This window comes from Notamacropus eugenii, chromosome 5 (assembly GCF_028372415.1).
Source record: "Notamacropus eugenii isolate mMacEug1 chromosome 5, mMacEug1.pri_v2, whole genome shotgun sequence".
Classification (NCBI taxonomy): Eukaryota; Metazoa; Chordata; class Mammalia; order Diprotodontia; family Macropodidae; genus Notamacropus; species Notamacropus eugenii.
Genome location: NC_092876.1, coordinates 411,051,130 through 411,339,487, shown reverse-complemented (window position 1 = coordinate 411,339,487; position 288,358 = coordinate 411,051,130). Strand labels below are relative to the sequence as shown.

Below are 288,358 nucleotides of genomic sequence, written 5' to 3'. Positions count from 1 at the left end.
CAAATTTTAGGATCATGAATTCATTAGTTTGTCTCTATATTCAAGGCTTTAGTTCTACTACTTTTTAAATTAAAATGATATGTCAAAAAAAGCATGTCATGAATGATAGACGAGTAGTGGTCAGAGAAGAATGAGAGGGTAGTGTCATGCAAGTCCATAAAAGGAAGAGGGGATTGTCTATAGTAACAAATGTTTAAGAGAGGTCAAAAGGTTAAGGATACATAATAGACACATAACATTTGTTACTACCACTTGGTTTTCTTTCATCCACTTTTCAACTCTGCAATCTAAATTATGACCTCATCACTTAACTAAGATCACTCCTTCAAAGTTATCAATAAACTCTTAATTGCCAAATTTGATAGTCTATTATGAATCTCTTTATCTTGAAAAACTTTTTAATATTGAATTATTTGACAAGAGCTTTGTCTATCTTTTAAAGCTCTATCAGTTCTAATGACCCGTTAATTGAATAAAATGTTGAACTCTTAACCTAAAATCTAATGTCAATGTTGTTTGATTGTTGTAATAATGTTTTATTATTATTATTAATGGGCGATAGTTAGTCATCTTTTATTTCCCTTAAGAATATACTACTCTCCATCACTTTGGAAATGCCAACAGCAAAGTTCTTCCACAGATTTTATAAGGTTATATGTACATGTAAGTTGTTGCTGAGTGAAATTTAAATATATTTATTTTCTCAATTTTTTGAAGACCCTATCATGTGATTGAAAATTTGATGAAGTTTTTAAAGCATAAAGAAAACTTAACTTTGATCTTAAAAGCCATAGGTGAAAAAATAGTTGCTGAAGAAAAATGCCATTATATATACAAAGGCTCAGAAATCATATGGTTTTATCTGATTTTAACGTAATATAATATTTTCTCATCATTTCAAATTTGTAAGAATGGGCCACAGTCTGAAGGAACGCATATAAAAATATGCATAATTAAAGGTAATTTCACTTTAAAAATTCATACTGAAGTATTGTACTTCTGAAAAAGAAGTATATCTAATGGCTAAATGATAGGTTAAAGAAAGCATTATTTATACTGTTCTGTGTATCTTCTCATTTTTGTGATGTAAAGTTTAAGTTTTACGTCAGCATTATTTTCATAAATTTATCACACAAAATATAAATATATTTTCACATTGCCTTATGGAAATATTCGTATATACTTTTCTTTCTTTAGAAGTTGATTGATGAATTTACCTATGAAGCAACTATCTGGTTAATGATCCTCTGAAGAAAACATGCTATCTATAATTTACATCAAATACAATTGTAATGAAATATTACATAATCAGTATGCAAATTATCTAATGAACCGACAACATAACTACTTGAAGAGAATGTGTTCTCTACTTATGCCATTAATGAAATATTATCACAAAATTTGTGACATTTCAATTTTCTTTGTTTTTGCCCTATCCTCTAAATGCTTAGTTACCACCAGCAAACAAATCAATGCTTCTCAAAGCACTTTTCAAAAGAACTGTGTTCCTGTAGTTTGTATTCACCCATACGCTTAGATACAGTCATTGGTATAAACTAAGAATTTTCAGAAATATATCTCATACTTCATGTAAAGTTAGCAAAATATTTATTTTGTGTACTATTTGATAGGAGTAAATGATTGCTCATGGTCATTATTAATTGGTTACATTTTTGAAATTATAATTAAAAATCCAACAAAATATTATAGAAGACAATTTAGCTTATCTTTGATAGAATGGATGTGTCTTCAAAACATGAAAGCAATTATGAAATCAAGTCTTAGTTTCTATTTTGTTTTTCTAATTTTTTGCTTTTCTAATTCTCACCAAACACAACAAAGAAAGGGATAACTCAAATGTTTATTAGCATTCACTACCCAAATACAATCTATGAATTCTGAAAACACATATATGAATGGCAGGGGAAGAAACAGGTTGGAACAATAGGTTTATTTTGCAAATAGTATATTACACAAAATGCACTTGCTTTTAAAATCTCCATTAAAATATTAGACACTGTAAGCAAACCATTTAAGTGAAACTAACAAATATACACTTCAGGATGTATGCTTTTATAGAATATTTGACAAAATCACCTATATATTAAATTGATAATAAGGTAGAAATGCATATGGTTCCAAAAGACCAATTTAGATACACCATTGACATAGTAGGATCTTATTAGAAGAGGGCAGAGAAATGTAATACTACCACAACTTTCTCCCCCATCCCTTCATGTGCCCCATGAGAATAAATCTAAAAAACTAGTGTATTACCACTAGTATAATAAAACAAAAATCTAGTGGGGGAAGGGAGGCTGTGTAATGATTGAGGGAGGGTGAGTCAAGTAGGAGAGATAGAAATTAATCCTTTTCACATTGTCAAATAAATATGTAAAAACAGTGCAAATTGAGAGAAAAGTAGTATATTTTAAAATGATATTTATACTCAAGTTACTTTAAATAAAGCCATAGGGAAAGGAAAGTAATAAAAAAAATTAAGATTATTGATCATTTCTCAGTTAAGAAAAAATTTAACAGCCTCAATGCTTGTTCATTATAAGATCCTTTTAACAAACATTTTCATTCTTCAACTGTTCTTGTCAGTAGAAAAATAATATTTCTGGAATGTAACAAATCTGCCTCTTAAAAGTCATGTGACTTTTTTTCCTGTTCTAACAGCCATGTGCCCTGGCATAGTTTTATTGTGAAATAACTCTGTATTTCAACAGAATGCGCCTTTGCTTATAATGCATGACATAGCTTTAAGGGAGCATGAGAAACATTTCCTTTGGAAAGCAAGTTTCTCATGGTAGGCCTGTATCCATGGAAGCAGATGCCTTCTTTTTCCTTATCCCTGTCTTACCTCTTTGCTCTCTACAGTTGAAAGGAAGCTTTCTTCATCATGACTGAGCTTGCCTCTTCTCCAAAAGGCATGATGTTGCAGGTCATTTGGTCTAGACTGTTTGCATGGTCGGGAGAATACTCTTGATATAACCCTTGTTCCAACTAAGCCACATCCTCAGCCATACAATAATAGGTGTAGAGGGGACGTTGGAGATCAGTGTCTGAAGAGAAGTCCATCTATCTGATTTCGCCATTGTGCTTTTTTCACTCATCAGTCAAATAAATATTGAACCTTCTGTCACTGAACTTGTGAAAAAGATAGCTTAGAGAGTACTTATATGCCCAACTTGTTCAATGGGACAATGCCTTTTCCTTTTAGTTTCAAATATTTTCTTCTTTCTTACTTTATTAATTAACGATTCATGAACTTTCAATTGACTGCCATGATTATTAGTTCAATGACTTTACCAGCAATGGCTTTGTTTTGAGCTTTGAAGATTTTTTTTTTATTTCTCCACTCAAAATCAGCTTCTAACTAAAACTTTCTTATAATGATACAGTTTTTACAAAGCCAAAAGACTGAGGAGTTTTTTTTTCGGTGAGACATTTAGCTCAAGTCTGCTGTTCAACCAGCAAATATCAAGAAAAGTGAAATCTAGATATCTAATGGCAATTTCTTTGATTTGAAATTTAAGCAGGTTGAGGTAGTAACTTTCCTCTTCAATTGTTACATTCAATTTTCTGAAACGTAAATCAAAACTATTTGGTGAATGATTATTTTTTTTAAATTTTGGAGGGAGCAGATAAAAACAAGAAAGTTTGACTAAAAGGAGAAAAGGTTTAAGTATTTTTCTCCACTACAAGAATTTGAGAAATTTTACTTCAGAGTATAACAAAACTTAAGTTTAACATATATGATTTACCATCTAAATTAATAATTCTGATTTGCTAATTAAAATATATCACAATTTGCTTAATGCTCTAATCTAAATCTTGTGCATGAAGCCTTCAGAATTTCGTAGATATATTTTTTAAAATGTTTTGATTAACAAAGTGATGTTCTCAAAATTCAATTGCAAACAATTACAATTTTATAATAGAATAACAATACTCTCATTTTCAAAAAGGAAAAGAAATCTAACAAAACAAATTTGATAATAATGGCTAGTCACTCTAAGATGTAAATCATTGGTATATTCTTTATAACATCTGATCACATAAAAAGCAACATGTTCTTCAGCATATTGCTTATCTAGTATAGTCTGCAAGTGACATGTTTTTTTTCAAAAAAAATGTCATCATTTCATGTTTGAAGGCCTATCTACTTTCTTCAATCACCACAGGAAAAGAGGAGGTTCTGTGTAAGAATAAAAAGGGTTATTATGACAGATGAAACATGAATGCTCTTTTCATCTAGTCTTAAATAACAGCATTATTCCAAGCAGAGTTTGAGGGCAGAATGTTTCCTCTGATTTTATTAAACTAGCAGCATAACAGTAGCTGAAAAATCTAGCACACTAAGTACTTTGATAAAAGTTGTTGGGGTTTACTGTTACTGAGGGCAGTGAAGGTTGTGGGATTAAAAGAAAATTAATTTAATAGAAGATATGTTAACTCAAAGAAAACATGAAGAGATGTGAGGAAAAAATAAGAAGATCAAAGCAATAAATATTGGAATTTCCAAGACTGGATTATGATAAATGACGGTTTCATACTCTAATTTACTTTCCTTTGGTGGTAATGTGAAATATGTTCTTAAGTGTCTAAACAATAAATATATGTTTCAAAAGTAGGTAAAAATTTTCACAGTTTTTCTCAACTTTAAATGTTTTAGAGAAATTATTTTTGTACCATTAAATTGTTAAAAATCAAAGAATTAATAACAATGAAAGAAACATTGGATTTAGTTTGATATCTCACCATTGGTTGGTGATATTGAAGGCTTTCTCAACATTTGTTAGCTAAATATTTATTTACTGATGTGACTTGTAATATCTTCATTGTGTTTGAGGTATAGAAAACACTAATTAGTGAATATAAAATTTCTGTTCCCAATTTTGAAATATTTATCTCCCTCTAAAAACAAGTGATTTTTTAGTAAAAGCTACAAAATGAAAAAGTACAAGAGAGTCAACTCATTTTCTGCTTAGCAAAGCCCCAGACTATGTTTTAAAATAGCTGCTAAATTATTTCTTTTCATTTTTTGCCTAAGTAGACATTTGTAGTTTGATCTCACAGAAGCAGAGAAGAAAAACAATTCTGAATTTGAAGTATTTCTCAATATAATGAGCATGTTTCATATTTTGCATGTTTGTGTGAAATATTTGAAGCCTAGTGGAACTAATTAACATTTTTAGAAAGATTAAAATTATTTTCTATGTTTCCTTCTCTCCAAGCTTTCTTTAAAAAATATAATGATCCACTTCAATGTTTTAATTATAGAAATCAGATCTTCCTTAATTATTATTTTATTCTGCTTTAGTATGTTAGTGAATTTAGGGAGGAATTTAAGATTTTTTCACCTTAAGAAAAATGAAAAGGGTATAAACTTATCTGCTTGTTAACAAGCATACTCCACAGAATAAAATTTTGGTTTATATCAGTTAATTTCTATTATATCTCTTTGCTGTAATCAAATTATTCACACACTGGAAACAATAATTTAAAATATGAACATGTGCTGTCTTATTTTAATAATTTGATTCCTTTGAAAATAGGTTAAACTGTCTAATTATCTTTGAATTTTGGTTATCATGAAAGAGTAATTTTTATTTATACAAATGAATACTCTGAATCCAATCACATGATATTGTTCCAGTCAAGAGGAACAAACTTCAAATTAACAGAGTTATAAATGATCCTTTATATTTATTAGATATTATATTAAATAATTTTGCATTTGTAAACATAATTGATTTTGAAATAACATGATGTATAAATTACATTGTAATTATACAATTTAGTACTTAATACTAGAATGCCTGAAATGATTGTATACTTATAATTCCCAAATACATAGCTTAGAAATTACAATCTAATTAATAAACTTTTGGGGTTTTGGATATTTTTTAGCTCTCCTGCAGTTTTATGGAGCTTTTTTATTCTTTCTGAAATTTCTAGGCAATCTCAAATGGAAAGATTTAAGTAAACAGTGAAGTCAGTCATGTGTTAGGGCCCTTGCTTCTTGGTTATTTTGCTGAAATTCAACATAACAATGAGTAACCCAATAAGTAACCACTTAAATCTTGAAGACAGATTTATAATGAATAATTTGAAAAAGCAGTGCTTTAAGGATGTGAGAATATTTACAATTATACAATGCAGAGCAAAATATAGTCCATTAAACATCGTTGTTGATGTGTTTGTCCTTCGTTGCTAAAGAAGACCATGCCATCAGAGAAATGATGATATGACTTTCACTTGACTTTGTTTTGAGTGAGGGAGGGCTGTGCAGGTCACCAGCCTCACTTCTCCTCCAGAGTCATCTGAATCCAGTGACCTAATATTCATCAGGATGACTGGAGACAGTCTAGGATGCAATGGAAGACCTTAGCCCCTTTAGGCCAAGGTCTATTAAACATTATAGCAAAGTTTAAGATGGGAGCTTCTTAAGAAAACAAAAATTATATTCTCCATTACTTCTTAACTATTCTGAGATATTCATACTTGTTATAGATATTTTTCTTCCCATTTAAGCATCTTAATAGTATTCTTTGAATGACTTTTCAAAGAAAATGATGAATGGCATTGGAAGAACATATAAGTGTGTCTGTTTGTTTCAAACTCATAAACTAGCAGCACCTAAATACAAGAAACTTTTTTATAAAAAGGAAAACACTCCAAGTTTTTGAAACTAATATTATTTTATTTGTATCTTATCTCTTATCAAAGGCAAAAATCATAAAATCCCAGAGGTCATGGAAATGTAAAGCTAATGACATTTTTATTAAGTATTTGTAATACTATGCAGAAATCAGTCTGTTATTTTTATTTCAATCACAAAATCAATTTCTTTGAAAGAGTGATGAAACAGTCAATCCAAGGAAAATATGGAATTGCAGAAAATGTTCATGTCATCTGCACTACTTTATGTGATATGGTTCTTGGCAAATTATTCTCATTCTAGTGATTATATATGGACTTTTAAAATAAAAATAGATCTAAATCTAATTTTATTTGTTAATCAAAACTATCAAATCTGTATCTGTTAATCAAATAGATATCATATGGACATATACCAATATTTGCCAGTACTGTTTATACATTGCCTTCAATATTTTATAATGGAAGGTATCTAATAAGAAATCTCAGAAAATAGTGTTTTTCCTGATATAACCAGTCAAGTTCCAAGAAGAATATAAATCTCTTTCTATAAGCAAAGGTTTGCTTTTATTTAAAAGTAAGCAATTATCAATTTTTTCAAAAAGGAGTTTAAAATTGCTTTTGTAATTCTTTCTATCAAATATTACCTTTCCTACTAACACTCGATTCTTGATTACATTATTATCAAGTTCTATATCTTTGTTTTAGACTCCCAAGAATGTTAGTTCCTTTAGAAACAACAGTAAATATGAAAATATATGCACTATACATTTCATATACATATATTTATCATCATTTTATTTGTTTACAAATATCACATCTTCCACATATAAAGCAAAATACTTTTTTCATTGGATTTACGGTTTCATTTATTTGGATAGTGTCTTCAACAACGAAAAATGGTGGACCAGTGTTCTGGGAGGGAGAGATGAAGCCTTCTCCATTAATACTTGTTGGTCTCAGTAACAATTGGTTGAGTCCTCCTGGCTTGCTTGGTGATCTCAGCAAGGGGCTGAGGCTTCTTAGGTGATCATTATTATAAGTCACTTGATCTGAATGAACAACATCCTTGTGCTCTGAAAGAATGGGTGAATGTGACTATTGACCCACTTTCAGTTGTAATCAAAAGATCTTGTATATCCTCCAGAATTTTAGAGAAGGAAAGGAGGAGGCACAGGTCTGCAGACAGACAAATGTCATTACGATTTTTTAAAAAGATCAGTGAGATTTATTTTAATTCCTAGGAAAATTCAAGAATAGAATATAAGCATCAATAAAAGGAAATGTTTATTACAAAGAGACAGCATGGCTTCATCAAGAACAAGTCATTCCCAAGTAAACATTTCCTTTTTATGACAGAGTTCCTAAACTGATATACAAAGACAATAAAGATATATAAAAACCAATGTTATAGACATATTTTACTAGATTTTAGTAGAGTTAAAAAAGTGACACATTATTCTTGTGGAAGAAGATGGGAAAATGAAGGCTAAATAATAAAATTATTAGACTTAAAAACTGAAGAATATGTAAAGATATACAACAAGATTAGAGAAGAAACTTAAACCAATTTCATATGAAGGTGGGTTCAAAAAACTGGGATATTTAGCTGGGATAAAAGACTTGGAAGTGGGTCATCTATCGGTCCATCCAGTCTTTTTATTTGTTCTGTCACTATATTGAAACAACACCCTTCAGACGAGACCTCAAAAACTCATTTCCAAATCTCTGGGGTAATTAAATCTATTTAGCTTTGTAATTTCTGCCTGGTAGTTGAACTCTCTGGATTCGTGCATGAGGGTAAGGTGATAGTATGCCATATCCAGCTCTCTGCAGATCAATCCATGTTTGACATCCCATTCAAAAATTCTTACCAACTTGTCATCTGCAATATATGTAGCCTTTATCTTCTTTCCCTCCATACTCCAGCTATAATACTTGACACCTCTTGTTCTGAACACAGCAGTGAAACCAATAAAAACCATTGTTTCTGAAAAGGACTTGTCATCCCTCAATAGATAAATATCAAATGATACACAGAAGAAGTTTTAAAAGAAAGAAATACAAGTTATCACTTGGATTATGATATTAAATACCCTATGAAATAGTCTAATAATTAGAGAAATAAAAATTGAAAACAACTCTTGGATTTGCCTTCATGCCCATCAGATTGACAAAGATGACAAAGAAAAGAGAAAATGACAAATGTTGGAAAGATTGAAAGAAAACAGGTACAATGAATGCAATGTTGGTAAAACTGTGACTTGGTCCAACCATTTGGAAAATTATTTAGAACTATGCCCAAAAAAGTCACTAAATTCTGAATACCTTCAATCCAGTGATATGTTTCCATTAGGCTTATTCTCCAAAGAGATCAAATAATGAGAAAAAGATCCATATCTACAAAAATATTTAGAGCAGCTCTTTGGGTCATGAACAAAAACTGAAAACTAAGGTAGTTCCCATCAACTGTGGATAGACTGAATAAGTTATGATATAGAAATGTAATGGAATATTCTTAGTATATAGTTAAGAAAAAAGGTATAGTTTTCTAGCACCAATGTGATATTCACAGTGCCTACAGCCGTCATGAATATGCCGGCACAATTCTACATGTGAAATACAACAGACTCTACATGGAAGACAGAACCAAAACATTTCTTCAAACACCAGAAAGCATCACAGTAACAAAGAAATCCATCATAGTAACCAAGAAATCCATATACATTATCAGACCTTTCCACAATCAGGCTCTCCTAAGCAAAACCACAAATAAGCTCTCTCATGCACACTAACTACCTGCCTACATCTTTCCCAGCTCTAACTGTTCTCTGACTAACTTCCTCTCAGTTCTGCTCTAGGTCCGTCTCTCCCTTCTCCACCTTTCCAGCTCCATCCCTTCCTGTTCCATGTGACATAGACACATGTGAGCTTCCATATGACTTAAGCAAGTCACATGGGCCTATTAATATATGGAAAAGATCTTCCCATTAAGAAGCAAAATTACACTAACAATAAGCAAAAGTGCATTATCAATACATTCAGGCCCAAGATCTTTCTTATCCATTATATAGGTCAGTGGGGCAACTGGTGTCAACAGAACTTTAAAAGGGGTAACAGAAAATAAGCATATAAAACAATATCTCAGGGTGGAACTTGAGCACAAACATCCCATCATTCCCCCTTTGAACAAATGAGACCTAAAACCTTGGGGTAAGGGGTGAAGGTCTCTTCTGCCATAGTTACTTCTTGCTGAAATTGGATGTAGAGCTGTCCCTGCCCCCAAGAGGTCCCATTTGAAAGGTCAGTTCCTCAACCAGCATCTGGAACTTGGTAAACACCAGGTCAAGGGGTGACACATCACAGTTGTGGACAGGGGGTGATGTCTGGCTTCAGCCATCAGGCATCTGCATGTGGGGAGTATTAAGTGTGCAGAAAACAAATCTAACAAACAAGGTGAACAGTCAAAAACTCGAAAAGAAACAAGGAAATGATAACCAGAAGCAGGGTAGATATAGGTCAGCCATGCTTCTGGAGTCCATGGAGTCCCACAATTATAGCCTCATTCCCTGTTGTTTACTGTTTTCTAATTTGCAGTTTTGGGGTCATCATTCTGCCCAGAGGCATATTTTCTTTAATCTGAACTGGGGCCTGACCAACTTCCCATTCTCCTTGCAGATGTGATGAACTTGTATACAATGTTTCAGAAGGATCTGTAGGGGTCGTTCTTATTTCCCTGCTCAGTCTAATATCAAGCCCCTTTCCTTGATGAATTTTATATAGTTCATTAGTTGGAATGCCATCTATTCTTCCAAAATATTCTCTCAAAATTCTTCCCTGCTCTCAATGGAGCAGTAAGCAATTATTTTCTTGTCAATCTATTCTGACTTTGAATTGCTGGCTATGTACTCCTCTCTTTTGAGGAAATTTATCTTTTTCACTTCTCATCTTCCAAGATACCAATGATTCTCCCATCCTTTGGGCAAACCAACTCAAAATGTCCGTGACCTCCTGCTAAGTAAAATCCTCAATTACCTCCCCAAACATTGTGTGGCCCCACTGATTCTCCTGCTGTGTTGGGTGTGCTTCTGCCTGAGAAGCCTCCCACATATCCTGCTTACAGGAGTTTGGGTCCCAGTCAAGCCTCTTGTTGCTTTTTTGCTTCTTTTTGTGAGTTAAACTAACAACAGGTTTGTCTTCTAGCACATGAGTCTTTCTAGCTTGCTCTTCTAAAAGACAGTTTGAATGCTGCAGCATAAAAAGCTGCACATGCAAACTAGCTAACTCCCTTTCTATCTGAGTTTTCTTTTCCAGAAGCTTGTCTCTGCTTTTACACATAAGGTGATAACTTGTTGGCAAGACCTAGCCTCTCTTACACACCCCTGCCAGTTCTTTCTGTAGTTCTATTGGTATTCCTTGCAAACATCTTTCTAAATCTCTGGATTTTTAGCCCATTCTCTTGCTAGGGAGCAATAAGGTAAACCTTCCCATACTAGGATATCCATTTCTTCCTCTAAAGCCTTTTTGGCTCCAAATAGAGGTATGATATTTGTGATTCCATCCTTGTCACCATTTATAGTACCAATGCGATATTCACAGTACCTTTGACAACTATGAATATGCTAGTGGAATTCTGCATGTGAGATACAATAGACTCTCCACATGGAAGACAGAACCAAAACATTTATTCAAACACCATAAAGGCAAATCTATCACACTAACAAAGAAATCCATCATAGTAACCAAGAAATCCATACATATTATCAAGCCTTCATACAAACAAGATCCCCTAAGCAAAATCCCAAACAAGCTCTCTCACTTATGCTAGCCAGCCGCCTGCTTGCCTGTGTATTTTCCAGCTCTGATTGTTGCATGTCCAAGTAGGTCTGTATCTGAAAGAAATTTTTAAAAAGCAAAAGACCTATTTGAACAAAACTATTGTGATGGCAAAGAATTGGAAGTTGGGGAATGGCTGAAAAAGTTGTGGTATGTGATTGTGATGGAATACTATTGTGCTATAAGAAATGATGAGCAAGATACTTTCAAAAAAACCTATAAAGACTTACATGAATTTATCCAAAGCGAATTGATCAGAACCAGGGGAACGGTTTAGATAGAAACAGTAATATTGTGCAATGATTAGCTGTGAATGATTTAACTATTCTCAGCAACACAATGATCCAAGACAATTCCAAAGGGCTCATGATGAAAAACGCTATGCACATCCAGAGAAAGAACTTGATGGAGTCTGTGTGCAGATCAAAGCATACTATTTTTGCTGTCTTTATTTCTTTTCCTTCATAACGAGTAAAATGGAAATACGTTTTGCATGATTACACATGTACAACCTACATCAAATTATTTGCTGTCTCAGAGAGGGGAAGTGTTAAAGAAGGAGGGATGGAGAGAATTTGAAACTCAAAAGTTTTTTTTAAAAAATGTTAAAAATTGTTTTTACCTGTAATTGGGTAAAATAAATCGTTATTTTTTTTGTTTTAATTATTGAAACTGGGACTTCTGGGTCATGTAACTAACAAAATAAAAGACTGGACATTTTCTCTAATACTTGTGACCTTTCATCTTTCTGTAATATACAAATTATGCACCAGAAACAAAATAATTTCAGCTGTTCCCATGGTCTAGGAAACTAAGAATCCAAATAAAATAAAAATTCAATCACTTAGTAACAGAGAAAGGCAATATTCACTAATCCTCAAAAGTGCTTATTCAGCAACCTCCCCCAACAAACACACACGCACACACACGCACACACACAATCAATATGCTCCCAGAAACAAGACTGCAGAAACCCAACCATGAACTTGAAGCAGAAATCAACTCCACACCCCCTCCCCAAACCCACCCAATGCCTCAGAGATTCATACTTCAAACCACAGAAACTTTCTTGACCTGTGATGGTTGCATGGAAGCATGTTATATCACACACACACACACACACACACTAATGCATGCACGCACGCACACACACACATCCATTATGCTCCTACAAGCAAGACTGCAGAACTTGCAAATCAACTCCATACCCCCACCTCAAACCCACCCAATGCCTCAGAGATCTACTGTTTGACAAACCCAAGCTTCTGGGATAAGAACTCACTGTTCGACAAAAACTGCTAGGAAAACTGGATAAAAGTGTGACAGAAACCAGGCATAGACCAACGCCTGATACCGTACACAAGAAAAAAATCCAAATGGGTACATAATCTAGGTATAAAGAGTGATACCATAAACAAATTATTGAAGCTAGTAATAGTGTATTTATCAGCTTTATGGAGAAGGGAAGAATTTTTTACTAAAGAAGAGATAGAAAGCATTATGAAATGCAAAATGGATAATTGTGATTACATTAAATTGAAAAGTTTTTGCATAACCAAATCCAACGCAACCAAGATTAGAAGGGAAGCAGAAAACTGGGAAAGAATTTTTGCAACTAGTGTCTGTGATAAAGGTCTCATTTCTAAAATATATGGAGAACTGAGTCAAATGTACAAGAATACAAGTCATTCCCCTATTGATAAATGGTCAAAGGATATGAACAGGCAGTTTTCAGAGGAAGAAATTAAAGATATCTGTAGTCATATGAAAAAATGCTCCAAATCACTATTTATTAGAGAAATGCAAATCAAAACAACTCTGAGATACCACATCACACCTATCAGCTTGGCTAACATGACAGAACAGGAAGATGACAAATGTTGGAGAAGATGTAGGAGAGTTGGAACACTAATTCATTGTTGGTGGAGCCATGAGCTTATCCAACCATTTTGGAAAGCAATTTGGAAGTATGCCCAAAGGGCTACAAAAATGTGCATACCCTTTGACCAAGCAATACCACTTCTAGGACTGTATCCCCAAAAGATCATAAAAATGAGAAAGGGTCCTACATGTGCAAAAAAATATTTGTACCAGCAGTCTTTGTGGTAGGCCAAAACCTGGAAATCAAGGGGATACCCATCAATTGGGGAATGGCTGAATAAATTGTGGTATATGAATGTAATGGAATACTATTGTGCTATAAGAAATGATGAACAGGAAGACTTCAGAGAGGCCTGGAAAGACTTATATGATCTGATGCTGAGTGAAAGGAGCAGAACCAGGAGAATTTTGTACACAGCAACAACCACAGTGTGCGAGGACTTTTTCTGGTAGACTTAGAACTTCACTTCAAAGCAAGGACTTAAAAAATTCCCAATGATCTTTTAAGGCAATATGCCTTCCACATCCAGAGAAAGAACTATGGAATTTAATAGCAGAATGTAGCAGATCATTTTCTTTTGTATTATGTTTTGGTTTGTTATATGATTTTTTCCCATTCATGTTAATTCTTTTATACAACGTGACTATGGTGAAAATGTATTCAATAGGAATGAATGTGTAGAACCTATATAAAATTGTATGCTGACTCATGAGAGGGGAGAAGTGGGGGGGAAGGAGGGGGAAGGAGGGAAAGAAAAAATCTAAGTTGTATGGTAGTGATTGTGGAATACTGAAAATAAATTATAAAAAATACTAAAAAAGAGCTGCTATTAAAGTTAGCAGAAAGATTTTCAAATTATGATTCCCCCACCTTCTTCCTTGAAATCTATAGAAATGTTTTCATTTTCTATAGTACAGGGTAACCCAATCCCATTGGAACATTTCAACTTTATACAAAAGGGTAAAATTTTCCTGTTGATAAGCTGCTTTTAAAATAAAAAAGGAAAAGAAAGAAAATTTCAGAAAATTCTAACAATTATACTTGGCAATATAGAGATTTTATTATTTTTATCACTAATTTCAGATTTGTCATGTTTTCACCAATTTAGCAACAACCTCTTTTGTCAGACCAAAACAAAATTTTTCATTTCTTACTCAAGGCAATTTTCACTTTTTCACCTTTTAATGGGCTATTACTTTTATTATTTCCTGGTACAAATTTTATTAAAAAACATTTGGACATACTCAAACATACATTATGAAATAGATTGAAGACAAACTGTATAGTGAAATACCAAATATCATTTGATTAGTCAAACTACATGAAAAAAAAATAAGTGAAAATCAGGATCAAAAAAAAGAGAAAATATACATGAATGTGCCCAAAATGGCATGTTCCAAAAACTTTGCAAAAATTATGTGAATTTTTTAAAAAGTCAAATAGGTATAATCACAAGAAAAGCAAAAGAGGTTACTAAAAGTCCAACTTTCTTAAAAAGTCAACTCATAGTTTGTAAATTGGTGTCTATTTTGCCTTAAGTTCTGCCATATCTAATTATTTATTTTGCAGGCATTTTCCCCTCCTTTCCATTTCACTTTCTGCTACCTCTGCTAGCTTTTCCATTCTAACAAATATTTTAAAAAAAATTAAACTGTAATGACTTCCATCCCTTCACATTTTATTTAATTTGAAAAACAAGCATTTTTTCCTACATGATTACTATAGCAGAGAGAACAGATTTTTTCTTACGGTGGCCATATTTACGGTAAGTTTGAAAAACATTTGCATAGAATTTTTTTAAAAGACTTAGAAAGTAAGAACAAAGATTATAGTAGATTTCAATCAATTTAACTGCCTTGTGAAAGGAAAAAGACAATTCTTTTCTACATTACAGTGCTTCACTAAACTCAGTTCATCAAATACTCAAACGCTGTCTTGCAGAAATAATTAAAAATAAACAAAAATATATGTGGCAAAGCAGCCTGAGTTTATACTTCCAATCTTCATAAAAAATCATTACACTGTGAAAAATTAAGTTCAATATGGAAAATCTTTTGTTTTTCAAATAACTAATTCTACTCTCTAATAAAAAAGAATGTTCAGTTGCACATGCATGTAAGCTAGTTTTAGAAAAATTTTAAATTGCTTTGCTGCCATTCTTTTCACCTCATAATAACACAAGTATGTTATTCACCCATGTGAAAAAAATTGTAACATATATCATGTATTTATACATAAGGAGAAGAACAGAAAAGGATATTATAGAAGGGTTAGTTTGGATGATGAAAAAGAGAAATGATGCAATTTTGCCAATATAAGAACAATTAATTTCAGGGAAAATGAATATCTATAAAATTAAAGGAATAAAATCTAATCTAATTAATGACACTTACCATGACTTTCTACACTGACTGATAAAGCAGTTCAAGTTTTCTAAAACAACTTCCATATTGCTGTTACCAAATGGAAATTTTTTAAATGTATAGATAATTTATGGTTATACTTTTCAGTTTTACATGTGTACCATAAAAATTGATGGTATGATAAAATTGATGGTACAACAGAGTGGTGAGTAGCAAATTTATTCTCCTTACATCTCAAGGTCACAAGTATCTTTTAAAAAATTGTCTAATGCTGCCAGCAGTGAACAAAAAATCAGATCCAACTTAAAAATGTTTGCATTATTCTGGCTTCATTAAAATTACTTATATCATATCTAGAAAGAACTTATTTGAAAAACATGGCTTTGGGTGAAGACACCAATCACAAATATGAAAAAAATAGCCAAATGGCATCTGATTGGACAGAAACTAAGATTTTGCTTTTATCATTTAAATAATGTGGAAACAATAAAATAAATTTTACCAAATTTTATGACAATACTTAATTTATCATCCATAGGAATTTATAAACTTTAGATACACTAAGGACAAATAAATATTGTGGATCATTAAGGAAGATTGTTTCTGGGAAGAGTACCAGAAAGTCCTCTATACACAGCCCTTGGTTTTCATTTTTTCTTTGAGTTGGCCACTTTGGTCTCAATGACATTGTCTTAAACTATTCAGAATTAGCACAAGCCGAGAATTGCATTCATGGACAGGTTAAGTTTATGTGAGAATCTGCTCCTCCTGTGACTTCAATTTCCATATAAATTGCTAATAAAATCTCTGCATAAAACTGCATGATCCAAATAGTGGAGGTATCATACAGTAAAGAAAAAAATGTATTTTCAAGTACAGAAAAATATATGTGTGTGTACACACACACACACACATACACATATATTTTAAAGAATATTTTTCATTCTTCCTTAGCATGTATGGGAATTGTATCACATGACCTCTCAAAAACCAACCCCTTCCCAATCCCCAATCAACCCTTCCCTTTAGTCCTCTTAACACCTGATCACTAGAAAACAGCAAGGCTAAAATTATTAGGGAAGGGGAATGAAGAAGAAAAGGAAGAGACAGCATATATTCTAATGCCCATAGCAAATACTAACACCTCATTTTCACCTGTTACCATACTGTTTCAGATACCTCCAGGCAAAAGGCAACATAAGCATTTAATCTGTTCAGTAAATTTTGAATAGCCGACAAAATGAAGTGGTAAACTTTTCCCCAGCTTTATGACACCACGTGAACTAGAGTCACAGCTGTGATAACAGGTCATAGGTAATATAGATTAAATAGTTGTACCCAAATTATCTTTGCTTCTCTCTACGAATAATCTTCAGGACAATGTTTCAGGACACTTTTGTATATGTGTTCTAACCTTGTCACCTGGGTCTCTTATTTCTTCTGCCTTTGATTCTTATAAACCATTTTGACGTAATATTTTTCAGAGAATGAGCTGACGAACTAAACATAGATTTCCTGTTCATCCTTTAAAGCGGATGCTAGATTAGGAATCTAAATAGTAGATATATTACATTTTTGCACTATATTTTTAAAAAACTACATACCTTTCTTATCCATCCCACTTATGAGCATCTTTAACTACAAAATGTAAGAAATTTGTCATCTCATTTACAATGCATAACAATGATTTCTAGCTTTCAATTGGATATATTTTTGCTAATATTGAACATATCAGACTAACTATATGTATGTGCTTCAAAAGTTAAAAAATTAAAATTACTCTACTCTTTTCTATAAAGAACAGATATTATAAAAAGTTGCTTTTAAAATCTTCTGAATGTCACCTGTAGCCATGCGAAAAAAGGTATTTTATTTGGCCATTTGAATTGTGCTTATCTGATATATAAAGCAATGTGAACTTTAAATGGATTTAGATCATTTAACTTCATAGTTATTGCTGATAATTGGTGATATATCATTCATAAATATAATAAAAGTAGAGAATGGTTTATCTTAGTTAAGCAGAAAATGATGTTATGGCATTATAGACTTTTAGCAGCTCAGCTTTATAAAAGAAACTTTTCTGTATCCCTCATTGCTATAAAGTTATTTTTAAAATAATATTTATGGATACACTTATATTGCATCTATTTTTAAAATAACTAGAAATATTCATATATAGAAGTATGTTTTACGTATGAAAATATATTGTATGAAAATATATGTATATATAATACTAAGATTCCAATGAAGCAAATTTTATTATTACATCAATGTCTATAAGTGAGAGAGACAGCAGGCTTTACGCACAAAAATATACAAGAGTAGGTAACTTGTTTATTTTACATGTACAGATCTATCATTTTAGTTTCTGAATAATTTAAATTAGTTGTTACAAAGAATTTCCTGTCTCACTTCCACCCAAAAAATAACAGTTTAGTGGACATTAATACTAAAATGAAATTATTTCCTATGAACTCATGTCTTATACCTATTGAAAATAATTATTCTTTTTAAGAATAAAGATTTGTCAGATGTTGTACTGCACACCTATAATCCCTGCTACAAGAAGTATCAGACTGGTAGATTAATTGAGCTTAGAGTTCTGAACTATAGTAGGGCTAAAGCTATCAGGTATGCATAATGAATCCAGTCTCAAGGTGGTGAGGTCGCAGGAGAAGTGAGCCTAAGGCAGCATGAGAACAGTTTAAATTGAACACAAGTCAAAACTTTAGAGTTTATCAGTAGTGTGATTGGGCCCATGAGTGGCCACTTATAGCCTGGGCAAGATAAGGAGGCCCATTTTCAAAAAACAAGCAATACAATTTTAAAAGAGTTCACAATAACATTATAAGTTAAATTAATTACTATTCTTCAACAAATATGGACTTTGATATTATAAAGTACCTATAAATGTTGCTATAACATAATAATTCTGGACTATAATGCCTTAAAAGTATGTTTTTCTCTGTAGAAATTATGCAAATCATAATGCACACAATCTCTACAATGAAACTGACAAATCAATTTATGTTAGATACTATGACAACAAATGATGCAGGGATGCACAATGATGCTTGTTATAATCTTTCTCTAGACAGTTCCATGATTCTTTAGTCAGGAGAAAAAAATTAATATACAGTAGTCTTATATAACAGATACATAGATCTCAGAGATGGAAGGAACTTCATAAGGAGATTCTTTATCTATCATCCTTTACATAGGGATTATCATGAGAGATGACATGGAAAAGGATACACATCTTGGGGTCAGGAGAGAAGTGAGTTCAAATCTCAGCTCTGGCACTTGTTAGCCAGTATAACCAATGAGCAAGTCATTCAATCCCTCTGAACAAGTTCTTTGAGCTGAAATCTGCTTCTTTATAACTTCCTCCAATAGCTTTTCATTTTGACCTTTGAGGCCTCTCAAAATAAGTTTAATTTCTTCTCTACATGAAAGATATATGGGTACCTGAGGAGAGATTTAAAGGTCTTTCCTAAGATTTTTTTCTCTCCAGTTTTAGTGTCTCAGACCTCTTTAATAGGTTTTAATCCTCTAAATATATTGTTTACCTTCCTGTACATGAATACTGGCTTGTAAATGTCCTTCTTGAAAATGTGTAACCTATAAATGAACTCAATATCTTTGATATGGTCTTCTTTGCAAATCTGATAAAAATTGCTTTATATAGGGGTGGAGCCAAGATGGCAGAGTAGAAGGACAGACTTTCTCTAGCTCTGCTCTGACCCCATAGCCCATAAAATATCTGTAAAAATGACTCTAAACAAATTCTAGAGCAGCAGAAGCCATAAAATGACAGAGTGAAGATTTCCAGCCCAAGACATCCTGGAAGGACAACAGGAAAGATCTACTGCACTGGGCACAAAGTGCAGCACAGCCCAGCGTTGGCCTCAAAGCACAGACAGGACTGTAGCAGGCTTCAGGGCATGTAATCACAGGTAGCAGTTGCAGTTCCAGATTACTCAACCCACAAACACCAATGACAACTACAAAGATCAGTGAGAAAACTCTTTCACCTGGGTGAGAAGGGAACAGGGTCTGGCCCTAGCTCCAGCTCCAAGGTGGTAGTAGTCACTGAGGTAGCAGAGTCCATTTTTGGAGCCTTCCACCTAAAGACTGTGGGGGAATTGAATGACTGATATGAGTCTCAGTTCTGACTGGTGGCCCAGGGGTGAGGAGGACTGCTGGCATGCTGGAGGCTCTGGAGAGGGAATCCTACTCTCAGATCCTGGACAGAAAACCTTGTGGTTGCTCCTAGACCAGAGTGTAGGCCAGGAGAACAGTTTACTCCTCTCCCTTGATTGTGCCACCTGAGAGGAATTGAGAACTTACAGATACCTAGAGTATACCCTCTACTTGACAAAGGACTCAAAGGTCAAGTAACTTGCTGAGAAAATGCCCCAAAATGGAAAAAATTAGATTATAGAAGGTTACTTTCTTGAAAAGGTATTTTCTTCCATCCCTTTGAATGAGAAAGTGCAAAGTATACCATCAAAGGAAGACATCAAAGTCAAGGCTTCTACATCCAAACCTGCAAAAAAAAATATGCAATGGTCTCACACCATGGAAGAGCTCAAAAAAGAATTTTGAAAATCAAGTAAGAGAGGTGGGAGAAAAATTGGAAAGAGAAATAGGAGTGATGCAAGAAAATCGTGAAAAGTGAGTCAACAGCTTGGTAAAGGAGAACCAAAAAAAAATGCTGAAGAAAATAAAACCTTTAAAAATAGACTAACATAAATGTCAACAGAGGTCTAAAAAGCCAATGAGGAGAAGAATGCTTTAAAAAGCAGAATTGGGGGGTGAAGCTAAGATAGCAGAGTAGAAAGATATACATATTTTAGTTCTTCCCCCATAGCCCATAAAATACCTGTAAAGAAAGACTCTCAACAAATTCTAGAGCAGCAGAAGTCACAGAAAGATGGAGTGGAGGAGATTTCTAGCCCAGCGTGAACTGGAAGGTAGATGGGAAAGGTCTGTCACACTGGGTGCAGAGCAGAACCTAGTCCAGCCTTGGCTGTGTGACTTAGGGAAGAGCAGGACCAGAGCAGGCTTCAGGGATGAAATCCCCGGAAGCAGCAGTGGTTTGCAGATCCCTCAACCCACAGGTGCTAAAGCTCAGTGAGAGGGCATTTTCAACCTAAATGAGAAGGGAGCAGAGTCCACCTCTGGCCCTGATCCAAGGTGGCAGCAGAGGCTGGGCAACGGAGGAGGCTTCTTGTGGCCACAGCAGGCCAGCAGCAGCCAGTGTCCATTGTTCTATTGTTGGAAGACTGAGCATAAAGCCCCGGGGGGAATTGAACAGCTGATCTGAATTTCAGCTCTGAGCACAGTCCTGGTATGAGCAGGAGCACTAGGACCCTCCTCTTGACAAAGGATTCAGAAGTCAAGTAACTAGCTGGGAAAATGCCCAAAAAAGGGAAAAAAAGTAAGACCATAGAAGGTTACTTTCTTGGTGAACAGGTATTTCCTTCCATCCTTTCAGATGAGGAAAAACAAAGCATACTGTCAGAGGAAGTCAAGGTTTCTGCCTCTAGTACCTCCAAAATAAATATACAATGATCTCAGGCCATGGAAGAGCTTGAAAAGTGAGTCAGCAGCTTGCTAAAGGAGACCCAAAAAAATGCTGAGGAAAATAACACCTTTAAAAATAGGCTAACTCAATTGGAAAAAGATGTCCAAAAAGCCAATGAGGAGAGGAAGGCTTTAGAAAGCAGAATTAGCCTAATGGAAAAAGAGGTTCAAAAGCTCACTAAACAAAATAGTTCTGTAAAAATGAGAGTGGAGTTCAGCTAATGACTATATGGTAAACCAAGAATTTGAAAAACAAAACCAAAGGAATGAAAAAAATAGAAGATAATGTGAAATATCTCATTGGAAAAACAACTGACCTGGAAAATAGAACCAGGAGAGACAATTTAAAAATTATGGGACTACCTGAAAGCCATGATCAAAAAAAAGAACCTAGACATTATCTTTCATGAAATTACCAAGAAAAACTGTCCTGATCTTCTAGAACCAGAGGGCAAAATAAATATTGAAAGAATCCACCAATCACTTCCTGAAAGAGATCCAAAAAGAGAAACTCCTAGGAATATTGTGGTCAAATTCCAGAGTTCCCAGGTCAAGGAGAAAATATTGCAAGCAGCTAGAAAGAAACAATATGAGTATTGTGGAAATACAATCAGGATAACACAGGAACTGGCAGCTTCTACATTAAGGGATCCAAGGACTTGGAATAGGATATTCCAGAAGTCAAAGGAACTGGGATTAAAACCAAGAATCACCTACCCAGAAACACTAAGTGTAATACCTCAGGGGGAAAAATGGTCATTCAATGATATAGAGAACTTTCAAGCATTCTTAATGAAAGGGCCACAACTGAAGAGAAAATTTGACTTTCAAACACAAGAATTAAGAGAAACATGAAAAGGTAAACAGGAAAGAGAAATCATTTCGAAAGCTGAACTGTTTATATTCCTACATGGAAAGATAATATGTGTAGCTCTTGAGACTTTTCTCAGTATTTGGGTAGGTGGAGGGATTACACACACACACACACACACACACACACACACACACACACACACACACACCATAGGTTGAGTTGAATAAGAAAGAATGATATCTTTGAAAAATAAAAATAAGGAGTGGGAGAGGAATATATTGGGAGGAGAAAGGGAGAAATGGAATGGGGCAAACTATTACTCATAATAAGAAAAATCTTTTTCAATGGAGGAGAAAAGGGAGGAGGTGAGAGGGGGAAAGTGAAGCTTACCCTCATCACATGTGGCTTAAGGAGGGAATAACATGCTCACCCAATTTGGTATGAAAATGTAGCTTACACTACAGGAAAGTAGGGGACATGGGGACAAGTGGGGTGAAGGGGAATGATAGAAGGGAGGGCAAATGGGAGAAGGGAGTAATTAGAAGTAAATGCTTTGGGGAAGGGACAAGGTCAAATGAGAGAATAGAATAAAGGATGGAGGGAAATATAGTTAATCTAACACAACGTGGCTACTATGGAAGTCTTGTGCAAAATGACACATATATAGCCTGTATTGAATTGCTAGCCTTCTCACTGGGGATGGATGGGGAGGGAGGAAGGGAGAAAAACTGGAAGTGAAAGTAATAGAAACGAATGTTGAGAATTGTTACTGCATATACCTGAGAAATAAGAAATACAGGTAATGGGGAATAGAAATCAATCTTGACCTTCAAGAAAAGAGAGAAGATGGGGATAAGGGAAGGGTGGGGTGTGATAGAAGGGAGGGCACATTGAGGGAAGGGGTAATCAGAATGCAAGGTGTTATGGGATGGGGAGAGGGGAGAGATGGGGAGAAAAATTGAAACTCAAAATTTTGTGGAAATGAATGTCTAAATAAATAAAACTATGAAAAAATTTAAAAAGCAGAATTGGCCAAATGGAAAAGGAGATTCAAACACTCACTGAAGAAAATAGTTCTTTAAAAATTAGAATGGAGCAGATGGAAGTTAATGACTTTATGAGAAACCAAGAAATTATAAAACAAAATCAAAAGAATGAAAACATAGAAAACAATTGGAAAAAAAACTGACCTGGAAAATAGATCCAGGAAAGACAGTCTAAAAATTATGGGACTATCTGAAAGCCATAATCAGAAAAAGAGTCTAGATATCATCTTTCATGAAATTATCTAGGAAAACCGCCCAAAAGAGAAACTCCTAGGAACATTGAAGCCAAATTCCAGAGTTACCAGGTCAAGGAGAAAATATTGCAGCAGCTAGAAAGAAACAATTTGAGTATTGTGGAAATATAATCAGGATAATACAAGATCTAGCAGCTTCTACGTTAAGGGATTGAAGGGCTTGGAATATGATATTCCAGAAGCCAAAGTAACTAGGATTAAAACCAAGAATCACCTACCCAGAAAAATTGAGTATAATACTTCAGGAGGAAAAATAGTCATTCAATGAAAATAGAGGACATTCAAGCATTCTTGATGAAAAGACCAGAGCTGAATAGAATATTTGACTTTCAAACACAAGAATCAAGAGAAGCATGAAAAGGTGAACAGGAAAGAGAAATCAGAACTAAAGCTGAACTGTTTCCATTCCTCCATGGAAAGATAATCTTTGTAACTCTTGAGACTTTTCTCAGTATTTGAATAGCTGGAGGGATTACATACATAAAGACAGAGGGCACAGGGTGAGTTGAATAGGAAGGGATGATACCTAAAAAAATAAAATTAAGGGGTGATAGAGGAATATATTGGGAGGAGAAAGGGAGACATGGAATGGGGCAAAATATCTCTCATAAAAAGGGGGGAGGTGAGAGGGAAAAAGTGAAGCTTACTCCCATCATATTTGATTTAAGGAGGGAATAACATGCACACTCAATTTGGTATGACAATCTGTCTTACACTACAGGGAAGGAGGGGAGGAGGGTATAAGTGGGGTGTGGAGAGATGATAGAAGGGAGGGCAAATGGAAGGAGGGGGCAATTAGAAGTAAACACTTTTGGGGAGGGACAAGGTCAAAAGAGAGAATAGAATTAATTGGGGCAGGATAGGATGGAGGGAAATATATAATTAGTCTTTCACAGCATGACTTTTATAGAAGTCTTTTGCATAACTACACATGTATAACCTGTATTGAATGGTTTGTCTTCTCAGTGGAGATCAGAGGGGAAGGAGGAAGGGAGAGAAGTTGGAACTCAAAGTTTAAAAAATGAATGTTAAAAATTATTTTTACATGCAACTGGGAATACAGATAACGAAGTATAGAAATCTATCTTGCACTACAAGAAAATAGAGAAGATGGGGATAAGGGAAGAAAGGGATGTGATAGAAGGGAGGGCAGATTGGGGAAAGGGGTATTCAAAATGCATGGTGTCTTGGGGTGGGGGAGGGGAGAGATGGGGAGAAAATTTGGAACTCAAAATTGGAAATGAATGTTAAAAACTAAAATTAAATAAATAAATTTTAAAAATTGCTTTATACTAATAAGGGAAGAAAATTAACTATATGTCAACTCAGATACAACAAAGAGTAGCAGGAATACTCTTGGGAAAATATGGCTTAGTTGGGCCTCATACCCAGAATTCTTCAGGCCAATTTTTTCTTCTCCCGATTCTGAGGCAGTACTACCTATAATCTTCCACTATACTCAACTGATACATTTTGTAAATGATTTTATATTCTATTTGTTTTTTCCCAATTACATGTAAAAAACAATTTTGACATTTTTTTTTCAAATTTTGAACTCCAAGTTCTCTCCCTCCTTTAACTTCACCCCTCATTGAGAAGAAAAGCCATTTGACATAGGTTATACATGTGTATTCATGAAAAACACATTTTCATGTAAGTCATGCTGTAAAAAAAAATGAATAGAAAAGACCCCAAGAAAAATAAAGAAAAAAGTATCTTTGATCTACATTCAGGCTTTACCAGTTCTTCCTCTGGAGTTGGACAGCACCTTTCATCATTAAGTCCTTCTCAATTGTCTTGGATCATTGTATTACTGAGAATAGATATGTTATTCACAGTAGATCATTATTCAATATTGCTTTTACTGTGTACAGAATTCTCCTGCTTCTGCTCATTTCACTTTGCATCAGTGTATGTAAGTCTTGCCAGGTTTTTCTGAGAGCATCCTGCTCATCATTTCTTAAGGCACTGTGTTATTCTATCACAATCATGTACAACAACTTATTCGGCCACTCTCCAATTGATGGAATTTTATATTCTTAACTTGTGTTGCTTTTAACTATTAGGTCTTTTTGCTTGATAAAGAGATCAAATGTTGTTGGCTGAGATCATTTATGGGCTAAATGTGGTGACTGCTTCAGATTGGAGGAAGTAGGATGTTATTACAGTCTGTACTGATTTCTTCTCTTTTAACCGTTTCATGTTTTTCATTTTCAGATCATTTGAATAGGTCAAATTATAACTATTGAAACTGCTATTATAACTATTGAAAAATTTTAAAACAAAAATATAATTCAGCCTTATACGTATTAGTGAAATTTGGTAACATATGACAATTTTGGAATGAAAAAGCATTTACCAAAAGTATTACAGTATCATTATGCATCAAGATGTTTGAGTATTAAATTTTAAAAACTAGAGAAGAAGAGGCTTGTTTGAAATGTGAGGTGATCCTGCAGTCAATTGTGCTGAGCCCATTTCAAATAGGGGTGGTGGCAGGGGAAAGGCAGAGCATAGCTCAGAGTTGGACTGAAGAGCCATAGTAAGAGTTAAGTTTCAGCGATACAAAGAAAGAGAAGGACACTGTAGAGGCCAGTAAGGAAGGAGGAGGTAACTTACACAAAAATAGGAGAGGGGACCAAGGGAGTGTCCAATTGTGATAAGGGTCCCAGAGTCCTCACAGGAGAAAAAGAAAAATGCTTCAGTGGCAGGGCTGTTCAGAGCTCTGACCCCAGTAGAAAAGGCCCAGAGAGGCATCCAGGCAGCCCTGCCTCAATTTGGCATCCAGGTATTCTGAACAGGAGACAAGATCACACAATTCCTACAAAAGGGTCCCAATTTCAACTAAGTGAACTGGAAAAAAAAAAACTAAAGGAGAAAAAATGAAGAATTATTGAACCATCTGAACACCAAGATGGTAAAAAAAATAGCCTAGGCATCATATTTCCAAAAAAAACTACCCAAATCTCTGAGAACCAGAAAGTAGAGTAGACAAAGAAAGAATAGACTTGCTGAAAGAATCCCAAATGAAAATTCCCAGGAACGCCATACTCAAAATCCAAAACTTCCAAGTCAAAGAAAAAATACTTCAGGTAGTCAGACAGAAAGAATGCAAGTACCAAGGAGCCAATGTCAGGGTCACACACAGTTTAGCATCACACAGAGTTTAGCAATCACATTCTAAAGGAGTAGAGAACATAGAATGCAATATTCCAGGAGGCAGAGGATATGGGTTTACAGCTAAGAGTAACTTACCTAGAAAAACTGTGTATAATGCTACAAGGGGAAAAAAATGAATCTTTAATGAAATAGAGACTTTCAAACTTTCTTGATTAAAGTATCAGTGTTATGGAAAAACTTTGAAGTTCACACATAGGAATGAAGAGAAAAACAATAAAAAAGGAGTAAACAAGGAGAAACTGCTTAAATTCATATGCTGGGATATATACATGTGCCCCACTAAACCTTGTCATCATCAGGGCTTATAGAGGAAATCCCATTAGACAAAGTCTGGTAGTGGTTCTATTTTGTCTTGATGATCTTTTTTAAAAAAAAATTTACTTAATTTCTTATTTTCCCTCATTTACATGAATTCAATTCCAAATTCTCTCTCTCCCTTCCATATGTATTGTTAATGTATTTTTAATGGAATTGGAAGATCTTTCCCAGCCATTAATAGGTCCATGTAACCTGCTTAAGTCACATGGAAGCCTGAATCATATGAGTTTGAGTCACATGAAACCTATGGTGAGAGGAGTTTGCTGAAGGGGTGGAGCAGGAAGGGGTGGAGCTAGAGTACAGCTGAGAGGAAGTCAGTCAGAGAGCAGTCAGAGCTAGTAAGGATGCAGGCAAGCTGGGGCCTGGCAACATGAGTGAGTCATTTTTTGTGATTTGGTTTAAGGGGTTCTGTTTGTGATTTGTTTAATGGAGCTGCTTTGTGGGAAGCCTAACAAGGGAAAGGTTTAGGGATTATGTTGTTCCCTGCATTGACATTGTATATAGATTTTTGTTACTATGATGGATCTGGCTTTCTGGTGTTTGAATAAATGTTTTGGTTCTGCTTCCTATGTGGAGAGTCTGGTTTTTTTTTGTTTGTTTTTTTTTTTGTAATTCAGAACTGTGCTGATATATTCATAGCTGCCATAGGCACTCTGAATATCATGTTGGTACTACACCATACTCCCTCACTGAGAAAGCATATAGATTATATATGTGCAAAAATGCAAAACATATTTCCATATTACTCCTGTTGTGAAAGAAAATAGAGCAAAAAATGAAACAAGAAAAATAAATTTTTAAAAAGTATGCTTCACTCTGTATTCAGACTTCATCAGTTCTTTTTCTGATGATGGAAAGCATTTTTCAACATGTCCTTCAGAATTCTCTTGAATCATTGTGTTGCTGAAAAAAGTCAGTCATTCATAGATGATCATCACACAATATTACTGTTACTATGCAAACTGTTCTTTTGGTTCTGCTCACTTTAATTTGTATCAATTTATGTCATTCTTTTCAGGATTTTCTGAGAGCATCTTGCTTGTCCTTTCTTATGGCACATAGTATTATATCAGAATCACATGCCACAACTTGTTCAGTCATTCTCCAATTGATGGGCATCCTCTCAATGTCCAATTCTTTGATACAAATAAAAGAGTTACTATAAACATTTTTTTTGTGTAGATAAGTCTGTTTCCCTTTTGTTTTTCAACTCTTTGGGGCGCAAATCTAGTAGCAGTATTGCTGGGTCAAAGGTGATGCATGGTTTTATAGCATTTTCTTTGTACATAGTTCCAAATTGTTGTGCAGTTGACTGAATCAGTTCACAACTCCACCAACAGTGCATTAGTGACTCAATTTTCCCATACCCTCTCCAATATTTACCATTTTTCTTTTCTGTAATATTATCCAATTTAATAGGTGTGGAGTGGTACCTCAGAGTTGTTTTAGTTTGCATTTCTCTAATCATTAGTGATTTAGAGAGCTTTTCATATGACTAGAGTTAGCTTGAATTACTTTGTTTGAAAACTACCTGGTCATATTCTTTGATTCTTTATCAACTGTGGAATGATTTATTTTTTGGAAATTTTATTTTATTATTTTGTTTTGGTAATGCTGATTTCATAATTTCTAAAAAATTTTTAAAAATTTATTTATTTTAAGTTTTCAACATTCATTTCCACAAAATTTTGAGTTCCAAATTTTCTCCCCATCTCTCCCCTTCCCCACCTCAAAATGTCCAGCATTCTAATCACCCCTACCACCAATCTGCCCTCCCTTCTAACATCCCTCCCTTCCCTTATCCCCATCTCCTGTAGGGCAAGATAAATTTCTGTAATCCATTACCTGTATTTCTTGTTTCCCAGTTGTATGCAAGAACAATACCCAAAAGTTGTTCCTAAAAGTTTGAGTTCCAACTTCTCCTTCATCCCTCCCTACCCATCCCCATTGGCAAGGCAAGCAATTCAATACAGGCTATATATGTGTAGTTTTGCAAATGACTTCCATAATAGTCATGTTGTATAAGACTAACTATATTTCCCTCCCTCCTATCCTGCCCCCCATTTCTTCTATTCCCTCTTTTGACCTTGTCCCTCTCCAAGAGTGTTGACTTCTAACTGCTCCCTCCTCCCACTGCCCTCCCTTCCATCATCCCCCCCCACCCTGCTTATCCCCTTCTCCCCCACTTTCCTGTATTGTAAGATGTTTTCATACCAAAATGAGTGTGCATTTTATTCCTTCCTTGAGTCAAATGTGATGAGAGTAAGCTTCATATTTCCTCTCTCACCTCCCCCCCTTTTCCCTCCATTGAAAAGTCTTTTTCTTGCTTCTTTTATGAGAGATAATTTGCCCCATTCCATTTCTCCCTTTCTCCTCCCAATATATTCCTCTCTCACCCCTTAATTTCATTTTTTTAGGTAAGATCCCTTCCTATTCAACTCACCCTGTGCTCTCTGTCTCTCTCTGTCTTTCTCTCTCTATCTCTCTATGTGTGTGTGTGTGTGTGTGTGTGTGTGTGTGTGTGTTTGTGTGTGTGTGTATGTGCATAATCCCACCAACTACCCAGATACTGAAAAAAGTTTCAAGAGTTACAAATATTGTCTTTCCATGTAGGAATGTAAACAGTTCAACTTTAGTAAAGTCCCTTATGACTTCTCTTTGCTATTTACTTTTTCATGCTTCTCTTCATTCTTGTGTTTGAAAGTCGAATTTTCTTTTCAGCTCTGGTCTTTTCATCAAGAATGCTGGAAAGTCCTCTATTTCATTGAAAGACCAATTTTTCCCCTGAAGTATTATACTCAATTTTTCTGGATAGGTGATTCTTGGTTTTAGTCCTATTCCTTTGACTTCTGGAATATCCTATTCCACACCCTTCGATCCCTTAATATAGAAGCTGCTAGATCTTGTGTTATCCTGATTGTATTTCCACAATACTTGAATTGTTTCTTTCTAGCTTCTTGCAATATTTTTTCCTTGACCTGGGAACTCTGGAATTTGGCCACAATGTTCCTAGGAGTTTCTCTTTTTGGATCTCTTTCAGGCGGTGATCTGTGGATTCCTTGAATACTTATTTTGCCCTCTGGTTCTAGAATCTCAGGGCAATTTTCCATGATAATTTCATGAAAGATGATGTCTAGGCTCTTTTTTTGATCGTGGCTTTCAGGTAGGCCCATAATTTTTAAATTGTCTCTCCTGGATCTATTCTCCAGGTCAGTTGTTTTTCCAATGAGATATTTCACATTATCTTCCATTTTTTCATTCTTTTGGTTTTGTTTTGTGATTTCTTGGTTTCTCATAAAGTCATTAGCCTCCATCTCTTCCATTCTAATTTTGAAAGAACTATTTTCTTCAGTGAGCTTTTGAATCTCCTTTTCCATTTGGCTAATTCTGCTTTTGAAAGCATTCTTCTCCTCATTGGCTTTTTGAACCTCTTTTGCCACTTGAGTTAGCCTATTTTTCAAGGTGTTATTTTCTTCAGCATTTTTTGGGGTCTCCTTTAGCAGGGTGTTTACTTGTTTTTCATGCTTTGCTTGCATGTCACTCATTTCTCTTCCCAGTTTTTCCTTCACGTCTCTAACTTGATTTTCAAAATATTTTTTGAGCTCTTCCATGGCCTGAGCCCATTGAGTGGGCTGGGATGCAGAAGCCTTGATTTCTGTGTCTTTGCCTGATGGTAAGCATTGTTCTTCCTCATCAGAAAGGAAGGGAGGAAATGCCTGTTCACCAAAAAATTAACCTTCTATAGTCTTATTTTTTTTCCCTTTTCTAGGCATTTTCCCAGCCAGTGACTTGACTTCTGAGTGTCCTCTCCACCCCCACCTTGCCTCCAGATCCTCCCAACCAGCACTTGGGGTCTGAGATTCAAATGCTGCTTCCCAGCCTCAGGGCTTTTGGCGGGGGCAGGGCTGCTATTCAGTGTGAGATTAAATTCAGGTGCTCAGGTCAGGGCAGGGCCACCTTATGGGCTCATTTCCCTCAGGGGGTTTATGCAAGAGACTTTCAACAATGGATCCAAGCTCCTGCCTGCTGGGGGAGCCCAGGTCTGCTCCTGCCTCTGCTGCTGCCTCCCGAGGGGGCTTGAGTTATGGGGGCACCCCACATCCCTCACGACCCGCCAAAGAGACCCTCTCACCTACCCTTGTCACCTGTGGGTGGGGGACCCGCACGGCCACTGGAGATTCTGTCCCTGAAGCCTGCTTGGATGCGCTCCTTTCTGCACTGCACCACCAAGGCAAGGTTGGGCTCTGCTCTGGGTCCGGGGTGAGAGGGACCTTTTGCGAGAGGTTTTCAGACTCTCTGGAGCAGAAATCTCCTCCGCTCTGTTGTTCTGTGGCTTCTGCTGCTCCAGAATTCACCAGTGGTTCTTTTTTTACAGATGTTTTATGGGCAGTGTGTTCGGAGGTAGTGTATGTGCGTCTTTCTACTCTGCTATCTTGGCTCCACCCCCTTTTCTGATACTTGAATAGAGAAGCTGCTAAATCTTGTGTTATCCTGACTGTGGTTCCATGAAACTGGAATTGTTTCTTTCTGAGTGTTTGCAATATTTTCTCTTTGACCGAGGAGCTCTGGATTTTGGCTATATAATTTTCCAGGAAGTTTTCATTTTTGTATCTCTTTCAGGGGTGATCAGTGGATTTTTAAAAATTCCTATTTTACCTTCTGATTCTAGAATATCAGTGCAGTTTTTCTTGATACTTTCTTGAAAGATCATGTCTAGGCTCTTTTGTTTTTTTATCATGGCTTTCAGATAGTCCAATGATTCTTAAATTATCTCTCTTGGATCTATTTTCCAGATCAGTTGTTTTCCCAATGAGATATTTCATGTTTTCTTCTATTTTTTGGATTTTATTTTATTGCTTCTTGATATCCCATGGAATCACTAGCTTCTATTTGCTAAAACTAATTTTTAAAGAGTTATTTTCCTCATTGAACTTTTGTATCTCCTTGTCCATTTGGCCAATTCTACTCCTTAAGGAGTTCTTCTCTTCATTGAATTTTTTGTGCTGCCTTTACCAACTGTTAACTCTTTTTCATGATTTTCTTGCATCATTATCATTTCTTTTCCCATTTTTTCCTCTACCTCCCTTCTTTGATTTTTAAAATCCTTTTTGCAATTCCCCAGGAATTCTTGGCGGGGGGGGGCTGAGACCAATTCACATTTTTCTTTGAGTCTTTAGAATTTTGATTTTGTTTCCTTCTTCTGAGTTTGTGTTTGATTTCCCCATCATCATAATAACTTTGTAGTCAGGATATTTTTTGTTGTTGTTTGCTCATTTTTTTCCCAGTCTATTTCTTGACTTTTAATTTTATCTTAAAGTTGGACTCTGCTTCTAGGGTGTTCCAAGCTTTAGTTTTTGTGTAACTGTTTTCAGAGCTAGTTCTGGTGGTCTATATGCTTTTAGTTCTTCCAAAGTGATAGTATGAATCTTTATTTTTGCTTTTTCTGATAATATAGCTGCATCTCTTGCTTTTTTTGGTATACCTGATTCATAGTAAATTTTGTTCTAGCCTCTCATTTTGATATATGTATGTCTTTGCTAAAAGAATGTGGGGCTTTATTTTCTTATTTATTTTGAAAGTTTCTTGATTTATTGAATTGTTTAATCCATTCATATTTAGCATCATCAGTGAAGTTTTTGTTATTATTTGTATCTCAAATCTTGCATTAAAAAAAGGAATCACTTTCCTCTTTTGTCAGATTTTTGTCTTTACATTTCATTTGTTGCAATTACTTTGATATAACCCTATTTCCATAGACTCTCTTCCTCCTTCAACCCCAACCTAATATTTCTCAACTTTTTCCTAGTTTGGAGTTTGTCATAGGATCAATGTTTCCCTGACACTGCTTCTTTCCTTCCACCCCCAACCTGGGAGGTCTGCTTAAAAGAAGAGAGAAGTTCCCTAATTGGCCTATAGGATTGGCCTTGTTCCCAGACAAAGCCTCCTTCCCCACCCCTACCTCTATTCCCCAGTTAACATTGGATAAACTCCGGACAAGGCTAACCCTGAGATCTGATAGGTTCCCGATTTCTTTGTCATAGAAAGACATGAAAAGTCACAGCCATCTAAAGTTTAAGCCCCTTGAACTTGGTGGAATCTGCTGACCAGACATTTCCATATGGAGAGGTCATATCCAAAGCAAAGTATCACTGTATTCCTATTGCACATCCTTGCTGTCTTAGGATAAAATGAATCTTGAATAAATCTTCAGTGACTTGTGCATGACTCATTTCATCCCAACATGGAACTTGAACTAAGAGAACAATGTCATTAGAGCAACATCTAACAGAGACTGTCCTTAAGTTATTGATTGCTTAGTTAACTATCTTCCTCCCCCCAACCCTTTTTCACCCACTATGAATTTAGTTCATAATACTTCTTATTCCCTTTGTTGCTTCTTTTACTATTATATTTCATGACATGCTTTTTTTTTAATTACTCATGCTCCCGAGTTAACTAACAGACACATCAATGTGAGTTTATGAATGGCTATAGACCACATGCGAATTGTGAGTCTGTAACTCCAGGTTGTGAAAAATAATAGTAACAATAAAGAACAAGATAAAGAGCAACAAATATTGGGAAGAACACAAATGGATAACATATTATATAGTACCTTCAACGTCTTATAAATTATACATTGAAAGTTAGTATTTCCTATTTATAAAGTGGGAATATTTTTTCTAAGTTATTTAGGAAGTAGAGAAATTGATGATTATCACTTGATATTGACATAAATATACAGATTCAGATCTATAAGATTCCATGTGTTTTAATCTGACTTCATTTAATGCTAAATATAGAATTTTTTAAAAAGCAAATTTTATTAGAATTTTTTATTTTTATATTGTCTAAATTAGTATTCCTCTCCATCCTATCCCTTCCAGAGAGCCCATACCATATAACAAAAATATTTTTAAAGAAAAGTAGAAAAAAATCATGAAATTGATTAATACAGCCAAAATGTCTGAATATATATGCTATATATAGCATACACATCTTATGTCTGTAAAGAAGGGCAAAGGAGGTGTTTTATCACATCTCTTCTTTGGAGCCATGGTTCTTTGTAGATATGCAACATTCACTTTCAATTTTTTTGGCAAGAGTTATTTCCATTTATATTATATAATGTTATGCATTTTTCATTATATAAATATGTATATATAAAACACATATATGTTATCAATTTTTTGGCAAGAGTTATTTTCATTTATGTTCTATAATGTTATGCATTTTTCATTAATTTTATATATATAGCATACATACACTCATTGTTTATATTCTTTTATTGACTGTTTACATTACTCTGCATCTGTCTATTCAAGTCTTTCCATGCTTCCCTATTTTCATCATATTTGTATCTTCTAGTTACCCACCAGTTGATGGATATATTTAATGGCTCCAATTTTTGCTACTACAAAAGATGCTGCTATAAATATTTTGTGTATATAAAGATTTTCTAATTCTAAATGACCTCTTTGAGACATCTACTAGTAGAATATCTCAATCATAAGATAAGGTCATTTTAGTCACTTTATTTGCATAATTTCAAAGTGATTTTCAAAATGATAATGATATACACCTCCACCAACAATGTACTAGTGTGTCTATCTTTCTTTAAGTACATCAGCACTGATAATTTCCATGTCCTATCATCTGTAAGTTTGCTGGCTGTGAGGTGATTCCTCAGAATTGTTTTGATTTGTGTTTCTCTTATTAGTAGTGATTTGGAACATTATGTCAAAAGTTAATACTACTTTGCGATTCTTTTCAGAGGTGGCTAGTTGGAACTGTGGATAGAATGATGGACCTGGAATCAGGAATATCTGAATTTAAATATGGCCTAAGACATTTACTAGTTGTGTGACCCTGGACTTAACACTTAACACCTGTTTGCCTCAATTTCTTCATCTGAAAAATGGGAATATAGCACCTACTTCCCATGGTTATTTGAGAGTTAAGATAATAGTTATAATGCTCTTAGCATGTTACTTGGCATAGAAAATGCTAAATTAATATCAGCAATTATAATTATCATCATTATTATAGCAACTCATTCATATCTTTGACCATTTATGTATTAACAAATGACTTTTATTCATAAATATGATGTTATATATAACAAGTATTAGTTATCTCTCTCTATATATATAATGTATATATATTTTATATATACTATATATATGTATATATCACTTTTACCTTAGAAATTTTCTTACTCAACTATTGCTATGCTTTACATAGATACATTAATTTTGTTTGTGAATATTTTCAATTTCATGTCATCAAAATTATTTCATTTTTTGTAGTTACCTCTATTCATTATTTGGTTATCCATAACCATGAAAAGTTTATGATCTGCTTCACTTCAAAAATTTTTGATGGTTCAATAATTAATATTAAAAACATGTGCATTTTGAATATATTATAAATTATGGTGTAAATGCTGGTTTAAGGCTATTTTCTGTTACATTACTTTACAATTTTTTTCTAGCAGCTTTCATTGTTAATATAGTTGCATTTTCCACTTTATTGAACCCTGGATTATTGAGTTACATCATTTCTTATTCTCTTTTTTCATCTGTTCCAGTGATCTACTTCTTTATTTCTTAAGCAATACCAAACGGTTTTGATTACTGCTCTTTTATAACATAGATTGAGATCTAAAAGTGATATTTCTTCTTCATTCCTTTTTAATAACTTCCATTGATTTTCTGAGTCTTTTTTCTCCAAATGAACTTTATTTTATCAAGTTCTATAAAATGTCTTTTTGATAGTTTGATTAGTATAGCATTAAAATTTATAAGTTAAATTTGATAGTATCATTTTTATTACATTTGCACAATCTAACTATATTTAATTTGTTCTTCATTTTTTAAAGGAATCTTTGTAATTAAACCTATAGAAGTATTTATGTGCTTTGTTGTATTGATTAAGCAATCATCAGTGAACAAGAAGTTTTTAAAGCACTTTAAAACACTTACATGTTTCAATCATTGTGCTTCATATAGGAAACACAAATACAATGTGGAGGGAGGAGGAGGAGTGGAGTCAAAGACAGGAGAGTGAGAAGAAGCTTTTCATTTTTTGTCCTAGCTCTCCAGCACAATCTTCCACAACAAGCTCGAAAATTCACCAGACTGAATTCTGAATAGGAAAGCAAAGTAAATGTCACAGTGAGTCATTTTTACATCACTGGGCAACTTAATTAGGCAGAGAGGTCTGCCAACAATATGACCACTATATGCTGACAATAGCTGTTATTTACAGTTGATCATCATACAATATTACTGTTACTGTGTAAATTGTTCCTTAGGTTTTGCTCACTTAATTTTGCATCAGTTCATCTAAGTCTTTCCAGGTTTTTCTGAAAGCATCCTGCTCACAATTTCTTATAGCACAATAGTATTCTATCACAATCACATACCACAAATTGTTTATTCATTCCCCAATTGGTGGATATCTCCTCAATTTCCAATTCTTTACTACCACAAAGAGAACTGCTATAAATATTTTTGTGCATATGTGTCCTTTTCCCTTTTGCTTTTCTATCTCTTTGGGCTATAGTAATGATATTACTGGGTCAAAATATTTTAATAGTCTCTTGGGCATAGTTCCAAATTGTTCCCCTGAATGGTTAGATCAGTTCAGAACTCCACCAACAGTGCTTTAGTGTACCAATTTTCCAAATCCCTCAACTTTTAGCATTTACCTTTTTGGTCATTTTACCCAATCTGATAGGTATGAAGTAGTATCTTGGAGTTATTTTAATTTGCACTTCTCTAGTCAATAGCGATTTAGAAGATTGTTCATATAATTACAAATAGCTTTGATTTCTTCACCTGAAAACTACCTCTTCATATACTTTTCCCATTTATCAATTGGGGAATGTTTAAGTTCTTATAAATTTGCCTTAGTTCTCTATATATTAGAAAAAGGAGGCCTGTATCAGAGAAATCTGCTGTAAAACTTTTATTTTTCACAGTTATGATTACTGTGTATCTGTCTCCATCTTATTTTCCCCATTTATCCTTCTTTCACTCTCCTTCTCCTTTCACTTCAACTTTCTTCAAAAATGTTTTGCTTCTGACAATTACTGCCCCCAGTCTTCCCTTTTTTGCATTTGTACCCCTTTCTTTTATTGCTTCTAGAGAGTGGGGCTGAAGATCCAGAAATACACCAAAAATTGGATACACAATGAAAGAAGAAAAAGATGAAAAAGTGTCTAAAACGCTATCCAAAAGACACAGCATAGCACTGTGGTAATTGAGGATCAGCCAGGAGAGTTAACACAGAAGGAGTAGAAATGGAGCAGTCACCTAAAAAGAAAATCATACAAACAACATGCTGCTCCTGAATAATATAAAAGAGAAATGGGAATTGTGACAGCAGAATTTATGTTCTGCAGAGCAAAAATAATAAACAGAATAGAAAAACTTGAATTTGCAATGCCAAGCCTCTCCACAGAAACAAATGAGAGAAGAATAGATGGGAAATGGAAATGTACAGAAATAAAGGACAACCCAGAAAAAGAGGTGGAAAAACTATAAAATTTTTTCAAATATGCCAATATGCAAGCAGAACATAACAATCTTGAAGATAGGATGCACAGAGACAATGTAAGGGTCATACATTTCCAAGAACATAAAAGAACAAAGAATTTTAATATCATAATGAAAGAAATAATATCATTACAACTGCTGAGAATTTCTGAACATAGAAAATGAAATTCCTGTTAGAAGAATTAATAAATCACTTCCCTAAAAAAAATCCCAAGGCTGGAAAATCCAAGGCACACAGTGGTTAAGTTTAACAATTCAATTCAAAAACAAGTTCTACAAGAGGATCAGGAGAAAGTCCTTCACATACAAAGGAAAGGAAAGTTGAATTATGCAAGGTTATTCTGCAACCACTAGAAAGATTGGGTAATGGAATAATGTGTTACAAAGAGCAGTGGAGCTCAGGTTGCAGCCCAGGGTGACCAGTCCTGCAAATCTGAACTTAACCATACTGAAAAAGAAATGGATACAATAATAAAGAAGGGTTTATAACTTTTTAGAAAGAAAAACTTCCCTGAAGAGATTATTTGCTTCTCAAATATATATATGTGTGTGTTTGTGTGTGTGGTGTGTGTATGAATACACACGCATGTATATGTATATGCATATACACATATACACATACATATACGTATACATACACACATATACATATATGTATACATACACACATATACGTATATGCATGCATACATACATACATACATACATACATACATACATATATATATATATATATATAAAAGTTAGGACAGCAACAACTGAGAGCAGTAGGCATATTGTTAATGTATTTTTGCTTAACTCAAAGATCTTTCCCTCCCATTAATAGCTAATATGCTTAAATCACATGGAAGCCTAAGTTACATGTGGTGTGAGGAGCTTGTTAAACAGGTGGAACAAGATGGGTGGAGAAGAACTAAGAGGAAGTTGGTCAGATTAGCCAGAGCTGAGAAGGACAGAGAAAGCAGGCAGTTTGCTGTGAGTGACTGAAGGACATTTCACTTAGGGGAGTCTGTTTGTGGGAATCCCTGATAATGTGTATAGATCTCTTGGTTACTATGATGGATTTTTTTGTTGCTATAATGGATTTGGTTTTCTGGTATTGGGATTTGGCTTTCTGATGTTTGAATAAATGTTTGGGTTCTGTTTTCCATGTGGAGAGTCTGTTATATTTTGTGACTCAGAACTGTGCTGGCATATTCATAGCCACCATAGGTACTATGAATATCACATTGGTGCTACAGCAGGAGACTTCTTTGTAAACATACACAAGGAGGGAATGTTGAAGACAGAAATCTAGTTCAATTAACAATGAAAATGTGGATGGGGCATTATGGACAGAACCTGAAGATACCGTATCTCAGGGGTGGAGAACCCATGGCCTCTAGGCCGCACTTGGCCCTCTAGGTCCTCAAATGTGGTTCTTTGATTCCAAACCCTGCCCTATCTATAGGTGAATGCATCTTTTGTGCAACTACATTACAACATGGAAGGGTGCCTGAAAGTAAAAGAGGGAAGGGGAGGGATAGAGAGGAATGAGTGATGCTCTAGGCATCAAATCAAGGGTTTGCAAAGAGGGGAAGGTGATCTCTGTCATCTCAGAAAAAGAAGAGTCTATAGGGAAGTCAGTGAGAGTGCAGGGAAAGAAGGAAATGTGGGGAGGGGAGAGGAAAGAGCCCTTATTGTGGAGATAGGAGTTCTACTGAGTGCTTCTATGGATGAAGAGAGATGATCTGAGAAGAAATATAAAGACTTTACACAAGATGAAGCCTACATGATTTGGTGCTTAAAAAATATTTTTCCTACATAACTCCTAGGAGCAACTGGCCCCTGGTAGAATGGGAGAGCATGGACTCAGGAAGGATATTCAGGCACATGTGGTACAAGAGGAAAGGTCAACAAAAGAAGATACGGATAAGGGACATGGTAAGGGAGGAGCACTATCATAGGGCAGTGTCCTCTCTGACACCTACAGTAATTGACATGATCTAGGAATGAGGCATGATGGAAAAGAGGAGTTTATAGGGTAAGTTCTACTCAGCATTGTAGGGGCTAGAGGGGACAGCCAAGAATGAGTACCTTGAAAGCTCTAACTTCATGAAAAATACAGAAAAAGAAAAAAATCAGATAATTATAGGGGATCATGAATCAGAGAATGGAAGTCTAGAGAAGATAGAAAAAATGGACAAGGAAGAGAGTGAGGGAAATCTTTTCTGAAAGGGGTTACAAAAATGAAATAAAGAAACCTCAGACGGAAGAACTGGTGTTAGCTGAATGGGAGGAAAAGAAGGGAAAATCTATTTGACTAATTGGAAGGAAAGAAGAGGGGTTAGAAATATATAACCAGATAAGAGCAGGAGAAAGAAAAAGGAATTAATAAAGAAAACTATAAGGAGGTAATAAATGAGATGATCAGGAGTCAGAGAATGAGAGTCTGTGGGAATAGAACCATTTTTCTTAAAAAATGAAAATAACTAAAGGAACATGTGTAACAGCAAGCAAAGCAGGATTTTTTTTGGTGTTTTTCCTGGATTGAGTTTTAGCCAATCAAGTGCCTTTGATTGAGTCTTGCGTTTGAATCAAGAGTCTTTGATTGAATCAAGAGTCTTTGATCAGAAACAATACAGATATATATATATATAGTATTATTATTATATATTACATATTATTACATATATATTGTTATATATATACATACATATATATTGTATTGCTTGGAGAGGGGGGAGAGGGGAAGCCTTACAAAAAGAATGTTTGTGATGTGTGGTGTTGGGAGTTTTGTCTGTTGATCTGTCTTGATTTTTCAGGCAGAAATCCTTTCTGTTGTTCTGTGTTAATTTCTCAGACAGGAACGCTGTCTGCTGATCTGTGTTAATTCCTCAGACAGAAGCCAGGCAAGAGCTGGGAGCAGTTGGCTCATGGAGGAGGAACCCTTGGAGGAGGAGCCATGGAGTTTGGAAGTCAGCCTCGAGTCAAGATAAGAGAGAACTTTACTTGGATACTGTTTATCGATTTAGGAGATTGTTGTTACAGTGACCCAGGGGAGGATGGTGTGGTATTTTCTGCTACATCTTAAGGATGCATCATGGTAGGGAAGACCCTAGCCTGGGACCCCCAATGACATATGCATGCACCATATGACATACTGAGTGTTATGAGATACGTATATGTATTAGATGATATATTTTGCTTAAGGAAGTTGCTATGAATCTTATGCTTTATTTTACTGAACAATGTTTAGTTTATTGCTGAATAAATAGAGTTCATTATACTATGTGATTAGATCTTTAAAATTATTCACAGCAGCAGTCCTCAGGTATGCTGCCATGATTGGTGCTACGACATACTAATGAGTTTGTAGAAGAAGAAGAAGGGAAAAATGAAGGGGTTGATAATTCCCTTGAGCTACCACAACCTTGATGTGAAAGAATTGAACATATTAACTGTATCACATAAAACATACATTCAGAGAACAAAATAATTATTATCTCTTACTTAATACAGGCATATTGGCTGAACTGGGGGAAGAGCCCATTCATTCCACACCATCAGGCACTTCCACAACTTATGTATTTGGCAAAAAAGAGAGCCCATCCCTGAGTATCCTCATTGGTTAATCCTGTTTCACTCTCTCTTATTTTAACATTTGCCATTTACAGCAAATCAGTTGAGAAGCATCTTTGAATATATTGTTCATGCCTCTAATTCGAAACAACCTTCTGTCATCCAGGGGCAAACATAAGTATTGTCCTTTTACTTGCTTCTTTAATTCAATACTGGGTTTTGTATGTGATATATAGGAATGCTAATGATTTGTGTGGATTTACTTTATATCCTGCTACTTTGCTAAAATTATTGTTTCAACTTTTTAGTTGAGTTTTTAGGATTTTCCAAATATAGCATCATATTGTCTGTAAAAAGAGAGTTTTATTACCTCATTCCCATTCTGATTCCTTTTATTTCTTTTCCTTCCCTTATTGTTATTCCTAGGATTTCCAGTGCAGTATTGAATAATGTTGATGACAGGAGGCATCCTTGTTTTATATCTGATCTTATCATGAAGGCTTCTAGCTTAGCCCTGTTACAGATAATTTTGCTAATGGTTTTAAATAAATGCTTTATATCAATTTAGGGAAAAATCCAATACTTTCAAGTGTTCTTAATAGAAAGAAGTGTTGTACTTTATCAAAATCATTTTCTACATCTATTGATATAATAATGATTTTTAAAACTTTTATTATTGATAGAATCAATTATCTTAGTAGTTTTCCATATGTAAAATCATTTCTGAATTTCTGGAATAAATTCCATTTGATCATAATGTATAATCTTTGTAGCATATGGCATTCTTTTAGCTAGTATTTAATTAAGGATTTTTGCATCTATATTCATTTAATGATATTGTTCTATAATTTTTTTCCTGTTTTTACTCTTCCCAGTTGCAGGGATACCGGTCAATTGCGGGATGACTAAACAAGTTGTGATAGATGATTGTGATGGAATACTGCTGTGTTATAAGGAATGATGAACTCAGTGATCTTAGGAAAAACATGGAAAAACTTGTGTGAAGAGTAATGTAAGTATGTAATGAAGAGTGAAACGAGAAAAACCAAGAGAACATTGTGTACAGTAACAGCAATATTGTCTTATGACTTTGAGAGAATAAATGACCATTATAAATGCCCAAATTAACTATCAATAACATATATATGTTATATATATGCTATCTGCATCCAGAGAAAGAACTGATAAAAAGAAGTATGTAAAGAATAATTTTACATACATACATATATATATATATGTGTGTGTGTGTGTGTGTGTGTTTGTGTTTAATGGTAGCCATCTATAGGGAAGGGGGTAGAGAAGAAAAAAGGGAAAAAATAGATTTATAAAACTATTATATATTTGAAAGGAATTGCAAGTTGTACATATTATTAGATTTGCAGTTTCATGTGCAATCATCTTTTTATTATATTACCTTATGAAGTTGCTTGTTTTATTACATAAATTTAAAATAAAATAAAATAAAAATTTCATACAGGAAGGAGCAATGTAGCCAAGTTCTTATACAGTTTTACAGGTACAGACAAAAGTAACAGTGACCCCCCAAACAGTTATACAAATTACTAAAATACATCTTTATCTACTTCAGGATTGTCAAGTGTCCCCAGTTTCAAGGAATCTTACTTTATATTGTCAAGGATGATGAACATTTTTGGCACAAGAAGCTGCACAGATGTTACTCATTAAGGAAGACCATCGATCAGTTATGTGAATAATGAATATGAAATGGAAAGTAACCAAAAAATTTCCTTTTATCACAGCATATATAAACTGTTCTACTACTGAAAGTAGGACCTCAGTGGGATAATAAGTCATTATGCATGCTTCAAATTATAGAATCTGCAGCAAGGATGCTGGTGACTGAATATCAGTGATGGAATGCATCATGTATGCACTGAATCAATTATATACAGTGTAATGTTTAAATCTTCCATGTTCTTTAAAAAAATAGTTCTTCATGCTAGTGAAGTGTCAAATAGTAGTGCACTGCTGTGAAGCTTTTATCTCCCTAAAAGAATTTCAACATATATAACTACATTTTTAGTATCCTGCTTAGTTTTTTTTTATTTGAATAGTATTTAGTTTTCCCAGTAATATGTAAAGGCAGTTTCAGCATTTATCTTTACAAGATTCGGAGTTCCAAATTTTTCCCCTTCCTCCCCTCCCCTCTCTTCTTCCCAAAAGAGTAAGCAATTTGATATAGGTTATATATGTACAGTCATGTAAAGCATATTTCCATATTAGTCACAGTTGTGGAAGAAGAAATAGACCAAAAGGAAAAAAAACATGAAAATATAAAGTGAGAAAAGTATGTTTCAATCTGCATTCAGAGTCCATCAGTTCTTTATCTGGATGTGGACAGCATTTTCCATCATAAGTCCTTTGTAATTGTCTTGAATTATTGTGTTGTTGAGAAAAGTTGTCATTCATAGTTGATCACCACACAATGTTGCTGTTAGTTTGTATAATGATTTCCTAGTTCTGCTTATTTAATTCTACATCAGTTCATATAAATTTCTCTAGTTTTTTTCTAAAATCTGCCTGCTCATCCTTTCTTATTGCACATTAGTCCTCCATTTCATTCAAATACCATAACTTACTCAGCCAATCCCCAATTGATGGGCATCATTTTAATTTCCAATATTTTCCTACCATGATAAGGGTGATGTACACACACACACATGCACACATATGTATATGTACACATACGAATATATGTGTGTGTGTGTATCTCTTTTCTCTTTTTTATGCTCTCTTGTATACAGACCCAGTAGTGGTATTACTGGATCAAAGGCTATGTACAGTTTGATTACCCTTTTAGGTACAGCTCTAAATTGCTCTCCAGAATGGCTGGATCAATTCACAACTCCAACAACAGTGCATCAGTGTCCAAATTTTCCCACATCCTCTCCAACATTTATTGTTTTCATTTTTTTCATATTAGCCAATTTTATTTGTGTGAGTTGGGATCTCAGAGTTGTTTTAATTTGCATTCCTCTAATCAAAAATGAGTTAAAACACTTCTTCAAATGCGTATAAATAACTTTAATTTCTTCATCTGCCTGTTCATATCATTTGACCATTTATCAGTTAGGGAATGGCTTGTATTCTTCTACGTTTGACTCAGTTCTCTATGTATGTGAGAAATGAGGACTTTATTGAGACAATTTCTGTAAAAGCTTTTTGCTTTCCTTCTAATATTGGTTGCATTGGTTGGTTTGTGCAGAAGTTTTTTAATTTAATATTTAATTATATGATTAATAATTAATGATCTATTTTACATTTTGTAATGTTCTCATCCCTTGATCATAAATTCTTCTCTTATCCATACATTCACTAGGTAAGCTATTCCTTGCACTCCTAACTTGCTTATAACATCACCCTTTATGTCTAAATCATGCACCCATTTTGACCTCATCTTGGTATACACTATAAGATATTGGTCTATAGTTACTTTGTACCCTTTTGCTTTTCAGTTTTCCCAGCAGCTTTTGTCAAATTGACATTTTGTTCTTTCAGATGGATTGCTATTCTTTTCTAGCTCAATTAATTTTTGTAGTTGGATGGGTACGGCCCTGAATAAGCAGATTAGTTTATTCAGATTATCACTTTTATTATATTGGTTCAGCCTATATGTGAGCAATTGATGTTTTTTGAAATTATTTAAATATGACTTTATTTGTGTGAAAATGTTCCATGATTGTCTTCATATAGTTCCTGGGTTTGTCTTGGCAATTATGTTTCCAAATATTTTATATTGTTTACAGTTATTTTAAAGGGAATTTTTCTATCTCTTGCTGTTGGGCTTTGTTGATCATATAAAGAAATACTGATGTTTTATGTGGGTTTATCCTATATACTGTGACATTTATAGCACATTATTGAATAATAGAGGTGATAATGGGCATCCTTGCTTCACCTCTGATCTTATTTGGAATCTTTCTAGCTTATCCCCATTACAGATAATGCTTGCTGATGGTTTTAGATATATATTGCTTATCATTTTGAAGTACACTTCATTTATTCCTATGCTTTCTAGTGTTTTTGATAGGAATGGGTGCTGTATTTTGTTAAAGTTTTTCCAGTGTCTATTGAGGTAATCATGATTCTTCTTGGTTTTGTTATTGATATAGTCAGTTATGTTGAAAGTTGAATGTTGAATTATGTTGAATGTTGATAGTTTTTTGCTGATAAATGGATATTGCTTATAAATATTTGTGCATCTTTACTAAGATCCATGTTATTTAACCTCATCGCAGTTTGGCTAAAAAGTATAGTCTTAGGAATAAATAACTTTTTACATAAAATCCTAAAATCCAACTGAAATAACATATATTTTTGAAAAATGTTTTGATTTTTACCCTGAAACAACAGGTAAGTTTTTCCCTTCTTTTTATACTGCTTATTAAATTGATTTGTTATAGCAAGTGGCTATAAATTGGTTACATTATGCTGAAGTGGAAGGAGAAAAATGTGTGAAAATGACCTCAGGTCTATTTATCAGTAAAATGACATCTTTGCTGATATAGTGAAGAATGAAGGGAGGAAGAAAGAGAGAAACTTCACTCATTTGTGATAGATACCTATGCTACAGACAGAGGCCAACTGGCATTTAGCAGTAATGTCACAACAGGTGAACTGAGTATAGTATTCTTCTAAGTCTCTGATAACATCTTAGGTTTATTTACTGAGTTTTTGAAATATTACTTGTGAAATGATCATTGAGAATACTCATTTCACCAGTTATATCAACCTAATAGTGTGTACATCACAAAGGCACTGTTTTCACAGTTGAGTACATAGGCATCAGCCTCACTTTCTCCATGTTAATACCAACTATTTCTCTTTTGACCAGAAACTCTGAGTCTTCCCCTCCCACTTTGATTTTCTTCTTCTTTTTAATTAGAGAGGCCATCCCTTGACTCACTTCTTAAAGAAGAAGCCTATTCACTGAATGGGCATTATCTTATTGAAAGTGACAACCTGAAGAGGTCTTAGCCTAAAAGGGTTAAAGCCTCCCACTGATCCTGGGCAATCTCTAGTTGTCCTGATGAATATTTTGCCACTGGACCTAGATGGCTCTGGAGGAGAAAGTGAAATTGGTGACCTTGCACAGCCCTCCTTCCCTCAAATCAAAGTCAACTGCAAGTCATGGCATCATTTCCCTGATGTCATGGTCCTCTTTGAAAATGAAGGACAAACACAACAACAACATAGGCATGTGTGTCATAAATACTCATGAATATGCTTGCTAATTTCATTAATAAATGCTCCAATTATTATTCCCCCAAGCTTAACATCTCAATAGTTTTATAATGTGTAATTAATCATGTTTCTTTCATCAATATATACAAACTTCCCCTTCCTTCCCCCTCTCCCTCTGCCCCACAAACATATGCAATAATTGTTTTAGTTTGCTGAGATGAGAAATCTAATAGGCACCTCAAGGTATCAAGGAACTAAGGCATTTTCTTCTTTCCACTAAAGATCAGAATAAAATCTATGCATGTGAAGTCTCTCTATATACTCAGAAAGATAGCTTTACTCTACACTCATGGCTAAGACAATCAGTCTATGAGCAACACCGCACGACCTGTTTGTTTATAGAAAATACCTGCTCATAATGCATAAATATCAGCTTATCTTTATAAGCATAGACAGCAAATAAGCAAATGTAACTAGAATCTAGTACATGTACAGACCCTACTGGCTTCCTCAGTTGATTCAAATTCCCCATATGGCAAACCTGTTTCCAGAAGAGTTATGATGTCATTTAAGGAAAATGCTTTGGAGAGACTATCAAGGAGATATAGACTTTCTGTAACTGGTTACAGTCAGCTAATCATGTGGTTGGTAATTTTTGATTGACTACATAGTTAGAACTGACAGAAAACCTAGTCTGGATGAAATTCTGTCCTTTGTGTTCTAGTCAAATAGGTAAGTGATTGGAGTCTGACCCCCAGCCTCTCATTAGAAACATCCACCTCCCATTATAATATTTATTATTCTCATTGTTAACCAATCAGTTGGGAACACCTACTTTTCCAAGGGTATATATGTCAAGAAGCTGCCGTGGTGTGTCTTTGGCATTTGAGAGTGCCACTGACCCTTTGTCAATTATCTGTTAGCAATAATAATTAATTACACAGAAACTATGTATCTTGAAATTTTTATATATCAGTTTGGTGACCTATGGAAGGGACCAGAGCTCTGCATCCTAGATTCTTAAAAAAACAAACAAACAAACTTCCTTATATCTTTTGCGTCCAGGTGAAAAATTTCTCCACAAAGGGAAGCTTTTGGTTAGGATTCTGGTTGTGATTTGACTCTCTTTTACCAGTAATTAGATTTTCTCAAAGTAAGTTTATATGTTCTATGTTTCTCTGTTTGCACTGCAGCTTTCTGAATTTTGACTGTCACAATGGGGGCATTGCATTAAATAGATGCATCTGTTTGAAAGAGATCCCCTGAAATAGGCTACATGCAGATAAAAGGGAGAAACCTTTTATACAGTGATACCTGGGAAACTTGAGATCTTTTGAACTTCAACTTATGAAATCCAATTGCTGATAGGACCCCCAAACCCTAGCAATATATTCAGAATTTTTTTGCAAGAATAGCATTTCAAGAAAGTAAAATCTGGGACATTACTCTGTGAGAGGAGCTCAGTAGCTGTAATCCTTGCTTTCAAGTCTTTGGGATTACATAAAATTAAACTCTGTATGTAGAAGAACTCTTCAAGTAGAGGAAAGAAATTAGGTATTTTTTTTCTGAGTAGGTCTGAATGAATTATTAACCTAGGTAAAAAGATGCTTGCTTTTGGTTTTTCAGGTCAATAAATTAAGCAAATTAGGTGGTTTTAGATGGCAGAGGTAAGTATGGTAAAGTAATCAAAACAAACAAGTAGCTTTTATATCTCAACTTTGATTCCTGGCAAGGCTCTGTGTGTCTGTGAGGTTTTCTAAGATTAGCTTGACAAATTTTAAAAGGATAATTTTAATTTTAAAGAGTTCTCTATCTTTTGAATGTGGCTAAAATCAAAAGAAGAATTTTTCTCTGAGTAAAAATGTCAAGTTTTTCTTTGGGGGTAGGGGACTTTAGTAGATTCAAGCTGATAAGTTGTTAGACCAAGTGGCTAGGCCTGAAGATGTAATTGAGACCAAGAGGGTTATGTAACTTGCTGAGGGTCATACAGTTTGTAAATGTCTGAGGCTAGATTTGAACTAATGAAAATGAGTCTTGGTAGAGGAAGTTTGAAAGTATTCTCACATTCACCTCACTTCTAGTCATTTTCTTCCTACTTCTTTTTCGTCCTTGTTTGTTTAATCTCTATGCCAGATTTGTGTCCTCTAGGTTCAATACCCTCTACTTGCAGATGACAACATACCATCCTCACTGTCCAAGACCATGGACCTGTCACCCTCTGGACCTGGCATCGGCCAAGTTCCTGATGCTGACTAAAGACCCAACCCTTCCAATGACGGGACCCTGTGAGGCAGGGACAGTTCTACGTCCAATCTCAGCAGGAAGCAGTTTCAGAAGCTGAGACCTTCATACCTTACCCCAAAAGATCTTGGGTCGCATCTGTTTAAAGGGGGAATGATGGGTAGCCTGGGTGCTTATACTTGGGCCCCAATTCCAGTTCTAAAATCCATTTCTCTTTAAAAACCTTGTCAAGATCAGCACAGACCTACATGGACTAAAATTATTTGCAAAGAAAAAAGGGGGAGTTGTAGAAGGCCAGTACTGATGGAGTCCAGAATGTGAGATACTTGAGACTTGTACTAGTATAAAGGCTGATGTTCTCAGGATTGGCTCACCATTCCACTCCTGACAAGCAAGGATGAGATTGTCCTGACCCTGAATGTGTACCCCGAGGTTGTTATGCTGAAGGAACTAAGATAAGGAAGTAAAAGATGTAAGCTAAAAATGTTCTCATGGGAATAACCTTGCTTGCTTGCTCCTTAAGAGAGTATATAAATCTTGACCCTGAGATCAATAAACCAGTCATGTGCAGATGGTACAGGTTCACCTAGCCCCCACTGCTGTTATCTCTTTCTTTTCTATCACCACTGCACCTCTGATCTGCCAGTTGCTGGCAAGTCTTCCTGATTCCAGATCTTACACTCTAATATACCACCTAGCAGCTTTCATTTTTAAAATTTTCTTATAGTACAGTAATATTCTATCACATTTCATGTAACCACAATTTGTTTAGCCATTCCCAAATTCACAAACATTTATCCCCAACCCCCAATTCTTTGCAATCAAAAAGTGTTGCTATCAATATTTTGATGTGAACTTTCCTCTAGTCAATAGCTTCTTTGGGTATAAGCCTAGTGATGAAGTCTCTTAGTCAAAGGCTATTAACACTTTAGTCACTTAGTATAGCTCTAAACTGCTTTCCAAAATGAGTATATCAATTTATAATTCTACTGATAATGTATTAGTATGCCTAACATCCCACAACACCTCCAATGTCAACTATTTCAATTTTTTAAAATTAAATTATTTTATTTGTTTTGAGTGTTCGACAGTCACTTTCATGTATCTTAGAATTTTTTCCCCTTCCTCCCTCCCCCTCCCCCTCCTTCCCTGAGACAGCATACAATTTTGTATAAGTTCTACACATACATTCCTATTAAATACATGTTACAAAGAATAATAAAATGAATGGGAGAAACCATAAAACAAAACAAAACATAATACAAAAGAAAATGGCCTACTTCTATCTGTAATCCAATTCCATAGTTCTTTCTATGGATGTGGAAGGTGTTTTACCTCGAGTCCATTGAAAATTTTTTAAGTCCTTGCATTGCAATGAAGTACTAAGTCTAACAGAAAAGTTCCTCACATACTGTGGTTGTTGCTGTGTAGAAAGTTCTCCTGGTTCTGCTCCTTTCACTCAGCATCAGTTCATATAAGTCTTTTCAGGTCTCTCTGAAGTCTTCCTGTTCCTTGTTTCTCACAGCACAATGGTATTCCATTACATTCATATATCACAGCTTGTTCAGCCATTTCCCAATTGATGGGCATCCCCTTGATTTCCAGTTTTTGGCCACAACAAAGAGAGCTGCTATAAATATTTTTGTACATGTCGAACCCTTTCCCATTTCTATCACCTCTTTGGGATAATGTCCCAGAAGTGATATTGCTGGGTCAGAAGGTATGAGCATTTTTGTAGTCCTTTGGGCATAGTTCCAAATTGCTCATCAGAATGGTTGCATCAACTCACAGCTCCACCAACAATGAATTAGCATTCCAACTCTCCCACATCTTCTCCAACATTTATCCTCTTCCTGTTTTGTCATATTAGCCAATCGGATAGGTGTGATGTGGTACCTCAGAGTTGTTTTGATTTGTACCTCTCTAATCAATAGTGATTTAGAGAACTTTTTTCATATGATTATAGACAGTATTAATTTCTTCCTCTGAAAATTGCCTATTCATATCCTTTGACCATTTACCAATTGGGAAATGACTTGTATTTTTGTACATTTGACTCAATTCTCTATATATTCTAGAAATGAGGCCTTTCTCCTCGAGATTAGCTATAAAAATTCTTTCCCAACATCCTACATCCCTCCGAATTTTGGTTGTATTGGGTTTGGTTGTGCAAAAACTTTTCAGTTTAATGTAATCAAAATTATCCATCTTGCACTTCATAATGCTTTCTGTCTCTTCTTTAGTCAAAAATTCTTCCCTTCTCCAGAAATCTGATAAATAACCTATTACTTACTCCTCCAATTTGTCCATGGTATCAATCTTTATACCTAGATTGTGTACCCATTTGGACTTTATTCTTGTGTAGTGTCAGGCATTTGTCTATGCCTAGTTTCTGCCACATTTTTATCCAGTTGTCCCAGTAATTTTTGTCGAACAGTGAGTTCTTATCTCAGAAGCTGGAGTCTTTGCTATATTCTTTGTCTACTGTGTCTTGAGTACCTACCCTATTCCACTTGTCTACCCTTCTGTTTCTTAGCCAGTACCAAGTGGTTTTGATAATTGCTGTTTTATAATACAATTTGAAATCTGGTAGCACTAGGCCACCTTCCCTAGCATTAGTTTTCATTAGTCCCTTTGATATTCTGGAATTTCTGTTCCTCAAGATGAATTTTGATATTATTTTATCCAGCTCTAGAAAATAATTATCTGATAGTTTAATTGGTGTGGCACTAAATAAGTAAATTAATTTAGGTAGAATTGTCATTTTTATTATATTGGCTTGAGCCTACCCATGAGCAAGTATTTCCACTTACTTAGGTCTGACTTTATTTGTGCAAAAAGTGTTTTGTAATTGTGTTCATATAGTCCCTGGGTTTTTTTGGCAAGTCAACTCCCAAATATTTTATAGTGTCTACGCTAGCTTTAAATGGGATTTCTCTTTCTGTCTCTTGCTGTTGGACTTTGTTACTAATATATAGGAATGCAGAAGGTTTGTGCAGGTTTATTTTGTAACCTGCAACTTTGCCAAAGTTGTTTATTATTTCAAGTAGTATTTTACTTGAATCTCTGGGATTCTCTAAGTATATCATCATATCATCTGCAGAGTGATAACTTAGTTTCTTCTTTGCCTATTCTAATTCCTTCAATTTCTTTATCTTGTCTAATTGCTGCAACTAACATTTCTAGTACCATATTGAATAATAGTGATGATAATGGATATCCTTGTTTCACCTCTGATCTTACTGGAAATGCATCTAGCTTATCTCCATTGCATATAATGCTTGCTGAAGATTTTAGGTAGATAATGCTTATTATTTTATGGAAAGTTCTCTTTATTCCTATGAACTCCAGCGTTTTTAATAGGAATGTGTGTTGTATTTTGTCAAAAGCTTTTTCTGCATCTATTGAGATAATCATGTGGTTTCTGTTAGTTTTGTTGTTGATATGATCAATAATACTAATAGTTTTTCTCATATTGAATCAGCCCTGCATTCCTGGTATGAATCCTACCTGATCATAATGTATTATTCTTGTGATAAGAAGCTGTATTTGTCTTGCTAAAATCTTATTTAAAATTTTTGCATCCATATTCATTAGAGAAATTGGTCTATAATTTTCCTTCTCTGTTTTGTCTCTTCCTGGTTTAGGTATCAGAACCACATTTGTATCATAAAAAGAATTTGGGAGGACTCTTTCTTCCCCAATTTTCAAAAATAGTCTATGTAGTATTGGAATTAACTGTTCTTCAAATATTTGATAGAATTCACTTGTAAATCCATCTGGCCCTGGAGATTTTTCCCTAGGGAGTTCATTGATAGCTTGTTCAATTTCTTTTTCTGAGAGGGGGTTGTTTAGTATTCAACTTCCTCTTCTGTTAATCTGGGCAATTTGTATTTTTTAAAATACTCATCCATCTCATTTAGATTGTCGAATTTATGGGCATAAAGTTGGGCAAAGTAATTTCTAATTATTGTTTAAATTTCCTCCTCATTGGAGGTGAGTTCACCCCTTTCATTTTTGATATTAATAATTTGGTTTTCTTCTTTCTTTTTTTTAATCAAATTGACCAAAGGTTTACCAATTTTATTAGTTTTTTCATAAAACCAACTATTGGTTTTATTTATTAGTTCAATAGTTTTCTTAATTTCAATTTTATTAATCTCTCCTTTGGTTTTCAGTATTTCTAATTTGGCATTTACTTGGGGATTTTCAATTTGTTCTTTTTCTAGCTTTTTCAGCTGCCTGCCCCATTCATTGATCTCCTCTTTCTCTATTTTATTCATGTAGGCATTCAAAGACACAAAATTTCCCCTAAGAACTGCTTTTACAGTATCCCATAAGATTTGGTAGGTTGCCTCATTATTGTCATTCTCTTGAATGAAGTTGTTGATTGTTTCTATAATTTGTTGTTTAACCAACTCATTCTTTAGGATTAGATTAGTTTCCAATTAATATTTGGTTTATATTTCCATGGCTTTTGATTACATATAATTTTTATTGTATTATGACCTGAGAAGGATGTATTGACTATCTCTGTCTTTCTGTATTGGATTGTGAGGTTTTTATGGCCTAGTACATGGTCAATTTTTGTTTATATCCCATGTACTGCTGAGAAAAAGGTATATTCCTTTCTATCCCCTTTCAGTTTTCTCCAGAGATCTATCATATCTACCTTATCCAGAATTTTATTCACCTCCTTAACTTCTTTCTTCATTTTGAGATTAGCTTTATCAAGTTCAGAGAGGGGGAGGTTGATGTCCCCCCACTAGCATAGTTTTGCTCTCTATTTCTTCCTGTAACTCCCTTAACTTCTCCTCTAAGAATCTGGATGCTATACCACTTGGAGCATATATGCTTAGTAATGAAATTGCTTCATTGTCTATGGTCCCTTTTAGCAGGATATAGTTTCCTTCCTTATCTCTTTTGATTAGATCTATTTCTGCTTTTGCTTTGTCTGAGATTAGAATTGCTACCCCTGTTTTTTTTACATCAGCTGAAGCACAATATATTCTACTCCAACCTTTTACCTTTACCCTGTCTGTATGCCCCTATTTCAAATGTGTTTCTTGTAAACAACATATTGTTAGATTATGGTTTTTAACTCGTTCTGCTAACCATCTTTGTTTTATGGGAGAATGCATCCCATTTACATTCACACTTATGATTACTATCTGTCTTTCCCTCCATCCCTTTTCTTTCCTGTTTATACTTTTTAATATTCCCTTCTCCCTTCCCCTCCACAATAGTTTTAGTTTTTGACCACCACCTGCCTCAGTCTTCCCTCCCTTCTTTTAGCCCCCCTCCCCTTTAATCTCCTTTTCCTTGACTACTTCTTCCCTTTTTCCCTCCTGTTCCTTTTCTTTCTCGCTTCCTCTCCTACTGCCTATAGAGCTAGTTGTATTTCTATGCTTAACTGAGTTTTTTGTTCCTTCCTTGAACCAAATCAGATGAGAGTACCTTTCAAACAATGCTCATCTCCCTCCCCTCTTTCTCTCTACTGTAATATATTTTTGTGCCTCTTCCTGTGATGTAATTTACCTTTTTCTGATTCCTCCTTTTCACATCTCCTATTACAATCCCTTGGTTCTCTTAAATCACATTTTAATCATGACATCATTTACTTCTTCCCACTTCCTCTATCTATGTACATCCTTTTTACATATCATAAACAATATATAATTCTCAAGATTATCAAATATCATCTTCCCTTACAGGGATGTAAACAGTTTGCCTATATTGTGTAACAAGTTGTTTTTTTTTGTTTTGTTTTGTTTTTTTACCGTTTACCTTTTTATGCCTCTCTTGAGACCTCTGTTTGAAGATCAAATTTTCTATTGAGCTCTGGCCTTTTCATCAGGAAGGTCTAGAAATCCCTTATTTCATTGAATGTCCATGTCCTGGCTGAAATATTATGCTCAACTTTGCTGGGTAATTGATCCTTGGTTGTAGTCCCAGCTCCTTTGCCTTATGGATTATCATACTCCAACCCCTCTGATCTTTTAATGGAGAAACTGCCAGGTCCTATGTGATCCTGACTGTAGCTCCTCGATATTTGAATGGTTTCTTTCTGATTGCCTGCAGTATTTTCTCCTTCACTTGACAGTTCTAGAATTTGGCGATGATATTCCTTGGTGTTTTGAGTTTGGGATCTCTTCCAGGAGATGAACAGTGGATTCTTTCGATGACAATTTTGCCCTCTGAATCTAGGACTTCTGGGCAATTTTCCTTGATGACTTTTTGGAAGATATTGTCCAGGCTGTTTTTTTCATCTTGATTTTCTGGTAGACCAATAATCCTTAGATTTTTCTCTCCTGGATCTATTTTCCAGGTCAGCTGTTTTTTCAATTAGATATTTTACATTTTCTTCTATCTTTTCATTCTTTAGATTCTATTTGACTGATTCGTGATTTCTCATAGAATCATTAGTTTCTACTTGCCTGATGCTAATTTTTATCAAATTGTTTTCTTCAGTTAACTTTTGCATCGCCTTTTTCATTTGTCCAATTGCTCCTTTTAAAGAGGAGCAATTTTAAATTTTTATTTTATCCAGTTAGGTTTTGTACTTCCTTTTCCCTTTGTCCAATTTTTCTTTTAAATTTTTCTGTGATTTTTTTTCATATTTTTAAAATCACTGGTCAGTTTTTCTTCTGTTTCTCCAATTTTGCTTTTAAAATTCTTCCTGAGCTCTTCCAAGAATGCTCTTGGTGCTTCAGACCAGTTCGTATCCCCTCTGAAGTTTCAGATGAGAGTAAAGTCTCAGTGCTGACCTCTTTGGTATTTGTGTTTTGGTCCTTGTCCCCATACAAAGATTCTATGGTCTTTTCTTTTCTGCTTTGTTTTTTTACTCATGATGATCACCCTTTTCTTGGCTTTTAAAGTAGATCTCTGAATGTGGAGCACAGGGGGGTCTGTCCCACAGTTCTTGTGCCTAAAACTTGAGGCTTTGTGTGCTGTGGCCTCTGGTTCTTTCAGCTAGAAGCTAAAATGCTGCTGCTTACCTGGTGCAGAGCTGGCTGGTGTTGGAAAGCAGAGGCCAGGTGAAGTCTTTTTTGGTTTTCCTGCAGCTATCCTGGAGCTAGCTGCACTAAGTGTGGGGGAAGGGTACTCTGGCCACAGGAGGTCTCATCTGTTGACCTAGAGCATAGGCAAGCTAGGGGTTGGTGATCCTATCACCGCTAGTGTTTTCTCAGTTCCCCTGGGGTGCTAAGGTACTCCTGGGGTCCTGTTGTTGGTGGTTGTGAGCTTCATCCCCCTGTGGCTCAGGATCTTCTTCTGGTTTGCTGAGGTGGGGCTGTCTGAGACAGCTCTGGTCCCGCACTGGTCCCCTTCAGACACAGAAAGAGGGACCCTTCTTAGAGATCTTTCTAGCCTCATAGGCTAAGAGACTGTTTACACCTTCTGCTGTTCCCACTATTCCAGAATTTTTCCTGGGGAGATATTCTCTGTGCTCTTCAAGATCAACAAGCGGAGGGAGATAGCAATTACCAATCACTCTGCCATCTTGGCTCCCGGAAGTTGTTCCTATTTCAATTTCTTGTCATCTCTGATAATTTGCACGTATTAGGTGAAACCTCAGGATTGTTTTGATTTGTATTTCTCTTATAATTAGTTATTTGGATCATTTCTTTTGCGTGGTATGAACACTTACCTATCTATTGGGAAATGGTTATCTGTGTGCATTGCTTATATATCTTATCATAATTATCACAGAAATCTGATTCCTCCCCCAACTTCTCCATTTGACTACTGCCCTCCTTATCCTACGTGCATTGATTTTGTCTGTGCAGGAATTTTTACTTTATCTCTTCTATTTGCCTCTATCTCTTGTTTAAGAATATATCTCCTAACCACAGCTGTAAGAGGTAAGTCATCTGCTTCTATTAAACTTTTTAAAAATAGTAAATCATTAAGATTAAGGTTGAATATCCATTTAGAATATATTGTGGAATATGATGTAAGGTACTGGCACTTTTCAGTTTTCCCAGCAGTGAGAAAAAAATATAAAATCAGGAACTCTTTCCTAGATAATGTTTTCTGCTTATCAAACAGTGATTATGGATTTCCATTGTTTCTTATGTTTTCTTGTCTACACTATTTCACTGATCTACCGTTTGATTTTTTAACCAATGACACATGATTTTGATGACTTCTGCTTTATAACATAATTTGAAGTCTGGAAGCACTATTTCCCCTTCATGTCTACCACTTTTCATCACTTTCCTGGACATTCTAAATTTTTTATTTCATTCAAATAAATTTTATTATTATTTTATTAGGTCCTATAAAGTATTCCCTGAAAATCTGATTGGTATAGCATCAAAAGTGTTGATTAACTTAGGTAGTATTGCTATATTTATTATATTAGAACATCCATGAACACTGAATGTTCATCAAGATCCATGGAAGGACAATGAAGTCTCCTGTCTGTTGAGTTACTGTCTGTGTGTTCTTGAACGCTTAGCTGAGTTGGATACGTTGATATGATTTGGATCCTAAGGCATTTCGATCATATAACTGATACTGGTTTGTTGCCTCTGGTTTCTTTTAGCTTAATTTAGTTTCCTTGTTTATCTTTTTTTTTATTTTTTGAATGTTTGCTTTTGCTTTGTCAGATAGCATAATCAAAACACCTGCACTTTTTAAATTACTTGGTTAAATACATTTTTTCATCCCCATAGTTTTTTATTCTGTGTATCTTTGTTCTTCAAATATGTCTCTTGCAAGCAACAGATTGTGACATTGTTTTCTTATCTTTTAAAAAATATTTAATCTATTCACATTAAAAAATGAGAATATATTTATATTTTCTTCAATTCATCTGTAATGCTGTTTTTTTTAAAGTTATGTTTCTCCCTTCTTCTATCAAATACAATACCATCTCTTCAGTTAATTTAGTTTTATCTTTTTTAAGGTGGCCCTTTCCCACTAGCTCTCTCCCCCTCACTCTTGATCTTTCCCTTTTCATATTACTTTTTTCCTTTTGCAGTTTTTTTCTTATTTTTTTTCCTTACTTGCTTTTATCTGACTTTTTAGTTCTTTAGCTTTCCATTTCCTGTCAGTGAGTTAAGATTTCCACTTCTCCCCTTCAACTAGTTCCTGGAGATTCTTATTCATTAGTTTCTTTAAAACTAGTTTTTGCACCCGTTTCTACACTGGATGATTTCTCTCTTTCACTCTCTTCAGTATCTCTCGATTTCTGCCTATTCTAGATTCTCATTCTCTGATTCATGGTCCATTTATCTAGTCCCTCTCGATTCTCTGAATTCCTCATGAAATTAAAACTTCTGAGGTACTTATTCCATCTGGGTTCTCCTTTCTAAGCAGTTTCTGTCACTGTCTTGCAGAATTGTGCCTCATACTTCAGAAAATGCCAATTCTTTCAGGTAACAGAGGGGACACCACCCCGTGACAAGATCTTCTTCTCATGTCCCTACCTGTTATTTACCTATATCCTTCTTCACCTGGTCAACTATTCTTTCCCATTTGCCTAAAATCTCCTTGAGTCCGTGCTTTTCCATTCTTCTAGTCATCAGTTATCCCCAGGAGCTAGTTGAATATACTGTCCTCATGAAGCAGAGTGAGTGATTTCTTCACAGCATTAAAATCCCATAGAAAATGCCCAGCACAAGATTCCCATTTCCCTTCACAGAACATGTTAACCCATAGGAGCATTCATCAATGGGACCCCCTCCCCTCCTCACTGCTCCCTGAAGGTTCTTGTCTTCCTGAGAAATCACAGGTGCTACCTTGCTTTCCACTTTACTAGGGAATACCACTCACTTTTTTATTTTCCACTTTCTTTCACCCCTTATCCATGTATCCTCTCATTTTGTAATGTAGTTCCACAAAAATTTTTGATTCACTCGTAGGTGGAGTGCCATGAGGTTCAGTCCATAATGATCCAAGTCTGCCTCTTGACCATCACTCCCACCTGACTTCTGCCTTTCCCCCTGTATTCTTGTTCATATTTAGAAAGAAATCTCTTATTTGTCTTTCTGCAGTCACTCCATAAATGTTGCTGTGCTCAGCTGCTACATTCATTCGCTCCTGCATTTCTGATGCCTAGCATATTTGAGAAGCAAATAATCTCTGCAAGTCTTGTTTTCTTTCAAGGAATCCTTCAAATGTCTCCTTATTATTGATAGTATATCTTTTTTTAAATTTATGGTTATGCTCAGATTTAAACATTAGGTCAACTTGGGCTGCATCTTGAGCCACATTCCTATTTGGAACAGATTATTCAGTTTTCTTTTGCTTTGTCTGGTGAGTGTAGAATAGCTTTATGTTATTGGAATTTCCTTTCCATTGCATCTCAAGGTCCATTTTCCTGGCTATTGGACCGAATTTGTAGTTTCTCAGTGGAATAATTAAATTTAACCATCATATGTCTTGGAGTATGTAGCCTTGGCTTTTCCTTCAGGGGGCAATCAATGACTTCTCTTTTAATTACATGCCTCACCCCTCTTCCCCCACCATCATGCTCAGAAGTTCGGGGCAGCTTTCTTTTAATATTTCTTGTATTATGATGTTCAGGTTTTTTTGATTTACATTTTTTTGTGAAATCTATAATCCTTAAGTTGTCTATATGCATTCCTGTCTTTGAGGTCAATATGTTTTGCTTGTGAAGGCAGCATATATTCTTTCAATGCTGCTTTTTTCTTCTCTTCTTCCAGATTGTCCTTCACTTCTGTTTATTTGTATCCCCAAATTGGTAAGTCTCCTTTGTTTCTTTGGTAAAAATTACCACTGCTGATTTAAGTTTTTTGTTTGTCTTTATATTCTACTCCAATTACTTCTACTGTGCAGGACATCAGTTCTGCTCTCACAATTCTCATTTCTCTTTTAAACCACTGAATAACAGTGTGGCATCATTCCCAAAATCCAGAGGGTCTTCTGCCTCATTAGGTGCTAACCATTTTCTTTTGTTTTCTAATAGTTATTTATGGACAGGGCAGCTAGGTGGCACAGTGGATTGGCACTGAGTCTGGAGTCTGAATGACCTGAGTTCAAATCTGGCCTCAGACACTGTCTGTATGAAGCAGGGCAAGTCACTTAATGCTCTTTTCCTTAGTTAATTTCTTTTAATTGATGAAAAGTAATAATTTATTTTAAGGTTGCATGAGAAGTATTTCAAAAATAGTAGACATTCTATCAGCCCAAAAATAAATCCTTCAACTATTGCACATTTATGAGGTCTTTTCTTTTTTTCACATATATATATATATGTGTGTATATATATATATATATATATATATATATATATATATATATATATATATATATCATATGTATATAAACATGGCATTTAAGGATTTAAAGATTTTTAAAAATCAACAAAATTATTTTCATGTAATTATTAAGCCATAAAAATGGACATTTTAACTGAGAAGAGTCAACAAAAAAGGAAAAAAAGAGTCAAAAGGGAAAGGTTAAAAAAAAAAAAAAGAAAATTCTGGATTTTGGAGGAAAAAAACTCCACGAAAACAAAATAGCCTCAAATGTGTAAAAACTAACCTTCCTAGAAAGACATGAAACTGTCTCATTACTGAACTCCATTCATTATCTGTGCAACTAACATTTATTTAACACACGTACCCCTAGGACCGAGGGTGTAAAGTTTTTTCTTATAAAAATGTTTTTTGGTGACAAATATTGATGACTGTTTGAAGTAGCACAATATCTGTCAGTCACAGTCCCTTTGTCCTTGCAAGACCTCTCCCCACCATTCCCCTGACAAGGGTTCCACCACATAACTACTTCAAGCAGTGGAGTCTTTCTACCTGTCTACTTCCATATGGTTCCTTCAATTATCAGCTAGAGTGAATTAATTTAGACAATAACACAGGATCCATCTGACATCCGGATCATGATGCCATTCAAGCTGTAAAATGAGTTGGAGAAAGAAATAGAAAACCATTCCAATATCTTTGCCAAGAAAACCCCAAATGGGGTCACAACGAGTCAGACACAACTGAAAAATGACTCAATCAACGACAAGAACGTTATTCATAAATGTTTGCACTTACTCTATTTGGGGCCTGAATTTCCTTCTGATATTAATGTTTTCCTTGTTATTTTATCTCCTTAATTCCAAAGTCTTTGAATTTTCTTTCCCTTAAAATCTTTAGTAATTTCAGTTTTTACCCCCTTATTTTCTTCTACTGCTCACTTTCTGATGATAGCCCTAGGGGCTAGATCTCAAATTGTATCAGCTTCCTCTCATGCTAAGCAACTCAGTTTATCAGCCTAGGTCTCTGCTCCAGTGATTTTTGGGGGTACAGAACTGGCCCAACTTGGATGCTGGGCTCTCCTCTCAGGCTTAGTGAAATGCCACGCAGTTCCCCCTACCCCTGTGGTATTTTACCCATTTCCCCTTTTTTCTTTTTTTCTCTGACCCAGTGGCACAGAGTGCTTCCCTGCTGCTATTTTCATAGCTTGTACAAACCTTTTGGATTTTGGTTCACAACACTAGGAGCAAGAACAGTTCAAAGTGTTGAGTTGAGCTCCATTACAAGGTCAGACACATGTCCTGTCCTGTTCCTACTTGCTCTCTTTCAAAGCTCTGTTGCAGCATTTAGAACATTGCTGATGTGCTGGCTACCATGACCTTAGCAAATTTTTGCAGTTCAGAGATTGGATCTCTAGGCCATAGTATAGAGGGTAGGGAGCAGTGATAGCATGGGGCTGTTCTTTGTTGCATGTGCCTGAATCAGATTGGGTAGTGTAGCATGGAGGGTAGTGGGAACAGGGGTACTAAGTGAGCACAAGTTAGGCCTATGGGATTTTTGCCTTGAAGGCAGGTACTATTTGCTTTATTAATTTTTTTTAAGTATCCCAGTGCTTAGCACAATGTCTGATGCACAGTGAATGCTTAATGAATACTTGCTGTTTGAAAGCTTCCTCACAAATCGTACCAGGACCTGAAGCCAAACTGTCGGATATGCTGCATCTGTCTGGCTTAGACCTGGAAATCTGGGATCTACACTCCTGTGATGGTTTATATCATGAGATGATAAAAGAGTAGACCATATGGGTTAGAATGCATATCTAGAAAAGAGAAGTTTGTCATTTCTATGGGACATTAAAAAATCTTAAAAAAAAAATAGTGCATAGGCAGTACCTGAGTTGACCCAAAAGAGGGTGTTGTGTTTTGTTTTGTTTTATCTGGAAAAGAATGGCCTTGGGTATAAATTCTATATGATCCTGGCACAGTAGAAAAGGGTGTTGGACTTGGAGTCAGAGGAACTGGGTTCAAATCCTGCCTCAAATAATTACTATTTGTAAGATTCTGCACAAGTCACTTAGCTCTACTAGGCTTCAGGCCACTCATCTGTAAAATGAGGGGATTGGATGCAATGGCCTCTGGTCTCTTCCAGCTTAATATTTACAATTTTTAGGATATACCAATTTGTTGTAGGACCAGTGTCTTTTGGAGATTACAGGAAAACTTTTCAGTTCTGATGACTGTATCTGAACTTCATTATGTTATTCACACCAATCAACAACAATAAGGAATTGCCATTATTAGAGCTATCTTTAAATAATCTCCCTATCAGGGAAGGGTGGGCCAGATCGACAACATGGAGAACTAGTCATTTTCTCTGATTCTCTGTTTCTCATGACTTCTCTCAAAACCTCTGCACAAGAGAAATTATGCACCAGGAAAAGAAGCTTCTGAAGCTGTCTCCATGGTCTAAGACACTAAGAACACCAAAGAAGGTAAAAACTACATGAATTAAAACATTAAGTCCCACTTATTCAGCATCTTACTTCTTATCACCCACCTGCATGGTAACTGGCAAAGCTATGCTAGCTGAATGGACTCATAGGCTTGCAATAGAGCATTCCTTACAATGGGACCCCCTCTGCTCCTTCCCCTCTTTGCAGTGGCATGGTTATCCAAACTCCAGAAATTTGCTGAGACCCCAATAGCATTCCATTTTGCAACAATGTGCTCTAAGAAAGCAGAAAAACAGAGAAACTGAGGTAGGACGTGTGTCTAAGCTTGGTCATACTTTCCCTTTCTAAACCCCTAACTTAGGGCTTCACAGATCTAATGTCCAAATGGCAGAAGCTTGCCAGGAATGCTCTGTAGCAATGGGTCTGAAAACTGAGGAAGGGATGGAACAGGGAAGGACACCATGTGCTGGGGGCTATATGGCACACAACTAAACTTGAGGTAAAGGACCCAGCATCAAGCTGGTTCTGGTGCCATCCTCCTAAAGTCACATGTGGCAGAAACTTCGGCTGATGAACTGTGAATTGCCTGGCATAGGAGAAGGCTGAAACATTTTGAGATCTAGACCCCACCCCCCAAAAAAACTCAACACAATCAGAGGAGGGTCAGATAGTGTGCAACAGGAGAAAATATTAAAATTACTAAAGATCTATGGAGGAAGAAAACACAAAGACCTTGAGCATAAGCAATAACAGACCAACAGGAAAACATCCACAAAAGATCTAATAAATGACTTTAGGAATCTATGAACAAATACTCCAAAACAAAGGAAAATGACTCAATACTTGGCAAGGCAGAGAACTTAGTAGATTTTAAGGACAGCATTATGAATGGTTTAAAAAAGGAAGGAGAACTATGGAAGCAGAATTAATGGCCTGCACAGCAGAAATAGTTGGTAGAATACAAAAACTTGAATCAATAGTAGGAAGTCTCATGTTTTTGTTTATACAAAAACAAAGCAGAGGACAACTGACTGGGATAGCCAATACACAGAAGTGAATACCTGGCAAAAGAGAAGCATTACATACCTCAGAGAGAGAGAGTACACAGAGACAACTTAAGGAATATCGATCTCACAATAAGTCAAAAAACCTGAACATTATAATTCAAGAAAAAATATAAGAAAATTGCCTAGAACTTTTGGAGACAGAAAACAAAATGCCAGTTGAAAAACTCCATAGAACAGCTCTACAAAAATAGCAAAGGCAAGAAACTTCAAGACACAAAGTGGTTAAATTTAACAATTCCTTTGAGAAATGACTAACTCTGAAGGTGACCAGGAAAAAGACCTTTGAATATAAAGGAAATTTTATGACTACATTGTACCCACAAGAAAACAATGGAAAATGAATGTGTTCTGAAGAGTAATAGAGTTCAAACAGCAAACCCAGGTGACCAGCCCTGAAAAAAGATGCAAGTTCAAAAATAAAATGTGTGAAACATTCTTAGAAAGAATGAGAGTTGAAGAAAATATTTTTCAAATATCCCAGACAAATGAAATGCAGGAGAGGTGAATCAATACAACAGCCAAGAGCAGAAACAGGAAGGATGACAGTAGACATGATCTGGAGGACTTCTTTCTAAATGGACACAAGGAGACAAGGATGAAGATGGAAGTTGGGTGAGGGTCATGGCAGAGAGGAGGGTCTAAGAATTATGAACTGAACCTTTTTTGACAATTTGCCTATAATCACTGTGTTTCTTTTCAAATGGGACTAAATTATAAAATTGTAGGATATATAAAAGGCAAGAAGGAAGGAGGATAAAACTGACAATTATGGTATCTCAGGAAGAGGTAAACCTGCAGGAGAGTGAGTGAGAAGGCAAGGGGAAAATTAGAAAAAAGTAAGAAAGGAAGTCTGATTTCAGTAGTGGGAGGGGTATCCCTAACAAATGCTTCTCAGAAGAAAGAATGCTCTGTAAAGGGAGATGGGGAAGTTGGCTAGAGGGTTGTCTGTGGGGATTTAGTGTTTGGAGAGACCACTCATCCAGACTTAAAAATGGGGGAGCGTCTAGAGGCAAATGAGGGAGTGGGAAGTCATGAGACCAGGGAGGAGATTTTGAGGCAAATAGGGAAGGATAAGTGACTGGGGGAGGATATAGGTCAGTGGTGTGCTTTATAATCAGGGAATCAGGGTAGGGAAGAGGCCCTACCATGGAGTAATATCTTTTCTATGAACTACAGGAATTGCAACAGTAAATAGAGAAGGACCAAGTATAGAGGCCATGAACAAGAAAAGGAGGGTCTAAAGACCGAAAGAAATAATGAAGAGAGTGAGGGAGAGAAACCCTCTTTGGAAAGGGACATACATAATGAAATTTAAAAAATTAAAGAAAATAATAATGAGTAGGAGAAGTTGAAGAAGAGGAGAAGAGGGATTTTACCTTGACTCTTAAGAAGAGAAAAAAGAGAGGAAGAATTAAATAACCAGATAAAAGCAGTAAAAAAAAGGAACTACTAAGTAAAACTTCAAGAGGAAAAGAGAAACAAATAAGGTAGGGGAAAGATGAAGTCAGGAGAGGAAGAGAATCTGTGTCAATAGGGCCATGTTTAAAAAAAAAGCTAAAGAATAAAGAGATGCAATATCATGCTTACAAAAAAAAGGGGAAATCTGAAAAAAATAATATTAGAGACAATTTGAGGAAAATACAAATCTAATTCTCATAACTTTAGATATTGATGGATTAAATCAATCAAGATAAAAGGGTGACAGGTTAGATAATAAAACAACTCCACAAAAATCTAAAAAAGTAGACATACCCAGAATTTTAAAATTTACTATGCAAAATGTTAATTCAAAAAAAGCAAGTGTTGGAATCATAACACTGGATAAAACAAAAACAAACATTTAAAAAGTAAACTCCTATTAAAAATTTCAAACCAGGAAACTACATTATGCTGAAAGAAACCACAGACAACATGCTCAAGTGCCTTAGTATTCAAATTAATAAAGGAAACATTAACTACAGTACAAGAATACGTAGGCAGCAACAGAATAGCAACAGGAGAGTTCAATAAACCTTTCTCGGTTTTGGATAAGTATAACAGAAAAATAAACAAAAGGGAAAACACAGAAATGAACAAATTGCTGAAAGATTCATGGCACTTTCTAAATGTGACAACAACAAAAATGTTTGCAGCAGCACATGGAATGTTGACAAAAACTGACCACAGTAAATATATACTTTATATACATTAATACAATAAAAATAATCATTGGTTCATAGACAACTGACAGACAAAATACACAGAACACCAAGGGAGACTTAACAATAAAATCCAAAATAAAGAGTGGGTCTAAGAACAAATCACAGAAACAATGAAAAACTATGTAAAAGAATATTATATAGAGGAAAAAACATACCAAAATTTCTGGGATGCAGCTAAAACATTTCTCAAGGGGAAAATCATATCCCTATAAACACATATTAACAAAATAGAAAAAAAACAGGATTACTGAATTGAATATGTATTTAAAAATTAGGAAGTCAACAAATAAACACATAAAGTAAGCACAAAAGGAGATATAACCTTTAATAATCTGAAAAAATCTAATCATAAAGTAGAAAATAAAATAGCAAATGAGCAAGGTGAAATCACCAAAACTAAAAAAAAAAAAAAAACTAGAAGAAAACTGAACTTATTATACAAAGTTGTGGATAGATATGCAAACTTAATATTAGAGATTATACTATGAAAAAGTTAGAAGCAGATTATATATCTCTCACAGAAATGGATAGAAGATGCATTCTTATCTAGCAGAGATAGAAAAAATGCAAAACATAAAAACAGGTAATTTTGATCGCATGAAGCTGAAAAGCTTTTGCACAGACAAAATTGTTGCACCCAGGATAAAAATGGAAGCAAACAGAAAAAAAAAACTTTGCATCATATTTCTCTCATAAAGTTTTGTATCCAATATATGTAAACAAGTAACAAATAAAAGATTAATACTCATTTCCCAATAGATAAATTGCTAAAGGTTATAAACAAACAGTATTCAAAAAAAGAGCTGCAAAGTATTCATAACCACATGAATGAATGCTCCAAATCCCTGGGAATAAGAGAAATGCACATCAAAACAGCAATGAGATTTCAACTCATACCCTGTAAACTGGCAAAGATGACAAAAATTTGCAGCATCTAATTTTGAAGGGGTTGTGGGAAGATAGGCATACTTACACATGCAAAATTATAAAGATCAAGCAAGACTCAAGAGATAGGAGAAGGTTCCCCTGATCTATCCCTTTCTGGAGGTAGGAGGTTGACAGGTGTGGCACAATGCACTTTTTTTGATGCACCGATCTGTTGTCATTTTTTCCTAATTCCTTTTCTTTGCTTTATGTCTTTAAAGAATATAATTTGTCATCCAGAAAAAGAAATATGGAGTCTGAGTGCAGACAGAAGCATACTATCTGTTCTTTTTTTTGTTTTGTTTTTTCTTTCTCATGGTTCCTCCCATTCGTTCAAATTCTTCTATATAACATGACTAATGTGAAAATACATTTAATAAGAATGCCTATATAGAGCCTGTATCAGATTACACACCATGCTGGAAGAGGCCAGGAGAGGGAGGTGGAGAAAATTGAAAACTTATGGAAGTGAATGTTGGAAACTAAAAGTAAATTAATTTTAATAAAAAGAATGCAATTTGTTACGTGGGAGGTCTCTCTGGGGAATAATATTGGGAAAATCATGTAGATAATAAATAAACAAGGCATCAATAAAAACTTAAAGTACATACACTTTTCTTTTGTATACTAGTTCTACAGAAAGATTTTTTTATCCAAATTTTCACTACAATCCTCAACCAAATCATCCTCAATAAATGAGGAGTCTAAGATAATAATAAAGGAGTCTAAGACTGGAACTCTTGACACAAGATTGACACAACTTCCTAATTATCTAATGCACCAGAAGCCTACTCCATAAAGAAGTAGATCCCTCAGAAGAATCAACATATAAATCTGACCCAATACATTTCTTTATTTGAGAAAAAAAGAAATGTCTTAACCTGAACCAGTATTGTGCCCTTGGTGAACAGCCCAAGTTACTGTTAAATAGACTTATTTTTTGTTAAATTTTAAGATGGGTTACAAGTACTTCATTTTATTTCACTTCAGAGCCTGAACCACCACAAAGGACAAGGATTACTGGCTTTTATAACATGGAAAAACAAAAATAAAAACTGAACACCAAAATTGTGTACACTATAGTTTAAAATGTGGATGGTTGGAAAGGATAGACATAAAAGTGGGTCTCAAGTTCCAGTCTACTCTACCTAAGAACAAGTCTCTTCTCATACTATATCTTTAAGAAATTTGTCCATAATATAGCAGGAAAGATGTTTCCGGAAATGTTTTTGGATTTTCTTTATTCTAGTTTGATGGATTAATGAACTCAAAGCATACAGAAGGAAAATTCAGTTAGTTTCACAAGAAATTATTTGCTAAGTTAGGTTCGTACTCTGTAATAAAAATGGTATTGGAAGAGCTTAATTCAAAGACTAAAATTATTTTGTTTGAGGAAATAAAAATGAAGATCCCTTAAAATACGACACTTATTTTGGGGAAAGAGAATTCACTAGCAATTTGTTTCATGAGGTAAACAATTCCCCACATTCAGGATAATGATACCATCTACTAGAAAAGACAACAGTCTAATCATCCGATGTCAGCATAAAAAGGTCATTCACCACATATGCCCCTTGAATGAATAACAATATACCAAATATACATATGGCATAATACCAAAACTGAGGCAATAACTCTGACATCACCATCACATACGTATATTTACATTTTACTATACCACTGAAGTACCTTTAATATAAAATTTGTGAATCAAAAAAAGTCATAGGAGCCTTTGAAGCTTTGAATGCTATTCACAAAATTACAAACATCTGTAAGATAAAATTGATTGTAATTGCTGTAAGAGTTAAAAATGGAGGAGCAGAGGAGAGTGATTGAGTATTAAATGACAGTAAAATTTGGACATGTGAAAATAGGGAACAATGGGAGGAGAAATAGGATAAACTAATTAGTGGAGGCAGAAAGTCACACAGTATGTTTGAGAAAAGGTAAATTATTGGATCATAGTATTTGGAGCTGGAAGAGATAGAAGACATCAACTAGTTTAGTCCAATCCATTTCTTTCTTTTTGTTTTTTTATAGATGACAAAGTTGGTTACCAGAAAAGTGACTTTCCCAAAGTCACATAGAATAGTGATGAAAATCAAATCCAGGTCCTCAAATCCAAATTTAGCACTCTAGGCTTTTCACCACACTATATCCTATAGTCTAACTGGTCTAAAATCTAAGAAATGAAGAGGAACTGGAAAAGTAAGCTGTGTACAGATCACATTGGATCCTTGAGCATAGAACTGTTTGGAAATATTCTTTAAAGTAGTAGAAGTCACTTAAAAGTTTTAAAATTGAATGGTAATAATTTCTGCTTTAGGAAAATTACTTTTGGTAAGTGTGGAGAATAGATTAGAAGGTGAAGAAATTGGAGAAAAGGTGCTGGTTTGGGAAGTCTAGGGAGAAATGATGGACTGAAGAAAAGATGTAGTGGTGGAACAAGAAAGGAGGATACAGGTAATACAGTGTGTGTGTTCATCCTTCGTTGCCGAAGAAGACCATGCCATCAGAGAAATGATGACAGGACTTGCACTTGACTTTGTTTTGAGTGAGGGAGGGCTGTGCAGATCACCAGCCTCACTTCTCTTCCACAGCCATCTGAATCCAGTGACCAGATATTCATCAGAATGACTGGAGATGACCCAGGATGAGGCAATTGGGGTTAAGTGACTTGCCCAAAGTCACACAGCTAGTGAGTGTCAAGTGTCTTAGGTGAGATTTGAACTCAGGTCCTCCTGACTCCAATCCACTCCACCACCTAGCTAACCAATATAGTAGTTGGTAAATAATTGAATGATAAGGTTAAGAAAAATGGGAGTGTCAGAAGCTTATACAGTAGCAGAGAAATGTCTATTTAACATTGTCATGCTACTTCCGCTTCTCATTTTGGTTCCTTGAAGTAGTACTCAGTGCACCTGGAACTTTCTGGATTGATTAATAAAGACTGCTTCCTCATGGAATGGAAGTAGTGATGGTGGCTGTGATAGAGCCACGAGAGGCAGTTAGTTGGCACAGTGGATAGAGTGCCAGGCCCAGAGTCAGGAAGATCTGAGTTCAAATCCAGTCTCAGATATTTACTAGCTATGTAATCTTAGGCAAATCACTTAACCTCTATTTACCTCAGTTTCCTCATCTGTAAAATGGAGATAATAATAGCACCTTTCTCCCAGGTAGCTAGCTAAGGACAGTGCCTGACACACAGTAAATGTTAGGTATCGTCATTGTTATTGTCATCCCAGTTCTCTGAAATTTGGAAGAGGATACCAGGGTTTCAAAGGGGTTTAAAGGTAAATGCAAATAGATGGAAAGGAAGCTATTAGGATGAAGAGAGGTGTTGAGAGATACTCAGAGTGAATAACTGTACAGGCTAGTAAAGAGTCACAGCTTCAGATGTGGAGAGTTATAAAAAGGGAGAATCATAAATATGAGCAGTTGTCAGGTGGGGGAGGCATTCCCAGGAGAAAATAGGGCAGAGACACCTCAGTTTTGATGGGAAAAGTATCAGCATTTCAAACAATGAGAAAGAAAAAGTTAAAATGGGGATACTGGCTTCTCTACACTTTATTAATAGTAGTTCAATTGATATTACATCCAGAAAACAATTTGGATTAAAAGCCTAGTTTCATCTGGTCTTAATTCCTGTTCCCCTACCTCCAAAATTATCTACTCCTCTGGGAACAAGAGCATTTATGTAGTCTTCTCCCTATATTTAAAATTAGTTAATATACATAAACATTAAAAAGATATGGCTGCCCTTTGTAAATTTTAAAGGACTATGTGGGGATTAGCTGTTATTATGTATTTTTTGATTATGTATGTATTATGTATGTATGTATTATGTATTTCATTTTAGCTGCATTAGTAGAGAAATTAATGCTATAAACTTGGTTACACTGAAAAGATGTTTTCCACAATGATTTGTTATATGAGATATATCAGAGTCCCTAAACAACAGGTCACTTTTAAGATATGAGAAGCTAAGTAGCCACAAATGAGATTATTTTAGAGACCTGAAAAAGGTCCTTACATGAGCATGTGCCTATATAGGGATGGCACTAATTGAAACAATTAGAGTATCATCTTCTCTTAAATATTTCTTCCCACAGTTAAACAATAGATCATCTTCATACAAAGAATTCAAATGTACAATTTGGGACTAACTGGTTCTTAAATGCAAAGTGTATCTCTGTACAATGCTTACTGGCAACACTGAGGGTGAGTGGTAAAGAATTACAAATAGATTCAGAATGAGTTTCTTCCTAAATGGACCTTTCAAGAAAGTAATTTCCATGTTAGACTCGAGCACTCATCACCCATTCCCACAAAATTACCAATATAGACAATGTATACTATCATGGAACTATCATATCAGAATTCACTGAACAATGAAGATAATGATTTAAAAAAAGGTCTTTATTATTGATACATATGTGTGTATGTGCAGCTGGGTGGTCCAATGGATATAGTGCTGGACCTGGAGCCAGGAAGACCTGAGTTCAAATCCTGTTACTTATCCTGCTACTTGGGAGCCATGTGACCCTGGGAAAGTTGCTTAATCTCTATTTACCTTCATTTCCTCATCTGCAAAATGAGGATAATAATAGCATCTATTTCCCAGGGTTGTTGTGTGGCAAAATAAGGTAGGTATGAAGTGCTTTGCAAACCTTAAAATGCCATAAATGCTACTTATTGTATTTGTTGCTATTATCGTGCATGGAGTATGAACTTGTGAGTGACCCTGTTGTTGCTCAGTTGTTTCCTGTAGTGCCTAATTCTTTGTGGCTCCACTTGGGAGTTTTCATGGCAAAGATACTGGAGTGGTTTATCATTTCCATCTTCAGTTCATTTTACACAAGAGGTAACTGAGGCAAATGGGATTAATGACTTGTCCAAGGTCACAGAGCAAGTAAACGTCTGAGGTCAGATTTGAACTCAGAAAGATGTGTCTTCCTGATTCCATACCTGGCATTCTATCCACTGCACCAACCAGCTGCCCAGATAGGCCCTGTGACCTAATGTAAAAATAGTAATCCAAATCAATAAGAGATTTAAAAATCAAATCACAACATGTAGAGTATTAAAAACCTAACAATCTAATTTTTACAGTAAACATAATGCTCTTTGATGCAGAGTTCCAACACTAGATCATTAACTTTGCCAAAAAAATAGGGTTTAATGGCTTAATATACATCTTTTTCCTCCTGCTAAAATTGGTACTAAAAAGGCACTAGTTTTGACATCACTATAATAATTCACATACTTATGTATTTAACTATACTAATAATGTCTTATTTATAAAGGAAATTATTTCTGAATCAAAAATAAGATTTAATAACAGGATTACCTTTAGAATCACTGAATTCTACCACAAAATGTTTCTTCATTAAATTTAAATATTTCCTTCTACAAAGTAAATTCTATAGATTTCTTTCAGAGAAAGTAAATGAAAGCACAGTGATTTCTGATCTTACATTATAACAGTAATATTAACTGATTCCATAGCACTGATTAGTAGAGAACATTCATGGTTAATGTGGTGAACAATTTACAAAAGTAAAATATGAATTGTAAAGAGTAAAACATGTCTTCCCATAAATGATTGAAAAATATGTGTGTATAATTTTTACAAGTTCCACATTTAAATAGCCCTTATTCAAGTATTCTTATTTTTCTTTTCAAATATTTTCTTTTATCTAGGTTGTAAAATAGCTTTTTTTAATATAAAAATAAAGTAATCTATGTCAGACTAAAAGGTACATTGAAGTTGGACTTTAGAAATCAGCTGCTAATTTTAATGATAACCTGATCTGGGATCAAAACAAGTTCAGATGCCATGCTAAGTTAAACAACTTTGACAGCAATATACAAACATTTTTGGTGTCAGATACGTGAACTATACTCCCAATAAGCTGGCACTGTAACATATGATGACATCATTATTAATGTTTATCCACAAGTCTTACTGATCCCCACCCGAAACTCATCAGTTCTAAAAATACATCTATGCAAATATATTCTAATATACAATATACCTCCTTACAAACACTTAGGTAGCCATAAATAAAACTTTATTCTTTAATTTCATTTACAAGCTACCAAGAACTATGTACTTTACATAGCACTAGACACTTAAAATGCTTGCAGTCACAGAAAGATCCTGACTGAAGAGAAAGCTGTGGAGAAAGTAAAGGATCTTAAGATAAAAGCAAAATAATACTGAACTAGGTGGCAGAAGGGCATTTTTGCCGCGGTAAATCAGGCTTGTAATGAGGCTTCCGTTCTGGTGAAAACAAAGACTGAGCGCCATGCGATTCTCAGCTTTATTGTTTGCAGTCTGGCTAACGTCTGTACAGTCATTTTGTTTTTTTTGCAATTATTAAAATAAAAAAGTCAAAAACTATAGCAGCAGCAAGCAAACCTTGTGACGGGAAGGCAAGGGTTAAGAACTAAAAAGTTTATACAGTGTGCTTAGGAAAGTTGGTATAGTTTATCTTCCATCAGCTGGGGTCCGACTGAGGGACAACATGATTCGGGCAAATCGTTCACACAGTTCATGTGTGGAGTACGAAGGTAATTTTGGCAGCTCATTGAAACCTTTGATCTCTGTAGAACAATCAAGCAATTTGGGCAGGAAGTCAGTCAGCTTTTCTTGAAGGTTGGCTGCAAACGCAAAAAAAAATATTATTCTAATCATGTTATTAAGTTAATATTTTAAACATCCATTTCTATCTGGAATTAAATAAGTTCGCATTAAACTTCAAAAGCCATTATTCTTAAAAATTTAATGTATTCTGTCAGAAATAACAGTATTACATATAACAGTTCATGGCTGAAATAAAAGTAGACTTCAATTCAAAGATATTAATTACTGAGTCAACAGTCTAGAACTATGAACAAATATCACTTGATGAACAATCCAACTGTTGCTAACCTTAAGAATTAGGTGAAAGGAAACAAGACAATTTTAAGGGAGAGAAGTACTAATAACTGGAGATATCAGGACAGGCTACACCTAGGAAATAGTCTATGAGTTTCTTTTTGAATGAAACTAGAGATTCTGAGAGGTAAGTATGGAGCATATTTTAGGTGGGGGAGGGGAGGAGGAAAGCTGTGATGGAATTGGTCAAATTCAAGGAATGGTTACAAGGCCAGTTTGGTTACAGCACAGAATATGTAAAAGGTGAGCTTGTAAAGTCAGGCTGGAGAAGGAGGAACAAGTCAGCTTTTTAAAGGCTGGACTAAGAATTTCCTATTTTATATCAAGTAAAAGGATAATCACTACTTTTGAATAGAAAAATGAAATAGTCAGACACGTGTCTTAAAAATACTAAATTGGTGGTACATGATTGTGATGGAATACTATTACACTATAAGAAATAATGAACTTGATGATCTTTGAAAAACATAGACTTGCACGAAAAAATGAAGAGTGAAATAAGCAAAACCAAGAGGTTGTTGTATATAGTAACAGCAATACCATTTTAAAAATGACTTTGAGTGAATAAGTCATTTAAACTGTCATAAATACCCAAATTAGGTACAAAGGACATATGTAGGAAGATGCTATCTGCATCCAGAGAAAGAAATGACACATAGAAGAAGATAGAGAATGATTTTACATATATATTTGTGTCAAATGGTAGCCATCTCTGGGGCAGGGTGGGAGGAATGAAAAAAGAAACTTATATGATGACTTTATTAGATATTTAAAAGGAATAGTAAATAGTACATAACAGATCTGCAGTTTCATGTTTGACCACTTTTTTATTATTATACTGTTATAGAAATGTTTTATTCCATAAATTCAAAATAAAATAAAAAATTTAAAAGTAATAATTTGACAACTCTATAGAGGATGAATTGGAAGCAAGGAGATCAGTTAGGAGACTATTCCAATAGTCTAGGTAAAGCGTGATGAAAATCTGAATTACGACAGTGGCCAAGGGAATGGAGAGAAGATGAATGTAAGACATGTAGAAGCAGAACAGACAAGATTTGGCAACTGTTGGATATGTAGAAAGAGTGAGTGAGAAGAAAGAATCAAGGATGAGCCCAAGGGCTATGAGTTTGGGTATTGGAAGAATGGAGGTACCTTTAAGAGATTTACACTTACGTTCCATTTCTTGTCCAAGATATGAACACCAGCGATTTCTCATATCTTCTACAGCAACTATATCTTTCTCTTCCATTTCATCCACCAGTAACAATGGCAAACTTGGGACAATATACTCATTCATAATAAACAATCCACTGTTTACTTCTTGATCATCTCCAGATTCAAATAGTTCTGCTGCATGCTCATTTAATTTCTTTATGAGATATAAAATAAGAACAAATTTTTTCTTACTAAATTTACTGCATCATCTTGATACTGAATACAACCTAAATCATGTAATCCATATGCTTATGATTAAAGGTGGTCACACAGATGCTTAAACATGGCTACCATAATACATTTTGTCACTGGAAGATATTCAATTGGCAATTTTTTAAATAGAAAATAAATTTTTAAACATCATTTTAAGTATTTTTTCATTGATGATAAAGTGGAAAAATATTTATCTTATTTAAAAAACCCCACAATTTAAAATGTGGCAAGGTATACATCAACAAAAAATTCAGTAAGAAAGGAAATTGTGACAAGCTATACATAACTCCAGGAAAAAAAATCATCAAAAGACACTTTGCTTCGTGATTTACAAAGAAAACCTCTGTAGAATCCAGTCTTTGTCCTTTAGGAATTCAAATATATATATTTATTATTGTTGCAAAATACTGCAATAAATTAAAAAATTGTCAACTACAATCCTTTATTTGTATTGTTTTTAAAATATCCGTTTCACAAGGGTTTTTATGTAAAGTTAACTGACTTAAATCTTAAAAAGCATTTTATTCTAGAGTGAGTATAATTTTTACATTAATATGGCATCTCTTATCCAAGTAAATAATTATATCATGAAAATATTTTTGAGTTAAAGTTAAGATTTCTTTCCCATAACTTTCTTGAATCTCTACATACTAACATATAAAAGGAAAAAATTTCGTAAATAAGTTACTACTTATCCACTTTTTGAAAAACTAGTTGTCAAGAATCAATTCCATTTAAGTTTATTATCATTTTTAACAAATCACTTGTACAATCCTAAAGTGTGAATGCTTCTATTTAAATATTACATAGACCAGATATCAAGCCATATGCAAATGCTTTTTAAAATAATTAATCACATTTTATCTTTTTAAACTCTAATAAAGTCAGAAAAATACAGTTGAAGTCTACAGTGAAATGAAAGACCTAAACATAAAATTATTTTGAAATTGGTTGTTAAGACTATCGAATTTAATAAGCTCAAAAGAACACTGCTAAACTTTAAAAATGGATACAAATACTAATATGCAAATTAATTTAAGAAAAAAATTTTTCAAGGCAAGTAGTAATATTACATACAAATGTCCCCATTTGATTTTTAACTGACTTTTCAAACAAAGAATTGCAATCTAATGCAGAAGTGCCAAACTCAAAGCCCCAAAATTCATTAGTGTGAATCAGATTAAAATATAATTGGGTATATTTGTGTTTAACTGTAGCTTTCTCTAGAGTGGTTTGGAGAGGGAGGGAGATTTAAAAATACACAGCAGAGAACAAAAGAAAAGTTAGAAGCAAAAAAAAAAAAACAGGGTAAACTCTGAAAACAATGTACCGTATTTATTACATTGTTATTTTTTTAAAGTGAATAATCTGAAATATAAATCCATGGTTTTATATTTAATCCTCTATTCTGTGCTGTATATTTATGGAAATATTCTTTTTTTTGGTCTTTTACATTTAAGTTCCAAAAGAATTAAAGATTTAAAAATATATAAGTGGGAAATGTTTAACAAAATAAATAAAAATATAATATGATATAGGTAATATTAATTTAAGCTTTTCTAATCAGTTTCTATTTGAGTTTCACACCACAGGTCTAATATGTAAAGTGTTCTGTTCTCTCAGAACTGATATTTATCACATTTCACTGACACACATTCTTAAAAATATACTTACAACAGCTAAAATAAGTGAACTATATATATTTGGAAACAGAATTGAGTAGTTTGCTGTATGAAAAATGAACTCGTTTTAGGAGTTCCTAATAGACAAAGTTATGGCTGACTAGGGGTGAAATTTAATGAGAAAACAGAAGCAACATGGAATTCCTCATTTGACACAGTAAGTTTCGCTGAAACTAAAAACATTTATACTTTCCAATGGATGATACTCCCAATAACCAGAATTAATTGGAGTAAACAAAAAAATGATGAAAATGTCTATGGACAAGATTCTGGGTATAATGGACATTGAAAATATTGGAAAAGCAATTATCATCTGTTAAGGATACAAAAAGGCAGTGAATTACAAGGCATCTTCAGATGTGATAATAATAACAGTTAATGACAAGGGTTTAAATATGCCAGTTAATAACCAGATCAGCACAATGCAATTACAATAAAATTCTTATGTCTTTCGAGGTTGTAATAGCATCACAGAAAAAGTACAATTGCAAAAAAAAACCCATTAAAATTAAAAACTGTCACATAATAAATTATTGTCTGGTCTGTTAAAAAAAAGATATTTCTCTTTTTCCCCACACCCAAAGCGATTAGAGATCCACAAAAGGAAGGGGAATGTGTCAGGGCAAATGAACCAGGATTTTTGAAGGGATCTGGGCAAGAGAGGACCCCTTGGCAGAGTTTTGTTTCAGGCTTAAATTCAGTCCTTCTATCTCTGTCCAGATTCTCCATGTATTTCTTCACATGTTGTCATTAACAGCTTAAGTCCAAAATGAAATGGGTAAACAACTGCATGGATTCCACTTACTAGTAAACATTCTCTTCTGTAATGTGATATCAATTCTTCATCATGTCCTCGGTATGGGCCCTTAGACAAGAGCTCCTTGTTATTCTGATAAGCACAGATAAGATACAGTATGGCTTCTACGTAACTTAAAATTAAAAGAAGAAAATAACATCAGTGTTTCCATATATATATATATATATGTAACAGCACAAAAAAGTCAAAATTTTGACAGTCTGTGTCAGTGAAAGAGAACATTAGTACAAATACAAATGGAAATTTAAGTTTTTCTTCCCCAGAAGAGTAGGATTTAATTCCCAAGACAGTAATCATTAAGACTATCAAAAGCAGCTAGTAATTTAGAAAGCATAAAAATAAATGAAGGTAGGACATTTATTTTTATGTCTATCCTCCGCATGTCCTATTTTTTCAACCTTGCATTATAGGAAAGCAACTATAACTTATTCAATTAATGATCAAAAATTTATTTTTGTAAAGAAGGACTAAATTACTCCAAGTCTCTTGATTAAGAAAATTAAAGAAAATTTGGAAGAATTTTGGAAAATTATTCACTGGGAAAAGGAAAGAATGTCTCCTGAAAGGCAGAATAATGTAGTAGATAAGACACTAAACTTCAAAGAGAGATGTGGGTTTAAATCTTGTCTCAAAAACTTAACAGCTGTGTGGCCATGATGTAGGGAATATGTTTCAAAGTATATTTTTGTATATCCTCTAAAAATAATCAAATCCTTTTGAACTGCTACAAGAATACTGATAGAATTATTTGACAATATAGTAAGATACATATTCAGACTTAATTATAACTTTAATAATGTTAATACTGGGAAAAACAAATCAACACTGAATTTTTATTTTTTGTAACTAATGCAAAGTATTACATATGCTAGAAAATAGAATACTTTCATAAATACTAAATAAAAAGATTTAGGAATCAGTATAGTAAATTAGAAAATGAGATTGGTAGTATGATTTCAACTATTCTCCTTTATTCCAGTTAAGTGTAATTAAAGACATATCTGAATCATTTCTTAGTAATTTTGAAAAAAAGACAGGATATGTCAAGGAAATTTGAATCCTACTTCTAGCCTTTCACTAACCTATGTAAATATATTTGAGTTATTTAAGCTGTCTGTTCCTCAGTTTATCTACAAAGCAAGAATAATATCTATCCCATATATTTTAATGTGTTGTTAGGATAAAATCAGATCATAGATATGAAAGTGCACTGAAGAAGTTAGAAGTTGACCATGGCTCAAAATTCAAGAATACTTCAAGAAAGTATCTGAATGTTCATGGCTATTTCAGATATATTGATTACAGTCAATCAAGAAGCATTTGCTAAATACTTATTATAGGATAGACACTGTGTTATGCATTGAGAACACAAAGACAATGGCAAACTAGTTGTCATACTGAAGGAGATTACATTCTAATGAGGGAGAAAAGGTGCACATATATAGCTATGTGCAAAATACCAACATAAATTTTTTCAGGAAGGTGTCATGTAGAAGATGGTGAGTGAACTAAATCTTAAAGGAAGCCAGGGATTGTAAGAGGTAGAGGTGGGCTGGGAGTTGGTGAAGGGAAAGTGAAAAGGCACAGAGATAGGGGATGGAAGGTCATGTGTGAAGACCAAAAAATTCAGGTAGGCAGTATTACAGAAGTGGTATGACATGCAGTATGTCTGGAAAGGTAGAAGGAGATCGGGCAGTAAAGAGTTTTAAATGCCAAATAGAAGAGTTTACATATGATCATGGAGGCAAACAGGGAATGACTAAAATTCACCAAATAGGGCACTGACATTATAGACCTTCTCTTGAGGAAAATCACTTGGGGAGCTGTTTGCAAGATGGATTAGGGTGGGGAGACATTTGAAAAGGAGACCAATTAAGAGACTACTGCAAAGAGTCCACATGAATGGTGACAGGGCTATGGGTTGAGGCAGTGCATACATAGGAGAAGACAAGGGTATGTATGAGATGCTGGAAACGTGGAAATGACAACATTTGCAAGGGACTGGACATTGTGGGTGTGAGAGGCAGGGGGCTGACACTGAGAATAAAGGGAATAGGAGTGTCTTTAATGAAATTTAAGAAAAGGGGAAAGTTTTGGGAGAAAGAAAATGGACGTGTTTAAGTGTACTGAATTTATGCTAACAAGATGAACAATTCTTACCATATTTCAGTGAACTGTGACTTCATTAATATGGGTAATTCTCTACATTGACATATATTGCAAATTCTTCTATGACTTAAAATGTAAGATTCTCACAAGTAATGAAAAGGTGACAAATTTTTTGAAAACCACAAATCTGGTAATGAATGTGGTTTGTTCCTGAAATGGCACACTGTCTATTACTGGGGCCATACTAAAATCTTTCCAGCCAGGTGGGATCTACTCTAGGTTATACTGTTGGTATAGTCTTTGAGAATCCAAGGTCACTTTCAAAATAGAATAAGGTATAACAGTAAGGCATTGGTGGATGAAAAACTATTCTGTTGATGAAAACAGATTTTCAACTAGGGTAATCAAAACGAATTCTGCTCCTTAATTTTTATTTTGCAATTGAGTTTTGCCACATATTAAACATAACTTGTATTGTAGAAGGACAGGACAGGACAGATGTCTGACATCTCCAGCTCTGAAATTTTGGATTTCTTTGCTTTTGTTCTTTTGGGAGTATGCAATAAAATCAATTATCTTTGAAATTAGGAAACTACAATAAAAATGGTAGCACCGCCCTCTAGAGGACATAATCCAAAAGAGTACAAAAAATGTTTTGGTAGATATAATAAAAATACAGAAAAATTTCTTAAGGAATCTCAAGAGTAGGAAGAGATTTCAGTGGCTAGCTCCAATTGCAAAAAGGCAAAAATATTACATAAAGGAATAAGAATAGTACATGAATACCATACGCAAATACAAATTCTCTATGTGCTTACCATACAGTATAATTGAGAACTGTATGCTCACAAAGATTCTGCTGGAATGATTCTCTATTGTACTGAACCAACCCTAGGTTTTTACTTCATGTCAGGAAAACAGAAACTCTGGTGCAATCTACCAACCTTGAAAAAAATAATTTTGATGACAATTCTGAGTCTGTGATCTGTGGACCAGCATGACTAAGTCTGAATAAGTTCATGACTACAAGGTTAACTTCCTGATAATGGATGTTTTGGTCATGACCTTCTACAAAATGCACATAAATATAAAATGACCTTTACCGCATTGTGACACTTCCTTATACCACATTTCCAGACATGGTGGTGAGAAGGGATAGAGAAAGAGTTCTTAAAATGTCTACAAATATGAGTGCAGTTAATTCCACTGTTTATAGCAATAGTGTCTTGCTAAAATGTTTATTTCTGTGATTCAGTCAATTTCCATTTTCTGTAGTTCACTTAAAAGTAATCTTAATTTGTAGCTCTATTTCTTACTAGGTTTGTGATGGTGTAGTAAAATTACTATTACTATGTCTTTTATAATAACTAAAGTGATGAGATAATTAGCCTCTGGGGCCAATATATATTCAGATTGGATGCAGAAAAAGTTCACTAAAAAGGAAACCAGATACTATGAGATATACGGCATGTATCCTGGCTCTGCTGAAATGAATTCTTCCTATTTCCCTAAAACTCTGCTCACTCAAAACCTGCATGTTCTTTTCCATTTTTAAGTTTCAATGGCAGGAGTAGATAAGAATATAGTGAAATTATCTAAAGCAAATACTAAAAGAATCAAACTGGCAGATGTAATGAAAATACAAAATAAGTTTTGAAATACACACCTTTTCATAGAAATGAAAAAAAAGCATAAATCTAAGTAAAAATCAAGCATATGTATGTGTGTGTATGTGCGCGTGCGCGCGCGCGTGCGTGTGTGTGTGTGTGTGTGTACATATATTTGGCATGTTCCCCATAATATCAAACTCTCTTCTTAACTTTTCTTACCTCTTTTTTTGAAAATGTTCTAGGCCTATCATGAGATACATTGTTGTGTCTCTGAAGTTCCTATAATCGTGGTGCCACTTCTGTAGGAAAAGAAAAATTTGTATTTCAGATTCTAATAAAAGAAATTACAACAAACCCCATACACAGGTTTTTTTTTCTGATAATAGACATTTTCCTAAATAAACATGATTAACTGACCTTTCTAAATAGTTTAGTAAAAAAAAAAGGAATAAGACTTAAAAAGCAATTTCTCTATAGCAACTTCTGTGATAAAACTTACTAAATGCCGATAAAAAACTATAGAAGAAAAATATGAAAGAAATGGAAAGTTAGATATGAATTTTATTTTTTCTATGATAAAATATAAAATCATATTTTGAAACCCTGACATAATTTTTTTATGTCTAAATAGTACAATTTTTAATGTATGTAAATGTAAGAATTAAAACAAATGCCATGGTCATCAGATCTCAGTGCCTTAGACATACTACATACTTACTGTTCACATATTTGGAACTGAGACCATAAAGAACTCAGGAGATCATTTAGTTCCCCCCAACCCATTCTAGAGATAGGGAGAAGCAGCAGCCTAGAGGGGTTTCAGTGACTTATTCACATTCACACAGGGGGCAATCAGCAGAGCTAGGATTCTAACCCAGGTCCTCTGGCTTCAACTCCAGTGTTTTGTCGATTATGTCTACAGATTTCCAGGCTTTCCTTTGAAGTCACCACATCAACTCCAACCTTCTCAACTAGAGAGAAATTCTTATCCCTCTCCTGCACTCATATAGATATGTGATCTCACTGATTGAGATGTTCTCTCCAATGATGCCGATAACAACATGCCTGTGCCTACCCATCCTTTACATTTCTTGTTCATGTCCTCCCCACAAACCGCCACAATGGATTCATCAAATATGCTGGAGCATTCTCCCTATATAAGAATACCAATGGGGCCACTGAGGCCCCTTGGTTACCTTTCACTTTTGCTAAATGGTCAATTAGTCAATGAGTGAATGAACGATACATTTATTAAATGCTTACCATGTGCAAGGCACTGTGCTAAGGGCTAGGGAAACAAATGGAAAAGTAAGACAGTACCTCCTCTAAAGGAGCTCTCATTCTAATGGTGAAGACAACATTATGGAAGATTTCAGCTGCAAGTCAGATGAAAAAGTTCCATGATCCCTAAAGAGCAGCAGCAAAGCAAAGGTAATGTCTCTCCTTTAATGTCATTTCCATTGATAAAAAGAAATCAGGATCTGATGTTGAACTATTTAACCTGCACTGATAAGGATGGCTGTGAGGGCTCTGATGCCTATCTACCTTTTGGTGGTAGTTGGGAGAATGTCAAGTTTGATATGCCTAAGTTTCTTGAATACCAGTCTTCCACTTGTAGAACCAATAGTCAATATTTAAAGAAAGCTTAAAACTATGATCTTAGCACCTTCTCTATGCTTATCCAGTCTTGCCCTCTTAAGAATTTCAAATCATTTCTAGTTTTCTTCCTTCACTATTCTCAATCATGTTATGTAGGCAGTTGTGTTTTTTCTTTCCTTATGATTAGACTTGTAAATCCCTACCTAAATACATTGCTATATATTCCTGGCCAGGAAAGGCCATTCTAATATTTTAAGCTGTTATTTAAAATTTGGAATCTAGGTCTCTGACAAAATATTCTTAACTAACGGTTCAATTTGTAAATGTGCTTTTTCTCATTGGAAAAAAATGCTTTCAATTGGCAGTCATAATATAAAAACATTATCTATGTTTCTAAGGTCTTTAGCTTCTTGTTCATAACTCTTAGAACTTAACAATAACTACTTGATTCCTTAGGACAGTGATACAATGACCGCCTGGCTTATCAAATGAAAGACACCTAAAACCACACATCTTTTTTTCCAAAGCTTCACCTCCTTACAACTATATTATTTCTGCAGTGGCATCACCACTTACTTAGTCTTCAAATTTCAAAACATTATTATTATGTTGACTCTCTCTCATTTTTCACATTGAAATTGGTTTGATGTTCTGTGAATTCTATTCAGTTGACTAGTACTTATTAAGCACTTTCTATGTGCCAGGAATTGTATTAAGCACTGGGCATACAAAAAAAGGCAAAAAACAGCTCTTAATCTCTAGATGAAACAATGGGGGAGACAAACTGTGAACATAAAGATACACATAGGATAAACTGGGGTTAGTATCAGAAGGAAGTCAGTAATATTAGGGAGGAATGGGAAAGGCTTCTTGCAGAAGATGGAACTAAGTGAGACTTAAAGAAAGCCAGCAAAGTGAGGAGGAGTACAGGAGACCTGCACTTTGGGAAGTCCAATTTGACAGCTGAGAGACAGATGGATTAGAGCAGAGAGAGACTTGGGGCAGGAAGATCAACTAGCAGGCTATTACATAGTCTAAGTCTGAGGAGAAAGGAAAGATTTAAGTTGTGAGCCTGGGCAGCTGGGAAAAGGACAGTACCTTTGAAAGTAATAGATAAGTTATGAAGAAGGGAGGGTTTGGGGGTAAAGATAATGAGCTTAGTTTTAGACATGTTGAATGTAAGATGTCCATAGAATATCCAGTGCAAAATGCCTAAAAGGAAACTGGAGATTGGGAGAGAGGCTAGAGCTAGACAAAGAGATCTGAGAATCATCTTCATAGAGATTATAGTTGAAAGTGTGAAAGCTAATAAGATAACTAAGTGAAGTAGTACAGAGGGAGTAGAAAAGAAGGCCTAGGATAAAGACTTGGAAGACTTGCCCTGTTAGTGAGCAAGTGATGGACGAAGATATAAAAAAGGAAATAGAAGAGTAGACAATGAGGAAGAGACCTATGAAAGAGTAGTGTCATGAAAACCTAGAGAGAAGACAGTATTAAGGAGCAGAAGTGATCAACAGTGTCAAAGGTTTCACAGGATAAGAATTCATCAGACATTCACCTTATATGACATCTATTTATAGAAATAGACATGTAAAAATTATATTTCTTGTACCTTTCTCAAATCTTTTCCCTCTTCATCCCTGCTACACTACTCTAGTAAGTGTTCTTACTGTCTGTTTCAGTCATCACAACAGTCTGCTGATATATCTTCCTTCTTCCATTACCTTTAGTGGAAGAATTTACTGGACTGCTCGACTCACCTTCTTCATGCAACTCCTCAAGTTTGAAATCTTGAGTGGCTTGTACTATCTACTTAATAAAATTCAAAATCCTGTACCTAGCAACCTGAGGCCTGGTGTCCCTCTAACTTTGTGGCCTTATTACAAACTACCGTATAACTTACTCCCTTACCCAGTGTACTCACTTTGTACTTTCCTGACTCCATAATTTTGTTCACTCTGTCCTTGACATGTTCTCCCTTTAGTTTTTACTTCCTGAATTCTTTTACAGTTTTATATAAAAATTCCCATGCCACCTCTCTCTAGTGCTCACACATTTTAGATATAACACTTATCTAACCTAGCTATTTGTGAATGAATAAAATTCTGAATATATTATATTAATCTTTAAATCAAAAATTGGATTCTTTCAAAAACTCACATTTTTCTCAAATATTTTATGTTCATAGTGTTTTAAACATTTTTTTTCAATTTAAATGGTTACCTGAATAGTTACTTGAAAGGTTATAGCAATATAGAAATGCATTAATGTAGAAATTTCCCACCCTTAAAATGTTTTCCCCACAGTAATCTAATAACAGTAAATGCCATTTACATAACACTTTAAGGTTTGAAAAGGTTTTTATGTATATTATTTCATTTGATCCTGAGAACAACACTATAAATTGGAGGTATTATTCTCCCTATTTTACAGGTGGACAAAACTGAGGTTAAGAGAGGTTACATGCCTTGCCCTTGACTGCATGACTAGCAAGACAGGATTTGAATTCAGGTCTTCCTGACTCCACATCCAATATTCTATCTACTATACTATGTCATTAGTCAAACCATGTCTTGTTGCTTAGTTTGGGGGCAAATTCAATTTAAAACTAGGCCCCTGAAAAATCTATGAAAAGAGGTGAAAAGGGGAGTGGCAAGAGAACATTCAAACTATGAAAGCTTGGTATGTCTGTTCAACATTTCTCATAAAGAAAAGTGATTGATTTATAAAGTGATTGAGTTCATATAACAAAACATAAATAACAGTTCATATATTAAGTTCATATAACAAAAAACAGGATTGTGCTTTGCTACATATAAATCAAAAGATAAACTGTGATGACAAAAAATTAAAGCTTTTATTTAAATATTATTTCATGTAAAAACAAGCCAAGAAGACATATAATAACAGTCAATAAAATTCTCTTTGGATATAATCCATTTTGAGTATAATTTTTATGCATAAAATAATCCTTAATGAAAAGCAAAGTTGGATTTGTCCAAACTTTTCTGCAATTAAAATTCAAATTTATTCAATATATATGGCATATGACATACAAAGAGATTATAATTTCTAAAAAAGATGATTTTGTTGTGGATAAGATTCAACATATAAGACAATTTAATATTCTTGAAGACTCCTATGTTCATAACAATGTGACAATTGACTATATGATGATTTAACAGTTTGGAAAAGCAGAATACTTCCAATTGGGGGGAAAAAGTATTCTTAACCTAGCAGAAAAAGAAAAGTACTCACTTGAACTCTTTTGAAAATAAGTATTTTAGACTTGAACTTCTGGGAGTCACAATGACAGAGTGAACAGTAAATGCTCTCTCCTCCCCCCTTGTTGAGCTCGAAAGAATCATAAAATATTTCCCCAGAAAAATCCTGGATCAGTGGGAATAGTGGACAGGCCAAATAGTCTCACAACACCTGAGGCTACGAAAATAGATAAGGGATTCCTCTTACTCTGGCAAAGATGAACCGGAAGGAGAGGGGCTCCAGGACAGTGGAAACTCACACTAGGACCCAGGTGTGCCTCAGCACTAGAAGAGGAGCCACAGAGGGGGCAGAAACTTGCATGAGGACCCAAGTGTGCCTCAGCACTCCAGGGGAGACAGAAAGACAATAGAGCAGCTGGGATCACCAACCTCTGAGCTTGCCTTTGCCTCAGTTCGACTGAGGAGATCTCCCATGACCAGGCTACCCCTCCCCCAGACTTAACAAGCTAGCCCCAGGCTGATCTGGGAACACAAAACAAAAAGATAAATCAGCACCTGCCCTTAGCTTTCACCCCAGTCAGCTCAGCACCAAGTTCTGCAGCTTGTAACTGAAAGAAGCAGAAACCACAACACAAATCATCATCGTGAGAAGAAACAGCAGAGCAAGGGCAAAAAAACCATAGAATGGACCAAAAGAAGAATACCAAAGAGGTCAGCGTGAGACTGGACTTCCATCTGAAACTTCAAAAGGGACTATGAACTGCTCCCATGCACAAACAGTTCTCCTGGAACAGGTGAAGAAGGAAATAGAAGAAACACTGGCCAATGATGTTAAAAGTATGAAAACAGAATTCACTGAAGAGAACAACTTCTTAAGAAGGAAAATTGAACAAATAGAAAAGTAAGCACAAAACCTAGTGGGGAAAATTGGACAAATGGAAGAGGAAGTACAAAAACTAACTGGAGAAAATAATTCCTTAAAAGGAATAATTGGACAGGCAGAATAGGAGATGCAAAAGTTAAGTGAAGAAAACAATTTGATAAAAATTAGAATTGGGCAAGCAGAAACTAATGACTCTATAAGACATCAAGAATCAGTCAAACAAAGTTCAAAGAATGAAAAGATAGAAGAAAATGTAAAATATCTAACTGGAAAACCAACTAACCTGGAAAACAGACCCAGGAGAGAAAATTTAAGAATTACCGGCCTACCAGAAAGCCATGATGAAAAAAGCAGTGTGGAAAATACCTTCCAAGAAATCATCAAGGAATACTGCCTAGAAGTGCTAGATCCAGAGGGCAAAATAGTCATCGAAAGAATCTACCATGCACCTCGCAAAAGGGATCCAAAATTAAAAACCTCAAGAAATATTGTTGTCAAATTCCAGAACTATCAAGTGGAGGATAAAATACTACAGGCAGCCAGAAAGAAACCATTCAAATATCACGGAGCTACAGTCAGGATCACACAAGACCTGGCAGCTTCTACATTAAAATATCGAAAGAACTGGAATCCAAATTCCGTACACAAAGAAGCTGGGGCTACAACCAAGTAGCAAAGTTCAGCATATCATTTCAGGCAAGGAAATGGTCATTCAATGAAGTGAGGGATTTCCAGACCTTGCTGACAAGAAGGCCAGAACTCAATAGAAAATTCGACCTTCAAACGCAAGTCTCAAGAGAGGCATAAAAAGGTAAACAGGGGAGAAAAAAACAACCAAAACCTGTTACTCAATTTGGGAAAACTGTTTACCTTCCTATAAGGGAAGATGATACCTGTTAATCTTCAGAACTGTACATCTATTATGAAATATAAAAGGTATATACATAGAGGGAACGTGTATAAAGTAAATGATGTGATGATAAAAATATGATTTAAGCATGCGAAGGGATTGTAACAGAAGATGTGAAAAGGAGGAAGCAGAAAATGGTAAATTACATCACAGGAAGAAGTACAAAATTATAGTAGAGGGAAAGGGGAGGGAGAAGAGCATTGTTTGAGAGGTACTCTAATCTGATTTGGTTCAAGGAGGGGACACTAAACTTAAGTATATAATTGTAATTAGCTCTATAGGCAGTAGGAGGGGAAGGGGGAAGAAAGGGGAGGGGAAGCTAAAAGGGAGGGAAGAAGTAGTAAGGGTAAAGGGGAGTAAAAGGGAGGAGCACTAAAAGAAGAAAGGGAAGACTGGGGTAGATGGTGGTGAAAAGTGAAAACTATTAAGAAGGGGAAGAGAGACGGGAGAACTAAAAGCACAAATGGTGGGAAAGAGAATGAAGGGAAATACACAGATTGTAATCAAAACTGTGAATGTGAATGGAATCAACTCTCCCATAAAATGGAGATGGATAGCAGAATAGATTAAAAAAGTCATAATCCAACAATATGTTTTTTACAAGAAACACATTTGAAATGGGGGGATATACACAGGGTAAAGGTAAAAGGTTGGAGCAGAACATATTGTGCTTCAGAGGATGTAAGAAAAGCAGGGGTAGCAATCCTAATCTCAGACAAAGCAAAAGCAGAAATAGATCTAATCAAAAGAGATAAGGAAGGAAACTATATCCTGCTAAAAGGCACCACAGACAATGAAGTAATGTCATTACTAAACATGTGTGCTCCAAGTGGTATAGCATCCAAATTCTTAGAGGAGAGGTTGGGGGAGCTGAAGGAAGAAATAGACAGCAAAACTATACTAGGTGGGGACCTCAACCTCCTCCTCTCTGAACTTGATAAATCTAATCTCAAAATAAACAAGAAAGAGGTTAAGGAGGTAAATAAAACTCTGGATAAGGTAGATACGACAGCTCTCTAGAGAAAACTGAATGGGAATAGAAAGGAATATACCTTTTCTCAGCTAGTACATGGCACATATACAAAAACTGACCATGTTCTAGGGCATAAAAACCTCACAATCCAGTGCAGAAAAGCAGAGATAGTGAATGCATTCTTCTGAGACCATAATGTAATAAAAAATATATGTAATAAAAGGCCATGGAAAGATAAACCAAAAATTAATTGGAAACTAAATAATCTAATCCTAAAGAAGGAGTGGGTTAAACAACAAATCACAGAAACAATCAACAACTTCATTCAAGAGAATGACAACAGTGAGACAAACTATCAAATCTTATGGGATAGTGTAAAAGCAGTTCTTAGGGGAAATTTTATATCTTTGAATGACTACATGAATAAAATAGAGAAAGAGGAGATCAATGACTTGGGCATGCAGCTGAAAAACCTAGAAAAATAACAAATTGAAAATCTCCAAGTAAATACCAAACTAGCAATACTGAAAACCAAAGGAGAGACTAATAAAATTGAAATTAAATAAAATTATTGAACTAATAAATAAAACTAATAGTTGATTTTATGAAGAAACTAACAAAATTGATAAACCTTTGGTCAATTTGATTTAAAAAAGAAAGAAGAAAACCACTAATATCAAAAACGAAAGGGGTGAACTCACCTCCAATGAGGAGGAAATTTAAACAGTAATTAGAAATTACTCTGCCCAACTTTATGCCCATAAATTTAACAATCTAAATGAGATGGATGAGTATTTTAAAAAATACAAATTGCCAGATTAACAAAAGAGGAAGTTAAATACTTAAACAACCCCATCTCAGGAAAAGAAATTGAACAAGACATCAATGAACTCCCTAGGAAAAAATCTCCAGGGCCAGATGGATTTACAAGTGAATTCTATCAAACACTTAAAGAACAGTTAATTCTAATACTATATAGACTATTTTTGAAAATTGGGGAAGAAAGAGTCCTCCCAAGTTCTTTTTATGATACAAATATGGTTTTGATACCTAAACCAGGAAGAGATAAAACAGAGAAAGAAAATTATAGACCAATTTCTCTAATGAATATGGATGCAAAAATTTTAAATAAGATTTTAGCAAAACGAATATAGCATCTTATCACGAGATAGGTAGGATTCATACCAGGAATGCATGGCTGGTTCAATACGAGAAAAACTATTAGCATTATTGATCATATCAACAACAAAACTGACAGAAACCACATGATTATCTCAATAGATGCAGAAAAAGCTTTTGACAAAACACAACACCCATTCCTATTAAAAACGCTGGAGGACAAAGGGAACATTCCATAAAATAATAAGCATTATCTACCTAAAACCTTCAGCAAGCATTATATGCAATGGAGATAAGCTAGATGCATTTCCAGTAAGATCAGGGGTGAAACAATGATGTCCATTATCACCACTATTATTCAGTATGGTACTAGAAATGTTAGCTGTAGCAATTAGACAAGAGAAAGAAATTGATGGTATTAAAACAGGCAAAGAAGAAACTAAGTTATCACTCTTTGCAAATGATACGATGATAAACTTAGAGAATCCCAGAGATTCAAGTAAAAACTCACTTGAAATAATAAACAACTTTGGCAAATTTGCAGGTTACAAAATAAACCCACACAAATCTTCTGCATTCCTATATATTAGTAACAAAGTCCAACAGCAAGAGATAGAAAGAAAAATCTCATTTAAAGCTAAGGTAGATGCTATAAAATATTTGGGAGTTTACCTGCCAAAACAAACCCAGGGACTATATGAACACAATTACAAAACACTTTTTGCAGAAATAAAGTCAGACCTACGTAAGTAGAAATGCTTGCTCATGGGTAGGCCAAGCCAATATAATAAAAATGACAATTCTACCTAAATTAATTTACTTACTTAGTGCCATTCTAATTAAACTATCAGACAATTATTTTCTATAGCTAGATAAAATAATATCAAAATTCATCTGGAAGAACAAAAAGTCCAGAATATTAAAGGGACTAATGAAAAGAAATGCTAGGGAAGTTGGCCTAGTGCTACCAGATCTCAAATTATATTGTAAAGCAGCAATTACCAAAACCACTTGCTGTTGGCTAAGAAGCAGAAGGGTAGACAAATGGAATAGGCTAGGTACTCAAGACACAGTAGGCAATGAATATAGCAATCTACTGTTTGATAAACCCAAGGACCCCTGCTTTTGGGATAAGAACTCACTGTTTGATAAATATTGCTGGGAAAACTGGATAAAAGTGTGGCAGCAGCACCTAGGCACAGACCAATGCTTGACACCATACACAAGAATAAAGTCCAAATGGGTACATGATCTAGGTATAAAGATTGATATCATGGACAAATTGGTGGAGCAAGGAATAGTGTGTTTATCAGATTTATGGAGAAGGGAAGAAATTTTGACTAAAGAAGAGATAGAAAGCATTATGAAGTGCAAGATGGATAATTTTGATTACATTAAACTGAAAAGGTTTTGCACAATCAAACCCAATACAACCAAAATTCGGAGGGATGTAGGATGTTGGGAATTTTTACAGCTAATCCTGGGGATAAAGGCCTCATTTCTAGAATATATAGAGAATTGAGTCAAATGTACAAAAATACAAGTCATTCCCCAATTGATAAATGGTCAAAGGATATGAACAGGCAATTTTCAGAGGAAGAAATTAAAGATATCTATAGTCATATGAAAAAATGCTCTAAATCATTATTGATTAGAGAGATGCAAATCAAAACAACTCTAAGGTACCACATCACACCTATCAGATTGGCAAACATGACAGAACAGGAAGATGATAAATGATGGAGAGGATGTGGGAGAGTTGGAACACTAATACACTGCTGCTGGAGCTGTGAGCTGATCCAACCATTCTGGAGAGCAATTTGGAACTATGCCCAAAAGGCTAAAAAATGTGCATATCCTTTGACTCAGCAATATCTCTCCTAGGACGGTATCCCCAAGAGATCGTAAAAATGGGAAAGGCTCCCATATGTACAAAAATATTTCTAGCAGCACTCTTTGTGGTGGCCAAAAACTGGAAATCAAGGGGATGCCCATCAACTGGGCAATGGATGAATAAATTATTGTATATGAATGTAATGGAATACTATTGTGCTATAAGACATGATGCACAGGAAGATTTCAGAGAGACCTGGCAAGACTTATATGATCTGATGCTGACAGAAAGGAGCAGAACCAGGAGAACTTTGTGTACAGCAATGACCACAGTGTGCAAGAGTTTTTTCTGGTAGATTTGGAATTTCACTGCAATGCAAGGACTTAAAAAAAAATTCCCAATGGTCTTCTAAGGCAAAATGCCCCCCGCATCCAGAGAAAGAACTATGGTAGTCAATTGCAGAATGCAGCAGATCAATTTTTTGTGTGTGTATTATGTTTTGGTTTGTTACATGATTTCTCCCATTCATTTTAGTTCTTCTACACAGCATGACTATAGCGAAAATGTATTTAATAAGAATGTATATGTAGATCCTATATAGAATTGTATGCCATCTTGGGGAGGGAGGGGGAGTTGTGGGATAGGTAGGGGGAAAAGAATCTAATTTATACGGTAGTGATTGTAGAAAACTAAAAATAAATAAAATTAATAAAATAAAAAAAAGAAAATAAGTATTTTAAGCAAACATTAAAATATATCAAAATAGTAAAGTTATATGCTAACCTCCTGGACACTGTCTCTTCTCTGGATTTTTGTGACAATTCTTTCTTGATTGTTCTTTCAATTTGCTCCTTCTCAGTCCCCTCTGTTGGTCTATCATACTTATCCTCTAGATCACTCTCCCTAACTAAATGCTTCCCACAGTTCTGTCAAAGGGCCTCTTCTCCCTCTTCATAATCATTAGCTTTCATGAGTTTCACTAACATCTCTATGAAAATGACTCCCAGATTTATATGTCTAGTCTTAATCTCTCCCTTGAGTTTCAGTCCCATATCACGAATTGCCTAATGGACATTTAAAACAGAATGCTCTGTAAGTATTTTAAATTGAAAATATACAAAACTGAACACAGTATTTTTTGCCCTAAATCTTCCTTGCTTCTATACTTCCCTTCTTCAGTCAAAGGTACCACCAATCCTTCTAGTACCCCAGGTTTGTAATCTTCATGAAACCTTGAACTCTTCACTCTGTTCCACCTCACATAGCAGAACAAATCTTGTAGTTTCTATCTTCATAATACCAACTGTATCTGATCCCTTTTCTCTAACTACTTACCACCTTGGTTTTGGCCCTCATCACCTTTATAACTATATGACTCTGTGGCTCTCCTCAATCATCTTTAGTGGCTTTCTCTTATCTCTGGGAAATTATGAAATCCTCTATTTGGCTTTTAAAGCCTTAAACTACCTGGCATCAGGATATTGTTTCAACCCCAATTATGTTACCATCCCCATGATACTCTGTGATCTGGCTGTTCCACAGGCCTGGGATGTAATCTCTCCTTACCTCCCATTCACAGAGTCTCTCTCTTCCTTTGAGATGAAGCTCAAGGGATGGAAAGAATTTGGAACTCAAAACTTTAAAAAAAAGTTAAATAATAAAAATGGAAATATATATATATATGGATATGTGTGTGTTTATTTTTTTATTTAAAAGATGAAGCTCTTCTGAAAAAAGTCCTTCCTATTTCTCCCACCTACTACTGACCTCCCTCTTAATTACTTTACATTTAACTATGTATGCTTTAATGTACTTTTTTTGCCCATTAGAATGTTAACTCATTTGAAGTGGTGCTTTATTCTTTGTACTTGTATCCTTCCACATCTAACACAGCACCTGGCAAATAACAGATGCTTAAAAATATTAGTTGACTGATTCACTGATAAAAGGAGAAGTGGCACAGTAAAATGAACACAGGGCTGGCCCTGGAGTCAGGAAGACCTGGATTAAAGTCTTGCCTCTTCCCCATACTAGGTGTTTAGAAGATCTCAGTGCTCTGGGCAACTAAAAGTTAGACAAGTGACTAGTCAGTATCAATGGAGAAAATCTTCAAGGGGTCCCTCCCCCACTGCCCCAGACACTCCAAAAATGAAGTAAACAAGGAAAATACATAAGGAGTAAATTTAGAGGGCTAATTTTCATTTATCAGTCATACTTGATCTGAACTAAGGTACATTCCTAATATAAAAAGGCAACTTACAGTCACTTGACAAAATACCCTATTTTTTTCTTCATCTTAAGACTAAATTTCATTACGAAATTTTTGAAACAGTTTAACAAGCAACTGTTCTAGCATTCAACTTCTTTCCCCAAAGATATAAATTACCTCATATTCTTCCATGTTTACTTCTTCTGGTTTTATCATTTCAAGTTTAGCTTGAGCAATTTTCATTATGTTTCGACACCTTAAAAAAAAAAAAGAAATTTGTTCCTAAATTGATACCAACACCAACAAGAACCAAGACCTATGTCCCTGATAGTACAGAAGGCAGTGTTGTCATTAACTCTAAATCACTACTATGGAATGAATTGCACAAAAACTTATCCAAAACATATTTAGTACAAAGCTATGCTTTTAGGTCAAAGTTAGGTAATGGCATAAAAGAATAAAGCTGGTAAACAAACAACTCTAAATTTATTATACAATTTCAATATTTGTTCATTAATTATATATTCTAATGAAATTAAATTATGTGTTCTAAGTTATATATTTTAGCTACAGACTTCTAATAATACACTGTAATAGAAGCAAATTAGTTTAATCACATGAATGGCTATAGTAGATCTCAATACAGATACTATAAATTATTCAATGTCAAAGAATCTGATTTAGAAAGGACGTCAGAGGCCAGTTGTTTGCTCCACAGCATACCTGATGACAGCCAACCTTTCCTTCAAGCACTAATTCTAATTTATTATCCATACCTATCAGAACTAAAGTGACACTCCTATGAAGAAAATACCCTTCTCAGTGAAAGGAGCCCACTTCCTTTTAAGGTAGATCATAGTTTTAGGGATGAAAGTCAACTCAGAGACCATGTAGTTTAATATCTTTATTTTGGAGACAATAAAACTGAGGCACAAGTTAAGTGACTTGCCCAAAGACATTCAAGTATTGTGACTCAGTTGTAAATGACCTATATCACATAGTCACTGAATGAAGTTGCAGAAGCAATCAAATATCAGAGCCAGGATTTAAATTCAAGTTCTGACTTTGAATCCTATGCTCCTTTCCCTATAGAACACTATTTCTGCTCTCTATTCATTAAGTACTGAAGTACTGAGAAGAGATTTATTTCAAGTAGCAAAACAAAAGAAGTTAGAAACCTCAGAAATAATAAGTAATATGAAGTTTTCCCTCTGGTCTTGCAGTACAAATATTCTCTTCATACACCCACCCCACCCCAAACAAAAATCTAGTCTGAATGACTTCAGATGAAGATTCTAAAAGATCTGGGGCACTATTCAGATTTTACATTAATTTGCTTTCCTTTTCAACCTCAAATATTCTTTTTTTTGTCATCTCAGCAGACTCATTTTAATGCTGAAATAGAGATATCAAGTTTTGAAGGACAAAACTTAGGCTTTTAGGGTTAGGATTTGTAGGAAATATTCATTCAATCAATGAATAAAGTATTTATTAATCTTCTTGGCCTATTACAGGTCAGAAAGAAACAGCACATACAAGTAATAAAAATAAACAAAATAATAAAAATATAAACACAAAATAAGTGTTTTAGGAATTGGAAAGGAAAGGAAAGGAAGGGAATTGCCGTGGAAAAGAGGGAACACAAAATACCCCATGTGGGAGGTGGCATTCAAGGCCAAGATGGGATGCCAAGAAGTGGAGCTGTATATGTACACACACACACACACACACACACACACACACACACACACACACACACACACACACACTCTCCCTCTAACTACCCTAATACTGAAAAAGGTCTCGAGTTATAAATAACATCTTTCCATGTGGGAATGTAAACTGTTCAACTTTAATGAGTTCCTTAAGGCTTCTCTTTCCTGTTTACCTTTTCATGTTTCTCTTGATTCTTGTATTTGAGAGTCAAATTTTCTATTCAGCTCTGCTCTTTTCAACAAGAATTCTTAGAAATCCTCTATTTCATTGAAAATCCATTTTTTTCCCCTGAAGCACTATACTCAGTTTTATTGGGTAGGTGATTCTTGGTTTTAATCCTATCTCATTTGACCTCTGGAATATCACATTCCAAGCCCTTTCATCCCTTAGTGTAGAATCTGCTAAATCCTGTGTTATCCTGATTGTATTTCCATAATACCTGAACTGTTTCTTTTTGACTGCTTGCAATATTTTCTTCTTGACTTGAGAACTCTGGAATTTGGCTACAATATTCCTAGGAGTTTTCTTTTTGGAATCTATTTCAGGAGGTGATCAGTGAATTCTTTCTATTTTGCCCTCTGGTTCTAGAGTATCAGGGCAGTTTTCCCAGATAATTTCTTGGAAGATGATATCCAGGCTCTTTTTCTGATTGTGGTTTTCAAGTAGATCAATAATTTTTATATAATCTCTCCTGGATCTATCTTCAAGGTCAGTCATTTTTCCAATGAGATATTTCACATTGTCTTCTATTTTTTCATTCTTTTGGTTTTGTTTTATAATTTCTTGATTTCCCATAAAGTCATTGCTTCCATCTGCTCCATTCTAATTTTTAAAGAACTATTTTCTTCAGTGAGCTTTTGAACCTCCTTTCCCATTTGGCCAATTCTGTTTTTTAAAGCATTCTTCTCCTCACTGACTTTTTGGACCTCTTTTGTCATTTGGGTTTAAAGGTATTATTTTCTTCAACATTTTTTTGTGTCTCCTTTGGCAAGCTGTTGACTCACTTTTCATCATTTTCTTGCATTGCTGTCATTTCTCTTCCCAATTTTTCCTCCACCTGTCTTTCTTGATTTTCAAAATTCTTTTTGAGCTCTTCAATGGCCCGAGCCCATTGCATATTTTTTTTTTTTGGGGAGGCTTTGGATGCAGAAGCCTTTACCTTACTATCTTCCTCTAATGGTATGCTTTATTCTTCCTCATCAAAAAGGATTGGAGAAAATAACTTTTCAGCAAGAAAGTAACCTTCTACAGTCTTATTTTTTCCCCCTTTTGGGGCATTTTCCCAGCTAGTTACTTGACTTTTGAGTACTTTGTCAAGTAGAGGGTATGCTACCCTAGGCTTCAGAGGTTTTGTGCAGCTGTTGCTGAGATATCTCTAGCATCCTCTAAGTTCTCAGTTCCTCCAAGGTGGGAACTATGAGTAGGGTTTCCTCACCATAACTGCCTCCAGCTCCACCACACCACAGTGAGGCTCCTCCTCACCCCAGGATGGCCACTCAGGACTGAGATCTAGATCAGCTGTTTGATTCCCCCAGGGTCTTTAGGTTGAGAGCTCCAAAAGTGGAAACTGCTGCTGCAGTGGCTACAGATGCACTGGAGCCGGGGTTGGGGCCAGACAGTTCTCCCCTCTCACCCAGGAGAAAGCTTTCTTACTGACCTTTGAAGCTGTCTTTGGCATTTGTGGGTTAAGAATCCAGGAACTGCAGCTGCAACCCAAGATTACGCACCCTGAAGCCTGTTCCAGTCTTGTCTGAGCCCATGCCCCATGGAAGGCTGAGCTGTGCTCCATGCCCAGTGTGACAGACCTTTCTTCTCAGCCTTCCAGGCTGTCTTAGGCTGGAAATCTGTTTCACTCTATTATTTTGCGACTTCTGCTGCTCTAGAATGTGTTTAGAGTCATTTTTTCAGGTATTTTATGGGCTATGGGAGGTCCATCCTTCCACTCCTCCATCTTGGCTCTGACCTTATTTGCTCATTTTAAAAGAGGCATATTAAGTTGATCAATCCATTCTTTTTCTATTTTGTTCATATATGTTTATAAAGATATGAATTTCTCCCCAAGAACTGTTTTAGTTTCATCCCAGAAATTCTGATCGATTGCTTCATAATTATCATTTTCTTTTACATACTTATTAAGTGGTTCTATATTTTGTTCTTTGACCTATTCATTAGTTAGCATTTCACAGTTAAGTTTACATTTGTGTCTGTATCTTTGTTTGTAGTCCCTGAAATAATTTCTATTTTTTATTGCATTATGGTCTATAAAGGATGTATTAACATTTTCTTTCTTTTTACATTTATTTGTAATATCTCTTGACTCCAGTACTTGGTTAATTTTTGTAAGTTTCAAGTGGTGCTGAGAAACATGCATCTTCCCTTGCTGTTCCATTTAGAAGACATCATCAGTCTTTCAAGTCTATTTTCTCTGTCCATTGGTTCACTTCCATATTTCCTTTTTATCTTTATGTTATACTTATTCAAAACTGAGAGAGGGATACTTAAATCTCTGTTGTGTCACTGTCTGTCTTCTAGTAGTTCAGATAACGTATCCTTCATGACTTGGATGCTACAGCATTTGGAGTATATAAGTTTATTATTGATATTGGTTTGTTGTCTATGATTCCTTTCAAAATAATAGTTTCCTTGTTTATCCTTTTTTTTAATTTTTTTGAATGTTTGTTTTTGCTTTGTCAGATAGCATGCTATAACTTCTGCTTCTTTGGATTCAGTTGATGCACAGTAAATATTTTTCATCCTCTAAGTTTTATTTTATGCATTTTTTTAAACTGTGTTTTGTAAGCAACAGATTGTAAGATTTTGCTTTCTTATTCAATCTGTCACTCTTTTTGTTTTATTGGCTTGTTTAATCTATTCACATTTAAAGTCAAGATTTAGGTCTATATTTTCCACCATCTGTTTCTAATATGATTTTTCTAGTTATAACCCCCCCTTACTTCTGCTGTAAACACAGAATAATGTTTTTTCAGTAACTTTACTTTAGTCTTTTTTTTTTCAATGTGGCTCCACTGCCACTGACTTTCTTCTTTCACTCATCCTGATCCCCTCCATTTGTTTGTTACCCAGTTTTCTTAGATATTTTATTTGATGCTTTTTCTCTCTTGCTTTTCACAGGCTATTCTCCACCTCCCCACCCCCACTCTTATTCCTCTAAGTTAGTCAAGGAGATACTCCTTTCCTTTTCTTCATTTTAACTAGTCCAGTTCAATAGGGGTTTTTTTTGAGTTTAATTTTTTGTGTCCCTTTCCAGGAAGGATTTCTCTCACTCCCTTTATTATTATTTCCCTCTTTCTAGCTAGTCTATATTCTCTCAGTTTCTGATCTATGACCTCTATAATTATCTGGTTTCTCTCCTGATTTCTTCATACAAAATTTCTAAGGTATTCATTCTAGGATCTTTCCTTTAGGCACCATCTGTCACTCTCTTTTAATAATAATAGCTAACATTTATTTAGTGTACGCTATGTACCGTGCACTACTTTGTGCTAACTGCTTTACAAATATTATCTCATTTGACCTTCACAAAAACTCAGGGAAATAAGTGCTATTATTATCCCTGTTTTACAAATGAGGAAACCAAAGGCAAACAGAGGTTAAATAATTTACCTAGGGTTACATGGCCAGTAAGTGTCTGAGGTCAAATTTGAAATCAGGTCTTCCTTATTTCCTGGCAGCTAGTTGACCTGGCCTAGAATCAGAAATACTCATCTACCTAAGTTCAAATCTGGTCTTAGACACTAGTGGGTCACTTTATTCTGTTTGCCCCAGTTCCTTATCTATAAAATGAGCTGGGAAAAGAAACAGCAAGTCCCACCAGTATCTCTGCCATGAAAACCCCAATGGGGTCATGAAGAGTTGGACATGAATGAAAAACAACTTCCTGACTTCAGACCCAGGGCTCTATGCATTATATACCCCCTAGCTGCCCTATGTGCCTTTCCCCACTGTGCCTCAATCCTAGAACAAAGCCAATTATTGCAGGTTGATAGAGAGGGCCCCCTTCCTCACCATGTCCCTGAATGTGTAGCTTAACACCATGTGATATATAAAAAGTTTGAAAGACATAGTTTCTGGGTAATTACTCATCTTATTAATAAAGCTAGCATATAATTAATAAAAGGATGGCCATTTGTCTGTCTCTCAGACCAAAGATCCCTTATAGAACCCACTCAATGCTTATGTGCTCTTGGAAGAGTGGGTATTCCTGAGGGTGGAAATCAACTCTGGTTAACAATTAATGAATGAATATCATAATGAGATGTGGACCTATTTTAATAGGGTAGATGCCTCTGATCACTCAGTCTTGGTCAAAGAGATTTATCTATATTCATATCACTCATCTGACAGAAGGGAGAATCTATAATTTCCCAGACCAATCAGGGTAAAATACATTGGGCTTCCCCACCTAGATGGAGTCCGAACAAGATTTAAGAGAGAGTTAATCTAATCTTATTATCAGCAATCTCTTTCAGATGCTGGCTTGGCCTAGTAGAGAATAAGGTTTCAGAAAGGGATAAATTCTGTGTCTCTCCAATATTAATAATTAATTATTTAATGGTCATTTTTCTCTACTAACCTAAATGCTCTTCTGCTTACCATTTTCCCATTGGCCTCAAAATCTCTTCCCTTTGTCTACGCCCTCTTATTCCCCTAGATGCCAGTTGTCCCCAAGGGGCTTCAACTTCCCCTGCTCTGATGTAGGATGAGTACACTCAAATCATCCAGGCCACACTCAGTACAAGTCTCCTGTCATAGAAAATCTCTCTTCACCTATATGTGTAATTCATCATTGGAAATCCCTCCTACCATCAGCCTCCTTCCTTTGTCCATCCTATCTATCCTCCTCCTCAACAAGTTGTGTAGGCTCTTCTCTTTCTGAGATCACACAGTTCACTTTCCTCTCATTGCTAGCACTTGATTTGATCCTGACACATCACACACTCCTTTCTGTTCTCCTGCTCCCTTCTTTCTTGCTCATGTATCCTCCCAGGCTGTAATGCAGTCCCATGAGCAACAACAACATTGATTCAACTGTGAGCGGGTCACCAGGGTCTGTTCATAATGTCCTTTATCCACTTCTTCTCTGTTACTTTAATAAATTTACTTGGATGCCTATTGGCTGTGTGACCCTGGGTAAATTATTTAACCTCTGTTTGCCTTTGGTTTCCTCAGCTGTAAAATACTGATAATACCTATTTCCCTGCGTTTTGTGAAGATCAAATGAGATAATATTTATAAAGTACTTAGCACATAGTAGTACCTAGCACATAGTAATCATTAAATTTAAAAGTTACTTATATTTTTATTATTATTACAAGACAGTGACAGAGGGGACCTATAGGACAAAGTCTAGAATGGATTGGAAACTATTTGGGGAAATCATTGAAGTAAATACTTCTATAGCAGATTTCTGCCTTTATCTGTCTCTTTGTATACATTTAGAAAGAAGTCTCTAACTGGTTTGTTGCTACTGTTGTCCTTGCCTGCTGCATTTGTTCACCCCCCCTTGCATTTATATTGCTTGAGGTATCTGAGAAGCAAAAACCTCTTTGGTTCTGGTGCTCCTTATTGAACATTTATCTTTTTTCCTGTAAGGTAAGCTTCAGATTTCCTGAGTAGGTCACTCTGGGCTGCATCCTGAGCTCCAATGATCAGCTGAACAAATTATTCCACTTCTTCCTTTGTTTTCTAGTAGGTGCAAAACAGTCTTGCATTTTTTTCAATTTCCTTTCATTTGTATTTGACAGGTTTTCTCTTGATCATTTGCAGAACTTATTTTTGAACTGAATTATTAAATTTAACCCCCTCTCCTCACTATGTCTCTTGGAATTTGCAGCATGGAGTTTCCTCCCCAACCCCACAACCCCATCTCTGGAAGGTGATATGTGAATTCTTTCTACTGGAATTTAATTTTCTATTTTCAGAGGTTCAGATTAGTTTTTTTCTATTATTTCCTTCATTATGGTGTTATATTTTTGTTGTTGTTGTTCTGTTGTGTTCTTGGGAGAAATCTGTGATTCTTAGGTTCTCTCTACCCCTTCTGTTTGAGATCAGTGTGCTTTACTTACATACTTAGCAGATTTTCTTTAATATTATTTATTGCTTCTCTTCTAGATTATTCTTCACTTCTATGTATTTGCAGTCTCAATTTATTGTTCTCTCTTTTGTTTCTTTGGTAAGCTTGCCTTTGAAGATCCCATTTTTTTCTATTTGCTCATTATTTTTGCCATGTAGGTCATGATGTTCTCACAATTCTCATTTCTCTTTTGAGTGGCTCAGGAATAAAGTATTGTAGTTCCAGATTCCATCTAAATACTCTGTCTCATCAACTGTTAGATAATTTTCCTTAATTTTGCAGCACTTATTCAGATGCCTGAACTTTTTTACTACATCTGGAAGCTATATTTCCTTCTCTTGTTAGTTTTCCTCGATTTATCTGTGTATGTTCAAAGTCTTTGAGTTGTCTTCATCCTGAAATATTTAGTAATTTCAGTCTATTTTTCCCTATTGCTCACTTTTTTACTCCTTACCCTCTGATTATGGATTTCTTTGGGGGGTGAAACTCAAAGTTTCCCCGTCTCCTCCCAAGCTAGGCAATTCACTGTTCATCAGCCTAGGTCTCCACCCTAAGCGACTTTTGGGTGAAGAGAACTGCCTCTAGATGGATGCTGTGCTCTCTTCCTCAGTCTTAGTAGACTGCTCACAGCTCACACCTCCTGCCCCCCATATGCATGGAGTTTTGTCCCCATGTGCTCTCCTGATCCCTCTTTATTGTTTAATTCTTTGGTCTGGCACCAGCAATTCAGAGCTTTGGAGCACTGGTGATAGAGCTCTGTCCTTCCTGGCACCAATCATGCTGGTGTTACATTGTTATGGTTCTAGTAGGCTTTTGCCTACTAAATGACTGCAGCTGTGCTGGCTTTCTATAGCAACCAGAGCCAATATTTGCAGTCTGGAGCTGGGGTCTATAAAGCACTAGAAAGAGGCAGGGGTGGGGGGGGAATCAGGTTGTAGGGGGAGGTATTTCACTGTAAGTATGTGTTGTATTCCTTGGGTCTACTAATACAGCCTTGTTGCAGTAGCATGGGTGTGGTGCTGGGTAAGTTCAAGGCCAGTGAATATCAATGCATTTTTTTTTAAACTTTCTTTTGAATTCTGCGTCATAAGCCATAAAGAAAGCTGAAAATGCTTTATCTATGACACATGATTTCTGTTTTGAGAGGTTTGAGAGGTTTTAAGGATCATAGAAAATGCCTAGTCCTCCATCTTGTTGGCCACATGATCCAGAAGTAAATACTCTCTTTAAAAATAGAGATATCGTGTGTCCTTATATCCTATCATGAGCATGCCTGTTTTTCTAAATATTTCACAGAACACTGACAGTGGATCAATAATCCCATTCCCCAGGTCATTTGGTATGCTGGGATGCAGTTCTTCTGGACCAGGTAACAAATTGATCAGGGGTAACCAGTTGTTTTCTATGTCCCTATGTATCTTGGGACATATCTCCTTAGTAATACATTTTTTTTATTGTTGTTTTACCCTTTCATTCATGACAGAAAAAACAAGTTTCTGCTTCTTCTCTTTCATTCATTATCATTAACCTATCCCTTACCCTCTAAGTGGATGGTCCTATCCCTATTTGAACCTTTCTTTTTCTCAGTGTTTGGGGTAGTGAGGGGAGGATCCAGATGCACGATTTCATTAGCATATGGAAACTTCCTCAGTTGATGTTGACTAGCAACTTGTTTGCAACTACTTAAAGTCTTAGATAATTGATAGGAACACTAAAATATTTAAACTTTTCCATGGCCACAAGGCATGCAACAGAGGTTAAATAACCACTTTGCCACATTCTCATCTAGGCAAAAACCAAACAAAAATTTTGGGTTTTTTGTGTTTAGCATTGTTACCAGCTGTAGCCCATTCTGAGATTTTCCTAATAGCATTTTTATAGGATTTTGGCATGCTTTTGTATTCATCCAAAATTACTTGCCCTTGATTCTGCTGGCATATACCTTTTAAAAATATAAGTTCATCAATGAGCTTTCTGTTATAAAATGAGATTTCGTTTTCCTGACCAAAATAGTGGGTACTTGGATAGAAGACAGATCTAGCTTGTGAAGACTATATTTGGTCGAATACTTGTTACCCAGATCAAGCAGAATTTAAGCTGAAAAAGAGGCATAAAAATGCCTAGATAAAAAACTTTTTAACCAAATATAATGGATGCTATCACACATGAGGGGGAAAGGAAATATTACAGAGGAGATGTATAATATTCCCAATAAACTGATTGGCAAGTGTGTGTAATTACAATGTTAGAGTGTTATCCGAGTAACTTAGCAGTTAAGCCACTTGCCTAGGTTAACACAAAAAGTATGTGTCAGAGCTAGATTTTAACTCAGGTCAACTCCAAGGTCAGCTCACTAACCACTGCATGGACCATTCTGTCTCTCAAGAATCTTAAGAATGTTATGTTAAAATTTATAAATGTAAAGGAAGAAGGCCATAATATAAAGATATAAGATAAAGTGAGGAACAGAAAACATTGTGGGAACATACCAGATGGAGAACACAAAAATGATTTTAAAAATATGACATAGTTGTAATGAGTGACTTCAGGGACAGCTAATTTGCAGAAAGTAACTATAAAATTCTACAATCACCCCAGTGGCTTCTCCATTGGCTAAAGAAAGAAGCTTAGAAGAAAGCTCAAAACAACAGACACAGAAGCTTCCTCACCCTTGACAGAGTAAGAACAGCAGCAACTGAACAAAACTATCATTCTTGCTAGTAGGGAGTCTGAATATTAATTAGCCACCATTTTCATAGAAGTCTTCCTTCCCTTCAGTAGCATGAATCAACACTAGTCCCTAGGTCCAGGTTTCTTGGTCCCTTTCTCCAATTCCTAGTGTGGCTAGACCCAGATAAAAATTCTCTAAAGAGCAATTAAATTTTAGTGGCTTGAGAGAGGGTGCCCTATTTTCTGCTAGGGCTCCAGCAGGGCATCTAACTCTATCCAGAAATCCAGTATAGTACTCTTTTTTATCCACCCCTTGGTTTTGCAAAATTAGTCTCTCCTTTCAATAAAGACATCTTGTTTTACTGCCTTGTTGTGAGCTCCATGTTTCCTTGTACTGGGCACAACGTCCAAATTCTGCATTTCAGAGAATTCCCAAATTAAAGCAATAAGAACTGCTACTCTGGATTTAATTCTGACCAATAATAAATAAATGTTTCATGAAGTAGAAGTAAAAGAAGTATGTTTTCCTAGATTCACTAAGAGAAGAACGTTGTAATGTCCAAACATATACTAGAAATTTTACAAACGCAGATTTAAATTAGTTCAGGAAAAAGAATGAAACCATTTCATGGTCAAAGACTCTAAAAAAGGGTGACAGTTCAATAAGAATTGTTGTTGCTGTCATTCAGTTGTGTATAACTCTTCATGACCCTGTAGAACATAATTTCCATGGTATTTTCTTGGCAAAGATAATGGAGTGACTTGCCATTACCTTTTCCAGTAGATTAAGGCAAACAGAAATTAAGTAACTTTACCAGGATCACAAAGATAGTAAGTGTCTGAGGTCAACTTTGAACTCAGGCCTTTCTGACTCCTGGTCCAATATTCTATCCCCTGAGTCACTTAGCAGTCCCTCAATAAAAATTAGAGGCTTTCAAAAACCAAATTCTGATGATATAATAGTGAATGATCCTGACAAAGAAGTGAGATTCATTTTGGGAGACCAATGTGACTCAAAAGGATGTACTAGTTTTTAAAATATTAAAAATGAAAATAGGTACACAACCAAGGAGAAGAAAGGTAGCATGAAGGCAAGTACCCAGAATAAAGCTTTAAAAAATTCTATGGACAACCAAAATAGACTGAGTATAATATTCAGGGCAAAACGAAGTATGTGGGAGGGACAGGCCTGTATAGAATGGAATAGAATAGTGTTGAGATATCATGGAGAAAGTGATATTTAACTGTTTTCATCTTTCTTGTCCAAGAGAATGATTTTCAGAACTGAAAGAATCAAACAAAAAATTAAGGAGAATTTGGTATTAAAAGGTATATAAAGGTATAACAAGAGAATATCTAGTTACTCTAAAATATAAAGACTTTCAGGTCTTAGAAACCTAAAATAATTCATAGACAGGATTCCTTAAGCACCATCAATGATCTCTGAGGTATCATGGAGAATGAAAGAGGTGCCAAAGACTGAAAGATAAGGAAATGTTATTTTGAATTTCACTAGGGCCAATAACAGATATCTCTCATTTTACAGATGAAGTAGCAGATGCAGAGAAGTGACTTGTCCAAGTTCAGATAACTAACAATGTAGCATGGCTATGTGTAAGGGGCGCTGACTGCCACACCATCTGGGAGGCCACACTGATGGACATCAGGTAAACTGAGCCCGGAGCAGGGAAAGGTGAATAATACGTTGTTTGGCTAAATAAGGATCTAGGTAATTTTTTTTTTTAATTTAATCTTCCCTCCATCCCAAAAAGGATATGTAAAACAGAACACAAAAGAACATCACATATAAAACCATTGATTTATTTTATACAATTTGTTTTCTCAAAAAGTATATAATAAATCCTCTTGCTATTTTCATAACTGACTTGCTTATTTGTGTTGCCTTTTGAAGTTCAATATTCCTCTGTGAACTTTAAAAAATATTTTAGTTACCCCTTACTTTTTCTCTTTCTCCCTCTTTTTGGTATTACCACTGCTTAACTGGGTAAACTTTACCTAAACTATTTTTATTTTTTTAATCTCCTAAACTATTCACTTTCCTTTTGAATCTTTCCCCCAAGAACTTTTATTTCATATTTTATCTCTTCCTTAATTTTTTTCTAGGTATTCATGTGGTCCCTTTAGAAAATCTATTTTTTTTTCTTTAAGTGCTTGCAATTATCAGAGTTACTTGTTTCTTCTTTTGGGGTATTTGCAGTAATTTTTTTTTTTTAACTTTGTCAGTATCTTCTTTGGTTTTCTCATCTCCCCAGCTTTAGTTTCTGAATTGGGGCTTTATGCCAGGGGCAGGCTCTTCTCCCTGCTGTGCTGTTAGGTAGGGTGGGTGATTCGGTTTGGTGTTGACCTAAGATACTTAGGTTCATGTGCTGACTGCTTCCCAGGATTATGCCCCCTTGAATCTTTTAGGTACACAGATCTCTTTCACCTCTCATAGCCCTCTATCTCTAACATGTTAGGCATCTCTAAGTCCCTGGGCATGAAGTGTCCCAAAGCTAAGTAAGACTCCTTGCTGTTTTAATAAAGTTCACGTTGTCAATTTTTGATGCCCACAGGGTTTTCTTGGTGGAGCCCTTTTCTCTTAATGGCTTAAACCATAGATCCTTTCAAGGCCATAAGTTTATCTGGGTGGTCTTTGGTCCTAATGGCTTTGCTGTGGCATCCGTTTTCCTATTGCTCATGGGCTTCTGAATGACATTTATGCAGTTTTGCAGTGGTAGCAGTCATTTCAATTTCTTATTGTAATTCTTGACATTTTTCAGTATGATGTGACTTTGACAAGTAAAGAATGAGTAAAGGCTTGAAGATTTAGAAATAGAACCCTAAATCTAAAAGATATTTAGTCTTACTAAACCCAAAGAGGTTCAACCCAAGGTTACACAGCTACTAAGTAGAAAAGACAGGATTTAAACCCAGATACTGATTCTCAACGTGGTACTCCGGTATACAATTATATTCAAGGGGCTTCTCTTTTCATAATGGCTGTCTCAGCAGAAATGTCACACAGCTGAGTAATACTAAACATGGGATAAAATATTTAGAATTAAAACTTCAAGTTCTTTTTTTCACATAAACTTTCATTCTGGTGGCATGATAAACTATATCTTATGAGGGTTGGTTGTAGGCACTGGGTACACTTAATATGCAGAAAAGATAGTTGTCTTCAGATATTTAAAGGGTCATCAGGTTGAAGAGGAACTGTATTAAGAACTGCTTTAATATTATGGCTCTAGAAAGAAAACCCAAAACTAATCAGTGAAAGTTACAAGGAGATAGATGTTAACTCAATATGAGGAGTTTCATGAAAATTAGACTTGTCTGAAAATGGAATGGGTTGCCTGTATGGATAGTGAGCTCCTCATCATAGGTGTGGACAGGTTACAAGGTGAGGAAGAAATGTAAGCTGAAATTAGACCATTTGTAGGAGATATTGCCAAGAGAATTCGCCAATAGAAACTGGAATAGATAGCTACTAAAAGTCCTTTCTAACTATGAGATTCTATGAGAAATGGGTAAAATTTTTGGAAGACTAAACTAAAATTTCTTTTTATCCTCCAAATGTGGGTGACAATAATTTTTGTTTTCAGAAAATATGAATAAAGAGGTCTTTATTTATAAACAAAACAAATCCTCAATATCATTGATTATCAATTATTATTGATCCCCAACTTTATAAGAGTACCATGGTGAATAAGGCAGGTCAATTATAAAAGCATTTACAGTCCTTTTATTTGCTCAATTAAAAGTACCATAAACATACTGTACTGTACCGTATAGTGATGGCTCAAGTTTTCTATGTCTTCACACTCCTATCACAATTTTTTCATAAATCAGAGTTTCAAGACAACAAAAATATTTTATGACCACGATAAAATCCAACAATTCATATTTTTATAGTGATTTAAGGTTTACATATATTAACCTCTCAAAACAACCTTGTGGTAGAGGCTATTATTATCCCCATTTAGTAGATGAATAAACTGAGGGAGAAAGAATATAAGTGATTTGATGAAGGTCTCACAGAAAATAAGTACCTGAGGTAGAATTCAAACTCAGATTTACCTGCCTCCAAGTCCAGTTCTCTCACCACTTTGCTGCCTAGCTGCCTGATATGTGTATAAACTTTAGTAACTTAAAACAGCACTGAGACTTTTAGAGCACCCTACAGAAAGAGAACGAGGGCTATATATGTATGTGTGTGTGTGTGTGTATACATACACATATTAAATGTACACATCTACATATATATGTATATGCATGAATACACATATATGTAGATGTGTACATTTAGTGAAACTATCTACAGTCAATTCTTGATTACTCAGGAACTATTTTTCAGCATTCTGCCCATTCCTGCTTCCATCTGTTGTATACTTTTCCTTAATTCAGTGTCGGCATAATCACCTGAGGGTAGAAAGGAGTTGAGGGAAGATCTGAACATAAACTATATACTGTGTAAAGCTGAACTGGTATAATGAATTCCACAAAACTATAAGAATTATTTTCTTGTACTGGAATTTTATGTAAGATATTTGAATCATCTGAGGCATGAAAATACTTGTGTTACAATGAGATTTTTTTATAGTGGTATTTATTGTAACCAAATGATTGTATACTTCCCTTAAATCAATTTTAAAAGTGTGTAAGCAGGAAATATTGGAGACATTAAATAAATCAGGTCTTTGAATTGAGAACTGAATTTATCCATAAATAATTTTCCCTCATTATAATGGTTAATGAAAGTTGGGTTGAATTATTTAAAGTGATCATTTTAAAAGATGATTAGAAATGCCAACAGCCAATGAAACTTTTTGAAGATGACTTTAAAATATGCCAAATTAATAATAATATTAGAAATTCATAAAAAATTAATATTTTAATTTTTAAATTACCTTTCATCAAAACTCAAATTGCGATTTCCAAACTGTTCCAACAATGTCCTCTCAATTATTTTCTTTGGTGATTGGTTCTGGATAAAATAGACAACCGCATGGTGCAATCGATAGTCTGTTTCCGGTGGAGTGTCTTCTTGAGCCAGCTTTACCAATCTTGCATACTCCAATTTGATTGCCTAAAAAAGTGTAAAGGAAATGCCCATTAAAGTAGCTAAAACAAACTGTTCAATATATTAAAAGAACAGTTAAAAGACACTATGAATAATCATACATATTCTACTAATTATTCCTTATTTCTATCATATCTATCATATCAAATCTATCATATACACATATATATATATTTGATCTACTGTTTTCTAGTGGTTAATGGAGTGCTTTATCTCTAGTGACATTCATTCATTTTTGAACCATATTCTCTAGGTTTAAATATTTTCTATGTAAATAACACTAAGATATTCTATCTAAGTATAGCTATACAACAGCATCTAATCTGTAAGGATAAAAGGATCATTCTTTCTTGACTAAAACATATACATCTAAGTTTGAACTTCATCATCTCTGATATTTTTAGCATGTTATTTATGGCTATGTCAAACATTTTCTGAGGAAATTTACTCTGGGTTGATATGAAAAGTATGTGTTTAAATTCTGATCAACTCATAACAGACAAAATCAGGAAAGGAAAACCTGCTGGATAGATTCATTCTTTATAAAAGTGCTAGAAAAAAATTAAATGAGTATGAACCACATTAAGTAAAATTGTTTTTAAAAATTCCTATTAAAACATCCCAGGCTATTTTATACTTTAAAAAAAAGTAACTTGGATTGCCTCTGCATAGCTTAACTATGACTGACCAACCAGACCTAACCAGAGTTAGAAATCTGGGTGCCTTAAAAATTAATAAATGATTATACAAAACTCTTCACATCTATTTGTTTATACAAATACAGTCTTTCAGCATGGCCAAACTATTCCAGAATTGAGTAACTATATAGCTGTATAACTTGATACAGCAGCATGGTGCCTTAGCTTTCATCTCACTAATTTTCCCTCAGAGCCTGGGGCCTCCTGACCTTGGAATATCCATGCTTCCATCATGCCAGTCCCCCTCTCCTATTCTTCCTAGGGTTCCATTTTGAGGAGGTCCAGGGTGGTCAGTCTATTTTTCTCCCAGTTTTGCCTCTGACATTACGGGTTGCAACCATGACCCCATAAAAGTACCTTTTCCCCCCAATTTCTTCTTTTTTAGGTCTCATTTGTGTTTTATCTTCCCCTACAATGTAAACTCCTTGAGGGCACAGACTTTCTTTTTGCTTCTATTACAGTGCTTAGCACTGTGACTAGAACACAGTAAATCCTTAATAAATGTTTGTTGTCCTGCTTTCTTTGTCTAAACAAAAGCCTGACATCCAAAATCTAGAGAGAATTTACATAAATCCATAAAATAAGGAGCTAATTCCTACTATATAAATGGCCAAAGGATTGAATAAAGTTTTTTTTTTAAAGGAATACATGGTATCAATAATAATCTGAAAAACTCTTCCAAGTATTAATAATCACAGAGGTGAAAATTACCTCACAAAACAACTTTGACATATCACCTTTCTGATACTAAAAAAATAAGCAAGGATGATATGGTACAGTAGAAAGAATGTTGTACTTGAAGTCAGAGGGTCTGAGTTCAAATCCATATTCTGTCACTTATTGTCTATATGAACTTGAGCAAATACCTGAACCTCTTGGAGCTTCAGCTTTATTGGTAAATGAAGATGCTGCACTAGATGGCTCCTAGGGCCTCTGTTCCAACACTAAATCTATAGGTCTGTGATCTAAGTCTAAAATGGGAAAAATTCAGTGCTGGAGATATGGCTCTGATTTTTGGGATAAGGTGGCATGGAGCACATGTATTTTGTTTTCAAGTGCATATCAGTCCAGAAAGTTAATAAGATTTTAGACCTCATTAAGAGAGGAATAATATATAAGAATAAAGACATTAAAGTCCTGTTACATATAGTTTACTGAAATCAGACCAGTTCTAGGACTGACATTTTAGGAAAGACATTGAATAAGCTAGTGGCCAGTTAGAGGCAGCAACAACAATGGTGAAGGGTCTTAAATTCATGCTACAAGACGATTAAGTGAAGGAAATAAGGACGGTGAGCCTAAAGAAGAGATGATTTGCGGGATTGGGAAAGCAGGGCATGATAGCAGATGGTGATGCTGAATAACAGAAATTAGGAGAGAAAAAGTAAGAGTTTTCTAGCAATAAGAGAGAAAAATAACAATTGACTTTCGGTCTCATCTTTTATTGTCTTGTGATGATGGAAACAAGCATCAGACAGAAAAAACATCAAGAAAGGTATTAAGCCAACAGGATTAAAAATTCACTAATTTGAGATGGTAAATACCTAATGTTCAGGTTTCCCAGGTACCTAACTAGATGACATGGAATAATTCACAATCAGAAGATGGATATTTGTTTGTCTTGTATGTACTGGGTTCTGAGTCAGGACTGGTGCCCCAAGTTTTGGTGTTGGATTGAATACAAGAAGCAAGAATGTTGAATATGAAAGCTTTTTTTTTTTTTTAGTACATAATATCTTATTTTTTTCTCAATTACATGTAAAGATAGTTTCCAACATCCATTTTTCATAAGATTTTTGAGTTCCAATTTTTTCTTCTTCCCTCCCTCCGGCGCTTCCTTCTTCCCTCCCCAAGAAGGCAAACAATCAGATATAGGTTACACATGTACAATCATGGAAACATATTTCCACATTAGTCATGCTGTGAAAGAAGAATCAGAACGGGAAAAAAATGAGAAAGAAAAAAAGAAACAAAAAGTGAAAATAGTATATTCGATTTGCATTCTAACTCCATAGTTCTTTCTTTGGATGTGGATAGTATTTTCTATCATGAGTCTTTTGAAACTGTCTTGGATCATTGTACTGAAGAGAAAAGCTAAGTCAATCATAGTTGATCATCAGACAGTGTTATTGTTAGAGTGCACAATATTCTCCTGGTTCTGCTCACTTCACTCAGTATCAGTTCATTTAATTCTTTCCAGGTTTTCCTGAAATCCACCAGCTCAGCATTTAGCAAAGTAGTATTCCATTACATTCATATACCACAACTTGTTCAATCATTTTCCAACTGATGGGCATCACCTCAATTTCCAATTCTTTGCCACTACAAAAGGAGCTGCTATAAATATTTTTCATTAGTGGTGATTCACCCTGTTCATTTTTGATACTGGTAGTTTAGTTTTCTTTTTTTAAATCAAATAAACCAAAGATTTATGTATTTTATTGATTTTTTCATAAAACTAGCTCTTGGTTTTTTTATTTGGTTATTTGTATTTATATTGGTTATTTATTAGTTCAATAGTTTTCTTACTTTCAATTTTATTAATCTCTCCTTTGAGTTTCAGAATTTCTAATTTAGTGTTTAAATAAGGATGTTTAATTTGTGCTTTTTCTAGCTTTTAAAATCACAGGTTCAATTCATTAATTTCCTCCTTCTCCATTTTTATTGATGTAACCAATTAGAGTTATAAAATTTTCCCTAAGTACTGCTTTGACTGCCCCATATGTTTTGGCACGTTTTTTCATTACTATTGTTCTCTTTGATGAAATTATTGTTTCTATGATTTGTTGTTTGACCCTCTCATTCTTTGGGATGATTCAGTTTACAATTAATTTTTAATCTTTCTGTGGACCTTTATAATGTGTAATTTTTATTATATCATGATTTGAAAAGGATGCATTTGATATTTCTCCCTTTCTGTATTCTCTTCTATTCTCATTCAATTTTCTCCAGAGCTCTATTATATCTAATTGCTTTAAAATTCTATTCCTCTTAACTTCTTTCCTGTTTATTTTGTGGTTAGACTTCTCTAGTTCTGAGTTGGGAAGGGTGAGGTCTTCCCCCCCCCTCCCTAGTATAGTTTTGCTATCTATTTCTCCCATTAATTTATCTGACTTCTCCACTAAGAATATGGATCCTATATCACTTGGCGAATATATGTTTAGTATTAATATTACTTCGTTGTCTATGGTTATTTTTTAGCAGAATGTAGTTTCCTTCCTTGCCTCTATTAATTAGATCTGTTTTTGCTTTTGTTTTGTCTGAGATCAGGACTGCTGTCTCTGCTTTTTTATTTTTTATTTTTTACTTCAGCTGAAGCTTAAAGGTTTTGCTCCAAGCTTTTACTTTTCCTCTGTGTGTGTCACTCTGCTTCTAAGGTGTTTCTTATAAACAAAATATTGTAGGATTCTGGCTTTTAATTCATTCTGCTACCAGTTTCTGTTTTACAGGAGAGTTCATCCCCTTTATATTCACAGCTGTGATTGCTAACTGTGTATATGCCTACATCTTATTTTTCCCATTTATACTTTTCTCTTTCCTTTCACCCTGTTCCTCCTCATCAGTATTTTGCTTCGAATCACTGTCTCCCTCAATCTGCCCTCCCTTCTATCAGCTCTTCCCTTCTTTTCTTCTCCCCTTCCCCTTCTACTTTGCTATAGGGTAAGACAGAATTCTTTACCCAACTGAGTATGTATGTTATTCCCTCTTTGAGCCAAATTAAAAAAATACCCACTCCCTTATTTCCCTTTATTGTAATAGGTCTTTCATGCCTCTTCATGTGATATAATTTACCCCATTTGGCCTCCTTCTTTCCTCTTCTCCCAGTACAATCCTTTCTTTTTTTCACCCTTTAATTAATCTTTATCATCACATCAAAGTCAACTTACACCCACATCCTCTGCATATTCCTTCTAATTGTCCTAATAGGGCCACAGTTCTTAAAAGTTACAAGAATTATCTTTGCATTTAGGGATGTAAACAGTTCAACCTTATTGAAAAATGTTTTTTTATTTTCTTTCCTGTGTTACTTTTTTATGCTTCTCCTGAGTCTCACATATGAAGACTGAATTTTCTGTTCAGTTTGAAACTCCCCAATTTCACTGAATGTCCATTGTGCCCCCTGAAAGATTATGCCCAGTTTGGCTGGGTAGTTCATTCTTGCCTGTAATCCATCCAGCCCTCTGGAATATTATATTCCAAGCCCTCTGATTCTTTAATGTAGAAGCTGGAAAGTTCTGCATAATCCTGACTGTGACTCCTTGATATTAGAATTGTTTCTTTTTGGCTGCTTCCAGGATTTGTTCCTTAACTTGATAATTTTGGAATTTGTACAATATCCTTGGCGTTTTCATTTTGGTATCTGTTTCAGGAGGCGATTGTTGAATTCTTTCAATGATTATTTTGTCTTGATTTTTTTAAAGATGCTATCTAGGCTCTTTTTTTCATAATGGCTTTCATGTAGATTAAATATTCTTAAACCATCTCTTCTGGATCTATTTTCTAGATCAGTTGTTTTGCCAATGAGGTATTTTACATTTTCTTCTATTCTGTCATTCTTCTGCTTTTCTTTGATATCCAATGTCTCATAGAGTCATTTTCTTTCACTTGCTCAATTCTAATTTTTAAGGAATTACTTTCTTCAGTTAGCTTTTGTACCTTCTTTTTCACTTGGCCAATTCTACTTTTCAATGGTTGCTTTCTTCTGTGGATTTTCCCATTTTGTCAATTTAATTTCTTAAGGAATTGTTTTCTTCAGTCAATTTTTGTGCTTCCTTTTCTGTGCTGTTGACTTTCCCCCCCATAATTCTCTTGCATAGTTCTCATTTCTTTTCCCAATATTTCTTCTACCTCTCTTACTTGATTTTTAAAATCCTTTTTGAGTCCTTCTAAGAGTTCTTTTTGGGCTTTAGACCACTTCATATTTTTTTCGAGGGTTTGTATGTAAGTATTTTGACACTGTTGTCCTCTTCTGAGATTGTGCTTTGATCTTTTATGTCACCATAGTAGGTTCCTATGGTCAGGGCTCTTTTTGGTTTTTACTCATTTTAAAAAGCTGAACTCTGCTCCTGAAGCACATGGGGAACTGTCTCAAGTTTCCAGCACTGGGGATCAGGGGTCTGGTCACTGGTTGCCAGTGTCAGGACATCTGGGGCTGGAGGCTTGCCCACTGTGCTAGGGTGGCCTGGTCTAGTGGCACATGTTGTGCCCTGAGTTCTGGGCATCTGTTACATATGGCAACTGATTTATACCTATTAAACTTCTGTATTAAGTAACTGTAACCAGTGTTTATGTCCTTTGTCATATACATATTCCATTTTTCATAACGAATAACTTTTACAAATAGGTCAGATAGGAATTATTTAACTGTCGCACCCTCTCAATTGAGGAACTAACTTCATATTTCACTAAAAAAACATAAAAACCAAAAAACAGACCATTCATTTAGTTTTTCCTTTACCTACTCTCCTAGTCAGACATCTCCCTCTCTCTCTTTCTCCACGTTAGCCTCAGATGAAGAGAGGAACTTCTTGTTGAGGCAAATCCCTTTCCATCATTCCTTGCTCTGAACCTTTCTCATCTCACAACTTGTTTAGTAAACTGTCCCTACATTCATCATTCATTCTCTCTTCTTCTTATATACTGGCCCCTTCCCTTTTAATCATATGCCATATCTTTTTCTCACTGTAGTCTTATTTTGAACTTTGTACTAATTCTGACATGAATAAGTTAGTAGCTAATTTGTACACAGATAACTGATACAGGAATGACTTCCACAACAATAGAGAATTGCTGATGTCACCATCACCCATTGAGGGGGGGATGGGGTGAAGTAATTCAGTGTTATCCATATCCAGATTCTTCTGTTCTTTTCTTGATAAAGGTATTCAAAATGAACAGAATGACAGCTTTTTGTAGTTTATATATGCTTTAACTTGTTCACCCTTATCCCCAAAATATTTTTAACATCCTCATCTAACTCAAATTTTTCCATGGAACCCAATCAATATCAATATAGTGATTTAATTTGGAGGTCCTTTTGAATGAATGTGTGAATTAATGAATAAAGAAAAAACATTCAAGTTGTGTAGAACTTCTCTACTTCTTCTAAAACAGATACTATACACAATCTTTAATTATTTTGAAAGTAGTCTTTAAAGATTAACAAAAGTATTAGGAAATAATAATTTTTTTTTAATGCCTCAGAGTAACATGATAAAACCAACTCTGTAAAATCTTTTCCTCTTTTCAAGGGGAACCTGCAAACCATCCTACTTCCTTCTGCTTTCTTATTTAATTTATAGAGAGAATGACAATATTGATATAATTCACCAGGCTTAGATTAAGTTACAACTAAGGATTAAAATCACAGTATTTTAGAGCAAGACAGAGAATAGTAAAGATTGTTTGATTCCAATCCCCTGACTTTAAAGATACACAGAATGGGATATAGCATGTAAAGTGATTTGCCAAAGGTCAGTAAGTGCAAAGAGCTAACACACACACACACACACACACACACACACACACACACACATTTGTGTGTGTGTGTGTGTATGTATTATTTCATTTGAGCCTCATATCAACCCTGAGAGACAGAGTCTATGGGTATTATTACTGTCATTCTACAGAACGAGGAAACTGATGCTCAAAAAGTCCAAGTGACTTGTTCAAGGGGTCACAGTGAATGTTAGAGAAAGGATATGAATCCAGGTCTCCTGATGTCAAGGACAGACATAATATGATTTCTGATGAAGATGGTAAAGATGTCACCATTCTGGACACTTCTCTACAAACTACATGGAACGAAAAGTCCTTAAGACATAGAAAGCAAAAGAAACTACAAACATGAAAGAATAGTATGAAGTATTTAACTGTGAAAAAACAATTACTTTGTAACAAATGTCCACAGAATATTGAATACACAAGTATAAGAGTGGGATAGAAACTTGCCTTTATACCATTTACATGTGAACTCCAAAGAGACAAGAACAAGATAATAATAATGATGGAGACTGTGATAATGGCATCATCATCATCACAGTGATATGACACTGCTTTAAAAGCCTAATCCTTAAGTCCATGTTGGTCAGGGTAGAGTGCAAAGGGAATATCAGCCAGAAATTTATAGAGACAGTGTTCTGAGAATCCTACAGTGGCTATAAAGGCTCAGCAGGAAACCTGAAACAGTGGCAAAATGAAGTCTGGGCTGTAGCCAATGGGATGAAATTGATCATCTAAGATGAAATAAATGAGGCACCATAAGGTTGCAGGGTGGTACTACCTGAATTTGTTACAACAATTAGCTTGACAAAGATGATGACTAGAGCACTCATTCATGTACCACAAGCCACATGAGAACACAGCAGAAATACTCACACAACACTGGCTGGAAATGCTTAGGTGACATCAATTACTAATGCAGGCAAAGAGTGTATCTAAAATGCACTTGAGAGTTAGACACTTTCACTCTGTGCCAAGACTATCAAAACAAAAACTGGGAACAAACCTTTCCAGTTACATATGAGGGCTTCTGTTTTGTCAATTACATAGATTAGCTCCATATAATACAGTGTGATATGCTGCTGCTCAGGACAGTAAAGTCAGATTAACTTCACCTCTACGTCCAGAATAGATGAAATAAGAGATGAAGCTGAAGAGCTATGAAAACCTTGGAAAAAATGAACAGGTACCTTGAGGCCACCAAAAATCTTCATTTTAATACAAACTCCTGAAATTATACCTAATGATGAGAAGGATAACAAAAACACCACCAATGTGAAAGTAGATGGGTTAGATACATTAGACTTCTGAAGTCATTTTTGGTGTTTGCTTATCCAATTAGCAGATCAATTATACTAAAACAGTATAATTCAAAAGGTGAGCAAACTACGTCCTATGGACAAATCCAGTCCATTACTTGTTCTTGTATGGTTCATAAGCTAAGATTTTTTTATTTTTAAAAACAATAACTATTATAAATGAATGTATTCTTTCATAGTATTTGACAGAAAGTGTAAACGCATTTTCCAGACTTGCAGATAGTGCTTCAGCTGTTGCTGCCATGGTAAGACCCAGAAGACGAAAGTTAGAACTATCAAGGAATATCCCTAAGGAAATGCATCAAACAACACAATGGCAAGACTTGATAGAGCTATTTAAAATCTAAGGAAAGTCACTGAAAAATGCCTTCAGTATGTAACCAAATAAATGAAACAAAACCTCAACAGCATATTTTCTAATTAAAGACAAAAAGAAAAGAAATTGTGGGAAGGAATTAGGAAAAACCAAAGCATACAAGGAATCTTACATTCCATAGTCATCAACTGAAAATAAAAGTCAGAAGATGAAGGTAACTATGAAGAATAAAATAAACAGTTCAACATCAATCAAAAAATTTACTACAGAGGCTTGGGAAGTAAAGAAATCAGAGGAGAGATAAAATCACCAAAAGAGACAGATTTGAAAAATCTCATTTTCTATATGGTTGCTAGACATACAACACCAAAAAATCCAAGTTGTTTTAAATGAGAAATGGAAAGTTTGCATTCTGCTAAGAAAATGGACAACAAAATAGTTATGTCAAAAAGAGTAACTGAACATCTAGTTTCTCTGCCAAACAAGTGGCTGAACAAGACCAGAGAGATAGGCAGATAGATAGACAGACAGATAGATAGATAGATAGATAGATAGATAGATAGATAGATAGATAGACAGACAGATAGATAGATAGACAGATAGTAACAAAGAAAGAAAGAAAAAAGATGAAAGAAAAAAGAAAGGAAAAGAAAAGAAAGTGACTATTTGTTAAATATTATGTGTTGGGCACTGTGATAAGAACTAAGGATAGAAAACCAGGTGGTCCCAATTCTCAGAGAACTTACATTCTAATGAGGGAAGACAATGCATAGAGAGGATATTGACAGGTAAGAGGGAGAAGGAAAGACTGTTACCCAATGGCAAGGCAGCTTGTGTGAGGTGAAGCAGATTGGAGAGTGAATCAAGTGAAGATTATAATTACGGGCTCAAATAATAGCTAATATTTAAGAGGTAACATTTACACAGTGCCTACTACGTGCTTAGGATGCTAAGTCCTTTACAAATATGATCTCATTTTATCCTCACAACAACCCTGGGAAGTGGGTTCTATTATTAACTTCATTTTACGGATGATGATATTGAGGCAAACAGAAGTCAAATGACGACCATAGTCACACAGCTAGCAATGTCTGATGCCACGCTTGAACCCAGGTTTTCCTGACTCTAGGCCTAGTACTCTATCTACTATGACATTTATCTGCCCAAATGCTTCATGGTAGCACATGAATTACTAGAAAGAACTTTACCAGTTTCTTCTCAAACATAAGCCTGATCCCACCTTTTATTTATTTCTTATAAATAGAATGCATCACATATCTACTACCACCTAATGAGAACATCTGTGAAATTTCCAAATATAGGCCAATAACACATTTATGTAGATTATACAAAGTCCTCACATAGCTAGTATCACTTTAAACTCCCCCCCCCTCCCTTAACACAAGAAATCAACATATTGAAGAAGAACAACAACAACAACAGAAACCAAAAAATCCCAGCTCTGTAAAGAAAAATGTTATTGAGAAAACTACCTCAAAGCACACTTTTTAGCCTTTGGTAACTATCCAAGGTGTTCCACTTTCATGGGTAATTTATGCACAACAATTACATAGAACAGATCCAATTACAATGAAAGGTAGGGTACTTTATATCCACATGGAAAATTATTTTCTATGGTTCTCCCTAGAGTTGAACCCATGGAGTCTAAATAGAATAAGGCTTCCACACTAAAGACAGCATAAAACCAAAATACTTTGTTTGATACTTCTCATTTGAGTTATAGTCAAGCCATAAAGCTGCAATCAAAAACATTAAATTATTCCTTCATCTTATGCAATCTTCTCTTTATAATATCAAAAGTCATCTGGATTTGACAAGTATAAAATTTTTAGGGTATGCTAAGGAAAGAAAGAGACTGAAGACTTCAGATTGTATTTGTTGGTCATAGTGTATTCAACAGATGAAGTAGATACCTATACATACCTTGCTTTCCCCCAAGTTAGAAATATACAGTATAAAGATCTCCAAAAGGTTATGGCTGAATATTCATTTTAAGAGGCTTATTAGCACTTGAAGTCAATGTTTAATGGAATGAAAATATTTAAAACAATTGACACCTATGCAATAACAGAATCAACATACACTTTGAAACTGTAAAATTGACCACATATCAGATTTAGAAAATATCCCAACAAAAATCTATGTAATATTAACCGAACGCAGAAACCACAAGATAACTACAGAAAGATTAAAATCTTGTTGCCAAAAAGGGGAAGAAGATACATAAGCATCCTTAGTGCACATAATAAACAGATCTTTAAAAATCTATAGAAATATTTTTAGACTAAGCAAAAATAACCTGACTAGGCAACAGTAATGGATGATACATACCAATGGATTGCTTAAAAGTAACAGAAAGTTACTACCCCCAGCCCTACGTTCTATAATACCAGAATGTTTGAATCAAAGGCCACCCATGGGCAACATCCACATGAAATAAGTCAACATCATGCTGAAAAAGAAGCATTGAACATATAGTTATTATTTGGATTAGTTTGCAGAAATAGAGCTTTATGATACTAATACAGAGCTGGGTCAAACACAATTTATACAGGACTATCACAAATTATAAAATTATTATCCTTAAGTAATTCAGGTTTTGAACCTGGCCATGTAGATTAAACAAGAAAATTAAAGAAAATGTGTAACACATCACCCTAAACTGCAGAAATCTGACACTAATCAAATGCACAGCTAGAATTATACATCAGGAATTTCTTGCCCTTCATGGACTGATTAATGATAAATTATCATGTAACAACTACAGATCTGAACACAGCCTAGACAACTCAACCAATAAACTGTACTAAAACCGGACCATTGCCAAAGACCTAACTGTGGCCCACAATTATGTACATATAATTTTTTAGTAGATATCATACCAAATAATCATAATCTCCAAGTTATGGAATGAAAATCTTTCAAAATGCAAAAGTCTAGCAGTGGTAACAGAAAGCATGTGGAAAGAGTATTTGTGTCAAGGATGTTTTTGGTAAGCCTATAGAACATAAGATTATATGCTAATACTTTTATTCAGTTACCAAAAAATTATTTTATCTACATTGTTATCCTGTTTCTATAAGAATCCTTTCAAAAAGAGATGAGATGATTATGATAATAACAATGAGTTCATTTTACACAAGAATATCATAGAAATTATGTAACAAATCACTGCAAAACTAAAAGTTTTTAATGACATGACCTGGTGTCCAGACATATATCAGAAGCTTGATAACCTTTCATAGGATAGAAAAATGACAGATTCTTGTATTATAAAAAAAAACTCAAAGTATTCTTGAGAACTTGCCCAATAAATGGTATTGGAACTAGAACATTATCGCACATTGAACCATAGTCCATTGCCCAAATATAAAAATGAAAAATATATACATATATAAAATGATATGAAAACTTAAATATTTTAATAGGTATTGTTATACCAAATAAGCATAACTTCTAATCATCATGAAGCAAAAAAAGATTCAAAATACAAAGATTTAACAGAAGCAATGAAAATCATAGGGAATAGAATAGGGTATGTATCATCGCTATGATTCTACTTGCTACCGGAATTGCACTGATGATATAATCAGTGAGTCTATGGAGGATGAGCTTCCAAGCACTAATTTTATTCTCCTGTCCAAAAGAGCACAAAGGATACCAATCTCTCCTCTACCACCACCACCACCTGTACTCCCCCTGCCCCTGGCTCTGTCCAGAGACCTCTTCTATTTTCTTTTACTGGGTTATCTCCTCAGCTCCTGCAGATAAACTATCATCTCTAAACAGATGAATCCTAGATTTATTTATCCAGCCCTTAGTCTCCCTTTTTTGAGCTCTATCATCAACATCAACAACTACCTACTGGAATTTGAAAACAGATATCCTAAAGGAACTTCAAACTCAACATTTCCAGAACAGAGTTCGTTATCTATCCCCCCATTCCCTCCTTTTCTGTCCTATTTCCCTGTTTCTGTTGAGGGCACCACCATCCTTTTGGTCACCCAGATTTACAACACTGTCATCCTCAACTTCTCACTCTTATTCATTGCTCACATCTAGGAAATCACCAAATCTTATCACCTTTTTCTCTACATCTCAATATCCTTTCTCTACCCATACTTCATCATCCTACATGGTTTGATTCTACAGTATTTCTCACCTAGAATATTGCAAAAGCCTAACTGGTATGCCTTTCTCAAATATCTCCCTCTTCAAATTCATCCTCTACTCAAGGAACCCCTATTGCCTCTAGGGGCAAACTATAAACTTCTTTGCTTAGTATGTAAAGTACCTCAAATCCTGGCCTTTTACTTCATTTCCAGGTTGATATGCTACTCCTCGCCATGTGGGACTCCTTGCTCTTCAGGCTCAATGCCCATTCTCATGCCTTTGAACTGGTTCTGCCCTCTCCTCTTCACCTATCAGAATTTCCTGTTTCCTTCCAGAATTAGTTTAATGCCAGCTAATACAAGATCTCTTTCCTTGTACCTCCAGGGGCCAGCATTCCCCTCTAAGGTTACCTTCTATCCAGTTATTTACATGTTACTTATCGCCATTTGAATGTGAAGTCCCTCAGGGCAGGGACTGCTTTGCTTTTCCTTTGTGTTCCTCAGCACAGTGCCAGGCATACAGTAAGTGCTGGTTCAATAAATCAATGTTAGTAAAATATCAAAGTTCAAGAGAATAACAATAGAATAGCAACTTATTTATCTTCTATTTAATGTCCCCACCCCAAAGAGAACAAAATAACAACAAGAAAACAAATGCCACCTTCTCCTGGTGCAGAAGGAGGGGAGCGATAGGGAGAAAGGAGTTAGGTACAGTTAGGGTGATGTACTGCAGCAATGACTGTGTGCGCCCTAAGGCAGCAGATGTAAAAGTCTGACAGGAACCCTGAAATGCTGGCAAACTGGGCTCTGGTGACACCACTGATCTGTTCAGCTCTCAGCTTAGTGTAAAGTAACTGCTACTAAGAGTCAACGAAACAGATGGGATAGGATAGGGCTACAGACTATATCTAGTCAGAGTCGTGATGATCAGCTGAGCAATGGGTACTCCTTCATGTTCTGATATGACAAGGAGGCAAGATACATGAGAACAAATTAGAAATACGAACACCCCACCTGCCAGAAATGCTTGGATGCATGACACTGACCACTAAACTGGGAGTACCATGAATGCACGTGAAATGAACTGATGATGTAAATGTTTTTATTATGCACCAATACTACACAGCATAACAAAATGAGAAACAGATCTTACCAGTTATAGGCAAGGACTTCATTCTGCTTTGTGTCAACGATATCCTCAGCTCCAAGTTACACAACAACTTATTGCAGATCAGTGCATGGCAATCGTAAGAAATAACTTCATTCCTAAACCCAGGTTAGATGAAATAAAAGCGGAAATTGAGGAGTTACTTAAATCTGGAGAGGGAAATGTGGAAGAACCTGAAGGTATTAAAAATCTATACTTAATGCAAATCACAGAAGTGTTACCTAATAATGAAAAACATGGAGGAAAGTAATGCTGATATCTCACATGAATTTGAAAAGATGGGGATACTTAGAATGGAACTTAGAAGAGACTTTTTAAAGCTTGATGACAGGAATCCAAAACAAAATAATTTTTTAAAGCTGATATTGGTATCTGATATATCCATCATGAATGAATATTTGCTCTAGTAATATTTGACAGAAAGTGCATAAACATTTCAGAACTTGTATGTAACAGTATATGCTGCTGTGTATTCCATGGTAAGGCCTAAGGGAGAAATATGGAGCTATTCAGAAAAACTCCTAACGACAGACATCAAATGACAGCATGGGAGAGGTAGCTTGAACACTTCCTGAAGATCTTTGGCAAGACAATGGAAGATATCATCAATATCTAGCCATTCCATGTTGCAAAAAATGTACACCATATTGTCTGATCAAAGGCCACAAAGAGAAAATGTGAAATGGAATCCAGAAAATAAAAGAATATCAGAAATTTCTGGTATCCTTACTCAAATATTGAAAGTGAAAAGTCAAATGATTAAGGACACAAAAGAAATCAAAAACATGCAAAGAATAAAACAACTCAACAACAATGAAAAATTATACTATAGAGCCTTTAGAGGCAAAGAAATGAGAGAAGAGAGACCCTGAAGGAGGATGTGGTAACCTTGGTACTTGGTAGTCTCCATGGCTTAAAGAAGACCAACACAATGAAAGCACAAGCTGGAACAAACAAGAAATATAAAGTTTAAGATTATGAATGATAGAAGTTACATCTATGGAGGCAACTCTAGCTTTTCTGCAAAACCAGAAAGGTCACTCTGAATAAAATCCACAATTATTGGCTCAAATACTTCACAATGGCTAGTGAAATATTAACAAAGAACTTTATCAGCTTCCTTTCTGGTGAAAGATCATTATCATTTTTATTAACAGAAAGTGTCACATATTTATTAGCCAAGGATGAGAACAATTAGTCACCCTACAAATGTAGGTCAAATACCTAGTTAGGTACTATATACTAAATATCCACAACTTCTATTAATAAATACAAGAAAATATTATTTTGTTTGAGAAACAAAAAAAGGCAAGTCAAAAATTCCCAGGCTGTAAAGAGCAAATCATTATTAATTCAGTGATTATTAAGCAAATTACAACCACCGTGGCATTCACATCACCTTTATTAAATATTTACAAAGCCTCAGTTCCACACTCATGACTTTGTCAGATATTGACAACATATAACATAAATCCAGGTACAATGAAAATGTTAGGATATTTGATGTCCCTCCTGGAAAACTTTTCTATTTAAGATATTCCATCAACACTATGTCAAGAACAACATCTTCTAGGGATAGCTTACTATGGTTTTCCTGAATGAGTCATAGAGGAAGTAGTATGAAAACATAGTATTTATTGACTTACATGGAAATTATATAGAGTTCCACTGAAAATCAAATTAAAAAGCTCCCTCATCTCATGAAAACTTTCTCCAATGGTATCAAAACGTGATTTAGATTCAGTAAGTGCAAAATTCTGAATATATGCCAAGAAAGAATAGAGACTCAAGGCTTTAAGTATAAATCCTGATACCACACTGAACTAAAAGATAATGTTCATACTAAGACACTTGGGACTTCTCCAGGCAAAACACGTTGAATCTAACACTATCAAAGAAAGGGAAGATATTTTCTTTGTCAAGACACTAACTGGGAAGAACATATTTAGAGTAATTAAAGCCTATGTGATATCAGTCTTCAACTCATATTTTTGGCATGGCAAAAAGGAAGACAACCATTGTAGAAGGAGAACAAACTCATAAAATTCTAATTGAAATACTAGGCTTATCATCCTAAAGCAGATGTAATTAAGATGGACATCTCCTTGTCAAAAAGGAGGGAAAGGATGTTTTCAGAACACATGAAAACCAGTTAAAAATATACAGAAGCTTCTCAAAAAAGAAGACCTCACAAAGCAATAGGAAAGACTGCCAATGGGTATATTTCTCTGAATATACTTTAGCCAGAGTCTAGCACATAGCAAGTGCTTAACAAATATTTCCTGACTGACTGGATTTATCAGGCATAAAACAAAGTAGCTTTTCTCCGGGTAGACCCTAAGATAGGTCTTAAATTTTAACAGAGAATGGAATCAAAAGATATTCAATGGGCAATGTGCACAAATTCAACCAACAATCTATTTGATAAAGAAATGGTGAACAAATGACTGAGTCATGCAGACGTTTTTGTAGAAACAGAATTGCTTATGTCAGAAATTCAGAAAATTCGGAATCCAAACTTAATGAATGATTCAAACTGTGCAAGGAAGTAGTGGAAATTGTACAATGCATTACTCACTATATGGCACAAAAATTTAGTAACTACCAGATACCTGTAAGTATACTGTCATTTGGTTAATCATAACCCAGAAGTTCATCATCCTTTTATAAACTAACAGATGACAAATCTCCACACTGTGAATACAGATCTAAATATCAGAGTACCACAATTCCACAAGCAAAGAACTAGAGTATCCTTATAGACAAAGCTATTGTCCATAACCATTTGTACATAATATCAACCCACAAAAATTGAAAAACAATGTATTTAAATGATGAAACAATACCAAATAGGTAGACTACATTGAATAAAAAGCTTTTAGAAGATAAGATTTAGCAGAAGAAATTAAAACCCTATGAAAAAGGATAAGGTATGTGTCATTATAGTTCTGCTATTGAAGTTACTCTGAAGCTGCCTTCAATAAATCTTCAGGTTATACCCCAATACTCACTAAATTACAAAAAACAATCATTTTAATCCTCCTGAACAACAGTACAGAAAAGAATGGTAAAATAGTGTATGGTCTTCAGACTTTCTATCTGAACACAATCAGGGGACCAGGAAGAGAGTTATGATGTAATAATCAAATACCTACAAAGACATGAACTAGTGATTAAAACAGTATGTGAAGCTCACTCTCTTTCATAAAGATGACAAATCTCCACACTAGAAATAGACATTAAACTATCTTTGAGAATTTAACCAATAAATATATTGGATCCAGATCATTATCATCAATAGAACTGTTTTCACAAGTACCAAGAAAACATTGTAAAAATTTAAGAATGATGTTTAATTAAAAATCTCCAAGCTATGTTTGAAAAACTGAAAACGTAGAGACTTTGCAAAGTAAAATAAAACTGTGTGGACAGAGAATGAAGTACATGTCACTCTGGCTACTATTTCAGTATCCTAAAAATGCATTCAGTGAACCGGTAGAAAATGAGTTTACATTCCAATATTTTATCAGTTGTAAATCAGTTTCATTTTATCCATCTACATAACAAACTGCATAAAATTAAGCGTAAATGATAGCGGGCTATCGAATTAGGATGATTTCCATTTGAATCCCACTGAAAAACATGAAGATGCTGAAGTAGGTCATAATAGTAACAGTAGTAATACCAACAATAATTTTATTAAAGAATTTATTAAGCCCTTTATTAAGGGAAAGGGAGGAATAGGAAGGATTAGTCATAAGCAAAACAATGTCTAAATTAAAGAGGAATTATGTATAGGATTTTTTCAATATATGCATTGATACTGCCTATATAAGTATGTTTTTAATACATGTATATATAAAACATATATATGCTGACCAGAAGAGCATCTAAAGAATTAAAGGAAGAACTAAATGAATAACAAGGAGAAATAGAGAATAAAATTATAATGATAAAGGAGTTAAATATATTGCATTCAATCCTTTATATATGTAACAAAAACTAAATAACAGGTTAAAATAAGAGGTTAATGTCTTGAGTAGAATTTTTTAAAGTGAGTTATTTATGATGGACTTCTGATAATTAGCAAATTGGAACTGGAAGAGAAAGGACTATATATATATCACACTTTTATAAAAACTGACCACGTATTAGGACAGAAAAACCTCACAAACAAAAGGGCAAAAGCAGAATATTAAACATACCCTTTACTGACCATAATTTAACTATATCACCTTAAAGGATTACTAAAAGTATTAAAAATCAACTAGAGACTAAATGGAAGACCCACCAGAAGAATTGGTGAGTTAAAGAGCAAACCACAGAAATGATAATTTCATTAAAGATAATAACAACAATAAGCCCAAAATTAGATGATATAACCAAAGACATATATAGATTATATATAGATATGAATATCTATATATATTTATACACACACACACACACACACACACACACACACACATTTCCCTAAAGGGCAAATCAGTGTCTCTAAACACTTTCATTATCAATAAATTGGGCTCGAGACTAAAAATACATAGAAATCAAATGAATTAAAAACCAAAATAGAATTCCTGAAATTCAAGGAAGATATCCATAAATTTGAAAGCAAAAATAAATAATTAATTGGAAGGGTTTTAAAAAGTTATTAAAAATAAAACAAAAATCATTATTTAATGTTAATAAAAAGAGGAAAGATACATTTTAAAAATTAAATAAAACATTAGCAAAGAGGCTATAACAACTTGTCATAAAGAATATATTCTATGATCAATTTGGATTTATATTAGTAATACAAATTAGGAGAAATATAAACTGAAACAATGTTAACAGCAAGAACAACAAAAATCACATGATTATATCAACTGATGTTGAAAAACTTTTCACAAGATATAATACCAGCATAAGAATAAACAGATTTATTTAATGTGATAAATAGTATATATCTAAAGCCAAGAGTTAGTATTATGTGTAATGGGGATAAACTAGAATCTTATTTATAATAGGATTAAGAGTAAAACTAATATGTCCATTGATAGCACTTCTCTTTGAGATATAGTACTAGAAATTACACAGCAATAAGACAAGAAAAAGAAATTGAGAGGATAACCATAGGTAAAGAAGAAACAATATAATCACCTTTTGCAGATGATATGAAAGTATACTTAGAGAATTATAAATCAATTAAAAATTAAATGCAAAATTTTAAACTTCAGTCAAGTTACAGGATATGAAATAAATCTACAAAAATCATCAGCTTTTCTTTATAATATTGAGAAAGCACAAAAGGAAGAAATATAGAGAAATTTCATTTAAAATAATTGTAGAATGTACAAAGTATCTGTGAATCTACCAAGAAGATACAATGAAGAACTATAGAAATACAACTACAAATCCTTTTAACAAAAATAAGGAAAGATTTAAATGGAGAAATAATTGCTCATGGGCATGTTACTAAAATAAAAATTACAATTTTATCCAAATTAATTTACCTATTCTGTGCATGCCAATCAAACTGCCAAAGTACTACTCTGAACTAGAAAAAAATAATAACAAAATTTGCATGGAGGCACAAAAAAATAAAAACTCTTAAGAAAAAAACAATTAAAAAAATAAAGGTAATGACGAGAGAATAGCAGCACCAGAAAGCAAACTATACTACAAAAGAGTAATTCTCAAAACGGTATGAAACTGGTTAAAAAACTTAATGACCAGTAGAACAAACTGGGTACATAACACACCTATGAACCTATGAACAAATGAACCTAGTCAACTAGTGTCTGGTAAGCACAAAGGCTCAACAATTGGGGTAAAGATAAATAATAAATAATATAATCTGCTAGGCAAACTGTACAGTATTAATGAAGAAATTGGGTTTAGAATAATGCCTCAGACCTTATATATATATACCAAGATGAACAGGTATTGTTCAAAGAAAGAAATCTTATTTATAGCCTATCTATATAGATAGTCATGTGAAAAAATGTTCCATATCATTATTGGAAAAATGCAAATTAAAGCAATTCTGAAGTTCTACCTCACACTCATCAGACTGGTAAAAATGGCTAGAACTGAATGAATTAATGAAAGAATGAATTTTATAAATAAATAGCAAATGTTGCAAGAATGGAAGAAAATAAGTATATTGCTAGTAGAGCTGTGTAATGAGTCCATCCATTCTAGAAGCAATTTTGAATTACACACAGAAAAATACTAAACAGTGTATACTTTTTAAGGGCTAGTCTTATATCCCAAAGAAGTGAAAAAGGAATACATCCTTATATGTACAGAAATACTCACAGCAGCTCTTCTTATGTTGGCAAAAAACTGGAAACTAAGAGGGTGCCTATTAACTGAGGAAGGGCTAAGCAAACTGGTATAGGAATGAATGGAATACTATTGCCTAGAAAGAAATGAAGAAAAAGATAGTTTCAAAGAGACATGGAAAGAACTGAATGAACTAATATAGAGTGAAATATGTAGAACTAGAAGAACCATTTATACTATAGTATCCGTACTGCAAAAACAAATAATTCTGGAAGATTTTGAAAACTGATTGAATAACTAAGTACAATTCTAGAGGACTGATAGTGTCCACTTCATGACCAAAAGTTAATAGACTAATAAGCAGAATAATAAATATTTTTGAATGTGATCAGTGTTGGAATTTGTTTTGTATTTCTATGTTTATGTGATAAGAACATTCTGTATTTCTTTCTTTGTCATTTTTAAAGAATAGCGTGAGATAAGGAGGAAAAAAAGACAAGAGAAGGAAAGAAGGGAGAAAAAAGATTCAGTTTTACTATGGACTTGTACTCCTTAGCAAAGAAAGGAAAAGCAACTCTTTAATGAAGGCCATAGTTATGCAAAAGATGTTATAGTAAACATTTTTTATTTTAAAATTTAGAAAAATTTTGAAATATGAGAGATGAGACACATGGTCTAATTTTTTTCTTAAATATTGATGTAACATTGAGCCTGGAATTTTCTTTTACACTTTTACATGTTTAACACAAAAAATATTCTAATGAATGGTTTGGCAAATTGTGTCACCAAAGGGAGAGTGTGACATATGAAAATCACATGGATGAAGAGAAAACCATAGATAACAGAAAACAATCAAATTTATTAGCCACAGAAGTATTTTTAATACTATCTAATAAAAATCATAGGGGTAAATAATTTTTAGGACAAGAATAACTTACCATAAAAGCAGGAGCATTACATTAATCCATTTTTAACAAAAGGAACCAATTATATTAAAATTCAAAATATATTCAAACAAAATATATCAAAAGTTATCAAAATTTTTTTAAAGTTCATAGACTCCAGCTTAACAACCTTTGCTCTGGTCAAAGGAGTCCGTCCTCAAACTTGTATCTCTTATAACTTATAGTCCCCCTTTGCTTCAACTTTACCACCTTTTTTTGTTTTTAAGTTATTATTCATTCATTGATGGATTACTCCTTTTCCCAGAAGGATTTTATGTAACTTGCCCAGGAACCCATGACTAGTAGCAAAAGAAGGGTGCTCTTGTTGCCAGACGTATAATTCTAAATACCCCTATCACTTAGAGCCTTGCATCTACTCCGCTATAAGTAGCTAAAAGTAAGCACCATATTTTTGTCTGTCATCAGGACAGATAAGGATGAGTAGAGAGCAGTCCTGAACATAGTAGGAATCAATGTGACAACCCTATTTGTCAATTTTTTATTGGAGGACAGGGAAAAGGAGTGTGAACTATGAATTCAGTCCTTCTTGGTAACAGCTTTACTCATGGCAGCAAGGACATTGTCAAGTTCTTTGCTCTTCTTCTTGGCCTCAACATGGACTTTCCAGTATTTTAAAAATATGAACTCTATAGCACTCTTATCTCTAGAGACCTTTTTCCATGTTTCATCTCTTACATGTGGCAAACCCACACACCTCCCACATCACATCTCTCACAAACTCCCATGGTGGCAGCACCATCACAATATTTTATCATGGTCTTAGTGATTTTGTGACTCTTGACACCCACTGCCATAGTGTAGTGGATGTGTTTACTGTCACTCTAAAGACAGCAGCAGCAAAAATCCTTGTATGTCTCTTTTTTTATCTAGTTCCACATTACAGCCTATCTTTTGGAGATTTCCAGTTGAATTTCCTATATGCATTTCCAACTCAACTTGTATAAAGTTTATCTTGGACTCACTATCTTTCCCTTTAAACCAATCCTACTTCCTTTTTTTTTCTTTTTCTTTTCTTCTTTTTTACTGTGGGCACCCTAATTCTAAAGTTATGAAGTTCTGAAATCTCAGTTATCCCAAACTCCTTCCTCACTCTCATCTTTCACATCCAATCAGATGCCAAGTCTTGTCATCACTCTAATATAGGGTCTTCATATATTCACCTGCACTGCTAAAGTAGCTTCCAAAGTGATCTCCATTTCCTTTAGGGCAGGGTTTTTTAAATCAGGAATCCATGAATTTATTCTTTAAAAATGTTTTAATAATTGTACTTCAGTGCAATTAACTCTCTGTAGTCTTCGTATTTTATTTTATGCATTTAAAAACATTATTTAAGAAAAGATTCTTAGGCTTTCCCAGATTGCCAAAGGGGTTCATGAAACACAAGAAAGGTCCAGAACCCCTTGAAAAAAGGGTTTTCCTCTCAAATCGATCCTCCACACAGTTGCCAAATTGATAGGCCTAAAAGACAGATTTGATCACAGCACTTCTCTTTCCATTGAACCCCAGGTACTCCCTCTTGCCCCAAAGACAAAACAAACTCCTGATTCTAGTATTTAGTTCTTTATACCCTGGCCCCAGTTTACTATATATTATTACCTTCCAAACATTCTACCTTCCAGCCAAACTGGCATACGTGATGTTTGCCAAATAGAACTTTCCATTTTCCATTGCCATGCTTTTCTGTAATATGTTGCTTGAAATGCTCTCCTTTGTGATTTCTTAAAATTCTGACCTTTCTTCAAGGCATGAATCATGTCTTACCTCCTATACCAGATCATCCTTGATCATCTACATTGCGAAAGCTTATACTCCCTCCCATATTACCTTGGACTTATTTTGTATACATTTTGTATTTACATATATGTACCTGTTGTTTTCCCCCAATAGAATGTAAACTAATTGTGTGCATAGTTGTATCTAGTGTATGACATACAGTGTTAAATACTTGTCAAATGGGAATAAGAATAACACCTAGCTCACAGGGTTGTTGTGAGGATCAAATGAGATAACAGATGTAAAGTGCTTTGCAAACCGTGAAGTGCTATATAAATACTTAGCTATTAATATTAACTATCCTAGTAGAGTGAGTATGATTATGCCCAATTTATAGATAAGGGAACTGAGGCTCCAAGAGTTGAAATGACTTTGCCCAAGTTTCATCAAAACTAAATGTCAAAGCTAGGATTTGAACCAAAGCCTCCAATCTACAAGTTCAGAGGGGCGAACTCTCAACAAGACTGATTCTAGTCATCAAAACTAGTGTCTTCAGTATCAAATACTGGCCACAAATGCTCTCCTACAAGCAGATGCTAGATCAAGACCCACAAAACAGGAGAGAACTACTGAGATACATTAGCTAAAGCATTTTTTTGCTCCCAAGATAGTTGCATAGTTTCCTCAATGGTCCATTTAGTTTTGACAACCCTTTTTAATAAATCTTTCAAGAATAAAGCCTAGATAAGAGAATAGTGATAGTACTAGTAAACAAAATGTTATATAAAAGAACAAAATATTTTGGAATAAAAGCTAGGGGGAAAAACAAAGGAAATATAAAAATGGAAATGTTAATTGTACCTTAAAGAACCCTGCTTCAGGACCACACCTGTCATATACACTCCTGGATTTACCTATAGCCATGATAATACCTTGCATGTTCGGTGTCATCATGATCTGCCACAAGGGAATTAAGGTAAAAGGTTGGAATGGTTAACATTTTTAAATGTTAAGAAAATGTCTTCATGTACATGCCAGCTAAAAAGCATTCCATAGACACAGCCAGAAAAGACTTTTATAGTTACTGCTCATGATTCCCAAATTAATCATAGCATTTTTGTTTCTTCTATAGTAAATCTAACTTGATATGCACAAAAAGATATATTCTTTAAAATCAGCCAGTGATAAAAATACATGCACTGTTAAACATCACCCCAACAATTAGAAATTCTGTCCAAAGCACACACAGGGGAACTCTTATCCAAGTAGAAAGCTTAAATGAACAAATCCATTAATTCTAACTCACCCCACCATACAAGCAAGTTCCTCCCAAAACGTGAAAATTCAATACTTACATGCTTATTAAATAAAATATACTACTTTCAAAGAGACAACATAATATAAAAATGTTACATGGAACAGTTTATTGATATCAGAAGCAATTTCTATTACTTTCTTTGGTTTCATGTCATTTCTTCAATGACTAGATCATATAACGTAACTAAATAATCTTCAATGATGTACTAAAATGTTTGCAGAACCACAGGAGCAAAAGCAGCATCACAAAGTTAATATGATGGTTCCTTTGGAGTAATTAAAAAGGCAATGTCTACTATTTTGCCATGAAAATATAGAGGTTTGTAATTACAGTATTTCATTGAACCATATTGTAATTAAAGTTCCTAAGATCTAAAATTACATACCTAAAAAGTACCTTAAAACCACACTACTTTTATCACAAACATCTTTTTGTTGGTTATAGTATTAAGTGCAGTTACTCCAGTAAGCTATTTTTCAGGGTAGTAATATCAATCATAGAACTATTATAGTATCAATATGAGAATCCTGTGGCAAAGTCAGAAAGACATGGATTCAAATCTAGCCTCTGACACATACTGTCTCTGGGACACGCAGCAAATGACTTAACTTTATATTTTTTGTTATATTTACTTTTTTAGATCACAATTTTTTAAATTCTCAATTATACATTATAATGTAGGCAATTTAACAATTCAATTATGCTTCTTTTTAGGTGGATTTTCTTGTGATAATCCCTTCTACATCCATGTCACTGCCTCTTCTCTGTTGCTGTTACTGTTTAGAAACTACCTTCTTCAAGTATATCAGAAAGGAAAGGGAAAAATTACACAGTAGCCAGAAAAAAGGGTCAAGGATCTAGTTTGCGCTACAGAAAATCTAGGTTGATTCTACAAAAACCCACAACAGGAATAGGACAGATTTCCCCCTACCTTCCTGGAAGCACTTCTTCATGTATATGACAAATATTTCTTAGAATGTGGAACAATAAGGAATTCACAATAATATCACTATTGTACCTTTTTGATAACTCTTAAGGAAGTGGAAGAATAAATGGTGATAAGCTACTCTGTGCTATCCCATAGTTTTCCTGAGCCTCCTTATTAGCTCCTGCACACTTCCCTATTCATCTTAGCCTTTGCAATAGAGAATGTCAGAATAAATAATTTAGGCATAATATCAAGATAGGGAAAATTTAATTATGCCAGAGGCATTTTTAAATACTCAAAAACTGTTTTATGAGATTTTAGTGTTAAATATGATATAATATACTTATATCCATTTGACATAACCCCCAAGTCTTTCTTCTTAAGTTTTAATTATAATTTCAAGGTTTCATTAATAAAATCAAAAAAGTTATTCAATACCACAAATCACAAAATCATAAATTTAGAGCTGAGAGTAGCAAAGTTAAATGTTATACAGAAAGTTATGTATGTGAGAATATGCAGGCATGCTCAAAATACTTGTGCCAAGCAGCAAAATAAGATAGGTAAGTTTGTGGTGCAAAGGGCTATAAGAACAGTACCTCATCATCATAACCCCCCTTCACTGACTCAATCATTAATGTCCCTACATGAGGAATCGCCACCTCTACAACTTGCTGCTTAGAAGGTGGTTGACTGATGGCTTTTTCAGGGGTCTGCAGGAGAAAATAATGAGCATGAAAAATTAGAAAAATAGAACAGAATAACCTAAAACAGCAAAACTAATTGGGGGGTGGGGTTGGGGGCTGAGAGACAGCTAACTTCCCATTACCAGCTGAATTCTTTCAGGCTACAAGAAAGGTCAGTAACATTAAATTTCTTACTTTAAATTACAGGCCTCACACTAAACACTTCTCAAGTTTGTTTCTTTAAATAAATAGTTTGAACTTCAAATTCCTAACACGTGCAATATGTAATCTAAAAATATTTTCCATACACCTATATGTTAAGGCATATGGAAGATTATGTTGAAAAGGTAACTAAAAGAAATTTTAAAAAACTTTTATTTAAACAAATGGTAGTCTTTAATTTCTTATTTGCTATGAATGAAATGTTAACTGCATATAGTAAAAATACTTACTCAGACATTGGAAGAAAACATAGAGTGTCTCTAAAGTCCCCTTTAGCTCAAGAGCTATGATAATATCTTTGGAGCTGAAAGGGATCTTAGAGGCATTCTCATCCAATGCTTTCCTTTCAGAGATAGATCAAACAGGCTCAAAATTGTGAAATGAATTGTTTAAGGTCATATAAACAATAATAAGTAAAAAAAAACCCAGCATTCAAACCCAGAACCTCTACCTTCAAATCCTGTACTCCTTCAAATGAACTAGGTAAATCATAGTAAAAAGTCTGTTACAAAAATTTTGAAAAATGAAATTTAGCTTTATTTCTGTCAAGTTTGTCCAATACAACAAAGACTGTCAGTGTTGAAATGGTTCCTTTATTGACTCAATAAAATAATATTTTTAACAGATTTTCAAAGAGCCTATCAACTGTTTATCAACAAAAGGCCTCTTGTAAAGAACTTAACCTACCTTCAAGTACAAAACAAAGAAGTATCCTGATAATAAACATTAACCAAAAACTTATGGAATTACAGAATTTCTATTCACTACATCCTGAATTTAGGAAATTTTATTGTAGTATGAAACAAAGGTACTTTAAAAGAATCACAAGTACTTGAAAGGCAGGGATGTTTTTTGATTTTTTACTGACCCCTCGCATTCAGTAAGGCCTTAGTAAATAAATATTATCAGTTGTCATAGATGAAGGTTGACACTATCCTCTCCATTAATAGATATTATGGTAAAGTATGGCACTATTCCAATGTTTCAGGGTTGTCTGGATGAAAGTCTGTATTCTACAATGATATGCTAGTATGTTACAAGCTCTGGCATATCTTACACCAGGCTAAAAATGTTTCAGAGATAGGTCTATCAAAGGCATGAATGTTTGTTATCCAAGGACTAGACTTACTAAGTCAAGATTTTTTTCAGTCATATTGATTTAGAAAGAGTTTCTATTAAAGTGGAGGGGAATTATGATCTGTGTTAGTGATGAGAGTACCTATAACAATGAAATCACAGATCTTTTAAGATTTTCTATTGTTCCATTAAGTTAAAAAATTTCTAGCTCAAATATGCTGTTAACTCATACATACATACCTATCAGCTCATGTAATTTCTAGCTCTGTGGATACTGCTTATGGAATTTAGCAGATACTATCTTAGTCCTTACAATATTCCTGTGAGTAAAGAATGAAAAGTACGAAGTTTCCATTTTAGGATGACAAAATTTGAAGTTAATGGTTAAGAATATGATGTACAGTCACTTAGGTCAAACTAGGTGAAAATAGTTTGTTTTCTGAACTAATTTCCTATAAAGAGAGAACAAAAGACATTCCGAAGTCTAATGGCACACTGGTGATAAGTGATGCATCCAGTGGCAAAAGCAATATTAAAGATTTTATTTGGGAACATTAAATATTATGTATGCCAAAAAATTGTTTCTTCATGGAACTTTCTTTTCCCATACACATCCATTAACTATGTAAATATTTACAAGGAAAAAGGTATTTTTAAAATGTGTTTTTCAATGCTTTTGATGATTTTTTTGTTTTATGTGTACATGTGCTTACCTTGCCTCCACCTACTCAAATTATACAGAAAAAAAGGATATAATTCCTCAAATACAATTTAAATCAGTTACACACTGATACTTATATTTCATACAAGAAATAGGACATATTTTGTCAATTCGTTATCTTAATATATAAGTGGGCATTTACCTAAAAGTCAACTAACTGCTACATATGCACTGAATAAGAAACAAAATTACAGAACTAAAAAGGACCTTGGAAATCATCTAGTCCAAACTCCCTTCATTTTTTAAGGGAAGCAATGAATGCTCTATAGGGATAAGTGAATGGTCCAAAGTCAAAAAGTTGGTAGTAGAAACAAGACCAGAACACAGATTTAAAAATCTATTGTTCTTTTCTCTAAACTCTACTGAAAATATCTTGAATATAACTATCTAAATACATGCGCGCACACACACAATCTCACATAATAATTTTAAAAAATTCTTACCAGTTGTAAAACAGTTTCAGGATTTTTATCTTCATGTTCGGTTGATGCCTTGGTGATTGCTTGCATTGTTTCTTCTTTCAAATACTTGGCAAGATCACTTCTTACTGGTTGTTCTAGGTATTCAGGTTCTTCTGCTTGTGCTTAATGACAAAAGGATTAATAATATATTTAATATGAATCTCAAAGGAATTGATTTGAATTCATATCTCTTTATTTAATAATAATAATGCTTTGTTTATTTGTTTTCTTGGCAAAAAGAATTACATATTTAACATGAATATCAAAAAGAATTGATTTGAATTTTTATCTGTTCAATTAATAATGAGAAAATGCTATTGTTCATTTGTTTTCTTTTCCAGCTCATTTTACAGATAAGGAAACTGAGACAAAGAGTTAAATAACCTGTTCAGGATCACACACCGAATACATGTCTGAGGCCAAATTTGAACTCACAAAGATGTGTCTTCCTGACTCCAGACCTGGCACTCTATTCATTGTGACACTTAATTGTCAATACATTTTATATTTCTCTTTAAAATAATATCAAAAAATATAAATAAAATGATATGCTTCTAACTTAACTTTTACATACTAAGCCTCACAAGAGAATTCTGAACCTATAAAACTCCAGATGAACAATTCCTGTTAAGGAAAAATAGAAAAAAATCCCTAAACTTGGAAAAAATATTCACAGTTAACTATATATAGTATTTGAAATATTCTTTTCTGGCATATCTCTACACCAAAATATCACTATGGGAAAATATGAACACAAATTATATATGTAAAACATACATATACACACATGTGTATATTACACACATACATACATAAATATGTGTATATATGTGTAAAATACATTTAATAAATAGGAAATTTTTTAAAACAATATTCCCATTCTGAGTTCCTACTACCCATAGAGGCAGTAGGTTTTCTAGCCATAGTAACTGTAAATTTGGAAAAGGGGAATATTGAAATGCAGAAAGGTGACAGAAAAAAGATGGGCTTTTTTGACCACCCCACCACTTCTTTTCTAGTGAACATTCTGAGGCACAGCTTCTAATATATTTGCATATTAATAATTTTAAAAACTTTCCAATAGGATATCATTCCAGGAAGAACACACTAACTTTAATGTCTATACATTTATGCATATATACCAATTATATTAAATATAGTCTTTATGTCATAAGAACTACTAGAAAATGGGAAAAGTATGGCAGAAAATAGGCTTAGAAATCTATTTTACACAACATACCACAATAAATTTCAATTGAATAGACAACCTAAATATAAAAGACCTTTATAACAGCAAGGAAAGTAGGATTTTTTTGCTGCTGTTCTGGGTTGAATTTTAGATAATCAAGTGCCTTGGACTGACTGTTGCCTTTGATTGAATCAATCAAGCATCTTTGATTGGAAAAAGTAGATACATATATTGTACTGCTTGGAGAGAAAGTAGAACAGTCACAAGCAGAGCTAAGAGAGAAAAGCAAGTGTGAGTGGGCTAGAGGAACTTGTTTGTGGGGAAGCCTAATAGAAAGAATGTTTGTGATGTCAGGAGCCCTGTCTGTTGGTCTGCATTAATTTCTCAGACAGAAGCCCTGTCTGTCGGTCTCCATCAATTTCTCAGACAGAAGCCCTGTCTGTTGGTCTGCATCAATTTCTCAGACAGAGGCCCTGTCTGTTGGTCTGCGTCAATTTCTCAGACAGAGGCCCTGTCTGTTGGTCTGCGTCAATTTCTCAGACAGAAGCCCTGTCTGTCGGTCTCCATCAATTTCTCAGACAGAAGCCCTGTCTGTTGGTCTGCGTCAATTTCTCAGACAGAGGCCCTGTCTGTTGGTCTGTGTTAATTTCTCAGACAGAAGCCCTGTCTCTTGGTCTTTATGACTGAGATAATGGCACTGGTAATGTGTACAAATATTGTTATAGCCCTGTTAAACTTTGTTTTCCTAGAAACAGAAGCTGCAGACAGGAGCCATTGGAGCCTGTGGTCAGGCAGAAGCAGGAAGAATTTTCAGTGGAACAGTCCACGTGAGCTAAGAAGCAGGAACAGAGAGATGCCTGCTTGTGAATCCAGGCAGGAACTGGGAGCAGTGGGCCCACAGAGGAGGAGCCATGTAGTTTGGAAGTCATCCTCAAGTCAAAATGAAAAAGGACTTTACTTGGACGCTATGTATTAATTAAGGAGATTGTTCTTACAGTGCCCTAGGGATGGATGGTGTGATATTTTCTGCTACATTTTAAGGATGCATTGTATTAGTCTGGGACCCCTTGATTTTGAGAATGCAGTGACATATGCTATGCGCCATATGACACACTGAGTGTTATGAGATACATATATGTAGTAGATGATATGTTTTGCTTAAGAATTTTGCTATGAATGTTATAATTTTTTTATTGAACAATGTTTAGTTTATTGCTGAATACAGAGTTCATTATACTACGCAATTAGACCCTTAAAATTATTCACTGCAGCAGTGCTCAGGTATTACATGATTGCCATGTAACAGTGCCATGATTGGTGTTACAACTATACACCATTAAATTTTTAAAAATCAAAAGATATAGGAGATATCTTATACAGTTAAAGTTGGCTGAAGAATTCTAATCCAAATAAGAGATAAAGGAGATCATAAAAGATAAAATAGACAATTCTTGCTATATAAAATTTAAAATCCTTTGCACAAACAAATTCATTGCAAAGTGGATCAGAAGCAAAACTGCCAATGGGAGAAATATCCTTGTATCAAATATCTGATAAAAATATAATAGCAAATACATATCAATAATTAAAACTTGTCTGTAATACCAAGAGCCATTTCCCAACAGAGAAGTGGTCAAAAATAGGGAAAGAATTCTTAAAGGAGGAAATGCAAACTATCAACAACTATATGAAAGAATGCTCCAAATCATTATTAGTACAAAATGCAAATTAAAATAACTCTGAGGCCTTAATCTACACCTAGCAAATTTGCAAAGATGGACGAGAGATAGTAAAATAAAAATCTATGTTGAGGGGAATGTTGGGAAGACAGACATACTAATAATTTAGAGGAGGTGAAGTGAATTAGTCCAGCCATTTCTTTAAAGTAATGATTATTCTTAAAAAAAACCTGTTGCTGTCTTATATATGTGTCTCACCAACTCTTGTAACAAGTCATGTCTTATAACAAAGAATAAAAGAAAAGAAAGCAACTAAAGAAACATAATCAGTAAAGTAAATCAGTCTAGCACTATAGAGTACAAACCATTCTGGAAAACAACTTCAAATTAAGTGATTAAAATAATTTAACTATTCAACTCTACGACTCAGAGATCCAAGATAGGAATATACCTCAGAGTTAACAAAAAAGCAAGGTCCCATACATATTAACATATTCATATTAGCACTTTTCATATCAAAAAAAAAAGTTTATAAAACAGGTGAAGGAGCAGCTATAAAAAGATATATAGGAATCATGGTGGGAATTTCTTGGGCTTCTTTTGGCATCAGATTTTACTAGTCAGTTAATAAACATTAATTAATTAATAAGCATGGAACATCTTTTTTTAATATACAGACTAAAACCTGCAATTAAAATTGTATTCCTCATATGTAACCAATCAGATGAAAATTTCAACTTTAAGTTAGTGAAAGAAAATGGAAATGGATGCGAATTGTACAGAAATTACACTCCAAGGTTTGTTTGAGATGTGACTTTAAAAATCAAATTCAACTGCATAATGTTAAAATTACCAGATAGATGGCCACTCTACATGAGGATGTGGAAGCTAAATATTTTGTTGTATTACTGAAAATAATCAAAAAAGATGGATCAACAAATTTTTTAATGTGGATGAGATAGGCTTCTTCTAGAAAAGAATGTCTTCTAGTACTTACATTTCTGAGAAAGAAAAAAAATCAACCTTGATTTAAAGGGTCTAACTTTTCAAATTACAAGTACCTAACACTTTTATTGGAAGGTAATGTAGAAGGGAATTTTAATTTAAAATTAATGCTTATTTATCAGTCTAGAAATTTGCATGCTCTAAGAGGCTACAATCCTTGCGTGCTTCTGGTTCTTGGTAGTCAAATAAAGAAAACAACTAAAATTGTTTACAAAGACTGCCTTTCAAGTTATTTTAAGCCCAACTGTTGAAAAATAATTTTAACTCTGAATAGTCAGAATTTGAATAATGCCACAACTTTACTATACTCACTAATTAAAACTTGGCTATATAAGTAATGATATGAAAAAAAATTGGGTGAATCTAAGTTAAAAACTCCATACATACACAGTGAGGTTACAGTAACTGTCCAAAATCATCCTCATCTTTCATCTACCCCACAAGAAGCAGCAGGGTTGATTCTATCTGGCTACAAAAAACAAGAAGAAAGAATCAGGCTATTGCCAGAGGAAAGTGAGGAAAGTGAATTTGAACCTGGTGAGGGCTAGGAGGTTGAGGGGACCTTGCCCTCAGGCTCTGGGTTCTGCACACAAGATAATGGAAAGAATAAGACAGTCAGCAACTGGGCTAATACAAAGTATAAAGAGGAAATATCTCTATAAAGATGCAGTACCTGAGTAGAGGTATCTAGACAAGATGCCCCAGAGGGATTGAAGAAGTGGTAAAACATTGAAGTCTCCTTCCACTATTGTGTTACTATCGCTGTATTCCTGTAGCTCAGCTAATGTTTTCTTTATTAATTTAGATCTTAAGGCACTCTAAGCATATAAACACTAACACTGATTGAATGTCTATATTTCTTTTCAGTAAAATGTAGTTCCCATGTTTATCCTTTTTCAAGTTTTCAATGTTTATTTTTCCTTGATTTTTTTTGGATTCAGTTGATACAGAATAATTTTTTTCCTAAGTCCATCATTTTTATCCTTATTTATGTTTTATTTCTTTAACTGTATTCCTTATAAGGTAGATACTGCAGAATTTTAAAAAAATCCAATCTGTCATTCTTTTCCCTTTTATTAGAATGTTTAATTTCTTCACATTTAAAGGTACAAGGATTAGTCTTATATTTTCCTCCATTTATCTTAAATACTTATTTCAAATTAAGATTTTTTTTCTGTCTTTTACATTGCAAACACAATATTATATCTCTTTAGTTATAAGTTTATTTTTTTAAGGTTAATGTAGTCCCACTGGCTCTTTTCCCTCACCCTGCCTGGCCTATTTGTTATTTGTTTTCGCAGTTTGGGAATTTTAGAATTTGGAACTCTTACAGGTTCCTATTTCCTTCGTGCTTTTCAATCTAGTCATTTAAATTATTCTCCTCATTTTTCTCTAAATTATATACTTAAGTAAAAACTTCTTCCCTTCAATTTATTTTATTAATTTTTACAATTTCATTTTTGGTGATTTTTTTTCATTCTCTTCATTCCTTATCTCTACCTTTCTGTCTATTCCAGACTTTTATTTTTGATTGATATCCCTCATTCTTATGGAGTCATTTAAAAAAAAAAAACATAACTTCTGTATTCCTCGAGGGGGAGGGAGTTCTGAATGATTTCTCACTATTGATTAGGGAATACTGGCTTTCTCTGTCATTAGTCCATCAAATTTTTATATTGTTGAGATTCTTAGTGTCCCAGATTATGGAGGGAGATGAAACTGCTTAATCTCTGACACATTAATTCTTATTTTACACAGGTTTGAAAGGCTTCAAGATTCACACAACTAGGATGATGTCAATTATAAATTAACAGTATTGATCAGATTTCTTCTCTTTTTCTACCTCCTTCTTTGTAAAGAATGAGGAGGAATGAAAGGAAGAAAAATTATAAGAAGCTATCATGGGAAAGAAGTACAAAATTTAGAACAGTAAAAGTGAAAGCAATCAACATTCATAAAATGGAGAGGTGTAACAGAATGGATTACACAGGATAATCCAACAACATGTTATTCTCAAAAAATTTATTTTAAACAAAAATGCACACAGAGAAAAGAGGACTTGAGGAGAATTTATTCAGGCCTAAGGTAAACTAAAAAAAGCAAGGGATGATAATCATAAACTCAGACAAGGTAAGAATACAAATAGAAATAAGCTGGGAAACGAGGTTATTCATATTGTTAGTTATTCATATTCAATAATATTATTCATATATATTCAGCAAATGAAATGACACTTAGGTAAGTTGTTTTTTTAATATTTTTTAAACTCATAATTGAAGCAAAAGCCAAATTTCAATGAGAAGTTATTGAAAATAAAGATGTTATTTTTTCTACCTATCCAACTTACTGGATCCCATGGGGACCTGTGGATCCCAGCTTAAGAATTTCTGACCTAAGTACTTAATAGGTAAACTAAATGAATTACAGGGAGAAATAAACCAGAAAATTATTAACAGCTATTTCTTATTTATCTGATACATAGCTTATTTGCACATGTTGTTCTCTTACCCAGTAGATGATGAGCTCCTCAGGGGTAAGGACTGTCTTTTGCCTTTTTTTTTTTTTTGGTTTCCTGAATTCAGAACTTCAATCCAATAAACATCATTAAGTACAAGCTTAATTTAGGGATCCAAAAACAAAGGCAAAAATACAATCTCTAAACTTTGAGGAGTTCACAGTCTAATAGGAGACAACATGTAAATTGTTTGCAAATAAGTCATTCATCAGATCAGATATGTGTGTGTGTATCAGATAAATGATGTTTATTAAGCACTTACTATATGCCTTATATATAGTAAGTGTGTAATAATGTTTATTAACTGATTAATTAACTGACTAATGACAGAAAAAAAAAAACCAAGAAAAAATTAAGGATCTGAATAGAATTTTAGAAAAATTAGGTATTATAGGTATCTAGTGATTAATAAATTAGATCAGAAAGGAATATACATATTTCAGTCTGCGTGACACCTTTACAAAAATGGACCACTTCCTAAGGCACAGAAACCTCACAAACAAATGAAGAAAATTAGTTAACAAGAACTTAAAAGGAAACAGTAAAAGAAAATAAGTAGATACACTGGCGTACAAGGATTGCAACAAAGGAAATGATCAAGCTATATATATACCAAGGATATATATATATGTGTATATAAATATACATAGAAATACATATATATGTAGAAAGAGAAAGAAAGAGAGAGAGAGAGAGAGAGAGAGAGAGAGAGAGAGAGAGAGAGAGAGAGAGAGAGAGAGAGAAAGGTGGGCTAGTCCCATTAGTGAACATGACAGAAATTTGAGTGATATTTCTGTACTCCTGAGAACAAAGACATTTTAATGATGATGATAAAATTCTTTAAAATTAGCAAAGAGCGTTACACATTATAACCTCTAGATAAAGAAATCCTCTATTAAGGATTATGGAAAAACATAAATAACAATTAGAGAGAAGAGGAAAGGGAGTTGAAAAAGCACTGAGTATTAAAACCTGCTAGATACTGATGAGACAGACTTCAGGTGATCAAGTATCCTAGTGAGGGAATTGATGGGATTAGGGCAGGAAGTGGGTTAACTATGGAAACTGGGTGAAATGCACTGAATCAATCTTGTGACATAATTCTGGAGCTAGTTTGATTCCTTCTCTATTCAATTATAGATCTAGCCCAAATTCTGTCTTGTGAGAAAACGTTATTTAATTGCGGGAATTGGGAGCAAACCTTATTGCACTGTTTGAACCTAGCCCAGCATGGCTAGGAAACTGTATCACCTCTCCCTGCTATTTTAGAGAGCTTTCACTAAGGATCTAGGTTATGCTGATGAGAAATTCAGCGATATCCAAAAATTGATGCAAGGAATTTTCCTGAAGTGACCTATATGTATTATCTGAAAACTGGCCCCATACTGATCAATCAGTTATTGTTTCCATGTTCCTTTGATTATTAACACACCCTTGAGGAGAGTGGGACACCTCTTTTTCTGAATTCAGGGGATTGCACTTCTTTACCCTCTCCCTCCCAACTTGGGAAGTCCCTAATCTTTCCTCAAGTTAGAAATCAAATGACCTAATGTCGTATTATTTCTTTTTTAACTAACTGATCTTATTTGATTGTTTTTAACATATAAAATCTGTCTTCCCCTTGTATTTAAGGTCCAGGCCTGAACTGAGGAGGTCCAGTTTCGCTTTGTTAAGCAATTGACATGCATTGTTTAATAAATCAGTATGCTTGGAAGAGTGAACCTTTGTGTTTTTTTCAGTCTTTTCATCTTTTATCTATCACAGGGAAAGTAAGATTTTCACTGAATAGAAACCAATAAGACTCACTAATGGAAAATAGTTACCATGAAAGTTCTCGGTACACCATAAAGGACAGCTTTAGGGGAAGTTTAGCAAAGTATTCCCTGTCTAAATTTTAGGTTCTTTTCATCTTTCTTTGTGGAAATTGCTTTTCATCAGTTATACTTCAGTCAGAAATGGTGAAAATCTGTATTGGCCTACTCCTTTAGCCATTTCTCATTTTAATGCATCATTTATTTGGTTAAACAGGTCAAGTTGGAGCATCTTTGAGTCCTTGGTAAAGCTTCTTTTCATTTTCAAATTTCTGCTCATTTAGTGTTGATTTCTATCTTTGTTTAAAAAGTCAACAATATTATATGCACAATTCATTTTTTAAAAATTTCCACATTAGTAAAGAATCATTTCCTATCAAAATAATTTTATTTTTTGGAATAAGAACACTAGATAGCATTGAAAAGAGAGTTGCTGGATTTGGAGGCAAGAAGATCTGAATTCCAATCTCACCTCAGACACTTATAAGTTGTGTGACCCCGGGCAAATCATTTAATCTCTCTCATCCTTACTTTCTTTCAATGGAAATAAAATTACCTACCACAAAAGAGCTATTTTGAAGATCAAATGAGTTAACATATGGAAAGTGCTCTGTTGACCTTGAAGCACTATACAAATTGTGACTTCTATTATTCAGTGTTTGCTATATGTAGTGTGAGGTTTATGTCTAGCCTTCAAAACTTTTTCTTTCATTTCTTGATTCCGAATGATATGTCTTTTGACATACTTTTCACCTGCCTGTCCTGTGCAATGAAGTCACTGAATACTTAAGGTCTTTGTATATTGGCTTGTAGTCTTGTTAAATTTTACCTCTAATATTCTCCTACAGATACACCTGACTCAAATATTCACTTCAAATCTTGCTAATAGTGAAATTCCTTGTTGTTATGTTTGTTGTTCAGTTGTGTCAGACTCTCCATTACCCCATTTGGGATTTTCTTGGCAAAGGTACTGGAGTTTGTAATTTCCTTCTCTAGTTCATTTTACAGATGAGGAAATTAAGGCAAACAGAATTCAGTGACTTGCCCAGGATCACACAGCAAGTAAGTGTCTGAGGCTGAATTTGAACTCAGGTCCTCCTGACTCCAGGGCCAGAGCTCTATCCACTATACCACCCAGCTGCCCAGTAAAATTGTTGAAATCCAATATTCCAGCTCATGGAACAACAGAATATGTGTATATGCATACCATGCATATACGTATACACATATATACACATAACACATTATTACTACATACTCTGTATCTACATATATATTTATTGCATACATGTGTATGTGCATATATACGTACACATACTTTGTACATATATTTTTATGTAGAAAAAGAGAAGAACTTACACATTTTATGTTAAACCACCTTTGAAATATTACTATTTAAAAAATTTTAGCTGACCTGTCATTACAGAAGGTGTTGGCTCCCTCATTTTCTGGGATGCTAAGATCTTTTCCTGTTGAGCTTTCTGGGCAAGTTGTAGATCCCACTCCTCTAGCTCTTTTTCAAATCTCTGATTATCTTCTTTGACAAAGTCCTTTAAATCAGTAGGTAATGTTTCCATTCCGACAAGTTTTTGTCCAGTTTCTTTATGAGTGTCTTCTGCAAATCATATATTTTGAAGACTATTATGTGATCAAGAACGAAGAAATGCAGCTCTCAAAAGAGAACATATGTTAACTTAATTCAACAAATATTTTAAGCTTATACTTTGTGAAATAGAAATTATTTATTATGAAATAAATCTTTACTTTTACCACTTGCTGACAAACTTATGCCACCTAAAAATTGAAAAGGTAAATAGAAAAATATACATTATAGAACTCTTGGAAAAGAATATTAGATTACAAATTGTTCTTCAACAAACCCTATAGGCATTATGCTTTCTACACATTTAGTATGCAGAAATGAGAATTAAGGCTTAGAATTTGAGCTGTTGGCATGCAGTGACTTACAGTAAGAAAATACCTTGTATTTGTACCTTTTCACAAATTGGTACTTTTACGATGAAAAGAGAAATGCAAGACACTATTTCTGGATTTGTAAGTACTGAAGATGGAGCTCCACTATTGTATATACTTATACAATACTTTGTTGAGATTTTTCTAATGTCCAACATAGTATGGAGATGACTCTGGATGTTTGAATACTCCAGCAGAATGAAAGCTCTAATAGCAAATCCTCCCAAACTAGAAAGGTTTCAGGTATCTTCCCTAGTGATGGATCATTTATGTTTTGTTCAAAGACCCTACTGTTTAAAAAAGAGTCATCACCAAGCTGACCATAGGGTAAAGAATTTTTTGGTTATAGCAGTTTTCAAAGACTATCTTCTAAATAACAGTGGGACCGTGATCTGTGTTAGGAGAGCTTAAAAAATCAGGGATCTTTGCCATATTTAAGGACAGAACTATAGCCTAAATCCTAATCTCACAAAGCTACATTTATCACAATATTCTATACTTTTAACAAAAAGAAAGTCATAATGGTAAGGTTTACCAGAACATTACACAAGGACTATTTTGCTTTAAGTAGCTACTTATGTCACTACTATAAACCAAAAAGGGAAAAAAAAATCAAAAACAAATACTACCAAAATATTTATCATGAGGCAATCACCAAGCAAGAATAAATAAATGGAAAAGCAGTAAGACTAAATAGTTCTTAGAATGCACTAAAAATGGCAACGAAATATTGGGATTTGAGGTAAGGTGGGAAAAAACATTTTTCTTCTATCTTCTTTTTTCCCCTTAATTCTCACTGTTCCTTAGCCACCTAATTTTTTTTTTAATATTTGTGAAATTCAGCAACAATGCCAGGACTAACTAAACATACATAAATCCTCAATAGACCATAAAAGAGCTGCTTTCAGTCAGTCTACGGACAATAAAAGTTACTATATCAATAAATGGCTACATGATGTACCAAGGAATAGAGAAAAAAGGAGGCCAATCTAAATCCTAGTTCTAATTCTGCTATATTTTTCATATTATTTGACATCTCAAACCTCTAGTTTCTTCACTTATTTCATAGTGTTGCACTCTTACCTTTTATTAAGAAATGTTCCTTATCATTAATGTACATTAAACAGTATGCACTGGCATTTCTGTAGCCACCAAAAGAGTCCCGTTCTAGCTCTTCCCATGTTGATTTTGTCACAGAAATGTCATTATATTTCATCCATCTTTCTTGGTGATGATCAAATATATATGCCCAATAGTGTCCTGCATTAGCTTGACCTTCGTGAACTAAGACGGCATGTAAGCGATAAGGAACCTAAACAAATGGGGGGAAAGTTCACTTGCAATTTTTCCAGTTAGTGTCAACTAATAATTTAGGATAATATTAAAATTAACTTGTAATACCTGTATTTCTTAATTATACATTATTTTACAATTGGGTGACCAAAGTGGAAGACTTTCCTACAGTTGAAAGAAACTAGCAGAAATGAAAATTTTGCTACATATAATTAAAATACAGCTGTGTATTTAACCTGTTTAAAGCAAGGATGTTATTTTAACAAACATCATGGACATTCTATTTTGAAGTTGATAACTTTGGGCATTTACTGACACACTTATACTACCATTTGCTAATAACAAATTTCTCCAAAGATTTATGCATAGAATATAGTTTAGGTAAATTTCTAAATGCTTTACAAGGAGAGTCAAACAGAATTTGTATAAAATATATGAACACACATTAACTATAATGTAATGAAACTGAAATGGCTTAGAGTCCTAAACTGCCATTTTCTAAACTTTCTAGCTACCACTGCACAGTAATTTGTAAAAATAAAAGTTCAAATACTCTTATTGACTTTATTTTTAACAACTATAAGAAGTAACATTTTTTTTCTTCCCTCAAGAATGCAAAAGAAACCCTAATGACTCTAAGGTAATATTTGATACATTTTTTAAAAAATCAACAAAGGTATTAAAAGATTTTACCACGTGGTTTAACAAAAACTGTAAAAGAATGAAACTATCAAAATAGAAAACTCTTAAAATGAAACAAAATATATGAGATAACCAGAATCTTTGAAGATTTGTATATCAGACAGAATGTAATTTTAATGTACTTCCCACCTTAGAATTTCACTTACTTGTATCATAGACTTGTCAGAGTACATTTGTTCAATTGTACGATGAATTCTAGATATGCTTTCCTGTAAGTCTAAAGTGATAAAGAAGTATATTTTAATAGCAATCACTTTATGATTAATATAATGTACTTCTATTGAAATTATATAGAAAAGGATCAAATTCAATTTCATCTATAAAGTTATGAGAGGAATGCATCCCTCAAATCAATATGACCTTTAACAAAGCTAATTCCAAATGCACTTCTTATCAGTAGTTTATCCAAAATTATTACAAAGAATTTTATTGTTTTAAATATGCTCAAAATATGTACATCATTTTCTCAACTTCATAGAATTCATTTCTGAATTTTTTTGTAGTAGAATTCCAAGTATATGTTCAATGTTTAAAATTCACAAAATCAAAAAATATTAAGACTTCCTAAACTTACAAACAGTGCAAAAATAACTAAATAATTTAGGTAATTAAAGACAGAATACTTATCTCCCTCAGTTAAAAATAGGTGACTCAATTTGTGAAATTAACTGGTTAATTTTGAAAATTTCAAGCTTTAAAATGAAATTTAGAAAATTATTTCTTGGAATTGGTTTAAAAATTATGATTCATCAACATTTTTTTTAACATCTGCAACAAAGAAGTATTTTAAAGAAGTTGTCAAGAGTAGAAACAGGGCTAGATTTGGCCTCAAAAAGACCAAGATTTAAATCCTACTTTGGACACTTAATAGCTGTATGATTAATAAATGTATTTTTAATGGTCCATTCTACAAATAAATACAAATTCCAATGCTGCTAACTTAGAACAGACTGAACATCAATGATTTGTCCAAACTTGTCATTGCATCAGAATACTGTTGCATTGAATAATGCTAAAAATACTTTGGTGATTTTTCCTAGAACGTGGGATAATTTTTTCTATACATAGATTTTATAATAATTATTTAGAATAGTATTCAATGTAGTGAATTCCAAGTATATGTTCAATTTAAAAATGCATTATCTGGATTTCTGGGTCATGTGAGCACCAAGATGGAGGAGCAGACATTTTCTCTGACCCCCACAATCTGCCAGACCTTTTCAAAACAAAAGCTATGAGCCACAGACAAGAAAACTTCATCATGGCATCCAAAAAGTTAAAGTCCAAAATCCAAAGTTAAAAAAAAAAATCACAAAAAAACAACAAATTCATGAAGCAATGTTCACTGACCCTGAACTTACTCAACACCCCTTCCCTCACCTACCATGGTACCAGCAAGGAGGCTACACTAGCAGACCTAAGGAGATGACACAGGCTTAACACAAAATCAGCCTATGTTTATTTCAGTCTCCCCTTCCTCTTCTCCAGTGATGTAAAGACCCCAGTTCCAGGCTACAGACATTTGCTTGGGTTCCAACAACTAGCCAGCATAGCAGTAGCCCTTCTAGAAGCAGAAGTGTGGGGGTGCCACAATCTCCAGCATTGCAAGGTTCTGAACTGTCAGGGCAGTCAACCCTGTAACCAGGGTTACAAAGCTTAAACACCAAGCCAAGCAAAAGAACTAAGAAACAGGAGGACAGTAGGAGACAAGATACCAAGACAAGTCACAATGTGTATGTGTGTGTGTGTGTGTATGTGTTTCTCTATCTGTCTCTCATCTGGGAAGGGGGTGGAATTAAGGATGTTCTGCATCATTACACTAAGCCTAAAGAAAAGAGTACAGCATCTATCTGAGTCACTTGGGGAAGATATCTAGGATGGGGAAGCTTAAATTGCCCAGTGTGGAAGGAGACTGAGATGCTTTGAGATCCAGATCCCAAGGCAACCACTATCAGAGGAGAAAACATTAGAAAGTGAGCCATAAGGGAAAGTAAGAGAGGAAGAAAGACAGAAATTACCAAAGATTTCAGGAAGAAAAATGTATTATCTGATACCAGCCAGTTTTCTCATTTGCAACACTTACCTCATGTCATGGAATAGATCAAATGAGAAAATGTTTCTAAAGCACAATAAAACCCAAAAGTATTGCAGAAATTCATTTCCAATTAGTAATGTTAAATGTTAAATTTGTCATACATCAGTGACCAAAGAGTTAATATTCTGAAATTACATTAAACTGATAGGAAGTATAATTTGACACACAAGTATTATTTTAACATTCTTTAGGAGTACATCAGTATGAAAAGGAAATTCTATTTAAAACATAACTAAATGTACAAATGAATAAACAAAATATCCATGGAGATTTCAAAGAAGGGTTCAGTTGAATCCCCACTAAGACAATTTCAAAGTGGAAAATAAGACCTAAGAAAAAATTTAAAGATTTATTCAAGTCAGACAAGGCTCTACTAGACCAGAGATTAGTAACCTATGCCCCAAGAATGTAAAAATCATTCTTAGCCTATAGACAATACAAAAATAGGCAGTGGGCCATCTGGGATATAGATTGCAAAGCCCTAAAAACACTACAAGCATTTTATATGCTTAGGAATGGAATTCACAGAGGATTTTCTTAAACATAAGCAATCTTGAGGGAACAACTACTACTAAACTACATTATCTTACCTCTAGTATCATTTTCTACTTCAGTCCTCCAGCGATGTAAACAGCCTTCTAGTACAGAAAGTTCCTCTTCTGTTATGTGTCTTGGTGCTGGATGCATGGGCAAATCTGGAGGTATTCGTGACTGTGTAAATGGCTTATGTATAAATGACCTTGGTGTAGGTGAGGTGCTTGGTAGTTCTGAAGGAGTTACCTGTGGTTGCTCTGCTGGGCTACATTTTTAAATGATAGAAGAGGACAAATAAAATGTCATGGAGAGGCATAAATCTTCTATAGTTACATAAAAATACTTAAAACAACTACTATAGTTTTTAAAAAACAATAAAGAATAAAATATTTAAATTTGACTGCAGTATTCTAGTTAACAAAAAAGGCCAAGAGCAAATCCTCAAAACTCCATTAAATACTTCATGCTTTTATTACTGAATTAGGTTAAATTAGAATTATGTTGCCATTAACTTCTTTAACTTTTCCCACATCCAATCAGTTAAATTTAACTTCTTTAAATTTTCCCACATCCAGTTAAATCTTATCAGTTCTAAATCCATTAACTCTCTCTCTTTCTATCTCTCTCCCACCCACATGCACACACATACAAACTCAAACCTCAAATTACCTCTTGCTTAAACTACTATACCAGTATCTTCACCTACAAACTTCTCCATGCCTGATACCAACATTTGTTCTTCACTCAGCTATCAAAATATTCTTCTTAATCATGTTAAATCTTTACTTAAACACTTTCACAGGCTCATTATTACTTCTAAGACAAAATACAAATCTTAGGCTTGGCATTTAAGGCCCCACATAATCTAGATCTAACCTACATTTCCAGTCCCATTTCACATGGGTGAAAAATGTACATTATTTAGCTTTCAGAGTACAGTTGAGACAATATAGTTATTCCTCAAACTTGATATGCCATGTCTGACCTCCATGTACTTACAGGAGTTATCTTTCAATCATGGAATATACTTCCTACAGATTTCTGCCTTTCAGAATACATCTTTCCTGCAAGTCCCAACTCAAGAGCCACTTCATCCCACTCTCCTACCCCAATAAAAGCACTCTGTCTGTTTAAATTTTCCTAATTTCTCTATTACCCCTAACTCTGACTATATATTGTATACCACTCAATCCTTACCTAGCCTTAACCTAGGTTTGGGGGCAGGAACATTAATTTTTTAAAAATCATTGTATCCCTAGTGCTTTTGCAATAGTAAATTCATAATAAAAAGACTTAAATGAAATGAAATTAATTGAACACATCCATTATTTTGAAAATAAAAAAGTAAACTTATATATACTCTACATATGGATATTGTGTAAAATGTTTTTGATGGTGCCTTTAAGCTTGTCTTATTATGATTGCATAAATTATCAGCATTATTTTATGACACTATATAAAGGTACAAGATTATAAGGATAAAATGTTTATCTCATGGAAGGAAACTTTTGCATCGAAAATACAACATTAAAATTCCTAACTCTGTACAACAATAGAATCTACTTTAATAAGCTATGAATTAATATACAGAAAACATGCATTTTCCAACTTCTTCAGCTTAAAGGGTTAAACTTATTTTATAAAAACATTCATTGTAATCTAATACAGCCAAGGAACAAGAAACTATGTTACATTTTGTTTAAATGAATCTCTCTCCACATTAAATGTTACACTGTAATCAATGTCTCTCCTCACATTAAAAAATGTTTTTACCTTGGTAGTGTCTGTGATGGTATGGAACCACTAGGTGGGGAACTAGCATCAATATCATCAACAGGAGAAGTGCAAACAGGTTTACTTGAGGCAAACTCCAGGGCATACTGCAGAACATCTACCAAGGGGAATCGCTTAGGGCCAGACCCATAGCTTAAATATCTGTTAACCATAAAATGTACGAATGCATTTACTAAGATATTCCAAAAGCCCCATTTTCAGCTATTGTTAGAGTTTTCAAACACCTGCTACATAATGATAAAATGAAATTATTTTATGCCACCATTTTTCTTTTCAGATGACTCTCTGCTGAAACAATGAAAAAGGCTAGTGGAGCAAATAATACAATAAGTAACTGTTTTAAATATCCTCAAAACTGGTTCACTAATACTTCCTCCACACACATGCACATACATATGGATGTGTATTTATATTGTTTTCCTTCAAAGACTTCACTCCCTCTCACTGTCATAGTCCAGATGGATGATTATAATTATTTCTGGCTTTTTCATGGACTAGCTACATGTTTATTTTCAGACAGGTTACCTATCATGTGATCAGTGTAATTATTTAACTGGCTTTCATTTACATCTAATTGGTTTACAACAGAATTACAAACCTGCCTTGTCACAGAAATTACAAAAATGATTAGATTATTTAAAATGGGTTACTTTTACATGAAAAATTTTTTGAAATTTTGATTTTCAATTTACAAGAAAATAAAAAGTTGAGGAAAAATGTATTAGTAAGATTAACTGGGTTTCATAGCAATTGGTTAACCATTACCTAAGTAGAAGTACCAAAGTACAGCAATAGTCTAACAGTAAAAATAGCAATAGAAATCTTAACCAGAATGATAAGCTTCATGTTATGCCCTTCTCATTTTGGCTATATGTTTGTGTGCCTTTAAAAAAAATAATAGTAAAATCACTCTAAAAGTCAGTCCTGAAAATTTGACAGGAATAATCTAATACAGCCATCCTCAAAGTGTGGTTCAGAGATCTCTGAGGATCCCTGAGACCCTTTCAGAGATCTCTGAGGTCAAAACTTAATAAGAATAAAATATTTAATTTCTAATATGGTGTATGTATACCCATGCAGACATACACACACACACACACACACACACACACACACACACACACACACACACACACACAAAATAAAAGCCCTCATGGGTGTGAGGAGTCTTCAATAATTTTTTTAAGAGTATTAAAAGGTCATGAGATGAAAAAGTTTGAAAATCAGTTATGTAATGAAACTAATCATATATCTAGATCAGCTCAGAAAGATTATTTATCAAAATTACTGCTAAATTAACTGTTAAAAAGAGGGATTAAAACCAACATCTTTATAATTGTACTTTTTATATTAATTATGAAGAACAATATATAAAACATAAAGCAAACTGCACTGAGTATCTTCTTCGTTCTCCAAGAGTACCTTTCTAATCTTTGCTGTAACACTGTGAGGTACTCTTTCAGTCTCTTGATCTCGTCTCGTTTAATTCTTGTTATTTCTCTGTTTTTGTGCATATATCTGTAAATAAAACAAAAAGTCAACATTTAGAATTTCTATAAACTTAGCTACTACCATAAGTGGCATAAAATACTTTGCAAAGAATACAAATGGAACTATTTAAACTCAATCATTGCTACAAAAAAAAAATCACAAATCATTACAATGTTTAGAGACCATGAACCATTTTACTGACTGTTTCAAACAAATCTTCTCATATATCTTTTGAGACTTAGAAAATGTGGTTAAGGTTGCTTTTTATTTCTATAACAATATTCTTTCTACAAATTAATGTTCTCTCATTACTGAACAGTTTGTATATTATAAATATATCTGCTAGCAGAAAAGGTAGTCATTTAACACTATTATTTCTTTATACAAACTGTCATGTGCTTTCAAAACAAAGTTTATCTCCAGGAAAATTAAATCAGAATTTCATTTAGAAACAACAGTGGTATAATTCAGTAATTCACAAATATAATTTAAATATATGTACATGTACACACACACATATTCACATGTACACATAACACATGCGCACGCGCACATGCACACACACATACTCTTACTGCTATAGTAAGCCATACCTGTCCAGATATAAAACTTGAGGAAATTCTAACTTGTTATGAATTTTCTCTGGTCTTCCCAAAGCCTGATTAAATTCAAATCTTGACAGTTCAAATGTTAACACAGGTGGAAGCTCTGTGAACCAATGCTAAACAAGAAAAGATATTTTAAAATTTAATAACATTTTCCCTACTTTTAGAAAATTAGGTAATAGCATTTTTACAAGAATTCTACAACATGAATATCTTGGTAAACTAAGCACCTAATTTAAATGTACATCAAAATCCAAAAAAAATTGCTGTCAGGTCTTTTGAATTTTTTTTTTTTAAGTATAAGGCTCTTTCCAGTGTAAGTAACTCACATTTCTTTTCACCACCTTTTCATAATACTTCTATAAACTAAAGGGGAATAAAAGAGTTTTATTTCAAGTCATAATTTCATGACTTTTAAGAGACTTCTGAACTCAATTACATGATACTATTTCCAGCATGATTATTTTATTATTTGAAACCAAAAGGTAATATCAAAGACTTGTGACAAAGCTCTCAAGGTATTTTTGCAATTACTTTAAGTAGTCTAAACTTCTGAAAATAATTTGCATTCAAAAATCACTCTAAAATGTAATAACAGACTTTTAGCATTCTTTTCATTTAATCCTTATTCTCCCACTTGAACTTATAATTTAAGATGAGATATTATAAGAAATGCACAGTTGTGGGAAATAAAGCCATAAATCTTTTAAAAGGTTAATATTTCAAATTAAATATCAAATTAAATTCAATCAAATTAAATATCTTTCTGTTCTCAGCAAAATGATCATAATTAGAAAGGCTGGGAAAATTTACATCTTGGCAACTGTGCCATTTCATTGTAAAATTCTGCTCAGTTCCCAAAGTAAATAATTTTCTTTTTATAACTGCAAATTTTACATAAACTTAATTGGTCAATGAGAAAAGGGGAACTTTGTGTTTAAGTAACTTGGAATTATAAAAAATAAATACGCAAACATAGAAAATATACTATAAATAGTACATATTCAGGTACAAAACAACTAGACCACCCCACAGCTATGTAAGCAAATTAATTTAAATTCAAATCACCAAAGTTGAGTGAATTAATGTTGTCCATAACACACAGACTCCAAGATACCTGAATTTTATTTAAAAAGTCAACAAAATCAGCTTCCCTAGTTGCTTTCCAGTTGCAAATTACTACCAAAACAAGAATGGTCCTTGTTGAGAAATAGAATAGTAACACTATTTTGGAAAGGCTAGTTATACTATCTAGTGAGTCTAGTAATCAACTTTTAATATAAATTAGTAAACACTATGGTATGTGAAGAGATATAAACTAAACTCATTCAGCAAAAATAATGACATTGTAAATTGAGGTGTATATATTTAGAGTCTCTTGGAGGAAGACTAACCAACAATTGTCTTCATCCAGAGATAAGGCACATGGAACTGATCTTATAAAGTAAAAAGTTAAAGAGATCTTGACAAAAATATAAAGGATTTGAAGACAAGAAACAAAGGTTCTTCAAGGAAACCAAATACAACTAATTAACTGAAATTTAATAAACTAATCTGGCTTATTTATTCTTCTCTGAGAGCACCATGCCTAGGAATCCATGAAATAACACTAATTGTAACTCGACAGATAAAATGAAAATCATTAGAGCAAAGAATTTTACACTTTACATTCCACAGGCTAATTTTCAGCACTATTATTTTCAGGTTATTGCGAACTTCTAAAATTCAGGAAACCAAGAGAATCTACAATAACCGTTATGTAGGGTAATTAGGTACTCAAAATTAGGGGTAGGTTATTCTGGAATATAATTCTTCAGGTACCATTTTTGCCACATTCAGGAAATAGCTTCCATACCTTACTAAAAGATGTTCATAGTATTTTTGTATGTAATGTGCCTCTGTTGTGGATACATTTCTCCTCCATCTGCAGTGACTGTTTCTTCCTCACTATAGCTGTGGAGGGACCTCACCTTCTCATTCTGTAACAGATGGGGTGAGACTAGATAACCAGATTTCATGGGTGTGTCTGGTTCTGTGAGCTCAGATTAAAAGACACTGTTTTTTAATTAATTCACAACTAAAATTCTAAATAATATCACACAGCAATGACAATTTTTTCCTTTTAAGATAAACCTGATTTTTTCTAATTAATAAGTTATAATCAATTGCCCAAGTATTACTAAAGGTTAAATATAAAATTTGAGTCAGAGATTTTTTTTAAAAAGTGCTTTTTCATTTAGATATGGATAAGAAATGACAAAAAACTGTTTTCATTATTTTTTAAGTAATGGATCACAGAAGATGAATTTAAGTATATAGAGACTGGATCATTTAACTTACATTAAGAGGACAAAGGCTATAATGAATATGACTCATCTCTGACTCTCTATAAAAGGAAGAATATGTAGACATAAAGGAGGAGTTTCATCTTTTACTTTTATATGCATCTTTACTATTATTGTTGTTATTAATATTGGCTCTGTACTCTGCCTATGTGACAGTTCATGTGAGTTTTGAGAAAATGTAGAAAGAACATTAAAAGTTTTATTCTCAACAGTCCAATAAGTAGCAAAATATATATCAACTACCTCTAGCAATGAAGTATTCTAGTAACAGTGTAATCTCTTGGCCATTCAATGACCTTCGTTTTCTTCCTTTTTAGCTTTGCTAATTTTATAAATACAAAACTTTTAAGACCTGTGAATCTTACACTGTTATTCTTACAAAAAGATATACTATTTTAAATCATCTTACAGGTGTATTAAAAAAAACTACTTCTCAAGTCATCGAAAATTTCTTGTGTCAAATGTACACATCACTTAATTATAAATCATAGTATATTTATCAGCAAAAGTTATTTTTTTGAGAACATATATGTAGCATATTTTTGATGTGACCAACTAAGTTGACTTTTGATATTTAATTTCAGATTTCATACTGAATTATTATAGGTAATGCCTATATAATTTAGTCAGTGTTATCTGAATATGATAAAGGTTATTCCTGAAATACTCAAGTAGTTTATTCTTTCTATTTAATGGATGAAGTTTAATAATTTTTTAAACAGGCGGGGCCAAGATGGTGGAGTAGAAAGATGCATATACTCTAGCACTTTCCCCACAGCCCACAAAATACCTGTAAAAATGACTCTCAACAAATTCTAGAGCAGCAGAAGTCACAGAACAACAGAGCAAAAGAGGTTTCCAGCCAAAGGTAACCCTTACAGGAAAGGTCTGTCTCACAGGATGCTGAGCTGAGCAGAGCACGGCCCTGGTCATACAGCCCTGGGAGGAACAGGGCCTGAACAGACCTCTGGGAAGAGTTCCTAGCAGGGAAGGTCCCAGATACCTCAACCCACAAGTGACAAAGAAAGCTCCAAAGGTCAGTGGGGAGGGATTTCCCAGCTGGGAGAGAGAGGTTTCTCCAGCAATAACCCTAGGCTACGGCAAAGGCCATAGCAGCAGAGTGCAGGCAGCTACATAGGCAGAAAAGCAACCTGGATCCGCAGTTCAGGCAGCTCAGTTTAAAGCCTCTGGCCCTTCATAGCAGCTGATCTAAACCCCATCCCCCCACCCCTGAGTGACAGTCCCGCCCACACCCAAAGCCCAGGAGGAACCTAGTAGCTGAGTCTAATCTCTTGACAAATGATTCAGAAGTCAAGTAACTGGCTGGGAAATTCCCAAAAAAGGGAAAAAAATAAGACTATTGAAGGTTACTTTCTTTGTGAAGAGGTGTCTCCTCCCATCCTTTCAGATGAGGAAGAACAAGGCTTACTGTCAGGAAGTTAAGACCCCTGCCTCCAAAGTGAACTTAAACTGGACTCAGGCAATGGAAGAGCTTGAAAAATGAGTTAGCAGCTTGCTAAAGGAGAACCAAAAAAAGTTGAAGAAAATAACACCTTTAAAAATAGGCTAACTCAATTGGAAAAACAGGTCCAAAAAGCCAATGAGGAGAAGGAGGCATTAAAAAGTAGAATTAGCCAAATGGAGGAGAAGGTTCAAAAGCTCACTGGACAAAATAGTTCTCTGAAAGAGAGAATTGAGTTCAGGGAAATGAATGACTATGAGAGAAACCAACCAGTTAGAAAACAAAACCAAAAGCTTGAAAAAATAGAAGATAATGTGAAACATCTCATTGGAAAAAACAACTGACCTGGAAAATAGTTCCAGGAGACACAATTTAAAATTATGGGACTACCTGAAAGTCATGATCAAAAAAAGAGCCTAGACATTAGCTTTCATGAAATTATTAAAGAAAACTGCCCTGATATTCTAGAACCAGAGGGCAAAATAAATAATGAAAGAAATCCACTGATCACCTCCCGAAAAAGACCAGAAAAGAGAAACTCCTAGGAATATTGTGGCCAAATATCAGAGTTCCAAGGTCAAGAAGAAAATACTGCAAGCAGCTAGAAAGAAACAATTTGAGTACCGTGGAAATACAATCAGGATAACACAGGATCTGGCAGCTTTAACATTAAGGGATTGAAGGGCTTGGAATAGGATATTCCAGAAGTCAAAGGAACTGGGATTAAAATCAAGAATCATCTATTCAGCAAAATTGTGTATAATACTTCAAGGCAATAAATGGTCATTCAGTGATATACAGGACTTTCAAGTATTCATGTAGAAAAAAACAATTGTATAGAAAATATGACTTTCAAACACAAGAATCAAGAGAAGCTTGAAAAGGTAAACAGTAAAGATAAATCATAAAAGATTTTCTAAAGCTGAACTGTTTACATTCCTACACAGAAAGAAAATATTTATAACTCTTGAGATTTTTCTCAGTATTTGGGTAGCTGGAGGGATTGTACAGACACACACACACAGACGCACACGCATAGAGACAGAGAGTACAGGTTGTGTTGAATCAGAAGAGATGATATCCACAAAAAAAATATATAAAATAAAAATTAAGGGGTAAGGGAGAAAAATATTGGGAGGAGAAAGAGAGAAATGGAATGGGGCAGGCTATAACTCATAAAAGAGATAAGAAAAATCTTGTTTAATGAAGGAGAAAAGGGAGAAGGGGAAAGGGGGAAAGTGAAGCTACTCTCTCCACATATGGCTTAAGGAGGGAATAACATGCTCACTAAATTTGGTATGAAAACCTATCTTATACTACAGGAAAATAGAGGAGGAGGCGACAAGTGGGGTGAGGAGAATGATAGAAGGGACAGCAAATGGGAGAAGGGAGTAACTAGAAATAAACACTTTGGGGAAGGGACAAGGTCAAACGAGGGAATAAAAAATAAGGGTAGATGGAGTAGGACAGAGAGCAATATAGTCAGTATTACACAACATGATTATTATGGAAGTCTTTTGTAAAACGACACATATTTAGTCTGTATTGAATTGCTTGTCTTCTCAGTGGTGATGAATAGGGAGGGAGGGAAGGAAAGAAGATGGAATTCAAAGTATTAGAAAGAAATGTTGAGAATTATTATTGCATATAACTAGGAAATAAGAAACACAGGTAATGGGGTATAGAAATTTATCTTGCCCTACAAGAAAAGAGAGAAGATGAGGATAAGGGAAAGGTGGGGTGTGATAGAAGGGAGGGCTCATTGAGGGAAGGGGTAATCAGAATGCAAGGTATTAGGGGATGGGGGGAAGGGAGAGATGGGGAGAAAAACTGGACAGGTTACAAAATGATGTAAAAGCAATTAGTATTAAAACAATTGACTGAATTAATTACTGAGACTAAATCAGAGACACCTTTAGTTTGGGGAAATGAATTTTAGCCTAAGTCTCCTAGAGGCAGGTAACTTCGGGTAAAATTTGGCATTGATGGAAAACTTAAGGTTTTAATGGTAAATTTGATTTTATGATTGTTACTTAAGCAGGGACCAGAATGGGTATAGAAAGGCATGTAAGACACTTAAGACTTGCCTCAAAAGATATTCCTTAGCCAATGTGAAATTATAGTCATATCTGAAACCTGGTTATTGGAACTTGCTATTTTAAGATGCTATTGGACTATTAACTGACTGTTCTTCTGAGTCTAACTCCAGGTATGAATAACAACAAAGGTGTTCTGAGCCTCCAATCCATGATGCCACTAAGCCTATGAGATGCTGGTATGAACTGAAAAAGGTGATCTCATGGGAAGGGTGGGAGAGCGGCTGTTCAGCCTGGGCTGAGGTAGGATTCTCCTGACTTAGTTTCTCCACTGACACCTGGCAGACTCTAAGCCTCACTGAATGCAAGTTGGCAATCTATTCCTGCCTGGAACTGACATGAAGTTGGGGAGATATTGTTTCCCTGAAATGTCCCTACTCTTAGTGGCAATTTCCTATAGTCAAAAGGTTTGTAAGCTTAATACCAGATCTATTAAATTATAGATTGTTGGTAGGGGAACATCTGAGGTTAAGTCTAAAATTAAGCTATTAGGCTTAGGACTTTAGACCAACAACAATAAGTTATGGTGCTTTAACTCTTAGTAATAGTGTGAAGACAATTAGGTCAAGGGCTTGTGAAGGTAGCATACATAGCTATTATTTGTGTCTCAGTTGGTTAATGTTAAAAAAAAAGATTCGTTTGTGGTCTATATTGTAAATGCTTTAAAAGAAGTATCACCTGACCAAAAGTTGGAATTGTGTTATGTGATATGAACTGTGTTAAAAAATGAAAAATAAATAAATAAATTTAAAGAAAGATAATTTTTTAAACTTTTGTTTCTTAAATAACTTTTTGTTGATGTCTTCTGTTTCTTGTATATATGAACAGTTATTCCAAGTATTCCTCCTCCTCCTAGAGAGGTATCCCATATGACAAAGAGTAGTGTTATCACAAAAAGTGCTGCTATGAGTTTATATGTGTGTGTGTGTGTGTGTGTGTGTGTGTGTGTGTGTGTGTATAAGTATGGGGATTCTCTTATCAATGGCTTTCTTGGGGTATAAGCCCAGGAATGGAGACTCTGGTTCAAAGGGTATGGACATTTTAGTCACTTTATTTGAATAATTCCAAATTGCTTTCCAAAATAGTTGTACTACTTCATAGCTTCACCAACGACTGGTGTGCCTGTTTCCACAACTCTGACAACACTGAATATTGCCATTTTTTGCTAATTTACAGAGTGTGAAGTGAAACTTTAGAGATGCTTTGATTTCCATTTCTCTTTGTTTTAGTGACCTGGATTCATGTTGTTGTGAAAACTCTGCAATCCCTCTTTTGAGACCTGTTTGTTCATATCATTTGACCAATTATCTGTGGGAAAGGGTATTAGCTACATACCCTCACACACGTAAACATTATTACATAATAGATAACATATACATATATTAGTTATATGTTTGCATGTATGTATACATAAATGTATATATGTATGTATACATATATACATATGTGTATATATACATACATATATATATATAGTTTCTATATCTTTGATAACAAATTCTTACCAGAAAAATTCAATACAAAATTTTTTTTCCAATTCAACCAATTCTCTTCTTAATAATTTTGTCCGTGCAGAAACTTTTCAGTGTCATGTATTCAAAGTTATTTATTTTATGCTTTGTAATTACCTCTCTCTTTTCTTTTCTTTTTTTTTGGTTAAAAATACATCTATTATCTGTGTGATTAACTGTGAGAGTTATGTGATCTACTTCTATTCTAATAAGTTTATAACTGATAACAGTTTATGGTTCTTTTCAATATAATGTATTTTCCTTATTTATCCCTTTTTACTTTTTGAAAGTCTGCTTTTGCTTGGTTATTGCTTAAATAACCTCTTGCTTTTTTGGACGTACTTAATGCACAGTAAATTTTGTTTTATGTTCCCTCAGTTTTACTTTGTGCATGTTTTTGTTTTTTAAATGTGTTTATTGTAAACAACAGATTTTAGGGGTTTGTTTTCTTATCCAAGTTTTCTCTTTTCTTTTATCAGATCATTTAAACCATTCTCTCCCCCTTTTCTCCTCTCAATTCAATAGATTCCCCTTTCTTCTCTTGTTCATTAGCCATTTTAAAATTGCATATTCTGCGCCTCTTTTTAAAAGGATTTCTCTTACTTTCTTCATCATCCATCCTTTCTGTCTACTCTAGATCCCCAGTCTCTGATACATGATCCCTGTAATTATGTGATCTCTCTTTTCTCTGTATTCCTCATTCAATCAAAATTTCCAAGGCATTTTTGCTAGGCTCTGTACTCTTGGAAGTTTTTGCTTCTCCTTTGTAGAGACTGCCTCAGGGATTACCCTTTCCCAATTAACGTGTCAGAGAAGGCACTTTTCCATGGTGGCCCTCCCTCTCCCACCTTCCCTGATCATGCAGCCTGTCACTAATGTATACCTTCACTATTATCTTTTTCCCCCATATTTCTTGATATCTCCCCTTTATATCCCTATCTTCCTGCTCCTCCAGGTGCCAGTTGACCCCTAGGAGTTCCAACTGCCCTCCCCATGATAGGTCAATGGAATTTTCAAGCATTAAATCTCTTAGACCAGACATAACACGAAGTTCTCTCCCTTTACAGACCATCTCTTTTCATCCACAAAAGCATTCATCAGTGGAATCCTCTCCCACCCCTTTACCCCCTACCTACTTTGGATTAATATGTTTTCAATATAAATTGTATTCTATACACCATCTACTTTTTGTATTTTGGAGGGGGGAATTATTCTTTGACATCTATTGCTACTTAAAATTGTTTCCATATTCTGATCTAAAAAAATGCTTAGAATTTCTCATTCTTATAATCATTTATGTTCCCAGTGATATCATACTGCTATCTATCTCACTTTTTCTTCTTCTGCCTAGGTTTTGAAAAGTGAGGTAAGGGATCTGAATTAAGAGGAAGAAAGGACAAACTACAAAGCCTTTCCTTGCTTGAGCAGCTTCTGCAGAGTGTATAAGCAAAAGGTATGGGAATAGGATGTCCAATGAAGATACAACAATAAGCTGAGTAGGGCTTTAAAATCTAAACGGATCAGTGACAAAGAGAAAGGGGTAAAAGATAATGCTGAGATTTGACAGAATTAGGAAGGCTTGGAAGAGGGGAGGGTTTTTGGGAAAGACAATAAACTCAGTTTTATTTGCTTTTAAGTTATCTTTAGGACATTCAGTTTGATATGTCCAAAAGGGAACTGGTGATGGAGGACTGCAGTTTGGGGGAGATAATGAGGCTAGACATAGATCTGAGGGGTCATCTACATAGAAATGACAGTTAAGCCCATGGGAACAGATAAGGTGGCCAAGAAAAGAGGAGAGAGAAGAAGAGTGCTCAAGAGATCTTGTGGAGCACCCACAGTTAGAAAACATAAAGTGAATAGTCAGACTGAGCAGCAAACATACAAGATGAACCAAAACAAAGCAGTGTCACGAAAGCCCTGTGAATAGAGAGCACCACCTTGAGTTTATATAGAGAAAGGGTAGGTTAGCCACCAACAAGTATGAAAGCCAGCCCTCAAGTCCCAACTAAAGCAATGAATTAGAACAAAACTTCTGGGAAAAGCTTCTTTATACAACATAAAATTAAAAATTAAGGAGAGCTGATATAGGAATGAGAAAGTTAACCAACAAAACCCTACAGATTTATTTCTTTGAAGAACTGTCTCTAAAATTAAGTTTAATACTATAATTTGTTAAAGTTTAAGTTAAGCTGAATTATAATAACAAAAAGTTTTTTGACAAATGAAGTAAAGTCATGGTCACAAATCTAAAAAAACTCGCGGCTAGAAGACCATTTTTCCTCTTAGGCAAAGGAAATGCATGACAGTTCAGACCACAGAAGCAAGAAGCAATAACAGCACACTAAAAGGGCAGGTTAATATTTTTTTTTTGAGGAGTAAAAGGAAACTTCCTCTAAAAATGGCTTTACAAAATTAAGGCTAAAAGATAACAAACTCTGAACTGGGAGAGTCAGGAAACCCGGTTGTCGTTCCAGACAAGCTATAAACTGGTTGTGTAACCTTGAATAAAATACTTTTCTGGACCTCAGGTTTCTCATCTGGAAAATGAGTGGGATGTACTACAGGAGTAGGGAACCTGGAGAATCCTTTTATCATGGGGATTTGTTCAGTGAAGTGTGGATTCAATCAAAGGGCAGCACACCTCAGGACCTAGAAGGCCACATGTGGCCTCAAGGCCACAGGTTCCCCACCCCCATTTCTAAATCTTAGATTCTATGATCCAATGAATAAAAGCAAAATTCTCATTTCAAAATTAACCACCACAAACAAGTTCAATGTTGCTAGACTAGCACTTTAACGTGTTCATTCTTTGTTGCCAAAGAAGACCATGCCATCAGAAAAATGATGATATGACTTGCACTTGACTTTGTTTTGGGTGATGGAGAGCTGTGTAGGTCACCAGCTTCATTTTTCCCCAGAGCCATCTGAATCCAGTGACCAGATATTCATCAGGATGACTAGAGGTGACCCAGGATGAGGCAATGGGGGTTAAGTGACTTGCCCAAGGTCACACAGCTAGTGAGTGTCAAGTGTCCGAGGTGAGATTTGAACTCAGGTTCTCCTGACTCCTGCACTGGTGTTCTACCCACTGCACCACCTAGCTGCCCTCAGACTAATACTTTACTGGTGGCAGGAAGGAAATAGGAGGAGGATGGTGAAGGGCAAAGGGATAATTTACAGCAAATTGTTTAGGTTCAAATTTAGCATTGATTATATACTACTGACTATGCAAAATAGATTCTCTTTTTACAAATCACTGCAATTAGGCTGGGTCAAATTCCTTTTCTATATATAGTCAATTATTAGGTAGCAATACAATTAGCATATTCAATAAACTTTTATTAAGTCATCATAAGAATGAAATGGAGGAAGAAAGAAGAAAAAATACCAAAATGCTAAACTCACCTCCTGACCAGATTTTCCTGAGTTCTCTGAATGTAATGACTCAATCTCTCCTTCAATCATGGCAGCTTCTAGGCATTCGTGCAAATCTTTGAAACCATTGACTTGAAGTGGATACTGACCAAACATTTCTGTATTTTCAAATTTTTTACCTTGAGAAGAAAAGAAAGTTAATTAAATTCATGTTTCTGGATTTGATCTTTCAGCTTCTATAAAATAGTATGCTATGATATATTGTTTAACAAATATATAAATTCCTAACAATTAGGGCAACAAAAAATGAACTAATACTAGATTACATATTGTGAAATATATTTTTGTTCCCTAGCTGTGAAGTTCTAACATAAGAATACAGGTAGTGTCCAAAGATTATGCACTTGGTGTACAAGACTACATCCTAACTGATCTCTGTCAAAAATCCAAGGGCTAGGTTCAAGTAGTAGCTGGTCTAGTATACATCACTACCTATAGTTTCCTCTTTGTCAATATGAAAATTGATGGCTCTTCAACCAAAGGTGTTCTGCCCTCCTTACGAACAAAGTTACAAACTATAAAGTCAAAAGAAATAGCAAATATCCAAAGAAACTCACAAAGGAACAAGAGAGAAATTCAGACCCAGTTTGTTTCAAGTGAGATTTTCTCCTTTCTTCCCATACCAGGCTCCAAATGACTCTCCATCCAACGGAACACTCAAATGACACACTGAAAAATAACTTTCTTGGTGTGCCAGTTATAAGTATTCATCTAATTACCAATAATTGGTTATCCAAGGTTATAGCGTATGTATATAGTGGATAGTTGTAGGGAAAATCTGGAAAATTTGTATAAACTGATGCAAAATGAAGTTAGCAGAACCAATTATATAAAAATAACGATATTGTAAACATATAGCTACAGATATATATTTGGACATAGCTAATGTGAGAATTTTGTTCAAATACACATATTTGTAAGATTCTGTTTTTCTTGGTTTCTCAATGGGGAGAAGGGAGTAGAAAATTTGAAAATGAAAATAAAACTCAATTTTAAAAAAATTTAAACCTTTTTAAAAAGAGTTTATGGAACCTACTATATAGTTATATGACAAGAAAACAAAGAATATAAAAGAGATCTACAAAAATATAAAATACCCCAATTAATAAAACATGAAATAGGAATCTTAAATAATTCACTGTCAGAAAAAGAAATTGAACTAGATCTAAAGGAATTAAAAAGGGGGCAGAGGGAGAGTGGGAGGAACATGTTTTTATAGGAGACTTATGTCAGGAGAAAAACCTTTAAATACAAAAGAAAGGAAATCCAAATAGAACAAGACTATTCTGGACACACCAGAAAAATGCAAGAGGGAACGGAATATGTTCCAGAGAGCAATGGAGTTTAAGAAGTTGACCTACCCTACAAATCTGAGCTTAATCATGACTGACAAAAGACGGATTCCAATAAAAAAGAGGTACTAGAATCATTCATAGGAAAAAAAATGCCTGAAGAGATGATTTGCCTTTTAAACATACCACATAACAGAATACAAGAAGAGTAAGCAAATACCATAACCAAGGACAACCATAAAATGATAATACCAAGATCTTCAGGAGAATTTTTTCTAAATAGATACGACTAGACAAGGGTGAAAGAAGAAGTCAAATAGAAGAGAGCAGGGAAATATTTATATACTATACAAATTATTCTCAAAAATTCAGAATGAAAGTAGCCTCTCAGATCATTTTTATGACACAAATATAGACCTAATACCTCAAATTTGGAAGAAAAATGAAAAAAACAAGAGAACTGAACACCAATCATCATTAATAGACATTAATTCAACAATAAAAGAGCCTACTATATGTCAGGCACAGTACTAAGTGCTTTATAAATATTTTCTCATTTGATCTTCAATCTCAGGAGATAAAGGCGATTATTACCCTGCATTTTGCAATTAAAGAAACTGAAGCAAACAGAGGTTAAGTGACTTGCCCAAAGTAATACAGCTAGAAAGTATCTAAGGTTGGATTTGTACTCAGATCTTCCTACCACCAGGCCCAGATCTTTATCATTGCATCACCCAGCTGAATAGCTAGAGTTTTTAGGATTTTTGTTTGAAAAAAAAAAGGGCCTGGTTTCAAAAAACAAAAACACTACAACATAGCAATTTTGTCCAAAAACAAAGCAACCATTCACTATGATCAAGCTGGATTTATATCAGGAAAGGAAAGATGATCCAACATTAGGAAAATGATTAGTATGATTAATTAAAAACAAAAACATGGAAAATATTATCATATCCATAGATGAAGAAAAAAGGCTTTTCACTAATACTCATTGATGTTAAAAAACCCTATAATATCCAGATACAGAAGGACATTTTATTAACACTGCACAAGCACCAACCGAAATCAAAACCTGGCATCACATGTAACAGGGAAGTACAAGAAGCAATCCCAACAAGCAGGGTCAAAAGGAAGGATACCTGTTTCCCCCCTTGTAGGTGACATAGTATTAGAAACACTAGTTAAAAGAACTAGTGTATATATAAAAGAACGAAATTAGAAGCACAAAAAGAAAACAAAACCATTTTTATTTAGTGATGTTCTACTTAGAAAATTCTAGGGCATCAGCAAAAACAAATAGAAAAAAAACCCTTAACTAATCTTAACAGTTCTTAGTTTTAAAGATTAGAACACAAGAAACCCAGAAAAAGGAAGAGGACATATAATACAGAAATAGCAAAATCCAAGAAGCAATGATGGAAAGGGAAATTACACTGAAAACAACTATAAAATTCTTATGATAAGTAGAGGTCACAGTCTTTTCAATATACCTACATGGGAAAAAAAATCACAAAAAGCACCTTACAGAAATAATGACAACTAATAAATGATGTTTTTATATTAATTAAAGGAATCTGTAGATTTCATGCTATTACATAAAGACAAAGATTCCTTCAGATGAACAAAAGATCTGAAATATCAAGGTAACTAATTTTATAAGAAGGACTAGACAGGGAAGAGAATGATCAGACCTCAAACTATCTTATAAAACTAATCATCACAACTAGTCAGTAATAGTTAAAAATAGGATGTTAAATCAGTGGGACAGATTAGACAAGGGAGATTTGTAAGTAATTGAATGTAATATTAAAGACAAATATTTGAAAAAATCCAAAACATAAACTGTCCAGGAATTATTAACTCCCTATTTGATAAGAAGTGTGGGAAAAATGAAATAGTAGTCTGGCAGATACTAGATTTAGACAAACATTTACATGACATATGAGAAAAAAATTGAAATGGATGTATGGCATGAATATTAAGATTATATCATAAAATAATTTGAACAGAATCAGTGTAGGCACCTTTCACAGCTATGGCTAGAGCGAAAATTATTAACAAAACAAGGGTTAAAGGCAATTACAAAAAATGAAAGCAAATTTCAATACACATAAATTTAAAAGTTTTTGCAAACAGGACAAAAATTCTTAACGTAATGTTACATGAACTTAATGTGTGTCTGTGTATACATATACACACATATATTTTGATAACTGTATTTCAATATAATTGGTTTCCTTTGCAAATGATTTATTCTGTGCATTTCAAACCATCATTCTGAGCAGAAGTGAATAGGTTTCCAGTGGCTGCCAGAAGAGTCAATGACAGAAAAAAAAATCCCAAGAAGGGAAGCAGTCAACTGGGAAAAATATCTTTCTATCAAATAGCTAGATAAGAGCTGATAGTCAAGGCATAAGACACAAATAACAAACATTTTTAAGAACAAAATCATTTCTCAAAAGATATGTTTCTGACAAGAATCAACTATTCAAAAAAAGGAATGATAAATTATTGAAAATCATATGAATGTTCTATTTCATTAAAGATAGAAATGAAAATCAAATAATTAAGAGATTTCACCTCACAGTCAATAAAATGGCAAAAATAACAAACATTAGGAAAGCAGTGCTGGAGTGTGTATGGAAAGGTGATATTGACAAAACCATTCTGAAAAGCAGTTTGGAATTATGTTGAGAAAGTAACCAACATTCATATTCTGTGGTATAAATAATCCACTGACAGGCATATAGTTTAAAAATGTCAATTACAAAAAAGAAAGGTCCTATATAAATAAAATAATTATGATTATCACTTTTTGTAGTAACAAGAACCGCAAACAAAATAGATGTGCATTGAATGAGGAATATCTAAACAATTTGGAATATTACTGTTCTGCAACAGACTATGAATATGAAGAACATAGAGAAGCACAAAAAGACCATATGAACAGAAATTAAGTAAAATAATAAAAAAGAAAATAATACATATAATGACTACACTAATGCAAATGAAAAAAACCAATTAATTTCATAAAGTTAAAATGGCTTGGACCTGGAGTAGAAATATAAAAAGGCTACTTCCCCAATACTTCTTTGTAGAGTTGGAGACATTATAGATTGTAATACTGCATATAATATCAGACTTTTTTGATATATTAGATCTACTAAACTATTTCCCGCTCTCACTCTCCTTTTTCTTCCTTGGTATAAGTGATGGCTTTCTGGAAATGGAATATGTTGCAAAGTGTAGGTAATATAAAAATATGTCAATTAAAATTATTTTTAAGAGAAGATATGTATACTTATATTTATTCCCTCTGTGCTACATACATATGTATACACATACACATACAAATATGCATATATTACGTACAATAGTACACATATTACATAAAGTATATTTTATTGTAAAATATATTTTGGTACATATTTATATAATTTATATTATATCTAATATTACATATTAGATACAAAATAAATATATAATGTTACACATTCTATATAACATAGTACATACAATTATATATCACATGGACTACATTGTATTATATAGTTTATATATAATATACATACATACAAATATATACATATACACATATATATATATCACACACAGAGAGAGCAAATACAAAATAGAAAGGTAGTTAAATATATAAAGGATAGATACATTACAAAAAAGTTAGTACAGAAGATGGTATGTGAGCTGCATCTTGAAGAGAGTCTGTGAAACTGGGAAAGAGAAAGTGTATTTCTGACATAGTAAACAGCCAAAGCAAAGGCAGAGAGATGGGTAGACAAAGTGCCATGGGTGAAAAAGAGTTTGGAAGAAGCCAGATAAGTGGCAATGCAAAGTTAAAGATAGGAAGTAAAGTAGAATGAGGCTATAAAGACAGAAGAGGGCAAGGTTGTGAAGATCTTTAAAAGTAAAACAGAAATTTTTATTTTTTTATTCAAGGAGCAATTTGGAGGCCACTAAAGATTACCAAATAGGTAAATAATACAGATCAATGCTTAAGGAAAATCACATTGACAGTTTATGTGAAAGATAGGCTGCAAGAGAATTTTGTAGCAGAAAGACCAATTAAGAGACCACTACAATATTCTAGGCAAGAGGTTGTTAAGGAACGTTTAGGGGTCCCCTGAACTTGTCTTTTTGAGTTGCCATACATTTCAGATACACTGGACCCAGAGTGTACAGGAGGCCTGAATGTGTCAAGGACAAAGCTCCCACCTCAAACTGATATTATCTGTTGTTTGCACCCCAAGCTGGACTCCCTGTGTGTCCTTGGGAGTCAGGACAGGCACCAGTCAGTCTGCACCAGACTGAGAAACTGTTTGTGCAGCTGGGACCCTTGCAGAGAAACAGATCATCCTATCTTCTTAGGTTAGCAGTTCCCAAGTGAAAAGAACACTACTTTTGCTATCTTAATCAGCCATGATTTGTCCTCCCACGCAGGTGGAGATTTCTGTTTTTCCTCCACTTTTTGTCACAATTTCATAAATATACAAGCTTCTGTTTGGATTGTGAACTTTTTGGACTTGCTTAGAGTTTGATATGCATGTTCACTTCTCTTGTAATAAACCTAGTTTTCATAAGTTTTGTGAAGTTATGACTGGTTGTTGACAAGATCAACTTAGTGACTGTTTAGGTAGTGAGAAGGGGATGGATGTGAAAGATATGATGGAGATATAAATGACAATATTTGGCAATTGATTCATTATGTGGGATGAGAGAGAATGAGGAGTCAAGGGCAACTTAAAGGTTAAGAACCTGAGAGACTAGGAGAATAGGGATGGTTTCAACTGAGACAAACAGGAAAGGCAGAAGAGAGAGGAATTTGGAGAGGAGAGAATAAATAGTTTTGGATCTGGTAAGCTGACTCCAAGGCAGAGCCTTGGGGAATGCAAAGGGGATAATATTGTTGAGCCAGCAAAAGAGATTTAGGAGGAGTCTGAAACATAGGAGGAGAACCAGGAGAGAGCAGAATTAGGAGAACACAGAAAAGAAAGAGTATCCAGGAAAACAGTATGGTCAACAGCACAGCAGAGAAAGTAACAAGTCTGAGGACTAAGACCATGCTATGTAGCAATTAAGAAATTATTAGTCACTTGATAAAGGACAGTCTGAATTAAGTGATCACTTCAGAAACCAGCAAACAATTGATGACTGGGATGTGAGAAAGTGGAGGCAGCAAATATCGACAGATTTTTCTAGGACCTTGGCTAAAATAAAGATAAATGCTGATAGAGTGAGGGGATACTAGGGCCCTATAAAGGGTGTTTAAGGGTGAGAAGTAGCATAATATGTTGGACACAGCACTGAAGGTGAAGTCGTCAGCTGGAAGGGTCAGGGGAGGGAAGTGTGCTCTAGAAAAGGAAAACAAGGTTTGGAGTGGGATGTGAGCCTAGGTATTAATTCTGGAGATAGAAAAGGGTTTCCTTGTTTCAGTGAGGACCCAGCTGAGTAACATAAACCTGTAGGACTGTTTGTGTACTCAATCTCCATAGGTGTGGTTACTTCCTCTAGCTGAGGATGGCAGAGGTAACCTAGCGCCAAGGAGGACATGAGGCTGAACACTTTCAGAGTATGAAGTTGAATACGTCAAATATGGGGCTGAGATTGGGAAGGAAGGCAAGCACAGTCACAGTGGGAGTAATAGCCTAAGGAAGCAGAGAGGTGTGGAAGGATTAGAAACTGCAATGAGGAAGAAACAGGTTTTGAAAAATTTAGTACATCAGTGACCTTAGGCAAGTCACTTAATCTCTTGCCTCTGTCTGTTTCCTTGTCTGTATAATGTTGGAAGGAACAAATGAGATAAGGTGTTAAGAATTTTAGAAATCTTATGCTATTAAATGTTAGCTGCTAATATATATTCACTAATAATCTTTGTAATATAATCTATAAATTTCTGAGTTACATAAAGGATTAGGAACTGTCTGAATTTTCCAACTTTTTTTTTATCCCAATCCAATGTGTACTTTGTGTGGTATTATGAAAAGGGCCTGAGGGTCAAGAAAGCTTGGTTTAAACAATGGAGCATTGTACTATGTGCTATTGTATTATGCTGCTTTATTCCATAAATAATAAATAAAATTTAAAAAATGAACAATGGGGCAGTGGGCATATATCACTTCATGGTTCTGGGCTTCTATTTTATCACCTCTTAAATGAGAAAGTTAAACTAAAAGACCGTAAAGCATCCTTCCAACTCCATAGCTAAGATTGTAAGCATGTAAACATGGAGGATAAACAATGCCACTTTAATATGACTAAAATATAATAAATTACTTTCAATACTTTATCTGACTCAAAATACCAAAAGATCCAGTGCTGGAGAGACAGAATGGGTTCAAAAGCTTCATCACTTGTTTCTTATTCAAATGTCAGAACAAGTTGTACAACCTATTTCACTCTTCCTATTCTCTCTTGCTAATCACATCAATGATCACTGAGTGTGTGATGAAGGAAAAAGATGAAATTTTTCTAACACGAAGCATTGAGAAGGTGGTAATAAAAACCATATCATCTTTTTCATCTACACAAATTCTAAAATTTTTATATACTTAAACAGTTCAGGAGCTACAATAACAGTAGGGAAGTATTGAAGAGTAAGTTAAATCAAATAAAGCTTATCACGTGTAACAAACTGCCAAACCATTACAAGTAGATGTATATGTGTGTGTTGGTATGTATGTGTATATATATATATATATATATATATATATATATATATATAGCTATGGATATAGATATAGATATAGAACCATACCTTCAAGCACTCCCACCGCTAGGAACCTTCCATAGAACAATTCTAGCATTGGGTTCTTTGGTTTCTCTCCATCCCTGGAACACATTTTTAATATGCAAATATTGTTATTATAACTTTTGAATTTATAGACAGTGACTAAACAAAAACATTTTAAAAGTTACACTGAAAATAAAAACCTACGCTGTGACTTAAAGTATAAGGAAAACAATAGATTTTTGAACCCTCTTATACAGCGTGTTTTAAAATCTCATAGTTTAGACCAGGAGTTTTTAACCTAGGGTCCATGAACTTTTAAAAAATATTAATTTTGATAAATGTATTTAAATGTTAGTTTATTAGTTCTAATACTATGAATTTTATTTTATGCATTTAAAAATATTTTTAAGAGAAATACAAATACAAAAAAGGTAAAGAATACTCATTTTAGATTATGTCATTACACATTTGACTAGTTTTGCAAATAAAACTAATTGAATCAGAAGTGAGCACAGTGCTTTTACATCTTATTTTCAGACTTTTTGCATTATTCAGTACTAGAGACCCAGCTAATTTTACTTCTTATATGACTAGACTATTCACTTTGAAGAAAATGAAGCCAGAGTACTTTATAACTACAAAAGTTAAAAACTCACCAGAGTAAAGAAAGCACTTTCAATTTTTCGGCTAAATTTTAGCTAACTGAACGTTACTGAATTCATAAAAATCTTTAGGTATATACCAACAATACACAAGCCATGCCTACTAGTTCTTAACAGATATTTATTTCTATTTGAATAACAGTTTTCATCTTATCAAAGTAAAAGAAACTAATTTATATTTCACATCAAGGATACAAGTTAAGAATTAGATTTCTTGTTCATAATTGGAGTCAGAACTATGCATAAGAAAAGCACTTTTTTGGATAAGATACGAGTGGGAAGGTGTCTGGACCTGTGACTTTATAAGTTCAGAGAGTTTCTTGCTGTGGAAACCACCTGCATTGATATGGGCCAGTAATTCACCTATGACTTATAGTTTAAGAAGATTTGCTGGGGCAGAAACAGCTAAAGGACGGTCTCCCATCTACTCTGCTACGTTAACTTTCCAATTATGTGATAAATTTGTTAGTTTTAGATACTGTAGTTTCCTAACCTGTATTAATCTTATTCAACGGCTGACTGCGTGAGACTGTAAAACATACGTGAATCCTGAACAACAAAGCACCACATCCATGTTATACTTCCCTCTGAAGAACAGAACTAAAGAAAATATAAAACATAAATACTGATTTCATGAGGAAACTTACCTTTCTTCTTCAGCTTTCATTTGAAAGGCATCTTCCAACCAATCTAATAATTTGTGTGTGAATTCACTCACATCTTGCTGTATCAAAGAAAACAAAATCATATTTTTCCTACTAAAATTTTTTTGAAAATATCACATTCTAAAAGTCACTTCTGTAAAGTGATAAAATAGCATGTTCAAAAAAATTTTATACTACACATTACAAATGTTGGAAATGTAACAACACAAATGTATGATAATGATTTTATATGAAAATCAGGTAATATGTTGAAAATTACTACTCTATATAACACATTATATATACATTAAGAAATATATATATACAAAATGTATATATATACGTACATTAAGAAAATCCAAAATTAAGAAAAATCTAAATTTCACAAGTCATTAAAAGGATTCTTGAAATAATGCAGGTAAAGGGATTAATATTTTTTTTTATCAAATTTCACTTGAATTTTCCTAAATACATATATACTTCAGTATATGCAGCAATAAATTATTCAACCAAACAAAAATTCCACAAGCTACTTTCATCTCCCAAGTGAGAAAAGTCGAAATTTATTGGAAAACTCTCTATATAGGGTTATATTAAACCTAGCAGTAACTTCATAATATGAGGGAAAATAGAAAGGGCTGAAGACTCTTCTTATCATAATACTCTCATACCTCAGTAATTCTGAGGTCAGGAAGGACATTAAGAATTAATTACAGTCAAGACTTTGTTTCTTTTTAATAATGACAACTTGGTTGAGTTGTCAAAACTAATTGTTATTTACTATAGTAATTTTTATTCTTTGAAAATTTGTTCTTCTAGGTCAGTAAAAGATCTGTTATTCAAAGGGTTCATGTTAGAAAACTGAAGCTGGTGAAATAGAAGATGCCAAGTAGTCATGTAATTCCCTAAACAAATCTGAATAGAAACATGTCATATTAAAGAATCCGAGGAGTGGAGTTGGAGGTAGGGGGAAATCATAGGAAAAAGGGGTATTTCTTCATTTAGGAGGACCTATGTTCTTTTAATATATAGATTTGAGAGACAAGAAATGCCAAATAAAATTACTACAACTTTTTTGCTCTGTTGATTGATACGGCTATCATTGGTGTCTAAATTTTTAAGCTCTTGCTTCCCTGAGGATGACTCAACTCTGAAGCCTGCCTGATGATGGATGAATTCCTGCAGAGAGGACAGGTGGATGACAGGCATGTGATATGAGCCCCACCCAAGCAACTCACTCTCTGGTGAGCTTCACCTCCACCCAGTTCTTTAGGTTGGGTCTCCTCCATTAGAATATAAACTCCTAGAAAATAGGGGTTGTTTTGCTTCCTCATTGTTGTATCCCTAGTTATTAGCACAATACACAAAATATTTTTTCAATTTAAGTAATTAAATTAATGTTGGGAACCAAAAGACTTTATGTAACATTTTCCAGCTAGATGTATGTGCATATATATGATCTAGCTGGAAAACTGTGTGTATGTGTGTGTGTGTGTGCGCATGTATGTGTGTATGTAGGCACTCACGTGTATGTGTTTCAGCAAACATCAAAGACCCAAATGGAAAAGGGGGCAAAATTTTAAACAAAATACTATAAAATGATTTTCCTTCGGTAGATTGCTCTGGGTGGGTACACATGTTTCATGTTCCTGGGGTGTGTGTGCCTATGGATGTGAAAAAGAGACAGACCCAGTCAATAAGCATTCATTAAGTTTTTACTACATGCCAGGTATTGTGCTAAGTACTAGGGATTTAAAGAAAAGGGGGGAAAGTCTTTGCAATCTAGGCACTTACAGTCTAATCAGATTAAATATAATTAGCCATAAATGAATATCCCTATAAAAGCTACCTGTTGTGAGCCATTCGATTTGAAAGCATCTTTAAGAATATCAACTGCTCTTGAAGGATCAACATATTTTCTTTTAGAACCAACAAGAAGTGCAAACAGATGCCGAAGCTCACGCATAAAAGGCAAATTCCGATGTTCCTAAATTTTAAAAATAAAAAAAATTAATAAAAATTGCATCCTCATGAGATAATCATTCTGAAATTAGCTAAGAACACACTAGCAAAAGAAGTGGGTAGTATGTCAAGCATCCATCTATCGTATGCACATAAGGAAAAGCAGCTCTACAAGCCATTAGGGCTTCCAAGAAATAAGCTCAGGAATGTAATTGCCGTTACTGTCAAAGATTTGTGCTCCTTCTTACATGAAAGAAGAAGCTAACTTCCCCATAAAGTTTTTGGTCTCCAATCCTCCTCCTATCCCCAAGCCTTCTCTGATTGCTCTTAATTCCAATCTCTCATAATTGTTTGAATCCTTCCTATATCTTTTCTTTTGGGGGGGAGGGGGAATGGACCTAGGGACCTAGGGAACTCCCAAAAGGAAATTCAAGTTACCTGTAAGTATAGGTGCTAAAACTTATATTCTGCCTTACATCATAAAGTTTTTTGCACGTTACTGTTTTATCTCACAAATTGAACTGTGGTCTCCCTTGGGGGAAGCACTATGTGTTCTTTCCACTTTGCAACCCTTCTTTCTACACTAGACAGACAGATAGACAGACAGATAGAGACAGATAGATTAAACAGACACACAGATTGATTCTAACAATCTGTGTATTTCACTGGTGTGAAAAGTGTGTACACTGACATGAATGGCAAACCACCAACCACCTAAGCAGACATTCATGAACTGCTATGTTCTATATGGCTATATACAGCTAATCATTTCACTACCTGGAGAACAATTTTGTATTCTGGGGATAGGATATTTTATACATACATACATATGTATTTTTATACGCACACATTATCTATTAGGCACTTACTAATGCTTATCTGACTGAACTGACTGACTCACGCACTGTTGCTCAAGCTATTTCCCCATCCTACTGCGTCTTCCCATTTCTTTCAGCCTAACCAAAAACTTAAGACAATTAATGATACTGAAAATCTTTTGAATTCAAGGTTCTGAAGTCCTGTAACTGATAGTATTGCTACCACATATGAATAGGTTACAAAACAGAGGATTAGCCCGGAAAACTTGTTTCTGACATATGCTAGCTATGACCATGAGCAAGACATTTGAGCTTTTGTTCTAGTAACTTCCCCGAGATTATTAGTTCTAGAAGGGCTGGCAATCTTCATTGCTAGCAGCTGCCCACACTAATAAATGACTGACACACAAAAATGTTCTCATAGTCTGGTCTGTCTTATGTAAAGGAACCAAAAGAGGTACGGCTTTTCTCCAGAACTGGATCATAAGGATCACAGATTTAGAACTGGAAGGACCACAGAAGACACTGTGTTCAACCTCGCTTATTTTTACAGATAAGGAAACTGTGTCACAGAACAACTAAGTGACTTGCCATGGGGTCGTCAATAAATATTTGAGGCAGGATTTGAAATTAGGCCTTTCTGATTGCAAATCTAGTGCTTTGTCTACCACAGTAGTCATAACAGAATACATGTGTTCCTGATGCTTTTTTATATAAGCAAAATTATACATAATTCATTTTAATATAAAAAATTTATATAGACTACATCGATCCCAGTCTCTTCTATGATATCACTCAAAATATCTTATGACTGGGGCATTACAGTTCTAATTCTCTAAAGAGGAAAATCATATTAAAAATCAATTCTGCCTACTTCTTAAAATTATCTGAGAAAATATTTGCCTTCTTCTTGCCTTCTTTTATATCTAAAATTTGTAGAATTCTTATTTGCCTTTTAAAACAGTTTGTTTATTTTGTTTTTTAGCTGATTACATCTCCATAATCTTGCATGGTAATACAAAGTGAACTTCACACCTGAACACCTTAGGGTTATTAAATTCCATGTTTGCAAGGCTGTACAAGTTAGATCTAAGTACATTATTAAAATTAATCAGAAACTAATAAGCCATTTTAATATCCCCTAAAAGCATTTCATTGGGATCACCTTAGTTGGATGCCATAGCAATCAACGACACTGCTACGCATCAAATCTAAATATTTGTTTCGCAGTGTCCAATAGTTGTCAACATGCTAAACTAAAATCATATGCTATATCCAAGAGGACTTTCATAAAATCAAACACTATAGAACAAAAGCCATTCCTCAAGAATGGCAACTATTTTCATATCTTAGAACAAAAGGTATATATTTATTATTTTAAAAAATAATTTTAAAAATACAATTCAAAATAATGTTTAATACAGTATGCAGGTTAGTATTAAAGGTTTAAAAAAGTTATTTATTTTTTAAAAGGACTCTTTAAAAAATAGTATTCTATCACAGTACAAGAGAGTGTAAAGTACAATGGAAAATGTTCTTTAGGATTATTTAAAACTTCTGGACAACTTGGAAGCCACAAGCCTATACAACTTTCATGCCTCTTCCAGGGACAAGTGGGGTTCAGTAGACACAGAAAACATCAAAACACAAAATAAGTTATACTTTAAATGATTCAAGGGAGATGTGCCAATAATTTTTGAATCAAATATTTATGCTCAGTCAGATCACAGAGTAGTCAGAACAAATCAGAAGAAAAGATAAAGACGTGACAGCAGCAATTCAAAACCAAACTGATTTCCTTTCACATCCAAAAATGGAAAATGAAAAGTAGACATTGATTCTATCACCTTCTGTTAAAAATATGACTGACACAAAAATCAACAAAACAAGGCAAAAAGATCCCAGAAACAGCCTCTGCCAGCAAAGAATTTCTCTGTCAAGTAAGCATTATAGACAAGGACAGCACCAATTTAAAGTAAAAGTCAACCTATTTAAAAAAATGTTTATAATCATAGCAAGATTTAAAAAGAGAATTAATACTCAGAAAAGCTTCTACATTTCAGTCCTAGAAAAATGTAATAATAATGGGAAAGTTCAGATTGAACCAAGTTTGGGAAACTACAAGCTGAGTTTCTGAGATGCAATTAAATGGAAAAACAACCTAAACAGTAAATGAAAATGGAGAAGAGCTGAGAAAATACAGTATTTTCTCATTATAGGCAATTCAACTACACTCTCACCTGGAATGACAGCACTCTTGCCCAGGGTTGGCAATACTTGCTACCTCCTTTCCTCCTTGTGGTGCCCACTGCTAAAATGAGCCAAATGAATCACAATAAGGGTTCTGCCCTAGAATCCAGTCCATTTCATGAAAGTTCCTGGGATTTTTTATTCCTCAGATCCTCTAACCTTCCCTATTTTTATTAATCTTCTCCCACCATATCTCCAATCTCTGGGCATGTTCTCAGTACTAGCCACACATCTCAAGCCAAGTCAAGTCAGATGAATAAATATTCATTAAGCACTTACTATTTTCCAGACACTGTGCTAAGACCTGGGGATACAAAGAACATGGGAAAAAAAAGTCCTCACTCTCAAATAACTCAGTCTAATAAGGGAGACATCACGTAAAGAGCTTGGTTCAAACAAGACATATTAAGAATAAAGTGGAGATAATCTGAGAGGGAAGAGATTAACATTAAGGGAGATTGGAAAAGATTTCTTATAGAAGGTGGCATTTTACCTGGGACCTGAAGGAAGTCAAAAGCCTGAAATACAGGTAGAGCATTCCAGGCAAGAGGGACAGAGAAAAGGAATGCAACTAGGAGATGGAATATCTTTTGTAATGAAAAGCAAGGAGGCCACTGTCCCTGAATCTCAGAGTATGTGGTGGGGGAGTAAGGAAAAAGATTCAAAAGACAAGAAGGAGCCAACTTATAAATGGCTTTAAAAGCCAAACAAAGGATTTTATATTTGATCCTTGAGGTAACAGGGAACCAATTATTTTACATGGAAAGTGACATGGTCAGACCTGCACTTTAAGAAGGTCAGTTTCATAGCTAAGTGGAGGATGGATGGGAATGTGGAGACAGCAGGGGGACAACATCCCAGGAGAAGCTCTTCGGTTTGCCACACCAGAACGAGAATACAATGGGTACCTCTTGTTACCATAGACTTTGCTGGAACTTTTGAAATGGAAGAAACAACTGGACACATACACTACTAAAGGAAGCAGGAGGAGGATGTTGTTTGTTTTGTAGATCAGTGTAGGAAAGATGTTCCCACAGTCTAATCCCCTTTTCAACTCTTTCCCCCCCACTAGGATGTATAGACAGAATTATGCCCCCCCAAGCTAAAGTTCATCCAAATAAAGAAGTAATGTCATTTCTTCCTAATTAAAAGCAATAAAGGCATTGCTGATGACTGAAAAGGTATTAATCTTATGACTGGAAGACATAAGCTATAAATACATGCCTATCTATGTAACAAGTTTCAAAAAAGTCTCAGCTTCCATGTATTGCTCAACTTGTTCATTTATTCAATGAAAAGGAATTCAAAGCCTAGTCAATTGACAATGTAAGGTTAATACTTTACACACTGACTTTGGAACCTAACTCATGAATAAGAAGTGACTACAACTGTAGGGATAAACTTATCAGGGGAAAGCATTTATATAATTTTACCTTTTGGTTTCGGGGTAAATCTTGAGCACTTGCAGGAGGATTGTAATTTAGTACTAATCTTCGAAATTCCAGAAGATTAAATAATGACTGAAAAGAAATGACAGATTTAACATTTTTAAGGGAGGAAAAACAAACTACTAAAATAAGCTAAAAATTAGAATTCATTCTTAATAACTTATTTTCTAGTCAGACAGTCAACAAGTACATTATTAAGTACTGTGTTCTAGACACCAGTGCTAAAACACTGGAGACATAAGCAAAGTCAAAAAAAAAAAAAGTCCCTGTTCTTAAAAAGCTCAGTCTAATGAGGAAAACAAAATGTACAAAAATCTACGTACAAAGAAAGATACAGGATAAATTAGAGATAATATCAGAGAGAAAGTACTAGCGTTAAGGAAAATTGTGAAATTCTTTTTATAGAAGGTACAATTTTACCTGGGACTTGAAGGAACCCAGGTGAAAGAGATAAAGAGGTAGAGAAGTGACAAGTCATGGAGTTCCAGGGAGGTAGAGTGTCTTGTGTGAGGTGGCTACGACTGTGTTTTTAAAATGTCAATTCTCCATCTGGTTTAGGAATTGTTAGATGGATTCTTTCATACAGGCAATATGATAGAGGATACTTTGCATGTGGCTTGGTTTTAACTTCACAGAACAAGACCCTCCCCCTTTATCTTATAAGCTCCTTGATGACAAAAACTGTCTATGTTTTTTAATTGTACTCCCAGTCCTTATCACAATGCCTGACAAGTCATAGGTGCTTAATGTTTTTTTGGGTTGAATTTTAAAAGGAAATTTTTTTTCTCTCTCTCTGCAAAAACACTATTAAACATTCTTTTTATTTATCTTAACTGGTAACAATTTTTATTATATTTTACCATAAAAAGATACAAATCAATACAGAAATTATACACGGGGTCATGTAACTTAAATTTTTAAAAGGAAGGTACATATATCAGAATATTCATGCACCATCTGATAAAATCATAGAAATACAGAACCAAGTAGACTTTAAGGTAAAACTCTACTAATTTTTAGCATATTTGAGATGGAGGGCACAGCCAATACTAGCAAAAATTCTGACAAATATATTTTTAAAAATATGTTAAGCTCCTAACTAATGTTAAAAACAAAATTGGTTTATATTAGCAAAATACATCTTCTCCTAGCCAAAAAGCAACACAGTTCCTATAAGGGAAAATCATGCTCGACAATATCAAAGTTCACTGAGGGGATATAAAAAAAAACTATAGTTATAAATTAGATTTAAAAACAAAAATAAAAACAAGTTTGACAAGGCTTTCCCTAAACTCTTTACATTTTGATTTGCTTGCTAAACCCTTTCCTCACATGATAAAGATAAAACTTAGCCAAAATTAGTAGAATCCAAATTCATTATGTTTTATTGTATTTCTTTTTCTTTGTTTTTGGATGAAAACTCTCATTGGCTACCAGGAAAGTCTTCACTTACAATTCAAAAAGAAATACCTTAATTCTCGATTAAAGGCCATACGCAATTAAATACAAGTTTAGTTGGCATACTTTGAACAGCTGCTCTAACTATGAAAGTCAAAATTTATAAGGATGCTATATGTGGATACTCCCTAAAATTTTTTTTACAAATTATTTGAGGATACATACTGATCAAATAATATGGCTAAGTCATCTGGCATAAACATTTTACTAAGTCATTCTTTTTACTGTCACTCAAACACTACAGGCTGTCTTGCCTCCATTGTCTCTAAAACTTTTGCTTATCTCTCCTATAGTCAGAAGTTCAGTTTCCCTCTTTGAATTCTCATAGAAATTTCTACCAATCTGACGTAAATATAATCTAATACTTAGTAATTGCTATATTAAATTGTGTATGAATTACTTGGGACAAGCAATGCTTTGGTGGTGGCTTAATTTTATGACTGCAATAGTAGTGGTATGTACTTCTATGGTAGACTCACTCAGAATGTGTCACCTTTAACAGATGAAGGCAAACTGATCTAGTTGCCCCATTCTAAATCTCTGTCAAATGAGTGTTGGCTATCATTCCATATATATTTATATTTCAACTGCTCTCCTTTGTAGTGGTTTTAGTTCTGAGGTTTTTAAGAATGAATAATACTCCAAGGAAATAAACAAAGCTTGTAGCTCTTAAGAGAGTACACACTTCAATGATTTAGTGATACTGAAGTGGATGTTGGCATGCAGAAGTCAAGCATTTCAGGATCACTCAAAGCCCAGTATAAAACAAGATTCTGTGACATTAAAGCACAAAGAAAAATAAGATTAAAATGAAAAATAATACCTAAAGAAACAAATCTTTCTGTGAAACTGCCTAATTAATCCTCAAAAACCAAGCAAAGTCATTCAGAGACACCTGGTTGGTAGGAGGGTTGTTACTGATTCCCCTACAGTATGGCACAAGCTTCTTGAAGTAAGAAAAACAGTTAAAAGGACAGCACTGGAAAAAAAAAAAGTAGCTACTAACCCTTGCTATGAAGAAAATATACTTGTCCTGGGCAAGGCAATACAAAAACTGGAGCACTGATGATTCAAGACCAGACCAAAACTGTTATCAGATGAAGTCCTGGTAAGCCTGTAAGATCTCACCATCTTCATCGGACTTTAAACCATTCACTTCCTTCCATTTTCAAAATGTTTGGGGGAGTTTAAAATTCCATGGGTCTGGAAGGTTTGTTCCCATTGAGGGAATGATGAACTTTGATAAATATATGGATATAACAATAAGCAGAATTGTTCTGGATTTACAGAAATTCATAAAGATGAAATATTGTAAAAATGACTGCAACATATCACAAAATGTTGAGAAATTTATCCAAGGGATAGAGAAAAATGTGTGTCAGCAGTCTAGGAATTAAGACTTAGGATTTTTTGTTATACTGTGAATCTAGGGTTACATTTGGAACCATGTAGTTCTTAATTGGCTATGAAATCATTAACTTTCCATCTTTAGATGATTTTTCTTAGATATATCTTATTGGACCATCTACCATTATGGTCAATTCACTTGTAAGGCAATTGGCAACACTAGATAAATTAGTCTAAACATCAGATATTAAGGAAGCGGGTAAATAATATCATAAAATGGCCACTTTTCTTTCTAAGACCCACGTTTTAAAAAACCTGATAGTTTTCAAGAACTGTCTTTCACAAGCAGTAAATTCACTTTTTAAAAGAAAGAAACACAATTAATGTTAATTCAGAAAATTAATTATCTAGTGTCTATCAGTACAAATGGCTGAATGAAAAAGAAGTCATTTCTGGTTTTTATGCTGCAATTATAACCTTCAGGTTGGGCGCTCTAATGTGTTAATAAGTTGTCTGATTTCTGCAAATGATTTTGTTAGTTGAGGTCACTGAACATACATTGTTAATTAGTGAGCAGAATTATGAAAGCTGCCTTTCCATAGTAAGAATGGGAGAGTACTTCCATTTTTAATAAAAGAAACAGGTAGCTTGACTTGAATTCTGGTTTATTCAGCTGTTTTTCCACATGTAAAAGAATGTTCTTAGATTAAAAGCCTTTAACTTCCTATCATCGGATTTAAACCTTGGTGCAAAAACAAAAACTAAAATTAAGGCTAAATTGGGGAAAATGTACTGTTCATCAAAGGCAGGCTTAATATGTTTGATTCCATGATGACAGATTAAAGGATATCCAAATCTGTGAATTAAATGAAAAATTGTGTAAAATAAGTCACTGTGGTGAAAGGAGGCTATATTGCCTATTAAATGTTTTTTAAACATTTAAATTATATAGTGTATATTGGTGCAAATGGTTACCGAGCAAAAAAAATAATAATTCCTGGTCTTTAGGCAGCAAGTGGAACCTTCAGGTTGAATGCTTAAATTGGTAAACTGTCTGATTTCTACAAATGATTTTATTAGTTGAGGTCATTGCACATACATTGAAGGTTTAATGAAGATGTTAATTAATTTGTTTTATTTTATCCCACTGTTAATGTGCACATCAATATATGTCTCTTTTTCCTATCAAACTGTCAACTCCTCAAGAGAAGGAACCGTTTAATTTACCTATCTCAACCAACAAATTACAGACCTTACAATACTTGATGCTCAATAAATGTCTATTGAATTGAGATTTCAAGTCCCAGCTCCCATAAAATAGTCACCATGGTTTGGAAATTCATTTCCATAAAGGATATCAGCTTCTACAAACAACTTTTATTAGAATTAGAAAATGTTACTTATGATTCAATAATCATTTTGTTTCACCTTCTTGATTCCAAGTTGTTTACAAAGAGTTATCCTGGTCCTATTTGTGTAACGTTATTTAGGTTATCTATTTTGCTGTTCACATTGGTACTTCAACTTCCTTTCACTTCTGTGAGATTATGGGTCAGTGTGCAATTTCTTGAAGTTATTATCCACATCCATTAGCTTCATTTGAATGTCTATATCAAAGATTTTATTTTTTTTTAAACATCATGGACCCCTTTTGTCATTTGGGTGAATAATTTTTAATACCTAAAATAATGTACCTAAAATTACAAAGGAAACCAATTTTGTTGAAATATAGGTATAAAAATATTTTTTTTTACAAAATTTCATGGAACCTAGATTAAGAACATACAGTTCAGATGATTTAGACTGTAAGTATGGCTTTGAAACAATAGCACATGACTTCAAATCCTTGGTACAGCCTAGCCCAGTACCTGGCATTTGCTAAAAAGACTAGCAGAAATGGATAAATCTTTAAGCCAATGTAAATAATGTATGGGTAAGAAAATTAACAAAATAATAAACACATATATTTCTTATATGCTGTGCTTATATGCTATTCCTCAAACAGTTTTGAGGAAAGAAGAATCATGTACATTTTTGGTTTTGATATACAGGTACATTTTTATACGTATATAGAAATCACAGAAACACAATAAATAAAAAATCACAGCATAAAAGAAAAAATCAGAATTTACTATACAGTTATATGCCAACAAAACTGAATTTTAAAAAATAGGATTACCTAATATATTATCAAGTACCCAAATTAACAAAATACAAAATAGAAATCTTAAAAATCTAGTTCCCAACAAGGGAATTAAATTTGCTGGAAAGGTATTACCAGAGGAAAAAAATTCATGCCCAGATAGATTTACAGGAGAATTCCATCTTTCAAAGAATAAATGATACTCATATTTTAAAATTATGTATCAAAATTAAGAAAAAAGCCTCTACGAAGTTTCTTTTATGGGACTAACATAGTCCTACTACTTCAACTGGAGAAGAATAAAACAAAGAAGAACTACTGGGCAACAGTAATTCAAAACTTTTAAATAAAATTTTATCAAAGAGAATACATAAAATCATTTATCTTTATACCAGTGATGCAAGGATGGTTCAATATTTGGAAAGTAATCAATATATTCAATATAATTAAATCATATTAAAAACATCCAGAACAACATAATTATGTCAACATTGGTAAACTTGGAAAACAACTTTGGTAAAGCTAATGCTAAAAATAATATCCTAGTGTTATAGAAACCACCCAAGTAAAGAAATACTTAGTCAAGTTGTCCATAGGAGGAATGAACAAGATAACCTTTAAGGACTCTTCCAACTTTAAGACTGAAAAAATTTTAAAGCAATACATATTAAAATAGAAACTATTCTCTAAGAAGGTGAAAATTATCCTAACACATTCTGGTGAACATTAAATAAGATCTGATGCATAAGAATAATTTCCTAGTTTTGGGCCTTTACTCCATGGGAAATTATTCTTAATATAGAAGATGACGTACCTTCTTCCCCACCTGACACTTTCTTCCAACAAGCAAAGAAAATTTACCCAAAATAGATAAGAACAAATTAACTTAGAAAAAAATTTACTTAATTTCTTTCCTCAAACTTGGAATATGGGAAAACAATAAGCTATTCCCCAGTTTTGAGGAAAGAAGAATTATATACGTTTCTGGTTTTGATACATACATTTATATATGTTCATAGAAATAACAAAAACATAATAAATAAGAAACATAAAAGGCATATCTATCCATATCCCTTCTTTTTGCAAACACAATGTTGAATAAAGATCTTTACCTGAATAACAGCACTAAACCAGCAGGTGTTTCCAACATTCTTTAGCCCAACTGGGCAATTATCCTGTCTTTTTCTATCATAAGGATTTGGAGAATCACTCCATACTTCTGTATGCGTCCTCTTCAAACTTGCTTTGTTTTCTGCTATGCTGGCTTCAAGGACTCTTAAAAAGCCAATAAAAAGGAAGGGAAAAACGTTACCATGGTGTTTAATACAGAAATGCTGTAAGATATGAGTTTGAGGTATACGAAGAAACGTTGTCTCAGTAAATCTAATTAAATAAACTAATGCTTATTTATAATACAGTTTGAAAAAACATTCACTTAGAAAATACCTTCCTTGAAAGACATCTTGATGGCAACCATGAAAGTTCAAGTGAGACCTGAACGTTTTGACAATGTATATTTCTAAATCTGTCTAAATAAAATATCTAAGTAGATGAAGAATACATTTAAGTGAACTGGACTTCAAAACACATCACTTTTAGTTATAACTTTGCCACGAGTAGATCTATAACCTTGAGTCATTCACTTCACCCTGAAGGGCTTTCTTACCTTCATTCATACAATGCAAGATTTAGAGACAGTGTAGATCTAAGTTCAAATGATTCTGACACTTATTACTAAGGAGATTTTAGGCAACATATAATCAATTTCTCTGGGCCTCAGAGAACCCTTCTTTTCAGCTTCTGAATCTATGATCTTATAATTAGATGATCTTCTATTTTCCTTCTAGTTCTAAAATTCTATGACACCTAAACAAAAGAAAAACACCTATAGCAATGCGCAAATGACTTGGGACAAAATTAACTGACTTACATGCCCAGTAAGCCTGCCAACGTTTTTAATCTTTAAAAGTATTACTATGCATGATGTTCTCCATTCATTGCAATTATTTGTTTTACACAATCTGGCACTGAGTGCACAAGACTTGGACACATTTTCTTTAATCCAACATGAAATCACATTTTTATCATAATGGAAATTAAGCATAAGTTTGACAAACAACCTAATTCCCCAAATTTAGCCTTAATTACAGCCTCTAGATTTGCCAAATCAGATAAGTTCCCAGGTCACTGAAGCATGTTTTCCTCCCTATTTTTGGATTAATTTGACATTCTGTGATATTCAATGTGATACATACCAGGCTATTTTACAGTACTTTATCTTCATTTCTAAATTTCTAAATTCTAGAAAAATTCTGCTTATTATCATAGAAAAAACATCAGAGTTCATCAATCCCTCCATAGGGATAAGCCTTCCAAACCTAATGGAACTGTAAATTCCCAAAATATGTTGGGGGTAGAGATGGGCAAAAATGGATATTTTAAAGTCTCATGAAAATGTTGAGATCTTGCAGATTCACCTAGAGTCCTTATGATAATAGTTTCTGAATAGCTCTGAATGAAAAAGTCAGTTTTAGCATTTCCTTTTTCTAATAAACAATACTCCAATCTTTGTATTGCTTTGCTCATGACAACACGTTTTCTTCAATGTGAGGGATGGCAGCTACTTTTTTTTTCAACTGCCCTTTCAGGTGTTCTTCCAGCTTTAAGAAACCAATGCCCCACTAAAGAGGAATTAGTAACTTGTAGCCCTTATGTATCTCTGAATGTCTTTGCTTGTTTTCTGCGAATTAATTAGGGTGTTTCACAGTAAAAGTGTATTAGTCTTAGTATTGTTTTTCATTTTTAACCATAATATGTGTGCTTCAATATCACTGAATCATGTTTTATAGTGAGCTTAAAGGATTCTTGAAATGCTTAACTTCCCCTCCAAAATTTACTTCAATATCTTTAACAGTCACTGAAATGTACTCTTTAAGAGCTGCAAGTTTTTGCATATTTCCTTGGAGTGATAACCATTCCTAAAAACAAACAGAATTAAAACGATTACAAAAGAGAGAAATGATACACATACATAGGGCATGAAATTCACCACTCAGCTAACAAAGAACTAGTATTTAGGAAACTAACCAACCTGTCTCCTCTGGTCAACATGTTATGAGTAAGCCTAATGTCAACAGAAGTACATACCTGTGACCACTGCTATCACAAAGTGAAATCATATAAAAATCATTGCTTTTTCTGAAATAGACATCTGCAAATTGCAGCTGCATTTATTAAGAATAAAACTCATTAGAATACTTTTGGATGACTCCTATAATTTACCAAAAACACAAAGTACAAGTGACTAGTAATCTTGACTAATTTAAGTATGCCTCCCCAAGGTAGTATCTTAAATATTTGATTTCAATTTATAGTAAAGCTTTTTACATATTTTAATGAATAAGGCCTCTATCTTTCATAACTAATAACTTGTTCCACAGAATAACTGAACTACTCCAAAACATATCAATTATAATGTTGTTTTATTCAATTAAGGAGCATCTTTTCTGTACAGACAACCCTGGGCTCACTAGCAAATAGATACTAAGTCCTTCCTACAGATTAGAAATTTTTCTGACAATAGAATGTGAAATATTATATGTTGACCTATTACTGTTAAGATATTCTAAAATCACCATCAGTTCTCCTAAGCATTCTTAATTATTTCACTGATATACTTGGATTTTGGTAATAAAAACTTTTTAGGGCGACAAATAGATCATGCAACCAGAAAACATGGATTTCTAATTCTATTTTTGATCTATTATTTATTCTACTTTATTTATTTGAAAAAATCAATACTTTCATTTTATTTCTTTAAACTAAAGCCAACATATATCAAAGATATGCAAGTTTATAATCTGCAATAACAGTATTTCAAGGAACCACCTTTGCCAGGAATACAGCTAGCAACATAGGAAGTTCCTTGTTTCTTATTGGTGCTTTAATCAATGAAAAGATAGGGAAAAATTAAGATATTCACAAAAACATGAAATCATAAAAGTTAGAGCAGTCCTAAAGGTCACCTGATCCAACCCTTATCTCTATTACATCATACCTAACAGTCTTCCTGCTACTGCTTAAAAGGTTTCCAGTGAGAGAAAACCTACCACCTCAGGTTTTGTGACAGGTCATTCCACTTGTGGATAGCTCCATTTGTTAGGTAGTTCTTCCTTATGTCAAAACCTATATTTGCCTCTTTGCTACTCCACAGATTGCTCTTAGTTCTGCCTCCTGAGGCTAAGAAGTGATCAAGTCCTTCTTCAGCTCCATTTCCCCATTTTCTTTTTAATCTCAATGCTCCTTCTACAAAAGATAAAATGTTTTCATATTTCTTCCTATCTGGAAAAAATGGAAGCCACGAAGACCTTGAGAAGGATGAAAGGATTTTAGACTAGAAGATCTCTAATATTCTTATGAGGGAGCCTACTAGGCTAGGAGAAGCAGGTTGTCAGGAACTGTATTAAAGGTCTGAATTGAGTCCAGATCATCTCCTTATCACCTCAGGGTAATAAAAAAAGTTCACAGACATAGAGTTGGGGCCCTTCAGATCTAGAGGATGTTCCAAAATTGCATGAATCATCATATCCTACTGATGACTAAGTACCTTTCTGTATTATGGAGGTAAGGCTGGAGATGTCTACTTGAGCCAAGTGCTACAGTATCCTTGTTGAATATTCTTTCTATGTTATGATTAAGTAAACCTTCTTTTGTTAACTTTTGAACATCTTTCAAGTATCTCATTTTGCTCTAATACCAGATGCTAAACTGGAGACCAGAATCAGATCTTTCCAATAGTGTTACAACAGCATATTATCATGCAGTCTAATTCACTGGACGGAACAAGTTGTAATGAGGCAAAAATCATAGGGTTAATTTTTTTATGGGTGTATTTCTAAACCTAGAGAGTTATCTTGTAAATAAATATTTAAGTCTTAAGGGGGGTACAGTAATTCTTCCACTTCTGAAAAAAATTCAAACTTCTGGTCCAGAAAATAGGTTAGTATATAACACTGCCTCCCTTCCTCACACCCCAGTCCTAATATACACACACCTTAAGAGATAGCTGGGAAGCAGGGCCATAACTACCCCCTCCTCGCATTTTCCTCAAAATCCTAGGCCATTTAGGTTAAGTTGCCAGAGGCTCCCCCCAGCCCCCCTTCCACCTTTACCCTTGCTCCCAGACCTCATGGGGCAGCATGGATGCTTATACCACTTGGATAAACTGTGAGTCACCAACTCTAATCTCTCCTCTGAAATTAAGGACCACCATGTCATAACCCACCCTACCACTGCATCTTAAATCTTCTAGGTTTTATTATCTTCTTTGCCACAATACCCTGCAGACAACTGGACGTAACCATATAGCCTGATTTACCCTAAAGATCCTGCCATAAAACCTTCTACTGCTCACTTAGGAATTCTGGGTTTTCCCATCTGCTCTATAGCTGAATTTTCTCTAAATGAGAATATGAGCAAGTTATTTGGGAAGAAATGGCCTCTTGCACTTTCTATTTGTATTTCCAGTATTCACAAGCACTTATAAACACTTTTTATTCATTCATATACATTTTAAATATATACAATGATGTGTATGCTACAGTTTAATCCAAGGGCAGATTGCTCATATTTGATGATCATTCACATAAATCAGATACCAATTCAGCTAAATTTGGGGCTAACGTTCTAATATCTGTGTCAGCAGCATGAAAGCTTAACTACACAGATTCTGCAGGAAGCATCTAAATAACCCTGTAGTTGAGTTCTAGTGCTCTGTTCTCCCCACAGGGTTCTTCACTTCCCATCCAACACACTACCAATATTGGATATAAGATTAATATCCATATTCCCAGTTTCCCATTTCAAGTGAGAGGAAAGAACTCTGCAGGACAAAAACTATATTATTTATAGAAAATGTTTCCTAGAATTCAGTGACAGAATACTGCCTGCAAGGTTCTTCTTTTTCAGCACAGCAGAAGTCACATTTATTAAGTACCAGGAACTAACTACGGAAGAAACAAAGAAGGGCAAAAATGTAGTCCCTGCCCTCAAGGAGATCACATTCTAAAAGAGGAGACAACATGGAAACAACTATGTATGTACAAGGTATAAACAAAATAAATGGGTGGTAATTGGAAAGGAAAGGAAAAGTCTCTTGCAGAAGGTGAGATTTGAGCTGAGTCTTGTAGGAAATAAAAGTATTCAATTGGGAGCACATTCTAGGCACATTGGACAGCCAGTGTAAAGGCAAAAGAGTCAGGAAGTGGACTGTCACAGGTGAGAAGCAGCAAGGCCAATGTAGCTGAATCATGAATACTCTGAGGGGAATTAAGTGTTAAATAAGAAGCCTGGAAAGGTAAGGCTTTGATTTAATCATTCTAAAGAATTTAAATTGAAATGTTCTGATGCATCTTTAAGAATACTATAAATTTACTATTCCCCTTCAGTAAAGATTGTTATTCTTGAACTGTTTTTGCTATTTAACAATTCTGGAAAAACAGAATTACTAAGTATTCACTAAGTAATCACTTTTATAAGGATGATCAGAGAAAGGCAAAGGGTTGTTGTTTTACAGTAAAATTATAATAACTTTGCTAATATCTTTAAAAGGAACAACAAAATAACAGAATAATATTATAATAATTCACAGTACTATTCATGTGCTTACATTGGATAACATAGTTAGAGCACTGAGTAAATGAGGCCAAGTTGATCATTTTAATCCCCATAATGGCCAGGTAAGCTTCATTCACAGAAATATAATGTTCCAGGATCACAAACTGTATAGCTGACTCCAATCTTGCAAATGTGTAATGTGCATCACAAAAGGAGCAAAGCAATACAGATAATTTAGCACAAACCCATTCCCACTACAGTGAATGTTTGGATACTGGTGAATCAGTGAATCTGTATAAATAACAATTTATATTTTTGTAGGGAAACTCAAGAGTTACAAAGGGTAATTTCAAAGTTGTTCATTGGTAGATAATAAAAATGAAGGAATGAATTAATGAAAAAAAGAATTTTTCAAACTTTATAGTTATTTTATGAAATAACTAGTTTATAAAGTTAGACCAGTGCATTGACTTATTGGAAGGAAAAGGAATTAGTGCTTATATCACAACAGTTCCTCTCAGTCACTTGTCCTAGAGAGAAAGGTAAAGCAGTACGCTAAACACAACACAAATCTCAAAAGGGCTTGGCTTAAGTACAACACTCAAGCTCCTATCTGTCCTCACCCACAATTTTAAGTGACATGTCTCTGCGCTACAGTTCCCTTCCAACTGGGTAAGCTAGGGACTCTATGGTTTCCACTTCTACCACCATAAGTGTCCCCCTCCTCTACTCCCACTAATCTATTTAGTGTAAAACTGACTTTGGGAAAGGGCAAAAAATAACCATGTTCAAAAAACAAGTTAGCACAAAGAGGTTGTGACATAGACAGAGGGATAAGATGTGAATTCAACTCCATAAAAATGCTAGTGGAGGGGAGAGCAGGACTCATGGAAATTAAGTTCTGTAACAGACCAGAGGGATAAGCTAAGGAAGGATCTCCAGCCACACATTTCATGAATTCTAGGCATAATGATATCAATGCTGTCCAAATGCTACTGTGTCTTCCCTGGGTATTGAGACTGGATTCTCCTATTGGAACCAACTGCTACCACCAAATTCAGTCACAGGGTGTTCTCTAGTGTGTTGTTAAAACCCTTCAGTTTAAAACCCTTCTGGTTGGAGGGCAGATAGACCTGGATAGTTGCTGGGGAGGAAACTTCAGGAGACTCTGTTAGATCCTTAGCACCAACAGGTGCTGCCACTAGAAACTCCCACCATGGGCTTTAACAGAGGCAGCCAGTTTACTCAGGGCTTCCTGATAGCGTAAACATTCAGAATGGCCAAAGATGCCAGTTCTATATCAAGCTGTCAAATACCCATCTAGCAGGGTATCAATGACCTCATAGTGGATACCCTTGAAGGGAGTACTTGTTTTTTGAAGGTCCAACAGACAGGTCTTGCCCATCAGGGAACAAAGATGCCAAACTGAATGGAATAAGATCTCAGAGGCACAAATGGCATCCAATGCTTTCATTCTATATAGGTAGTTGTAGTAAAGTGAATTTCCTGGTGTATCAAGCTGCAAAAGTCTGGCCATCATCCTCTTTAAGAAGCTCGGGCTCATACTTTACATCCTAGACTTTGGATAGTTGGATGTCAATTTCTTCCTTCAGATAGTTGGGAGCATTGTGTCCCACAGGGACAATGAGGGACTCTTTGAGACTTCATAACAAAATGAATGATGTGCCTCTTCACAAAAATGAATAGCAGCCCATAAAGCCATCACCAGCATGACTTTCACTCCAGAAAAAGTTACTAGATGCCATGGTCTCCCCTCCAGCTTTGTTAGCTTAGACTCTGCTGCAGTGATGGCCCTAGGGCTCCTTGGAGTTCCCTGGCCATTTCCTCATTGCGGAAGCCAAAGCCAGGCCCAGTGAGAGAACATGGAAACTGCTGGAGCTGGAAGGTGGGGAGGGAGGAAAGACTAGCAAAAGCATTTATTAAAGGCTCTATGTCAAGGACTGAGAATAAAAACTAAAAGTAAGATTGCTCCTGGAGCCCTGGTGTTCATATTGTAGTAGCAGAACACTTGTAAGAGGATTCAGCCCCTGGAAAAATGACCAATAACCTTTAGAGTACAGAGTGGCAGGGTGAAAAAGTAATGCTTTTTAGTATAATTTCCTTTGGTAAAAAAAAATATATATATATATATCCATTTCTGACGCTGAACCATCAGGAGTACCAAGGACTTTGGTGTAGACTTTCTTTTCTGGGTCTTAAGATAGTTTGGCTCACCTAGGACATATCCCAGGGTTCCCTGATGCTTGCCTGCTCTTTAATGATTTATTTCAATTGGTGGTGTTGGTTGTGATGAGATAGGAAAGGGAAGAAAAGTAGCTGCCATTTTGAGAGCTGCTGGGTTCAGATTCTTGATCTGCCTCCACCCAGGACGAAGCGGAGATGGTCAAGGTGTTGACTGCACTATAGCTCATCTCAAAATGTCCTAAACTGCCTTCTGTTTCCACCTCAGAGCAACTTACTATTGGCCTACCTGCCTATTATAATTGTTTAGAAAACCAAACTCTTTGAAGCATTATAAATACAGTAAGTAACACTGAATCTTCATTTTAAACCAAGTACCTTCATTTTTTTAAGTCTTGAAAAAGTTTTCACCTCTCCCTTCACTGCAGAGGTGAGGTACTATGGACATGAAATATGACATATTTGTTTACAGAGGATAGGTACATTAGTTGGTTTTGTATTTTTTTATTTTTTTAATCGCTGTTACAAAGTAAGACTTGTCTCAGTAAAGGAAATGACAAGAGATACATTCAGGAATGAAAATGAAATGGCATCAATAAAAAAATTTTTTTAAGAAAAATATCAGAAATCAAAATTTAAAAAAGCCTTTGGGAGAAAAGAAAGATTTATCATCTTGAGGACTAATGTCAGTATCACATGCTTGGGACTGAGGTTGTCTGGTTCATTTAATATTCTAGATCAGAAGTTTACAATTTTTTAAACAGGTACCTCTGTCAATACAATAAAGTTGTGTGCACATCTCTCCCAAATGTGTATTTACTTACTTATAAATTATGTACATGAACTATATACCATTACTATATGTATAACCACAGCATACATATATATATATGTACATACCTACATATATACAGTATACTATATACTGTTACTACATGTACTATATACTATTTATATATTATATAAAGATGCTCAGTGGATATAGCACTGGGTCTGGAGTCAGGAAGACGAGTTCAGATCCAGCCTCAGACATTTACTATCTGTGTGCCGAACAAGTTATTTAAACTCTGTTACCTCTGGAGCCAGCCACTATAGGTGGCTATAGTGGATAGAGTACTGGGCCTGGAGTCAGAAAGATCTGAATTCAAATCTGCTATATGACCCTGGCAAATTGCTTAACCTTTGCTAAGTCTTGGTTTCTCCAGATGTCCACTAGAGAAGGAAATGACAAACCACTCCAGTACCTTTGCCATTCATGACTGAATAACTACTACCATATAAGTAATTATATACCTTATAAAATTATACAAAATTAAGAAATTAAAAAAGGGATGATAAAGATCAAAAAATATTTGATCCCAGAGTTAATAAAGATCCTGAATTTTATTGATTAGGAAAACGACTTTGTTAGACCTGCACTTTAGAAAAATTTATTTGGTAGCTGGGGATTTGAATAGGGAGAGACCTGAAGCAAGGAAATCAATTAGAAGGTTATCACCATAGTCCAGCAGAGAGGTGAGTAAATAGAGAATGGGACTGATGCGAAAGATGTGGAAATAGAAATAAATGACAAGATTTAGCAACTGACTGAATATGCGGGATTAAAGAAAGTGAGGAGCCAAGGATACAGTAACAGTTGAGAATCTGGACAAATATGAAAGACAAAAAACACAAACAGTGAAATTCAGGGAAAAGGATGGGTTTGGGAGAAAATGCAGAGTTCTAGTTTGGACATGGGAAATTTAAGATGTCTAAGAGATAATATCCAGTTCAGAACTGCCAATAGGTGGTTCCTAATGTGGGACTGGCACTAGAAAGAGAGATTAGTCAATTAATCAATCAATCAACAAGCATTAATATGGTTAGGCACTCTTCTAAATATTGGGGTTGGCAAAGAAAGACAAAAATACAGTCCCTGCTCTTCAAGGAGCTCAAATTCTAATAGGGGAAAAAGAATGCAAATGACTATGTACGTACAAAACCTATATAGAATTAAAGAAAGATAATCTCAGAGGGGAGGGAATAATAATGTGGGGAGGCAGTGGCTGGGAACCTTCAGAAATACAGTTTTCCTAAGAGATATGGATAGAAAAATACTTCACTTCCAAACACCAAAAAACCTAAGCTAGCGTATGCTCAATGAATGCGTTTCCAAACACGGTCTGAGATTGATATTTTTCTTGGTTATAGAATAAAGAACAAGTCAGAAGCAAACGGATAATTTTAAACTGCAATACTGTTCACAGAGTGAATATATTATTCTCTACTAAGGAATTAGTTATTCTGTGTTAATTAATAAAAATTAATTAAAGCAAGTTCTATTTCTCTTATATGTACTTTATACATCTGCTTTATATAAGTTGTATTTTTACCTGCTAATAGCTTGCTCCTCATCAGTTATTCCAGTCTCCCTGAATGCCCTGTTTGATTCTTCCAAACTCAAGGCAATTGCTCTCTGAAGATCATCTTTATCATCTCCAGTGAGATCAATCACATCTGAAAAGCAAAACTATCTTTCTCAAAATTAAAAGTAAAACAAGATGAAAGGAGATTCTTACATCATAGAAATTAGTCCAAAAGTAAACCACAATCAGACTAAAGCACAACACCTTGAAGTCCCTAATTCTTATATATGACCCACACATTATTCAATAGGCATAACTTCTAAATTCTACATGGAAACTTGGTTATTAGTCTTGTCATAAATATTATTACCTTTCTCTCATTTCTGAGATCTCTAGAGCAGAAAAGACACTTGCATATTTTTAATGAAAGAAAAACTTTCTCTCAGCATTTTATTGCAATATGTAAAACTGATACATTAAAAATTAGAAGGACAAATTGGGAGAACAATTATTAAGCTAATATTGGTCTCTTTGGTGGCAAAAAAAAAGTATATCAAAGCACTTACTCTTTCATATCTTTGTTTTCTAAAATGTTATGAGAAAAAAAATCAGAGGTCTAATTCTCAGTCTTCTGGTATCGACAGCACTCATTTTACGGAACTTTAATAAGTCAGAGCTCAATTCCACCACCTCAAATGTTATTCGGCAAAACTAGAGTAACTAAATATTGGGTACTAAACAACATCTTTGTAAAATTTTCATGGAAGCTAATATGTATACTTAATGTACAAATTTAAGGAGATAGATGTAAACAAAATCAGCGTACTAATCAGCGTACTCTTCCCTATTATCTTTCTGGTTCCTCTTCTGACAATCACAAAACTTATTAACCCTTTTCCCCCTAAACACACATTCACATTCACACACACACACACACACACACACACACACACACACACACACACACGGGACATCCCATAATTTCACTTCAAATTTTCTTGAGAAACACCCCCCCCCCCCCCACTATTTTGACTACAGTAAAATGAAGGTGGAAGGAACTACATTGCAATGTTTGTTTGGGTTGCACTCAGTCATAACATACAGGACACTGGAAAGCATCACAGAATCTTAAGATGTAATCATCCAACCTTCATTTAATGACCTCTTGTGAGAGGGAACTCACTACTTGTTAAGGAAACCCAATCCATTTTTAACTGCTCTAATGATTTATAAGACATTGTCCACGTTTAACCAAATCCTGCCACTTTGTAACATTCACACATTCAGCCCAGGACTACTCTCCAAGGGCAAGTAAGAACAAGAACTCTAAGCCCAGCTCCACATATATGACAACCTTTCAAATACCTGAAGATGTAAGTCTTTGCCAGGCAAAAAGCAAACCCAATTCTTTCATCTGCCTGAGTTATGGTATCACTCACCATCCTAACTCCATTTGTGTGGACAAGCTTCATCTTGTCATTTTAATTAAACAACTATATTGTACCTAGTATTCACTATTTATCGGGAATAAAAAGACAAAAATAAAACATCACTTGCTTTGAGTTTATATTTGTGAATATATACCTGAAATTAATTTCTCCACCTTCCCTGGGTTACTCTATTTCATAGAATTGGAGGAGGATGGAGGGGAGGGACTAAAGATGAAATGGACCCATCAGTAACCTATCTGCCCCTTGCTCAGCCTTGACATACCAGCCATCCTTTGTGTCCCCCCTACTTTGGGTAAAGAGCTGAGCTAGCCCACCACAGAGCCAACTAGAACTAGATGAAACCAGTCCTGCAGTTTGCTGACTCCCTCTCCCCAGCTTATGATAAACAAGAACATGTTGCTTCCATGTTCTAGCAGTTCCTGGAAGGGATTGCCCCTCCTTCTCCCCTTGTATCTCCCAATTTCACTGAAGCCCATAAATATCTCAGGCTTTGCCCAAAGAGCCAGGTTCCTTTGTATTCTGTGATCCTAGCATGCATGTTTTTACTTTCTCTTGTAATAAACTGTGTTGCTACTCAGTCTAGTTATAATTTCAAACTCTGGTCTATATTTCTTGGTGGTAGTGGTGAGATCTGACAAGATGAACTGGTAAAACTGACTGGCCAGACTCCTGATGTGAGTCTAGGCACCAGCGTGGACCCCTTGGCACTCTAGACCTGTTTCTGATCTCTGGGTTGGTGAGTACTGCACTGCTTCTCTACTTAGATCCTAAATTCTAATCTTTTTTGGCTGAGTTTCTTCCTACCAAAGAAACATTTGGGGGTCCACAGGAGAAGGGGAGAAAGGATTCCTTTTGTGTTCTGGCTAGATTAATGGAAGCACTCTGTTCCCCTTTGGTATGGGTCCCTAATAACCAAGGACAAGAAACCATACAAAAATAATTTCCCCCTTCCTTCCCGGCAAGAGGTAGGCAGTTAAGCCACATGTCATTACTATATGGTCCTGAAATTTTCAGGTACCTAATTGGCAGAAAATGACCATGGTAGAACTTCAGGCCATAGGAAAGGAGTTTCCCAGGGTCTGAGAAGACCCCACAGGATTTAGTAAAGAATTTCAACAAACTCTTATCTACTTATAAACCTGATTTCCCTGACATATTTATCAATTAGTCCAAACCCTAGTAGGTCTAGGGGAGGCCAAACATAGGGTAATAGACTGAAAAAACTCTATTGCAAGTATTATTAAGTCCACACCTCAGGTTCAGTATCAGAGAGCAAAGAAGGTTGACACGGCTCTTTTGGATGCCATCCCTAAAGCTTTTCTGAAGCCTGTAGACTGGACTAAAATTAACATCTGCCACCAAAACCCTGGCAAATTAGTCTTCAAATTTTACCACCATTTCCTTCTCATTTTTGATAGAAACAGTGGTCTAGACCATAAGGAGCCTGCCAAGTTCCTCATTTTTAACTCTCTTCTTAATGATGGCCTCCAAAAGAATCTCGGGGACTTCACTAAAAGAAATCAGACCGGCAAACTACAGACACATCAGTCCTGCTGGATGTGCCTTCTAGATATCAAGTTACTCTTTGGGACAATAAATTTAAGACGAAAGATAAAATGGCTCTCCAGCTCAGCCAACTGCAGACAGCAAAAAAGGGCAATAGCAAAGAGCTTTATCTGACCTTCCCCCTCTTCTGCCCCCCAACCTCCTGACCAGAAGATCTGCTTCTACTGTAAAAAGTCTGGACACTGGAAAAATCAACGTCATCTCCTGCAGCACAAGCTAAAGAAGGGATTACATGACCCTGCCCCTTCCTGGCTCCCTCAAGTCCTTGATCCTCAGTCAGGACTAACTCTTTTTGCCTTCTTCCTCCCCTTCCCCCCTAAAAAAATCCTAATTGAAATAGCTATTAACAGGGTTCTGAGGATTGTTATGGGTTGGAAATGGAGGCTGTAATTTTTCCATTGATCTCTGATTCCCCTATTGGCAATGTTCTGACCACATCACTGAGGGCCTAGTTTAGAGTGGAGCTACTTTGTCTATTCTTAACTCTACTGGGTTCCCACACTCCTTCCTCAGAATAAACATTGTGTCACTATTGTAGGGTTTCTAATGCGCCTCAGACGGGTCTTGATTCACCTTCGTTGTCCTTTCATTTGGCAGGGCAGGGTGTGAGGTGGAAGGAGAGCTCTCAGGTATGTACCCATTTCTGTTGTCAATTGACACTCCTGTTCATTTGTTTGGTCACAACTTCCTTGAAATCTACAGGACCATCCAAAGAATTTGCATATAAGGGTAGAATTTTCTTTCCTTGCTCAGTTCTATAACCCTTTCCCCCTATCCTTACTTTCCACTTTCCCATAATTTTCTTCACTGACTTTTCACCTCATGCTTGGAGCAGGTCCCTGAGTCCCTCTGGCCATCTCTACCACAGACATTAGAAGTATCCATAGTGCCTCCTCCACTGTAGTCCAGATAAACTCCTCTACACCTCTGCCTCACTTGAACTGCAAAGTTGTTGAAGGGACTTATCATACATTTATTTTTCTTGTTAGGAAACCCAGTGGTTATGAGTAGAAGCTAGTTCAGGATCTCTGTGCTGTCAAATTCTGCATTATTCCCAGAGTCCTGGTTGCCTCTATCCCCACACTCTCCTCCATCAATATACCCATTGGCTCCTCCCACTTTACAGTTACAGACCCATGCAGCACTATTTTTTTTTTTTTTTAGTATTCCAGTCCAGAGTCACAGTTCCTTTTTGCTTTTACATGGGAAGAGAAACAGCACACTTGGACTTTTCTTCCCCAAGGCTACACAGGAAGCCCAACCTTCTTTCCCAAGTCCTTAAACATGACCTAGTGGAGCTTGTTTTTCCCTCCAACTGCACTCTCCTGCAATATGTTGATGATCTGTGGCTGTGCTCTCCTTCACACCTTAAGGAGCACAAAGTTTCAAAGGAGAAGCTACAGTCTGTTTGGATTCAATTTCTCAGTCATTACATTTTACCTGATGGTCTCCACCTACACAATACTCAGGTCCAGGTCATCATGAGATTTTTCTATTTCAGAACCAAATGCCAACTCTGTGCCTTCCTTGGCCTTGCTGGCTACTGCCACCTATGGATTCATTCTTTCCTTTTTCCCTTTTGGCTGGGCCTCTTTACCACCTCCTTAAAGATTCCTCCCTTGATCCTCTGCATGTAGTCTCCAAGGGTGCTGCTGAACATGTGAAATTGTTCTTCTTACTCCCCTGCCTTGGGATACCCCAATTATAACCTCCCCTTCTATTTCTCTGTGGTGGGAGAGAATGCTATAGGGGCAACCCTTACAAAAATATGGGGGCAATTTTAGCCTTATTGGTTACAACGGCTCGCTTGTCTCTGTAGCCAGAGGATTCCTTGGGTGCTTTTGAGCAGTTGTAGCTGCTTCTGACCTAGTAAAACAGACTTCTGAAATTGTATTAAAGCTCTCATGTACCCCATATGTATCCCATGTTGTGGAAGATCTCCTTAACTCTCACCATACTCAGCATTTTTCCATTGGCCTGGAGCTTTCCTGTTCAAGCAAGCCCAATGTGACTGGCCTCAACCCAGCCATCTTCTTACCTGAGCGTTCTGAAAGCCTTGATGATGACCATTATTGTGTGACTCTTCCAGACAGTGTTCTTGACTCCAGGAATGAAATCAGAAACCCTCTTGCTGGATGCTGATGTTTCCTGATACACTGATGGATCGTGTTTGAGGAATTTAGAAGGTAATCTAGATGCAAGGTATGCCATTACTACCACCACTGATGTCACTGAAGCTGCTCCTTTCCAAAGGCCTTGTCTACTCAGCAGGTTGAACGTGAGATCAATGAAGCCAAAGCCCTACTTCTGGATGAAGGGCCGATATCTGCACTAACAGCAGGTATGCCTTTGGGGTTGTTCATGACTTTGAAATGCTTTGGAAACACAGGAGATTTCTGACATCTTCTGGACACCCCATAAGAGTATGTTGCTCACCTACTGGACTGTTTGCTTTTGCCAAAAGCTATAGCTCTTATTAAGGTCCCCAGACACAGTAAAAACAACTCTGACCACAGTTATGGCAATTCTTTAAGCCTTTGGTTCCCATAAGCATTTCATTATATATTCTTACTGGGACCTCTTTACTACTTATGTTGACAACTGAAGATACTGTTTTTGCTCAAGGTTCTATGTTGCAGTTGGTCACTGGCAAGCTACAAAAGGAGGGATGCAATAAGGAGCCCTCCACTGGGTTATGGAAAGGACCAAATGTGCTGTTAGTGCTGCCTGATTCATTGTCCCTCCCTAAGATGGAAAATTTGCATTAAATTAACCACTGGGCTCAAATATCTGATCTTGCTGGCCCACAAATACTGGTGGGGAAAATTCCATCAGGTGGCCTTAACTCCTTATGCAACCTACCCCACTTGTTCTAAGCCTAATGTGTCTAAACTGCTGAAGCCCCCAACTAGATGCTTTCCTCTCCCCTCTGCTCTATTTGATGCAATTCAACTATCCACCTCTGATGGATATGTTTATTCTGCTTACGGCTGTATGTTTTCCTGGTGAGTAAAAGAATTTCCAGTTAGACCAAGTTACTGCAACGGCAGTTACTAAATTCCTAAATGAAAAGGTCATTTCTGTTTGGGGGAAGGAGGTTCCCTACAAAATTCAGAGTAATAAGGGGTACTCACTTTACTAATTCAGTCACATCCCATTTGCTACCCTTTTGGTCTATAATTTAGCACCTAAATTGTGCGTTATCACCCCCAATCCTTAGAGATAGTTGAAAAAATTTAATTACTTTTGGCCTTGTAAATCTACACCCTTACCCCACTTGGGCAAGCTATCCTTATCCCTATATGAAATTATTATGGGATGACCCATGCCACTGTGGAAGGCTAATTGTTTCCAATTAAGGATACTTTCCTCTCCCACTGTCATGGCCTTTCAAGAATAATCAAGGAAATTCATCACCTTGTCTCTGTCTCAGTCTGTAAGTCCCTTGCCCACTGAGCAGTTGTTGCAACCAGGTGATTAGATCTACTGGAGTGCCATTTGAGAAAGGATTCTCTGGAACCCCAGAGGAAAGAACCATATCAAGTCCTCCTGATGACCATTATGGCTGACACACTCCAAGGTATCAAACTATGGCTTCATCTCTTTCACCTGAACAAAGTCCCCACCTCTGTCTGGTCTGCTTAACTTGGTGAAGGTCTCAAGATATGCTTTCAGCAAACCCAGAAGCAGCTGACATCTAGAGGAGATAAACATCCCAAGATCCAGGACCACAGCTGAGTATTAGATGGCCACACCTTGCCATCCTGATTTTGTTTCTTGTGTCCTTCTTCGGTTTCTATGTTGTCTTCTCTTACTGTCTGCTTGGCTTTACCATCTCATCAGTGGATCTCCTCTACATTTATCAAGTTTGTGGATCTCCTCTTAGACCATTTATTTCCTATTCAAGGTTGCCTTGATCACTCATATGCTAGGAGTATGCAAAAAGTGGCCTAGCTAGGGAATTTCACAAATTGCTGGGCTGCACCTGGAGCCTGCACATATAGCTTACCTTAGAAACTTGAGCCTGCCTCTGGCTAGCACCCATTCACCTCATACTAGAGCTCTATAACCACACAAGTGACAGAAGGGGGTGCTAGAGATCCAATAATTTTCCTGAATATTCTGGCTACCCCCATAGCCCAAGCTACAATCATAGCTTACAATCTATAACTCTGTATTAGCAACCCTACCAAAAATCCCAACGTGATCAACCTTGGCATACCTGACTTGCTATATGCAGTCCGCAACCTCTCTCTCACTGTTGCCATTGGTTTCAGTAACATGGCAGCCTCTTTAGAAGCCCTAGACTGACTCCATGGTCAGGGTTATACTCTAGAACTAAAGGGTTCTAGATAGTCTTTCTAGCTACTCAAGGAGGTACCTATGCTTATCCAGATGAAGAATACGATTTCTATGTTAACAACAGCGGGCAGATTATCAAAACAATTAAAAATATCCATAAAGTAGCTTCCATTTTGACTGACAAAGGTATGCCATCCCTTACCATAAAGTCTTTCTCCACCTTTGGTGATTTATTCTTGTGGCTGACCAGAGGTCTATGCCCTGTCTTCCATTATATTGTCCATGGCCTACTTGTTAAATTGCTTGTATGTTTAGTTCTTTATCTCTTCTTTTGGTCTGTTCTTCCTGTTGCACCCAAATGTTTCAAGTGTGTGGTCAACAAAATTATGTTCCAGTAAGTTATTCTTCCTTGATCATCAGCAAGTCCTGATATTGCCTTGATCAAAAGGGGAAATGTGAATATACACCAAAAATTAATCTGTCTTCCTTGAGTTACCTTATTCCATAGGATTGGAAGAGGAAAATGGAGGGCCTAATGATGAAATGGACTAATTAATAACTGACCTGAACTTTGCTCAGCCCTACTTTGGATGTACTTGCTGAACTAGACCAACACAGAGCGGGTCAGAATTGGCTCAAACTGACCCTGTGGTTTGCAGACTCCTCCTCCTCAACTTAAAACAAACAAGAATATCCTGCTTCCATGTTCTAGCAGTTCCTAAAAGAAACCTCTTCTTCTTCTCCATACCTCCCAATTTTGCTGAAATCCATAAATATCTCAAGTTTTGCATGCAAAGCCAGGGTCCTTTGTATTCTGTGTGAAGGGACCCTGGCATGTATGTCTTTATTTGCTCTTATAGTTAATCTATGTTGCTACTTGACTTGGTTAAAGTCTCATTTGGACTTTCAAACTCCTGTCCACATAATCTACTGGTGATAGAGAGGAAACACATAAAACATATACACAAAGAATTATTCCACAAGGAAGTGTGAAGAGGCAAGAAGAAAACTAACTTCATGAAGGATACAACACCTGAAGTGAACCTCAAAGAATACAGAGCTCCTAAAAAACAAAGATGAGGGGGCGGAGCCAAGATGGCGGAGTAGAAAGACGCATATACACATAGCTCCGAACCCACAGCCCATAGAACATCGGTAAAAAGGAACTCATGGCGAACTCTGGAGTAGTAGAGGCCATAGCACAGTGGAGCAAAGGAGATTTCTGTTCCAGAGGGACCTGCAAACCTCTCGCAAAAGGTCCATCGCGCTGCGGACGCGGAGCCCAGCCCAGCCCAGCCCTGCCGCGGCCGCAGCACAAAGAGGAGCGGATCTGAGCGGGTTTCGGGGACGGGATCTCCAGCGGCCGTGCGGGTCCCTCCACCCACAGGTGACGGGGGTCGGTGAGAGGGTCTTCTTGGCGGGTCGAGACAGGAGTGGGGTGTCCCCATGACTCGGGCCCCCTTGGGAGGCAGTAGCTGACGCAGCGGCAGACCAGGACACCCCAAGTGGGCAGGAGCCTGGATCCATTGTTGAAGGTCTCTGCATAAACCCCCTGAGGGAACTGAGCCCATAAGGCGGCCCTGCCCTGACCTGAGTACCTAAACTTAATCTCACACTGAATAGCAGCCCCGCCCCTGCGGAAGCCCTGAGACTGGGAAGCAGCATTAGAATCTCAGACCCCAAGCTCTGGCTGGGAGGATCAGGAGGCGAGGTGGGTGTGAGGAGAATATTCAGAGGTCAAGTCACTGGCTGGGAAAATGCCCAGAAAAGGGAAAAGAAATAAGACTATAGAAGGTTACTTTCTTGGTGAACAGGCATCTCCTCCCTTCCCTTCTGATGAGGAAGAACAATGCTTACCATCAGGCAAAGACATAGAAGTCAAGGCCTCTGTATTCCAAACATCCAGACTAAATATTCTGTGGGCTCAGGCCACGGAACAGCTCAAAAAGTATTTTGAAAATCAACTTAGAGAGGTGGAGGAAAAGCTGGGAAGAGAAATGAGAGATATGCAGTCAAAGCATGAACAGCAGGTCAGCACCCTGCTAAAGGAGACCCCAAAAAATGCTGAAGAAAATAACAACTTGAAAAACAGGCTAACTCAATTGGCAAAAGAGGTTCAAAAAGCCAATGAGGAGAAGAATGCTTTCAAAAGCAGAATTAGCCAAATGGAAAAGGAGATTCAAAAGCTCACTGAAGAAAATAGTTCTTTCAAAATTAGAATGGAACAGATGGAGGCTAATGACTTTATGAGAAACCAAGAAATCACAAAACAAAACCAAAAGAATGAAAAAATGGAAGATAATGTGAAATATCTCATTGGAAAAACAACTGACCTGGAAAATAGATCCAGGAGAGACAATTTAAAAATTATGGGACTACCTGAAAGCCCTGATCAAAAACAAAGATGAGAACACACATTCTAGACTTGAGGAAAGATAAGGAGGCAGGAAATATTATACTTATTTTTAAGAAGTAGTTTGCACAAAATTAATATGTAAGTTAGGGTCCTATAGATGCAAAAAATAAAAAAGACAGTTATGTGAGAAACACAGAGAAAAACAGCTTGTTTTGAGAGGAGCAGAGTAAAAGTAGCAAAGATAAAGGTCCTGAGTGATGGTGCACAAGGCTGCAATGTATTGATTCCCAGCAGCTAATTTTTACAAGTGACTGTGTTAAGACATGGATGTTTATTGGTGGGAAACTCTGAATCAAAGAACTGAGGACTCTAAAACAATTATATGTTGAGAATTTGTTTCACAGCTGATAGATGATAGGAATATGGAATTGGGGTTTCTCATCTTAAATTAGAAGTAGATCACTACAAATAAAAAGGCCCTGATTAGAAGGAACAAACTTGAGGAGATTGGGAATTAAAAGATAAAAAATATATTCAAAGCTGAATTCCACAAACAAAATCACTAAAATGTGTATATCCTTTGATGCAAAGATTTTATTATTTATCCTATTCCCAAGAAAGTCATTGATAAGAAGAATGTCCCCATATATACTAAAATATTTATAGCAACACTTTTTGTGGTAGGAAAGAAGTGTAAACAAGGTAGATACTCATCAATTGCTGGAATGGCTAAACAAACTGTGGTACATGAATGTAATGTAATATTACAATCTAAGAAATGACGTAAGTGATAAATATAGGGCATTATAGAAAGATCTACATTGACTGAATCAGAGTGAAGCAAGTAGAGCCAAGAAAACACTATGACCATAATAATGTAAATGAAAAGAACAACCACAGACCAAAAACTCAAAAGCAAATGTAGCAAAATTTTAAAGATCAAATGTGCTTTCGTGGAGATAAGATATTCACAGGTGTGACATAATGCAGTTGTTTTTCGGCATTTTCAATGTAGTGATCAATAGTGTTGATTTTTTTCCTCTTTAAAAAATATTACGTTTGAAAAGGAATAGCTCTCCAGGATTGGGAGAGGGATGGATACTGGCAATAACTATGATGATGCAAGAAACAGAAGATATCAAGAAAATATTTTTTAGGGGGGGCAGAGCCAAGATGGCGGAGTAGAAACACACACATACGCTAGCTCCAAACCCACAGCCCATAAAATATCTGTAAAAAAGAACTCCCAACAAATTCTGGAGCAGCAGAAGCCACAGAACAACGGAGTGGACGAGATTTCTGTTCCAGAGAGCCTGAAAACCTCTTGCAAAAGGTCCCTCGCACTGCGGACCCGGAGCTGAGCCCAGCCCTGCCTTGGCCACGCAGCGTGGAGAGGAGCAGATCCGAGCAGGCTTCAGGGACAAGAATCTCCAGTGGCCGCGTGGGTCCCTCCACCCAAGGGCCCCAAAGGTTGGTGAGAGGGTCTTCTCGGCTTGCCAAGAGGGGAGTGGGGTGCCCCCATAACGCAGGTCCCCTTGGGAGGCAGCGGCAGCAGACAGGGGCCCCTAAAGCAGGCAGGAGCCCGGATCCTTTGTTGAAGGTCTCTGCATAAATCCCCTGAGGGAACTGGGCCCGTGAGGTGGCTCTGCCCCAACCTGAGCACCTGAACTTGATCTCACACTGAATAGCAGCCCTGCCCCTTCGGAAGCCCTGAGGCTGGGAAGCAGCATTTGAATCTCAGACCCCAAGCACTGGATGGGAGGATCTGGAGGCGAAGTGGGTGTGAAGAGAATATTCAGAAGTCAAGTCACTGGCTGGGAAAATGCCCAGAGAAGGGAAAAAAAATAAGACTATAGAAGGTTACTTTCTTGGTGAACAGGTATTTCCTCCCGTCCTTTCTGATGAGGAAGAACAATGCTTACCATCAGGGAAAAACACAGAAGTCAAGGCTTCTGTATCCCAGCCCACTCAATGGGCTCAGGCCATGGAAGAGCTCAAAAAGGATTTTGAAAATCAAGTTAGAGAGGTGGAGGAAAAACTGGGAAGAGAAATGAGAGACATGCAAGCAAAGCATGAAAAACAAGTAAACACCCTGCTAAAGGAGACCCAAAAAAATGCTGAAGAAAATAACACCTTGAAAAATAGGCTAACTCAATTGGCAAAAGAGGTTCAAAAAGCCAATGAGGAGAAGAATGCTTTCCAAAGCAGAAATTAGCCAAATGGGAGAGGAGGTTCAAAAGCTCACTGAAGAAAATAGTTCTTTCAAGAAAATATTTTTTAAAAAAGAAGCTGCAAGTCAGATGACAACAGAGCTACAAAGCTAATGGAGTTGAGAAGTTACCAAAAATAGAAGAGTACAGTGGAAACAAAGAAAATAGCAGCTGCTTTCAGCTGAGACTAATGCCTAGGGATAGAGAGACTTTAAGGACTGAGGGAAAGGAGAAGAGTGGGAGATCATGTCAGCAAGAGACGAAGAAGGGGGAAGCAAAGACAGCTCGTGCTGAGGGATGGTAATGTCCTCAGCTCTGAGAAAGGGGTCAAGGAAGAGGCTGGAGGATTGACAAGGGAAGAGAGGATTAGGAACAGGTTCTATCAAAACAGGGAGTAAAACAGGGAATCAATTAAGAAAGAATACAAAGAATGCCTTGCTGCAGTGAGATCCCAGTTAAGGTTGCACAGGCTTTGGTGACAGAAAAAGTGTGAGAAAAAGAGGTACAGGATAGAGACTATTAATTATGGTGGACACTGTATGGGAATTGTACAGGGGAGAGCACAGAAAGGATGGAGCACAGAAAGGGTTGGAGTGGAATATTAATGGGTTAAGATTAAAGAAAATGGAGAGGAAAGAATGAGAGAAAATAGCAACAGATTGTTTTTTCATCTAAATGGCTGGTGACTGGTTAGTTTGAAGATAGAGAAAGAAACTAATAAAGGCACAGGAGTAATAGTAAGTAGTAAATGAATCCCAAAACTCAGTCTCCAAAGGTTACTGCAGAGGGAGCTGAGCTGGATTAGACCTCTGTCCACTTTTCCTCCAGGGTAGCTGGTAGAGATAAGATATGGCAAAGATTCTCATCCCTGGCTGATAAATCATTCATTAATCATCAAGTCATTCATCATTCTACTAGGAAGCTTGGAAGGAAGTCTTCAGTGCAATGTTCCAGTGATTTGTCTTTCACTCAGTGCTGTTTAATTTTTTTCCATGACTTAAACAAAAGCTGAGATAGAATGGTTACCAAATATGTGTATATCACAAAACATGAAGCAGTGGCTAATATAATAGATGAAAATCTAAACCCAAAAGTGGTCTTACATTCTAGAACACTGGTTCAAATCTAATAAGAAAAAATTTAATAGTTGTAAGGTCTTACACTTGGACTAAAAAGAAAATAAATTTTACAGGTACAAAATGGGAAAGGCATGCTAGATAGCAGTGCATTTTATGAAGACTAGGATTTCAGAGAATCTACAAGATCAACAATTTGAATTCTGTCTCCAACAATGACTAACTTTGAGATCAAGGACAAGCCACTTAATTTTTACAAGCTTCAGGATTTTCATTTCTGAAAGGGGATAATGATTGTGAGGACCAAACAAGATAATCAATTGTAAAAAATATGTAAAGCAACTTGCAAATATTAGAGTACTATATAAATGCTAATGATTATCATTGTTAGAAAAAGAATATTGCTTCATGTGAGAAAAAATGGCACAACTCCTATGAAACCTTAGATTGTATGTCCAACCAACAAGTATTTACAAAGTGCCTCCTAAATCGCAGACATGACAGCTAGGAAGGACAGAGTATTTTACAACCTCCACACAGACAAGTGCATAATGTGAATAATCTAAGAAAGAGATAGCGTAGGGAAATAAGGGTTAAGAGAGAAGCATCTCTCATTTTCTTCCTTCATCCTTGGCCCCTGGTATTCTTTGCTGTTTCAGAAAACAAGTAGGAAGTCAACCCACAGAAAAATCTCCAGGCTATTTGTTCAGTGAAGAAAAGTAAAATGAAGCAAAAACAGCATTAGAATTCAGAAGACTACAAAACAACATTATCTCATTAACAAAATATGTAAAGAACTTTGCAAAACTTAAAGTGCTATATTAATACTAGCTACTTAATTATTAAGCTCATTTAATAAATGAACACTGTAATTTGGAGGAATTAAGTGACCTGCCTAAGAAAGCATAGCTAAGTAGGTGGCAAAAAGATACTTTTTTAAACAGCATTCTAGACTGTTTCCTGGGTAGACCAGATTGTTCCAGAACCAAAATCCGGTCTCCCAACAATTATAAGAGTACCAACATATCCTATCAGATAAGACCCAGATGACATTTGTAACACAATAATTCTTCTGGGAAAAGGACAAGCAGCAATCTGAATAATCAAAAGCCAATATCTAAATTCCAATATTTTTACTTTCAATAATTATCTGTTACTAATTTATGCTAATCTTTGAGTGAAAAAGAGGTCTCTCACAGGCAAACCAGGATGATATTTAAAGGAAACTAGGAAAATTCTGAACTGAATTCACAACAAGGCTCACTACCAATAGAATGTAAGCTCCTTAAGAATCAAAATTGTCTTCATTTTTATCTTTGTACCCCGATTATTAATGCATTTGAATAGAGATTTAATAAACAATTACTGCATTGTATTGAATCCATTTAAAAAATATAAATTCAAAAGAAAAACTAGGAATGTGTTCTGGTCAGAAGGAGCCATTCAGAGCATTTCAGGACCTAGAAGACAAAGGGAAGTCCCAGACACCACAATGGGAAAGGGTGCCATCTGGCACCTTTGTCACCCACTACTCAGTCCAAGGTCAAAAATCTAGGACAAACTGAGGAGCAGTACTGTGCCAACAAGTGGTATGCTGAGGTCAGGTGCCGTTGTAGGCCCTAGGTGATGCTCCACCAGAAGATCAAGGTCAGAAACAAGCAGCAGTGGTGTGGCTTAGACCCCTAGGAGCAGAGCAGGATCTCAGTTGCAGTTTCCAGCAGGAATTCCAGATCAAAGAGGAGCCTGCAGTTCTATCACTCAAAACCATCAGAGTTTTCCAGCTAGCTGATGCTTACTAAATCTAGTAGCTGTTTACTGTTCTTGAAACCCAAAGTCAAGGAAGAAACTTGCAAATCTTAGAGTAGGGGGTAGTGACCAGAGTATGGTCTGGATCACAACACTTTGGGACGGTGAGCTTCTTGAAGGCAAGGAATATCTGTTGTATCCCAAGAGCTTAGCATAGTGCCTGGAATAGTAGGCAATTAACAAAAATGTTTATTGACTAAATAAAAGCTTACAGGTTCTCAGCCTGAGCTACCCCTGAGGAGATGGAAAATCACAATACTCAATGCCACCAAGAAAATAATCAACAGGGGCAAGCCAGACCTTCCCTCCAGAAGTACACAGAGCCTGGTTGTAACATCAAGTCCAAAGTCAGGAAGCAGCTGGAAAAATGAGCAAAGAAAAAAGAATCTCAGCATACAAATCTATTATGATAACAGGAATGTTCAAAATACAAACCCAGAAGAAGCTAATGACTTCAAAACCTCTAAAATCAAAGCAGGAAAGGAACAGAATTTCTTAGTTCAAAACAGAGTTTTAAATGTTTTTGAAAAAAGATATGAGACTGCTGGAGGGAAAAAAATGACAAAGAAATTAGAGCTAGAGAAGAACTGGAAAGAGATTAACAGTCTGGCACAAGAGGTACAAAACTCTGAACAAGTAACCAACTATCCGAAAATTAGAATGGACGAAAGAGAAGTCAAGGACCTCATGAAACAACAAAAACCACTGAAATAAATTCGAAAGACAAAAACTATAAGAAAATATAAGGTATTTCATAGTAGAATCAATTGAAATAGAAAACATATCAGAGAGAGAAAATGTAAGAATCACTGAACTACCTGAATGCCATGATCAAAAAAACCCCAAAACTTTATGTACAAGAGAAAGGGTAAAAAAATCATTAGAGAAAACTACCCAGATTCATTTATTTGAACCAGAGGGGAAAGAAGAAACAGAAAAAAAAATTTAAAGAACACTTCCTGAAAGAAACCCTCAAAAGAAAATTCTTAGAAATGCTATATACTGCAAGAAATTAAAAAGAAAAGAATTCAAATACCAATAAGCCAGTCAGGATCACTCACAATTTAGCAGCTACTGTTATACAGGAGTAGAGAGCTTAGAATATGACATCCCAGGAGACAATGAACATAGGCTTACTACCAAAAATAACTTACCCAACAAAACTAAGAATAATGCTATGGGTAGGTGGTGGGGGAAATGGACCTTCAATGAAATAGCTAATTCCAAGAATTCCTGATGAAAAGAGTAGAACTATGTAGAAATTCCAAAATTCAAACATAGGAATTATGAGAAACATAAAAAGGCAAACAGAAATAAATAATCATAAGGAACTGAACAAAGATAAAGTGTTAAACACATACAGGGAGAAGATACATGCACCCCCTCTGAACCCTATCATTATTAGAGGGGGGTCTAACTGTGTTTCTCCTTCATTACTGAAGAAGACCAGGCCATCAGAGAAATAATGACATGACTTGCACTTGACTTTGTTTTGAGTGAGGGAGGGCTGTGCAGGTCACCAGCCTCACTTCTCCTGCAGTCATCTGAATCCAGTGACCAGATATTCATCGGGATGACTGGAGATGACCCAGGATGAGGCAATTGGGGTTAAGTGACTTGCCCAAGGTCACACAGTTAGTGAGTGTCAAGTGTCTGGGGGGGTCTAATTAAACAAGGCCTAGAGGTAGTTCTGTTATGTACTGATCTCAAGAATGGAAAGAGAGGAGAAGAGGAATAGGAGTTGTAGATTTCTTTTTTGAGGTAACAAAAAATTGGAATCTGAGGGGGTATCCATTAATTGAAGAGTGGCTGACAAAGTTCTATTACACAAAGGTGATGCTATGCTATTGTGCTAAAAGAAATGATGAAGTGGATAAATCCTGAAAGACATATAAATGGATGAAGAATGAACAGAACCAGGAGAATAAGTTATACAATGACCAACAATATGGTAATCTGTTTATTTGTATATTTTGCTTTTTTTGGGGGGGAGGGATGTTGAAGTAGTGATCAAGGAGTTAGGAAAATGTGGCCTAAAGTTCCACTCTGGATAGTAAAACCCTCAAAAGGCACTTAATTCTCAGTGTTCAGAGGCAATTTTCTAGGATTATAAATCAGAGAACAGATTTTTCAGTAGGGAGTGTTTCCTCACTGGAAGTTCCCTATACCAATGAAATCACAAGTCTACTAAAAAAATATCAATTTAAAATGTATTATAGAATATAGTGACATAACAAACATGACAAATAGGTGAACATCAAGGAAATATTCTGTAATAATTAACTTTATCTTCATTCCATATACAGCTTTACATCTACTTTTCTTCCCCATTAGAATGTTAAGTAACTTGTGAGTAGGAATTTTTTCACTCTTTATACTAGTTGAGAGCACATAGTAAGCACTTAATAAATACATATTAATTAACTGATTGGAATGCTGTAAATTCTTAAGCTTACTTTCCCTTCTTCCTCTCTCCTTCATTTGGGTTCTGTGCCTCTCCATCTAGCACAGTGTCCTTTCCCTGAATATCTTTTAGGGCAGGAGAAAGGGTGCCATATAACAAAATAGCACTGAGCACACTATTGCCCTTCCAGCTTTTTCCTTCCCTTCAGTCTATACATCTTTTTATGAGAAGGCAGGTTAAGCTTTGTGAGCAGACCTTGAAGGTAGGACATCTGTGGAAGAGGAAGGAACTACAAACAGAATTTTTTGATTTCTTTTTATTTTTACATTAATAATAAACACAGTGGAAACAAGTATTTTATTTAAAGGGAAAAAATGCACTGGACTTGGAATCAAAACATTTGAATTTTCAGTGCTTATGTTCAGTTTCTTCAGTGGGATACTCAAATGGTCGACATTTACAAGGGTGTTGTGTGACTTAAATGTGATTAATATGCTGTCCCTGCAGGAGCAGAACCGCTCCACTCCAACAATAAAATGCCCGTTTCCTTGAGTTTAAAGAATTCAGCTAGTCATAAAGGAAAATTTTGTATCAGTATAGACTAATGTCTAAAAAATCATTTGTTCTTAACACTTCTGAGTTATTTGCCTTTTTAAAAGAGTAAACTTCCTTTAGGCTAAACAAATGCCTACTAGATAGAGTTTTTCTACATGTATGGATAAAAAAATGAAGTGAAAAGCTCAGATATCATAGGGTAAAGATACTTTGTTGTATTAAGGTCTATTGGAGAGTTGAATCTTTATCCCAGTATTAGAATCCATAAACTGATAAGGTCAATACAACTTCTAATCTTCTATTTCTAAACACACTATTTTCTAAAATTGCCAATCTCCACCTCCCACCCACCCCCACTGCAATGGTCCTCATGGGAAAGGGGTTCTATATTTTCAAGGGTTGAAGAAGGGCTTGTCCTATGTACTGGTGGTTTGTTAATTGTGCTTAACTTAAGAGTTTGTCCCTAATTATCAAGAGTCTACACTTAATACTATATCCTTTACCCAGGAATAAAGGGTCCAATGAGGAACGACATACTGTATGTTGTGTGAAGGCCAGCCTATGATCTGACAGACATCAGAATGGTGCATTTTTCAAAGTAACTCTCAAAGAACATGTACCATGTCACAAAGGAGTTGCAATACTTTTTTTTGTTTTTGCTGAGAGGACACACAGTTACAAAATGAAAGCTGCTTTAATTAACAGAATATGAAACAAAGTAGCCCAATGCTCCTTAAGAGGCAGCTAGGAAAAGAAAGGGCTGTGGCTGCCATTATATCCTTGAATTAAAGGTTAAGTAAGGCTATAGCCAATTCACCATATCATTTCATGCATGTTATTTTACATGAAAATATATACCTCAGAACAGCTTAACAGTGAAAAGCAAGATGTCAGTAAATTAATATCTCAACAGCTTAAGTTAGACCTATTTTCTGCTGAACAAATCATTAAACAGTGCTTTTATGTAATATGAAGCTTTTTGAAAGTGGTTTAATTTTCATTCAAGCAGCATTACACTATTTTAATCTGTGCTTACTCCTTTAATAACATTTATGAAAAGGGAAAAATGTTACAGGTCAAATAAAAGAATGCTGAACTGTTTGAAATAAACAATTTTTTTCTCAAAGAGCTTGTGGAGAAAACATATTGAAAAAGATTTGAATATGTTTCTATGGTGCCTACTTATGAGAAACTAGTAAACTTTTCAAAAAGTCACATATTAGCTTAACTAACCAGTTCAACTCAACAGAAATTTGCTGAGCACCCATTATGTGGAAGGCACTGTGATAAGCACTGGTAATACAAAGACATACAAAATAGTCCCTGTCTCCCAAAAAATTATATTTAGCAATATAAACAGCTGCTGAATCTTCAATAAGAAAAATTCTTCAACACTTATTTCTTTAGTCTTTCTATTCAATCCTTCTCTAATTATTCAAGTTGCTTTCCCATTCAAATAATACTTCATCTACATTAATCAGATTTTCTCAGTACTGTCGGGGCAAAGCTGCTTCCTTCACCGAACCAATGGGTAAAAATAAGCAATAACTCTCCAAGGAAAGGCAAACCCTGTATCTCAAATCTGCAACAACAAATGAACAACTTAATTGAATCTTGATCCAAGTGAAACATGACGAAGTATTAATTAAGGAAAAAAACCTGGATTTAAGTTTCTAATTCTAGATACTAGTGTACCTACTTATAACCTTAAGAGAGGTTAGATAAGTTTGATTTTCAAGCCACTTTTATGTATTTCTCGTTGTATTTTTTTAAAAATAGGTAAGCTAACATTCTCCATCATATAAGGGGTGACTAAATATTTAACGTTACATTGGTTTAATTTAAGTTGACGTCATGTATGACATTTCTCTCGGTTCAATTACCTACCCATATCCCTCTTATCTTTTGATCCATAGTGTGTTTGCTCAACTGTGGCACATCTTGTTCTGCTTGGTTTATACTGTTTTTTTCCTGTTTTAAAAAAGTTCAAAAGAATTTAATGGTCATAAAAGTAAATATGGTCGCTTTTAGTTTTTAAATAAAGCAAAGCTTTATACAGAGAGCTCTCTGGAAGACTTACCCATATATGGGAGCTCCAAAAAAAATCTATCTTCCTATAGAATATACCAATTACATATAAATCTCTTAGATTGTGTCCTGATTCTATTTTAATTTGAATTTCTGGGTTATAAAATAAACAAAAAACTGAATTCTTGATTTACATCATAAAATAGCAAATAAGTCTTCTCATATTGGAAATATAATATGTCAATAAGACATAAGGAGGAAAATGTGGGACTGGGCTTTTTTGTTAAATATGTATGGCAAATATCAAATGGGTCTGTGTCCCTTCTAGGATCCCCCAAGGCAATATTACAGACTTAAATGTGATTATAAAAATTTACAAGAGAAATCAAGGTATTAAAAGTTGTGTATTATGGTACTTAACAGTTTACCTTCCAGAGCACAGGATTCCCTAAAATTCAAACCTACTCTTAAAAAGATAGCTGAATTTCCTATTCAAATTCATGATGATGAAGAAAGTATTTACAATTCACTGTCCTGTTACTGAAAATGTTAAATTCATTGGTCTTTCATCGTTGTAGGTTTTCTCATAAATTATCAGCTCTTTAAATTTCATTAAAAATTTTTTCTTCATTCTGCCATTTTAGAGATCTGAAATCCTCTAAAATGTTCCTTAAAGACTTTAGCATTTTAAGGTGGTTTAAGAAATAAATTCCATTTCTTCCTGGATATCTTAAGACCTTCTTGGTCAATTCTAAAAGGTAAACAGATAACAATCCATCAATTATAAGCCAGTTTATACTAACTAAATTATGTCTATATATAAGTATTCCCTTAAAGAAACATAATTCTACTGCTAGGCATATTATGACCTAGCATATTTCTATTCTGAAACTATTTGCACATAATTTTACTCAAGACAATTTTTTAAAAAAGGAAAGTCAAAAAAAAAAATCCAGCTAACTTACAAACAATTTCAATGAACACTGTTTCTTATGTTTGAATGAAAACAGTCAAATTCTGGGCTAAATTCTTAAAATAAAGTTGCAATGGTATCTGAAAAATTAAAAGCTTAACGTAATCACATATACATCACAGACAATACTCAAAAGTTGTATTTTTTATAGGAGAGGGATAGGAACCAGACCCAAATTTCAACAACCCAACAACTCCCATGTGTGGAAACTCCCCTCTACTAATGCAGGTCTGTAGCTTTTTCAAATTTTTAGTTTTAGACACTTGCTCAGAGCTAAGTGACTTGGCCCAGATAGCCCAACTAGTGAGTGTTCCAGGTAGGATTCGATGCTCAAGCTTCTGAGCTCCAAGGCTAATACTCCATCAGCCTCCACAGGCCTCCTGCCTCTCTTCTAGATCCCTGAGCGAACCTCTGCTCTCTTATGACATGCATCCTATGAGTACATCTATATACATAAGTTTACAAAGCTCTTCTGCATTTGTTCACAGGTGTAGACACAGATGGCATTCAAAGGTATAGTCATCTCTCATTGTTTCATTTCTACATGTGTTTTGTCTCTTCGAATAGATTTCAGATATGATAAGATCAAGGACATTACCTTACCCTACAACAGGACTAGTGAATTGCTTTGTATACAGAAACCAAGCAAATAACCGAATGAAGACAGACTCCCCATAATCACTATGTTGATATTATAGTAACCGGATTCAATAAATGTTTATTAAGTGCTTACTATGTTAGTTGGGAGGATACATAGATTTAATGGCTCCTCCTTTCTACTAGCTGACATTCTAGTTAAGAAAAATGAACAAATGAACAATAAGCAAAATATAAGGTAAGTTGAGGAGGATGAGGGCACCAGCAACTAAGGGAATTATCAAAAGCTTCACAAAAGAGGTATTACCTGAGCTGATAAAGACTGAAAAAGATCTCCAGAGATGAGGAAGGGTGTATTCCAAACATATGAAGATAGAATGTGAAGTTTTTCTGTTTGGATGGACAGAACTGATGAAAGGAAATAATATAAGAGATATGAACGTTAAGTTAGTACTAAGGCAACAGAAAACCTTGAATGCCAGGCTAAGTAATCTGTATTGTATTATAGCAGCACAAGGAAGCTATTGAAGATTTTTGAACAGGGGAATAATGTGGTCAGAACTGCACATGAAGGCTTAAACAAGGGGAGTGAGCATGTGGTTAAACAAAGCAGAAAGGGAACAAGAGATATCCAATAGGTAGAATCAAAAAGACTTGACAACTCACTCAGAGTGGAGTGTGGCAAAGGAAGGATGGAAAGGTTAAAGGCAGGAAGAGGGAAAAGGAAGGCAGGAAGGCAAGAAGGAAACAGCATTTATTTAGTCTGTACTATGTGCCAGGCACAGTGCTGAGAGCTTTAAAAATATTATTTCGTTCGATCCTGACAACAACCTTTGGGACGTGGGTATTGTTATTATTTGAGCTTTACAGCTGAGGACGCTGAGGTAGCCAGAAGTTAGGTTAGACTTGCCCAGGTTCACACAGCTAGTGAATTCTGGAGGCGAGATTTCAACTAAGGTTTTCCTGAGTCCAAGTCCAGAGATATATCCATTGTGCTACCTACCTGTCTGTATGGTAGGAGCAGGGTATATGTCGTGGAGGCAAAGAGAAAAAGCAAAGATGACTCCGAAGTTCAATTCAATCAAATAAATATTAAATGTAAGGAGACGGGCACTGGAACACACAGACAACAGTTCCCAGGGAGCTTACATTCTAAAAGACAAGTATATGCATATTAATTAAGAGACTTAATAAAGTACTAACAAGTAGAAGGATCCCTTAAAGGAGCGGGTACATGAGCTAAGAACTGAGAGAAGCTAAGAACTCTAAGTGGCAGGCGTGAGGAGGAAACCTATTCCCTAAGTGGGGGACCATCTGTGTAAAGGTGGGATATGCATTCAGAGAACAGCCAAGCAGGCCTGTCTGCCTAGATATAGAGTGCATGAAGCATAGAAATGTGGAATAAGCCTGGAAATAAAGGCTGAAGACAGACTGATGGCCTTAAATGTCATGCTAAGGCATTCATATTTTATCCTAGAGGGAAAAGATTGAACCTTTTCAGGCTAAATAAGCAGTATGATTTAGAAGGAGTATTTTGACAGCGCTGTAGAGGAAGAATTTCCAAATATACACCTAGAAGTTCATCCTAGACATCCAATTAGGTAGCTGATATAATAAGGTCAGGTGAGAGAGGTTAGGATCTGACCTATAGCTGTTAGATAAGAACAATGTTCTCTCAACAGAAATAGGAAAAATTTGTAGGAATTGCAGTTTTAATGGACAATGTACCAGTTCTCTTTTGGGTATGTCAGGAAAGGGATGAGAAATTGATCAATGGGACAAGCTCCTGGAGAAGACAAGAGGGGATGGGAGATGAATGAGCTCAAGACGGATGGTCTCAATTTTCTTTGTTAAGTAGAGGGTAGTTTCCTGCTATTAGAGAGGCATTAGAAGTATAGAGATTTAGAAAAACATGCTAATATTTTCTAATATCTAATATGATAGAGATTATCAACTGGGGAAAAATGAAAGGAAAAAGGGCTGAGTCAAGATTAGGCAAGATAATAAACCTATGGAGTTATCTTGTCAGCACAGTTTCATGACTTCCTCAAGGGGGTATGAGGGAAGACAATAACAAATTTAACAAATTAAATATAAAGTCAAGATTGTAAAGAAAGAAAGTAAGACCAAAACCGGGGTGATGAACTGGAAGAACAGAGCAGCATAGTATAGTATAGATAAAGCATTAGATGGAATTAGAAAGACCAGGATTTTTACTCCACCTCAGACACCTGTTAACTAAATAATCACAGGCAAGTCACTATACCTCAATTTCCTTATTTGTAAAATGAGATTGGATTTCCTTACCTCTATGGTACAATTCCATGTCTAAATTTGTATTCCATGACTTAATAAGATTGAAGAATGGGTTGAAGGAAAGTAAAGAAGGAGAGGCAGAATGATAGATTTTGATCAGGGGGGAAAATTTGGCAGCTGAAATGGCAATTGAAAGATTTTAAGTGTAACTAATGTCAAAGGTACAACTACCTTTGAGGATAAATGAGGTAGAGTTGGATGAAGGTCATGGGAAATGAAGGAGTAGGCCACTGCAATAGAAGGAAATCATATTTAAAATATTAAAATATCTACATGAAAGATATAGTCACCAAAAATGAAGACAAGGGTTTAGACTGTGACCCAAATACTATACTCATTGAGAAAGGAAGAGAAGTAATATAAGAACAATATTACTAGCATCAAACAGCACCTGGACAAAGTAAAAGAAATGAAGAAAAGCTGAAAGGAATTCAAAAGGCTGTTGAGTGACAGGACAGCAATAAGGACCTGGAAGTGACCATGCACACAAAGGAGGGTGACAATGGTGACAATGTCTCCTGACCATGTATCATGGACCAACTAGACCTGGAGATATTGGCAAGGACAAAATTCATTTTCTTTTTCTTCAGTGGTCTCCTACCTAAAACAAGAAGGCTGAGTGAACTAGATGACCTTTAAATTTTTCATTTATAATCCTATGAAAAGGAATTTGTTAACAATTAAATAGTAGTCACCAAAGGGGAAGTCAGGTGAGGAATGGGACTGAAGCAGGTTGGTACTCGGTTGGATAGAGATGAGAATACATAGGGAGATACCAAGAGAGTGAGATTCCTATGCAAGGAGAGAGAATAAGAGGAGGAAATGAAGATCGTTTTTTAAAAAATTTCATTGACAAAAGTACAATTACTATCTCAGAGTCTAATTTACTTCTATTAGCAATCTGACAAATTATTATTCATTATTACAACCACTCTGCATTTTATAGAAGTCTTCCCTCAAGAATATCTTTATATAATTACAATCACAGTGTCCAAGGAGGTACAACAAAAGCAACAGCGCTCTGTTCACTTTACACACCTAAAACTGACTTACCAAGAATTCTCTGAACATGATGTAATCTGAGAAACTCACACTAGAATCCCTACTTCCCAATTTTTTCCTAACGGGAAGAAAAATAGTAAAGACTTGCAAATTCCCTTGTGATTTATTTTCATGTGCTTTCTAATTATGTGCCCTGATAAAAAAAGTTGACTTCTCTACATGTTGATTCTTCTGGATATTTATCCAAACTTTACTACAATTCCTTCATAATTATTTGCAGTTCCCATTTCAAAAGTTTCAGAAAAGATCCCACATTTCAATCTACAATTTTATCAGTTTTTTAAGAGTTGAGATGAATAATTTTTTTCCTCATAACAGTCTTAAATTCCTAATTGGTTAATTAATTCCTTTTCAAAAAAATGTCCTAAACCATAATTGATACTCTGTTCTGCTGAACTACCTCTATAAAAATATTGCTTTATCCCTTCTGCTAAAAGTATAGGTAATTTCTTGCCTTCCTCCTTCTAACTTTCTCCCCAATGCCTCATGAAATCATTAAATCCTTACTTTACTATCACACACAGTCAAATCACGATCTGCTTGACATTCAATCTTTTGTACTTACTTCACTTGATTACTTTTCTCCCAAGTCCCAGAGTCTTAAAACATTTGTAATATCCTCCCTTGATAAAACCCTATTTCTCTGACATGCTACTCTTTCTTCATTCTATTGTACTACCTTCTCAGCCCTGATTCTTTTTCCTGCTCCTTTTATATAGCTTCCTACCACCTTTTTGAAATACATTTCTCTTTTTCTTTTAAATTCATTATTCTGTAAAGTCTTCATATATGCATTCATTATGTCTACCTTCAAATGGAAATATTTTCATCAGTCATGAGTGAATGAAGAAGCAGGATTTCAAGAATCCTTGAATAACTTTTCAAACGCTGTATTCATTTATGAGGCAATATAATAAAAAGCAAATACAGAAGGTCAAAAAGTGATGTGCTGGGCAATAAAAAGAAGAATTTTTACTTATGTATAATTAGTATCATTCAAAAACTGCAAAGAAAAAAGTAGGAATTATTTCCCATTTATTATTTTCTAACTATGATATATACAGAACTTGCAATATGCAAAGTATTACCTTAATCGGTCCCATTCAAATACATGGTATATTTACAGTACAATCTGAAAGATCCAACTATCATGTCCATTTCTCACAATTCATAAAATGGATAATTAAATTTTAACTTCAAAGGGAGGTTGTAAGACTCTAAGGAGATAATGTATGTTGAAATGCTTTGAAAAGTATTAAGCAATATGCAAATATGAGAGAAATTAGAATTCTACAGAGTAATTTCCAAAATTCGAATGTTTCCACACATGTAATAGTCCTATCAATTATCTTTCTGAAAGCGTAGCTTTCTTTCTAGAACAGGCCATTCTAAAGAATGACATATAAAACCCATGCAAGATATTAGTTTACAGTCTTGATTTTATTTTATTCCCTTTTATATCTTTATATTTTGGGGCATATATTTGGGCATATTCAAGCAGTACATAACTTGAAATGTAACATGTCATACAAAAGAGTATTTAACCATAAGCATAACTGTAGCATAATTCTTTATTTCTAACCCACAGCACAAATAAAATTATCAAATACCTATAAAATATATGTCTCTTTCAAATCTTTCAACCAATATGAAAAGTCTCCAAGTTGATCTTCAGTTACTTAGCATCTTCCCAAAGTAGAATTATGTTTTTTCTATTACTATCTTGAAAGAGAAAGAAAAATACCTACTTGTATCTGCCTGGCTTCCCACACTGATGTATCTGTCATTGCCAGGAAGGGCTGTTTGATAGTAAGTTGTTTCTTCTTGCTGAGGTGTCTTGGCATTCTTTGCAGTAAGGAAAGCCACAGCTAACTCCAAGTTTCCATTGCTATCCTTTAAATATTAAGAAAGAAAATCATAGTTTTAATTAAAAGGCTAGTCTTTCTCTTTTTCTCTCTTTCTGTGTGTGTGTGCGCGCATATGTATTTATTAATAGTAAATTAGTGGATTGTTATCTGATAACTAGATTTGTCCCACTATAGCTAGTAATTAAAAATAGTGGGCCTAATCTTTAATGTTTTTAAAGCATATAGGGCAGTATAAAAATTAGATGATTTTTATTTTTTTTTTAATTATCAAGCTTAATTTTTCCCCTATTTTCTTTCTTCATCCACCAAAAAAAAAAAAAGAAAGAAATGCTGAATTCATGCATCACATAAGCACTGTCAAGCAAACCATATTCCCACACCAGTTACATCCAAAAATGTGCTTCTTGTTCTGCATGGCTCTGTCATAAGGCAGGCAGTATTCTTTTTAAACAGTCCACTGGAATCAAGGTTTATCATATAGTTTGGAGCTGTGAAACTCAAACTCTAGCCACATGCCTACAGCCTTCTAAACTGAGTATACCCAAACCAGATTAAAATGTAATTGGGAAATGTTTAACAAAATAAATAAAAACAATATAATATAGATAATGTTAATTTGTGATTTTTTTGAATCAATATATGACTGAAGGGATTTGTTTCTATTTGAGTTTGACACCACTGATCTAGATGATCAGAGTTCTTAAGACTTAAAATTGTTTACTTTTATAATGCTAATATTATTGTATAAATTGTTCTTCTGGTTCTACTCACTGTACTCTGCATCAGTTCATGTAAGTCTTTCCACATCTCTTTGAAACATTCTTTTTTTTCTTCTTACAACATAGTAGTACTCCTTTCACAAATTGTGGAATGTGAAATGGGCACTCTCTTAGTTCGCCACCACAAAAAGAGCTTCTATAAATATTTTTATACAATTGATACTTGTTCCTCTTTATCGGATATCATTTGGGTATAGGTCCAGCAATGGTATGGTTGGGTCAAAGCACATGTTAAAGGGCAACTTTTGTCTCGTCATTCAAAACTTCTTTCCAAAATTGGTGGACATGTTCAAAAATCTATCAATTATGTATAATGTACCTGTTTTCGCACAGCCCTTCCGATATTTGTCTTTTTATTTTTCTATCATCTTCGTCAATTGAATAGGATAAGGTGGGACCTCAAAATTGTTTTAATCTGTACTGTTCTGATTTTTGATGACTTAGAACATTTTTTCATATGTTTATAAAATACCTTTGAGAACTACCTGTTCTTAATCCTAGATGAGTGGGATAGACAGTGAAGACTCCTCAGATTGTAATTTTTCTCCCAGGGGTGAGGTAAGGCCTAAAGGCTCAAGGTTACAATATTTTTAGAATAGAATAGTTCCATATAAGGATATAAAACTGTGTAGTGTATTAGGGTCTCAATGATTGGACAAAACTTACATAATTCCTCGATGTCTTCATTTCAAAAGGGATTGGTTAGATTTCGTGTCTAGAATGTAAGACCATATTCTCAGCTAATGAGGATAATGGTCAGTGGGGGGAGGAGGGACTTGCGTTAGGGTCTATATAAATCACTGTCCTGTTCTTTGTCTTCGGCTTTCCTACTCCTACAGGTGAGCCCCACTTCTCAAGAATCGAATAAATCACTTTTCTGTCATCACTTTGAGAGGCCTCTGAGTAATTGATTTATGTAGGGACCTGAGCCATCCCACACATAGACCATTTATCAACTGGAGAACGGACATTATTCTTAAAAATTTGAATCAGGTCTTATTTATCTAGAAAATGAGACCTTCATCAAGAGAAACTTGCTAAAAGACTTTTTTTCTTATCTGTTCTCTCCTAATCTTAATTGTATTTGGTCTGTACAAAAACTTTTTTACGCATTTATTGACAGAATTATATGATTTTGTTGTCTTTGTAATTAATATGGTTAACAAAGTTTATATCTTTCCAATATTATCCTAACCCTGCCTTCCTCATATAAATTCTACCTGGTAATGAAGTATAATCTTTGTGATATGTCACTGTAGACTCTATTCTAATATTTTATTTTAAATTTTTACATGAATGTTCAATAAGGAATTGGTCAACAATTTCTTTTTCTGTTGAGATTCTCTCTGGCTTAGGTATCAAGACTATATTTATGTAACAGAAGGAATCTGGAAGCATCTGCATTTTTCTTTTTACTATTTTTGCTAACAGTTTATATAATATTGGAATTAATTGTTCTTTGAATGTTTGACAGAATTCATTTGTGAGTTTATGAGTCTAGAGGTGTTTTCCTTTGGGAGTTCATTTATAAATTCTTCAATTTCTTTTTCTGAGATGGGGTTGGCTAAATTCTCCATTTCTTGATCTATTAATCTGGGTATTTTTAATGTTTGTAAATATTAATTTACTTGGTTGTCAATTTTATTGGCAAAGTTGGGCAAAATATTTTCTAATAATATCAATTATTTCATCTCCATTTGTTGTAAATTCATCTTTTTCTTTTTGTATTGGTAATTTGGTTTCCTTCTATTTTCAATTAGTGAATGATTTGCCTATTTTTTTTGAATAACTAGTTTTATTAATTCAATTTATTTTTTTGCTTCCAATTTTGTTAATCTCTTCCTTGTTTTTTCAGGACCTCTTTTCATGTTTAACTGAGGAGGTTTAAAATTTGTTGGTTTCTAATTATTTTAGTTATATAACCAATCCATCAATCTGCCCACACTTTCTTTTGTTGATTAAAGTGTTAAGAAATATAAATTTTCCCATAAAGAATGTTTTAATTGCATCCCAAAAATTTTGGTATGTTGCCTCACTGTTATCATTATCATTAATAAAATTATTTAGCATTTCTATGGTTTGTTTTTAAACTTACCGTTTCATCAGGATAAAGTTATTTAGTCTCTAGTTGATTGCTGACCCTTACCTCCCCACCATGGCCTTTATTTAATATAATTTTTATCGAAATGTGGTCAGGTCAGTAAAAGATATGTTTACTAAATCTGCTTTTGAGCATCTGTTTGTAAAGTTATTACATCTCGCTTAATATCTGGTCAGTTTTTGTAAAGGTGGTAAAGTGAATGGAGAAATGGGCCTGGAGTGTGGAAAAGCAGAATTGAAATATAGTTTAAATCATACTAGCTGTGTGACCCCAAGCTAGTCACGTATAACCTCTATTTGCCTCATTTTCCTTGTCTATAAAATAGGAACAATACTCCCAGGGTTGTTGTGAAGGTCAAATAAGATTATAAAGTCCTTAGCACAGAGCCTAGCATTTAGTAAGGGCTAGATAAATCTTAGTTACTTAGTGGTGGTAGTAGTAGTAGTGGTGGTAGTAGTAGTAGTAGTAGTAGTAGTAGTAGTAGTAGTAGTAGTAGTAACAATAATATCATTATTATTGGAATCCAATAACCACCAGAGTATAGTCATAACTAATGTGCCTAAAATTCAATTCATGTCATTAGTTTCTTATTTAATTTTTTGTTAGATTTGTCTAAGGCTGAATGGGGCACAACAAGTAGTCTTGCAGCACTGTAATTTTATTTCTTATTTCAGTAAGTAAAAAAAAACCCACTTCTTTTTCTGTTTATCTTTTAAGCTAAGTCTATTTTTGCTTTTACCTTATATCAAATCAGTGAAATGGCTATATCACTATTTTTGTGTTCAGATGAGGTATGACAGATTTGGCTTCAAATCCATGTTTTAACTGTGTGTCTTTGTTTCATACGTGTTTCCTGTAAGCAAAATACAGTTGGGTTCTGCTTTTGCATTGTTATTCTTTTCTGTTTTATGGATAAGTTTATCCCATTCACTTTCAGTTAGGTGAGTGTATTTCCTTTCATCCTAGTCTCTGGTACTTTTTCTTCTTTTTACTTACTTTTAACCCCCTTTTCACCATGTCCTCTCTAAGTTTAGGGCTTATTTTACTTATGACTAATTCCCGCTGAAACAAGGCAGGGATGAGGACAAACTGCATTTTAGACATAGGGGAAACAAAGGCAGAGAAATGGGGGACTGAATGCTGAATGGAGGGCATACCCAGAAAGCCAGTATGACTGGACTGGTTGGTGAGCACATGAAGTGAAGTAATATGAGGAAAGACAGGAGGCCTACTACAATAATTCAATTAAGAGGTAATGAGGGCTTCAATCAGTGTGGAAGCAATATGAGAGGAAAATAAAGGACAAATATTTTGCAGAGAAGAATCAACAACACTAACTGTATGAAGAAAAGAGGAGTCAAGGATGACTCCTAGGTATGAATGGAATTAAAGCGTTGCCCCTCAACAGAACTGGATAAATCTGGAAAAGAGATGGACTTGGCCCTTTTGTTCTTCAAGTGCAACCCTTTATTAAATCCAAACTTTAAAGTCCTATGAAGTTTGGATTCAGTCAGAGGGCCACACTTAAGGTCCTAGAGGGCTGCATATGGCCTCAAAGTCACAGGTTGACCACCCCTGTTCTAAAAGATGGGGTGTAGATTCACTTTGACCTGCTTCCTAATAGCATGGCCCACAATTATGATGAATGAAATTCAGAGTGACTTTTTCATACATTCTGCATGACTACTTCAAGGTATATAATTAGTCACCCACAATGAGAGAATACTATGAAGCCATTGTTGCAAATTATAAATGGATAATATTCACTGGCTAGATTCAAAAATGAGCTTAAATCTTAACATAAACTAAATTCAGGAGATATATAATCTGAATGCTACTAACTTCAAAGTGCCATCAAAAAATTCAATTGTTTAAGGTGCAGACAATAAATTTTACTTCCCATCACTGAAAATGTGACTCCTAAGCCTGTTCCTGTATGTCTTTAAGATTAAAAATTAACCAACTGTTAATGATTTTGAGAAGTTACAGAAGTTCTACCTTAATATTTGTAGCTGACTCACAAAAAGTGAAATAAAAATTAAAATAAAATTTTGCTCACATGGCTTACTCAATAGAAAAACTAAACAAAAGCTAACAGGATTTCATTTTCCTTGAGAAACTCTGAAAAGTACATTAACAAAATCTACCATGGAGAAAAAACTCAGGAGAATGACATAAGCATAAACAATTAAGATGATGGAGAACTAGAAAGTGACTTCCTAAGTATATAGTTATTGTGCCAATCAACTATGAAATCTATCAACACAAAGATGAAAGTAGGAATTATTACTGATTCCATTCATCAAAATTTATCATTAAATTTCCATACATTTCAAGATCTCCACAGAAATTTTCCAAATATTATATTCTTCAAATAATCAAATGTTAATACTATAGAAAAGGAAGTACTAAATCATTTCCACATAGGGAAACTGAGTTACATTAAAAGTTAGGTAACCTCACTACAACAGAATGAATGTTCTCTGAACATAATGTTACTGCTTTACATAGAAGAAAAACTACTTTTAAATCAGAGACAGGGAAGCTGATCCAATACTACCACGTGGATTCAGCATAGTCCCAATGAGCATGTAGCAAAGGTATAATACTTACATATTTGTGCCTTTTAGTTACAAAAATGCAATACAGTTTTAAGTGTTTTGTAGTAATATCCTAAAATGCCAGAGAAAGAAATGCTGTTCAAGAGAAATCTCTTTTTCAGAGATGTCACTGTTTTCTATGTATGTGTATATTTCTCTATAGGTAGATCTAAGTCTTTCTGAGTTTATCTGTCTAAGAAATCATTTGCTATCAGAAAGCTGGGAAACAATTTTTACAGTTAAGTATCTCTGATAAAGGCTTCATTTCTCAAATATATAGAGAACTGAGTTGAATAGATAAGAATACAAGTCATTTCCCAATTTATAAATGGTCAAAGAATATGAACAGTTCACAGATGAAGAAATCAAAGCTATCGATAGTCATATGAAAAAAGGGTCTAAATCACTACTGATTAGAAAAAAGCAAATTAAAACAATTCTACACTTATCAAACTGGTTAATATGACAGAAAAGGAAAATGCTAAATAGTGGAGAAGACATGGGAAAATTGGAACGCTAATGTATTGTTGGTGGAGTTATGAACTGATCCAACCATTTAGGAGAATAATTTGGAACTATACCCAAAGAGCAATCAAATTGTGCACACCCTTTAATCCAGCAATACCACTACTAGGTCTGTGTCCCAAAAAGATAATAAAAAAAGGAAAAGGACCTACATTTACAAAAATATTTATAGCAGCTCTTTTTGTGGTGGCCAAGAACTGGAAATTGAGGGGATGTCCATCAATTGGGGAATGGCTGAACAACTTGTGGTACATGAATGTAATGAAATAGTATTGTGTTATAAGAAATGATGAGCAGGAGGATTTCAGAAAACCCTGGAAAGACATATGAACTGATGCTGAGTATAGTGAGCAGAACCAGGAGAACACCATACATAGTAACAGTAACACTGTGCAATGATCAACCATGACTGACCTAGCTCTTTGCCGCAATACAATGATCCAAGAAAATTCCAAAACTGCTAAAACCACATCCAGAGAAAAAACTGATAGAGTCTAAATGCAGACCAAAATATACTCTTTTCACTTTTGGGGGCTTTATGAGGTTTTTTTTGCTTTTGTTTTATTTCTGCTTTGACAACATGACTAATATTAGAAGCAGTTTTACATTATTGCACATGTATGTCCTATATAAAATGCTTGCCCTCTTGAGGAGAGGGAGAAGGAAAATCTGGAACTCAAAGTCTTTCAAAAAAATGAATGTTGAAAATTATTTTATATGTAATTTGAAAAAAAATAAAATAGAATTAGTTTGTAAAAAAAAATCGTTTGCTACACATTCCATCTGCCAGCTTTCCTCTTTCTCCATTTCTTTATAACACTACCTAAACAAAATATAGAAAAGCATATTTATTATTTTTAACATTTTTGTGTATTTCCTGCTCTTTATTTAAGAATATTTAAAGTGGAATATTTTACATATGTCTCTCTGCCAACTCCTTATAATTTGTGTATTTCTACTTTATATATGTTTGTTCTTTTTTTTTCTCCTTATGGATTAGCAGAAAACATATTTCCCACACCCTTTTCCTATAGCAATGGATTTTTAGTATAAGAAATTATCTCAAACTAATATTCAGTCAGTCTCATTAGGTTGTAAACAAATCATTTCTTCATCAAAAAGATTCTTTTCTCATCTTAGATTGTATATGTTGAGGATTTATTTTTCCTATTTTAGCATGCTTTAATTCTGGTTTCCTGCAAAGACATGTAGGTAGCTAGAATGAGGACTAGGTATTTGTTTATAAACAAAGTATTTGTGTTACCAGAGTACAGTTCTCATCTCCACTGACACATCGTCCAGGCAAAAAAATGTCAACTTTTCCAAATGTAAGTTGGGACAAGCCACAAACTATTTGGTGAAACAGAATTCATACTACCTTCAAGGCTTGCTGTAGTATCTGTGTATCATTGATGCCCGTGATTTCTCTCAGCTGATTCAAAAATGTTTGCTGGTGCTAGAAAGGAAAAAGAAAGATGGTTCATCATTGGGGAGTTTTCTGAACACTTCAATCACAACAAAATAAACAATGATTAAAAAGATTCAAAATTTACTTTTATTCACAGCATTCCTTTGTAAACATTGGGCATGTTCAAATTCCTTCTATCCTACATACTTTTAGAAGTAACTAAATTCCCACTAATTTTAAGGACAGGTCAATGATATCAAGATGGCTCAAAGTTGAGTGTGGGAACCTAATATGGTATTCATATAACATAGAAATCATTTTAATCTCTCTTAAACATTATATATACATTGCTGATGCCATAATTAAAGTAGTATAAACTAAAATCCAAACAGGTTTGCTCATTTTAAAATACCATCACAGCTCAAAGCCTTTAAAATGACAACAAAATTTCCTATATTTAAATGAAGTATCCTATGTGCTGACAAACTGGAAAGACAAAAATACTTTTACTTTTATAGATACAAATTACTTTCAATTTAATGAAACACATACTTCTTTGTGAAGCTTAGCTTTGTGAAGAATAAACCTGATAGAGCTACGTTCAGTCATTAACAAAATTGCCTAATCCTAAATCATGAGTATTTTCATATCAAAATACAGCTGAACATGTCAGAAAAGTCAAAGACAAAAGATCTAACTTCTTGACTCTAACTGGCTTCAATTTAAAACCTTTAATAATAGAAAAAAACAGACCTTTCCACTTATTCTTTGTCTTTTTTTAAAAAAATTCATTTGTTTATTAAGGTTCCACTGAAAATAAACAAGTTTTGAAACAATGGCCACTAATTATTAGTTTTAATGATATTCATGTTAAGACATAGAGAATATTAGAGGAGTTGAGGCAATGAACTAAGGTACAAATTAATTTGTTTGCTTATATATTAGAGAAAGAGAAGGGGAGAAGAGGAAAGAAAAAGAACTGTCAAAGTAAAATCAATCACAAACAAAATTTGTGATTATTTGCATTCTAGATAAACTAAAAAAAGCACATGCACTATATGCTTTTATTCAGTCTCCCATGCCAACTACTATATATTACAAGCTATCATGTAAAAATAACAATTTTTCAAGTTCTTTTTTAAAGTATCTAAATAGAAAAACAGATTCATTTTCTTAAAACAGTAAAAAATAATAATGAAAATATGATGACATGCTTTTTTACCTAGTACAGTGACTCGGCATGAGAAATTTCAGTCATTCCCTGCCTACCATTAAACAGCTTAACTTCTTATTTTAAGTATATTTCAAACATTGTAATAATCACAGTATATCTGTCTGTCAATGATACAAACTAAAACACAAAACTGTTTGCAAGTTTAAAACATTAGTTGGAAGGAAGACTTTTATAAAAGAGTATAATATCTCTTTTATAAAAGAGTATAATATAAAAGAGTGAATAAATAACATATACTTTTGTTCAGGTAATTTCTAAAGCTCTTTTAAAAAAACTAAATCATTGAACAGCCTACCATCTAAAGAACTTTTTGATCAAAAGATTTTTGTGTTAATAAATTTAAAATTCCTAAATGGAAGAAAGTCATCACCAAAGACAATGAAATTTCTAAAGACAAATAAAGTCCCAATATGAATGACAATAAAGACACTTTTTAAATAGGAAGAAAAAGTATTAAAGACTCTATTGTTGTGTCCATGTAAGGTTTGTGTAATTTTAAATAAAATGTCTATTGACTTGACTGAATTCTATTCTGTCTACAAAATCATTCTTAGTCAAATCTGTGTCCTGTTCATTCAATCACATTACAGGAAAAGATGAAAAAAACTTAGTAAAAAGGGGGTAAGGGAATATAATTCACTTTTTTTCTCATTCCCCTGTGTTTTAGGGGGCAGCATGGTGAAATGTAATTGTGGACCATAAGGTCCATGGCATTTTCTTGGAAAAGATAACAGAAGTGGTTTGCCATTTCCTTCTCCAGATTAAGGCAAACAAAGGTTAAATGTTTTTACCCAGGGTCAAACAGCTAGTAAATGTGTCCAAATCCAGATTTGACCTCAGATCTTCCTGATTCCAAGCCCAGTCTCCATGCACAGATTCATCTAGCTGCCCTTTTTTAGTCAGAGAAACTGGGTTCAAATCCCAGCTCTACTTCTGACAGAGTAAGTCATTTAGCCCCTCTGGACCTCAGTTTCCTAAATCTAAGATGAGATGTTAAGTTGGATATCTTCTAAGACCCCATCCAGATCTAAGTCTATAAGCCCAAACAATCAGTACACTTGTAATAATATTGTTTCCTTTATAAAAAAAAATGCTAAGTCAATCAAGAAGCATCTATTTATTGAGCGCTTACTCTATGATAGGGATCCAAAGAAAGGCAAAGTCAGTCCCTTTTCTAAAGAAGTTTATATTCTAAGGAGGGAAATACACATACACACACACACATATAATATATACACACACAAGATATATACAGAATAAATGAAACATACTCTCAGAGGGAAGGTATTAGTAATGGGGGAGAACAGAAAAATTTTGTTGCAGATGGTGAGATCTGAACAAAGTCTTAAAGAAAGACAGGAAGCAGAGGTAAGGTGGGGATTGTCACCAGCAAGGAACAGCAAGTAGCCCAGTGTAGCTAGATAGGAGAGTGCCCAAAAGAAAGTGAAGTGGAAGGACTGTAAAAGTAGAAAGATAAGAAGTGGCCAAGTTGTGTAGGGCTTTAAGTGCTTGGAAGAATAGGAAGCCCCTAGACTTTACTGAATAGAAGTAACAGATTTGCCCTTTAAAAAAAGTCATTTTGGGGGCAGCGAGGTGGTGCAGTAGATAGAGGACCCACCCTGGTGTCAAGAGGACCTGAGTTGCAATCCAGCCTCAGATACTTGGCACTAGCTGTGTGACTTTGGGCAAGTCACTTAAGCCCAACTGCCTTGCCTTCCCCCCTCCAAAAGAAAAATAAAAAATAAGTCCTTTTTGGCAGATGTATGTGCAAGATAAATTTGACTGGAGAAAATATTTGAAATGAGACAATGAAAATTGTTGGATACTTTGTATCACCAGATATAACTTGTAAATAATTACTCAGAGCAGCAGCCACACCCATAAACAAATAAGTATAAATTTTTAAATTTTTCACTATTTAGTTCTCCATTAATATAAATTATCCAAAGCTGACTTGATGTTAGGAATGAATACCAAAAGATGATTGAACATTAAAATGAATCAATAAATAATCATTTTTAAATTTTTTTTAGAAGTTCATGGGATAAAACACGCATTTCTATAACAAAGTATAATAAAAAAAGACTGCACATGACACTGAAAATCTATTACGTACAACTTACTATTCCATTTACATACTTAATAAATTTATTCACTGATTAAAAACCTACTCCATGCCAGACACTGTGCTAAGCACAGTTGTCTGTCCTTCTTTCTGAAGAGAACCTGTGACATCAGGAGGGTTATGTGTTGACTTCTAAGTGAAATCGATTTAAATGACACAGCACTGTGCGAAGCACTGAGCCTCCCGCCCCCAGAGTCATCTGAGTCCAGCTGCCAGGCACACATCAGGATGACTACAGATGACCCCAGATGCAGCGGGAGAACTTGACCTAATTAAGCCATTTGTCTGAGGCAACTCCCATTCAGCACTGGTGATGCAAAGAATGGAACGAGACAATTCCAAACCTGGAGAAGCTCAAAATCTAATGAGTTGAGACAATACACAGCTAACTAGGTACAAAAAGCTATGTTCAACATAAACAGGAAATAATCAATAGAGGATATAAAATACTAAAATTAAGAGGGATCAGGAGTTGGGATTTTAGCTAGGACTTGAAAAAAGCTAGGGAAGCTAGAAGGAAGAAATGAGGAAGTAGAACATTCCATACATGAAGGTCAGAGAGTGAAAATGCCCCAAGACAAAGGTGGCCCAGCCATACCAAATCTTAAACTATATTATAAAGCAGCAATGATCAGAACCGCTTGATACTGGCCAAGAAATAGAAAGGTGGATCAGTGGAATAGGTTAGGTACATAAGATACAGTAGTTGATGATAAACTCAAATACTCCAACTTTTGGGATAAGAATTCACTTTATAACAAAAATTTCTGAGAAAACTGGAAAATAGTATGGCAGAAACTAGGCAAAGACCAACATCTTATACCCTATATGAAGATAAAGTCAAAATAGGTACATGATTCATGTATAAAGGCTGGTACTATAAGCAAACTGGGAGAGCAAGGAATAGTGCACCTGTCAGATTATGGAGAGGGGAAGAATTTATGACCAAACAAGAGATAGAGAACATTATGAAATGCAAGAGGGATGATTTTGATTACATTTAATTGAAAAGTCTTTGCACAAACAAAGCCAGTGCAACCAAGATTAGAAGGGAAGCAGAAAACTGAGAAACAATTTTTACAGCCAACGTCTCTGATACAGGCCTCATTTCTAAAATATATAGAGAAGTGAGTCAAATTTATAAGAATACAAGTCATTCCCCAATTGATAAATGGTCAAAGGATACGAACAAGCAGTTTTCAGATGAAGAAATTAAATCTATCTATAATCATATGAAAAAATGCTCTAAATCACTACTGATTAAAGAAATACAAATCAAAACAACTCTGAGATACTACACCACACCTATGAGATTAGCTAACATGACAAAACAGGAAAATGATAAATGCTGGAGAAGATATGGGAAAATTGGAACACTGATGCATTGCTGGTGAAGTTGTGAACTGATACAACCACTCTGGAGAGCAATTTGGAACTATGCACAAAGGGCTATAAAACTGTGCATTCCCTTTGACCCAGCAATACCACTTCTAGGTCTGTATCCAGGGACATCACAGAAACTCCTGATAAGCAGGCAGACTTCAGAAAAACCTGTGAAGACTAGCATGAACTGATGCCGAGTAAAGTGAGAACCAAAAGAACATTTTACACAGTAAGAGCAACACTATGTGATGAGTAACTTTGAAAGACTTATCTCTGCTTAGCAATGCAAGGATCTAAGACAACACCAAATGACTCATGATGGAAAATTCTATCCACATCCAGAAAAAGAACTATGAAGTCTAAATGCAGAGCAAAGCACACTATTTGCTGTCTTTTTTTTGTATGTTTCTTCTTTCTCATGTTTTCTCCCATTGGTTCTAATTCTTCTTCACAACATGACTAATGTGAAAATTTCTTTAATGTGAATGCATATGTAGAGCCTGTATCAGATTGCACACTGTCTTGAGTCAGGGGAAAGAAAGTAAAGGGGAGAAAATGTGGAACTCAAAATCTTATGGAAGTGAATGGTGAAAACTAAAAAAAAATCAATAAAAAAAAAGATAAATGCCCCAGGTCTGGATATAGAGCATCATAGAATCATAGAATCACCAAGTGAAACAGTATAACCTTCAGTTAGCAAGAGTGACCTAGATTAAGATCCAGCATAGGAGACTGAGAAGAAGCCATGATTGGTAGGGGGAGAGTCAGAAGAGAATATCAAGAAATGAGTTAATCACAGTATCAAAGGCTACAGAGAAGTCAAGAAGGAAGAGGACTGAAAAAAGCCATTGGATGGGCAATTAAGAGATGATTGGTAATTTTGGAGAAAGCAGTTTTGAATTATGAGATAAGAGAGTGAGAGTAGAGGAAGTAGAGACACCAATTGCAGATGGTCTTCTTAAGAAGTCTAGCTACAAAAGGCAGAAAAGATATGAGATGGTACTTAGAAGGAATGAATGGATGGATCAAATGAGGGTTTCTAAAGATGAGGGAGACATAGTTATGTTTATGAACAATGAGGAGGCAGGCAGTAATCAAGGAGAAATTGAAGTGAGAGAGTAGAGCCAAGTGCTAGCGGAGACTAGATGGAATGGGATCATTTGTGCAGGTAGAGAAGTTTCCTTGTTAAGGTAGAGTAAGTCAGTGCCCAGCATAGTGCAAAGAATATACAAAGGACAATCTCTGCCCCTAAGGAACTCACAATCTAATGGGGAAGACATACATAAAAAGAAGCAGAAAGGGGGGAGGAGCATGACAAAGTTGTGCAACTGAGTAGGAAATGATGAAATGACTGCTCAATGTAAGGAAAAACTTCCTAAGGAGAAGCTATCCTACAATGTAACAGGAAGCCTTGAGAAGTATGTTCCTCTTCAATGAGGAATAGAGATCTGAGGTTGAAAGTGACATTAGATGTCATATAGGTCAACCACTCATTTCACAAATAAGGAATCCTCGGAGGGAGGTAGTAAATTGGGAAAGAATTTTTACAGCTAATCTCAGGGATAAAGGCCTCATTTCTAGAGAACTGAGTCTAGAGAACTGAGTCAAATGTACAACAATACAAGTCATTCCCCAACTGATAAATGGTCAAACGATATGAACAGACAATTTTCAGAGGAAGAAATTAAAGATATCTATAATCATATGAAAAAATGCTCTAAATCACTGTGGAAGGCATTTTGCCTTCCACACTCAGAGATTTTGATTAGAGAGATGCAAATCAAAACAACTCTGAGGTACCACATCACACCTATTAATTAGATTGGCAAGCATGACAGAAGAGGAAAATGATAAATGTTGGAGAGGATATGGGAGAGTTGGAACACTAATTCATTGCTGGAGAGCAGTTTGGAACTATGCCCAAAGGGCTACAGGAAGGTTAAAATTTGTCCAAGGTCATACAAGTACCAAGTATCAGAGGTAGAATTTAAATTCAGATTGTCTAACTCTAGACAGTGAGTGTTCTTTCCATCATACCAATCCAACACCAGAATAGTAGGAATTTGTGAATAAGTTCATTATCTTAGTACAGAAGTTTCAGGGAGCAACCAGGAACAATGCCACAGAGTAGAGAAACAAATCTAGACCACCACTCTACCACTTAGTATTGTGAATTATGGGAACTGTAAAGATCAGAGAGAACAAGTTGATTCTCTAGCAATACTCATTGAAACTAAGTTCTTTAGGGAGATTCTTATTTAGGTTGAAATATGATCAGACCTAGGCATTAGGAAAGTCATTTTGTCAGCTTTGTGGAAAATGGACTGGAGTAGAGAGAAACAAAGCAGGGAGATTAAATAGGAGGTCATTACAGTAATTCAGAAAAATCAGGGATGAAGTCCTGACTTAGGGAAGTGGCTGTGTAAGTATCCAAGAAATATTATGGAGAAAAAAAATGACAAGATTTGAAAAGTGAGTGAGAATGAGATGTCAAGGATATTACTGAGATTGTAAACATGGGTAACTGGAAGATTGGTGAGAGAAAAGTCTGAAAAAGAGATAGCTTTGGGGAAAAAGGCAATCAGTTCAATTTGGGGTATGTTCAGTTTGAGATACCTATGGAATATCCAGTTCAAAATGTCTAATAGCAAATGGCAATATATAAAACAAAAAAATACCATGGATAAAGTATACTTGAATTCCAAGGAAAGCATCTGATGGCTTTCCATGATATCCTTCTGGACAAGATGAAGAGATGTGGACTAGATGGTTATTAATCAATAATGTATCGATATTAACTTGGAAAGGGGATTGGAATGAAGTGTTCCAGGTAGCTTTCTTAAATCCAGTGAAGGCATACATAATTATGGTTATCAAATTTTTAGATGACACAAAACTAGGACAGAGTTTTAACACATTAAATGATAAAATCAGGGTTCAAAGTGGTAAAAATGGGTTGAATAAAATAAAATTAATTTTGATAATGACAAAGTTCTACACTAGCTTTAAAAGATATTAACTCCACAAATAAAGGAGAGGACTAGAGACAGGTAAATAACAGTTCCATGAAAGACATTTGGGAGTTCATTGTCAACTGAAAAGACCAATACAATTTTAATCTTCTTTAAGAGAAGCTTTGCTTCCAGACATAGGAAAGTGATAGTCCTGCTATATTCTGCTCTGATCAAACTACACCAAAAGTACTATACGTAGTCTAAGACATTTTAGAAAGAATATTGGCAAACTAAAATATGTCCATAGGAATGAAAGCCAATATGATAAGGCAACTGGAGACCATGATGTCATATTTGAAGATCAAATGAAGGAACTACAAATTTTTAACATGAAGAAGAAAAGATAACTGTTTCAAGAATATAAAGAACTGTCAAATGGAAGAAGCATTAAGACTGGTTTTATATGGTCCCAGGGTTAAAATCAGAAGCAGTGGGGTCAACTCATTTTTGCAGAAAGTCAGTTTTAGGCTTGATAAATGCAAACACTTCCTAACTATTAGTGTAAATTAGCTAATTCAGAAGCTACTAGGTTCTTCCTCTCTGAATAAATGACCACTTCTTACAGGTACTATAGTAGAGATTCCTGTCCAGTTACAAATTTAAGCTTTATGACTTCTGAAATCACTTCCAACTCTAAGATTCTGCGATGCATTTTTTTAACATTCCAAAGACTTCCAGTATGCTAAAGATACTGTTAAAAAGATTTTTGTCTTTTTTATTTCTCTTTTCATTAGCAGATGCTGAAATGAGAAAATAAAATCATAATACAATTTTCTTTTCTTAAATGTTAAAGAAATCGCAAGTTTACTTCAAAATTAAGAATACCTCTTCTAAAAAAAAAGATCCATCTGGAGCTCTCCTTTCCTGGAGCATTCCCTTCAGGCTACAAGATAAGGTTTATTCATCTGGTTGTATAGTTTCAATTGGTGATTACACTAGTGTGGGAAACTGCCCTTGAGGAATTTACATTGATGCAGATCACAAAGACACTGAGAGCAAAGGCAGGATTTAAATTCAGGTCTTCTTGACTTTTAAATCATTTATCTATCCATTGTCTCACTAATTTAACAGGTTTTTTTTTTCTAATTTACAAAAAAGATTTTTCAGTTTTTTATATACAAATACATTGGTAAGACATACAAACATATAAAGAAGTAGTAAAGAGTAAACAAGAGAGTGAAGTTGTATGCCTTTCTCAGTCTCATCTTACTTCCTTCTCATCTTCACAGATAAGATATAAACTATAAGCTGGCTGAAAACAAAGGTCTTCCATCCTTGCTCAACATTTCACTGTGGTATGAAGGCAATTCTCCAAGAATATGCCAGTGGAATACCAACTCTGCCAGCTACCAAAAAGGTAGAAGTGAAAATCATAGTACAAGTGTAACTTTAATAACAGTAATAATAACAATAGAAGCTTGTTTTTACAGCCTGGAGTTGGGCACAGAAATCAAGCTATGGAGATGACATTTGGCCAACAAGGATAGGTTAATTTGTATTTATCCTAAATATTTAAGTATCAAGAAAATCCAACTAATGGAAGACAGATCCCAACTGATAAAAGTGATACGAATCCTACAGCTACAAAGATCCAAGATGTATCCACAGTAAGTTGGACTTAATGTGCATGCTAAGCAAAATAAATAGAAGCAAAGAACAGTTAAAACAGGAAAATGGCAGGCAGAAAAGAAAGATTTATTAAGTTTCTATTATGTGCCAAAGTTGTACTAAACACTTTACAAATATTATCTGATTTGATTCAAACAACCCTGGGAGGAAGATGCTATTATCATTGCTACTGAGGAAACTATGGCAAACAGAGGTAAAGTAACTTGTCCATGGGGTTACATAAAGTTGGATGCTACTGAACGACTGAACAACAAACAACAACCACTTCTTGACTCTCAGTCCAGTGCTTTATCCACTGAGCCATCTAGCTGCCACTAAATCAAATTAGCCAATGATTTATCTACTTTATTTTTTTTCATCAAACTAGCTCTTGTTCTTATTTAGTAGTTTAATGGTGTCTTTACTTCCAGTCTTATTAATCTCCCCTTTGATTTTTAGAATTTGCACTCTGCTGTTTAATTAGGGAATTCAAATTTCTCTAGCTGTTTTAATTGCATGCATAATTCACTGATCTGATCTCTCTTTAATTGATGCATGCATTTACAAAACAGTATGGAAAGTATTATGGTTCATGGGGTCATGAAGGGTCAGACACAGCTGAATGTCTAAACAACGACCAAAAAATAATTTGATTAACAATAAGAAAGAAAAAACAGGAAATAATCAGTATGAAAAAAATTGAAAAGGATGAATTTATAGCAAATGAAAATAAAATTAAAGCAATTATTAAGGGGTATTTCACCCAACTATGTGCCAATAAAGCCAACAATGTAAAAATGAAATAAATGAATATTAACAAAAATGCAAACTTCCTAGATTAACAGAAGAGGAAGTAGAATACTTAAATAACCATATCTTAAAAAAAAAAAGAAAGCAAGCAAGTGATAAATAAGTTCCCCAAGAAGTATAATCCAGGACCAGATGAATTTAAAAGCAACTTCCATAAAACATTTAAAGAACAATTAATTTAAATAAACTCCTTTAAAAATAAATAAAGGTCTTCTACCAAATTCCTTCTATGATACAAATATGGTTTTGATAACTAAACCAGGGAGAGCAAAAACAGAGAAAGAAAACTATAGACCAATCTCCCTAGTAAATATTGATGAAAAAAATTTAAGTAAAATCAAGGTAATTAAAGCAGTATATATCATAAAAATTTATAAACTATGACCAGGTGGGATTTACGCCATGAACAAAGGCCTAGTTCAATATTAGGAAAACTTTAGGCATAACTAATTATATTAATAACAAAAAAACAAAAATCATATGATTATACCAAAAGATGCAGAAAAAGCTTTTTACAAAATACAATACCCATCCCTATGAAAGACACTAGAAAGCACAGGAATAAATGGAGCTTTTCTTAAACTGATAAGTAGGATCTATCTAAAACCAAAACTATGCATTATTTGTGAAGGAGATAAACTGTAATCCTTCCCAGTAAGATTAGGAGTAAAGAAAGGATGACCAATTTAACCACTATTCTTCAATCTTATACTAGAAATGCCAGTGATAGCAATTAGAAAAGAAAAAGAAAATCAAGAAATAAGAATAGGCAATAAGGAAACAAAACTCCTCATTTCTGTAGATGATATGATGATTTACTCAGAGAACCCTAGAGAGTCAACTAAAAAAATTAGTTGAAACAATTAACAACTTTAGCAAAGTTGCAGGATTCAAAATAAACCCTCACAAATGATTAGTATTTCTATATATAATAAATAAGACCTCGGAGGAAAAGAAAAAAACAGAAACTCCATTCAAAATTAATGCAGACAGTATAAAATACTTGGGAATCTACCTGCTAAGACACACACAGTGACTGTATGAACAAAATTATAAAATGCTAATCACATATAAATACAGAACTAAGTAACTGGTGAAATAGTAATTGCTCCTGGGTGGGCTGCGACAAGATGATAAAGATAACAATACTACCTAAATGTATTTACTTACAGTGCCACACCAATCAACCTACCCAAGAATTACTATATGAAGTTAGAAAAAAATAATAATAAAATTCATCTGGAGGATCAAAAGGTCAAGAATATCAAGAGATTCAACAACAACAAAAAGTGAACAAATGGGGCCTAGTAATACCAAATCTCAGGCCATATTACAAAGCAATAATCATTCAAATAATTTGATGTTATGTAAGAAATAAAGTAATAGATTAATGCAACTGATGAAGTACATAAAATACAGAAGCAAATAAGCACAGAAAGCTTGATATTCAGTCGTTTTAGTCATGTCCAAATCTTCATGATCCCCTTGGAGTTTTCTTGACAAAAAAAACTGGAGTGGTCTGCCATTTCCATCTCTAGTTCATTTTACAGATGAAGAAACTGAGCCAAGCAGGGTTAAGTGACTTGCCCAGGTACACACAGCTATCAAGTGTCTGAGGTCATACATGAACTTGGGTCTTCCTGATTCCAGGCTAGAAACTCTGTCCACTATACCACCTAGGTGTCCAGTGTTTGAGAAACTCAAAGATCCAAACTATTGAGGAAAGAACTCACTATCTGACAAAAACTGCTAGGAATACTGGAAAGCAGTTTGACAGAAATTAGGCAATAGACCAACATCAAACTGGGTACACGATTTAAACATAAAGGCTGATATCATAAGCAAATTAGGGAAGCATAGAGAAAATTGCCTGGTCATATAGTCTATGGACAGGGAACGAGCAGATGACCCAGTAAGAGATAGATTCACAGGAGGTTAAATGGATAATGCTGATTATATAAAATTAAAGAGTTTTTACAATCAAATTTAGAGGAAAAAAAATAAAACTTAGGGAAAAAATTTACAGCAAGTTTTTCCTGATAAAAGTCTCATTTCTCAATTATTTAGGGAACTGAACCAAATTTATAAAAATAGGAGCCATTATCCAATTGATAAATGGTCAAAGGACATGAAAAGACAGTTTTCAGAGGAAGAAAACAAAGCTATAAATAGTCATGTGTAATAGTGCTCTAAATCATCAATAATTAGAGAAAATCTTATACTCATCAGATTGGACAAAATGACAGAAAAGGAAAATGATGAATGCTGGAGGGGGATGTGGGAAAAATAGGTCAAATAATTCACAATTTGCAACTATTCCCAAAGGACTATAAAACTGTAAATACCTTTTGACCCAGCAATAGCTAAAAGGTTTTTATCCCAAGGAGATTAAAGAAAGAGAAAAAAGACCGATATACAAAAATATTAATAGAAACTCTTAAAGACCAAAGATTTGTATGAACTGATGCAAAGTGAAGTGATCAGAATCAGAACAATATTACATAGTAACAACAACCTTGTAAAGATTATCAACTGTGTGGGAGAACAAAAGGTTCAGAATATCAAAGGAATTAATGAAACAAATGTAAGGAAAGGTGGCCTCGTCTTACCTGACTTTAAACTGTTATAAAGCAGCAATCATCAAAGCTACTTGGTACTGGCTAAGAAACCGAGTGGTAAAACAGTGGAATAGGTTGGGTTCTCAAGACACAATAGTGAAGGACTATAGGAATCTACTGTTTGATAAATCCAAAGACTCCCGTTTCTAGGATAAGAACTCCCTATTTGACAAAAACTTCTGAGAAAACTGAAAAAGAGTATGGCAGAAACTAGGCACAGACCAACATTTATACCCTATACCAAGATAAAGTCAAAATGGGTACATTATTTATATATAAAGGCAGGTACTATAAGCAAACTGGGAGAGCAAGGAATAATTTATCAGTCAGATTTATGGAGAAGGGAAGAATTTATGACCAGATAAAAGAGAGAGAATATCATGAAAAGCAAAATGGATGATGATTTTGATTACATTAAATTGAAAAGTTTTTGCACAAACAAAGCCAATGCAACCAAGATTAAAAGGGAAGCAGAAATCTGGGAAACAATTTTTACAACCAGTATTTCTGATAAAGACCTCATTTCTAAAATACATAGAGAACTGAGTCAAATTTATAAGAATACAAGGATATGAACAGGCAGTTTTCAAATGAAGACATTAAAGGTATCTATAGTCACATGAAAAAATGCTTTTGATTAGAGAAATGAAAATCAAAATAACTCTGAGGTACTACATCACACCTATCAGATCGGCTAACATGACAAAACAAGAAAATGATAAATGCTGGAGAAGATGTGGAAAACTGGAACACTAATGCATTGTTAGAGGAGTTGTGCATTGATCCAACCCTCATCCAATTGCTCTGCAGAGCAATTGGGAACTATGCACAAAGGGCTATAAAATTGTGCATACCCTTTAACCCTACCACATGTACAAAAAATATTTACAACAGTTCTTTTTGTGGTGACCAAGAATTGGAAATTGAGGGGATGTGTATTAACTGGGGAATGGCTGAACAAGTTGTGTTATATGAATGTAATGGAATACTATTGTGCTATAAGAAATGATGAGCAGGCATACTTCAAAAAACCTGGAAAGACCTGTATGAACTATTCCTGAGTGAAATGAGCAGCATCAGGAGAACATTTTACACAGGAACATTTTTATGTTAAAATAATTTTACACATACACTGTGTGAAGACTGACCTAGCTTTTCTCAGCAACGCAAGGATCTAAGGCAATTTCAAAAGACTCATGATGGGAAATGCTATCCACATCCAGAGAAAAAACTTTGGGGAGTTTGAATGAAGATAGAAGCACACTATTTCCTCTCCTTTTCTTTTGTTGTTTTGTTTCTTTTTTCTCATAGTTCCTCCCATTAGTTATAAATCTTCTTTACATCATGACTAATGTGAAAATATGTTTAATATAAATGTTTTAGTAGAGGCTATATATATCAGGATGCACATCATCGTGGGAAGGGAGGAAGAGAGAGAAGGAGAGAAAATTTAAAACAAAATCTTATGGAAGTGAAAGTTGAACACTAAAACCAAATATTTTTTAAAAATATAGAACATAATGATTTTTTTTAATGTTAAAAAAAAAACAACCATGAAAGGCTTGGTAACTCTGATCAATACAGTGATCTACCACAATTCCAAAGGACTTATGATGAAAAAGGGTAACCACCTATAAATAGAGAAGTGACAGACTCACATGGCAGACTGAAGCATAATTTTTCCTTCATTTTTCTTTCTTCCCCCTCCCCCCCCAAAAATCATGGATAATGTTAAAACGTTTCTTGCATAACTTCATATATATATATAATATTGTTATTTCTTGCCTTCTCAATGAAAAGGAGAGTAAGTAGAAGGAAGAAGAGAATTTGGAAATTAAAATGAATTTTTTTAAAGGAAAAGAAGATTGCAACCAGGATAGTGACTCAACTTCCTGATACAGAAAAATTAACTGAAGGAACTGGAGATATTTAACATTTTTTCCAAACTTTTTCTGTTGTCAATAAAATGGTTTAGGAAACAAAAGAAAACTAAGATAAAGTCCCTGCATTTAAAAACCTCAGGATCCAGATGGTAAACCAACGAACCACACATATATCAAACAGGTGAATGGACAGAGCAGAAGCAGGTTATGGAGGGCCTAAGATGTTAGCCTGAAATTGGAATTAATATTTTAGAAAAGAACATGTAGTAGGTTTTTGAGCAAGAGTGTTTTAAAAAAGATTAATCGGCAAGTGGTATGTAGTTGGTAGACAGAAGAATGAATATTCAAAAGATATTCCAGGCTTTCAAATCTCCAGAATTTCAAAACTATTCTAGCAATATTAGCAGCTCCTAATTGGTTTCCCTGTCCCTCCCTCAGGTCTCTCCCCTCCTCAATCCACCATGTAGCTTCCACAGCAATCTTCCTAAGACTCAGATGATTTTTTTTAAAGCTATTATCATGACCCACAAACCACAGAACGGCAGAGGGGACTAACCCAGGGCGAATTCTGCACCCAGAGACCACGGAATATTGAAGCAAGGGAGATTTCTGTTCCGGACAAACCTGCAAACCTCTCGCGGGGGGGTCCTTCACGCTGGGGACTGGGCGCCGGGGCGGGAAGAAGAGAGCAGCCCTACCGCGGCATCAACAACGTGAAAAAAAGATCCGAGAGGGCTACGGGACGGAATCTCCAGCGGCCACGCGGGTCCCCCCACCCAAAGAGGGACCTGCAAACCTCTCGCAAAAGGTCCGTCGCGCTGCAGACGCGGAGCCCAGCCCGGACCTGCAGCAGCGACGGTGTCCTCGGCTCCGAGAGACACAGATCTGAGAGGGCTCCGGAGGCGGGATCTTAAGCGGTGGCATGGGCCCCCCCACCAACAGGTGACTGACGGGGGTGGGTGAGAGAGTCTCTCTGGCAGGTGGACGGGGGCTCCCCAAACGGGCGGGAGCCTGGATCCATTGTGGAAGGTCTGTGCATAAACCTCCTGAGGGAATTGAGCCAGAGAGGCGGCCCTGCCCCCACCTGACCACCTGAACTTAATTCTCACACTGAATAGCAGCCCTGCCCCCGCCAAAAATCCTAAGGCGGGAAGCAGCATTTGAATCTCAGTCCCCAAACGCTGGCTGGGAGGACCAGGAGGCGAGGTAGGTGTGAGGAGAACATTCAGAGGTCAGGTCACTGGTTGGGGAGAATGCCCAGAAAAGGGAAAAGAAATAAAACTATTGAAGGGTATTTTCTCGGAGAAAAGACACTTCCTCCCTTCCTTTCTGATGGGGAGGAACAATGCTTGCCATCAGGCAAAGACACAGAAATCGAGGATTCTGTGTCCCAGCCCACCCAATGGGCTCGGGCCATGGAAGAGCTCAAGAGGAATTTTGAAAATCAAGTTAGAGAGGTGGAGGAAAGACTGAGAAGGGAAATGCGAGGGATAAGGGAGAAGCATGAAAAACAGATCAGCTCCCTGCTAAAGGAGAACCAAAAAAATCTTGAAGAAATTGGCACCTTGAGAACTAGCCTAACTCAGCTGGCAAGGGAGGTGCAAGGGGCCAATGAGGAGAAGAATGCTTTCAAAAGCAGAATTAACCAAATGGAAAAGGAGATTCAAAAGCTTACTGAAGAAAATAGATCTCTCAAATCTGGAATGGTACAGATGGAAGCTTTGGACTTTTCGAGAAAGACAGATATCTCAGAACATACCGCGCAGATTCGAAAAATGGAAGATAATGTGAAATATCTTATTGGAAAAACAACTGACCTGGAAAATAGAATCAGGAGAGACAATGTAAAAATTCTGGGACTACCTGAAAACCATGATCAAAAGAAGAGCCTAGACATCATCCTCCACAAAATTATCAAGGAAAACTGCCCTGAGATTCTAGAACCAGAAGGCAAAATAAATATTCAAGGAATCCGCAGAACACCGCATGAAAGAGATCCAAAAAGAGAAACTCCTAGGAGCATTGTGGCCAAATTCCAGAATTCCCAGGTGAAAGAGAAAATATTGCAAGCAGCTAGAAAGAAACAATTCAAGTACTGTGGAAATACAATCAGGATAGTACAAGATCTGGCACCTTCTACATTGAGGGATAGAAGGGAATGGAATAGGATATTCCAGAAGTCAAAGGAACTAGGACTGAAGCCAAGAATCACCTACCCAGCAAAACTGAGTATAATACTTCAGGAGAAAAAATGGTCTTTCAATGAAATAGAAGACTTTCAAATTTTCCTGATGAAAAGACCAGAGCTGGAAAGAAAATTTGACTTTCTAACACAAGAATGAAGAGAACCATGAAAAGGCGAACAGCAAAGAGAAATCATAAGGGACTTACTAAAGTTGAACTGTTTACATTCCTACATGGAAAGACAATATTTATAACTCTTGAAACATTTCAGTATCTGAGCACTGGGTGGGAGTACACACACACATGCACACACGCACACATACATAGAGACAGAGTCCACAGAGTGAATTGAAGAGGATGGGATCATATACTAAAAAAAAAAAAAATGAAATCAAGCAGTGAGAGAGAAATATTGGGAGGAGAAAGGGAGAAGTTATATGGGGCAAATTATCTCTCATAAAAGAGGCAAGCAAAAGACTTATTAGTGGTGGGATAAAGAGGGGAGGCAAGAGAAAAACATGAGATCTACTCTCATCACATTCCACTAAAGGAAAGAATATAATGCACACTCATTCTGATAGGAAAACCTATCTCATAATACAGGCGAGTGGGGGACAGGGACACAAGCAGGATGGGGGGGAGGATAGAGGGGAGGGCATGGGGAGGAGAATGCAATACAAGGTCGACACTCATGGGGAGGGAAAGGACCATAAGAAAATAGAAGTAATGGGGGACAGGACAGGATGGAGGGAAATATAGGTAGTCTTATACAACACAACTAGTATGGAAATCACTTGCAAAACTAAACAGATATGGCCTATATTGAACTGCCTGTCTTCCAAGGGGAAGGGGTAGAGAGGGAGGGAGCTAAAGAAGTTGGAACTCAAAGTGTTAGGACCAAATGCAATGTTCTTACCACTGGGTAACAAGAAATACAGGTTAAGGGGTCAAGAAAGCTATCCGGCCCTACAGGACAAAAGAGAAGACGGAGACAAGGGCAGGGAGGGAGGATAGAGGAGAGAGCAGATAGGTCACAGGGGCAATTAGAAAACTTGGGTCTGGAGGGGGGAGGGGGAAAAAAGGGGAGAAAATTTGTAACCCAAAATTGTGTGAAAATAAATGTTAAAAGTTTAAAAAAAAAAAAAAAGCTATTATCATGACAAGGATGATCAAGACACAAAGTCAAAAAAAAAAAATGACACCAAAAGTCTCTACAAGCAAAGCCTCAAAGAAGAACACAGCCTGGGCACAAATTTAACTAGAATTTCCAGAATGGATGAAATAAGAGTTCTGGTTTCTTTGGTTTTTTAAAGAGCTACAAACAGTTTTTTTTTACTAATAAAATGAAAATGCTAGAAGAAGTCTGGAAAAGCCATGAGAGCTATAGAAGAAAAAATTGAAAATGGAAATAAAAGCCTTATCATAAAAGATATAAAAAAATCAGAATGGACCAAAGAGAAGAAAAAGAATCCATGAGACAAGAAGAAACATCAAAAACAAAGGTAAATGACCAAAAATTTGGTCAGATCTATTTATTTGATCCAGAGGAAAAGGTACAAATAGAAAAAATGAACTGGACATCTCCTGAAACAAATTCCAAAATGAAAATTCCTAAAAATATTATATACAAAATCCAAAGTTTTCAGGTAAAAGAAAAAATACTTCAAAAAGCCAGAATGAAAGAAAAACTTCAAGTACCAAGGAGGCACAGCCAGGATCACACACAATTTAGCTGAAACAACTCTTAAAGGAATGGAGACCTTAGAATATGTTATTCCAAAAAGCAAAGTATAGACTTACAGCTAAGAATAAGTTATCCAGCAAAATTGAGTATAATCCTACAAGGGGGAAATGGATCTTTAATGAAATAAAGAACTTCCAAGTATTTCTGATGAAAAGACCAGAGCCAACTGAAATTAAGGTAAATGAAACAACAAAGGTCCAAACATTAAATTTATTAGAAGGGCTAGCAGTAACCTATAAAAGGCAGGTATTTAGCTCCTCAGCAAGCCAAAAGAGGTAGCATTTACAAGACTTCTTATAATTTAGGAAAAATGGATAAAAATAGAAGAGAATTTGGGATTAAGTCATATGGTTTCTAATGGCTGAAGTGATGTGATTTTCCTCCTTGTCACTAGGGAAAGCTGACTGGGTATGTGTGGGTCAGAGACCACTGACTCACATGAAAATCAGAGACTTTCCAAGGTAGAAGCAAAGTAGCAAGATTTTATTACGATCTCGAGAAAGAGCATCTCCTCTCTGATAAGTAATCAGGAGAGTGAGGCACTTGCAGAAGGCAAGAACAAAGATTATATAATTCTAATGCGGAAATCCCCCACCTTCCCTGCTGGCCATTACTCCCACTGGCAGAGAGGAAGGCTCACAATCTAAACACAGCAATTTACCTTAGAAATATAGAGCAAGGAAGTAGTAAAACAACCAATGTAAAGCTAACACAACACTCATAACCTTATTTGACATGCACTATGCTGAGGTGGTACTCCAAGTAGGGGTTAAGTTTCAAGTTTCTTCAAGGTCACATAACTTCTGGGAGATACAAACTTAAGCCTAACTACCTACTAGAAGCCTATTGTCAGGTACTAAGAAGTCTTCACTGACTCTTTTTCACTCAGGTGTGACCACTTGTATTCTTGCAAGAACAATTAGTGGCATAGAGATAACAGGTCTCCTTGACACAAAGAAAGAACAGTGATTTACAGGAAGACTGAGTTTCTGATATTATGGAATTCTGAACTTAACTCAGAGACAAAGAAATGTAATTCGGGAAGTTATACAAAATGTAGGTAGTTGGTACAGAATAGAATCAATGACCAAAATGGAATCCACTTGATTTTCTCAGCATTGTAGGAACTTCATAAACACAAGAGTTGAGAAACAAAAATGTAAACATGAATAAGGGGCCAAAGAAGTCAAACTGTTTGCTTTCAAATATAAAGAAAAAACAAATGTTCTCCCCTCTGAGACTTTTCATCATCAGAAGTCATCTGAGCCCCATCATCACTGGGAGTCACAGATGGAGTCTAATTAGACAAGGACTGAGAATTTTTCTTTTCTCTTGATCTAAAGAGAACAGAGGGGGGAACAAGAATACACTGGGGGTACACAGAGGTGGAAGGTTTGGAAAAATTATCTAATATAATCAGGGTGCACAAATAAGGAGAGGAGGTAGGAGGAAACATCTGACACTCAAACCTCACCCTCATGGAACAAGTCAAAGGAAAGAAGATGCATACACACACAGAGTTGAGTACAAAAATACATTTTATTTTATAGGAAAATATGAACAAAAGGGAACAGGGGAAAAGGAGGAATTAAAGAGAAGGTAAATTAAGGGAGGGATTAGCCCTAAGAAAAACAAATTCTAACCAAGAATATGCAAAAATATTTATAAGCTTTCTTGAGATGACAAAAGATGTAAATCTGAGGGATGTCTATCTATTGGGGAATGGCTGGCCGAGTTATGGTATAAAAATGTGATGAAATACTATTATGCTGTAAGAAATGAGGAGGATGACTTGTAGAGAAACCTGGAGAGAATTACATGAACTGATGCAGAGTGAAGAGAACAGAAACCAGAAGAACAATTTCTATAAGAATTATGATAAAGACAAATAACTTTGAAAGAATCAGAACCTCTGATCAATGATGACCAATCACAGTTCTAGAATACTAATAATAAAACATGCTATGCACCTCCTAATAGAGAAATAAAGACCTCTGAATGCAGAATGAAACATGTATCTTTTGACACAGTCAATGCAGAAATTTGTTTTGTTTACATAGCTGTTACAAGGGTTTTGTTTTTCTTATATTCTTAACGAGGAGGGAGGGAGTGGGCAGAAGAGAAGAAAACTTTTTGCTGATTGAAAAAAATATATAGTACAAAACTTAATGTTTATGGATTAACTTACTGAACTGAAGAAAAACAGTTTTAGGCATCTTGAATTTAAGGAGATAAAGAACAAGAAAAAATGTTCTATAAACAGTTGGGATTAAAAGCACAAGTGGCAAGCTGGGAATAAAGATACTAATGATAATCATCATAATTGTTGTTGCTACTTTTAAATAGCACTTTAATGTTTCCAAGATAGGCAGCATAAGATGACAGAAAGAAGGCTAGCACTGGATTAAAAAAAAATGTGGTTCAAACTTTGCTTTTGCAGTACTAACCATGACCATGGGTAAATCTCTTAAACCTACTCAATGCCCCCCAGAAATATTCTGAGATGCTAAAGGAGGAAGCTTGCAGACTTAGTAACCAACACTGATAAAGGAACAGTCCAAAAAAAAAAGTTTCCAAACGGCTTGCTTTCCTTACAAAAACTACAGTTACTGTAAGTGGATTTTGTAGTAATCAAGGCAGAGTTGAAATGCTAATTCACCAAGGAAATGAGCATAGAACAGAAATTCTTCATTTTTTTTGTGTTATCATGAACCTTTTGGTGAAGTCTATGGACCACATAAAATTTTTAAAGTATTTATTACAATTACAAAATTACAAAAGATTACAAAAGAAACCAAAGATACTGAAATACTTTATCACAGTATGTTTATTTTTTTTTAAAGTTCATGGACCTAAGTAAAGAACCCTTGGTATTCAGAGGCTAGGTAAAAGTCAGAGCACCAATGACTAGGCTGTGGGGAACTTCTACAGTTAAGCATTATGAGGATGAAAAGGACAGAAAGAAGGGTGAAAAACATCAAGAAAATCAGTATAGTGTCATGGAAGCTGAGTACAGCTCTAAAACAAAATAGGCAAATTCACTGTTTCATAAGGATGAATAGGAAAATGGGACAGCAATTTGAGAGAATTCAGCTTTAGATCAGTCTTACACTACATACTACAACATGGTCTAAATGGACAAGGCAATCTAAAAATGTAAAGGAGATAGTCAGAGGGGTAGAACATAGTAATTCCTGCTATCAGGAAAGCTGAGCTTACAAGTTCTGAGTTGAAGTGGGTTAAGCCAATAAGAAGCCTGCACTAAGTCCTGTACCAATATAGTGGGCCCCCCAGAAGCTGACAACCACCACACTACCTAAGAAGAGACAAATCAGCCCATCTCAAAAACAGAGCAGGTCAGAGTGAGAGGATCAGCCCCATGAGTAACCAGTGATTACATGTCCAGCCTAGACTGAAAAAGAGAAACCCAGTGTCTCAAAATCAATGACTCAATGAAAATTAAAAGTTACGTTATTTAAAAATTTAAGTGTACAGTTACTGTAAAACTCTCAATGAAGCAGGAGATGTAAGTAATAATAAAGGGTAAAACAGATAATCTTGATTATGTAAAATTTTAAGCATACTTGTATAAACATTTTTAAAAGTTGTCAGTTGGAGAAAATATTACCATAAAATAGTAAAATTGATCTGCCATCTCAAAGTGGATGTCCCTCCAGTGATGGTGATCATGACCCAGCCATGCCTACCCATCTCATGACTCTTGTCTACTTCCTCCTAAAAATTTACCACAAAAGATGTAGCAAACATACAGCTAGAGAACTTCCTCACTTTTTCTGGAAATAACAGACAGTGGTCCTCCACACCAGCAGTGTCAAATCTAATCTAATCCTTCCTTCAATATAAGTATCTTTCAGTAATTAAAGACCTACCCTTCCCACCCCCACCTTTAATCTCTTATTCTCCAAGTTAAATAGGCCCAATTCCTTCAACCTATCTTTATAAGGCAGTTTTAAGTCTCTGCTCACCCCCTGGCAGGCAGAACTGAACCTAATACTTTAGGATCTCAGTTCAAAACTGTGCATAGCAACGCCACAGCAAACTAATGAGGGTGTCAAGGGATAGTTTAAATTTTCAAGGGAAACACAGCAATACACAACTCACAAACTACTAGCTCAAGGGAGCTTTGTATGACGTTCTCTAAAGTATGATATATGCTTTTGATTACATATGCTCTCAGCTACGCCAGTAACTTTTTAAAACTTATTTGCAACATGTCTTTCTAAAACTGGGTGTTTAGTGGTTACTGTGATGAAAAAAAAAAAGCAAGGAGAATGTGAAAATCAATGTGGAACAGGAAATGAAGAAGGTAGTATCAAATTTGATTCCAGAGAGTTCTGCCCAACATAAACACACTAAAAAATAATTATGGTTATTTAAGAATGAAACCAAATATTTTTCAATTTATCTATATTAATTTTTCAAATAGCTACTAAGCAAATTATTAGGATATAAATACTTATAAAGTTGTTTGGATCTAAATACTTAATAAATGGAACATTTAGTTGGTTTTTTTTTGGTCTGAAGCATGAAAAAAATTATTGAGACACTAAGAAAATCATGAACAAAGAAAGTTTGAGAATATCTATTCTGGTATCATAATAATAAGGCCAAGAAAAAGCTCAAAGGCAATCTAATCCAATCCTCTCATTTTACAGATGAGGAAAGTGAGGCCTCGGGAAGAGAAATGATTTTCCCATAGTCACACAGGTAGCAAGTAGGAGGATTTGAACAAAGTTCCTCTGACTCCAGAGCCAGTATACCATGCTACCTCTCTAGAAGTGATCTGACAAGAAAAGAACACAATTGAACTATCAATTCCCTCCCCTATATCTGGACTGTAATTGTATTAAATTGTTATTGTATTAAAATACCCTAAAACCACAATGTGAATTTTTTCACACTGTTGGCTTACCTTGAGGAAAAGCAATACTAAACTTCTATATTACTGTAGCCTCTAAATTGTTAAAAGGAAAGTTAAATGAATTACAGATGGAAATAATATAGTGGGGAACTTTAATCTCCCCCTCTCAAAACTAGATAAATCTAACCAAAAAAATAATGAAGAAAAAAGTCAAGGAAGTGAACAGAATTTTAGATGAGCTAGATATGATAGACATCTGAAGAGAACCGTTTAGGAATGAAAAGGAATATACCTTTTTCTCAGTGGTTCATGACACCTTTACAAACACTGACCACATATTAAAACATGAAAATTTTATAAATGAAAGCAGAAAAGTATAAACTTTAAGTGCTTCCTTTATAGACCACAATATAATAAAAAATTATATTTAGTAAGGGGCCATAAAAACATAGGGGAAAAAATTAATTGGAGAGTAAAATACTTAATCTTAAGAAATGAGTGGGTTAAAGAACAAACCATAGTGACAATCAATTTCATTAAAAAAAATGAAAATAATAAGACAACAAATGAAAACCTAAGGCATACAGCAAAAGTAGTAATCAATGGAAAATTTATCTCTAAATGCTTACATCAATAAAATAGAAAAAAACTAGGCCAACGAATTGGGTACGCAATTAAAAAAACTAGAAAAAGAACAAATTTAAAATTCCCAATTAAACGTTAAATTTGAAATCCTAAAAATTAAAGTAAAATGAATAAAATTAGGTACAAGAAAACCACTGAATTAATAAATAAAACTAGGAGTTGGCATTATGAAAAAGCCAATAAAATAGATAAACCACTGGTTAAGTATGATTTTAAAAGGGACAGAAGAATATCAAATCACTAGTATTAAAAATGAAAAGGGTGACTATGCCACTAATGAAGATGAAATTAAAACAATTGTAAGTTCTTTTGCCTAACTGTATGCCAATAAATGTAATAAAATGAAATGGAAGAATATTTACAAAAATATAAACTGCCTAGAAGAGGAAAGAGAATATCTAAACAGACAGATTTTAGAAAAGAAAAAGAAATTGAACAGGCTATAAATGAGCTTCCTAAGGAAAAAAGTACCAGGATCAGATGGATTGACAAATGAATTCTATCAAACATTTGAAGACCAACTAATTCCAATATTAAATAAATTATTTGGAATAATAGACAAAGAATAATAAACAAAGATCCTACCAAATTCCTTCTATGAAACAATTATGATACTGATACCTAACCTACGAAGAATAAAAACAAAGAAAATTATAGACCAATTTCATTAAGTAATATGAATGCAAAAACCCTAAATAAAATATCAGGTAAAAGATTACAACAATATATTACAAATATCATACATAATGATCACACAGAATTCATACCAGGAACTCAGAGAAGGCTTAACATAAGGAAAACTATTAATATAAGTGATTATATCAATAATAAAAGTAACAAGAATTATATAGTTGCATTAATAGATGCGGACAAAGCATTCAATAAAGTACAACACTCACTTCTTTTAAAAATAATTGAAAGTTTACATATAAAGGGACTCTTCTTTAAGTTGATGATAAGTATTTACCTAAAATCATGAACAAGTGTTATTTATAATGGAGATAATCTAGAAGCCTTCCCAGTAAGATCAGGTGTTTTAACAAGGATGCACTCTGTCACCCAATATTATTCAATATTGTACTGGAAATGCTAGCAGTAACAATAAGGGAAGAAAAATAAACAGAGGGAATCAAAATAGGGAATGAAGTAATAAAGCTATCTCTTTCTGCAGAGAATATGATGATATACTTGGAAAATCATAAAGACTCAACTAAAAAGTTAATTGAAATAATTAATAATTTCAGCAAAAAAGCAGGATATAAAGTAAACCCACATAAATCATTAGCATTCCTATATATCATCAACAGGACCCTGCAAGAAGAGATAGCTAGAGATATCCCATTTAAAATCATTCTAGACAGTATAAAATACCTTGGAGTATACCTGCCAAAACAAACCAAGGAATTATATGAACAAAAGTCATCTAAAATTTTTGCATATAAATAAAATCAGATTTAAATAAATGGAGAGATATTCATTGTTCATGGGTAGGGGCAAGACCAACATTAAAAAAAATTACAATTTTACCAAAATTAATCTATATATTCAATGCCATTCCAACTAACTTACACACAAAAAAAATTTACTAAAGTAGAAAAAATAACAAAATTCATTTGGAGGAACAAAAAGTCAAGAATATTAAAAGAACTAATGGGAAAAAAATTTAAAGGAAGGAGATTTAGCAGTACCAAATCTTAAACTATATTATATTATAAGGCAGTAATTATCACAACTATTTGGTACTGGCTAAGAAATAGAAGAGTAGATCAACGTAACAAAGTAGACACAATTTACAGCAGCAAACGAATATAGTAACCTAGTGTTTGACAAGTGTAAAGACTTAAGTTTTCAGAATAAGAATTCATTATTTGGTAAAAATTGTTCAGAAAGCTAGAAAGCAGATTGGCACAAATTGAGCACAGATCGGTATCTTACACAATTCACCAATGGATACATGACCTAGATATAAAAAAAGATTTTACAAGAAAATTTGAAGAACATGTAACACATTACATTTTAGACTTATGGATAAGGTGAACAATTTATGAACAAACAAGAGATAGACAGCATTGTAAGATGTAAAATGGATAATTCTGATTACATTAAGTTAAAAAGATTTTGGACAAATAACAAAAATGTAGCCAAAATCAGAAGCAGAAAACTGGGGAGGGGGAAATTTTACAGACAATTCCATACATAAAGGTCTCATATCTCAAATATATAAAGAACTCTGTCAAATCTATATGAATATAAGTCATTATCCAATTGACAAATGGTCAAAGGTTACCAACAGACAGTTTTTAGATAAAGAAATCAAAACAATTTGTAGTCATATAAAAAATGCTCTAAATCATTATTGATTATAGACACACAAATTTAAAAATCTTAAGATATCATTTTACATCTGCCAGATTGGCTAAATGATTGAAGGGGAAAGTGACAAGTGTTGGAGGGGATGTGGAAAAACTGGGACACTAATTTGATGGAATTGTGAACTGATCCAACCATTTCAAAGAGCAATCTTAGAACTATGCCCAAAGAGCTATTAAACTACCTATACCCTTTGACCCAGCAATATCACTACTAGGTCTATTTCCAAAGATGACTGGGGGGAAAGGACAAAGAATCTATATGTTCTAAAATGTTTATAGCAGCTCTCTGTAATGAAAAAGAACTGGAAATTGTGAGGATGGCCATCAACTGAAGAATGGCTGAACAAGTTGTAGTATGTGAATGTGATGGAATACTAGTGTGCCATAAAAAATAATGAACTCCATGATCATGGATGGACTTGCATGAAATACTGAAGAGTGAAATAAGTCGTTTTGATTATAAATACCCAAATTAACTACAAAGGACATAGGAAGACACTATCTGCATCCAAAGAAAGAACTGATAAATAGAAGTATGTCCATTAGAGGTGTCCATTATCTTGTAGTTAGTGTTGAAACAAACTGTGGTATTTGTTCATGATGGACTATTACTCAGCTATAAGAAATGATGAGCTAGATGATTTTAGAAAAACATGGAAAGATTTGCACAAAATAACGAAAGAGCAAAATGAGCAGAAGCAAGAGAATGTTGTACATAGTAGTAACAGCAATATTGTTTTAAGAGCAACTTTGAACAACCAAGTTATTCCATTATAAATACCCAAATTTACTGCAAAGGTACCATGAAGGAAGATACTGTTTGCATCCAGAAAAAGAAAGATATAGATATACACACATATGCACACACATATACATACACACAAGTATTTGTGTCTAATGGTTGCCATCTCTACAGTAAGAGTAGAGGTAGGTAGGGTAGCGAGGCAAAAAATAAAGTTACCTGACAACTTTGTTGTATATTTAAAAAGAATAGCAAGTTGTATATAAAAGACCAGAAGTTTCAGGGGCAAAAAAAAAAAAAATGAAATGACATGACATGATTAAGAATGGAAAGATCTACATAAACTAATGAAGAGTGAAGTAAGCAGAGTCAAGAAGCATGCAACAATGTAAATATAAAAGACAACTACACAAAAAATCAAACGTGAACGTAAAAACATTATAAAGATCAAGCATGACTTGGATGAAGACACATGAAAAGGATGTCACCACCAATACACATGTTTTCAGAGTATAACCTTATTTAATCACAGCTGGGAATGGACAAGTCCAGCTACTGTGCTGCTCTGTGCATGTCCCTGGTGACAGTGAAAACTTTGTGGATCCTGATTTGGGATTAGAAACAAATTTTAGGCATTTTGCAAATACGGAATCAACAAATAACAAAGATCAACTATATGTACAAACAAGCTATATTTAGGATAAACTGGAGATAATCAAAAGAGAGAAGGCACTGATAGTAAGTGAAATGGAATAATTTATTCTAGAAAATAGGATTTTAGCTAGGACTTTAGCTGGGAAGGCCAGGAGGTAGAGATGAGGTGGGAGAGTATTCCAGGTTTGGGGAAAATACAGAGAAAACTCTGGGACTCTGCTAGTATCTAATGGGAAAACCAGCCAGGAGAATAGTGTCACTGGTTCATAGAGTACCCATACATAACATACAAAAAAACTGTAAAGGTAAGAAGTTAGCAGATTATGAAGGTCTTTAAAAGTCATCATGAAGGTCTTTAAAAGTCAAACAAAGGAATATTTGATTCTGGAAACTACAGAGTATCCCTCGAGTTGACAAATCAGAGTGACATGGTCAAACTTGCACTTTAGAAAGATCACCCACAGCTGAATGGAGAATGGATCTGAGTGGGTAAAGACCCGAAGCAGGGAGACCAATTAGGTTATTTACAATAGTCCATGTGTGAGGTGACAAGGACCTATGTATCAGGGCAATGGTAATGTCCAACTAACACACACACATGCATGCATACATGCATATTCACATATAGATAGAGAGACAGAGAGACAGTAGCCAAAGGATAGGGACAGTTAAAAAAAAAAAAAGAATTGCAAACTATTAAGACTCCAGATAACTAATAATAAAAGAAATGAAAATCAAAACAACACTGAGATTTCAGCTCATACCCAAATAAGCAAAGATGACTAAAGATGGGAATAGTCAACACATTTTTCAGGGCTACTCTATGAGTGGGAAAAGCAAGTATTAGTGTCCTTATTAGATGAGAAAACTGAGGCTCAAAAACTTAGGGCTGGCCTAATAAGTCTATTGAGTTTCGAAGCTAAGATCTGAACTGTTACCACTAAATAAGATTTTATCTGGAAAACAGGTCACTAAAAGATTCTTGATTAGTGGAATGATAAGATGAAAGTATTTTAGAACAATCTCACTGTAGAATAGGTGTGTGGAATAGGTACCAAACTTTTATCATTCCCCTGATCGAAACTTCTTCGATGATTCCACTGTTCTGTAAAAGTTCCAATTCCTTGGTCTTACTATTAAAGCTCCTTAGACAAAATGTAACCGCAACTTTTCTAGAATTATCTTCCCCTATTCCCCTAAAGAAGCCTTCTGCTAGTTTACTGACTGTCCTTTCCTGACAGTCTAAATTTTTTTTTTTACTTTTTTACTTGTTTTTCTTATAAAACTTAACAAACACAAACAGATAGTTAAAAAGTCAGTGAGAGGAAAAGAAGCAGAATAATTCCTGTTGTCAAGGAATTTATATTCTTCAAGTCGTGAGGTGGTACAGGGAGGAAAAATGGTCCTTTGTGGTGAGGATGATGAGAGTTCAAACACTGCCTCAGACACTTATTGGCAGTATGTCTGTGGGTAAGTCACTTATCCTCTCTCTGCCTCAGTTTCCTCATCTATAAAATGCGGATAATAGGGACGGAAGAAGGGAAGGAAGGAAGGCTGGAAAGATCAAATGAGATAATATGCATACAGCTCTTTGCAAAACTTAAAAGTGCTATATAAATGCCAGCTATTTCTATTATCATTTAGCTGAAAATGCATACAAAAGCATACAAATAACACACAAAGTAAGTACTAAACAGATACATAGCAGTTAGGGAGGGAAGATACTAGAAATATGGAGAATCAAAGAAGGCTTCATGTACAAGGTGGTAGTGCTTGAGTTACACCTTAAACGAAGACAGAGATTCTATAAGGAGGAAAAGGATACATTATAAGCATGTAACATAACAAGCATAAAGACATTTAAGAAATGTAACAGAGTACCATTTGTGATGGACAAAGTAGCATGTGTTGAAGGTCAGTTGGGCTGAACCATGGAGTACTAGAAGTGGAGTAAGGAATTTGAGGCTGGAAAAATAGGATACAGTCAGGTTGTGAAGGGCTTTAAAAGCAAACTAGGAGGCAATAGGCATGAAATGGAATTTACTAAATACAGGGAGTGATATGGTTCAGATCTATATTTTAAGAAAATCACTGGGGCAGTTATGTAGAATTACTCATAGGAAAGGAGAGAGATATGAGACAGAGAGGCCAATTAGGAAGCCACTGCAAAAGTCCAGGTAAAGCCTAAATTAGATGGTGGCTGTGTGATTAGAAAAAAGATGGGACCAAAATTCAGATCTAATGATTTCCAGTCCAAAATCACTTAGAACATAATACATTGCCTCTACTAAATCATCTTATGCAAATTATTAATTAAACAACCCCCCCCTCCAAAAAAAAAGTACCACCTTATGTAGAGGGACATTAGTATAAAGTACTGGATAAAGTGTTGAACTAGGGGTTAAGAAGACCTGGATTCAAGTCCCATCTCAGATATTTACCAGTTGTATGACCCTGAGTATAATTCAATTTGCTTTTCTAAACTTCAGTTTCCTGATTACTAAAATAGAGATGACAATAACACCTGCTTCATAGGATTATCATAAAATTCTAATAAGATAATGTATATAAAGCAATCTGAAAACCGTAGGGTGCTAACAGCATATAAATACAAGTAGTGGTGATAGGAGGAAGAGGAGCAGTTAATCACCACCATCATCATCACCACCAAGAGATTCCTCCCACTATAAAGAATACATTGTTAAACTCTAAACTAGAATATTGCTTAGACTAGTTATAGCCCAGTGACCTTATTCGAACCACGGATAGGTACCTGGGGTAAATGTTAGTTGTACTTTTTCTTTTTATCCATGGTGCCTCTATTTCTTTGTATTTCCCTTCTGTTCTGGGTGATTTCCTCCCTTACTGACAATCTTCCTTATTCTGTCATACTGCTTAACAGTTACTGTTAGCTAAGAGCACTCTTTGTTAAAGTAGTTGCTAACTAAAACTTAGTGTGTAGACAGAATTTGAAGTTTCAATCTTTTTTCCAATAAACTCTAATATAGTAAGATAGATACTGTGAATTATCTGAAATGGTGGCAATATTTCAATTTAACAATTCCTTCTTTTCAAAAAAGGTTCATTAAAATGGAGTTGAATTCAATCATCTCTAAGAGCTCTTCAAACTAGATATAATTTTGAATGTAGGAGTTATGAATTATAATAACATATGACATTCATGTAGGGATTTAAAGGTTTACAAAGTGCTTTAAGCAAAATATTTCATTTGAGTCTCACTATGATCCTATATGGCAAAAACCTGGAATTATTCTTGTTTTACAAGATAAGGAAATAGAGATTTAAAGGGGTCAAGGGACTTGGCAACCATGTAAACAGCTAGTATTCAAACCCAGTTCTCTCTGGATTCCAAGTCTAAAAGCTCTTTCTCCTAAACTTCTGTTAATGTGCCTTCAGATGAAATTTAAAGAGTAAAGGACGTAAATTAAGCCTGTAATTATTTCACCACATCCCATAAGGTATCTACAGTTATCTCAGGAAGCAGTAAAGTTTTAATATTAATTATATTACCAACCAATATTTTAAGATATTTATTAACTAATATTTTAAGACATTATTAACTAAGTTAATTAGCTATAATTCAAAGCTAGAAAAAAGAACTTAAGATTGATAGACACTCGGAAGACGGGAGTAATCAAGAAAACAAACAAGCTTGGGTAGAATGTCACTAAAATGGAAGAGTATTTACCTAAAGAAACAAAACAAAGCATCTGTTTTACAAATTTTTCACAGTAAACTTCAGGTCTCCTGTAATCACTAGACTAATTAAAAATTGCCTACTCGACTGTTTCTAACACAAACTAAAAAGAAATTCTAAGTCATAGTTTACTGTTCTCTCATGCAATGGTTCAAAGGCAAGATTATGAAGGCTAAATCTGACAACATGGACATCTCACATAATCCAGTACTACAAATTGAAGGTTTTGCCATTACGACTTTTTGCCTAAGTCTTTTTTAACCGGCTGCCTGCCTCAGTTTCCTCAACAGCATAATGGAGATAATAATGGCACCTACTTCCCAGGGTTATAACCAGGATGAAGTAAGTTAATATATATAAAGCTCTTGCCACATAGAAGAACTTAATAAACACTTGTTCCTTCCTTTTCCTCCATAAAAAAAAAAAAATTTGTTACTAACACTTTTAACTCTAGGAGGGCATGAACTCAAAGGGGGCAAACTGTCAAAAATGAAACAAGGTCAAACTTAAGAGACAAAAGGTTTCTATAGTATGAACTTGGCCAGAGGTTCTTCCCTTTTTCAGCCATACCTTGTAGCCTAAAGAGTACGCAAAAGAAACAAACAAAAATCTTCACACAAAGGACCCACATGACAGGGACCCTGTTATTTCTGACCTTAAAGTCCAAATGAAGTGCATAAAGGGGAATTATTCCTTCTTTTTTGAAATTTCATTAGGATAAACTTCAAAAGGGAACCTGAGAGGGACACAATAAAAACAAGCCCACAGAGGAGCGCAAGTGGCGTAACCTGCTCCACTCTAAGTACACCCCCTCAAATAAATTTTAAAAAACCTTCATTGCGCCCCCCCCCCGCCCACAAAGAGACACCCTGAATCAATCGGGTTTCCTAAGGGCGGATGGGCAGCAAGGGTCAGAAAGGAAGTTCTGGGGGCAAAGGGACAAAACAAATCAAAGAGAAAGAAGCAGCTCGCCACCCCGGGGAAGGGGAAGCGCCCCAGTCCTGCGGCGGGGCGCGGAGGGAGGACCCATGGGGAGCCCCGCTCCGAGGCCCCCCGCTCCGAGGCGCCCCGCTCCGCGGCTCCCGGCTGCGCGCTGGGGGGACGGGGGGCCTCATCCTGCGGCGCTTGGCCTCTGCCTGGCACTTCCTAAATTCTGGGTAACAGAGCGACCCGGCCGAGGGGTCAGCGGCCCAGAAAGCAGAGGGAGGGGGCCGCGGCCGCGGGGGAGGGGAAGCCGGAGTAAGTCCACAAGGCGCGCGGGGGCGGGGGCGGGGGCGCGCCCTCCAGGACCGCCCGGCGGACTCACCTTCTGGGAGGTGCTCTGCTGCAGCACATTCTGCTCCACGGTCATGGCCCCCGCAGCGGCGGCGGCTGCTCCCCCTCCTCCCCTTCCTCCTCCTCCTCCTCGTCCTGCCTCCTCCCGCGGCTGCCGGCTCCCGCTTGCAAGCTCTCGGGGTCTCCTCACTTCTGCCCTCTCCTCCCTTCCTCTTCCTCTTCCCCTTCCCCTCCGAGGACAGCTCGGCCAGGCTCGGGGTCAGGACTGCGGGCCGGGGATGAAGGAGGGAGGACGAGCCGGGGGCAGCCGGGCGAGCCCGGACTCAGCGCAGCACGCCCAGGGCGCCCCGACGAGCCGGGGCCATGGGCGAGAACGGGAAGGTGGAAGGAGAGAGAGGGCGAGCAGGAACTCCGAAGCCGAAGAGACCGCGGCGGGCGGCGGCGGCAAAGCGGAAGCCCGTCACTCTCTGGGCTGAGCTGAGCTCCGGGAGACGGGAGGGAGGGAGTGAACCGCGGGGCTGACGGACTGAAAGGAGGGAGTGGCCGGGTCCGGAATGGCGCTGTCCTCCGCCTGCCCCTCCCCTCCCCCAACGGCCGTCACCGCCGCCCCCCTCCCCTCCTCTTCCTCCGGGCCCTCTCCCAGGCTGGACGGCCTTCCTCCCGCTCCGGCCTCCCTCCTCCCCCGCCCTCCGCCCTCGGAGCTCGCATTGTGACTGCGGAGGCGGCCGCAGCCCCTCCGGACACACCCTGCGGCCCGGGCGGGCCGAGGAGTGACCCGGCTCTTCCCCCTCACCGCCCTCGAGGCCCGCAGGTTCCCCTCCCCCATGCCGGCACCCCCAGACGCAAGTCCCTGACCGGAGCCTCGCCCTGGGAGGACCCCGGCCTCGGACGGGACTCCCGCGATCGCGCCCCTGGGCCTGGCCCCCAGCCTCTTCCCTCCCTCTGTGCGTGTGTGAGCCCACGTCCCTCCTCCGGGCCTTCAGAAACTTGGTTAGGAAGCTCCTGCAGGCCGCCCTTCTTTCTAGGAATTCCACCCGAAGAAACGACTCTAGCAGGTTCAAGTGGGAATCAGGCCACCAAGGTGGGAACCCGCTTCTAAGCTGTCAGTGGTCCCTTGGCTTAACCGGGGCTGCCCCAGCTCCTCTGGCAGATACTGACAGCATGTGCTCTTCGTTTGGAATGAGACATTTTCTGCAGCTTTGGGAGGGGCAGGGAGGGAAGAGTTTGGGGGGTTGGGGTTTTTTTGCAGAATAGTGACATAACTAATTCATAACTCAGCTATACCTTAAAATGTTGCCAAATTAGGGTAACGATTTAAAAATAGTTACAGCTGTACATATGACTTCATTCTTGGCTACACATTTCGTTACCCATACATAGAAGGGGGAGGGGGCGCCAATCTGAAGGCAACAAGAAATTTCTGGCAACAAAAACAGCTTTAGCTTCACGGTCTGGTGGGGAAAATGGAGAGTTACTGACATGAGCATAAACTATGCCTATAGGAATGGAATTCTACTTATCATTGTAAATCTTAACTACAGATTAATTGGAACATTTTTTTGTTTCATTTAATGACCAAGTCAGCCAACAGATATTTATTATGTATTAGCATTATTTAAAGAGTACAGTTTTTATTTGAAGACTATTATTCAAAGTTTTACTGTAATCATATTTATGGCATTGAAGGTGATCATTTTTTTCATGGCTATTTAGACACTAATAATAAAATTTTAAAATGATGAAAACTTAAAGTGAAATATAGTGCATTATTTTTAATGTTATCTCTAATCTGATGTCTACAGGAAAAGTTGTTTATCGGAAGGATTAGGTCAGAATCTTTTGTGATAATCTCTTTGAATCTGCATTTTCACGTGTAAATAGAAATGGACTTAACTGATAAAATATTTTACAGAGAAGGAAACTGAAACCCAGAGAAATTATTTGTCCAAGGTCATACAGGAGACATCCAGGTCCCCTGACTCCCAGTCCAGCATTCAGCTATCGATGGACAAGTCACAGCATTCTGTTGTCCAGAACCTTCAAACTTTTGGGAAAACCAAATGGCCTCAAACAGAAAATAGATTCAGGGTAATATAATGCTACTACAGAAGCCAATGTCTTTTTTTTTAACTAGAAATTAGTGATAAGAATTTGGTAATAAATTCCTGCAATTTCATCTAATTCATTATTTCTTGAGCACTGGGCTTCATTTTTTTGTATCAAGTTGCTTTTAAAATTGTTCATCAAATAAAGCTCTTTCTAGCATTACCACATTTTTTCACCTGATTTATAGTAACCTTACCTTTTGGATTATGCCTTTCATATCATCATATTTTTGAAGCTTTAAAAAAACAGTAGTACTTGGGAAAATACAGATCATCAAATTCTTTCAACTGTATTACTATTTCATAATTTCAAAAGCTCATAATTTTTATAGTGACCGAAGAAAAAATATACAATTTTCTTTGTAAATGATTCATAAATAAAAGACACCACTGAACCTTTTATCCATGTTTTTATTTTCTTACTTCAGACACTTCAATCAACCTGAATTACTGGATCAAACTAGATTGCCGCAGTCAAAATACCTAGTAATGATACAGTCTGTTAACCAAGAATGTATTTGAAGTCTTTTCAGTGAAGTAGATCATGCTAGAATTTAAACTCTTCAGCCTTGTGGAGCCCAGGTTAACTTCTACACCATGATGAGAGCAGAGCTTGAACAAAATTTTTTTGAAGTGATAGATTTGGCATAATAAAAGCCAATATTTGTTTTAATTATTTACCAAAATTATCAGTAAAAGAAAAAAAGTTGATGAAAAACTATCCAGTAAAGTGTTTGAGTGCCTAAAGGATTGCTACTCTAGATCCCAGAAATTATTTCTTAGATTCTATTGTCCATAGGGTCAGAAAACCCTTGAGAGTCTGAGATGAAGTGTACCTCAATTATCATCACATAAAACTAGTTAGATTGTTGCTGAGAAAGAAATTGAATGTGTTTCTATTCAAAGCAGTATTCCTGTCTGTGATGTAGTTTAGTCAATTTCTACTTTATGCTCATAATTTGATTTCAATCAACAAGGTAGCAGTATGCAGTTAAGACAAAGGAAAGAATGTTTTCTGTTGTCATAATGGTATTATTCAGGGAGCTGAGTGTTCTAGAATATTTTCACTGAGAGCTTGGAGCAGTGTTTGAAAGGAGGGGCACCCAATTGAGATGGAGAAAGGGTAAAAACATAACAATTTAAAGTGGAAGAAATAATGATAGCTGATATTTATATAGCAATGGAAAGTTTGTCTCAAAGTCTGTGATGACAATAGAAAAACATTAAGGAGCAGATAATTAGTGAATTTGTCCACTGATGAAAGACTTCAAACTATTATGTATTCCAAGCTTTTGTTAGGATTTGAATAAAGCTTTCAGTGGTACCATTGCACTTTGTATTTTTTACTGACATTTTCAGATTGAATGTATAAAAGATCTCTGTGAAATGGAAATTTAATTCAAGCTATTATACAGGGATCCCCAAAGTCTTATTTTAGTCTTATAATAGGCTCTTGCTTTACAGAGAGTTCTTTGGAAATAAGTTATACACTGAGAAATAGATTGACCCTACCAATTGCATGTCATTGCTCTCCTCACAGACTTTCCCCAACTTAGATTTGCTCTCTCTTAATCAAATATTCCTCAGAGATCCCAGATTCTATCTTCCTTGACCTTTGTTCTGGATTGTACAGATGGTAGACCCCACCTGTCAATATGGGTAGCAATGAAAACAAGTTTCAACCTATTGGCAAATAGTCACACAAATCAGAACATGATAAAAAGCAGAGGTGTCATACTGAAGTAGAAATGGAAGCCACTTATCCATATATAAGGATTCCTGTGGCTGCATATTGACTTAGAAAAACACATTGTATTTGTAATGATTTTGTTAAATGTTTCCCAGTTCCAGTTTAATGTAATTAAAATAGTTCACACCATACTTAATGCTGCAGACAGCATGTTTGACCCTCCTGGAACAGGATTGTATATTATTTAATCCTCTTCTCACCTCCAGAGAGCACTGGTTCAGCATATGCCAGTTCCAGACATTCCATTCCAAGCTTCTCAGAAACTCTCCAGTGGGGGGTAATCCAGAATTAGATTTGAAATCTGACCACCTGGATCTGTTTAATTCCGTAAACATACTTCCAAGGCTACTTTACTGCAAAGCTCTCACCCTTTAGTACTAGCCACTCTGGGGATTACTTAAGACTAGAGGAGTTCAGAGCAACATTTTACCAATCTATGTATTGGATCAAATATGCTTCTGAGCCATATGGACGAGCATAGACAGTTTCCTCGGATTTGATGGTTAAAGCCTCTGCAACTAGTTTCTTGTTACTCCTTGGCTTTTTTTCTCAGGAAATTATAACTTTTAGGGAGATGGACCAAGGGACTTCTTATACTCCATGAAATCGTAGCAACTCTTTGGAAAGTCAGATAGAGAAGAAAGGTTTTATTTCACTTGTTTTTACCCAAACCTCCTTGAGACCAGTGACAGTGATTTTACTAGCATAGAGCAGTACTTTGATAAGAACACCACAGTCAACTTTCTTGGCTCAACCTTGCCTCTTACAGATACCATAAATGTGTGATCTCATTGCTTAGGTTCTCCCTCCAAATGTACAATTACCATCTGTCCACTTCGCAGACGGTGTTTCTTTTGCCTATGTCTTTCCATAAGTCATAGTGTACACCTAAAGCCTTGCTCTAGTTCTTATGGTTAATAAATACTAATGCAGGCTTTCCTTCTGTTATATTTTATTCTGTATGACCTTTTCAAACATATGTATCCCTCCCTAATGATTTCTCTTACACCGCTTCTCACACATAAGTCACTATTGGTAAGGCAATGCAACATCCTTAGGTCCATCAATGTTGATTCTTCTGAGATCATGAAGTTTTATGATTCTTAGAAACATAGCTTTACAAGAATAATGGTGTTTAAAAAATGTGGGCCTTTGTGGCAATGAAACATTTATTGAAATTTCTGCACCTTTTTGCAAATCTTATTTAATCCATCAGCTGTGTCTTGTCTAGTAGAGAGACCTACCCGGTTAATTGTGATAATCTGAACACTATGTGTTCTTTATTTTAACACTGTGGACAGTTGGGCCGCATATCTTCTCTTTTGTATCTCAGTAAGGAGATCCATCTGCCCAAAATTATTAGCAAATAGGATTTGTAGCAGGATGTGGCACTCCAAAGGCTGGTGGTGAGCATGCCTTGACTGGGAGTGCTGCCTATGAAGATGCCAGAGCCAGAGAATTGGGGTACAAGACTGGAAGAAAGGAGAAAGCAGCACAATGGATAACAAACCACTCTACCACAAACTGGTTACCTTTGACAGCCTTTTGATAACTAGGCATCACTCTTTTTGGAAAAGCTAATAGACTTCCCATATTGAAAAGGAAGAATTAGGTAGATTTACATACCTGACCTATATGAAAGAGCTCCTTTGAAAGTTTCTAAATTATATTGTTTCAAGTCCAGACTACACACCCATCATCCAGAAAGAAGCAGCTGTGAAGAAGAGTCATCCCCACTAACTGTCAAACAGCTGCTACTACGCACAAAGCAGACAAACCTGCCCAGCCAGTGCAACAAGGGAACTTGGGATAGAGACAGGAGGCAGTATGTCCCAGGGTAGTCAAAACACAACCACCACCACTTTGACCTATTTCTCCCCTACCCAGACCCTGATAGAGATAGACCTAAGAGCTTTGGGAATAATAATGATCTCTCCAAACCACCAGACCTGTTTTCAATCAAGCCCCCACCCATCCCTCCAAAAAAACACATGCATGGCAAAGGGTCCCACTTAGTATGACCAGCAAAAACTGCTGACCAACTGCCATAACAGGCAGTTAAACATGGGAGTCCTAGGAGAGACAGCACTCCTTAGAACACCTGTCTTCCCTCCAATGCAATCCTCCTTTCAGAGGAAGCAAATCATGTGGAGGAGTCAACCATTTTTCTCACCTACTTTTCCCAGGGCTCACAAGCCAATCTAGCTGAAGCAGCAAGGTGCCCTGAGGGAAAGGTGGAGGTTGCATGTGCCAAGCATGTCAGACCACCATTACCACCTTGATCACCATCTCCTCTCGCACTCCTATGGAAACAGCTCAGGACCTTGAACGTAAGAGCCCTGGAAAGAGTAATGCTTCCAGCCTAGTACACTCAGCCATCTTTCTGGGAAACACTTGTATTGCTATGTATGGTATAAACATAATAATAAGGTAGATGTTAAATTATTAGAAAGTTGATATACAAGACTGCTTTTTTTAAAAAAAAAATTATCTTTCACCCTTTTTGAGAGGCTTCTTAATTCCTCTTCACTTTCTGCCATCAGAGTGGTATCATCTACATAACTCAGATGGTTGATATTTTTCCCAGCAGCCTTAACTCTGGCTTTTGATTCATCCAGTATGGCATTTAGCATGATGTGGAGGATAAAAATGTCTGGCATGCTGTGTTCTATGGGGTCGTGAAAATTTGGACATGATTGAATGACTTAACAGTAACTGCATATAAGTTAAATCAGGTTACTAAGGTGACAGACTTGTCATACTCCTTTTCCAGTCTTAAACCAATCAATTCTTTCATGTCCAGTTCTAACCAAACTATTGCTTCTTGGTCTGCATACAGGTTCCTCAGGAGATAAGATGAAGGCTAGGTTTCTAAACTGTCTTTAAATGGAGGTTTTGGGGGGGATTTTTTTGGTTTTTGCTCTGCCCTCTAGTGAGGGGCTCAGAAGCAACTGAAGGTACTGATGAAACGAGAGTACCAAAGCTGATTTAATCTCTATGATGATGAGTTTCCTGGCAATGAGGTTTTCCTGGGGGAGGCATGATGATAATGGAATTGAATTCAAGCAGGGTAGCTAGCAGGAAATAAATCACCCTCCTGAACTCATCCTGCAATGATTAACAAACTCCCACTGGTCATATCCTCCCCATCCCAGAGATCCTGAAATTCAGGCTATCATTAGTCAAACCTGTTCTTTATTCTTCACTGCCTGCTCCCTTACTCCTATCTTCCTCAACCCATCCTCCTCAGTGTCTCCTAGTTTTAGCTATCTATCCTTTCAGTCATGTTCTCTGGAATACATACTCCAAAGACAACAAACTTTCTTTCATATTAAAACTTTTATTTTCACATTCTTTTCATCTTTTGTCCCTCACTGATATGTGGCTCCCTGATGAAACAGTCACCCTGGCTTACATTTTCACTCATTCTCATTCCACTGGTTGAAGTGGAGAAGTTGCAGTATTCTTTACTCCCCATTGCCCATTCAGGCTCTTCCTCTATTTCCATCACTCGGTAAACTCTACTTTGAGATTCACCCATAACTACCACACAATCAAAATTCCAGAAGTGTTGTCTTACCTATCTCCAGGACATTCCCCTTCTTTCCTGAATGAGTGTCTGGCTCACAGTCTTTCCTCAACTCCTGCCCTCATATTTGGGGACTTCAATATATATATATCGATCCTCCCTCAAACAGCCTTACCTCTAAGTTCTCAAGTTGTTCACTGTCTTTGGCCTACTCTTTCACTCCATCTTAGTTACACAGTGGTCTTGCCACTGTCTCCAAATGCTCCACTTCCCATGTTCAAGAGTTCTAAAACTGCCTTATCTAGCCACAATCTGTTATCATTCTACCTCTCCCTCTAACTAGCAATCCCAAACTCTCTTCTTCATCCTCATCGTGATCTCCAATCCCTCAACCCCTCAGCTCTTTTCCAGGCCATCACCCATATATTAGTTACCCTGTTCCTCACCTATACTGACCTATTAGTGGCTCTGCACTCTCTTTTTCTCTTGAATGCCTTTTCTCCTGATAGCTGATCTTGCCCTGCCAAACCTCAGCCTGAGATTGTTGCCACCATTCGCTACTCAAGTAGTGCCAAACAAAGCTGGAGAAGATCATGAAACTATAACCTATGATAATATTTAATATAAATTTTAGACTTTAATAAGGTTCAAAGTTTGAATTAAGAAGAGCCTGAACCTAATAGTATCCTTTGTTTAACTTAGAGGATGCCTTTTGATGTCAAGCAAATGGGACTTCCTTACCAGACCCTTCTTCTAGTATCCTAGTGATAAGAGAAAAACACAGATAACTTGGGTTGTAACTTCAGCTTTGTCAACTCTGTTAAGATAAACAACTTCAAAGGCATGCTAGGGAAAGAAGATGCCCAGAGCTTGGGATTATAAAACCCAACTGATGCTACTTTGTTTTCAGTGTGTTTATCTAAGAGAACTCCTTTCTCACGGCAAAATGTATATACGCCAGAAGATTTCTGTACTGGGTAGCCAGAACATTTCTGGCTCCATAATGCATTATGTTACCGTTGTCTTTAATAGGGAATTGATTAATTAATTAATTAAATCATAAAATGTATGCATTTAGCCTATTGCCTTTTCTCTCTAAACAAGTTTTCAGGTCAACACCTACAAATTTGTGTTAAATAATATCAACTGGGGCTTCACTGTAGGAAAGCAATATTTTTAGACTTCCCTAATGACTATGTTAATCTACATCAGCTTTCCCAAACTTTTTCATTCTACTCTCCCATAAAACAGAAGCAGATGGAAAGTGGTTTAAAAAACGGAATCCTACAACATGTTAACAAGGACATTTGAAGTTGAGAGAGACAACACATAGAGTAAAGGTAAGGGTCTGAAACAGAATCTATTAAGCTTTAATTGTAGTACTGAGACCTTCTTCTTCCTTCCTCAATTCACATCTCCCAGATGCCTTCTGCCTCAATTTTTTTCAACTCTATCCCACTCAATAAGATAGACTTTCTCCTTGCAAAGGCAAATCCCTCTACATAAGTGATTCTATTCCATCTAACAGATTGCCTCATCAATCATTCCCACTCTCACTTATTTTCTATCTCTCTTACTACTGGATGCTTCAACATGTCCATGTCACTCCTATCCTAAAAAAAAAAAACAAAACCCTCACTTCATTCATCCATTCCAGTTAGCTATCATCCCATATCTTTCCTACCTTTTTGGCTAAGCTTCTTGAAAAGGCTGTTCAATAGGTTCCCCTACTTCCTCTCCTCTCACTACCTTATTCTTAACTGTCTACGGTCTGGTTTCCCACTTTGTCATGTCAAATTGCTTTCAGAGTTACTAATGATGTCTTAATTGACAACTCTAATGGCTTTTTCTCAATCTTCATTCCTCTAGTTATCATTAAAACTTTTGGCACTCTTGATTACCTTCTTGATACAATCTTCTCTCTAGGTTTTTATGGCATTAATTTCTCCTGGATCTCCTCCTACCTTCTGACCTCTCCTTTGCTAGATCTTAATCCAGGTCATGCCTGCTAATCTGTGTGCCATGACCCAAAATGGTCTCATCAGCTCCCATCGATTTAATTATTTCTATTTTGATGATTCTTAAATCTCCTTATCCAGCCCTAACTCTCTCCTGACCTCCAGTCTTTCATATCCAACTGACTATTGGACATATTGAACTGGATACTGTGTAGACATCTTAAACTTAGTATGTTCAAAACTGCATTTGTTATCTTTTCCCCAAAATCCTCCAGTCTTCCCAATTTCACTTTTTTGAGGATACCACCGTCTTTTCAGTCACCCAGGTCCACAACTTACATTTCATTGTCAGTTCCTCACTTTCTTTAACTCTTCCACATCCAATTTGTTGCAAATGACTATCAGTGTTATCTTCATAACAATGCTTGTCTAAACCTCCTTTTCTTTAACACTGCTAGAGGCCCTCATCACCTCATGCCTAGACTATTGCAATAGCCTAGTCTCTCTGCCACAAATCTCTCTCTTTTTAAGTTGATCCTCCACTCAGATGCCCAAGTGATCTTTCTAACCACAGTTTCTGACCATTTTATACCACATTTCCCCCTTATGCAAGAAAAATAATTGCATCTTTCATCTAGTGATCCTACTACTAGGTATATCACAAGGATGTCCAACACAAAAATAAAAGTTTTGGCGTGTCAAAGTATTCATAGTAGCACTTTTTTGATAGCAAAAACCCCTGAAAATTAAGTGTTTACACATGACTTGGGAAATAAACTGCAGTATATGAATGTAATCAAATATTATTGTGCAGTGAGAAGATGAATATAAGAAAAGGAAGTTGATGAAGTTAGTAAGAAATAATAACTGGCTGCATGCATTTTGACTAGGCATTTAGGGAAAAGATGTAAACATTCAGAAATAGTTCAAAAATCAAGGCTAAAAAACATGGAAAATAGACAAAATTGTGCAGTGATTCACACTAATTGTGCAGCATTTACAAATTTGTATTTCTGACACAAGTGACAGGAATTTAGATGGTATCATATATGAAATACTGGACTTTGAATGTGAAAGACTGATTAGCACCCACGTAGCAATTTACCAGTTGGTGTTTCCTTTACATCATTGATAATTGTCAAAGTAACATTAACAATAATAACATATTCTTCTACTTAGGCTCTGGTCTGCTAGAAACAATTTTATTATAGTCTGTATCCAGGCCATCTTTAGTTTCTAGAGAAAGATGTCCAGACTGGCATAAACTTCCATCCTCAGGTAATACTACAGGAATCTTGAACAAGGAAAAGACATTTTAAATTATAGAGCCAAGGTATTCTTGGATCACTTCCCTCATTCCTAGAGTTAACAAAAGGATCTCCTCTCTTTCACAGATATTTTATTCCTTTTTCAATGGAATAGAGTTGGTGCGAGCCTGTCAATCACTTCCAGTGGACAGGTGGAGGGAAAATTGTCTTTAGATAAGTCAATGAATAAATAACTTTGACCTTGAAAGATAATGACATAAATAAAACAGGTTATTTTTGTTAAAAAGTTTGTTTTCCGTTCTTTTCTGTTATCTATTGCTCACCTTTCCAAGGGGTTAGACCTAGGAGTCTGGAATGGGTTTTAGAGAAAAATATTTTTTCTTAATATTTTCATTTTCAATAAAAAAGTTTTTTTAATATGCTTCCATATATTCAATGAACATAAATTAGCTTTTACAAATGGATATTTATTGAAAATATATAGCAAGAACCAAAGTATAAGGATGTCCCACTGAATCTGGGAGACACTCTCCATTTTCTTGGGGACAGTGGGCTGAAGCTTAGAGTTACAAAGTATTACTCCCAAAAAGTTTGCTTCTAGATGTAGTGTATCCAAAGGACAAATTGCTTCCTTGTTTACAAGCCAATTTCTTTGCAGTTTAGTTGATCCACTGCTGGTCTGGGTTAAGCAGCTCACTCTTTAGGACTGTACTGGCTCAGTGGTTTTATCTACATCAGAGTCTACTATAGAAACCTGCATCAGAATATCTGGTGTCTCTTCTAGTCTTTCAGAGCTCATAGTCCTCTTGTTAGTGAATTGTCTTCTCCAAAAGCACTGACATAGTTGCAGGGTACTCTTCAGCTGCCAGCTAGGTGGAACAATGCATTGGACCTGGAGTCAGGAAGACCTGATTTCAAATCTAGCCTCAGATACTGGTTGTGAGACTCAATTTCCTCATCTATAAAATGGTGATAAGCAATTTCACTTACTTCCTAGGCTTGTTGTAAAGATCAAATGAAATAACATTTGTAAAGCGCTTAGCACAAGATGTGGCACACGGTAGGTGCTTAAATATTTTATTTCCAGTAAGTTTTTTGTAGCTCTATTAATATCATTCCTGTGTGTCTTAGTAAATAGGCTTCCATTTATCTTATTTAGAATGTTTTTCCTATTTCTTCCTACTGGGTTTTATTGGAAGTAAACAGAAATACTGAAATTTTATGTGGATATATATTATATCCAACATCTTTGCTAAAGTGATTAACTGTTTTAGTTGGTTTTAAGACCCTTCAGGCTTCTCTAAATAAACCATCATATCATCAGCAAAAAAGCACTCTTTATGGATAGCATATCTAGGAATATCTAAAAGAGAAATAATGATAATGAATACCTTTACTTTATCCCTGATCTTATTAGAAAGGCTTTTAGTTTATACATATAACCCATCCTGTTAGTTCATGGTTTCAGATATATGCTACTTATCACATTAAGGAAAGTCCATTTATTCCTCTGTGGTTTGTTTTTGCCTGATTGTTCTTTTTAAAGAAATGGAGGTTTTGTGTTGTTTTTTATCTTTTTTACTTTTTCTGAATCTTATTAACGTGGTCAAATATGTATATATTTTATTCCTAATACTGAAACAACTCTGGATTTCTAGGATATTTTAAAATTTTTCTATCATTGTTAGGTATATAGGTGTGTCATTTAGTTTCCCTATTTTACTTCTCCCTGGTTTACATATCAAGATCACATTTTGATCAGGGAATTTAGTAGGATTTTATCTTTTCTAATTTTAGTGTAGTAATTGGACTTAATTGATAGAATTTTCTTGTAAATCTATCTGTTCCTTTTGCCTCTACCACCACCCCCATCAACCTTTGGCAGTAAGTTTACAACTTATTCAATTTATTTTTCTGATATTGAGTACATTAGGGTCTGTTTTTCTTGTTCTAGTAATCTGAGCATTTTCTAATTTGGTAAACAGTCACTCATTTCAGTTATGTTGTCTGTTTTATTGTCACATAGGTAGGCAGAGATTTCAAATAATCTGATTTATTTCTTATTTAGTGTGAATTTTTCATTTTACTTTTGGAAACTGTTAATTTTTTTAAAAAATCAAAATATCTGATGTTTTAACTATTTAATCCCCCCCCAGAAACCCCTAGTTTTGTTTGTTAATTAATTTTTTATTTCAAATTTGTTAATCTCTCTTTTGATTTTCAGAATTTCTATTTTTATGTTTAATTGGAATATTTAAAATTTTGGTTTTCTAGATTTTTTAGTTATATTTCCATATAATTTTTTCTTTCTTTTTTTGGTAAAATATTAAGAGATATACATTTTCCCCTTAGCTTTGGCTGCATCTCCCAAATTTTTGTATGTTTTTTCATTGATATAATTTTCTTTGATAAAATAATTTCTACTGTATATAATTTCTTCCTTACCTCACCAGTTCCTTAGAATTAAGTTATTTAATCTCCAACTAATTTTGAATCCTTTCTTTAATAACCCTTTATTGAACATTATTTTTAACTACATTTAGTCAACAAAGGATATGTATGATATGTTTACTTTTCTGTGTTTGGGAGGGTTTTATACCTTAGCACAAGAGCTGTTTCTCTAAAAGAGTCATGAAGATAAATGTATACATACATGTGTGTATACACACATATATGTCACATATATGTGTGTGTATACTTTTCTCTTTTTATACCCACTCAATAACCATTATACATCATATCGAATTTTTCTAAAATACTTTTCAGATCCTTAACTTCTTTCTAGTTTCTTTTCTTTTATTAGATTTGTTTAGTTTTGAAAAGAATATGCTAGGGTCTCCCACTATCATAGTATTACTGTCAAGATTTCCCTCTAACTTATTTAGTTTTTCCTTTAGGTATTTAGGTGCTATACCATTAAGTGTCTATATGTTAGGTAAGTATGTCAATTCATTGTCTATGGTGCCCTTCAGCACAATATACTTTACCCGTTTATCTCATTTAATCATCTGCTTTCACTGTTGCCTTGTCTGAGATCACAAAAGCTATTCTTGCTTTTTGTAGTTTTTCTGAAGTATAATAAATTTTGCTTATAAATCTTCATGTTTCAAATTTATTTCTTATAAATAACATATTGGTGGACTCTGCTTTCTAATACATTCTGCTATCCTCTTCCATTGTATGGGTGAGTTCATGCCATTCATATTCACAGTTATGACTGTTAATTGTGATTTTTCCTCAATCAATCTTATTTTGCTTATACATTTTTCTCTCTTTGTCACATCTCTTTAAAAAAAAAAAAGATGGGTGATAGAAGAATGAACTCTGTTCTTGATGAAATCTGCTTCCCCTCCCCTGCTCCTTTTCCCTTTGCACAGAGCATACTCAAAATCTTTCTCCCTTTCATCTTTGTTTGTATTGCCTTCTGCTTGTGCAGCTAGATTATGCCAGATAATTCTTTCCCCTTACTCTGCCCTTAATCCTTAGTATAAATGTAATGAATTTTCTTGGTGGTTGTTGTTGTTCAGGTGTTCAGTCATGTCCAACTCTTCATAACCCCATGAACCATAGCATGCCAGACTCTTCTATCCTCTTCTATCTCCCAAAGTCTGTCCAAGTTCATGTTCACTGTTTCCATGATGCTATCTACCCATCTCATCCTCTGCCTTCCCTTTCTCCTTTTGTCTGAAGACTTTCCCAACATCAGAGTTATTTTCTAATGAGTCTGGTCTTCTTATTATGTGACCAAAATAGTTAAGCTTCAGTTTTAGTGTTTGACCTTCTAATGAATAGTTTGAATTAATGTCTTTAATTAGTGTCTGATTTGATCTCTTTGTTGTTCAAGTGTAATGCTAATGCGATACCCATAGCGGCTGCTATGAATATGTATGTGTATATTTCCAGGATAAAATATAAATAACTCTCTTCTTCAAAGATAAAGCCAAAATATTTATTCAGATGCCAGAAAGCTAAATCCATCATAGTTACAAAGAAGTTCATACACACCACCAATTTGGAACATGGACATCTCCAAGCCTTCTCTCCAATAGGCCTCCCCACAAACAAGCTCCCCTAGGCAAAATTCCTCCTTATTTCATGCTAGCTGCTATGCCTCAGCTCTGTCTCACTCTCACTTCCTGCTCGACCCATTTCACAATCTCCTCCCATCATACCATGCAACTCAGGCTCCATGTGACTCAACCTATGGGCTGGCCCAAAGCTCAAAGCAGGTCACATGAGCCTATTAAGGGGCAGGAAAGATCTTCAAATTCCCTTAACATTACACCAACGGATTCTCAAAAATTTTCTCCAGCACCACAATTTAAAAGTGTTGATTCTGTGGTGCTCAGTTTTCCTTATAGTTCAACTCTCACAGCCATACATTACCTATAAGAATACTGAATATTTATATGGATTTATTTTATGACAATCATACCTTTGCTGAATTTAATAATTGTTTAAATTATTTTTGGCTAACTAAGATATTCTAAGAAAAATATAACATCTGTAAAAAGCAATAATTTTGTTTCCTCTTTGCCTTTGTTTATTCCCTCTATTTCTCATCCTTATCTTACTGCCATAGCTAGCATTTCTAAGCCTATGTAAATAGTAGTAGTGATAATGGGCATTCTTGCTTTGCCCCCAATCTTAATGGAAAAGCCTTTTTCAAAAACGTTTGCTCTTTGATTTAGATAGATGTTTATTAAATTAAAGTTCGTTTATTCCTATACTTTTTAGAATTTTTCTTAAAAATAAGTGATGGATTTTGTTAAAAAATATTTTCATTATCTATTGATATAACCATATCCTTTTATTATTTTTATTATTAACATGATTTATTATATCTATAGTCATGCTTATGTTGAACCAGCTTTGCATTCCTGGTATAAAGTCAAACTGACTAAAGTGCATAATTCTTCTAATATGTTGTTGAAGCCTATTTGATAAAATCTTATTTAAAATACTGCAGTAATATTAGGTATGAAGAACATATCAAACTAGAAGGATGCCTTCTTTTCTTCTTATTTCAACCAGTTTATATAAAATTGAAATTAATTGTACTTTTAATATTTGATAAAATTAACTTTCAAACCCATCTATACTTGGAGGAGTATTTTTTTTGGGGGGGGGGAATTTGTTTACTGCTTCTTTAGTGTCTTTTTCTGACATTGGGTTACTTAGAATATTTATATTTTTATAACTATTCATTTCCCCTAAGGTTTGTTAACATATAATTAGGGGAAGTGATTTCTGATAATTTCTTCCAACTCCTTTTTTTAAAGGTTATAAGATCCTCTTTTTATTTTTATATGAACTCAAAATGCTTTCCCAATTCTTTCTCTCTGTTCTTTCATTTCATTTATGAAATCACTTTAACTTTTTTAAAAAGTTTTTTATTTCTGTTAAAGTTAATTACAAATTATTGTCTTTAATCACCAGAATTTGTCCTAGTATGCCTCTTCCATCTCCTATCCCATACAAGAAAATTATTTTTTAAGAAAAAGAGAAAAAACAAAAAAATCAGGAAAACTGGTCAATACATTAAAAAATTCTGCAAATATGTGTATTTTACAACCATGGACTCACCACCTCTGCAAAGGAGTTGAGTTAGAGTATCTTCTGATTTCTCTTTTTAGGGGTCATTCTTTTTCTTTGTAATTTTGCAATATTTACCTTGTTTTGTGGTTATTATTTCCATTTCCATTGTTATAGTTATTGTACAAGTTGTTTTCTTGACTCTTCTTACTTCATTCTGCATTAGTGTAAATCTTTCCATACTTTTCTATATTCATCGTATTCATTGTTTCTTACCTCAGAGTTATTACATTATATTCAGATGCCACAATTTGTTTAGTCATTCCTTACACTGAAGTGCTTCTACTATGTTTTTGATTCTTTGCTACCACAAAAAAGTGCTGCTACAACTATTTTGGTGTATCTGGGAACTATCTTCTTACTGGTGACCTCCTGGGGGCATATGCCTAGTAATGGAATCTTTAGGTCAAAGAGTATGAACAATTATTTACTTTATTTATATAATTCCAAATTGCTTTCCAAAATGCTTATAATGCTTCACACTTCCACCAATGATGCACTAAAGTGCCTATGTCTTCACAGCATTGGCTTTTGTAATCATTTGTCCTATTTGCCAATTTGCTGCATGTAAGGTGAAATCTCAGGTTTGCTTTGATTTTCATTTTTCTTAGTAATTATTTGGAATATTCTTTCATATGATTGTTAATAGTTTGCCATTCTGCTTTTGAGAACTATTCATATCCTTTGATGATTTATCTTGGAAAAATGGAAAGAAGGAAACAAGCATTTAGTAAGTGCTTTCTATGTGCCATGCTATGTGCTTTACAAATACAAACACACACATACACACGTGTGTGTATATGTATATTCATGTATATATACATGAACTTATCTTTTTCTTCTGGGAGACCTATAATCCTTAAGTTCTCTCTAGACATCTTTTCATTAAGATCAATATTTTACCTCTATAGAGATAGTATTTTCTTTTAATATTGCTTTTTGCTTCTCTTCTTCCAGATTGTCCTTATCTTCTGTATATTTGTATTCCCATTCAGTTATTCTCTCTTTAATTTCATTGATTATAGTTGCCACTGTGGAGTCAATTTTTTTCCCTTCTGCAAATTAGTTTTACTGTACAAGCCATGAATTTTGCTTTCTTAATTTGTATTTTTTCTTCATTCAGAAACATCCTGTGATTCCATAATCTCTTAGAAATTCACAAAGTCCTCTGCCTCATCAGCTGTTGATTCAGTTTCTTCTAATAATATTTATTCAGAGATGTTTGGACTCATTTGGATTCCTAGAGGCCATCTTCTTTTGTGTTATTAACATCTTTCCTAGTTGGTTAATCTGTGTATGTTCAAGGTTTTTAATCTAAATTTTCTTCCTCCTGTGATTTTCGGTCATTTCAATCTTTTTTCCTTATATTTCCCTTTTGTTCACTTTCTTATTCTTTCTTCTTTGATGGTAGATCCTCCAAGAACTGAATCCAACAGTTCTTGTAGCCTCCTCCTTTACTGAAGAATTCACTTTTCACTGCCTTAGTCTCTTTCCCAAGGAACTTCTGGGCAGACAGAAATGGCCTCAACTAGTCCCTTTTTCTTCAGGCCTGTTGGAGCCACACCCAAGGCACCTTGTCCCAGTTCCCTCTGTTCCTAAGTATCTCTGTTCCTGGTCAAATGTACTGCTACACCACACAGAGCAAATTTCCAACTTCCTCAACTTCTACATACTCAGTATAGGGATGGCAGTAAGGCAGAGTTGAGCTTTGTTACTTTTTCCCACAAAACAATGGAGTATGGGCAGGAGCAATGGAGTATCCTGACAGAGTCTGTAGCAGCAGCAAGGTATCATGTCCTCTGTGAATGAATGAATGAATAATAATTTATTAAGCATATCCTATATTGTAAACACTGGGGATATAAATAGAAAAAGTGAGATGCTCCCTGTTCTCAAGGATCTCCCACTTTATTCAAAAGATGCAACACATAAAAAAAGTTCAATTTCGAGATGAATGGAAAGGCCTGAAGGTCCTAAGGGTACAATAGTAGAATGGATGACAAGGTCCAAGAATTCTTAAGTTATGTCAGTTAGTCAGAAGACAGTGATGAGGCTCTAGAGAGTGATGAGGCAGGGGATGTGTGAAGGACTGTAGGATGTTAGGATGCAGTGACAGGGAAAATGGTAAGGCCTCTTGGTCCTCTTTGTCACCCCAAGAAGTATATCATCCAAATCTTTAAAGCAATATCACAACCAGGATAGAATTTGGATTGCTTAGAGCTAAGGGAGGGTGAGAGATGTCTAGATGAAGGATATACCCATATTTATGATATAAAACCTGTTTGAAGTATTTGTCCACCTCCATCTTCAATAGGACAAGAATTGCTGTTTGTCTTTCAGGGCTATTGGATTTTGAGTTGTCCGTAAGTATGAGCACATTTCTTGTGCCAGGGTTGAATGAAGCAGACAATTTTTAGGGCACCTTTTCTAGCCTTTTCCCCACACTAGGAGGGGAGAAATGCAATTCTTAAAAAAGGCTACTTAGACACCTAGGGGACTGCCAAATTCCACTGCTACTTCAATCTGGTGAAAAGATGACCCTATGACCTGGGCCACCTGTGTCCAGGGTTTTGACTACAGTTCTCAGTGTATCCACACCTGCTGCTTCATCACTTGTTTATGTTGCCATAGGACTTCGAGGTAGGTAAAAAAGGTTAAATGGTATGGGTGATGTCTTTTGACTCATGCATAAATTAGATTTAAGTGAGGCAGAGTTGTGCAAAGTCTGTCTTTCAGAGTCATCTGAGTCCAGTGGCAAGACAAAGTCAAGATGACTGGTGATGGCTTGGGATGCAGTGAATGACCTTGGCATCTTTGATGTCTAACCAAGATCTAAGTATGCCATAGTGCTTTCTTTAGCCCCCTTCGTGGATGTTAGAACAAATTGTTCACATTCACACATTCCACCAGGGGATATCTTCACATGCTTGAGGTAGATACCCCCTTAACTTATCAATGGGTTTGAGGCACCTCAGTTACCCTCAACCTAATTTAGCCCATCTGATAAAATGATTTACTAGGCAATGGCTGCTATGCATACTACAACTTCTTGATGCCACAACTGAGAATTTGGTGGCAGGCAGACATCAAAGGTGGAAAGCACCCCTGAGAGGGACTGAGCAACCCCTCACTCCAGAGGTACTAGTCTTCCCTGAACACCTGTACACCCCAAGAGCTTACTGAGTAGGGGAATGACATTGTCAGATACATGCTTCAAGAAAATACTTTGTTGGTTTTAGAGATGAACCTAAAGCCAGCACTGTATTAGTTTAGGTTCAGTTTTGGAATAAAATATGGCACTTCTAAGTCAGCAGACAGTTAAAAAAAGAGATTTTCTTTGCCCTAACTCAGCCATCATGATCTCAAACAAAACAAAAGCAAAACCAAAAAACACACCTAAATAAAACACACTAAAAAACCCCCACACCATTTGAAAGAAGCAGACTTGTGGGTGACTTGGTAAATGGGGGTTATCAGGATACCCATCTGAATATCCTGCCCGTTATAGAGTATAGGCATAAGATGATCATGGCTTGAACTACAGTGGTAGCTGTATGGGGAGGAAGTGAAGAAAGAGGAGTAAAAGCATTTTTACAGTACTTTAAGATTTATACAATTTTACATATGTTAAACATGTAAGAAGGGGATCAATGTAAGAGACTTTGTAGAGACAAATAGCAAGGCATTTGATACTGTGGGAGGACAATGACTACTTGAAAATGTCAGTGTTTGTGAACTTGGAAGACTGAAAAGATAGTGGTACCTTTAATAATAATAGTGAATAATGTAATGAGATATTTGATGAAGATATTGAAGACACAATTCATGCATGCCTATCCCACCCAAGGAGGAAAGAGGGAAAATGGGACTCTTAACAGGTACCATCCCAGAGAAGAAGTTGCCCTCCTGGGCATGCTTGCTAGTGGAGGAGATAATCTGAAGGTCATGGGATAGAGATGCTGAGATGGTAGGAGAAAGTATTTTTCTAATAGCATGTGTGCAACTTGGGGTGATGGTACTCTGGTAATAGCTGGGTTATAGCTGACCTGAGGGGCCAACATTTGACTCAGAAGAGGGGAAATTAGTAGATTCCTCAGTAGAGGGAAGGGTTAGAGTAGGAAAGTTAAAGGGTTTAAGGGTAGGTGTGGTTGTACTTCAGATAAACTTCACAATTGGATCTCATAGGGAGGATGGGAGATGACTCCTTCCCCCATCTTGCCCTTTGGGGACAAGACCACAGCTTCTCAGAGATTCTTAGCCCTCAATTTGGAAACCATTGATTTAAAACATTCTTTCACAAGCTTGTTGATAACTTATATCTGGAAATGTTCTGTTCATATGTTTTGACCACTCATATATTAGGAAATGGCTCTCATTTTTATATATTTCTATCAATTCCCTACATATCTTGAATATCAATATTGTATCAGAAATATTTCCTATATATTTTTCTCCAGCTAACTGCTTTTTTCTCGTTTTAACTGCATTGATTTTGCATTTGCAAATGCTTTTAGATTTTATGTAATTGATATTGTCCATTTTCTCTTTTATGGTCATTTCTACCCCTAGTCCTGGACAATCACATCCTCTTTCAACCAGGACAAAATGCCTTCTATTCCCTACTATCTCTCCTTCATCAATGCCCCTAAGGAGGAGCAGGAACAACTACCATACAGGCTACCCAAAACAAGACCTAGGCTCTACCAGTCAATACTCTTGGCAATATCCCTTGGAGAGGTGTTTTAGTATTCATTTACCATCCACTATTACCCCTATAGTTTCTCTGTTTCCTTTCCTAGCTCAGTACTAACCAATCACTGATGATTTAGAAGAAAATATCCCTAAATTCTTTGTCTCATTCTCTAATTCCCATCTTCCTCAACCCTGCATCCCCTATATCCCATTCCTACTGTGCATGCCCTTTCTACTGTAACCTCTAGAACCCCAGTTCCATAGTGAAAAAACTCTTTTGGGGCTTTTTTCTCTGATATTCCCTCCATTTTTTAGCCCTCATTGAGATCAGGCTTCTCTCAGATGACATTGAATCATCAGCTATTCTCTCTAGCAATAGCTGTACCTCTTCTCATAACCCCTGACAAATTGGTTCTGGAAGGGGCAAGAGGTCAGATTATTTTCTTTCTACTATCACTTCTAGACTCTCCCTTTATCTGATGGATTCACAACCTTTATGCCTTTGGAGTGCACTCAATCAAAGCTTCACACTCAATCCAAATTCTGGTGATTGTGGTATTTGGACAGGACGGGTACGCTGGAGCTAGCTCTATCCTGCTTGAAAGAATTAATTTTTAAATGTTCATTGTGAGCATTTGCATCTTATAAGTAGTCAATCACTACAAATCATAGTTTATTATTTTTAATTGGGCTTATTATTATTATTTATTATGGCAATTAGTAAGCACACTAATATTAATCATTATATTAATTGCATTAGTCTAGCAAATTAAACTTTAAAATTTTTTTCTTTTTTCCAATTGCATGTAAAAGCTTTTAAACATTCATTTAAAAAAATTCTGAGTTCCAAATTCTCTCCCCTATTCCCTTCTTTCTCTCTTCCCCAAGACAGCAAGCAACTTGATATAAGTTACACATATGCAATCATGCAAAACATAGTTTCATATTAGTCATGTTGTGAAAGAAAACACTGACCAAAAAAAACTCCACAAAAAATAAAGTGAAAAATAGTATGTTCATCAGACTCCATCAGTTCCTTATACGGAGATGGACAAAATTTTTCATCATGAGTCCCTTGGAATTGTCTTTGATCATTATATTGCTAAGAATAGTTGTCATTCACATTGATTCATCATACAATATTGCTGTTACTGTGTGCAGTGTTTTCCTGGTCCTGCTCACTTCACTCAATTCATGTAAGTCTTTCATGGTTTTTTTGAAACCAACCAATCATTTCTTATAGCACAATAGTATTCCATCACAATCACATAACACAACTTATTCAACTATTCCCTAATTGATGGACATCCCCTCAATGTT

The 288,358-nt window shown here is 35.1% G+C and overlaps 1 protein-coding gene, 1 long non-coding RNA gene and 1 pseudogene across 9 annotated transcripts; 1 reads left to right on the top strand and 2 right to left on the bottom strand.

Annotated features, from left to right (window-relative positions):
* Nucleotides 1–67,619: 67,619 nt before the first annotated feature.
* Nucleotides 67,620–266,713, bottom strand: USP25 (ubiquitin specific peptidase 25). 8 transcript variants are annotated; one of them, XM_072614727.1, is made up of 27 exons: nt 266,173–266,713; nt 233,221–233,298; nt 225,718–225,862; nt 218,881–218,964; nt 199,295–199,418; nt 189,218–189,380; nt 183,143–183,229; nt 178,529–178,666; nt 176,683–176,759; nt 175,398–175,471; nt 167,307–167,455; nt 156,473–156,600; nt 155,811–155,906; nt 154,368–154,529; nt 152,651–152,859; nt 150,112–150,182; nt 149,054–149,282; nt 147,411–147,611; nt 137,780–137,919; nt 135,230–135,343; nt 133,246–133,341; nt 109,129–109,307; nt 93,916–93,994; nt 81,207–81,286; nt 77,257–77,380; nt 74,515–74,710; nt 67,620–73,061 (listed from the first exon to the last, which is right to left on the bottom strand). In XM_072614727.1, exons 1-27 carry the CDS (start codon nt 266,215–266,217, stop codon nt 72,889–72,891), a joined length of 3,441 nt encoding a protein of 1,146 aa, XP_072470828.1. In that variant the 5' UTR covers nt 266,218–266,713; the 3' UTR covers nt 67,620–72,888. The 8 variants fall into 8 exon arrangements, with proteins under 8 accessions (XP_072470828.1, XP_072470831.1, XP_072470829.1 ...); XM_072614730.1 differs by lacking the exon at nt 154,368–154,529 and having other exon boundaries at nt 266,173–266,712; XM_072614728.1 differs by lacking the exon at nt 218,881–218,964 and having other exon boundaries at nt 70,794–73,061; nt 266,173–266,711.
* Nucleotides 151,494–178,688, top strand: LOC140506973 (uncharacterized). The gene is made up of 4 exons (XR_011968174.1): nt 151,494–151,698; nt 165,250–165,351; nt 177,802–177,923; nt 178,606–178,688. It is a non-coding gene; the product is annotated as an uncharacterized lncRNA (long non-coding RNA).
* Nucleotides 189,303–198,179, bottom strand: LOC140503819 (protein C1orf43 homolog pseudogene; annotated as a pseudogene).
* Nucleotides 266,714–288,358: the final 21,645 nt, after the last annotated feature.

Excerpts from the sequence above, each read along its gene's own strand:
- USP25 (XM_072614727.1), bottom strand. The coding sequence starts at position 266,217 with ATGACCGTGGAGCAGAATGTGCTGCAGCAGAGCACCTCCCAGAAG. Across the intron at positions 178,667-183,142 it reads ATTTACCCCGAAACCAAAAG|GAACATCGGAATTTGCCTTT; the intron begins GTAAAATTATAT and ends TTTAAAATTTAG. Across the intron at positions 176,760-178,528 it reads AATCGAATGGCTCACAACAG|CAAGATGTGAGTGAATTCAC; the intron begins GTAGCTTTTATA and ends TCTTTGATACAG.